The sequence below is a fragment of the Mangifera indica genome, chromosome 19 (genome assembly GCF_011075055.1).
Source record: "Mangifera indica cultivar Alphonso chromosome 19, CATAS_Mindica_2.1, whole genome shotgun sequence".
NCBI lineage: Eukaryota > Viridiplantae > Streptophyta > Magnoliopsida > Sapindales > Anacardiaceae > Mangifera > Mangifera indica.
In genome coordinates, this window is record NC_058155.1 from 10,024,215 (window position 1) to 10,293,725 (window position 269,511).

The following is a 269,511-nucleotide window of genomic DNA, read 5'->3' on the forward strand; positions in this document are numbered from 1 at the left end:
ATTTAACTTATATTTAAAAACTGATTTAATTTGATTCATTTGAAATTAATTTAGTTCGAATTTGAATTAAATTCGAATTAAGATATTTAATTTATTTTAAAATTAAACTGAATTTAAATTAAAAAAATTTAGTAAACTAAATAGATGATTCAATTTAGTTCAAACTTAATTTATGAGTCGATTCAAATTATATTAAGTAATTGTTAAACGACGTCATTCTTTTAATAAATCATAAATTTGACCCTTAAATTTAATTTATAAATTTGAATTATAGATTTAAACTACAAATCTAAATTAAATTTAAATCAAATTATTTTTATTTAAACTACTCTTAATATTAATGTGATGAACTCAAATTAAATTTAAACCAACTCTAAATTAAAAAAATTTAAATTCCATCCGAATTGAATTCATATCTACCCTTGCCCCTTCTTTCACCCAAAGCTTGTCGGCCAGATAACAACGCCGACATTGTTCACCATTGTCATCAGCATTACCACCATAACTAACTTTGACCATGTCTCACCACCACTATTGTTGCCATCATTATCATTACCGCCATCACAGGCTTCACCACAAATTTCTCCACCTCCCCACTGACGATGTGAATATAGTGAGAGTGAAAGTTGGACTCTGCGTGCGTGCATATATATATAAAATTTAAGTTCTTGTTTTATCTCTGACCATATTTTCAATTAACACTCCTAAATTTTAGATAAAAAATTGTTATTTATGTTATCAAACAGTGAAAACAAAAGCATACGTAATTCATTTTCTCTTTTTTTTATAATTCAACTCAAGACTGAAGAAACTTTTATAATTTTTTACTTGCATAAGTTCAATTTTTTGACAAAATTAGTTCCGTGGCTTATACGAAAACTATGGAAAAAATGTTCATGTAAATGTTCTTTCCTTTTAGGTATAATAAAGTCAATGTTATGCGTATAACAGGAACAAATGTTCGAATTCATGTTTTTTATCTAAAAAATTTAATATTTTATTAGTTTTTCTAATTTTTTATTGTAATTAAAAATTATTTACCCACATAAGAATAAATCTTCTGTATATTTCATTTGTATATAAAAAAATATTCAATCCGGTTGTAAATGTTTAGAGAAAATATAAATTACAAATAAAAGCAAGGCCAAAGGACTATTTCCCACCCAAGTTTTGATATGTTCTTAAAGTTATACTCATGAGTCAATTGTAGTTAAAATTTTCTGTTAGACATAAGGATAAAATCATTATTTTACTAATAATATTAAAAAAATATAAAATTTATTATATTTTCTCCTATAAATTTTAAAAACTAACAATTCTATATTTATCTAAAGTTTTTTAACTTTGAAAAATCGTATTTTTTCTCCTAAACCTAAAGTTTTTTTTTTCTCTTCTCCAACTATTATCTCTGACATCGACAACCTTTCCTCCTTAAATATCTTCATATTTCATTAAAAAATTTGGAGAGGGGAGATCATCGACACCAGTAGGGCTGGATTCGAGCCGAGCCAGCTTGAGTTCGGGTTCGGCTCGGCTCGGTTCAAGCCCGAAACGAGCCGGGCTCTGCTCGGCTCGAGCTCGAGCTGGCTCGGCTTGGCAGGGCATATTTTTTTAAAATTTTTTTATACAAAACGATGTCGTTTTGATCCATATATATACACAAAACGATGTCGTTTTGATATGAAAAACGAGCCGAGCCAAAAACGAGCCGAACTTGAGCCGAGCCGAGTTCAGCTCGAGCCGAACTCGAGCCGCCCCTAAATAAAGCGAGCCGAGCTCGGCTCGGCTCGAATCCAGCCCTAGACACCAGAGATGGTGGTTAGAGGGATGAAGAAAAAAACCTTATATTTGAGGGGAGAATTGTGACTTTTTAAAGTTAAAAAACTTTAAATAAGAGTGAAGTTATTAGTTTATATAACTTAGGGAGAAAAAATAATAAATTTTATATAATTTTTAATATTATTAGTAAAATAATGATTTTATTTCTATCTCTGATAAAAAATTTTAATAGCAGTTCGCTCATGGGTGAGACTTTGAGTTTTTCAAATTCTATAAGTGTAATTTTGAGAATACATAAAAAATTAGGTGGGAATAAGTCCTTTGGCCTAAAAGCAATATTATACGTATACACTTGTATATCTTATCATATGATTTGATGTTACTTTATTCTTAATTCAAATCTAATAATACGATAACATATCTAAATTTGTAACCATTAATATACTTAAAATGGGTAGCACAGTTTTATTGCAAATAAAATCTTGGAAACAGCAAGCGACCTGTCTTACCAAATCAATGGTCGACTCTTCTCGTTTTACATTTCATTTACATGAAACAATCATGTACTTTCCTTGACGAATTAGTGAGCTAATAAAGTAATTTCTTTGCTCCTGCATTTTTTTATTTGACCTATTCAGCATTGACTTAGAAAAAAGAAAAAAAGAAAAAATGAGTCGAGGCATGTTAGATCTTAATGTTTTCTTCTTAGAATTTTCAAAATCATTTTTAATATTACGAATACAATCGAGAAGATGCAGTTCAACTTTTAGCTCAGAATTTCATTATCTTTCATCTGGAGACCGATTCTAATTAACCAACCAAATATTGAATATATTGGTAATAAATATTTATCTTATCTCTTATTTGGAAAGCTGAAAATTTTTATTAAAATAAAAATTAATAAGGTATTTGGATATAGATATAATGGCTATTAGTTACATTTATTGATGATACAGAATCATTATTTTAATAAATAAATTAATAAATAAATGAAACAATGAGAATAAGCATGGTTACAGAACCTTGAAAATTAAAGTTGTAAATATGCAAAGCAGCCACTGAGGCAGTAGGAATCGAATTTATCCGCAGAGGGTAGACGTTGCTGAGGAATCTGTCTCTGAGTCCATCATGCTGCAATTGTAAATAAAAGAAAATTATGCATTAATTTGCATTATGATGAATAGAGAACAAATGGCTGTGATGGTTTTGCAGAATTAATGTTGTCACCTTTTGTTGACGATGACCACCGAACGAAGTTCACAATTGCCAAAGCTAAAAAGCACTTTTGATTGGTCAAAATTACCGTTGAAATGACGTTACAACTTTAAAAGATGCGCATATGGTCTATTTTCTTGTTATTTAATTAGGTATTAAAAATTGGGTACGAGTAAGACAATGCTCACCGTTTGGTTGATAATAAAGTTTCATTTGATGGAGGAGGATCGTCGTTTTCCAAAGCATAAAGTAAGAACTGCGAGATTACACCATGGCTCACAATTACAATCTCTTTTTCTGGTCGTGTCCACAGCCTGCAATTTGTTTTTTAATTTGTTCCAATGCCAGAAGATAAGTAAATGTTAGAGGCAACTAGACACATCAATTGGCCGAGCTAAATAGAGGCTCGGCCCGAAGCACGAAAAAAGGCCTAAGCACGATAAAACCCGGCCTGACACTGTAGAGTGCTGGGCCGGGCCTTAATATTAGGCCATGGGCTGCCCGGCCCGGCCCAATACTGTATATATATATATATATATATATATATATATATATATATATATATATATATATATATATTTTTTTTCCTGGGCAGCATAAGCAAAGGCTTCTGCTGCCCTGCGGCAGAAGCAAACGGCAACAGAGGCTGCCTTGCGGCAGAAGCAGATTTATGCTTCTGCCAGGCAAAAGCTGCATAATTTAAAAAAAAAAAACTTTTTTTAAATAAATCTATTCTATTTCTTTTTATTTTCACTTTTATTTATAAATCTTTTAATCACTCAATTTTAATTATTTTATTATATTTTTAATTTCATTAACTCTCTTTTGAAAAATATATAAATTCGTAAATAATAATTATTTATTTTTGAAGAATTCAAAGATTTAAATATAAAAGATGAGTAGATAAATATTATATAATAGATATATTTTATTTATGTTTTATAATTTATACCGTATGTAAATTAATTTATTTGTACTATGTTATTAATTTATAATATTTTTCATCATATAACTACGGTATTCCTCCGTCACAAGTGAGAGGTTATAAATAAAATATTCGGGATACTGTTATCGGTTTTAATAATTGAAAAAAATTTATGTTAAAAAATGTCAATTAAATTTTTTTAAAAAAAATTGATTAAATGGGCCGGGCCGGCCCGATTAAAGCCCAACCAGGCCCGACCCTATTAAAGCCTGGCTTAGCCCGATTAAGACCCGTTATTATATGGGCCGGCCCAGCCCGAAGGCCCGTTACTGTTTGGACATTAGACCCGACACGGCCCATTAGCCCGATGGGCCGAGCCAGAGCCGGCCCGACCCGGCCCATTGACATCTCTAGAGGCAACATTCGAAATTATATTACAAGGATAAAAGGATTATATTTACCATTCCACAAATTCCACCATCCGATAAAAAATCTCCTTATAAGACTCTCTAGTATCAGGGTTCCACAATCCATCTTCGTCACTTTCCATCTGCACAATAATGAATACAAATTAAGGATATAAGTATATTTAAGAACTGTTTTAATGCCTCCTCCTATAGACTTACCAATGAAAAATCCATAGAGGGAAAAATAGATTGATATTCGCTAACGCTTCTCCTCTTATCAGATGGACGAAGGCCCTAAAGTAAATTAGGAATGCATCAGAAGAAAAATCCTGTATGAATTTGTCTAAAATAAAAATCATACCACAAAATAATGTTTAAATTAAATCCGTCTCAAAAGTGGCAATCCATTTGGTATATTCTACATATCAGAGTAAAAGTCTTCTTGCTAAACTTCTCAACAACATCAATAATATTTCTTATGAGAATTAGCAAGTTAGGCTTGTGTATGTGTTTTGGAAAGCAAATAAAATTGTTGATTGAATGTCTAAATTTGCTTTAGATTCGTCTAATGAGTTGACATTCTATCAGAATTCACCAATGGGATTACAAGTGATTCTTTTAGCAAAAAGCATTGAAGCTTTTGACTTAGATTAATGTGTATTTTTTCTGTGTCTTTTTTGTTTTTGAACCTGATCTTGTATCCCAAAAAAAAAAAAAATCATACCACATAATAATGTTAACAAACGCACCATACGGTCTCGACACTTCTCAAATGCTAAGAATGCAGGGCAACTGCAGCAATTGAGAGCTGGCTTTGCATTCAGAAGATTGTTTGCCACCATAACTGGAGGTTTACATTTATCTAACCCATATACATTCATGTGGTCTTCACAACCAAAAACTCCAACTGCTGTTTGCATTGCCCTAAAACACACATGCATGGCAGTTGTTAATCAATCCATGGCTTGGTAAGTTAGAAAATTTACTAACGTGGGTATCAATTATGATTTTGTTTAATAAAACCAGCAATTGAATAATTTATAAATGGGTCAAATGATTAATAAAGATAAACATATTATACTTAAATATTAATTATGATGTGGATAGACAATATTATTGGATCTGATATAATAATTTATTATATATTGATTAAGTTTTATCTCCGAAACCAGTACTTTATAGTTTTATCCATTGAAAACTATCTCTCAGTGAGGTTTCAAGAAAGAAAAATTATTTGCTCTTATGCAAGTAATTTTAAGAGCTTTATAGTGAATTCTGAATACATATCATTTCAAATATTAATATAATCTTAAAGTTTTTAATTTAGTATTTTATAATTTATGCGTGAATCTTGTAGAATTAGAATTGCATGATTTATTCAATTCATATAAATTAAATCTTACGTGATAGTCAACATTCATACAACAAATCAAGATGACCATACCTTAACTGAGGAGAAATGATAACTAAATCGATCTTTTTTAACAGTCCACTTGCTATAATACGCTTGTGCAGTTTAGCCACCTATTATGAACTCATCCAAGCAATCTTAGTGAAATAATTATAACTATACGAGGATAAAAGAGATCATGTATGGCGATTGATTATGAGATTACCTGCTCCCTACCAAGATCAGAGAGCTCAGCATCAAATAGTTTAGGAGACAATAATGCCTCCAGACTCTTCTCTGCTTCTACATTGTGCATCGCTTGTCCATGCCTCACCTGGCATGTATATTTCTTCAGCAATGAATTGCAATTAAGGGAAGTGATTAAAACAAACAAGGACATAGAAGTATATCTAGTACAAACCAGATGAAGAATTTTGCAGTAGTGTTGGGAGAACAGAAACTGAGCTGTAGCTGTAACCATTTCTGCAAATCCATGGAACAAAAATTATAATTACTTAAAGTTTTTAGCTGGACCATATGACAATCTGAAGAAAAGGGTTCCTCTGTCTTGCAGTAAAAACAAAAACAATCTTTACAAAAATCTTCTATAAGATCGGAAACTATAATTTTAAGAAAAGATATAACTCAAACTAACTCTTAAGTATAGGGCGTCAAAAGGAGCAGAAACAGGTGGTGGCAATTAGCAGGAAACAAGAAGACAACTGAATTTTCAAAAATTGGCTTACAACACAATTATGAAGGGTTGAAGAAATCCTGTGCATATATATAGTAACTCGTTCCAGCCTTCAATCTGACGATGGGTTTACTTTGATTCCTACTGGCACTATTTAATGTTGTCATTTTGATTATTTTATGCATCTAACGTTTCATAAGGACCGAAATCCTGAGAACATGGCTTTGAAACCGCGTGTAATTTTCCTTCATGCAAGAAATTTTTATTCTACGTGGTTAAATCACAACGTCTCCAGTTTGAATGGAAATGAAAGAAATTTCCTTTTGATTAAAACTACTTGTATGACACTCCTTATGAGTTTTGACTTCCAATTGAACTTGAACAAAATAGAGAGAATTGTCAACGAATTATATGATTATCAATTCAATGCAATTACACACGTAGATCATCAATCAATCTAATTGTATTCTATAGTTTTCTTCTTAATTAATATATTCGTGCGAATTCAAAATTTAATGGAATTAACTAAGAAAATGTTGTGTAATTACAAACAAATTTCAAGCAAGTTGGATGCTGTTACCAATTTCTGTTTGCATTGCTGGAATATGATCATTTGTACTGATTGGTCTCTTTCTGTTTAATTAAACTCAGGAGTTAAAACATGCAGTCTTTCATTTCATCGAAGAGTCTTTTTTCCTTGGTTGGTAGGCACATTTATTGGAGACTACTTGCAATCATCAGAGACACTTGGGGTTTGTTCTTGTGACTTCAGGATTCAAGCTTATGCAGCTCTAAGGACATAGCAATAATAAGCTGAATTTTAGTGCTTTCCATTTCTTGTGTGCATAATTAGTTGATATGGATCTGTTACTTTTTTGGGTGATCTATTAGGTTCTTAAAGATCATTTTGTTGAGTTGATGTCCATGGATCCTGTCTCCGATTGCTCAAAGATCTTGGAAGCTGAAGTGGAAGCCCCCGCAGTTATAATCTCTAAATCCTTTCCTATCACTCAGGATCCAACTCTCCCTCAGAGAATAAAGGAATTGACACGAAGGAAAAAAGCAAACAACCCGTAAAGAAAGCTAATTATAATCTCTCAATTTTGGTAGGTTTATTGCTTACTATTAAGAGACTACAGCTCATTAAGCAAATTCTTGGTCAATAATTAGGATGGTTCAAGTTTTTGCAGTTCAAAAAATTAGTTACATTGATTTTATTTTTTTAAGTTGAGAGCATACACTGTACAGTAAAATTCTATCATTCTTAACAGTGGCTAAGAGCCTCACATGATCTGCGGTGAAAACTGAATATGGTACTACTGTTGTTGATAAGGGTGTTTAAAATCGGTAATTGAATTGGTTTAAAGGTAGGGTTGGATTCAAGTCGAGTCGAGCTCGGTTCATATATAGCTGGCTCGAGTTCGGCTAAGGCCGACTCATTTTGGGCTCGAATTTGATTTGGTTCATTTTTCGTTATCAAAACGACATCGTTTTAATATATATTGGATAAAACGATATCGTTTTGTATCAAAAATTTTAATTTGAAAATCTAACGAGTAGTTTGAGCTCAACCGAGCTCAGCTAAGGCCGGCTTGTGTCGGATTCGAACTGACTCGATTCGAATCTAACCCTATTTAAAGGATTTGTAGACTGAACCAAATTTTTGGTTTAAAAAGAATTTTAAACTGAAACCAAATCAATTTTACACAAAAATCGATTAATAATCTAATTGAATTTTTGATTACCCCATTTTTGAATACTAAAGCTAACCAAAATGTAGATTAACATTCGGTATCGATTGAAACCACCGTAAAAGAGCTGAAACTTGATTTAGTTGAAGAAGACAAGAATCAAAAGATTGAGATCGTTGTCAGCATTAGTTGAAGAAAATGAGAATTGAAACAGTAAAATTCTTGTCGGCATTGTCGGAAGATGCAGTATTATTAGCCGGAAGAGTCAAAACATGCAAAAGGTTTTTCCTCTTACGGTGCAAGATAGTCAAAAAAGTTCGAATATGCAAGAGAATGAGAAAAAAAAAAAAAAAAAAAGCGATACAACAATGCATGGGAAGGGATTTAAGAGAACACAGAAAGTCATCCGTTAATGCCACACTTAAAAAAAGGCGCAGGCTTTCTCTCTTGTTAGTAGGCTTTTCTTTTAATGTAATTTGACTTTCGTGTTTAAAATATTAATTGTTTAATGAAAATGAATTAACAAAATTGTGTGGCTAGCACAAGGGAGGGAATATAAAAAGCTATACTTTTATTATCACACCCAACAAAACAGGCTTTTACCCATATGAAAAATGGTTTCCCTTTTTTGTTATAATATATTAAACATTTAATATAAAATCATTATTTATTATTTATTTAATTTAAAAATCAATCTGGTCTAAGTAATCAGTTCATTTTTCCACTTAAAATATACTACGTTTTCAAATTTTTACTTTTTAACTTTGAAAATTTTATTTATCTATTCATAGACGATTAAAATTAACGAAACTCTAATCTCTTATAATTTTATCTTTTTTTTCTCTTTTAAATCTTAAAACTAATTATTTTTCGTCTATCCAGGTTTTGAAAAATAATATTTTCCCTCTCTAAGGTTTAGTTTTCAATTTCCAACGACAATTCCAACAATCTTTCCTTCATGATGCTTCCTCTTATTTTCACTATGTCTCTCTCAACATCTCTCCTCCTCTAACTGATTATTCAAACCATAAACACGAAGAGCTTCTTCAGGAAGATGAAGCTCTTCATCTTTCTCAATGAAGACGAGGGATCTTGTCTTCTCAGATAAAGATGAGATCTCCCGTCTTCTTTTGAAAAGACGAAACTCTTTATCTTTCTAGCTTAAATAGTCGGTTGGAGGAGGAAGAGATGTCAAGAGAGATACTGTCGAAAGAAGAGGAAGTATTGAAAGGGAGAGGTTGTCGGTGATAGTGTTAAAAATTGAAAACTAAACTCCAAGGGAAAAAAATGTTGTTTTTTAAAGTTGGTCTAAAGAGAAAATTGTTAGGTTTTAAAGTTTATGAGAGACAAACAGATAAAATTTTAATTTATTTTTAATATTATAGGTAAATGAAAATTTTACTTTTAAAACTAATTGATTTAATTATTCATAGATGGGTAAATGAGGTTTTCAAAATTAAAGGATGAGAATTTGGTAAAGCAGCATACTTTGATTGGGAATAAGTCCTTTGGCATTTAATAAACAAAAAATTGAATTGAAATTTCAGTTTTCACAAAATTTCAATATGATAATCACACCAGTTTTTTGTTTGCCACAACAATTATGATCTACGGTTTTCTGTGAACGCCCGTAAGCAATTACTCGGACACTTCCTTCCTTTGGGTGTTATTTTTTGTAACGTTGTTGAGTGGATAAACTACGCTTCCATCGGCAATGTCGATGGCCACCGTCCGAATTTCACAATTGCCAAACCTAAGCACAAGGATCACCAACAATTAGAGGGAAAAATTAGCAGAGTGTAATCAGGGGCTGGTTGGCCTGTGATTGAAGAAGTAAACCGATATAATTCTCACCGCGAACATAAATTTTCCATTGATGGATTCTTTTCGTTTACAAGGTTTTTTAGAGTTTGCTGCAAGAATATACCATGGCTAACTATAGCAATTTCCTTCTCCTGCCTAGTCCATAACCTAATAAAATGAAACCACTCTCAAAATTAATCAATTAATTCTCAACTGATCCCATTCTATATTTATAGCTTATAAGTTATATATATTAACATCACCATTGCAAAAACTTCATTCCCCTTGCTGCAACTTCCTCATAGGACTCTCTAACGTCAGCTTTCCACAAAATGTCATCTTCACTTTCTATCTGAAAATGAGGGGAGAAATAAAGAAATTAGACTTCAGTTGCATTACTAGTTGGAATTTTAAGTTGACGCTATGTCAATTTAATACAGAGACAGTTAATACTTGCCAATTGAAAATCAATTGTCGGGAAAAGAGTCTGATACTCGCTGATGCTTCTTCTCCTATTACATGGTTGAAGGCCCTGCAGAGACAGACTTGCTTGAGAATATTGTCATCATATCAACTGAAACTTGTGATTTGGTGGTCTAATTGTTTACTTTTTTTTTTACTCCAAAATTACTTAATTAAATACTATCACTTATTTGGATAATTTATTAGTATATATAGTATTACCCAATTGAAACATACCCAACGTTCTCGACAATGTTCAACAGCTATAATTGGAGGACCATCCAACTTGGCACACTTCCCACCATTCTCTTCAGCTGTGGTATGCCCATCAAACCCATTTGCTTGGCTTTCATCACCAAAAACTCCAACAGCTGTTTGCAAAGTTCTATAATCAAATTATAACACATTATTTAGATATTCAATTAAATACTTAAAATTAAATATATATAATTTCATTCATAAATTGAATAAAAAATACCATAGCTACCTTAACATCGGGGATGTGATGACTAAATCGATTATTTTACTTAATCCTTTCTCTTCAACATATTTGCGCAATTTGTCCACCTGATAGAAAATCGAAGTCATTTACTACTCAAAAAGTTCCCCAGCGATATATAATAGTATTTCTCCTTTACACGCATCATTGTAAGTTGACTTCAACTCCTAAGTATCCTACAGGAGTTGGAGTTTGTTAAAAGGAAAGCTCGAACATTTTTGTCATAGTAAAACTTTTACCTGCTGCAATCCAAGATCAGAGAGTTGTGCATCAAAAAGCTCTTGAGATAACAAAGCTTCAGGGCCCTTCCCTAAGTCTGTGTTGTGGACCCCTTGTGCATGTCTAACCTGTAAGTAGAATTAATTTAAGAGGCTTTCCGGTCTCTAACTTTTCAATGTTTAAATTGGATTAGACTCAAAATGTATATCTGATAAGAAAATGGGACAAACCAGATGAAGAATTTTACACCCGTGGGCTGTTGCGGCATCCATATCTGCCAATGACACGTGAGAAACAATGCATCGGATGGAATTAGGAGACTTAGACTAAACTTGCATTACAAAGGTTTCCGATAAAGGCAAATTGCTATTTTCTCCTGTTAAGACGGAACACTTTTCTTTGCACAGTCGATTAAACAAGTCTAATTTAGGTAGCGTAAAGGTTCAGCTCAACCGAATCAATTGGCGTGGCCCAATACAAACAAAAAGGGACAAAAATCTTAAAAACCATGGTTCCATAGCCATGGAATTCTCCAAAAGCTTCATCAATTAACTTTCAGATTAGCGTTATCTTCGCTCGGATCATCTCAAGACTTGTTAATAAGCATGAACGTGATAAATAAACGAAATCGAGGGAAGTTTATGCCTTACAGAAGCCAGTGAAACCAGCTTACCATTTTAGAATGACCCAGTAAAAGAAATTAATCAGTTGCAGTATGGAAAATTGATGAAAAATATTAATTGATTTGAGGGGATTAAGGGTAACATACCAGAGAGAGGAGAAATGGTAACCCGAAGCAAAGCAGGTAAGACCTTCATGTCAAGAAATTCATAAGAAAAAGCAATGCATGGGCGGGAGATAAGACATAAGAGCAGTTTCTATTGACCAACGCGCAGATTATTTAATTACAGAAAGATTTTTCAATTACATTCATGCTCCATGCTTTTTAGGAAATGGTTTACAGTGAAACTGCCACGAAAGTGTCTCTCTCCTATGATATTACATTCAAGCCACACCTCCACGGCTCCACCTTATCCACAAATTAAGTGATTCAGCAGGCCCAAAGGACAAACAATTGATGATACATCAAAACCGACCGTACGATCAGTTTGCTATATTTTTAATCAATTATCTGAAATTTAGCTTTTGTACTTTTATAATTACATTTTTTTTATAATAAATATTTCGTTTGATTTGATATTGTAGACAGTATTTTTGTATTTGTCATGAAGCATGTTTTGTCATATTAATTTTGAATATTACAAGCGTGGATTGTGAGGTTCTAGATCTCTATTAGAATAATGTGAATTGACATTGCTGAATATGAACGGGTCAAAGTTTTAATTCATTTAGTACGCTCAGATCCAAAAAGGAAAGTAATACGTAGTCAATATCTACTTTTAAACCGGAAGGATCCTTCTTAATCCTGACAAAAAAAAAAAAGGACAAAAAAAAAAGATAAATGTTAAAGACACAATAATAATTTAAATGATAAAAAAAAATTTTAAATAATAATTTAAATGATAAAAAAAAGATTTATGTATAAATATAAATATATATATATATTTATATATATTTTGATAATATTTTGAAATTAAAATTTTAATTTATCTGATTTAATATTTATAAAGGTAATTATTAAGTCTAAATTTGACTTATTCAATGTAATTAATTTGATTTCAAAAAAATAATTTGATTCAAATGAGATTTTTTATTTAAAAAAAACCGCACCGGGTATATAATCATTTGAAAATATATCGATATGGAGATTTGAGAGCCAATTAAAAATTTCTGCCCCAGGCTTGGATTTAAAACACTTTCCTATTTTAAATTCTAATAAGTTAAAAGAAAATACACAATAAAAAAGTACAATAGTTAATTTGCTAAAACCTAGTTACCCAAGACATTCAACAAAATCAAATAAAATCACAATAAAAAGAATAAAACCCACCACGAAAAATGTATCTCTTTCTTTTCTCATACACTATCACCAAGACAACTATTTTATACATCTCTCCTTCCTTAATCCGCAAGGTGCAGCCCAAACTGTTCATAACCATGTCATCAGCGTTACCATCATAACTAACATCACCATAGACTACTTTAACCACCACAGATTATCCATATCTTACTACCATTATGTTGTCGTCATCATCATTACCATCATGATCACCTTCACCACAAAATTCTCCCCCACCTCCTTCGTCCAGCCGATTAAAAGGGGAAAAAAAAGGTTTTAATCAATTATAAATTAAAAAAAGAAAAACATTCTTATTCAACCACCACCACTTTGATTGCAAAGATTGTCTTGACATCATAAGTGTTGTAATCTCTATATCCACCACCAACGAGGATAATAACAAAACATGATAGTGAATACTCTTGCTCTAGGAATTGTGGTTGACTAGCATTCGTTTGTGGTCAATGTTTTGGTTTTTGTTAATATTTGAATGTTTTAATCTGGTTCAATATATAGTTGCATCTACAAATAAAATTCTTCAATTCAGTTATTGATGATTAGGATGCACATTATTATGTGTAATATACTGCACATAACGTGAAAGATGGAGCAAACACAATGACAACAAAGACAAGAACAATCTAAGTGTGGTGTGGTATGGTTGAGGTAGGGTGGGGTGAATGGAGCTCATTGAATCTCGCCAAACCGCAATCATTCTAGTGTCGTGGGTGAATGCGACACTACCAAGGTGATGATAACACAGTGAGGGAGGATTGTGTAAGTCCAACAACCCCCAAACGATGAGCAAACAATTTTAGGGGACAACCTTACCATTGTTGAGAAGATGAATAAATTATCAAAAAACGGAAATCACTTGGTAGAAATTGAAAAAAGAAAAATAGACCAAAGATTTTTATCTCTTTTTTCTTTAGTATTTTTCCATCCCCTCACGGGTACTCAATACAATCTAAAAGTTAAAAAGAAAAATAATTTCTTAAGAAAATGTAATTTTTTATAAAAGGCTAAATGAAGTATGAAGTTATTTTATGATGTCATAGTAGGTGAGGATAGATCCTTAAAATATATGTTTTTTTTTTAAAAAAAAAAAAAGGATAAAATTCTGTAGGATTATTGAGTAATATTGACAGATTAAATGAATTAAAATAAAAAGAACAAGAGAAAATGAGTCAAGCGAAAAGACAAAAGTCAACATAATTTATAGTGTAAATATGAAAAGAGAGACTGAGAGAGGTTTAATATATATGAGTAATTTAGTAATTTAAGTTTTTGTGTTGCCTCAATCATAATTTTTTGCTGCATAGATTAAACTTTTGGACAAAATTAGTTCCAAGATTTGTACCAAGTCTGGACAAAATGTTCACGTAAATGTATGTCTTTTAAATATAGTATGGATATTATTAAGTAAAGCCAAATGACTTATTCCTATCCAAAGTATCTTTTTTTCACAAATTCTCACTTTTTTACTTAAAAAATCTTATTTATCCACTTATAAACAATTAACTTTATTAGTTATTAAAGATAAGATCGTAATTTCATATGTAATATTAAAAATAAATTTAAATTTTATTTCTTTTTTCCCTCCTAAACCTTAAAAACTAACAATTTCTCTTTATAGATCGAGTTTTAAAAAATGACATTTCCCCTCTAAGGTTTAGCTTTCAAACTCCTATATTATTGTCGGCAGTCTCTCCTTCCTAAAGCTTCCTCTTCCTCTGATGATCTCTCTCCTCTTACCCAAAACTTTGATTGGCGTTGACGAAGCTCTTCGTCTCTTTGGCTTTATTCGATGCCAATTGGATGTCCAAGTGAGAGGAGAGAAATCACCTAAGGAAAAGAAAGTTTCAGGAGGGAGAGGCCGCCGACAATGGTGTCGGAGATAGAGTCAAAGTTTGAAAACTAAACCTTAGGGGTGAAATGTCATTTTTTAAAACTTAGCTTATGAGAGAAATAGTTAGTTTTTAGGGTTTAGGGGGGAAAAAGAAATAAAATTTTAAGGAGTTAGGGTTCTGTTAACTTTAACTGCTCATGATTGGATAAATGAGATTTTCAAAGTTAAATGGTAAAAACTTGAAAAAGGAGAATACTTTGAATAGAAAATAGTCCTTTGGCCTTAAAGTATACGAAAAAGGATAAACATTCAATCTAGCTATGAATGTTCATGGACAATATAAATTAAAAGTAAAATCTTGGAAAAAGAAAGCGACCTGACTTACCAAATCAATGGTCGTCTCACCTCGTTTTACATACATTTACATGAAACACTCATGAACTTTCCTTGTTCTAACAAAGCAATTTCTTTGCTCCCGCATTTTTTTCTTGACCTATTCAGCATTGACTTAGAAGGAAAAAAAAAGAGAGGCGGGGCACGTTAGATTTTAATGTTTTCTTCTCAGAGTTTTCAAAAATCATTTTTAATATCATGTATACGATCCAGAAGGTGCTGTTTAACTTCTGGCTCAAAATTTAATTTTCTTTCTTCTGGAGATAATGAACCAAATATTGAATATATTGATACCTCTTATTTGGAAAGTTTGAAAATTTTAATTAGAATAGAAATTAACAAGTTGTTTGGATATATATATATATATATATATATATATATATATATATATATATATATATATATATATATATATATACACACACACACAAAATAAAACAATATGTATGTATTTTAGATATATAAATATATACACACGTATATATATCATCATATGATCAATAAAACTATATATATCCATTTTGAATATATAAATATATACACATTTATATGTATTATCACATGATTAGATGATTTTAAATTAAAAATAAAATAATACTTAATCATGTAATGATATATACATAAGTGTATACATATTTGTATACTAAAAATAGATACAGATAGTATTGCTCATATATATAATATCCATTAGCTACATTTGTTGATGAATAATAGAAAAATGAGGAAGGTAGTCCAATATAAAATTATAATAATGTATACTAGAGCTAATATTTATCAATATACTCTGTTAACCTGATAGGACAAGAACAAAAATTAGGTTAAAGTTAAATTTTTTTAATAAAATTTAATTTTGATTAACTTAATATGACTCAAAACTAAATCGGATTGTGTAAAAGTTGATATAAAAGTAACTTGAATATTTAAAAAAATGCTACTTTAGTTGAAATTGTTTCGGACAAATTAAAAAAAAAAAAGTTAAGAACAAATTTCATATAGTTGCAATTACTTCAATTATTCCTGGTTTTATTTAAATTTTTTATTTATTATTCGGTAGAAAGAATGAGATTTAAATACTAAGATTATTAAAGGGTTTTAATAGTCTTGATATATTATTTTTTAGATTATTTGTAAATAAAATAAATTATTATATTGTATGTTTTATTAATAATATATAAGAGTCATTTGATATAAAAATTAAAACGCTAATAACAATTAAAAAATTAAAAACAATAGGCAATTTGTTTCAGGTAAACCTGAATATATTTCATATTGGATTAAATTTAAAAAATTTTCATACAATTTAAGTTCGGATCGAGTTAGAGTTGAAGGTCTCTTACCCGAAATCCAAATTGATACAACATGAGCACAAACTGTAAAGTCTAATAAATACTAGATGAATACTAGCTGTTATTAAGAGTGTTTGTTCGTAAAGAATCCTTATTTTACAAAATAAATAAATAAATGAAAAAATGAGAATAAGCATGGTTACAGAATCTTGAATATTAAAGTTGTAAACATGCAAAGCAACCGCTAAAGCAGTGGGCATCGAATTTATCCGCAGAGGGTAGGCGGCGCAGAGGAATCTGTCTCTGAGTCCATCATGCTGCAATTGTTATTAAAAAAAAAAAAAATTAAGCATTGATTTGCAATATGATAAATAGAGAACAAATAGCTGTGATGGTTTTGCGGAAATAATGTTGTCACCTGTTGCTGACGATGACCACCGAACGAAGCTCACAATTGCCAAAGCTAAAAAACACCTTCTGATTAGTCAAAAATACCATTGAAATGAAGTTACAACTTTAAAAGCTAGGCCTGTGGAATATTATCTTATCTGGGTACGAGCAAGATATACTCACCGTTTGGTCGATAACAAAGTTTCGTTTGATTGAGGAGGAGCGTCGTTTTCCAAAGCATAAAGTAAGAACTGCAAGATTACACCATGGCTCACAATTACAATCTCTTTTTCTGGTCGCGTCCACAGCCTGCAATTTGTTTTTTTATTTATTCCAATGCCACAAGATAACTAAATATTAGAGGAACCATTCGAAATCATATTACGAGGATAAAAGAATTTTCACTTATACTGGAAGAAAATGCAGTATTTACCATTCCACAAATTCCACCATCCTGTAAAAAATCTCCTTATAAGACTCTCTGATATCAGGGTTCCACAATTCATCCTCGTCACTTTCCATCTGCGCAATAATCAATACAAATTCAGGATATAAGTATATTTAAAAACTCTTTTAACGCCACTTTCAATCGACTTACCAATGAAAAGTCCATCGAGGGAAAAATAGATTGATATTCGCTAACGCTTCTCCTCTTATCAGATGGACGAAGGCCCTTAAATTAGGAAATGCATCAGAGGAAAAATCATATTTAAGTCTGTCTAAAATAAAAATCACAGTGGAAAATAATGTTAACAAACGCACCATACGGTCTCGACACTTCTCAAATGCTAAGAGTGCAGGGCAACTGCAGCAATTGAGAGCTGGCTTTGCATTGAGATCGTTTGCCACCGTAACTGGAGGTTTACATTTATCTAACCCATATACATTCATGTGGTCTTCACAACCAAAAACTCCAACTGCTGTTTGCATTGCCCTGAAGCACACATGCGTGGCAGTTGTTAATCAATCCATGGCATGGCATGTTACAAATTTTCCTTGATTTTAGTTTAACAAACCTGGATAATTGGATAGCCTAATAACAATAGTATGAGTTTAAGGTTTATTAGACTTTTAACGGAGATCTAATAGTACACTGACTAAGTCTTTTCTATAAAACTAATACATTATAGTTTTATTAATTGAAAATTGTCATTTGGATAGGTTTAAGAGCAAAAAACTAAATACTCTGATATAGGTAACTTCAAAAACTCTATAGTGAATTTTGAATGCATGACATTTTAGAAATTACTATAATCTTAAAATTTTTAATTCAATATTTTATAATTTATACGTAAATATTGTGAAATTAGAATTGAATAATTTTATTCCATTCATTTATATTAAATCTTACATTGTAGTGAACATTCATACAACAAATCAAGATGATCATACCTTAACTGAGGAGAAATGACAACCAAATCGATCTTTTTTAATAGTCCGCTTGTTAGAACACGCTTACGTAGTTTAGCCACCTATGATGAACCCATCCAAGCGATTTAAGAGAACTAATTAACTATAATAGGATAAAAGAAATAATGCATGGCGATTAATTATGAGATTACCTGCTCCCTACCCAGATCAGAGAGCTCAGCATCAAATAGTTTAGGAGACAATAATGCCTCAAGACTCTTCTCTGCTTCTACATTGTGCATCGCTTGTCCATGCCTCACCTGGTATGTTTATTTGTACATTGTTTAAATAAATGTCTTAAGCAAAGTGTCTTTGAACAAGACAATGAATTGCAATTAAGGAAAGTGATTAAAACAAACAAGGTATAGTAATATATATAGTACAAACCAGGTGAAGAATTTTGCAGTAGTGCTGGGAGAACAGAAACTGAGCTGTAGCTGTAACCATTTCTGCAAATCCATGGAACAAAAATTATAATTACTTGAAGTTTTTAGCTGGACCATATGACAATCCGAAGAAAAGGGTTCCTCCGTCTTGCAGCAAAACAACAATGGAAACAATCTTGCAGTAAAATCAAATACTAAAGTGTTTCAATCCAGGATTTTAGAAACATTCTTCACAAAAATCTTCTATAAGATCGGAAACTATAATTTAAAGAAAAGATATAACTAAAACTGACTCTTACGTATATGGTGTCAAAAACAGAAGAAACCGGTGGTGACAATTAGCAGGAAACAAGAAGACAACTGAAATTTCTAAAAATGGCTTACGACAATATTATGAAGGGCTGAAGAAATCATGCATGTACATATATAGTAACTCGTTTCAGCCTTCAATCTGACGATGGGTTTACTTTGACTCTTACTGGTACTATTTAATGTTGTTCTTTTGATTATTTTACTCTTCTAACGTTTCCTAAGGATCGAAATTCTGAGAACTTTGCTTTGAAACCGCGTGTAATTTTCCTTCATGCAAGAAATTTTTATTCTATGTGGCTAAATTACATACATAATATTATAATCAATAAGATTATGGATGCGCATTTTAAGTATACTTATAGGTATATATCAAATAATTTTAAATTAAAAATAAAATAATATTTATTTATATATTTAAAATAGATATATATATTATTTATTTATTGTAATTAATTTCTTGATTATGGTCACATGTCTCCGGTTTGAATGGAAATAAAGAAATTTCCTTTGGATTAAAACTGCTTGTAGGACACTCCTAATGAGTTTTTGACTTTGAATTGAACTTCGAACAAAATAGTGAGAATCTGTCAACGAATTATATGATTTTTAACTCAACGCAATTACCTACGTAGATCATCAATCAATTTAATTGTATTCTACAGTTTTCCTCTTAACATATATTTACTCAAAATTTAGTGGAATTAACTAAGAAAATGTTGTCTAAATAAAAGAAAATTACAGGCAAGTTGGATCTTGTTTGCGTTGCTGGAATATGATCATTTGTACTGATTGGACTCTTTTTGTTTAATTAAACTCAGGAATTAAAACATGCAGTCTTTCATTTCCTCGAAGCGTCTTTGTTCCCTGGTTGGCAGGCACATTTATTGGAGACTACTTGCAATCATCAGAGACACTTGGGGTTTTGTCTTGTGACTTCGGGATACAAGCTTACGCAGTTCTGAGGACATCACAATGATAAGCCGAGTTCTAGTGCTGTCCAGTTCTTGTGTGCATAATTAGTTGATATGGATTTGCTACTTTTTTGGGTGATCTATTAGGTTCTTAAAGATCATTTTGTTGAGTTGATGTCCATGGAACCTGTCTCCGTTTGCTCAAAGATCTCAGAAGCTGAAGTGTAAGCCCCCACAGTTACAATCTCTAAATCCTTTTCTATCACTCAGGATCCAACTCTCCCTCAAAGAATAAAGGAATTGACACGAAGGAAAAAAGCAAACAACCTGTAAAGAAAGCTAATTATAATCTTTCAATTTTGGTAGGTTTATTGCTTACTATTAAGAGACTATAGCTCATTAAACAAATTCTTGGTCATTAATTAGGATGGTTAAAGTTTTTTTAGTCCAAAAAATTAGTTGCATTGATTTTGTAGTCCGAAATTGAACTGATTCCATATAAAAACCAACTAATAACCAAACTGAATTTTCCATTACCTCATTTTTTTTAATACTGAAACTAAACAGAATATAGATCAACATTCCATATCGACTGAAACTATCACAAAAGAACTAGAACTTGATTTAGTTGAAGAGAACAAGAATCGAAACATTGAAATCATCGTCGGCATTAGTTGAAGAAATTGAGAATCGAAACAGTGAACTCTTTGTTGGCATTGTCGGAAGATGCAACATAATTAGCCAGAAGAGTCAAAACATACAAGAGGTTTTTTCTCTTACCGTGCAAGATAGTCAAAAAAGTTTAGAATATGCAAGAGAATGAGGGAAAAAGAAAAACGATACAACAATGCAAGGGAAGGGATTTAAGAGAACACTGAGGGTGTGTTTGGTTGGGAGAATTTACTATTACCTTGGTAATATATCTTTTATTCCCTTGTTTGGTTTGTCAGTAATAAAATATTACAGTAATATTTTATTACCAATGCTGACGTGACAGGTAATATAGGTGGTAATCTGATTACCACATTCGCCTTAGGTATTTAAAGATTACTAGGGTAATCTTGAGTTTATTATAGAAAAATTATTATTTATTAATTTTTTGAGATAAAATAAATTTATTTTTAATTATATAACAAATTAATATAAAAAATATTTAAAAATAATTATTTCAAGGGCATTTAAGTAAAATAATTTACTAGTAATCTTTTATTACCTTTAACCAAACACAATAATTATTTATACCTATCAAATTTTATCAAACATAGTAATCATTTATACTGTAATCTTATAAGTAATCTATCTTCAAGGTAATCTTTCTATTTAGATCAAACTTACCCAAATCAAACGCACCCTGAAAGTCATCCGTTAATGCCGCACTAAAAAAAAAAAAAGCAGGCTTTCTCTCTTGTTAGTAGGCTTATCTTTGAATGTAATTTGACTTTTGTGTTTAAAATATTAATTGTTTAATGAAAACGAATTAACAAAATTGTGTGGCTAGCACAAGGGAGGGAATATAAAAAGCAACAAAACAGGCATTTACTCATATCAACAATGATTTCACTTTTTTTTTAATGCTATATTAAACATTTAATATAAAATCATTATTTATTATTTATTTAATTTGAAAATCAATCTGGTATAAGTAATCGGTTCTTATCCCCACCCGCCTAAAAGTATACTACTTTTTCAAATTCTTATTTTTTATCTTTAAGAAACTCATTTATAGTCAAAGGACTTTTCCCACCCAAAGAACCGTCTTATTTCAAGTTTCTATTTCGTAACTTTGAAAATCTCAAACACTCACCCATAGATGATTAAAATTAATAATTTTAAGAACAAAATTATTATTTTATCTATAATATTAAAAATAAACTAAAGTTTAATTTCTTTCCCCCTAAACTTTAAAAAGTAAAAGTTTTTCTCTAACTCAAGTTTTAAAAAATAACATTTATCCCCTATAGTTTAGTTTCTAGTTCTCCAACATTATCGCCAATGACAAATATCTCCAAATGTCTTCTATTCCTCCGACGGCCAAACTTCTCTCATTTGAAAGCTTTGATGATATCGATTGATGTCAAAAAAAACTCCCAACTTCATCAGAAAGACAAAGCTGTTCATTTTTTCAGACAAAAGACGAGACTCTCATCTTCATTGGGGAGACGATATTTCATTTTTTTCAATGAAACATCATCTCTTATTAGGTTTAAGATTGTCTATCAAGGGGAGATGGTGAGGGAGTAACTGTCGAGGGAAGAGAAAGAAATGTCATCGGAGAAGCATTAGAGTTTGAAAACTAAACCCTATCAGGGAAATGTCATTTTATAAAACTTGGCCTATGGAGGAAATTGTTAATTTTTTAAGGTTTATGGAGGGAAAGAAATAAAATTTTAAGGGATTAGAGTTTCGTTAACTTTAACCACTCATTAGTGGGTAAATGGAATTTTTAAAGTTAAAAGGTGAGAACTTGAGGTAAGAGGATACTTTGGGTGGGAAATAGTCCTTTGGCCCTCATTTATCTATTCATGGAAAGTTAAAGTTAATAAAACTCTAACCCCTTATAATTTTATCTCATTTTTTTCTTTTAAACTCTAAAAACTAACAATTTGCCCTAAGCTAAGTTTTGAAAAACAACATTCCCCCCCCCCCCCCCCTAAGGTTTAGTTTTCAATTCATAGTGACAATTCTGATAGCCTCTCCCTCTCGACGCTTCCACTTCTATCCATGGTGTCTCTCTCAGCACATCTCCCTCCTTTTACTAACTATTCAAACTAGAAAGACAAAGAACTTCATTGGTGAAGATGAAGCTCTTTGTCTTCCCCACGAAAACATGAGATTTTATCTTCCCAGATGAAGACAAGATCCCTTGTTTGCATTTGGGAAGATGAAACTTTTTGTCTTCCCAACTTAAATAGTTGGTTGGAGGAGGGAGAGATGTTGAGAGAGACACCACCAGAGGAAAAGAAAGCATTGAGAGGGAGAGGTTGCTGACGATGGTATCGAGAATTGAAAATTAAACCCTCGAGGGAAAAATGTTGTTTTTTAAAGCTTGACATAAGGGGGAAATTGTTAGTTTTAGAGTTTAAGGGGGGGGGGGAGAGATAAAATTTAGTTTATTTTTAATATTATCGATAAAATAATGATTTTGCCTTAAAACTAACCATTGTCTATAAATGAGTAAATAGGTTATTCAAAGTTAAAGGGTAAAAATTAGGTAAAACATCATACTTTATGTGAGAATAAGTCCTTTGACATTTAATAAACAAAAAATTGAACTAAAATTTCAATTCTCACAATATTCCAATTATGATAATCAAACAGGTTTTTTGTTTACTACAACAGTTATGATGAAAATAGAACGACCTAAGAGAAGAGGTGAATTAAACAATTTATGACAATCTTTGTCAAACTAAATAATTAAACCAATTTATTTAATTTAATGAATGTTGACTATTTTAATGCATTTATGAGAATGACAAAAGATATTTTGAATAATCAATACAATCAAAATAACATAATACAAAATATAAGTTTGAGAAATGAGAAAATCAAACACACAATATATAGTGGTTCGACATAACCCAGCCTATGTCCACTCCCCCAAGTTATCTCTCTTGGAGTATTTCAATAATCCTTGGTTGACAAAATCCCAACCAAACTTTTCTTCACAATAAAAATAACTTCCAAAGTGCTATTACTCTTTACAAGTACTATAACTCAATTTCTCTCACTAAAAATTTTCTAGCCTCTTTAAGAGTGAACCTCACTCTTTTATAGTGTAAATTTTTGTATAAATTCAAAATATATTATCTCTCAAAGAGTGTATATGAAAATTTAAGTTTAGTACAACACATTGAAAATGAAATTGAAAAGTGTATAAGAAAGAGTTTTGAATAGAGAAGAAAATTTGTAAGTAAATAACTCAAAATTGATTTGCTCTCAAATATATGAAAGTTTTTAGTGGCAAAAATCTATCCCAAGTAGATTTATTGGTTATATAAGAGAAAATAAAAAAAGTTACTGTTGTATACAAAAACTAGTCATTTTAATTTTTCAAAAAAAAAACGTAAAATTTGGTCGACCAGATATAATTGAGTCAACCAAATGTGACGTGACACTTTCATAGTGTCTACGTGTCATTAGCTGTTAAAAAATTCATATCACAATTTGGTTGACCAGAAGAAATTCAATCAACCAAATTTTATAACATTTTACCCCTGAATTTTTAAAAATTTTATTTGCCTCTAAACCTTTGAAAAGTGATAATTTAACCCATTTTTACAAATTCTTTCAAAACCAACTTTGAGATACGAAAATGTATTTCACAGAACTTCACCATTTTATATGAGTTAATAAACTTTGATAAAAATTTGACTTAACCCAATAAGTTTGAAAAATAACATTTTAACCCAATATGTGAAAGATATGAGAAAAAGTATTTAAGTGAACTTTCACATACAAATAAATATTCTAATCAAAACAAATGCTTCAAGATTACAAATATATCTACTTAAACTTGAGTTTTTCTTCAAATTTTCACGAATTCTTCATTTGAGTCTTGTCTTTCATTTTATCTTAATACTCCTTCAAGTGTATTAGGTAAATTTTTACAATCTACACTTACACTCAAATAAAGTCATTAGTCAATATATTTAGAGATATATTAGTTTGTTATCATCAAAATAAAAGTATAATGACTCCTTGAGTCAACATATGATCTACACTTTTCTACTACCCCTATGAGCAATTACTTGGACGCTTCCTTCCTTTGGGTGTTATCTTTTGTAACGTCGTCGGGAGGATAAACCATGCTTCCATCGGCAATGTCGATGGCCACCGTCCGAATTTCACAATTGTCAAACCTAAGCATAAGGATTACCAACAATTAGAAGGAAATATTAGCAAGTATAATCAAGGTCTGGTTGGCCTATGATTGAAAAAGTAAACCAACATAATTCTCACCGTGAACATAGATTTTCCATTGATGGATTCTTTTCGTTTACAAGGTTTTTTAGAGTTTGCTGCAAGAATATACCATGGCTAACTATAGCAATTTCCTTCTCCTGCCTAGTCCATAACCTAATAAAATGAAACCACTCTCAAAATTAATCAATTAATTCTCAACCGATCCCATTCTATATTTATAGCCTATAAGTTATCTATGTCAACATCACCATTGCAAAAACTTCATTCCCCTTGCTGCAACTTCTTCATTGGACTCTCTAATGTCAGATTTCCACAAAATGTCATCTTCACTTTCTATCTGAAAATAAGGGGAGAAATAGAGAAATTAGACTTCGGTTGCATTTGAAGCTCAAGCACTAGTTGGAATTTTAAGTTGACGACATGTCAATTTAATACAGAGACAATTAACACTTGCCAATTGAAAATCAATTGTCGGGAAAAGAGTCTGATACTCGCTGATGCTTCTTCTCCTATTACATGGTTCAAGCCCCTGCAGAGACAGACTTGCTTGAGAATATTGTCATCATATCAACTGAAACTTGTGATCAGGTGATTTAATTATTTATTTTTTTTTTTACTCTTAAATCACTCAATCAGATATTACTATTTATTTAGACAATTTATTTGTACAAATAGTCTTACTTATTTGAAACATACCCAACGTTCTCGACAATGTTCAACCACTATAATTGGAGGACCATCCAACTTGGCACACTTGCCACCATTCTCTGCTGCTGTGGTATGCCCATCAAATCCATTTGCTTGGCTTTCACCACCAAAAACTCCAATAGCTGTCTGCAAAGTTCTATAATCAAATCATGACACATTATTTAGCTATCCAGTTAAATATTTAAAATTGAGTATACGTAATTTTATCCATAAATTCAATAGAAAATACCATAACTACCTTAACATCGGAGAAGTGATTACTAAATCTATTATCTTACTTAATCCTTTCTCTTGAACATATTTGCGCACTTTTTCCACCTGATACAAAATCAAAGTCATTTACTAAACAAGTTTCCCAGCGATATATAATAGTACTTCTCCTTTACACGCGTCATTATAAGTTGACTTCAACTCCTATGTATCTCACAGGAGTTGGAGTTTGTTAAGAGGAGAGCTCAAACATTTTTTTCATAGTAAAACTTTTACCTGCTGCAATCCAAGATCAGAGAGTTGTGCATCAAAAAGTTCTTGAGATAACAATGCTTCAGGGCCCTTCCCTACGTCTGTGTTGTGGACGCCTTGTGCATGTCTAACCTGTAAGTAGAATTAATTTAAGAGGCTTTCCGATCCAACTTTTCAATATTTAAATTGGATTAGACTCAAAACGTATATCTGATAAGAAAATGGGACAAACCAGATGAAGAATTTTACGCCCGTGGGCTGTTGCGGCATCCATATCTGCCAATGACACGTGAGAAAAATGCATCGGATGGAATAAGGAGACTAGACTAAACTTGCATTACAAAGGTTTCCGATAAAGGCAAATTGCTATTTTTTCCTGTAAGTAGAATCAATTGGCATGGCCCAATACAAACAAAAAGGGACAAAAATCTTAAAAACCATGGTTTCATATCCATGGAATTCTCCAAAAGCTTCATCAATTAACTTTCAGATTAGCGTTACTTTCGCTCGGATCATCTCAAGACGTGTTAATAAGCATGAACATGATAAATAAACGAAATCGAAGGATGTTTCTGCCTTACAGAAGCCACTGAGACCAGCTTAGCATTTTAGAATGACCCAGTAAAAGAAATTAATCAATTGCAGTATGGAAAATTGATGAAAAATATTAATTGATTTGAGGGGATTAAAGGGAACATACCAGAGAGAGGAGAAATGGTAACCCGAAGCAAAGCAGGTAAGACATTCATGTCGAGAAATTCATAAGAATAAGCAATGCATGGGCGGGAGATAAGACAATGAGCAGTTTTTATTGACAAAACGCGCAGATTATTTAATTACAGAAAGATTTTTCAATTAGACATTAGTTGAGTCATCCATGCTCCATGCTCTTTAGGAAACTGCCACGAAAGTGTCTACTCTCCTATGATATTACATTCAAGCCACACCTACACGGCTCCACCTAATCCACAAATTAAGTGATTCGCATGCGCAAAGGACAAACAATTGATGATACAATCAAAACCGACCGTACGATCAGTTGATTATATTTTTAATCAATTATCTGAAATTTTACTTTTGTTCTTTTATAATTACAGTTTCTTTATGATAAATATTTCGTTAGTTTTGATATTGAAGACAGTATTTTTATATTTGTCATGAAGCATATTTTGTCGTATTAATTTTGAATATTACAAGCTTGGATTGTGAGGTTCTAGATCTCTATTAGAATAATGTGAATTGACATTGCAGACTATGAACTGGTCAAAGTTTTAATTCATTTAGCACTCTCAGATTGAAAAAGAAAGAAATACGTAGTCAATATCTACTTTTGAAAAGGAAGGATTCTTCCTGATCGTGACCCAAAAAAAAAGAAAAGGATAAACGCTAAGGGTTCAGGGGTAGTTTTTAAATAGTAAAAAATAAGCTTTTTTATAGAAGACTAAATGAAGTATGAAAATATTTTATGATGTCATAGTGGGTGAGAATATTTCCTTAAAATATAAAAAGAAAATGATAAAATCTTGTGGGATTGAGTAATATTAACAGATTAAATGAATTAAAAATTAAAAAAAAAAAATGAATCAAGCGAAAAGAAAAAAGCCAACATAATTTATAGTGTAAATACGATAAGCAAGACTGAGGAAAGTTTAATATATATATATGAGTAATTTAGTAATTTAAATGTTTGTGTTGCCACAATCATATTTTTTTAATGTATAGATTAAAATTTTTGACAAAATTAGTTCTGTGATTTGTACGAAGACTATGGACAAAATGTTCATGTAAATGTATGTCTTTTAAATATGGTAGGCATATTATTAGAGTAATATGAAAAAAATGAACATTCAATCTAGCTATGATTTTTTATGCAAAATAGAAATTACAAATAAAATCTTGGAAAAAGAAAGCGACCAAATCAATGGTCGTCTCTCCTCCTTTTGCATACATATGGATGAAACAATCACGTACTTTCCTTGATGAATTCCTGAGCTAACAAAGTAATTTCTTTGCTTCTGCATTTTTTTCTTGACCTATTCAGCATATTTTTTTCTCCTCCTTTTTCTTGACTTAGAAGAGAAAAAAAAGAGTCAAGGCATGTTAGTCCAATATTAAATTCTATTAATATCTACTAGAGCTAATATTTTTTTGATATAATCCGTTAACCCGATAGGACAAACAGAAAATTATATTGAAGTTGAATTTTTTTTATACAAAATTTAATTCAGATCAATTTGATACGTCTCAAAACTAAATTGGATTGTGTAAGGGTTGTCACGAAAGTAACTCAAATTAACTAATTGAATATTTAAAAAAAAATACTACTTTAACAGAATTTGTTATAGACAAATTAAAAAATTGTTAAAGGACAAATAACATATAGTTGTAATTATTTCAATTATTCTTGATTTTTATTTAAAATTTTTATTGTGTTGCTCGGTAGAGAGAATAAAATTTAAATACTAAGATCATTAAAGAGTTTTAATGGTCTTGATATATTATTTTTTAGATCATTTGTAGATAAGATAAATTATTACATTGTATGTTTTATTAATAGTATATAAGAGTTATTTGATATAGAAATTAAAATGATAGTAATACTTAGGAGATCAAAAACAATAGAAATTTTGTATTAGGTTAACTGGAACATATTTTAAATTTGATTAAATTTAAAATATTTTGATACAATTCAAGTTTGAATGGAGTTAGAATTGAAAGTTTCTAACCCAAAATCCAAATTGATATAACATGAACACAAACAGTAAGGTCTAATATATACAGGATGAATACCAGCATGTCATTAAGAGTATTTGTTGGTAAAGAATCCTTATTTTACAAAATAAATAAATAAATGAAACAATGAGAATAAGCATGGTTACAGAATCTTGAATATTAAAGTTGTAAATATGCAAAGCAACCACTAAAGCAGTGGGCATCGAATTTATCCGCAAAGGGTAGGCGGTGCAGAGGAATCTGTCTCTGAGTCCATCATGCTGCAATTGTTTTAAAAAAAAAAAAAATTAAGCATTAATTTGCATTACGATGAATAGAGAACAAATAGCTGTGATGGTTTTGCAGAAATAATGTTGTCACCTTTTGTTGACGACGACCACCGATCGAAGCTCACAATTGCCAAAGCTAAAAAAAAACACCCTCTGATTAGTGATAAATACCATTGAAATGAAGTTACAACTTTAAAAGCTAGGCATATGGAATATTATCTTATCTGGGTACGAGCAAGACAATACTCACCGTTTGGTCGATAATAGAGTTTCGTTTGATTGAGGAGGAGCTTCGTTTTCCAAAGCATAAAGTAAGAACTGCAAGATTACACCATGGCTCACTATTACAATCTCTTTTTCTGGTCGCGTCCACAGCCTGCAATTTGTTTTTTTATTTATTCCAATGCCACAAGATAAGTAAATATTAGAGGAACCATTCGAAATTATACTGGAAGAAAATGCAGTATTTACCATTCCACGAATTCCACCATTCTATAAAAAATCTCTTTATAAGACTCTCTGATATCAGGGTTCCACAATTCATCTTCGTCACTTTCCATCTGCACAATAACCAATACAAATTAAGGATATAAGTATATTTAAAAACTCTTTTAACGCATGCTTCAATCGACTTACCAATGAAAAGTCCATCGAGGGAAAAATATATTGATATTCGCTAACGCTTCTCCTCTTATCAGATGGACGAAGGCCCTTAAATTAGGAAATGCATCAGGAGAAAAACCATATTTAAATCTGTCTAAAATAAAAATCACAGTGGAAAATAATGTTAACAAACGCACCATACGGTCTCGACACTTCTCAAAAGCTAAGAATGCAGGGCAACTGCAGCAATTGAGACCTGGCTTTGCATTGAGATCGTTTGCCACCGTAACTGGAGGTTTACATTTATCTAACCCATATACATTCATGTGGTCTTCACAGCCAAAAACTCCAACTGCTGTTTGCATTGCCCTGAAACACACATGCATGGCAGTTGTTAGTCAATCCATGGCATGGCATGTTACAAATTTTTCTTCATTTTGGTTTTAAAAAACCGTATAATTAGATGTTGTAATAATAGTTTACAGATAAACTTAAATTATTAATAAAAATAAATTTAATATACTTAAAAGTTATGTTCTAATAAATAACAATAGCACAAGTTTAGGGTTTATTAAACTTTTAATAGGGGTCCAATAGCATATTCTCTAAAATTAATATATTATAGTTTTACAAATTTAAAGTTGTCGTTTGGATAGATTTAAAAGTAAAAGACTAATTACTTGATATAGGTAACTTCAAAAGTTTTATAGTAAATTTTGAATATATGACGTTTTAGATATTACTATAATCTTAAGGTTTTTAATTCAATATTTTATAATTTATACATGAATATTGTGAAATTAGAATTAAATAATTTCATTCTATTAATATATATTAAATCTTACATTGTAGTATTAGTCAACATTCATACAATAAATCAAAATGATCATACCTTAACTGAGGAGAAACGACAATTAAATCGATCTTTTTTAGTAGTTCGTTTGCTAGAACACGCTTACGTAATTTAGCCACCTATGATGAACCCATCCAAGCGATTTTAGAGAAATAATTAACTAAAATAGGATAAAAGAAATAATGCATGGCGATTAATTATGAGATTACCTGCTCCCTACCCAGATCAGAGAGCTCAGCATCAAATAGTTTAGGAGACAATAATGCCTCAAGACTCTTCTCTGCTTCTACGTTGTGCATCGCTTGTCCATGCCTCACCTGGTATGTTTATTTGTACATTGTTTAAATAAATATCTTAAGCAAAGTGTCTTTGAGCAAGACAATGAATTGCAATTAAGGAAAGTGATTAAAACAAACAAGGGCATAGTAATATATATAGTACAAACCAGGTGAAGAATTTTGCAGGAGTGCTGGGAGAACAGAAACTGAGTGGTAGCTGTAACCATTTCTGCAAATCCATGGAACAAAAATTATAATTACTTAAAGTTTTTAGGTGGACCATATGACAATCTGAAGAAAAGGGTTCCTCTATCTTGCAGCGAAACAAAAATGGAAACAATCTTGCAGTAAAATCAAATACTTAAGTGTTTCAATCCAGGATTTTAGAAACATTCTTCACAAATATCTTCTATAAGATCGGAAACTATAATTTAAAGAAAAGATATAACTGAAACTAACTCTTTAAGTATATGGCGTCAAAAGGAGAAGAAACCGGTGGTGGCAATTAGCACGAAACAAGAAAACAACTGAAATTTCAAAAAATGGCTTACGACACAATTATGAAGGGCTGAAGAAATCATGCATATATATATATATATAGTAACTCGTTTCAGCCTTCAATCTGACGATGGGTTTACTTTGATTCTTACTGGTACTATTTAATGTTGTTCTTTTGATTATTTTACGCTTCTAACGTTTCCTAAGGATCGAAATTCTGAGAACCTTGCTTTGAAACCGCGTGTAATTTTCCTTCATGCAAGAAATGCTTCCTCTGCGTGGCTAAATCACAAGCATAATATTGTAATTAATTCCTTGATCATGCTTACGACGTCTCCAGTTTGAATGGAAATGAAAGAAATTTCCTTTGGATTAGAACTTCTTGTAGGACACTCCTGACGAGTTTTGACTTTGAATTGAACTTCAAACAAAATGGTGAGAATTTGTCAACGAATTATATGATTATTAATTCCATGCAATTACCCATGCAGATCATCAATCAATCAAATTGTATTCTATAGTTTTCTTCTTAATTAATAAGAATTCAAAATTTAATGGAATTAACTAAGAAAATGTTGTCTAATTACAACCAAATTACAGGCTTACATTTCCAATCCAATAATATATTAACAAACAAAGGCAAAATCCAAGCAGAAACGGGTCACAATTACATAGGTATTCCAACTATAATATAATTAGTTTTTTTCAATAACATAGGCTTAATTAGGTCGAGGAATTGAATGCAACATATTTTGTAAGGTGATTGGGAGGTGGGCTGCGTTTACTCGGTTTAGAAAATGGGTATGGGGCCATTACTCGGTAGCAAAATCTTATGGTAATTTCATTATCATGAATACGAGTTGGAGGTGGCAAAATGGGAAAGTCACCTGCATTACTGCTGGGTAACTCATCTAAATATGGATATAAGTTTTGAATTTTCGGATCTGTTCCCCTTTTAGACTGATACTTGCGGGTAATAAATTTTCTCGGGCTGGTTGAATATGCCCGTGGGTCACCCCTTTTTTCCTATTCATTTTTTTCCATTTCAACATTAAACTTATGACGCACTCAACACAAATTTACATATTTTTCCTTCTTTTGATATAAAATAAACTCAAATCTATCATAAAATCAAAAAATTTGTTGTGTTAAAAACAAATTTAAAACATATGAGTATTAAATATTTTATTATAAATATCCATTTAATGTTTAATGCTAAAATTCTTTAAATTTATAAAAAAACATTTTTATAATTTGAGGTAAATTTTTATTTATGTATTTGAAGAGAAAAATATTCAAAATTAAAAAATACATTAAATAATAAAAATAGTAAGAAATTAATATTAACGGTTACCCACGGGTCAGCCTGTATTTGTCAGACTGGATACAGATTTACAAATCATTACTCATATAACTCAATCCGTCTTTTACCGATAACTGTTTTACTCATATTTGTATCAATCTACCTTGCCCCCGGCTCGCCTGTTTGTCAGGTCTAATACGAGTGCATCATCCTTTGTCTTTGTGCGCTTAGAAACGGTAGTCTGAATTTTTCAATGAGTAGCCTTTACTTTGTTCTGACTATGGCACTTACATAAAAATAGGAGATTAAGCAATAGGGATGATAATTCAGCTGTGAAATTGATCATTGGCTTGCCTCTTTTGAAATGCAGAGGGATTTTTTTTGATAAAAACAGAAATAAAAATAAGGATGAGTAAAATCTCTATAATTGAAAACACCCAATTTGTCCCCTCTTGACCCATCCCCTCCCTTACATTATACAATTAGTTAGGTGTTCAACCCCACCCAACTCATATTGAGGACAAAGGCAGGGACGAAAAGGAGACGGGAAGAAATTTTCCTTGCAAGGTAAGTCTTCACATGTCATTCCTAGGATAGGGACTAGACATGAACAAGAAAAAATTTCTCCTATTAGAACGATGATTAAAATACTCGACTTCTATTTAATCCGTTATCATCTCTAAATTGCATGAAAATACATAAAATAAAATGTTTTTCCTTTTAAAATGTTATCTTCAAATCATTTGAAATGAGACTTGCATATTTTACTCAATATTATCGTTTTCCGAAAAAAAAAAACCTTTTGACACAGATCGGTAACCATACAATTTACATCCAAAGGATAAGCAGTTATCTCCATTTCCTTTGTCAAGGGTTCAGATTTATCCATTTCTTTTATGAATTATAACTCTGAATTAGTACAGTTCCAGCACTTGGCAACCTGGCACCATTAGTTCACTGCACCCCGGATTTACTTGTCCGACAAAGTTAGACCAGGTTTCCTGGTCATTAGAAAAAAAAAAAGACAAAAAAGAACCTGGCACCATTAGTTGCTAATACAGAAATTTGCTATTTCTAATCCATGCAAGTTGACATGAATCATCATTGAATTGAGAGTGGCAGGTTTGAAGTAAAACATTCTTAAGTAGCTGATGAATCAGTTTCGTTCATCGTAAAATGAATTGGCGCCCTACTAAGGCTTTAAATTCTTGACCTAAACCAATAAAGAATCTTTATCAAGAAAATTTTGGTACCAAATTTATTTTGCATAAGGTAAAACTCTGGGCGAATCACTTATGCAGTTATTTTATACCATATCTGATTCCTGCTTGATCACGGAAGCCCAGTGCACAATTAGTTAGGTGTTACTTTATCCGGATGCTTCTCATTGGCAACATCACTAGGAAGATCGAGACTGCTGGGAATCTTTCCGGGGAAGTTTGTTGTTGCGGAGTCTGAGCCCAACATACTGCAGTACACAAAGAGAAATAATTAATCAATTTAAGAAGAGACACTAGTTGTGGCTAAGCTAGAAAACAGAGTTCTCCCTGAGTTCTATTCTAATTAAGCTCACCTTCTATCAACAATAACCATTGAGCGAAGCTCACAATTAGCAAAGCTGCAGTGACAGATTGCAAAGCATATCAGTACGTTATCCATGCTGAATCGAACGAATACTTATTTACTACCCACTGTCAAAAACTTAAGGGAGAAACTTTATCTCAGAGGAGTAGTATAGATTGATAGAGATTGGAACTTTTAGTTAATTCAAAATTATCACTTTTCTGTGTCCAGGACTGAAGGTTTACAAGGAATTAAAAAACTAGGAATGAGGCACTAGACAGTGTTCAATCCAGGACAGGTAAAGAATAAGATTAAAGAAAACGATCTTCTGCTTCTGGTCCTAAGAAATGATCCAGCAATGCAAAGAATATGCAAAATGGCATAAAGAGTAGAAAGTAGCTAATTTTGAACAGTGAACAAAAATCTCTACAACCTCTACGTATCTATAATTTGACTTCAACAAGGATATGGTAAGCATGTTAAAGCTATACACCAACAATTGAAGTTGAAAAGTATGAGGTAACACTTACTGTTTACAAATTTCATTCTTTATAGATGGATGACAATCATTTCCAAATGCACTAAGGGTATGATACAAAAATCCACTGTGAGAAACAACTGCGATCTCCTTCTCTTTTCGTGTCCACAGCCTGGATCAAAATTTATTAACGAAAACAAGTAAATAGTTGGGATTAAACTGACTCCACTTTTGCCACAGAACTACATGTCCGTATGCATCTTATTCATAGGTGAAACAAATACTAGGGGAAGATCCAAGAAACATTTCAAGTCTGGATCAATTTAAAAGGGAGCCTTTATAAATCTAATGGTAGAATGAAGTCATCTAGACTCCCTTTTTCATATTGAAATTAATGGCAGAGAAATATGACAAGTTTCTCCACCATTCTTACAGTTCGATTCAACATGATAACAAAGCAAAGCATAAATGCACACATCAAAAAGTGCCATGTATGAGACCTACCAAAAAAAACAGAGCCATGTATGAAATCTAAAACTCAATGGAGATCCTCATTTACATGGAACAACAACATAACCACTACCGGAAAACATCTAAAAATCTTTGGTCTTTGTAAAAGCATAGACAAGAGTGTGAAAAGTTAAACCCTATGATGAATCTCACTAAACAGATGGAATCCTACTGACTGCAATCACACTATTCCATAGTCACCATATAAAATTTGAATAGGGAAAATGAGAAGTCACCAGTTTATAAACTCCATTCCCCTCTTTGCAACATGTTCATTTGTCTCTCTAGTGTCAGCCGTCCACAAAATGTCTTCATCATTTTCTATCTGAAATAGATGAAAGAAGGGAAAAGGTAAGAAATAACTGTTAATCTCACTAAGTGACATGGATTCCAAATTTATGACCAACAGTTCAAAAGTATGGCATTAATAACACCTAATCCACAACACAAAAACCGATCACAATAAATTACTTGCCAGTGAAAAATCAAAAGTAGGAAAAAGAGGTCGATACTCGCTGATGCTTCTTCGCTTATCACATGGATGAACTCCCTGAAGAGAAAGAAATAACATGAAAAGAAACACACAAATTTAGAAACAAATCTTTTTTAATTTATAAAAAAATTCTATCAACAAAAATTAGAAACCCTAATATCCAAATTCATTCTTAACAGCAAATATTTCTCCTTCCATAAAATTTTGAAATACAGGCCCAGGTAAATTTAGATTTGAAATCAAAACAGCTTTTGAAACTAGATAGTTCTGAAAAATAGAAACAAGGAAATCAATGGTGCTCCATGATTAACTCTGCTGCAGAAATATTTGCACAATCTTAAAAACCACCAAGTGATCACATCAAGTAGAGTGTGGATCTAGGTGTCAGCCTTGTCTGCTTTCTAAACCACAGGACCAAGGCCATGCCCTGAATCATTTAGGCACAAAAGTTGTACTGAAACCTTGACAAAATTTTGGATGATTTAGAAATTTAGTCTAGTCTTCATCAATGGAACAAAATGTTGTTAGGCCTACTAATCTAGATTTGGGAGTGTTCATGAATTCAGAATATAATAAAAAAGCTAATACAACTTAGATTGACTGAGCGCCAAATCATTTATACAGTAATATTATAACTGCTAGCCCAAAACTATATTTATTGTCAGAATGCATAGTGGCACATTTACATGAAATTAGTTTTTTAATAGTAAATTAGTTTACAGTTAAAGATCTTCTACCAAATAAAGAGCTGGTTTATTACTTTCCGTCTCTTTGTTTTCATTTCTTTTTCAGGTAAACAGACTATGAACATGTTAGAGAAGGAAGTTGTATTCTGTCTGACTAGCCTTCACTATGTATATTACATACCAAATGTTCCCGACAAAGCTCAACTGCAATAAATGATCGGCAATTTAGACTTGAGATTGCAGAACGGTTACTGTTCCCTGCTTTTTCCACCATCAATGGAGGTGCATCTATCCCATCTACATACCCTTCACCACCAAAGACTCCTACTGCTGTTTGCATAGTCCTGCAGTTCAAATAATGGGAGTCATGAGCGAAAATGCAAGAATGCTTAAACAATGATGAACAGTATGCAAGCAGCAATCTAGTTCTTTCACAAATAATACCTTAATAGAGGGGAAGTGATGACCAACTCGATTCTTTTAGAAAGTCCAGTTTCATGAACATGCTTGTGCAACTTTTCCACCTGGAAAAATACCGAGGTATCATTCTAAATCATTGTTCTTCACTAAAGGCATTGTATAATATACATCACAACATAACGGAATAAATTCTAAAGGCAACTTTCTGATAAATATTCCAAAAAAGGTCGCAACAACAAAAAAATGCCATCTGAATAGTACCAAAATTCAGAAACATTTCAAGCTAAAGATTCTCTTTCTTGCTCAAGCGAAACAAATGCAGAATTATCATGGTCCTAACAGAAAATCATTATGAAATAAATTCTAGTTTTTATTACATTAAAAACACATGAAAAGATCATGGGAACTAAATTGATAATGAAACAAAATTTAAGCGGTGATTACCTGCTGCCAGCCGAGTGGGGTAAGGTGTGCATCAAAATAATCATAAGACAGGTAAGCATGAGGGTCCTTTTCCCCTGCCACATTGTGAACACCCTGAGCATGCCTCACCTACTTGCAGAATTTTACAATACCATAAGTCTTCTCAAATTGTAAATCTCTACAATATTCAAAGGGAAAAAAAATAAAATCTTGACACAAACCAGGTGAATAGTTTTACATCGGTGAGATGGGTACAGACTCGTGCCAGTGGTGGAACCCATATCGTCTGCGTTCAAATGTAATTGGATTTCAAGATTACAAACTAACAGAACTAAAATAATAGCATCAAGTGTGTGGAAAACTGGCCAAAGAACTCAGATAAATGCAAATATGACAATCAACACTTCAAGATCTGGCCTAAGCAAAATCATCACATTTGATAATTCTAAGATAAGATAAAGAGATTGGATAAGAAAGACTACACCTTGAAGAGATGAGAAACAAACAACAGGAACCCTGTTACGAACAAGAGAGGAAGGGGCAATTTTAAAACAAGAGAAGCTGTGTTTTTGATGCAGTGAAGAGGGAGAAGGGGTGAAAACTTGAAGGGCTGAAAAAGTAGAAGCAGGGATAAAAGAGCAACTAAAATAATTAGGGAAAGAATATAGTAACATCGTCATGGCTTAAATCCTGATGATGTCCGCGGAGTGTGGAAGTTTCTTATAACTCGGGTCCCTGGGAAATCGTGAAGAAGAGTTTTTCTTGGTTGGCTTCATTGGCATCTTGGCTGCTGGGAATATATACCAAACTCGAAGCCATAATTTATGCGTACTTCCTACTCAAGCCCTTTTGACTGGACAATCACCACCCACTTGGCATCTTCATTTTCGTCTCTAATTTTTGCTCTTTTTTATGATTTAACTTCCAACTTTTAAGCACTCAAACAGGAAGACCGAAAGATCGAGGGAGGTAAAATTTGACTTGTGTACATGAGATGGCAACTCTTATTAGTATTATACAGAAGATTATGAGATGATTGGCCTCTCTCTCAAATAAAAACTAGAAAGCTTTCTTTCTCATGCTTTTTTATATTATTGTCAGTAAATTATAATAATCTGGAATTGATTAAGCTGGCAGGTTCAATGTATTGTAAAGCAACTCAAGGTTAGGTTTATTCCGAAAAAGGGAATTGATGTTCATTATGTTTAAGAATAATATCATAGTAAAATAAGATAAATTCTTTGATAATGCCGTTTCTTGCTCAGCCTAAGGTTAAAATAGAGAGATTATTAAAAACATTAATGGTAAGCCAAAAGACTTATTTATACCAAAGATTTACTTCTATTTGTCGGTTGTTAAAGTTAATAAAATCCATTAGTATTAAAGATTTAATTATCATTTAATAAATAATATTAAAAAATACTAACAATTAATATTTTCTTGTACCATTCAAGTTCAAAAATTGTCTTTTTTTTCCCAAGTCCCAATTTTTTTTTAGTTTACAAAATTGACTTTTCTCTAAGTTTTTAGGGTTTCATACTTTTCCACTTGAACTCTTGTAGGTACCCCCCTTAAATTGTTGAAACTTTACCTTTCACCCTTGATGCTTGCAATTCTCTTGTCAATCACTTTTCAGTGTCCTTCTTCCCGTCTCTAGCTCCCTTTTTAGGTCAAGACTAAGTCTCGTCAGCCAAGTCTTTCTCTTAAGCAGCTTCCCTTCCCTCTAATGCGGTTGTGACACCTCTTACTCCTTGTCGTATTTCTTCTACTCTAGTCGTCCCTTCACGCAAGCTTTCCTTTGTTTCACCATGATTTCTTCACTAATCCAAACTCGACTTCTAACCACTCTAGTCAAGACACATTCATCTAACTTCAAGAGCGAGAGAGAGCACCAACGAAAAAATAATATAGGTTGTCAGTTGAGGACGAAGATGATCATTGAAGAAGAAAGAAAATAAAAACCTTAAGAGAAAAATATAATTTTTTAAAACTTAAATTGGCTGTAAAATGTGAGTTTTTAAAATTAAGGGGGAAAAATAAAATAAAATATTATTTTTTTAATATTATTGATTAAATGATAATTATATCCTTAATATTAACAAGTTTTATTAATTTTTAATAATTAACGAAGGATATTTGAATTTTTAAAATTTCGCAAGTGAAAGTTTGGCTATGGAATAAGTCTTTTAGCCATAATTGTATCATGAATGATTAATTAAATCAAAACTGAGATAAAATTTTCCTTTTAGTATTTTAATTGGCGGACTGAAGGTATGAATATTAAGACTCAAGGCCAAAACGAAACCCAAACCCAAGATGAAGCCCAAACTGGATGAAGGATGCCAAGTACTCAGCCTAGAAAGCGTTGGGCTGGGCCACCAAAAGAGTATTGCTAAATAGCTCATGTATATTAACGTCAGATAAGGGAATAGTTAAAAGGAAAATAGGGCCTCGGTGTCTCGTCTTCCTGATTAAGACATTGTTCTTGTCAAGAAATGGGCAACCGTGATTAGAGATTTTTTTTCAATTATCGAAAAAATTCAGTTGTTTTGTCTTTACTGATGCATAAGATGGTCAATTAATATAACCAGGAAGTAGTTGTAAAGGGTTGTATCTACATATCTGTGTGCGCGCCCACTGTTTTTGCTGGTCTCTTGTCTGGTTTATATGGAGATATTCAATGGTGAAGTCACAGTCACAGAGAAAGCATTTTTATTAGTTGATAAATCATCCATCTGTCCTGCAACTTCCCTCTAACTCAGGGCGATGAACAGCCAGCACTAAATTGTACATGAGAATGCAGTTAATGCTTAAATTTCTGCATAGTCTTTCAATTACTTACCAGTAAACATGTACAATGAATGCAGCAAACTTTATCAACCGTCCTTTATTCCCCCTTCCCCACCTTTCACTCTCCATGAAAGCGAAATGATAATGAAACACAAATCACAGTTTTGGGTTAGCAGCTAATGCCGACAAAATGCTTTCAAGCACAGGCGAATCTTTTTTATTATCATTTTTTTACGTAATTCTGACACCATGCATAAATCCTCAAGCTAACTTTATTGCTAAAAAAATGTTTTATGTTTTTAAGTTCTAGATGGTGTCTAGTTCATGCCTAATAATTAATGGATTTGATTCGCCGATGTGTTTATACTGCTAGAAATATTCAGTCTGTATTAGAAAGACTCTATAAATTTTTATTGTCCTCAATAAAGTTGGGTTTGAGCCGAGCCCTTGAGTGAAACTAAATTTGAACTCGAACTCGAATTCGCAAAGTTCATCTCAAAAGTGTTTAAACTCGGTTTGAGTTTAAACCTCAATTCGATACTAAAATACTATTGTTTTTATGTATGTTAGTTGAACGATGTGGTTTTAGTCAATTTGGATCGAATTTTTTTAGGCTCACAATCTTGAGGAGTCGAATACTCTAAAACTCGAATTTGAGTTCTACCAAAAAATGTTTAACTCTCAAATTCAAACTCGCTTGAGTTAAACTTGTTTGAGTTTAGCTTAAACTCAAATTCAAAAATATTTAATTCTCAAGTTCGAGCTCACTTGAGTTGAACTTATTTTAGACTCATTCGATCTCAAACAAATTTGATTCGAATCCAACTCTAATTCTCTATAGGTAAACAAAATTCTCCGGCCTAAAATTTCCTGTCAACCGCAACTTGATACTTTCCAACTAATTAGGAGAATCGAGAATGCCTTTCATGAACTTCCACAAGTTAATTTGGGTCGGCAGAATAAACAATTAACCGTGCATGGATAAATCTATGCTTCCATAATAAAATATAAATCACAATCAAATCAATGATCCAACTTGCAATCATATAAATGATTTTTTAGGTTTGTTTCTGTATAAAGGTCACTACCCTTACTTGACTGGCATTCAGTGACACCAACGTACCGATTGAAAAAGTAAGAGGTGAATAAAATTCATATAACAAGAAACCAAATTCCTGAATTGATTTTTTCAACCTTCTATTAAATATAAATAGGTAGATAGCTTTTTTCAAACTCGTAGCAGCCAGTTGTTCTTGTAAAAAAGCAACCGGGTAATCTTGAAGAAACTATATATTATATATGGTCAAGATTGTTATTAATGAAACAAAATAATTCTCTTGTTGTATAAACGTAGAAGAATCAAGAAACAAATTATAATTTTTTAAACATCATGAGCTTTCAATCTTCCAAAGGACAAACGTTGGATTTGATTGTTGCGTGACTACCAAACACTAAGTCGCTCAATTTTGTACAAATTTTCATTAGAAGATCCTTTTGGTTATATTATAATTTGAATTCATAAATATGGTTGTTGAAACTTGTGGGTCTTCATTTATATTTGAGGAAACCATGACTGGCCTTGAAAGAATCTTAGTTTATGGAACAATATGATTATCTAAATACCAATTGAGTTTCTAAAAAGGTTCTTCAAAGACCATCAGTGCCTTGACTTTGGAAGTAATTAAAGATGATAACGAGAAAGATAAGAGTCGAATATCTTAATTCATGTCCTTATCTCTGTTTTCACAAAAAAAAAAAAAATTCCTATTCTTGATACAAGGATGACGAAGAATCTTTATTTTCTCTCATTTTCTTCTCTTCATCCCTACAAGAAAATTCTCTATACATTTCCCTTAATTCCATCCTCACTAATGATGAAATATTTATTACGTGTTAAGTCATATTTGTAATTATTTAAAATTAATAATTTAATTTAAAAATGTTTAGAAAATATATAAAAGAGATGATGAGTTAAAAATATATTTATGTTCTGACTACATGAATTTTAATTATTTTTGTCTTTATCTCTATCTTTATCAAAAAATCTTCTCCCTTCTCAAAGAGAGGTGGGCTTAAGACAATTTTGTAGAGTAAATTGTCATCTCTATTTGAAAGATGATTTGATTTGTTTTGGCATGAAATAACATGGAGCTGATGAAATAATAATCCAATGCCCGACCAAAGATTCGTGTTCAATAAATTAATTATGCATGGTTTGGCTTTAATATAAAGTAGTGCTTCTTTATCACGAGTTGAGCAAAGAAAAATATATAAGCCAGACTATGGCAGTTGATTATCAAGCGAGAGACATGTAAAATACACACACACACACACACACATATAGATATTGTATCACATTTGGAGCCTAGAATGCCGTTTTAATCTTCTACGTCACCATGCCCCCACTCTTATTGGCTAGATTCAACTGATTTCATATGTTGCGATTTTTCAGCATTAGCGTGCCGAATCCGCCCCCACAAATGGAGATTTCTCAGCAAAATACAAAAACTTACTAACCCAGTAACCACCCTAGATGACAAGGAAGTACTCCAATTAATTTGTGTGAATTGACAACTGATAATGGGAGCACTTGCATGCATCTAAATTTGTCATCAAGCACTATATATGATAGAGTAGAAACCCAATTCTTGTCGACGACAAATTCAACATTTTACTGCATTTTATTCAACCTGATGAATTTTGCCAGACAGGACACCCCTGAAAAAGAATGCACCGATTTGGTGAACCATTTTTATGGTTTTAAGTAGTTTAATATTCAAATCCAAGTGTTAGATTTGTAACCTGTTAACTTTACAAGCTCCACCTTAATTGCAAGATACAAAAACCAGTAAGTTAAGAATTCAATTAAAAATATCGTTTAAGATAAATATGAATTCATACCCTCTATTGCCCTCCTTTGCCATTCAAGAATATTGAGATAGATTTTCACACATCTTCCGAGATAGACTTTCACACATCTTTTGACCAGTGGTTGTGATGTGTAGGGTTGCCCTAGTTGTCCTCCGAGAAGAAAAGACTCGTGAAGGGCATGACTTTTTAAGCCTCTAATAATGCTTACGTTTTTTTTTTTCCTGGAACTAAAGAAGTATACAAAATGCCAATACCGAAATATAATTACCGGCCTTTACGAGAGAAGAAAGTATTACCCCTCTTTTTCTTTCTTTCTTAGAAATAATGCTAATCCAAACCCAAAACATCCACACACACGAGGAAGCCATTTCTAAAAGATGGAAAAAAGACGATCTAATGATCCAACAACAAAGGCAGCTGTTTGAATAATGTAACACTGCACCTATTGGCCCCTCTATTCTGGTTCTTGATGGCACAAACAAACAAAATAATAGAAGACAAAATTAGAGAAAGAGTGGTTTTGAGGAAGACGTTCAAACCCTAAAAAGATACTGTGGGCTGTCAACCTGTATATGAAAGATAAACTGTGAAAGTAGGGTTTGCAAAAACCGCTTTGTGTCGGGGTGGTAGGGAGAAACGGCCCACGGTTTTCTCACACCACCATTTCCCTACTTTGCCTTTGCTTCCCGTGGTGGTCGTGTCATTATCATACACAATATTTATATATTGTCAATTGTCTCTTCTAAATGCAAACTATATTAATCGCATTTCACTTACTATTCATCCATCTGTCTTCTTTGTTTTTTCCTAGTTAGATACGTACAGCAACAGTACGTTTTTATTTGTATTTTGAATATATAAATAATTATATATATATTATTGTATAATTAAATAATTTTAAATTAAAAATAATATACTAATTAATTACATAATTATATAAATATATTTTAAATAAATAAATATAATATTATTTTTTGTACCTTCATAAATTTGTCTGTGTATACGTGGGTACTAAATATATTATTAATTATGCCTATCATGCAATGAGATGATGCAAACAATCATTGAACAGTCATTTGAATATAAGATTGCAATGATGTTATGCAAATGGGTCATCTATATCCTAGCTTAGTTGTGAAATTTCAGCGTTTCAACTAAGATGATAAGCAATATAATAAATTAATAATTAATAATAGAGTTTAGGGTTTAGAAGTTAAGATCGTAGATTAAATAGGTGTGTGAACAAATGATAATTAATAAATATATAGAAGAAAGCATTGATAACGAAACGAAGAGTATAAAGTATTACAACTATTGCATTTGTTACTTCTCGTAAAAATTTATCTTCACTAAAACTATGAGTAGTAAATTTTGGATTAAAAGGTTTGTCTACAGATAATGTGTCCGTTTAGCACAATTTATAATTATTGGATAATGATTATAGGAATAATTAATTATGTAATACTCGTTTTATGTATGTTTGACATCACTTTTGATTATTAGATTACGAAGAATTATAATCCAATTACGATTTTTTGATAGATCAATATAAAAGAGTGATGTTATATATACAGAGTTTTGGTACATAAATTTAAATACAAAGATATTGTATCATCTTATGATTAGATATTACTTTATATTTAATTCAAAATCATCAAATTAAATGATGACACATCGTCTATGTATTTAAATTATATATTAAAAATGTATAAATATAATTTTATTAAATCTAAAAAATTGGTTATTTGTGCTAAAATATATAATATGTCTAATACTTTTGCTTTTGGATTAGAAATCTAAAAGGTTCATTAAATTTAAGTAATAATCTAATAATTCAAAAAAAGACTAATAATAATAACTTTTGGATTGTGATTTAAATAATTTAAAAATATAATTATAATCTTCTTTCACTTAGACTATCAATCTGAACACATCATAATTAATTATGAAATCAATAAAGACATAATGAAAAATTAGAGGTTAGGGCTATTTTTGTTAATAGAATATAAGTTTAGTCTTTTAATAAGAAAATTCAAAAGTTTAATTCCTTTTATAAAAATAAATAAATGAAGTTTGATCAATAAAAAATTATCTATGCCAGTTCTAAATTTGCCCTTACTATTATTTTTAAATTGAAATAAAAACTCACATTATTTATTTAATGACATTAGAGATTAAACTCGTTTTTATGCGAAAAAAATAATATTTGGTCCTTCAATTAAAAATTTTCAAAGTATGAAAATATGTGATAGTTCAGTACTGTCAAGTGTTGTTATCTCATACAAATAAATTATATTTTCATTCTAACTACTTTATGATTTTCTTTTTTCTTTTATATTTTCACATTTTTAATGTTATTCTCCTTTATCGTTTTTTGGTTACTAGAAAACAATCAAGAGTTAATGAATTTGGTGGATGTATTTGGGGTTTGTACAAACGGTGGCATCTTGAAGTTAGTGAAAACAACAAAATCCAATCAAAACATATCTCGTCAACAATATATTTGAGTGAGAAGCGAAAAATCTAAGTGATTTTTGATAGATGCAAATCGAGTTGAGGATAACCAAGGGCAATGATGTTGAAAAGTTGTGCATAGGATTGAAAACGTGACAATAACACGAGACCTAACCCCACAGTTGTGAAAAATTGAAAGGTTGGTTGATGACGATATAAGAGTGGTTACAACAGAAGAAATGGAATCCCATTAGTACATTTTTGTAATTTTAAGCGTTTATAATTGTTAACCTTATGGTTGATAAAAAGAATTGTAATTTTTTGTGAAACATATTGTTATTACAGAGTTTTATATTCATTTTTACTAATTTTATAAATAATTTAATATAAAATGAAAATAAAATTTATAAATTTAAAGAATAAAATTTACCTTTTTATCAATTTTAACATATCTAAACTTTAAAAATAAAGTGAATACTAAAAATATTAATTAAGCTTAGTAGCCTTAGTTTACTTAAATAGTACATTATTGTGGTAAGAACCCAAAGTTGTTTTTTTGAACTTTACTCGCTGTTTTGATAATAATAATAATAATAATAATAATATATTAACTTTGACACGTGAAAAGCTCTGGGAAAGCCACGTAAACTGATGAGACTCCGTACTCTCCCACCTCATCCAATCAAAACACACTTCGGTTCTTATGTTGCTACAGAACATTACTATTTATTATTTCCAATAAAATTATTAGCATGTGGATAAATATATGTTTAATATATATTATTAAATAATTATATAAGTTTTGAATTAAATATAAATTAATATTTAATTATTATAGTTAGTAAATTTAAAAAAATATAAAATATATATAAATATAATATGATAAATAATATAAAATACATTTATAAAAAAATAGTCATAAAATTTGAATACAGTAAAAATATAAAACGTATAGAATATATATATACGAGTTTAATATGATACGTTATTAATAGTATGATTCTAAAAATATGGCAATATCAAACATAATTTTAACACTTTTTTATAGATCTTTCGGTAAACAATTCAAATATAAAGTATCTAACTGATTATTAAAGCAAATATAATATAATATATAATCAAAATTCAATCATCATAAAAAATTAACAAAGAGATTAGAAATTTAGGTGACAAAAAATCTAGTTTTTTCTGTTTTATATAGTTATGTCATTACGGGAATTAATTAAAAATATTAGAGACATTTTCATATTTTAAAAAATTTATAAAAAAAGAAAATGGTAAAAATATGCATTTAATACAAAAAATATGTAAAATACATGTTTAAAACATGAATTAAAAGAGAATATGAATAATTCATGTTTTTATTAATTAAATAAATTATATAATGATATATTATATTTATATTTATTTATATATTCAAAAATATATATTTATATTATTACTCGATTGGTGTATTTTTAAGGCTTCCCTCCAACTGTAAACTGAAATTAAAATGTGAATGGAGAATTATTTTTTACCAATTACCTTTTTGACATATATCTAATTTATCTTGAGGGTGATATAGTTTCATGACGTATAATTAACAATAAAATTATGTGTCTCTACTTTGAGTATATAAATGTGTACAGATTTATATGTATCATCATGTGATTAGATGATTTTGAATTAAGGATAAAACAATAATCAATCATATGATGACACATATGAGTGTATATATTTGTGTACCTAAAATAGATATACATAATATTATTCTATAATTAATTATTATTAAAGTGAAAAAATAATTTTTAACAATTATTGTTCGTTCATATACTTAATTATTTTTGTACATAAAAATTTGGCCCCCAACTTGGTTGCTAGGGGACGTTGGTAATCATAATATATAATTAACAAGAATGTGAAATTTCCGAAACCTTTATGATTGAAGTTTTCACTAAATGATTTAGTTTCTAGAAATTTCTAAACTTTTATGTTTGAAAATTGCACCAAATCATTGTTCCCGAAACCTTTCCTTCCTTGTTTGTGCTTTATTCTCAACTTAATTGCTGCAGTTGGGTTAAATTCAGAATCCTGAGCACCCCAAGTGTTTAATTTTTTTAATAAAATATTAAATTCTTGATTTATTTTATTCAATAATTATAAATGTAATTATAAAATTTATAATTTTATTTTTACATAAATTATCCGTTTATTTTATTTTATTTATACTTGAAACACCATTTATTTATTTATTTATTTATTTTTGTTATTCTTGGGGCAAGACAATAATACTTTTTACGTCTACTACTCTCTCTGAGATAAATTTGACAGAGCAGGTCTGGTCTATCTTCCAATTAATACAACATGAGAGTCATAAATTGTGAACTGAAGAGTCAAACTGTACTCCGATTTTGATGGGGTTCAATGTCGCCTGCCACCGCCAGCAAATTGCAGTTTTTTTTTATTAAGTCTACAATCAACCAAGTTGGAGAAAGATTCAAACCGTGACCAAAAAACAAAATATGTTATTTTAAAATTAAAATTTTGATTTACTTATTTTATTAGTTGTGAGATTTGATTTTTTAAATTTAAAATTTTATTTGTTTAATGTGATCAATTTAAGTTAAAAAAAAACAGTTAGGTTAGGCCAAATGTTTCAGGATAATTCTTAATAGACTATAAAAACCCTAGCTAATTGCCATATTAATTAATAATGAGAATGGAGAATGGTATTTGCATGCTCATCATCATGTTTGCCCAAAGAAGAAGCACAAATGCTAAATTAGGATGATAAGATAGCAAGATAGTACTGTCCTTATAATAAAATCTAAATATATAAATTAAGTTTTATAGTTGATAGAATTAAAGGAAAACAACACCGGAATTGGACAGATGGAAAGTTCAGTAAAGAAGAAAAGTTGAGTAAAGAACAAAAGAGGCCCACCAACTCGTTTGAAATCGTCGAGTAAGCCAAATTCTTGAGGCAGAGAGATATGGCATGGGACCCAACTCAGCAAAATTTTCAGTGAGAGAGAGAAAGAGATGTGTGAAATGGTTGAATGGGAAATAATATAATTGCAGAAAGCTTGAGCGTACAAAGAACCTGACAGGGTTTATGAGGTCAAAAATTTCAGTATGAACAACAACTAAATATTTAGTTTGTTTGATTGCAGAGATTTCGGTGAAAAAGACACAAAATCACACCCCACGGATAAGTTTAAAGAAAAAAGCAGATTCCATTTCCATCTTATTAGGCACAAAGTGCTCTATATATATATATATATACACACACACAACTGTAATTAATTAATCAACAACCTTTCATTGCTTTACCTATATATTCTTCAGCTTGGTGCAACTTCATCTTCTCAAGGCATTTAGTGAGGGAAGTTATGGAGATTAGTGAACAAGATTTCTTCTTAGAGGAATTATCAGCTCTGAGAAGAGAGAACTTGGGAGGCCATCCATACAGATATGGATGGAAGCTTCTCTGGTAATTGGAGTTGTGGTTGCAATGATCAAAACCCAGCCACCGTTCTTCCAAATTCTTATTATCATCAAGCTTCCTCTACGCCACTGGAACAAGACTTCAACTTCAACTTCAACTTCAACTGCAACTTCAATGGAGTGTATTGTCCGTTCGGTGATGAATTGTCGGCAACACAGCTTACCGATTCATCAATGAACACTCTTGATACACCGCCATTTCCGATTCAAGAAGACTTCCCATTGTCCACAATGGACGATGAACTTGTGGGAAATTTTCAAAATCTCGAGATGCAGTCTTCTTCTTGCAAAGTTGAGCGTATTCATCATGAGTCTCCTGAAATCCCAGTTTTCAACGTGGGAACTTGTCTGGAAGGAAAGAATAGAAGTAAGAAGATGGACGGCCGCCAGCCTTCAAAAAATCTAATGGCCGAGAGAAGGCGGAGGAAGCGCTTAAATGACCGCCTTTCAATGCTGAGATCGATAGTTCCCAAAATAAGCAAGGTACCTAAATCAACTCCATTCCTGGTTGGATTAAATAAAGTATAATTTTTCATTTATGTATTCTTTTTGGTCTTTTGATAGATGGACAGGACATCTATACTTGGAGATACCATAGACTACATGAAAGAGCTCCTTGAGAAAATCAATAACTTGCAACAAGAGATTGGAGAAGATTCAAATCAAATGGAGACGGTGGGCATTTGTAAGGATTTGAAGCCCAGTGAAAGTATAGTGAGAAATACACCAAAGGTATTTTGACCCTGCAACACTCTTAAATAAGAACTTCAATTGAGATAGATTTTAAATTTGGATACCCTGCATGTTGGGGCTGCAGTTTGGCGTGGAAAGAAGAAATATGGATACCCGAATTGAGATTTGCTGTGGGGGGAAGCCAGGATTGTTGTTATCAACTGTAACAACATTGGAAGCTCTAGGCCTTGAGATTGAACAGTGTGTTATCAGCTGCTTTAATGACTTTTCAGTCCAAGCTTCCTGCTCAGAGGTACTGGTTCAAATCTTAACTTGTTCCAAATCAATTCGAATTAGAGCAATGTGTAATTTATATCATTGTTTTGATGAGATAGGAAACGGAGCAGAGAGGGGTAATAAGCCCTGAAGACATAAAGCAGGCATTATTTAGGAATGCCGGTTACGGAGGAAGATGTCTGTAGGAAATAAGGAAGAAGAAAAGAGCAACTTTCATGGTGAAATTTTAGAGATGGGTTGTCTAATCTCTGTAATTTCATTGAGGCTTTTTTCATACTTTAATTGATTTTCAACATATCAGTTTAACTATAGTTCAATAAGAACTTCCCATTAATTTGGTTTCAAGGGAATGTTTTTCAGATTATTAATGGAAGCTTTTGCCACTGAAGTTTACCAAAACACAGTCTGATTATTTCCTAATTCAATCAAAACAGAGTTGAGATGGACTGGAACAAAGACATTAGAAAAAAAAAAAAAAAAAACCCCAATAATTATGGTACTTTAGAAACAGAAATAGCTAGTTCTTTCATTTCACATTCACGGGCTTGAATATACAAATTTCATATCAAAATCTGGATTTGACATCTCGAAAGAGATGGAGCCAAGGCTGCATGTATTATCAATAAGGTTAAGTAACATCAACAACATTGTAACAGGTAGAAATTTTTTGTTTGCTGCCTGTTCACCATAAGCTAGATATCAAATTATGTTCATTGCATCCCTTTTCTATAATTTTTTTGTTTATATTTTGTTTCTCATTATCTTCCCAATTCGAAACATTGGCAATAGAGATGTCTCAGGCTGGCTTAATAAAAACACAGGAATACGATATATGATTTAACTAGCATAGACGTAGAACTTGTGGATGTAAGATAGCACCCAAACTTATGAACAAAACAAAAACAATGAATTGATAGGAAACATAAGTAAAAATATAATGTAATTACTGGCTTTTGTTCTAATTGTTAATTTAGTCTGTCTTGTCTTTCATTGCTTTTGATCGCTTATTTACGCCCTTTTTTTGGGGGAGGTCTTTTTGGTTTTGAGATGGCTCTGAACTCACTTTGCCATTGCCAATCCTAAAGAATCTTTTGATATTGCCCAAGAAGGGGCAAACCTTTTTGGAAAGCAACAAACTTTGAATCAATGTTTTAAAAAGCTGGCAATGTAATATTAAATTTACATGTACTAAATAAAATCACTCTACAGCAAGGTTTTCACAAATTATAAAATACTGAATTAAATATAATCCTTATAAAAATATTTGATCGAGTCTATCTTTTGGAACCGTAAACTTCTGAAATTAACCTAGGTTGCAATAATCAGTATTCTTTTTCTTATATCTTTGTTAAATGATGACTTTAATAGATAAAACTGTCGCAACATTATTGAACATTTCAATTAAATGTCCAAAAACTCTAATCGTAAACTCACTCTGAATCATTCACCCATATCATAATCCATGAACTCTATTGGACAATCTTAAATGATCATATCAAACTCATTTATAAACTTTCATTAGACTATCCAATTATTCAATTTTATTACATCAAACTATAATTAATGTTATCTTATATTAGAAAATTTTTTAATATTCTCGTATTTAGGCAACTTTCATTATTTCTATTTTTCTTTAAGAAAAGAAATATTATTTTTGACTCTCTAATATTCAATATTTTAATTTTAAAATGAGCCTAGAAAAAAAGTTTAAAAATAGTAATTCAATTATCAGACCAATTAATATAATTACTAATCACAACTAATAAGACACTCTTGATTCTTCAATTGACAGAAAATTATCTGCGATTATAATTACTAATAACCAAATCATAATAGATAAATTATTTAGATGTGTGATAGAAATAACACCCAATTGGTGATCATAAAAATCATGTTATTGTCTATCATACCTCTTTATGAGTTCTATTTAACATTTATGTTTCTAAAATAAAAACTACAAATGCTTATTTGTTTTTGTCGAAGCCCGTATGTTATAACCGTGTGTGTGTCTGTAATTCAATAAGTGAATCATGATAAATCATCCACTGATTTAAATAAATTTTTAAAAAAAAGTTAATAAGTTGGATTATAAAACTCTTTGTAACCTTAAATATAAAAAATCTTAAATACCCTCGTATTTTCAACATAACATTAAAGGTTATATGTTTTAGTCTTTTGGTTAGAGACTCGTCCTTGTTGACAAAATTTGAGAGCTCAAACCTCACGATTTTATACACAATATTTAATTATATAGCCGTAAATACCTCGAATTTTTCCCACAGTGTGTAGATTTCAACGGCATGCGAAAAGTCAGAATAGTGTCAAGAGAAAAACTTCGACCAACTAGTCTTTTATACTATCCACCCTTAATTATGATCTGAAGAAGATATAGACATTCTTTAATATATTTTTACAAACACTCTTTCATTATAAATAATTTTAAAAAAAAATGTTTAGATTGCATTTAGTTTAGATAATATTTTATTACCAAAATTAAAAGATTATTGAAGATAGATTACCTAAAAGATTATTGAATTAGTTGGTATAAATAATTATTATGTTTAATTAGAGGTAATAAAAAATATTAATATATTATTTTACTTAAAATATCTTAAAATATAATTATTTTAAAATATTTTTTATATTATTTGTTATATTAATTAAAAATAAAGTTATTTTTGTCCTAAAAATTAATAAATAAGAACATAATTATAATAAAATTAATATTACTTTAATAATCTTTTAATACTTAAAATAGATATGATAATCAAATTGTCTCGTATATTACTTATTACATCACCATTAGTAATAGAATATTACCAAAACTTTTTATTATCTCACAATCAAATAAATTAATATCAATAATAAAAAATAAATTATCAAAATGACCCATTTATCCAATGAAGCAAACGCCCGTGGAGTTTTCCTTCTCTCAATTTATTACCTATTATACAATATGTAATTCCAGTGACCTATCTTCCCAAGGAAGAGAGCAACAAATGTAAGGAGCTAAGAAATTTAATTTGTTCACAAGTTGCTTGGCCCACTGAAACTTTAGTTGAAAGGGAATATGGATTTCATTCCACCAACCTTTAGCCCAATTGATTAATGTAACAACAATTATAATACAAAAAAAAACTTTGGTGTGTCTATTACCGTGTGATGATAATATCAAATGATAAATCAGAAAAAATTTTAAAAAATAAGATGCGTAATTATAAAAGTAGTTCGATTCAATGAAAAGAATGCTTAAATTTACGGTGTAATTATTAGTTGATATAAATCTTGTAAATAATATAATACAATCTATTGGCTCTTTGCTAGTTTCACAGTTTTCATGATCTCTTTTACCTATATAATACTTCATATTTATAGGATTATTACAAGAAATTGCGGGTAAATTAATACAATCTAAGGTTTGTGATTTTAATAAAGATCGAACAGTATATTATTATTTCAATTGAACTAATCAGAAATATCTATAATATTCAAAGTATCTCGATTAAGAAGGTATTATTGATGTAAAATAAAAGAATATTTGTATAAAATCCTGGATAGATTCATCATTCTTGAACTGAAAATTTTATTCGTGTTCATTGTTGTAACCCTAATAGGAAATAACCAAAGTATTATTATCTAGTCACCTTCTATAAATCCTGCGGGCTAAAAATAAAATACCATCTAACAGAAGCTAGAGGACATTCCATATGGCAATGCATAATTCATTGCTTCTGTTAGGTATGAAATCATAATGCTTTCCACTAGTTTTGAAAGTGGAATTACAAGAAGCCGATTTGATTTTTATTTTTTTTTTCAAATGAGAGTCGAAATGACAAGGACCTCATATGATATTTGCGATTATTTCTTCTTTAACTAAAAATTTGATATTATATGAATTCCGAAGATTAATAAAATTGGTGAAATATTAAATTTTTTTAAGTGAAAGTTTGAGTTTAATATTTTATCATATTTATAAACTTTAATTTATCTAATAAATATAATGATGATGAGTCTAATCACTGTACCAATTTATCCGATAAAATAAATATTGACTGAAAAAACTCTTGATGTTACCTGCATATATCTATCTCATAATGCATTTATTAGCTGTATAAGATAAGTCCAATACAGACCGCACCATCTCTAACGTTGAAAAGCAGACCAGACCTAACGTATCATCTTCAAACACCCATTTCATTACATCACCCATATATGGCAGAAAGAAATATTTATAAGAAAACTAGAGATAATTAAGTTTATGGTGGCGATGGAGGATTGAATTCCCCAACACCCCACATAAATTTAGTAGTGAAAATTGAGCTGAAAGATCTTATCATTGCATTACAGTTTTCCAAAGTTCAAATAATTGCATCTCTACTTTTGAAGCGCAATTTATATACGCAATTGTTTGTTGAAGCCACTCACACCGCAGGTTTCCAAAGTAGTAATTTTATTATTGGTTTAAAAGGCATGCAAATGCACAAGGAGGGACCCGTTGGCCCCTTTCGTACCACACTAGAAATGTACGTTCAAAGACATGCGCCCAGCCCACCACTCACCAACAACGCCACCACCTTCATCTGCGTAGCTAATTTGTAACAAAGATATATATATATATATATATATATATATATATATCTTGCAGTCCATGTAATTAATAATCATTTGCATTGCCTGCAGTGAATGAGAGGAGAGAAAGGAGAACGAATGATGGAGAATGAAAAGGCATTATCATCAGCTCGGCCACTGATTGGTTTCCCTCTTGGGTTAGCTCTTCTTTTGTTCATGTTACTTAGTATGAGTGGGATTTTCACTTGTTGCCTTCACTGGGACAAACTTAGATCCCTGGTTAGAGCATTCAGAGTCAGAGATGACAACGCCGGTGATACCAGTTTGGACCATTTACCATCGCAGAAATCTTCACCTCTTGTGGTATATTTTATTTGTCTCTCTCTCTATAGTGACCTAATTTCCAAGGTTTTGTTTTAACAAGTTTTACTTTCTGGATGATCAGATATCAAAGCAAAAACAAGCCCAAAGTCTGCTAGTTTCGATGCCAGGAGATGAGATTCCCAAGTTCGTGGCTCTGGCATGTCCATGTAAGCCGCCTACCGAGAAGAAGCTTTCGGCGACGGGGCTCAATAAGAATCCTACTGAGTTTGCCTACAGTGTAAATATATAATATTATTTGATGATCAAGGGTACAAAGATTAACGTCCCATAAAATCACCTGTAAATTCTGAATGTTTGCTTAAAACAATATGTTGAACCCAAGTACAATCTCATATCCTACAGCTAGAAAAAATTATATAGCAACAATAAAAGTTGGTCGGATTTGCTAGTTTTGCCTTTAGCCTAAATAATTTGTACTTTTAAGCCCTCATGAGAGGCATAGCCACCTCAACCAAATTGAGTTTGAACTCACTTCAAAAGTATTTAAATTCGATTTATTTGAGAATAGTTGTGTGCAAATTCAAACCCAAACCGAATTTTAGGTTCGCCTCAATACTGTAACCGAGCAAACATAACTAAAACAACATCTTTTTTATATTTGTTAGTTAAAATAATATCATTTTAATTGATTTTATATTAAAAATTTTCAAGTTTATAAGTTTAACGAGCTAAACATCCTTTAAAAACATTTAACTCTCAAGTTCAAACTAAAACTTGTTTTGAATTAGTTTAAGTTGAGATCAAATGTGAATTTAAACAAACTTGTTTTAAATTCAATCCTACTATCAAACAGTATCCATTGGGCCAAAATAGATAAGGCCAATCCACCTTCCAGTCAACTCATGTCAAATTATGAAGGAAAACCAAGTGAGGCCTAGCAATGTATGCCCCCAACAAACATAAAATTGGAAGAGAGGAATATATGCATGAAATTGTAGGATCAAGAATCATAAGACTGTCAAAAGTTGCAAAACTTACTAAAGGAAAATACATTAAAAAAATATCTATCCTTTTCTCTAACTGGTAGAGTGTAGCTTTCACCCTTGATTATTCGCCCGTGTGCATGTTTGAACTGGCTCGTGACAAAGACAATGGCTCAAAATTCACAACCTTATCGCTTAGCTCATGTTGTAGACAAACTTAGTTTTCAAAACGTGATGTGCTTAGAATTATTGTGAAAACTACCCTTGATGGCTCGGTCAAACCTGTGCTAGCCAGCTTTCTGTTCCAATGAAAAGGCCAACAACACTTGAACCCAACACCCTGTATCTGCCCCACTATTATACATACTTGAATATATCCATAACTAGGCCGTCGTTATCATTGAACAAAACACGGCATACAGCTCGAAACGGGACCGCTTTGCCAGGCAATATCCCACGATATCTGTTCAGAAATTTTAAATTATAATTATTACCAAACAACTTTGATTTTTGCTCGTATGATAATTCACCCCATGTCCGTGATTTTAGCAGTCACATGAAAACAACCATCATTTTAACGATCTTTCTGCCTGAAAACGAAGTGGGTTTTCCCCGTATTCATCCTATCTTCTTTATGTCGTGTTAATTCATACAGATTGACAATGGAGAAAGGCAGAAAGAGAACCTCAATCTCTGTTTTCATTCTTGTAAATCTCCATCCCCGTTATGAGATTAAAAATAATTCTTTGTTCCCTTTTTACGAAAAAAAAAATCTCTTTTCCATTCTCTCTCCGTCTCCGTTAGAAAAAATTTCTCTCCATACTCATAAGGAAAAAAATATTTTTATACCTTCTAAATATAATATAAATATATTAAATAATAAAATTAAGTAAAATTAGAACCAACCAATTATTTCAAATGTCACAAATATAATATATTAATCATTTTAATATACATAACAAAAACCTAAATAAATTTGAAAAATATGAATAATCTAAAACTATAAAATTATGTTAGTATTTTAAGTAAATATATTAATATAAAACAATGGGGATGGTGACGAGGCAAGGAGGGGACACATGTATCTTCGTTCTCGATTGCGGGGATTTTTTAAATCTCCGTCTCCGTCCCTTTCTAGTTTCTATCGGAGAATCATCTCCCCGTTAAGGTCGAAGAGGGTCAGGGTACCTAAAGTCAAGCTGAAATTATCATTTCTATTAATTCAGTTATTGGGTTAATACTTTCAATTTTAATTTAATTTAAAATATAATTGTATTAAAAATTTTCAACCCTCGTTTAATTTGAATTATATTTAGACTGTCTTATTTTTTCACTTATGTAAGTGTTTTTAACATTTTAATTTGTTTACCAAATTACCCTAACTTACGACTAATAATATACACAATATAACATTTTGTTATTTACAACTGATCTAATAATTTTATATACTAAAATCTTTAAACATGCTAATACCCTTAGTGACTAAATCTCATTTCACTACTAAAAAATAAAATAAACTTTTAATTAAAAATCAGAATAATCGAAGTTATTACAATCATATGAAAATATAAACTATATAAATTATGTAAAGATTTCAATTGTTATTGATACTTATCTTTTAACATTTATATAATATGTTTCAAACAAATTTTATTATAATAAACATTTCTCTAAATTACAAGACAATTTAGATTTCTCAGAGTTATTATCGTTTGAACTTTAACTTAATCTGATTTAATTTCAAATTTTATCGTATTAACTTGAATGAAATTTTGTATCAAAAACTCAATTCTAATTGTATCTTTTTGTGTTATATCGAATTAATGATTCGAATTGAAAATTACCAATTTTAATGTTAACCTTTAGTAAGAGGCATTGCTCCGGGCCTCGACTGGGGTCCGTTGGAGCGAAAGTGACCCAAGTTTAATAAAATGATGACACTAGATGACGTTTGAAAATATGAGAGAGAAGCATGATGATGAAACGGGAATATATGCATGATGTTGAATGACTACATCATCATGTATGCAATGCATGGAGGCAAAGCGTGCCATGGTGGTGGCAGTTAATGATGGGTTAAAAAATCACATAAATATCTCAATAAAATCCTCACCCACACATGGGATCAACGCGCGTGCATGAAACTTTCTCACAACCATGATTACTCCACTACAACAAAAATGGGACCCAACATCCTCTATTTTCGTAAAACTAGACTAAATTTGATACCAATTACGAATCTATAAATGGAATAATTCGTTTAAAAAATGAAAAAAAAATTGGGAAGTGGAATGCAAGAAGTAGTGGGTCGCGTGAGAAAAGGCTATAGTGAAGGAAGTTATCTGTCGTGGTCTGTAGCCGGCACACCAAAATTAAAAGCCGCTTTCTTGTCTCCCAACACATCATATCTCTTCACTCTGTTTTTCTTTGTCTCCCTTCAACCCCACCTCACAGTTAATGCTCTCTTCTCTTCGTAACTTACACTCAATCGCCTTCCCCCCTCTCTCTTTTTCGGTTACTGTTAGGAAGGAAAATTACGTGGGGTGAAATTACTAATATACCCTTATACAATGCAACGTACATCTTCATTGGAAGGTGTTGTTAGGGAATTAAAATGAGGATGGAACCTTACTGTTAAAATAGAAGAGTAATGAGTGGAGTAGTTGAATCTGTTATAATTGGTTAAACAAGGCCTTGTTTTTTTATAATTATTATGATTCTCTGTTTCTTGGCAAGTGACTTTCAATGCAAGGATAAAATGGTTATTTAATGTGAGAATGGAAATGGAAATGAGATTCATGGCATAAAAAGTTTAGGGCATCTCGCCAATCTTATCACTCAAGTGCATGATTTGGACACGTTCTAGTTTTGATTGATGGGTTAAAAGACGAATTTGCCACTGCAGGCCCGTGGTGGATAGACATGAGAGGATGTTTGGCAAGCCACACATTATTCAGATCGTACGTAAATGATAGCAACATGCACATTCCTTTCTCTTTTTTAATTTAAAATCAAAATTTTTCATTAAATTAGATAAATCATTCAAATTTTTTTATAAATAGTTTATAATAATGTATTATTATGATATTAAATCATTTAAAATTAAATCAAATGTAAAAAATATATATAAATAAAATATTGTTCTTCAATCAATTGGTTACTGTTTCATCAACCTTAATAAGATCAAACGGCCTGCGTTAACAAATCAAAAGCCATTGATGAGTGTTTTTGTTCGGCGGATTATTAAACAAACAGAAAAGGAAAAAGAGTGTTTTTATAAGAAAAAGACACATTTTTTAAAGTGACAATGCATCGAACGGCAAATAAGCTTTTGTTACTTTGTGCCAATGGAGGGTCCTTAGCTTCTACAATCTCTCTCTCTCTCTCTCCTCTCTCTTTCTCTTCTCTGCTGAATCGATCCACTTCTTCTTCTCCTTCTTCCACTACTGATCCCGTAAAGGTTTAGCCTGGCAAGTGTTTAGCTTCTCGCTTCTAAGATTTCTTGCTCTGTGAGTGTTTTGCTTGCTCTTTACTTATTTTTGGCTTTTTTTTAAGTCTATTTTTGGTGGTTCTCTTGTTGCTTATCTCTTGTTTTTCACTTCATGCTTTCTGTTTTGCTTTGTTGATAGAGAAAGCAAAGAGAAATAGAATGTGTTGATGTTATTGATTTATTCGGGGTTATTGGTTTCCGTACAGTGAAAAAGTTCAGTTCAGTTCATTCAGCTGGAGTGAACTAAACGGTATGGCTGCATGAGTAAAGTTTTTTTTTTTTTTCCTTCATTGTCCTATAAATATAATTTTACCTTTACTACGATTGGAAGTTTTTATTTTTTATCAGGAACACACCTATACATAGTCCTTTTTTTTGTGTGTATATGAGTTTGTTGCTGTACTCTTTTCCTGCATTTATTTAATTTTAGAAATTCTGGTTGTAGTTGTTTTAGATGAACCCTGTTGATTCTTTATTAATTATTTGAAGTTCATTTCCAGATTTCAATGAGTATTAGTGCAAAGATTTAAGTAGGCTGAATTTTAAGCACTAAGCACTTGTGCTGCTTAACTTAGTCTTTAGGCCATCTTTAAGCTACTGTTTGACTTGCGAAGCTTCACAGCGTATATTTGTATTGATATTTTGTGATTATTTGTATTTTTCTTTCATACAATTACAACAAACTGAATCGCTAGTGATTAAATATTATCTTTTTTCCCACTTGTACAAAATATTTTTCGTTTGATTTTGTTGTTGTTGTTGTTGTTGTTGATGTTGTTAAAACAAAGCAGAAATAGTAAAGGTTTTAACTTAGGTTATACTTGAGCTACTGTTTGAGTCCATGGATCTATTAACTTTGTGCCGCAGTATCAATTTTGACCTTGTTGCTTTTAGCATATTTTTTTTCAGAACAATACACAGCATGATTTGTGATCTAAGGGATGCTTTAGTATATTTTTATGTATGTTGAATTGTTTGCTTAGCAAGGATAGCCAGCCGTTAAAGAAATGCATTTCTCTTAGATTCAAGTCTTTTCCATCAAAAAAGAGAAAAGGAGTGTGTTCTCTTTATTCCTGTGTCATTCAATTTAAGATTCTGGTTTTTATGTTTTTGGATATAACTTTGTTACTTATCCAACTGTGTAGGGTGATTTTTGGTGGTTTTTTTGTTTCCTGAAGAACGTTGTTACTCTTAGATTACACAAGCTACAGAAAATTTCAGTGTTTCTGTTTTCAAACTTTGATGACTCCACCGCTACTTGGTGTTGGGGAGGAAGGTGGTCCTGGAAATGTCACTTTACTACCTTCTTCAGCCTCCATGGAGAGCATATGCCAGAATGGCTCTGAATTAAAGGAGCGTAACTACATGGGATTATCAGATTGTTCTTCAGTGGACAGCTCAGTGGTCTCCAATGTCTCTGATGAGAGCAAAACAAGCCTTAATCTTAGGGCTACTGAGCTGAGGCTCGGACTTCCTGGGTCTCAGTCGCCTCAGAGAGATCCAGAACTTTGTCTGTTGAGTACCACACAGCTTGATGAGAAGCCTCTGTTCCCTTTGTATCCTACAAATGATAATCTCTATCCAGCACAGAAGAATGTTGTTTCCGGCAACAAGAGAGGATTCTCTGATGCTATGGATGGGTTCTCAAAGGTAATAAAATTGCATTCCTGGAGGGGATTGAAAGTTTTTCCTCAGGATACCTGACTTGGGAATGATTCATTCTGTGGTGCAGGGAAAATATCTTTCTAATTCTGAGCTCTTGTCACCCAGGCCTGCTCCAAACTTAGGACTGAAACCAGGTTCTATGCTAGATAATGTTGGGGCTCAACCAGCCAAAGCAAAAGAGTTAGCAACCCAGAAAGCAGTGCAGGAAAGACTTCATGTTGCCGGTGAAACTAGAACTAACCATAATGGCTCTACAAACAACAATAACAGTGCACCTGCTCCCAAGTGAGTGCAAACCAGGATTTGGTGATTAGTGAAGGCTTAGTTTTGGTATAATAATTATCTTTAACCTCTTTCTTTGGCAGGGCACAGGTTGTGGGTTGGCCACCAATTAGATCATTTAGGAAGAACTCTTTGGCTACCACTTCAAAGAACACTGACGAAGTAGATGGAAAAGGAGGGCCTGGTGTTTTGTTTGTTAAGGTCAGCATGTATGGAGCTCCTTATTTGAGAAAAGTAGACTTGAAAAATTACTCAAAATATCAGGAATTATCTTCTGCCCTTGAGAAGATGTTCAGCTGTTTTACCATTGGTGAGTTTTTTGAGACATTCTATCTTAATTGGAATTTTGATAGCTAGAAAAATGTAATGTTAATGCTTAGCTGATATTTCTGTAAAGATGCACATTCTAGTTATCCAGTTACTGCTGTTTTTGTGTGATGTTAGGTCAATATGGATCTCATGGAGCTCCCGGTAGGGAAATGCTGAGTGAGAGCAGGCTGAAGGATCTGCTGCACGGTTCAGAATATGTTCTGACATATGAGGACAAAGATGGGGATTGGATGCTTGTGGGTGATGTCCCATGGGAGTAAGATCTAATTCCTTGAATGTTTTGCTTTTTGCTAATTTCTTCTGGGCAGCTGATTTAATAGTTCAACTTGCTATTGACATTGATTGTCTGAGATCTTTAGTTTTTGAGCAAAGTTGATATTGTAGTATGGGAGAGTTTTAAGTTTGATAGTACATGTGACGTGAAAGTAGTGGCATATAGTATCATATAGGAATTAAAATGCAATTATGTCCACCATACAATTGTAACCAGAATTAATTGGTTATGTTGGTTGTCTGTAAATTGGAAAACTTGGTTTAAGAACTGGCAAACCAAGGCTTGCAGAGATGAAAGTAGATCATTATTTAATTTTGTTTAACCCTCGAATAAGATGTGTTGAAGAAAGTTGTATTCATGGCATATAAGAAACTCTTTGGCACTGTCATGACTTGTATTCAGTGATGTTATGTAATTTAATTTCTCATATTTAATGTGGACCATCAACTTGCATCAGGAAGGAAACACATATTTTAACCACAGCTCCTATTAAAGGAACAAAAGCTGAGTTGGCCTATATGCCATTTTGGTTTTTCATAAGTAGGAATACCTTTTTCCTCTGTTGAATCTTCTATATCGATGCATGTATTCAATTTGTTACATTTATTTAACACAAAATCAGTCAGATCAGTGGAGACACAACAACCTTATCACCAAGAAGCTATTGCTTCTGCACTTAACAATAAAACAACTTTGACTTAGGTGGAAAGACTAGTTAACATTCTTTTGATCGGTCATTCTAACTTGTGCTTCTTTGTCTGTGGCTATGCATAATTGTATTCAAACTTATGGTGTTGAACTTATTATTATACATACATTGTCAGAATGCTCTTTGACCTTGCACTGTAGTCTAATTCAATCTGTGGACTTATTTCAGGATGTTTATTGATACATGCAAGAGACTGAGGATCATGAAGAGCTCTGATGCCATTGGCCTAGGTATGTATATATTACATGGTTATTATCCACTTAAACCAAACATGGCACCTTGTATGATATGGGAGTATAGAAGCACCAAAAGTGAAATCTCTTTTGGAAATGTCCTCAACATGCATGACAAGGAAGATTATTAACTTTTCGATCATGCCCATTGCCGAGGATCTCCACTCTAAGGAAGACTAAATAAGATATCCCAACTTTTTAATTGGATGTCAATTATATTACTTAAGTTTTTCTGAATAGTTTAATAACATGTAGATCATCACTTACCCAAAAAAAAAAAAAAAAAACATGTAGATCATCCTGGGTGACACTGCACTACTCCAAAAAATAGACCTTACAAGTGAATGGAATTTCAATCAATTATAATTGCTCCCTTCATCCATCCCAGAAGTAACACATTTACTTGGTTGCTAAACTCATTCCCTCTGAGGATGTCAACTTGTTGATGTGGTTGAACTTGGTGTATCAATCCATGTTATTGCTTATGACCTTGTGTCTCTTGTATGTCAAGTTAGTGCAATTGTTGTTTATAGTTTTTGTGTAGTGAGAATGTAATGCATAAAGTCTAGTTTTTTAATCAGATTCATATGTTTCATATTATAACAATGATTGTACCTAGGCAGATCATTTTACTTGCCAAGTGAAATTCTAATCTGTCTCCTTTGCTTAAGAGTATTTTTCCAGCATTTTATGGCAGGAATCTAAAAGAGTTGATATTAAAAAGTATTCTTGAAATGTTCAGTTTGATATGGTATTCTTGAATTGTGAGATAATGCTGTGTCTCCATTATCAACCATACTGGTGTCAGTTATCATCTTACTGTGAGACCTATGGTTCAACTTCCCTTATGAGTTCCACATATCAACATACTTTAATTGATTTCCATGCACATTCATTGTTAATTTTATATATGCACTATCATACTCTCTTGAGATTCAATTGGTTGAGCCCATTTTGCTTCAAAATTATTGTTTGTAGCTCCAAGGGCCATGGAGAAATGCAGAAACAGAAATTAGCTGCTGCAGACATGATTGTCACTATCCATCCAGCAGTCCTTGTGATAAATAATTCCAGGAGAAGGTATCAAAGCACATGCATGAACCATGAACCAAATTCTTCTTGTATGTCGAAGAATGGAAGGGTGTTGGACCGGGTAGGGGATCATGAACATCTTCCTTGATCATGTTACTATGTTTACATTCTCATTGTGAGGTATTTACATTCTCTAATCTATGTTTCTAATCTATTATAATTATGTAACTCCTAGACCTTTTATTTGGGAGTACCTCTAAGATTGGGACAAGTTCCTGTTATAATACAGGCACCTTAGTTTGTAAAATGCATTGGCTGTTGAACCCATTATGTCTGTGTGTATGCTAAAAGACAGTGTGCAAGTTATTTGTAACTCATCTATGTTAACTTTCTGTATGTGGCCGTGCTTGATGCTTTTTTTTATTATAACTTGGGTGATCTGCTATAATCATGTGGTGAGCTTGAAGAGTAAGGGACTTAGATATTTAGATATTGCCAGCCATTAATGATATGGCTGTCGGATGGTAATCATGTGATGCCACAGATTTTAGGCCGCAATTTGCTCTGAATAATTTATGTGGTTGATTGGGGTTGTGGCTGCATCATGTCATGCATCGGCTTAGGAAAAATTGTGAGCCATAGCCTTTTTGGAGTGGGTAAATAACCCTTTGGCTTGAGTTCAATTTAAATTACAAATAGTTCCGTTTAAGTTTGTTGAGTCAAATATAAGGGTGATTTGAGTTTGATTTGAATAAAAATAATTCGGTTTGAGTGTAGTTTAAGTTTCTGGTTCAAATATGTGCTTTGGATTTTATGATTTGTTGACAAAAAAATATATTTTATCTGATAATGGATAAAATGGTATTATTATAATAATTGTTTAATATAATTTAAATGAAATTATGAGTCAAATTTGAATTAAATGAGTCACTCACTCAACTCATGAGTCGAATTAAGTTGAACAATTTTTAAGTTTAAATACAGTTTAATTTTAAAAGTAAGTTAAATCTTTTGATATGTACTTGATTTTAACTTAAATTTAATGAATTTAAGTGGGGTCAAACTGGGTTGATCTCACTCTCAAATTCAAGTTAGCTGGGTTTAGGTCTACTGGTAGTGGAGCCGTTTTTTCCTGTGTAAACATGGATGAGTAGGTTATGAGCCATTTGTGAAGAAGACGCTAATAGGTTTATCTTCTAATACACGAATGAAGCACGTGGAAGATGAGGCCGAATCTTATAATTGCAGAGCAATAATGCAAGCTTCAACCACTGTCAGAATAAGGGAAAATGATCTCTTACAGTTTTGGAAGGATTGAAAATGATGGAAAATATTTGTCTGCGATATTTGCAATAAGCCAAATGAATTTTGTCTGCGTATGGACCCATGAGCTTCGTCTTGAAAAGGGACAGTTACTGAGATTTCATTGAAGCTGCGAAGATTCCTTGAATTTTCTCTCAAAGACTTAGACTCTTACATCAGCTCAATTATTTGTACATTCTGTTGGGTAGATTCAAATTCAATTAAATTAAATTCAAGTTTAAATATGATATCAAGCATCAAATTAAAATCAATTAAAATAATATTATTTAAATTTATTTAAATTAAATTTTTTTAGATTAATAAATTAAACATAGTTCAAATTCATATTTCAATTTGACAATTCATAATTCTTAGGCCTGAGTTTACTTACATTGAATTAATTTTTTGATATATTCTAGAAAAAGTTGAAGTGGAATTAAAACAAGGGGGAGAAGAGAGATTTTGTCCAACATCAATGCATGTATGCGGTCATGTCACTGCCAATGAAATGAATTCAAAGATTTGGGTCCCTCCTTCCACTTTTATTATCAATCAAGTATATATAAATAATAATATATTATTATATAATTAAATATTATTTTTATTTTTAATTATTTAATTATATAATAATATATTTCTTTATATATATATATATATAATGCTACTAGGAGTCTTTCAAGGTAAAGCTTAAGCTGGTAGTCATACCCAATAATGCCGATATCAACATGTCATGATTGTGTTTGTTTTATATTTATGTTGATTATGTCATGATGACATGCAGATTCTCTTTACGATAATCACTTGCATTTTGAATCAAGTTCATAAAAGCAGGTGATTTCTGGAGTTCTCTAGGATTATGTTATTTTGGTTTTTGATTTATCAAATTTACGAATATAAAAAATTTAAAATGAATTAATTAAAATAATATTATTTTAATTAATATATATTAAAATAATATTAATTTAATTTATTTATATATCTAATTTTATTCATGGAATATTCTGAGCAATCAATGTGGCATAGTGTGTCTTTATCCAATGGTTGAAATTGAATTGAGACAATTTCTGCAAGAATATCAACAAGGATTAAAACCCATGACCTGCCTGCCTCCAGTCAATGCCCATTCCTTTGAACGAATGAAGGTGAAAGGAGAAGAATGCATCCTTATCCTCCAGCTACATGCAGCAAATTCAAATAACCTGCAAGAAATGTCAAAGTTAAAAGGCTTCCTCGTTTGGTGTTGGGGAACAAGTCAACAAGAAGAATACAAAGAATTTTTCATCTCTCAGCAGACCCTTTTAATGGCTCATAAATGGTGTTTTGAAAGGACTGATAATGGAAAAATTCGGTCCTAAACCATTCTTGCATGACCATCTATATAAAATATATATATCATCATTTTTTATTATTAATTTAAAATTATTTAATATTATAAAATATATATATAATTATATATTATTTATATACTCAAAATTAATACACTCTAGTTGTTATATATTAATCAAAATTTAATAATTTAAAATGAAGATAAGAAGGAAGCCATGTGCAGACGCTCTAGTTGTTACGTTTTAATCAAAATTTCTTCTTCTTCTTTGAGAAGAAAGTTGGGAGTTGTTATTAATCATGTTAGGTGTTATAATTATACCTTGACTTGGTAAGAGATTGTTAGCCCTTGAATAATTAATCACGTTTTAATAATTGGGAGTGGGAAAGTTGAGATTCGTTTTGGATAATTTTTTATTATAAAAAAAATAAACAATTATTATAAAGATTGATTAATTATTTATAATATAAATATATATAAATTTGATAAAAATAAATACAAATAGTTATTATATAAAAAAATTAATAATTATAAATAGAACGATAATAAAATCAAATTAATTTATCGTATCACTATTGGTAATAAGAGATTATCTGAATTTTTTATTACGTTGAATCAAATTAATTTCCCTATAAATAAGCTTGACGGAGTACATGAATTTAACTAACATTTCATCATCTTGAAGTAAAACATCTCTTTGAAATGCAAAGTAATCAGTCAATGAAAACATTCCACATGATTTGTTTTTCCAGTAAAGGGAAGGGAGCTTGAGCTGGGGAAAATGAAAGTGTTGAACGTGATAAACAAAAGGATGTCTTGATGGTGCCAACAGCAAATGAAACGGTTGGAAGATTGAAGACGCAACAGAAAAAGCAAGAATTGAAGTGACAGATTCATATAAAAATGCATTAAATAAGTGAAAAACTGGAGATGTGAAGAGAGTTAGATTCTGTTGCAGTGCATGCAAAAAAAAAAAAGAAAAGAAGGCATGGTTCTTTTAGGTGAAAAGCACTTTTGACTGGTGCAACAATTTCTCTCTTTCCTTCTAGAGGCTAATCTCTATTGGTTAATTAAGATAATTATTCCGAGAAACTTTTTCTATAATCTCTGCGTCGAACTTTAATTAGGCCAAATCTGTCTCCATGTCAACAAACCACGCACTAATGAAGAAGATAGTCACAGAAACAGATGGATTTTATCAGCAAAGCACAATTAATTAATGTAGTGAAAGTTGGTCACAAAAATGTAGGTGTTTTTCTACTCAAGAAAAGGAACTCTCTACCCTCAATCACAGAGTCTTGCATTTCAGTGTCCATTCTTAGCAGAGAATGCCGGTTGGGTCCACTTCATGATGACAATTCGCCCATAAAATTAAGCTTCCGGTCTACTCCTTAAATGAAAGGGGATTCCTTAATAAAAATGGGATAGAGACAAGGATGACTAAAGTCCTCACAATTGAAGACGGAGATAAATATATTTTTTACACATATCTGTCCTCTCTCCAATCATCGCTTCTTTTACATATTTCTTAAACTCTTACATATTGAATTACTTTTAAAAGTTTTAAAATATAACAAATATATTTTGTCTAATACACAATAAATATTTCATTATTTTTGTAACGAGAACAGAGAAGAGAAAGTGTAAGAAAATTTTTTGACAAAGATGACGAGGGGAAGGATAAAGAAATTTTGCTTATAGAAGGGTACAGAGATTATTTACCATCTCTATATCAGGAAGGGGATGGGGACAAGGAAATGTTTTGCCTACAAAGGCGGAAATAAGAATTAAGGTATTTAACCCCTACTTGTCCCGTTGCCATCTCTACCATCTACGTGCAAGAATCTTAATAGAGATTGGGTTTGTTAGATCAATTGTCTTATCTATATATGCAATAACAAACAAACATATATTTTATCATAAGGTAATTAAGCACCCAATTAAGTCAAGAATACTTGTATAAAACAGTTCATGAAATGGGCAACGCACTTGTTCAGCTGAGTTCAGGTCACCCAACGCCAATGGACCTAAAGAATTATTTTTTGAAAAACGGGAGAGCTAGTAGGGCTTCTGGGTATGGATTTGTACAGGAAAAATATAAAGAAATAGGCCATGCTGGTCATGCCAGTATTAATTTATAACTATATATATTTTATGGCTGTTAGAGATTCTAGTAGTTATAGACTCAATGGCATGTGCCCCATTAATTGCAAAATCTCATCATCTCAAACGCCACAAGCAGCCGCAGGCAAAGCCTTGTTTAATGTCACTTTATTATATTAACTCTTCTTCCCATTTAACTTTTATACGATATTCCCTCTTTATTATATTTGCTTCACCTACCATTCATTGCCTTATTATTTATTTACTAGCCAACTGTTGCTATCTCATTTCCAATACATTGTAGTTGTTTATTGAAATGATGTGAATTGAATAGTCACAAAACAGTTTTTTTTTTTTTTCAAAACTAGGAATCTCACCTGAGACAAACCCTTGATTTAATGGTCAAATCGTTATATTGAATTGGAATCAATCACATTAAATAAAATAAACCCTAGACTTAGTGATCGACTTCACAATTACTGAATCAGATAAGTCAAAAGTTTAATCTTGATATATCATAAAAAGATATTTGAATTCATATTCTTTTATACAAAAAACTTCATTCTTTATCACCCAAACTGCTCCTTAAAAATTCTAAAACAGATACTGTTGAGAACACTTGATACATACTTTTACATGAAACCATTTGAAATAGGCAGATTTGGGATTTTAGTTTCTTCATCCCAAATAAATGCTTTAGTTAATTTAAAACTGATACGAAGATGGGACCGAGTCCACATGACAAGGCCATGCCGTCGCCGGCGCATTGCTTACATAGAAACTGCAGAAAGAAGATGTCATCTCTCTCTAATCCTATTTTAAGAAATAAACCAAATCTAAGTGATCTCATTTTTCTAATGCCTTCTGATTAGGGAATCCTTTGCCTGTTAAAAAGAGAGACTAAGCAATTTCCCATCCAGTCATTTAATATATCCCTTTAAATTTTAAAGCTGCCTCAGCACCCCCTTTTTTTCTATTTCATTCTCACATTTTCCTGGTGTTAATGGCCTAATCAACCCCTATCACCATTATTATCGTGACCTCTTACCTCAACAAGTCAATCCACATTATCAACCTTTCAAGCCACAATCCCTCTTATACCCACCTTCTCTCAATTTTATGTTACATGTCTAATATAAAAGGCGGAGTTATCATCCTCTTTATCTTGATTAGCCACCCTCTTTCTTGCAACCATTATCTCTCGACTTTTTGTTATATGTCAAGTCAATTTTTACCACAATTATAACTATTACTTTTCTCTTGATAAGTCACTTTATACTCTCAATTCATTACGCCCCCTCTTTTTCTCTCTCACCCACCATCTCGCACTTTTTTGTCAAACATAACTTTGACTAACCTACACCTTCACTATTCATAATAGTGACATCCACTTCCTTGGCCATCCATTGTTGTCGGTTCCCTAACTTGCTTACAATTTCAATTTTTTCGTTGTCATCTTCATTAAAGTCAACAAATTTTGTGGTGGAATTTATTCTTATGATCGGATTTATTTCGACAGTTTATGGTTGGGATTTGTTTTGATAATTGAAAAGGAGTGTGGGGTTGTGGATTGTTGAGATAATTGTGGTGAAGACAATGGTTAGATTCTAATAAAAAAATAGTAACTAAAGTTTCTACATTTTGAGTGAGAAAATAAATTTCTACATTAAGTGGCCGAAAATGTGTTTTAAGTTTACACCTTGGTTAGGAAAATATTAATCCTCGTTAAAATAATTAAACGTATTAGTACAAAGTTGAATTAATATTAGTTATAAAATTGAAACTATCTTAAACAAGATTTGATCATGGTTGCATACACATGACACATGGGTGATGGCATCACAGAATAAATGGTGAGAGGTCTTGGGGTTAATTAAAATAAAAAAGTGGTCAAATTCCAAGCATTAACAAAGGCAACTTGGAAATAAGCAAAATAATGGGATCTCTTCCATATGGGATGTCCAGTTTTGTCATGTGATTTATGGGCATTTTCCTTTATAATAATTTATAATTTTTAAGCTTCATATTCATCCTAATGTCAAGAAGGTTGTATGGGTTTTTTATTATTATAATAAAAAATTTAAATTTATTTTAGATTCATTTAATGAGTTAAAATTTTATCAGAATTTATTAACGAAATTATAAAAAATTCTTTCGACAAAAAAAATTAAAACTTTGGGTTTAAATTAACATCTATATTTCTTGCTTTTTTTTTTTGGATTTTTCACCCCCATCTTGTATTAAAAATTTTTTTTTATTAGTTGATGAAGAATAAATTGGTATTAATTGATTAAAAAAATTGAAAATATTAATTGAAAACTTAGATAATGATATGCATCTGTCACTTCAAAACCTTAAATTTTAATTTTTATTCAGACAAAAAATCAAATTAAAACTTTGAAATATCTTGTTGTATTAATTATTAATATTTTGGATTGAACATTTCTCTGGTCTCTACAATATTTATTCGGTATGGTCCATTAATAATGAGATTTCGGGTATCATGAACATTGGTCAGAGATGGGTCGTTTACCTTACCAAACGGTAGGACCCGAATTAGAATCCGTCACTAGAATTGTCATTGGGCTCCACTAATTATTTCACTTAATAAGAATTTTTTTTTTTTTCTAAATTAATATATAAAAATGGTTGGTCATCTGAAGTCTGAATCACTGTCGTGTTTTTTGCCACGTGGATGATGACATGGTATCCCACATGGCCCGATGGGCTCCACACCCAGAAAGCTAATACGCCGTAATTAAGACGTAACTAGATGGGTTTTATAAATTATAATTTGTTTTAGGATCCAATTTAATTTGTTAGGAAAGAAAGCACTTCAAAAAGAGAGTCAACAATTTAAGCATGGCAAGATTAAGCAAAATTGGTAAAAAAATTCATAATCTGGATCATAAAATAAATAATAAATCTATATTAATATAATTTTAAGTATCTAATTAAATATTTAAATGATGAGTTACCTAAACATTAAAAAGTTTTAGATACTAATTTTTGAGTAACTTATAAGACTAAATTTGAATCGGGTTTATTCAAGTTTAGACTCAATTCGAACAAATTTTGATTTGAGAGTTAAATATTTTTGAGTTCAAATTTTAAGAATATTCGATTTGATAAACTCATAAATTTGTAAAATTTTATCATAGATTAACTAAAATAACATCGTTTCAATTAATACACATCAAAATAAAACCGTTTTAGTTATTTTTTCCTCAATTAAAGTATCAACAAAATCAATATTCTGTTTCTTGGGTTAGCAAAACTAAATGTTACAATTATTCTATTTAAGAGGTCAATAAAATTAATAAAATATTATTTTTTTTTTTAAATTTAGATTCGAATCTCTACCACACTAATAAAATCTTTTAATTAATTATTTATCTTATGAAAAAAAAAACAATTATTCTATTTCTATACTCATAATCTCGTCAGGTAGGTCTTAATTTGTAAAAGAAAACCTACCCACCTTTCAAATTTTAGTTGAAAATCCATTACTCCATGAATTTTGTTTGAGTGTTGTCCCCGGAAACATAAGCATAGGACCTTATTGGTTAAACATTCACAGAGCCTAACTTTGTAGCCCTGCCGAAAAAACGAGTTTTTTTTACCTTAAGAGTTTTCCACACGTAAGTTTAAACTAAATCATAAAAAAAGATACAACTTTAGACTATTAAGTTATGCCTAACCTAACTCTAATTAAAAAATGATTAGGTTAAGACTGAGTCATACTTTATCATAGGGAGGAGTTGACAATCGATGAAACCCAGTTCAACAGTTGAGTTTCCCTATGACTGATAAACGTCAGCAGATAGCTAGGCAAACGGCGTTGGAGCTTAAAAAATGGCCCCACGTCTCTGTCGGAATTATTGACTGTTGATGACATGCATGTGAATATTCATATTCACATTCACATTCACAATTTCCACAGAGCAAAGCCTACACTTCCCTGTCAACTCACTCTGTAGCTCTCTTTTTTCGGGAAGGTACCAAATTTATTACTTTGGGAGTATAAACCCATTTGAGTATGATAATCTGTTTGAAATAATTATTATTAAAAATAAGAAATAATTTTAGGTTAAAAACACTATAGATGCCCATAGAAAGAAATGAAATAAAGGGGGAGGCAAGGTGAGATGGTGGGCATATGAAAACAAACAGAGGGAAGCGTGGCAGGTGAAGATATATTATATGTAGTGAAATTGATGAAATGGGAAGTCCATGGTGTAAAAGGAGGAGTCAGAGAAGACCGGGATAATAAGATGGAAACCACAAATGGTAGGACAAAAATACACAAGAAGCGAAAGGAGCCCCTATGTAATGCCTGGAAAATGTTCTCTGGTCTCTGGTCTCTGGTCTCCGAACGACTGATACTCTTGGATGGAAACAAGGCAAGACGTGGGTGTCTGAGCCCATTCTTTGCCATTTGTGATTCTGTGTCTTAAATTGCAATTAAAGTTTTCACTTTCTACAGTGATACGGTAATTAATACCCAAGATATGCAAAGCTGTAACCTGACATCAAGGTTTTTTAATAATTTCGATAATATGTATTTTTTTTCTACGTACAACTTTATAGCCTGCATCCTAGGTTCCTTCCTACCCGTTGATTTTACTGGTGCATGGAAACTTGAGATGTACTAACTACCTTTGTATAATATTAATCCTCTAGAGACCCGCACCAACACAACCCCCTGGTCCCACATTAGATACCATTTTTGAAAAGATACCAGTCATAATCGATGGCTATTATAAAGCTGAAACACGGGAAGCTTTGTAGTTGCGTTGTATAGGATAATTTCTGTTTAGTATCTTACAAATATGAATATGACTGATGCATGAATAACAGAGAAGTCCAACAAAGCAGTCTCAGAATCCAGTTGCAACGTATAGCGTGAAGAACACGTTCCATGTGCCGTTTAATGACACCTAGTTTTGGCGCGTGAAGAGAGATTTCACATCACAAAGAACATGGAGCATATATGGGATGGCGATCATTGCAATGGATGAGTTCATTGGTCGGTGGCCACAACGTGCTCGTGTTGTATGGCACAGAGATCCCCGGCCGTTGACCGGTAATGTAAAAAATCATACACGTGCCGGTAACTCGGTTGAAAATTTGAAATTACTTTTTCAACAAATATAAATATAAGGGAGGCCTTCACCCTCTATAAAATCACACCAGCAGAGGGAGTAGGTCAAAAAGGCTTCTGGTTTTTAATTTGAAAAAAAAAAAGAGATGAGAGCAATAGAAGAGAAGGGCATGACCCTGCAGTTTTCCTTCTATCTTAATAATCACATCACTTTGTCTCTTTGCTTTCTTTCATCTGATCCCATGCTAGTATAGCTCAAGTCGATCTCACCATTTTGTCTTCCGTAGAGTCTTAGATTGATCAAAAACAAAACTTCTGTCGTTCATATCATCTCTACCAAAAGATAGAATAAATTAGGTCTAGGTGGTATTTAGATATATACATTGAGAAAAGAAAGTAAAGAGGGTTTTTTGTTATTATCTTCTGGTTTTTGAAGATGGGCACTGGTTGGAGAAGAGCTTTCTGCACGACGATCCCTCGAGACTCAGAAGTCACCACTGTTTCAGATAAGCAACAACAAGTTCCTAGTACTAGTCCAAGCCCCAGAAGTTGTACAAAGCTAGGGTTTTTTACGGGTAGTAGCAACCCTTCTACTCCTCGTTTGCAGTCTCAGCCAGTCTCAAGCCCCAGCTTGCGTTGCCGGACTACAACTCTTGAAGCGCCTTCGACAAATGAGAGCCCCAGACTCCAATGCAAAACCACGCCTAAATCAACCAAGAGTCCCAAAACATCACAGGTTTCTAATCCATCCTCTCCTCGATCGCCTCTCAAGTTATCTCTCTTCAAGAACAGCTTCAAGTTCAGAGTGAGTAAATTTAACAACAAAAGGATTGACAATTTATTTAGTTGTGCTATTTAGTGGTTCGTAGATCGTCTAGTGAGTAATAATAACGAAGTTTGACTTTCTCTGTTTTTTGTTTACAGAGTAGCTGCGGAATCTGTTTGAACGGCGTGAAGACAGGGCAGGGCACAGCCATCTACACAGCAGAATGCTCACACGCTTTTCACTTCCCTTGCATAGCCTCCCACGTGCGAAAGCACGGCAGCCTCGTCTGCCCTGTCTGCAACACCACCTGGAAAGACGTTCCTTTACTCTCCGTCCACAAAAATCTCGGCGCTGCAGAAAATCCCCACCATAACCACACCGACTCACACGATAACGTCATCAAAACTAAGATAGAAGAAAAGAAGATGATTGAATCGTCTCCTGGACTTGTTAAAACCTTCAAACAAGAACCAAAACCAGATTCAAGATCCTACGAAGACGACGAGCCGTTGCTATCTCCCACAGCTGGTGGCGGTCGCTTCATTCCGATTCCGGAGGCAGATGAGGATGTCCAAGAGGAGGAAGACGATGTTGAAGAATTTCAAGGCTTTTTCGTTAATTCGAACTCTTCTTCGTCGCTCAAATCGGACCAATTTCACATTTACGGCAGAGATTCGAGACACGTTCAGATTAGACTGTTACCAGAATCTGCTGTTATCTCTGTTGGTAGAAATTATGAGACGTATGCAGTGGCATTAAGAGTGAAAGCACCACTTCCGTCACCAGTCATTAAAAGCAACAACACGGCGTCCCATCGTGCGCCTATCGATTTGGTGACTGTTCTTGATGTTAGTGGTAGCATGAGTGGAGCCAAGCTGCAAATGTTAAAACGCGCCATGCGTTTGGTTATTTCTTCTCTCGGCTCGGCTGATCGGCTTTCTATTGTTGCTTTTTCTGCAAGTCCTAAGAGGTTGTTGCCTCTGAGAAGAATGACGGCTCAGGGTCAGCGCGCTGCGCGGCGCATTGTTGACCGCCTCGTGTGTGGTCAAGGGAACAGCGTTGGTGATGCTTTAAGGAAAGCTACTAAGGTGCTTGAAGATAGGAGAGAAAGAAATCCAGTTGCAAGTGTCATGTTACTATCCGACGGTCAGGATGAGAGAGTCCAAGTTAATGGTGCAAATCAACGGCGAGGAAGCCACGCGTCCTCCACACGCTTCGCTCATATTGAGATCCCAGTTCATTCGTTTGGATTTGGTCAAAGCGGCGGCTACAGCCAGGAGCCAGCCGCGGATGCTTTTGCTAAATGCGTTGGCGGGTTATTAAGCGTTGTTGTACAAGATTTAAGAATACAGCTCAATTTCGCCTCTGGCTCAGCGCCAGCTGAGATTGCAGCTGTATATTCATTCAATGGAAAGCCCACTATCCTCAGCTCAGGCTCAGTACGACTCGGCGATTTATACGCTGAAGAAGAAAGGGAGTTACTGGTGGAGTTGAGAGTCCCTACACCGGCGGCTGGATCCCGCCACGTGATGTCGGTGAAATGTCTTTACAAAGACCCCGCCACTCAGGAAGTCGTATACGGCGCCGATCAAGCCCTTTTGGTACCCTGCCCGCACGCTGCTCGATCATCCGCACCGAAAATCGAACGGCTAAGAAATCTATTTATCAGTACACGAGCCATAGCCGAGTCACGAAGATTAATCGAGCACGACGATTTTACCAGCGCACATCATTTGCTGGCGTCCGCTCGAGCTCTTTTAATTCACTCCAGCGCAGAATCGGCTGACGATTTTGTGAAAGGCTTGGAAGCGGAATTAGCAGAATTGCATTGGAGGAGACAGTATATGTTAGAGCAGCATCAGCATCAGCAACAGCAACAGCAAATGATGATGCAACGGCGGAGAGGAAGCGAGAGGGAAGTGATGGTCGTGACAGACGAGAAAGGAGAGCCACTGACACCGACTTCGGCTTGGAGAGCCGCTGAGAAGCTGGCTAAGGTGGCTATGATGAAGAAGTCGATGAATCGAGTCAGCGATTTGCACGGCTTCGAGAACGCCAGATTCTAATAATCAAATCATAATTTGATGAAATTTATAATATTGGACATGTCGCAGAAATACAACAGTAGGGACAAGTTGGTAAGGAGGGCAACAGTAGGCCCACACTTGCTTGATTGGGTAGTTGTATTAAGCTTGTGTTCTGTCTTGTGGTTTTGAAATTTCTGAACTCCATTTCTTAAAATTGTAGTCAAATTAAAAGAGCTGTAAATGCTAGTGTAATGGAGCTTTTTCTTTCAATTAGATCTATGGTTTCATGTTAAATGGGCCAGTAAAAAATAGGACAAAATGATTGGGGTTACTATGATTCAATAATTGGACATTTCATATTGCCTTTGATGTTAATATTATGTCCAAAGTAAGGATTACAACGGGACGGGTAAAAATTGAATATTTTAATCTTTGTAAAGGAAACTTTTTCTTCTTTTTGCCTTGTTCCTAATATATAAATGATAGAGAATTCTCATCTTTTTTTTATTGAAAAAATTTCTCTCCTCTTTTCCTCCTTATTTTCGTGGGAAAAATTTCTCACACTTTTTTGTTTCCATTTTTTATTATAATAATTATGAAAAATATTTATTAAATGTTAAAATATATTTATAATAATTTAAAAATTTTAAGAATAGTTTAATATATAAGAGTTTAAAGAATATATAAAGGACGGAACAAACTAAAAATGGTAAAAAAATGATGGGTTGACGATATATTTATTTTTTTTTCATTCTATCTTCAATTATGGGAGATTTTAGTCATCTTATTCTCACTCCTATCTTTGCCAGGGGATTTTCTTCTCAATCAAGCTGAAAGGGGCCAAAGACCCCGTTTTTCTTACTGAAAACTTATTTTATACAAGTGTCATTTATTTATTTTCTTATGATATGGAAGGTGGAATCAATCACCATCTGGTGTGATAGTGATGGGTTATTTGTATTGGCCCTGTAAGGGATACGAGGCATTATTTGAGCAAATTCTATGTTAAGGGTAAAACACATAGGGCTCTCCACTGCCCTTGCATAGAATTAGATTGTATAATTAAAGCCAGTTGATTGTCTGGTGCATGTCCATCTATGTCCCTCGGTGTGGTCCATAAAGAGCAGTGATCAGTCAGAGTCGATTGAAGGGCCAATGCATAAAAAATGTGAGGACTTAGTGGACCACCCAAGGCCAATTCCCATCAAGAAATGACAACACAAGCACACAACGTGATTTTCTCATGTGGGGAGTCGCATATTCCTCGTTTGCATCACTTAAACAACACGTTTGCTCAAGTTATTGCATAGTGTATGATATGATCATCTTAATAAGCTTTATGATTTTGTCAAAACTTACATGCAGAGAACATAGGCGGGTTTCCCCGATTATTAAAAAAAAAAATAACAAATAATATATTATTATATGGTTGAATAATTTTGAATTTAAAATATAATAATTATTCAAATAGATAATGACTCATTATCTATATATTTATTTTATCTACTCAAAATATGTACATATAACATTACTCTTTTAAATTAAAGATAAAATAATATTTAATCATATAATATAATATTATTTATGTATCTATTTATATATTTACCTAAAAAAAATATCTTTGTTCTCGGTTTGAGGTAATTATAGCAGTCCTACGAGGTTCATGTAGTTTAGATTCCTACAATATGGGGGGATCCCATGCTACAAAGCTTAGACTCTTAGTAGCAACGATGAATTAGTTTAATTGTTTGACCATTAAAAGAGGGCTCTTTGTCAAGTCCAGCCCAAAGAGCAAGAACGAGATTGTTTGGCATCTAACTTATAAAGGCTTCTCTCCTCAGCGTAAGAGAACATGGTAAGAAAATTTTTTTGGAGGCTTTCAAAATATCTCGTCTTTGGCAAATTTAATTACACTTGGGGTAATTTTAAGGCAATTCTAGTCGTCCATCTAAATATATATATAGATTTGGACAGCTGGATCTACTTGTAAACTTTAGTTGATATTATTTATAATTTTATATGTGATGCTCTTATAAGTTGAAAGCAATACAATCGGGTCTTCTCTCACAACCTATGTTATTCTTGTGATCTTGAGTTTTATTTTTATTTATTTATTTATTTTTTTATAGGTTCATTCAAATTTTGTTTTTGATCTTGTGTTTATGCATTAGAGATTCAACCTACTACTCATTTTATTATTAATATTTTGGATACAATTTAATAGTGTAACAACATTGAATATAAAATTTGTCATCTCAGAACCTTCGTATAATTTTGAATTTATACGAAAAGAGGTAGAGTTGAATATGTAATTAGATAATTGAATACAATTAACTCTAGTATAATGAATCTAGAAAGTTGATCTAATTTTATTTTTATAAAAAGTGGATGATTGTATGTTCACAAAATGATAGGTTATGATTGCTTTCCAAATAATAGCAAAAGATAAAGATGGAATGTGATCTCTTGATTGTAGGGGTAGATTTGACACATTAAGGAGATCATGAGAGTAGTCAAATTTGTTAAGTGCCACTCTTTCTACTATTTTCAAATAAAGAGTCTTTTATCAATACCTCGGATACTTGTGTGTAAGTGACATATCTTGTCATTGATCACATGGTTTGCCATTGATTAAGTAGTTGGTTGTCATGTTATGGTTAATTACCTTTTAGTGTTGCTTTCATGAGTTTGATTAAGGAAGAGTCTACTTACTTGCATAACATTGCTCACCATTTTCTAAAATGTGAGTTTGGCTTCAAAAAATCTTAAACCTTTTATAGGATGGATGTCACATAGGTGTTCGTGATATTTGCTTGCAATATGCCATGATAATGTTTTCACTTTGTATTTAATGCATTATATGCACATGTTGTATGTCTACCGTGACAATTCAAATTGCTATGATTTCTTATTTGACATGATTTATATACCTCGTTGGATCGATAACATGTCACTAACCTAATTTGAATGGTCAAAATCGCTTCTTGCTCAACCCACAATTTTCTATAAAAAGGCTTTTAAATTCATGTTATGATTTATTCTTTAATAAAATTATGCGTACATATTTTTAATATATAATTTTAATACGTTAATAATACATCATTATATAATTTAGTGATTTTAAATAAAAGATAAAATAACATCTAATTAAATAATGATATATCATCTATTTATACATAATATTGCTCATACCAATTGGGTTTATTGATAAATTTGAGCCTAAAACATACAAAAGGTGTACCTAACATGGGGGGTTCCTAATGGAAATGAATCCTACATAGATTTAATTTCAGGAATAGACCAAACAATCCCAAGAAAGAAAATTATAACAAAAGATCATCTCTACATAGAATCAGTGTCTTAATTACACGGATTCATAGCAACCTTACACAGACAATAAATTCTAGAGAAGAAACCGGTACAAGGATCAGGCTCACTTCTATCATAAAAAGTTGAATTATCACTAATCAACACAATGTTGTGGACACATGAAAGCCTACTCGAATCAGGGTTAGGCAACAGTGTCATACACCAATAAACGAATTAAAAAGATCCCAGACAGGATCTACACCGTTATGCTATTCAATTGAAAATTACAGCGATGTCAAGACTCAGAGCAAGTTGAAAATGTTTCCCTCTTATTCAACTTTGAAGAAGTGAATGGTGTTGTGAACAACCTTGTAGTCAAGGTTACTTTTGGTTTTGCTCTATCTTGGCTCGAATCTTCTGCTCTAACAGAGATGTATCTGTTTCAAGGCCGAACATTCTGTTAAGAGCATGCATATTCTCAAGGGTTTCGTCAAGAGTCCGGCTGTCACTCCCATCGCATCTTAGATGCTGCATTGGACCATGAAGAAGCTTATTCACAATACCACGGCTGAGATCATCTACTGCCCTCCTTGATTTCTTTGAGATATCATCACCCATCTTCGATAGGCATTTCTCTAGCTCTGCCATTCTGATTCTTTCTGCATAAGCCCTCAACTTCTTGATGGTAGGAACAGTCTCCAATGAATCCCTCCAAGCTTCAAACTGTTTTGATTCCTCGCCAATGATGGCTTGAGCTTCCATAGCTTTGCGGAGCCGGTCCTCTTTATTAGCAGCAACAACTTCCTTAAGGTCATCAACATTATAGACTCTTGCACTTTCAACATCTTCAACACATGAGCCAACATTACGTGGTACAGAGATATCAATAAAGAGCCTCAACCCCCCCACTGCAGGATCAACGGGCGGAAAGTCCTTAACATTCTCTTTGAAGAACAATGGAGTTTCTGATGCTGTGCTGGTGAAGACCACATCAGCTTCGGCAGCACAGGTTAGCATTTCAGTAAGAGGTTTGTAAATTATCTCAACACCTTTCATCTCCTCACGGATAGCAGCAACTTTCTCCTCAGATCTGTTTACAACCACCATCTTATTGCATCCTTTTGCTACCAAGTGCTTTATCACAAGCTTCCCCATCTTGCCAGCTCCAATAACCAGCATGCGGGCAGTGGCACGTGAAGATTCAGGAAGCTTCATTAAAGCCAGTTCAACCGCAGCTGAGCTGACTGAAACAGCCCCGGCAGCAATGTTTGTCTCTGCTCTAACCCGCTTTCCAACAGTGATTGCATGCTTGAACAGTCCACTGATGTTCCTGCCAAATCCGACAACTCCTTGCCCAACTTTGACAACTTGTTTAACTTGAGCAAGGATTTGTCCTTCTCCTAGCACAAGAGAGTCAAGACCAGCTGACACTTCAAAAAGATGCTGGGTAGCATCTTTGTTACACAGCAAAAACCGGTGCTGGCATAGCTCAGAGACAGGGATCCCACTTGTCTGTCAATGGATTCAATATTAGAAAGACAGCTTTAGCAATTTCAAAATTCTCTTAATAAAATTAATCCAAGAAACCAATTTTTATATGGTAGATGAAGATAACCTAAAAGAACAGCTGAAAAGTAATACAGAAAGATGTCACCAACTTTAGAAGCATAAATCAAGGTCCTTTACGCCAGATTATTATCATATTAATCTACAACTTGCAAAAACATAGATTTTTCTAATGGAAGAAAAACAAACATGGAATCATAAAGGAGAAGAAAATTCACCTTTGACATCCATTCAGTCACCTCTTTAACCCCACGATGCTGAGAAAGAGCTACAACATATATCTCCATCCGGTTGCAGGTACTAAGAACAGCAGCCTCTTCTATATGATTTAAGTTACACAACTCCCCAATGGCCCGTGGCCATTCTGCTTCTGGAATGGCAAGTTTTTCTCGCATCTCAACAGGTGCAGTGTGAACACTAAGCCCAATAACCACAATGCTGCTCCTTTCCTTTGTATATCCTAAGGGAGATCGAACATAAAATTTGAAGTAAATCAGTACCTGGGTACCTTGCCAAAACGATAATAAAACTTTCTGAAATTCATGGTGATCAGTGTTAATCAGAATATCCCTTAACTGTAGATAAAGATGATAGATTTATCAGGATTTTAGTAAGTGACAACCAAACAAACCTTACAGAAAACTGTTATACAACAGAATCATACGTGAGAAATAGATATATTTTTCTCATAATTCGAAGAATTGAATCTAAGAAGTGTAAATAATAACCGATAACAAAAGACAATCAGAACCAACTAGTTCAAATTACAATGCAAAATAGCACAATTTCATTGTAATTTCAGACTGTTAACAACTGTGATCAAACAGCAACTTTATACCCAATTCTAACTAACAAAAACACAGCAATGAGAAGTCAAAATTCATGTGGAAACGAACATTAATTGAGCCCTTGAACGCTCAGGTTGAATTGAAAAAGAGAAAAGGGAAAAAAATTAAGAACACACACCCTTATCTTAAGGATAATTATATAGAAGTCATTGACTCCTCTCTTACAACAAAAGGATCAAAATAATTAAGCGAAAAAAATGCTTAGTACCACTGTTAATTCAAACTCTTCTACAATCAAAACACAGAACCCATCAATTTAAAACATTGCATTCAACAAAACAACACAATTAAAGATGAAATTACTTATTCAATTCTAGAAAAAAAAGTTCAAATACAACACACAGGCAAAAAAAAAAAAAAAAGATGCAGTATTTACGGTCAAGCGCGGAGGTTTTAAGCTGCTCGAGAGCGGAGACAGTGGAGGCATCAGATGGAGAAGCAACTTCGCATCTAACTCCCCTTTGAAATCTTTTCTCATTGCGATTGGATTTACAGAGGACGCGTATTTGTTGACCCCTCAAAAAAGAACAAGACGAAGAAGAAGAGCCGGGATTGAACAACAAAGTTTCCACCTTAGAACCGGCGAAAGCGGTCGCGAAGCCAGTAGAAAAGGCCATGATTTTTACGCTCAAACAAAACCCTGACCCAAAAATAAAAATGCTCCAAGGACTTGGCTTTGTTGAACGGGTCTTGAATCGCAGAAGAAGATAGATTTGCGTTCGCTGGGGTTTGGTAAATTGATTAACAAAAAATAAAGTCAGAGAGGGGGATTGGTCGGTACATAAAAATTGACTTTGCCAAGGCAAAAGAAGTGGGAATTGAATTGTGATATCTGTGAATTGGTTTCTGAATTTTGATTGGCTGGTGGAATACACGTTTTATCCACACTCTCTTCCATGTCATCTTGGTTGGCTCCCACATAATGTGGACTAAGTCTAACCAATTCGTTGAATTGATAATCGATGTTGAATTAAATATTTAAATAATTTATTATTATACCAATCAATATTATTTTATTATTAAATTAACATTAATTAATAATATATTTTTATGTATATGGTTGATATTTAAAATTTGGTATGTATATTTTTATTGAAAATAAAAAACGCATCTAACGATTATGTGTCTTTTTTATTTTTAAATTTTTATTATAAATATTTAATTTTAAATATCTAGTTAAATATTCAGATAATTTATTATTTTATAAATAATTATTATTTTATCTTTAAAATATTTAATTAAATATTCAAAATTAATTACATATATTTTTATTGAAAACCAAAAGTGTCTAACCATCAATATGCCCTGTAGATTCCTGAATTTGTCCGCATACAATTCTACAATGAGATTTCTTAATATTGGTGGTTAGAAAATGAGTGTGTCGCAGTGTGATCCATCAGATTACCAGTGTGAAAAAGATCCCAACGGGGTCATTTCCCGGGCCCGCCCTGGTTCAAAGATGCAGATCAAGAGATAAGGGGGACGTGACAACATGTGATGGAGATTGGGTTCTAAGATTGCAGGCTCTCAATTCGCCACAACTTTAATGCTAACTGGCGGACAAAGGATATCGAGCTAAGCTTGGATTGGATTATCTTCTTTTACGTTTTCTGTTATAGATATACTCCATAATTAACTCCATACCCACATTTCTTTATTTAATATGTACATATACCAACTTCTGGTTTGAAGTTAATTTGTAAACATTCTATCATTCTCCCCCATGAAAAGCAAACACGAGTTGCAGACTTTGTGTATTAGATTTGGAGTTATGTATAATACCAATTTCCAGCATAGCAAATTAAGAATCTTTCAGTTAATTAATTGGGTTTATAATATACACATCTGCATTTTGGTTTGGCCATACAGACATCCCAGATGAACGTAGCAGTTGTCAATGGAGAAAGATTTAGCTTGAAAGTAGTTTTTCTTCCTTTTCATTTTAGTACACGAAATAGGTGCACTACTTATGGCCCGGCCATGCATCCCCTTAGATATGTCTAACGGTATTTTATAATTTTTGATACAGTTTAAGGTAAGTGTCATTTTCCAACCATATTGTGACATATATTGTAAGATATTAACAATTATACCTGCACACTCATAAGAATTTGTGTTGGTGTTAATCAAATCAAGCATATAATAGATGCAAGAGAGCTGCAGAATCATCCACAAGTTTTGACCATCTCAGTTTGTTCTGGTTAACACCGGCTAGTCAGGAGGAAGGACTTTGATTATATATCTAAGCTATAAATTTGTTTTTTCATATTAGTCACGTAAACGTTCACTTTGTCAGATGGAAACATTTCAATCTAGTTCTCCTCTTTGGCAGCCATGGATTGGGTAATCTTATTACGTTAGCTTACACCAGAAAGATCATTGATGCAATACATTCTGGGACACTTTTTAAGGTGAATTCTACCAAGACTGAAATGTTTGGACTTGAGATTCCAACTGAGATTCACGAAGTACCTTCAGAAATCTTGGATCCATGGATCACTGTAAGTTGCCTTCCTTTCAACATCTTTCACAACCGTTCACAAAACTAAACTTTTCAAAAATATTGAATAGAATTGATCAACCTATTTTGTGAATTGACAGCGGTCACACAAGAATGCATAAAAGGACACCCTCTTGAAGCTAGCAGGTCTTTTTAAGAATAATTTTGTTGGCTTCATGGATCACAAGATTGGGGAAGATAACAATGAGTGAGGAGATCCTAGCTACTGGTTCTATATATTAAACAGAGGACAGTTGGAAGACATTGGATGATCGAAAAAGACTTGCACAGTATGGTCGTATCATAATACATACATACATATACATATCTACACTTGAATTCAATTCACACATACTTACTCTGCTTTTCTTAGCTCAGTACGTAATCTTGCAGAGCTGCTGATCAACATGCATTTTATAGGTTTTGAATTTTATCTTTGATTGGATTGGCTAGACTATTTGCACAACATTCAACACAGGGAGTGCACCGTGTAAATTTCATTCTTGTGGTTAGAGAGGTCTCCGATTGTGTGAGGCCCAGATATTATTTCATCGACAATGTAAATAATCCTATATAATAGTGAAGCTACATTTTCTTATTTATGATAGCAAAGTTCCAACTATAAAAACTATCCTAAACTCATTCCACCAAGAATTCCCCCTCACATCAGCTATCAATCTCAAATTACAAAATACAAAATGGAAGTTAACACGATCAAATTTGAATGCAACACATATAGTTCATCTGACCAACAAACACAAACTCCTTCAAAATATTTACTTTATTCTAAATGTCACTATGATCAATCTTCAAACATGGTTGGCCCCTTATCACTGACCACTGAAAATTAATAATCTGAATCAAGAACACTGTTAACCAAAAATTATACATGTATAGATTTGGCATAATAGAGAAATGTAGACAAAGTTATTGCCTTAACCTGATCTATCAATACAGCTGATGCCACAGACACCAAAACAGATTGAAAAACACAGAACCATATTTATTCAATCCTTCAGATCACATCATGATTTTGCAGCCAAATTTTGAATACACCTATTGAAAGCCAAACCACAATATCCTAAAATTAAATAGGGCGGTCTGAAATTCAGTATGTAAATGCATTTTAAACTGAAAACTGTAAAGAGTTTCGAGAGTACATAGATAATAACATTAACTGTAGTTAACATTTTCCGGACAACTGTATATCAATGCATCCGTTATGCATACTTTCTCGATACTTATTTCATTGAACAAAGCAGAAACTCTAAAACTTGAGCATTACTTCTACAACCTTAGTACTACATTAGATAACTAAGACTCACTAGATGAGCTCACATCATCTTTATGTTTAATCATGCCGGAATCAACAAGAATGGGAACCTCAGCTGCGAGCCATGGAGCAAGACCCAAACAAAGTGCATGCGCTATACCAAACCTAGGACTGCCGCAACACAACAAGTCAATTGCATGTTAATAACAAATTTTGTCACTCAATTACTGCAAAATATAATGCATTATACGTATTATGAGTGTCTATCAAATAAATAATAATATCACCAAGTTGATAATTTCAATTTAAGTTTCATTGATTAAATTGTGGGGCGCCTACAAATCACCAAAACCATATAATTCAATTCATCATCTCATTCAACGATCCAAAATACAGAAACAAATAATCGAAAGTGTTAAAAAAAATTACCAATTTTTGGCCCAAAGCGGCTTGAAATGTATGGTCAAGCAAATCTTTCCTCCTCTATACATCTACAAAATAACCAAAAACCCAAAGTTAACAATAAAAAGATAAAAAGCACATGTGAAAAGCGTTTAAAAAAAGATATCACCTTCTGCGTCTTTCCATCGAGTTGCGGCAGCTCGATCTCGGGCGCCGTGGATGGGTAAGTAACCGGAATGTCGAATTGGAGATCGAATTCGTACTTCAAGAGGTTATGGACGTACCAGCACTTTCCGGTCCAACGAGTCCCTTCAGGATTGGCGGCAGAGATGCGGAACCAGTCGTTATCGTTGGACTTGTTCATCTGTGTGTATGCAATCAAAGCCTTATACTCCTCTTTAAGCCTCTGCGTCCACGCCGTGCCGTCTCTAGGACCAGCTTTCGTCGTTAATAGCGGTATATGGGTCAACGTTGATTTCGTGTTGGGGTCCCATCCCTCCATCTCGCTAACTCAAACCCTAAGCCTAAAACTCGATTTTGCGAGTTGTGAATTTTGATGAACTGATTCGATTTATCACCGAGCTCGTCTGGTTATTTTGGTTTGGCCAGGAAAAGTAAGTTGTTGAGGATATAACTGTAATTTCATTATTTTTAAATTAGAAGAATATCCTAATTATAAATTTTATATAAGAAGACTAATACGTAGTCAGTCTTCCAGGCCTAATTACAAAAAAATACAACGATTAATACAATTATTTATATGTATAAATACAAAAAATTAAGTATACCAATGATTTTAACCAATCTCATGATACTTTTTACAGCCTTTCCAACGATTCTTTTTATAATTTCTGATGCATCTTCTAGCACTACTTATGACAAATATCAAATCGATTTTGTATAACGTATTACACCGTACTTAATTAGACTTATTCAAATAATAAAAGTAATTTATTATACCCCTCAAATATATGAAAAATTATAAAATTACTCTTTTTTGGAAAAAATAAGTTAGAATTATGTTATAAAACTATGACAACATCTCATAATATCTCACTATAGATATTTGTTTTATTTTGTTTTAGAAAAGAATGAATTAATTTGAATTCTTTAATAAATAAAAAATAGTAAAATTTTAGGGATTTAAATAAGGGAATTTGAAATTTTAGTTATTTAATAAATTTTCAATAGAAACATAAGCATCTCAATAACCTTCATGTTGAAGTGAATGTAAACTGCGAGGCCCATTATAGCCATGTTGTTATATTTCAGGCATCCAAAATGATGCACCAAATATGTGAACCAGTGCCATGAAAATCTGTAAATTTTCTCATAATTATGTGTTGTTTGTATATATATTCTTCAAAATTTTCCCTCAATTATTAAAAAAAGAAAAAGGGGAGGAAGATGTGAGCCGTTCATGGTTTCGCTCACTCTGTCTAAACTCAGAACCACATCGACCTAAATTTCGTCTCTATAAATAAAACTGGACGCGCCCCTTTCCCCTTCTACAGCCATCTTATTTATTTAAAATCTCTCGTCACTGCTTTTTTTGGTTTATCCTCCCAGGAATCCATGTTCCATTCGAAAAAACCCTCACACTCCTCAAAACCCTAACCCGCCTAAATCATACCAAATCGCCGTTTATCTCTCTTAATTGAACATGGCCGTGCCTTCTAGAGACCAAGCACTCTCGCTTCTCGCCGCGGCGAACAACCATGGTGATTTGGCCGTTAAGCTTTCTTCGTTAAAGCAGGTCAGAGGTATTTTGTCGTCTGCTGACCCGTCTTTTGCGGCTGAGCTCTTCCCTTACTTGGTCGAGCTTCATTCTTCTCCTGAAACTCTTGTTCGAAAGTCTCTTATCGAGTGAGTTCACAAAACCTTTCTTCGTATTATTATTACCGTTTCTGACCTTATATTTGTTTGGAAGTCTGGCTATATTGTTCCTTCCAAGTTGTAATTGTTTAGTTAGTGAGGCATTTGAGAATATCTTTGTGAGATTTATTCTTCCGTTTTGCTAGGGGTTTGTCTCTTCAGCCATGTTTTTTGAATCAGTGAAAAATTTACGAGAGTTATTTGCTGATGACATTTAAGACTTAATTGTTTGCATTACTTTCAGTTGTACAGTTTGCTTCTCACCCATGTAATGGAATTACTTTCTGTATTCTGGCTGATTATACTCTGTAATTCATATGTGCGCCAGGATATGCATGGGGATATTCATGTCTCTCTTGGCACTGTCTTATTTGCCTTTTATATGTGTCAGGTGTTTATGCCTTTGTCTAACAACTCAATGCCCTTTGCTTTACTTTATTTATGGTTTTCAGGACAATTGAGGATGTTGGGTTGAAAGCAATGGAGCATTCTTATATTCTTATGCCTGTTATATTAGCGTTTTTGAAGGATAGTGACCCTAGTGTTGCAAAACAATCTATTGTTACTGGCACGAATTTCTTTTGTCACTTTCTAGAGGATATAGCATTACAGGTTTCTCTCTTTCGCAACACTTTTTATCATCTTCAATTTCTTTTGTGTTGTAGAAAAAAAATAGTTTATAATATTTTTGAATAATGCATCTTGTAGCTATTAAAGTTTTCCGTTCTTTAAGATTTGTGGTGATTGAAGTTTGTGGAATTTGGGGTGTATTTCCAAACAACTTGATTTAGAAAGTATTTTGTTGATTGTCATGGACTGTTTTTGGTTTCGTTCAGTAGTTTTATGAGTAAAATGTTATTTAATATTACGTGCATGTCTCATCTATGATCATTTTTTCTATGGATCTGTGTGTGTGTGTGTGCGCACATGGAAAAGAACACTTTTATGGAGTTTCCAGTGCTTTTTTGATATATTACAATATATGTGTTACCAAGGGGAGGATGGATCAAACACCAGTGGATGGGAAGGGAAAGCAGACAGTGTTGCTTTATTTGAAAAATTCTCACAAATTATGGTTGAATATCTCTACCTCAAAGTCATGTTCTGATTTATTCTCATAGCAAGTGTATAATTTTAATGCTTATTTTGAAAAATAGTTTCATTGGCCTCGTAAAGTAGAGCGGTGGCTTGAAGAACTTTGGACGTGGATGGTTAGGTTTAAGGATGCTATCTTTTCAATTGCATTGGAGGTATGAACAATCTTTTTTGGTTTGCTGTTAAAGACCTACCCATTCCCTTATTAAAGCTGTGACAATGCATACTCTCAAACTGACGCTTCATTGTGCATTGCTTCTGAAGTTTAGTGCATCGAATGCTTGTGTTTGTTTGGGAGGAAAAACTTTTTGAGTTTCTGTCTTCCTTCTAGTTTTATTGCATTTTCTTGCTAGCTTACCTGAAATCTGGATCACAAATAAGTATCAGGCTTTTGTGCTCTATTTAAAGTATTCACATTGTTTAATAACAATGTTTTTCATGCTAAATACGCTTTAGCTTCCATTTGAGGTAACCGTCTTTAGGAAGTTTTCTAAATATATGTCATCTTTTCTGTTTGTTATCAATCAAAGACACTGTTTGAGGGTTTAGCAATTGCATTACCATTGCTTTTGTTTCTTTTTGTTTTTAACCGTTTCCTAAATTACTGCTTGTTAATTCTGATATGCATGTAATCATATTGATAATTTATGTAGTTTGAGATTTCTTTCATACTGTTTATCTTACACATTGGCCTAACTTTATTCTCTTTTTAACTATATAATTTAGCCTGGATTCGTTGGGACAAAGTTGCTGGCACTGAAGTTTTTGGAAATATATGTTCTGCTTTTTACCTCTGATGCAAATGATTCTGAAAAGTTTACCACTGAAGGTACTGCTTTCTGAGTTTTGAGGGCTTAAAGTAATTATATATATACTTAAGATGTTGGAAAGCTCCTGTGGCCTTTTTTGGATCTTTTTGAAAACCAATTTTTCTTGAAATTTTAATCTCTAGATTTTTTTTGGCTTTTAGCTGCAACAGGTGGTAAACAGGCTTTCAATATATCGCGGCTGGAGGGTGGACACCCGTTTTTAGATCCTGTTGCACTTATGTCAGAAGCAAATAGGATGCTAGCCACTCTATTGGATTTATTGCAATCAGCTAGTAATCTCCCTGGTCCAGTGACAATAGCTGTTGTCAATTGGTGAGTTTATACTTACCAGTCACCAAATTATGCTCATCTATGATTTCTTGTGCTTGGCAATTTTTTTGTACCTTCGCCTAATTCTCTTGGCAAAATCCTCACCCAGTAACTCCATTTTGTACCTTCCTTTAGTTCTTTATATTTCAATCCGCACTGAATCTATGGTCAATCATATATGTCATTAATAGAAATGAATTGTAGCTTTGGGCTTTTCCTCTTTTCTTTCATTTGTACCCATATTGCTGTGGCTCAGTATTTTATCTTCTAACGGGCTAAACTTTTTAGTTGAAAAACAATATTCTGTTTTAGCTGCTCTCTTCTCTCTCTCTCTGGTTTTGCTGTCCAATTTTTAAGCTTTACTTGTACTTCAAATTCTTACTTTACTTCATCATAGGATTAACTCAGTGAGATTTTAGCCTCTGTTTAGTTGGAGTCCACTTTTTTTCCTGGAGTTATCATGCCGTTGGCTGAATCTGAAACCATGGCTCTTGCAGGGTAAAATAGGGCTGCATGATTAGTGTTATTGACCTTGTATAGGGGAATATTGTATTATGAAATATAAATTTTTTTTGGTAGTGGTCATATTAGTGTGGTTGTTTCTTTTTATCTACTTGGCTGAAATTTATAAATTTACTCTCACTTTGCTGTCATTCTTTCTCAGATATATTTTGTTCTTGCTTTTATTTTCTTTTTCATTTTTTTATCTTTGTGAATTTCTCAGTTATAGGGATATCCTAGGGGCATATCTTGAATACCATATGTGTAATTAGTTTGTGGCAGTTTCTGCTATATTTAATACATTTTACTATAAGAGAAAAGTTCTGTGCAGAATATTTTTAGATGTCAGAATAGTTATTCTCTTAAAAAAGTTGATATTGAATAAGGCATCAACCAAGTTTGTGGTAGTTTAAAGTGCTGATTTTGATCTTTGACTTTATTTTTGATGCAAGAAGTTGATACCTTTCCCTTGACAGAGGAAGATACTGCCAGTCATCCGCAATAGTTTGCTTGCTTTAGTCGATAGATACTGTTGGATTTCTTTCTGTTTGATGACGTTACCATTTATTTTAATGTTCTCTTTACTTTAAATGCTTTCTTGAGAGCTGTATATTGACTCCTATATGTATAATTATGTATCCAGATATGTGTGCCTACATGTGGGTCTATTACATGTTTAAAGTATTGACTCGTTATTTTATGGTTCATTTTAGTTAGTTATTTGCATGGACCAGTGCATATAATAGTTTAATGAGGTCACTCTGGGTGGCTCCTATACTGCATATGCATTAGTATATCTGCTATATTACCAATTATGATAATATCTTTGAAGAATTCATCTGAGATAATTGTATATAAAGTCCTTTTTCCTTCTTAGTAATATGGTTAAGATATCACTTTCAGCAGTTTCGCTTGATTGTCTTTCATTTTCTGTATATTTTTGGGGTCTTGGATGGTTCTCGGTTGGATTTGAGATTCATCCTCATATGAAGGTAATTGATCAATAGCAATTCTAGTGTTCTACATTGAAGCATGAATATTTTATTGAAATTAGTGTCATGCAGTTGTGATCCTTTTTTCACTAATCATCGTATACTTTATTCCAATTACTGGTGGACTTCAAGTCTTGTTATGCATAAAGGGAGTAAACTGCATTTTCCCCACAGTTTTAATATCTTTTAAAATTTTGGAGGGAGACTTGGAACAGGTTGTAGGACAAGTTCAACTGCCTTTTTTGTGATATCAAAGCAGCATGCTGATCAGCTCTCTTTGAGGAGTTAAATGGCATTGGAAACTGCTGCATTGGTGCTTCAGATTTTGGGACTTACAGGGCTAGACAATGTTCACTTTTTTGGGTACTAAGGAGCGGCATTGTCCATTGTATGCATGGTTAAGCGATGAATAAATTGTTCAACTCATCTACTGAGAGAAACTTCGCAGTCCAGCAATGCAGTTTATTTTTTGTAAACTGTTAGACCATTTACTATACTTTTGTTTGAGTTTCTGCTGTGTGTGTACAGCTACTGATGTGTGACTATTTAAAATGTATTAATCATTTTATAACAGTTGATGCACACTAAATACCTTTAATAATTAAAAGTTCTTTTTGACTTGGGATGCTCCTGATATTTTTGCTCTTCAGTTATTGTGGTTCTCGATTTTCCATCACATGTTTTTGTGACACTGCATTTCTTTTATCGGACTGTATCTGTTTATACTTTGACTTCACTATAAACAGTAAGCCAGCTTATATTATTGAGATACTTACAACCTGATAGATTAAATAGATGATGTCTTTGTTCTGTTACTTCTCACTTGGTAGGTGGTCAGTTGGACCCTTATGTAATAATATTGTGTAACACAGGTGTCTATTCAGCCCAGAATAAGAAACAAAACACCATCTCTAGCCAGCAGTAAGTTGATGAGGAAGCCATTAACCATATATAATGAGGCACAATGATATGTGCAGAATGTATGGAATTAAAATAACATTTTAAATTACTTGCTTGATCAAACCATTGAAAGTCACCACAATGAGTATATTTTCCTTAAGGGCATTTCAGACTAATTTAAACTGGATTGTAGAAGTTGTCAGTTGTTCAATACCCTTATCAGTCATGAATTGTAACAGTCCGTTACTCTGCTGTAAGTGTAGGACTACTACTTAAGGGACAATGAATGAATTAGTTCTTATGTATATATATATATATATTTTAGTATGGCTAATTTTCCATCAATCTCAACTAACTTTATCCAATAGTTGATCTAGAAATATTATTATTATTATTATTATTATTATTATCTTCTTATCTGTTGCAGTCCTGCTCTTTTCTAGCAATGTGCAGCTAAGACAAGCTTCTTGTCAGTGAAAGCTGTGGTTTGTTCTGTTGTAATGTAGCTGAAGCTACTGATGCATGTTTTGTATCATATATTAAAGCAACAAGTGACTTGGGAACTTTAAATGCTGCAAAGTCTGATGCACAAAATTTGCATTTGAATGACATTTAAAATTGACTTATTTACTCAAAAGTTTTTGTTCAGATGCATGTGTTACTATCTTATTTGATTTGAAACTGTTGACCTATTGTTTCTATAGATGGTGATGTCAATATTCTTGTTGTAGTATTTTGAGCTTCTGGTTTTTCAGATTTATTTTATTTTTTTGGTTGTGCATATTAAGGTGGTTAGCATATGCTAATGAAAAATATGCGGAATGTGTCTGTGTTACTTTACCAAATCACCCTATTGTTGTGATAATCTAGACTCTACATTGTCTATGTTGTGATTAAGTATCTACTTGAGGAGATTGGATATATGGTTGGAAATGTTGATGCCATGTAGAAATGTTGATAGAAATGGTTGAGGAGAGGGAGAATAAATTTAATTGTAACTTTGTAGAGTTAACTTTATTTTAATGTAGATTTACTATAATTTGTAAAGCCAGTGCTTTAGTTTTTAATGGTGTTTGTAAGAACTATCATTAAGAGTATGGTCAAGTTGTCAGGAAAACATTTTCAGCATAGATAAGTTTTAATTGTGGGTCACGTAAAAGAAGCAATATCATGTTCAGGTTGCCATTTATATTACTCACACCGGTCTTTTTTGTATTTCCCTTTTACTGTGAAAGAAAGTGCAGGTTCGTAAGAAAATTATGGTCCTTATATTTAGATGCGTTGTCCCTAGAAATTCTTACTTATTTTGTTAGGATTAAGGTTAATTAAAGCATGGTGGTGGGTCATGCTGATAAAGAGTTTAGTGATTTTATGGTTGTGAACATTTGCTGTAGGTGGCTAGTCTTTTCATTACTTAGATTAGCGTATTTATAAAATACGGCGAACTATTTCAAGATATTTTATATCTCTATAGGTTTCCTTTGCAGAGGTGGGTTTAAAGAAGAAGCACGTTTTAGACATGGTGGCATGGATTATTATCTGTCTGCACCTATGTATTATGTCTTATTTGTTTATCTGAGTAGATCATGTAGAACTTTTATGCATTGAGCAGTTTCTTGACTCATCAGAATTTGTATTGTATGTGGATATTCTTGTTGATGAACAGAAAATATATTTAAAAGGACTTTGAATATCTGCATAGCTCATACAATGTACTTAAATTTGAATTTGAAAATTTTGTATTGTTGTGGAATGACTAAAAATGATCATTTAGACGTGGTAGACATGACATTTATTATGAGGATGAGACGTTGTGCAAGTTGGTGTATAAACCTCAGAGGTGGTGGGGTGTAAAACAACCGGTTAGATGAGGTGTTTGTAGTGGTAATGAATGGGTTTGGAGTTACAACATGCTGGAAATTTGTGTTGCATTATTATTTGTTGTATTGTATGCATTCTGTGATATATGTGTGGTTGTTCTCTATATTGTTGTAGCTCACTAGGGGTGCACTTTGGGCCTTTTAACTGTGTTCTGTGTATTTCTGTCATAAGTGTTCATTTTGATTGCATACTTCTTCTGTCTAGAATGGGTAATTAACTCCAAGTTGTTTGTTCTCATACCTTGCATTTTACTTTTTGTATATTATTTGATGAAGTTATTTTCTCCTTGTGTGGGACAGTGAGAGTTTGTTGCTTTGCTGTTCTTGCTTTTGACCTTTGTATTTTTGGTTGAGAAATTTATCTTTCCAGGGAAAAAAAAATGATGCTTTAAGTTTTCTGTGAAGATTTGTGATGTCAGTCATAAACAGATATCATTAAGGTGTCCACATACTTGTCTGTTCTGGTAACACAACTCTTTTTTCAGGTTGGAAGTAGATTATAGACTCTATGAACTTAGATACTATTGTTGGCTGGTTGGTTTAGTTCATGTGCAAGTGCTGGTTCATCTTAGGAGTTGTATTATATCTTAAATACTATGGTTGGGGCCTTTATCTATTAGGTTAAATTTTTATGTTTATTGGTTGCTTGAATATATTTAATGTCTGAAACTTTTGTTTCTCACCTCATAAAATCCCATCATTTGCAAGGTGCTTGGTGACTTAATATTTGGTGAATACATGTGGACTTAAATTTCAAGCTTGAATATCAAATTATGTTTTCCCTTTTTTGTGTCTTAATCTTGTGCTGTCATTTTGCTCACGACTTTGGTTGTTTTACGTGATGTTTTAATCTTGTGCTGAAATTCCAGCATTTGCAAGATGCTTGGTGACTTAATATTTGGTGAATACATGTGGACTTATTTAAACCCTATAGCTTAAATTTCAAGCTTGAATATCTAACTATGTTTTCCCCTTATTTATGTCTTAATCTTGTGCTGTCATTTTACTCATGACTTTGGTTGTTTTATGTGAACTTTTAAATTCTTTGTTCTTCCTATCATAACTACCAATTTTTTGTTTAATATCATCTAACAATGTATTTAATTTTTTGTAGTCTTGCAGCTATAGCAAGGAAGAGGCCGCTCCAGTATGATGCTATTCTTTCTGCACTGTTTGATTTTAATCCGAACCTTGAGACACTGAAGGGATGTCATGGTGCCAGTATTCATTACTCCTTAAGGACTGCCTTTTTGGGGTTTCTTAGGTGTACTCACCCAGTCATCATGGAGGTAAAGTTGTCATTGTGGTGAACCCTTTGTTTAACAAATGTTTTGTTATTTATGCTTCTTTTATTTTTTTTTTGTAGTTGGAAGTTATATTTTTTCAAAAAATTTGTGAAAGAACAATTTTTGGGAAATCATGATTCTTTTAGCTGTAATTTTACTATATTACAAAAAATAAGAGTTCTGTTCAACGAGATATAGAATTTTCACCTGTTAGGTTATATTGGCTTTGAACGAAAATTTGGATTTTTCTCTGTGGGCAGTGGATTTCCATTACCAAACTTGCTGAAATTATGAATTTCAAGTCTGTATGGTAACAGGAGAACATTAATGTTGCATCTCACCCATAATCGGCTTTAGCTTTTATGCTTGCAATTTCTCTTGATTGAAAGAATTCCCCGAAGGTCAAATGGTAATGAAAGGTTACATGACTAGGGCTCCATATGGAGAATTTATGACTAAACAAACATAGAAAGGAAACTCAACCCATCAGTCCATTCATATTTGAACACTAACTAAAAAATCTCTTTAGGTGTTCGCCCAGTCTTGATTGACAGCCTTTGTTTTGTTTCCAGTCCAGAGACAGATTGCTTAGAGTTCTAAGAGCAATGAATGCTGGGGAAGCTGCGGATCAAGTTGTTAGACAAGTTGATAAAATGATAAAAAATTCTGAGCGTGGTTCACGTGAAACTCGGTTGGGCAGGGTAATTAACTTGTTATGTTTATGTATATGTTGATCATAAGTTTCTCTAATATTAGAATCTAGTCACCTATTTTTTAGCAAATTTGCATTTCCTCAATTTAATGTTTTCTTTGATTATCAGGATGATCAATCATCATCCCAGCTGCCTGTTTCAGGGGATCTGTCAAGAAAAAGGCCTATGCCTTCAGATAGTGAAGAGATTAATAATGGTCCTGAGGCACCTTCTAAGTATAGCCGTTATGGTCCTAACACCCAATCTGCTTTCTCAATTCAAATAAATGGTCCTGGACAGGATTCAGTTCCTGTTAATGGTGTGTCCTCTAATCTTCCTCTTTTGGATAGTGATTTGACTCCTGTGGAACAAATGATTGCGATGATTGGTGCCTTGCTTGCTGAAGGAGAGAGGGGTGCTGAATCTCTTGAGATACTTATTTCAAATGTTCATCCTGATCTGTTGGCTGATATTGTTATAACTAATATGAGGCACCTACCTAAGACCCCCCCACCTTTGACAAGGCTTGGGAACTCACCAGTAGCTCAGCAGATAAGCTCTTTAAGTAGTTCTGCCCAGGTTGCAGCACTTTCCACACAAATAAATGCCATGCCATCTCCAGTTCTCACTACACAATTACAAGTACCTCTTTCTTCAGCTTCATCTTTGTCTGATACAACCGCCATCAACATTCCTGCCGCAGATTCTAAACGTGATCCGAGAAGGGTTACTACTTTTCTGTTTTACTTATTTTAACTTATACAGTTCACAGTTTATTAGAGATTTGGGATTAAATTCCTTCATATTTAAAATATGTTCCTGGTGGCTTATTCAGGATCCCCGGCGCTTGGATCCCCGGCGTGTCGCAACACTTGCTGGAGTTCCGTCCATACCTGTTGCAGATGATGCTGGTCCTGTGCAATCTGAATTTGATGGTTCTGCTTCTGTAAGTAGGCCTCCTTCACTAGCTGTTATGGCAACTGCTGAAAATCCTTTGACACCTGCAATGACTAGCGCCAAAAGTGATGATAAGAATCTAGAAAGCCCATCAGTTTCTAGAATTGATCTACCTAATCCAAAGGAGGATAGACTTGTTGGATCTGAAGAAATTGTCCATAGTTCAGAGACTTTCGCTTTGTCAGATCATGCCAGTTCTCTTCATGCAGTTGACGAAGATTCTACTGCAGTGGAGGTGTCTGATGTTGAAATGCATGGGACTGGTACTTCAGGTTTGCAAGAACCTGATCAGAGTTCTCCAGCTGTTTCTAATGCATCTGCATCTGAGGAGACCTGTCAAGATTTACCTCCGCCGCCATTATATTTTGAGCTGACTGAAGAACAGCAAAGCAGTGTAAGAAAATTAGCTATTGAACAGATAATTGAATCTTACAAACGTCTTATGGAGACGGGGTGTAGTGAGACATGCAAGGGGTTGCTTGCTCAATTGATCACCCAGGTGAGAAATATGATCAGTCACCTCTTTCTGGATGTTGAGTTATAATCTTCTTGGAGCGTTTTCCTTGCTTTGCTGACAAAATTAAATCGTGAGGCTGTTCTTCCAAAATTATTTATATAATGTTTGAGCGGCATATACCATTGTTTATTGCTTTCTTCCTGCAACTGCTTATGAAATAAGCATTTTACAAAATAATATTATATATAATTTTTTTCTTTTCAGATTGATGCAGATGATGAGATAGTTGTGATGCTGCAAAAACATGTAGTAGTAAATTACCAACAGCAAAAGGTATTTTCTTTCTGAGTTGTGACAATCTTTAACCCTATATAAAATCAGCATGCAATCTAATGGTTCAAACTTGATTCGCTGAAATCCAAAAAGTTTGAAAACTGCACAGGGTGTTTAGCTTGCTTCCTATATTTGAGTCCTTTTAGTAGCTGCTACAATTCTGTCATGGTGCTCTGAATGAAATATTGAAATGTCATAGCTTTCCTTTCTCTTTATTTGAATCCATTGTGTTTGTTGCATGGTTTTTAAGAAGACCATTGCTCTTCTAAACTCTTTTTTTTCTGTTAGATTACTATCTCTATGGCCTTTGTTAGCTATTTCTCAAATATAATATGAGCTGATGGAGTTGATGAAGGTGGAGTGGATATCCTGAACATATACACTGGGCTGGACTTTGTTGATTTGTTTTTTCATTGGCTTGTTTGTGATATTCTAATATTTCAGTTCTCAAATGGTTCTTTGTTTTTTTTTCTTTATTCTATGTCAGGGGCATGAGCTTGTACAGCATGTTCTTTACCATCTGTATTCTCTTATGATCTTGGGTTCAAGTGAAAGTTCTTCGAATGCTGCTGTTGTGTATGAGAAATTCCTCTTGGCAGTGGTAGGCACAGATTCAGCCAACTCATCCTTATTTATTTATTTTTTTGCTTGGGAATTAGAATTATTGACTAATTCAATGTACTGATATAGGCCAAATCTTTGCTTGATGCTTTCCCGGCTTCGGACAAGTCTTTTAGTAGGCTTCTTGGTGAAGTTCCATTTCTACCTGACTCTGGCTTAGATTTGTTGGATAATCTCTGTTCTTCCGATGTTTTTGATCTCCATGGAAAAGAGGTCCGTGATGGTGAGCGTGTCACACAGGGCCTGGGGGCCGTTTGGAGTTTGATTTTGGGGCGCCCAACTAACCGGCTTGCCTGTTTAGATATAGCTTTGAAGGTAACTTGGGCATATCATGGATTGAAATTTTTTGTTTGCATGTTTCTGAATTTTAACGCTTGTGATAGTCATGCTTAACTGTGTGGGACAATAACGTCACATGGATATTGGTGAAGCAGTAGGTGTGTGTGTGTGTGTAAATCAAACCATTTATTTGTTGAGGGCTTGAATGTTATTGTTTGGCCTTATCAGTTTAAACTTTTGGTTAGGTGGTTACTTGATACAGTTGAGCATTAATAGCATAGATGTACTTTCGCTTATGTGTTGTTCACTTATGGCAGTGTGCTGTTCATTCACAAGATGAAATTCGAGCAAAAGCTATTAGGCTGGTATGCAAACCTACTGCTCATTAACATCTTGGACCATGGAAAAAGAAGAATCTAATCACCATGGACTTTATATCAGTTCTGCAGGCGTCAAGGATACTAATCATCTTTCAATTTTCTAATTTTCATGTTGACAGGTGTCAAACAAACTTTTTCAGGTAAGCTATATAACTGAAAATATTGAGCAATATGCTACAGATATGATGCTGTCTGCTCTAGATCAGTATCCTTCTGATGTACAGCATTTAAAGCCTGGGTCCATTGATCAAAGAGCTGAGAGGGAGGTACGCAATATGTTTCTATTTGTGTCATTGTTTCCCTTTCATGTGCTATTTTATACTTTCCAGAATCTAAGCTGTTCTCAATAGCTTGCCAACTATTCAAGTTCTTGTTGGCTAAGTTCATATCTGTGTCAACAACGTTCTCTGCCTTGGCATTTAGTTCATATGTGTCTGGCTGAGACTGTCGCTGTGGGCTGTGCAGTTAAGTCTACATGTTAATTAGCCATAGTGCCCACTTTCAAGGTCTGAAATGCATCTTGCTCCAGTAGATTACAGTCTTTTATGATTTAGAAACAACTGTGGCTATGTTACAAATAACACCTTTATCACACCAGCATGAGATATACAAATGCATCTACAGTTTATCCAACATTTGTCATGTCAAAAAGTAAACCTTTCAGGTCAATTGAAAGAGCATGAGGAAGAGAAAACAACTTTTGCCTTCTTACATCTTTTCCCATTTTCAGGAATTGTTTCACTTCATTTTGCATGCTGAATAATAATTTCAGGTTGGAAGTCAGGAGACATCCATTAGTGGCTCCCAAGTTTCAGATTCTAGGACCTCTGAAATGGATTCTGTGGGGGGTGCTCAACCTATTGCTCATAGTGTTTCAACTGTATCAGTTCCTGAAGCTCAACGTCTCAGTTCGTTATTTTTTGCTTTATGTACAAAGGTTAGTCTATGATTTTTCAAGTTCCAATAAAACTAATGATTTTGAAATTTCCTTTATGGTTTAGTTTCTGGAATAACTGATGCAGCTATTTTTTTCTTTCAGAAACCTAGTCTTCTTCGACTTATTTTTGATAATTATGTACGAGCTCCAAAAGCAGTAAAGCAGGTATGTTTTATTCTTGTTATGTATATCTCAATCATTATAATTGTTGATAGATGAGGTGCTAGATTTTCAACAGATGCCTTAAGTGTTACTCTGGATGGTGGATTGATGCAGTGTCTGGTTATCACATGAATTTCAATATGGGTACACACAGAAAGGGATTAGTTTTCCCTAATTTGGATTGCCTTGTAGCCATAGCAGCAGTTACATTATGATGTCTAACATGAGTTTTCCTAGGTTAAATGAGGGGTCTCTGGTTATTATTGATGGCTGTTTAATATGCTGCAACCCTTACAGTGCTTTTGTGAAATTATATAGGATTTCAGCATGAGTATTTTTCAACAGTTGGCATGGCCAAACTACTCTGATTTCCACCCACATATCACTTTTTTCCAGTTAATAATATCTGCTTTAACTGGGTTGATGTATCTCTTTGTTAATTCTTACCCCTTTGGGATTACACAGGCTTTTCATCGCCATATTCCAATTCTTGTAAGGGCCTTGGGTTCAACTTGTTCAGAATTATTGCATATAATATCTGATCCACCACAAGGAAGCGAAAATCTCTTGACTCTAGTTAGTCTCTTATTCTTGTTTTTCTGACTGTTCTTTTTTATCCTCGAACTCTTCTTTTGATGCTGATAGTAGTCTTCTCTTTTTTGGCTAGGTGCTGCAGATATTGACCCAAGAAACAACTCCTTCTTCCAGTCTAATTGCCACTGTTAAACATTTATATGAAACTAAGTTAAAGGTTCTTCACATGATCAGAGCATATGTGTCTTTACTTTGACCTATAATTTAACTTTTGTCATAACAGGCCTTATTGTTTTGCAGGATGCCACAATTCTTATTCCTATGCTTTCTTCACTTTCCAAAAATGAGGTTTGCTTCCGAAGTTTCTCTTTCCTATCAACTGTCATGACACTATGTCTTTCATGCCCCATGAAAAATTCTGCTCATATGGGTTCGGATCAAGGGCCCAATTTTATATGCAAATTATGCAACAAGTTGTGACCATTATACACTTTGAGTGGATGAGATTATATACAAATTTCATGGCTACCAAGTAATTTGTTAACTGATGCAATAAATTTAAAGATGTAAATTATAACTGTGTATTGTTTGGTCTGCATGGGTTATCTAGTAACAATTGAATGTTCTACTGTTAAGGTCCTGGATTAGCAAGATAGTGGACTGAAGTACCTTATTTAACTTCTAATTTGAAAATCCTGATGGGTGAAAGCAGATTGAAATTTTGTGAAATATGTAAAATGATTGGAGATACTTAACCCAAGAAGGATCATGAGCAATAAAGGTTTCTTAAGAGATTATGATATCCAGAATTTTTTATTTTGACCTTAGAAACCAAGATCTCAATGAATATATGCAGTAATGTTACTAAAACATAACAAAATGAAAAGGTCTTCGCTGCCTTGATAGTTTTTCTGTATTTTGGATGCTATCGTGTCTGACTATACTTGTATTTGATAAAAATTCAGCAGATGAAGAACCAAGAAAATGAAATTAGAATTAGAGAATTCAAGCCTCATCAGTCCAACATTGATTTGTAAAGTTCCACTGGTTATATTATGATTTCAATGTCAAGCCTGGCATTTGAAAAGCAGAGTTTAATGTATATTGATACATGACAATATGACTTGTTATTCAGATTGTTTAGTTATCTTCTGTGAAAATAACCCCTTAAACTCACTATCTTCCTGTTAATTGCACAAAATAGCATCACTGATTTTTTTTTTTTTTTAATAACTTACCAGTGTCAAATTTGATGATACTACTGCAGTTCTAATACTTTTATGTTACAGGTGCTACCTATTTTCCCACGCCTTGTTGACCTTCCATTAGAAAAGTTCCAGATGGCGCTTGCTCACATACTACAGGTGTGCATGAATTCTTTTGATGTGACTTCATAATTTGCTGTTTGGGTTCTCTTGGAATTGTTAAGACATTCGGAAACCCTCTTTTTTTTGGCTACTTATTATAAGTTGTTTTCATATTGCTTTGTTATGTAATCCTTATAAAAAAGTAAAGCCACTCTCGTTGATTTTCTTATAGGAGGCAAGTATTGATTGATTTAAGTCAGATTCAAATTGAGCTTAAAGTTTTTAGATATAAAGTAGTGTCTTGACTTCATCAGAAGCATGGATGCTTAGTTATCTTATGTTTATACGTTCTGAACAAGCTGCTTGCTCTGATCTGTCATGCCATAGTGGCTGTGAAAATTTAGTTATATTGCTAAAGCTAGAGTTCCAAAGCTAATTTTACGCACTTTGTATTTCTCTTTTGCTTTCTAAATTCTAACAGTGAACTTGCTTTAGTTCATTTTTGGTGGTCTTGTAGTTTTATCTTTGCGCAGAATAATTTATTTAAATGCTATAAAAAATTGATGTGAATGTTATAATCTTTTGACATATCATTTTGCCTTCCCCGTTGACTTGGAATCATAAAGATTATTACGAGGTCATAATTGTTATTGGCATGTTTTATATTGCTATATAGTACAAATGCTATTCCGCCTGTTTCTATTCTCTTGGTATCGACAATTGCTGAGAATTCATAATTGTTTATGACAGGGTTCAGCTCATACTGGCCCAGCTTTAACTCCAGTAGAAGTGTTGGTTGCAATACATGAAATTGTTCCTGAGAGAGATGGTCTTGCACTGAAAAAGGCATGTCTTTTGTCATTCTGAACTTAAATAGTCTCGGAATTTTTCGCTTTGGTTGACCATGATTGTGTATTATAAACTGCACATTCAGATCAAACTTATTATTCCCATCGCCCTCTTGGTCCACTAACTGTTTTATCTCGTTTATATGATGTGCTGAGGCCCAGAAAACTTGTCCTAATTTGTATATAAAGTAAATAATCAAACTGGAATGCTGTTTCACTAGGTTGGGCCTGGTAGAGTAATTAGTAGAATTCTGGGGTTGCCCAAATTAGAACCAACCTGTTTCAGCTATGGTTGGTCAGCCCAAGCTAAGGCTGGATTGGTGTTACTTTAGATTGTTTGAGTTTTGATTGAATAATGTCATTATGTTTGCTATGTTTAATTAAAACACTGAAGTGTGTACTTTTGGATCTTGCAATAGTACACTCAATAATTTACTTTATTTAGTTAATTGGATTTGATACACGCGTCCTTCGTCATTCATTTGTGTCTAGAAATATTTACTCATTCATCTGTATGAGGCCCAGTTGTGTTTGGATCAGAAGGGGCCTGCTTGTCTAAGCATCGAATTTATTCTAGCATACTAGCTATATATTCTTTGGTTGACTGGGTTTGGTTATAACCTATATGAGCCTTCCAAATTTGCAATGATGATCTATGTTTTCTGCTATTGATATCCAAAACTTTGGACTGTGGAATTTAATTATTACTTGAGCTTAGCTAGAAATTCTTTGGACTGTAAAGTTTAATAAGCCTTCAAGATTGTTGATGATACATTGTCTGTTGAGTTGCATAATGCAAGGTTTTTTTTTTTTTTTCCCCACATTAGATGGTCGTTATGCCATGCCTAGACGATAGTTATGGACTTATTAGCTGTTGTGCTCATAATTTTTATGTGTCGACTGTGAATTTGATTCCTACTAAGAATCCATTTTATGTTTTCAGATAACAGATGCTTGCTCAGCCTGTTTTGAGCAGCGCACAGTTTTCACTCAGCAGGTTTTGGCAAAGGCCTTGAACCACATGGTATGTATTATCATCCACAATCTGTGAACACTTGCATCTAACGATATGTATGAAGTTATTTATTTATTTTTTTTGTTTCTATTTCAGGTTGATCAAACTCCTTTGCCACTACTCTTCATGAGAACAGTAATTCAGGCAATTGACGCTTTTCCTACTCTGGTAAACTCAAATTTCTCTTTCTGCTGCTTCTTGTCTCTTGTTAAAAATTATAAAGATGTTGGACCTTTTAAATTGTTAACATATTATTGACAGTTTATAATACTCTCCTCTGATCTGCCATAGGGTAATGGTGAATTCTTCTGTTTACAATGCTGAAAAAAGATAATCAAATCCTTGATAACTTCTCCAGTGGAAGAAGTGATTGTCTTGTTATTATAGCATTACACAGATGATGACGGAATTATGCATAAAATAAAATACACTACAAAAGTTATGGTCCTCTGAAAAAATATAATAGATCTGCATTGAAAATCAAATATCAGTTTATATGTTTCATTCTCATATCAGGAGACAGTGTTCCCTACCTATCAGTTGACAGAATACCCTTTTAGGTCTGCTAAAGTCTGACTCAAGTATTTTGTTATTTGTTGAAAGAATAAAGAAATTGAGTTATTTATATCTTAGCTTTACAGTGATATTCTGGTAAGTTGATTCTTTTCTTTCTTTTTGCTGGGTGTTGTTTGGGCCTTCACATAATCAGTAGCCCAAAAGCATAGCCCATGATGAGGGGTTACTTTTGCATTGGGCTCATCAGTCATTTCCAGTTAAAATCTTACAAGCAAATTTATGTCATTTTGTGAGTGGTATTATTTATTAGTATGAATTGTATTATAAAATGATATGGAGGATGATAAAAAAATTATCTATTTTGATGCTTGCTGTATTCAGGTTGATTTTGTTATGGAAATTCTATCCAAACTTGTGAGTAAACAGGTATGCTTGTTTGTCTCTTCTGTAATTTTAAAATGAGTTATGCTGGGTCTAATTAGGTTTGGAGCTGATAGTTTGTTTTCCTTTTTATATACAGGTCTGGAGAATGCCAAAGTTGTGGGTTGGGTTCTTGAAATGCATGTCTCAAACACGACCACATTCTTTTCCCGTATTGCTACAGGTAGTATATTGTCTTTAAGTGTAGAAAATTGCCTATATTTTCTTGATGCATTGAGTTTATAGCCTTCTCTCAATTCGTTTATTTCAGTTACCACCTCCACAACTTGAGAGTGCTCTGAATAAATACGCCAACCTCAGAGGTCCCCTAGCCGCATATGCTGGCCGACCAAGTGTGAAAACTTCAATACCAAGGTACAGGTTTCCTGGATTTGATAAATTTGAAAAATCTTCCAACCCTGCTTTTTGCTATATTCTAGAATATTTTACGTTCAATATATCAGACTTTGTGGATTTAATAAGCTTCCTTTTATAAATGTTGCATTATGTATTGATTCAATGATTGCAACATTGAACTACTGATTCTTTAGATATGCCGGTTGGATGAAGAGGATGATAAGATTTTTCCTTTGTATGTGTAACAAGAATAACTTAAACTGTCGTATCTGTAACATCCCGCACCAACATTTTGGCTTCTTGTAAATTCTCAGTCGCAGAGCTGTAACTGATTTGATGTTCTGGTTAACCTCTTGTATTTACATTTTGGCAGATCAACACTTGCAGTTCTTGGTCTTGTAAATGAACCGCATTTGCAGCAGGCAAATGTGCCATCTTTGCAGTCCTCGGATACAGGTTCTTCTGTACATGGAACAACTTTAACGTAACAAATTCAACCTTTCCTTGAAGTGACCTCTGTGCCTCAAGGTAATTACGGACGATCATTCCTTCTGCTCGAGTTAGCATCTCATATAGCCACTGAAGCCGATCACTTCAATGTTTGTTTTACGGCATCTGTGAAAACCCATGTCGGCATGAGGAAAATGCTCATCTGAATGTAACATAGCTGTAAATTTATTTGTTCGTTTCTGTCAAAATTTTTATTCTTTGAATTTTGAGATTCACTTTGCATACCTGGGGGGGCATATTCAACTAAATTTGTTGAGATGGTGGCCTGCTGAAAATTCATGGCAGAAGCAACCAAAGGGCCCCTATATTTTGATTAAGGGGCTTATCTTATTTGAAGGGGATAGATTTGTTGTCTTTGGTAAGGTGATAAAGGAAAGCACAGATTTGTAATGACCCCTCCAGCTGCAGGGGTGATAGTATGGTTAAAAGGATGATCTTTCAGGTACTCATACTCGGTGTGAGCTTTGAGTTTCATAATCCTGCCTTTCTGCTAACTTGTTCCTCGATTATGGGGAAATATTTTTTTTTTTTCTCTTGCTTATATTTTAGATCAAATTGCGATGACAAGAATATAAAAAATGGTATGCATGTAGAATCCAAGTAATGAAATACCAAAAATAATGGAGCATATACCACTTAATTAATAAAACATAGCTGAAATGGTTCACTACTTTTATTTTATTTATAGCTGGGATGGTGAATGATGTATAAAGATGGTTCAACGGTATGTGTATGTGTATATATATGTTTGGGTAACCAGGAAATCTTGTTCAGAATATTTAGATGAATAAATTTCGGATATAATGATTAGATTTGTAATCACTATATATTAGATTTTAATGTTATAAATTCTTTTGTGATGTGTATAAATAATGTACATAAAGTTATATGTAAATAATAATTTATTTTATCTTTAATTTAAAATTATTAAATTATATGATATATATATATATTATTTATGCAACTAGTTTTATTATATGTATGGAAACTAATAATATAAATGAGAAATGTTATGTGTAAAAATAAATTATATAAATTTTGAGATAATAATTTAGGATTGGTTTATTAAATTGTTCCTCAACATACGTACGTATGAATGTTTCAAATCAGTGAATCCATCTCAGGGTGGTGCAAATGGAATTGTCATTTTCCGCTTACACGTTTTGCGTCCGCGTATTAATTTGTAATGTTGGGGTGGTTAAGGATGTGACAGCAGCTACGACCAGGTACAATTAATATAATCTATAAATGAGTCCACGCCAACCACCACCATTCATTTGCAATATCATTAATGGCATCATACCAAACAAGTTGCGAAAGCATCCCAAATAATATATATACAATAATAACAAAGAGAATATCAAATGCACAAGAGAATGACAGAGCCAGACTGTCTGAGAATTTTAATTGCATGGCATGTTGGTAGTATCCAGCTTGGATTCACAACATAGCCCAGAGAGAGAACATGTTCCTTTTTCCTGAGATGAGGTGTTTAGTGCTCTGAGATAGCAATTAAAACGCCCCCCCAATATAAAACAACACCACTTCTCTACAACAAATACAGAATCTCACTTGTGAAAGGATATCACGCCAGCAAAACTGCATATGTAAAATCATATATTTCTGTTTCTTTGCCACTGCTAGTCAGCCGAGTGGCAGTGCCCTGTTGGTGGCACACGAAGCAACAATTGCTCAGGGAGACTGACTGGCCAGGGAAACAAAATAGTGACTGTCACAGAAAAAGCCCGAGTTAGAAACAATTAATTAGAAATTTCTTTAGGAAAAAGTCTTCTTTGCCTATTTGAGATATGAACCTTTTCTTGCTCATCAGAAAATAAAAGTGTTCTTTTCTTTTCGGAAATAATTTTCCGGAAGTTAATTTTCCAACTGACAATGTTGAGACATGCAAATGTTAAAATTTTGATTGCTGCAAAAGGACAACACAGAAAATCATACCCATTTGAGGCTGCAAGTGGATTGCAGGATTGCAGTCACATCACTTAACGGGGAGAACAATATCAAGGTTTTTCTGAAGTAGCCAGCCTCTAGGATAAGCAAGATTGCGAGTGTTCAAATGAAGATGCCAGTTCAGTATTTTTGAACAACCAGGTGGTGTACCTTCCATTTGGGTTCATCTTCCACCAGTTGCTCTATAAATGTGGTCTCCTGTATAAAGCATAATGTTGGTGCACAAAATTCAACTATTGCTTGTAATAATTTAAGCACACTTAGAATTTTACAGTATTAAAAAGAGAAAAATAAATTAGAATGAAAAAAAATTATACTTGGAAACCCTCCTTCACTGTGTCTAACTGTCGAATTGGATTTCGAAAGGGGCGCTTCCATCTATTAGAATCCCACAAGATAGTGCTGTTAAAAGCAAACCCTGACATATCAACATGAAACCGACGGAGTCTTTTACTCTTCTCATTTGTGTGCCACCCAATAACTTGGCTTCCATTGCATACAGGACCTTCCAAAATTGCCTTGTTTTTGCTTTGTGCAAGCATGGCAACAGGCCACGTGCCAAATCGGCTGCACCAAATTCGAACATCACAAGGAATTAGCAGAATTACCATGTAATTTGCAGTTACAGATTTTCTGGTCATAATGGGTGACCTAAGATATATAAGAATCTAATTTGTAGAAATCAGGCAACAAATCCATTTCAATCCTCGAAGGGTTTTATTAAAAAGGAAAAAAAAAAGGAGAGACAGCAGGTTTACCAAATTTACATAGTAATGAACATGCAAATGCCTTATAAGAAGGCTTGCCATGTGCCCAAGATACTCTACTCACTAGTTTATAATGATCAACAGATGCCATAATTCATTGCTTGAACAACCCAAATCAAGCAAATCATGTTACAAAGTCATATGAACATTTAAAGTTCACATGACTACATGAAGACCAGCAAAGAATGACTTGAATGGAAAAAGCAAAACCAAAAGTCAGACCAGTATTTTGGTAATATCAAGATCAAAAAGCAATATCTCAACATGAATAAACTGATAAACAATAATACACAAACAAACAAACAAACAGAATGACTCTCACTAAAGAAGATATGCAAAATTAACCCACAAACAAGAGATACAAAGCAGAGGTAATTTATTGCAGAGGCAGTTTCAAATATCCAATACTACATATCAGACGTATAATTTCATAAATATTTTAGTAAAGACACTCAGCAATTCAAGAAATTGTTCACTTTGCCGATCAGTATGTATACCATTTACATCCACCCGTTGAATTAAGCAATGAAAACACAATGCTGTAATAGTTGAAATGTAAGCTAACATATATTACTATCAGCAAAGCACACATTTTAGTGGAAGTACACCGGAAGAAAGTGAACAAAAGATACCTGATTTCTCTCAGGCTCTCAAATAAGTCAGTGGTGTAGACATTATCATCGTCTGCAAAGTACACAATCCCATCAAGTCTATGCCTTTCGATATGCTCTAAACCCACATTTCTCTGATGAACCCCTCTATCTTTCACGTTGGTCGAATTCTTTTGACACACCAAGTGCCTATACATAACCCCAGTTTTTCTCAGCATCTCCGCAGTCTCAAACGACGCCACATTTTCCTCGACCACTATCCACAGCACCGGCGGCTGTACAAGCTTCAAGACCTGCGCTAATCTATTTAAAAAATACGCCTGCATTGCCCGGTTGTACGTTGGCGTTATCACAATTAATTGCTTTCTCGGCACGAAATCGTATCTGTCTCTGTAATTGTCAATTGTTTCGGATTCATTTCTCTTCTCTTCTACGAAATTAACTGTATCCAGGACGACGTTGTCACGCCCGCTAATCCGCTCGGTGTTGTGAGTGTCAAATTGCACGTTGACATGTGGCGGCTTGATCTCAAAAAAGACACCGTGGTCTTCGATCTCCGTCACGTGACCAAATGGCGTCAAACGCGTCATGCCTAACAGAATACCGAGCAGGAAGAATAGAAGACAGTGGTAGAGAGATTTTCGCCATGATTTACGGGATGAAAGGAATCGACGGAGATACAGTGTGAATGAGTAAATTGACGGTAACGGCGATGATGAATATTTAGCATTATGAATGAGCCTGTGAGAAGATGGAAATGTAGCGTTGGAACCGTTTGGGTAGGAACGGCCATGAAAGGCGGAGAAAGAGTTCGGCGGATGGAGGCCATCTGACTTACGAAGTCAAATGGAGTGAAATGAGTTGGAATATAAATGAACAAATATAATCTCCATGAATTGGATTTGTAGGCTCTGAAATTGTTATATTAGGAGACAGAGAGTGAGATCTGAGAGCAGTTTGGAGAAAGACAGAGGAGAGAGGAGAGGAGTAATGAGTTGTAGAAGAAAGAAAAGTGCAGGTTTTGCTTCAATTCAAGCAGTGATGGAGTAAATTAATAACCATATAAGGGCAGTCATGGCGTAAATTAATTTCCTTATAAAACCCTACCCAATGACAATTCCACTGAAACTTGATTAGAAGTTGAAGATGATGACGATGAGATATATATTAATTGGATAAAGCCCAGAATTGGCATCGGGCTTGGTCCATTTAACTCCTTACAAAGAAAGAAACCCAGTGCAAACTAAATTGAGAAAGATGATAAGCTCTGCAATTCAGGTATGCCTTCCAATGGAAAATTAGAACTAACAAACAAGAGTAAAAATTTTGCGGAAATTCACAATTCTACTCTAATATATGTAATGGGTGTAGCGTCATCTGAGAGCAGTTTGGAGAAAGACAAAGAGGGAGAGAGGAAAGGAGCAATGAGTTTTGGAGGAAAGGAAACTGCAGGCTTGTGCTTTAATTCAAGCAGTCATGAAGTAAATTAATAACCATACTAGGGCAGTCACGTAGTAAATTAATTTCCCTATAAAACCCTACCCGATAATAATCCTTCAGCACAAACAAGATGACGACGGCTAATTAAATGAGCGATGACAACTCCACTGGCTTGATCAAAGTTGAAGATGATGAGAAAAATATTGATTGGGCAAAGCCCATAATTGGCGTCGGGCTTGGTCCATTTAACTCCTTATAAAGAAAGAAACCCAGTGCAAGCTAAATGAAGAAAGATGATAAGCTCAGCAACTCAGGTATGGCTTCCAATGGAAGATTAGAACAAACAAACAAGAGTAAAACTTTTGTGCAAATTCACAACTCTACCATACAATATGAACTATCCCATTTGTGTTAGATTTATTAGCAATTAAACTCAGATTATTGAGTGCTAATCTATGGTCCTGGTGAGAAATTTCTGATCATGCACGGCTGTAATCCTAGTAACTTTTGCTTCTTCTGCAAACAAAACAAAGACAAAACGTCAATCAGTGTTTTTGCCTAGTTGGTGGAAAGTGATAGATATTTAAGACACCTAATTCATTTACGGATGTAATGGATACAAGAATGTATCATTGTTCTGTCTTTTGTTCAACAGGAGGGTGAAACAGTGAGTAACCAAGTTAAAAAAAGAGTGTTTTTTAGTTTTACTCATTAGTGAGTGGCGACCATGGTCTATTCTCTCTGTCTTTTCTGCCCAAGTCACGCGAACTTGTAATTATATATATAGAGATATTTCATGAGAAATATAATGTAATTGTTAGTGGGATGTGCCAAACAAAACATACCTGTGGTATTTTATAACAGTAATGTATAAAAGTTTTTATAGTGGTTTAATTGTTTAAGCAAAACATACGTGTTGGTGTTTTATTATTACTTTTTTTGTATTGTGTTTTTAGAGAACAATTACAAAATGTTCTTGTTTTCGTTGGTTAAGTGAATTTGAAATGTATTCCATATGGGTTCTAGAGATAATTCAAAGAATGCTTATTGGAAGGAAATGATTTCTTGCCCTTGTTTACCTCTTGGGTTTTATAGCTAGGGGCATGTGATGCTTGGAGGTTTAGCTAAGTCTACATGTTCATCCGATTAAAGTGATACATGTATAATCATGATTAGTACATGTTGAAGATGATTGGGTGTAGCGTCATTGTTTTATATTTAATATGATGTATATCATTTAATCGACGCATTCACTTTACATCTGCATCGGTAGAACAATATAACCACTTGACATTAAATACGACATCATAATAATTATGCCCAAGTGTATATTACAACAACTTGAATACCATATCCGATGTAAGATGTGGGATCATGATCGAATGACTCAAATCTTTTATTACTTAAAGGAGATTTGTCTTGTGAGTCAATATACACCTAAGTGACATGAGATTTCTATACGATTTTGACATAAATTATCTGCACGCTTGATGTGTCAAGTTGCTAGAATGCTAGGGGTACCATTAGATATCCATCATATAACAAATAGGTGCTGCTTGAGGTATAATTTTTGATAACATTAATTATAATTTTGATTTAACAAAATTTAGTAATTGACTAGTTCAATAATAATTTATAAATAAGTTTAAATAATCAATAAAAATACTTTTAGCTATAATCTGAATAGATAATATTAGTGTTAACATTAAGATTTATTGGATTGAGTCCAATAACCTGTCATATATTGATTAGGTCTGTGTTTAAAAAATAAAACAACTTTACTTAAAAGTTGTCATAAAGTTTTTATTCTATAAGCTTTTAGGGGAGTAAGAGGTATCATTTCAATATAAGAAATTTTCAAGAAATTAGCAAATTCATAATGATGGTGTGTTAGGTATTCTTATAACCCTAAACTAGTTTTATTCAATGTTTTATAGTATATGCAATAATCTCATCGAATGAATTGATTTTGCTTAGTTCATGTAAATCAAATCTTACATGTGGTATCTCAAGACATTAGGTTATAAAATATGAAATTTAGAGACTACAATTAGGGATTGAAAATTTCAAATTAGAGTTCTTTTGAAATTAGGGTTTGATTCATTTTAATTTAGGATTATTAATTGAACTATTAAAATCTGAAATCAGAATCTGATAATCCCTAATGGAGGGTTTTCAAGAACGAATTTCATCGGAGTTACTTTTGTAGCCGGGGCAGTGCCCAAATTGCTAGATGATGTACCATGTCATGTGAAGAAAATCTCCCCAGGATTAAGGTCATGCACTGTGGGGGCCCGAGTCTGTGCTTTTTGGCCATGCTGACCCATTTTGTTAATTATGCATTTAGCTTTTTGGATGGGCGTGTGGTTTGTCTTATATATGGCCTTAGGCTGATTTCTCACAATTCCTGAAGCTAGGTACCCCTATGTTATAAAAACATTAGAAGAATCTCTTAGACCTACTTTGTATATTCGCATTATACCCATTCCTACTCTTGGTAGCATCCAAACCCTGGTGGTTATGATAGCACATGTACACCAAGATATAATTAGAGTTAAAAGTTTAATCTGTTTGTTAGATGAATCTCTTAATACCTCATGTGTTTTAGGACCACTAATGCAATGTCTCTCCGTTGGTTGTCTCATGTGAGGGCCAAATATGAGTCTTCATTTGCATATTCATATATTGCCCGGCTTATAGATATGTATGTATGTATGTATGTATGTATGTATGTCTAAGGATATGTTTATGTGTTAAAAAGATTGGGGATGAATTTTCTTGACCTATAAGATACAAACTTGGACTGCTTCATCGACCAATATTGAATGGTCTTAATCTTAATATATACTTCCGTATTAATTTCTAGTTCCTATGAATAATTCTGTTGCTTAAACGAAACAAAAGGGTTTGATAATATTCACAAGAGAAATTAATGTTTGTGTGTTAAATTCAGGTTGGAGTTTTATGAATTGGGTTTATCAGACTGGGCATGCTTATTGCTTCCGTATTAAACATATATAGCTGCCAAGATCAAAGGGAAGGCGAAGACCAAAATCTTGTCATTTTGGGAAATCTGAGTGGCGTATTCTCAAATAATTATCTCAAGTTGACCAAATGATTCCCATATAATGAAAGAATGTACATATGAATATGAGGTTGATGTAGAGTATAAGTTTCTTATAATAACAAAGAAAACAAAGCTTATTGGACTCTTTTTCCATTTTGCTTCTCATCATTGATCTCAGTAGTTGGTTGTTCAAATTAAGAATGTAAAGATGAAGTTGAATAATAAGATGGTCAGACACTAAATAAAATAACAAACGAAATGTCAAACCACTAAGTTATGGGGTGGCATCTTTTTGTTTGCTTTTCTCTCACTTCAAAGGAATTAAGCACTTGGCAATCAAACATGATTAAACTTGGTTTCTTTCTGCTTTCATCGGAGCCTTATCACCCACGTGTTTTTCAATCAAGAAATTGCCTGTATTAATTAGTTTATCTATCTTTTCCTATAAACAAAACATGTTTATCTCTGATCCATCAGCTTTTCTCCCTTATAATGGTAGTAGGTTAAAGAAGTGGCTTATCTTCTATCATGGAGGGTGCTTGTGACACTGATAGCTAGCTTTATAAATTGACTTGTTTTTTGTTGTTTATTGTAAAACCAAATGAATAAAAAAAAGAAAAAACTGGCTTTGTATAGAGCTATTTCAAACACAAAGTGGTCAAAATACAAATTCTTTCAGTTGATTGGATAGAGTACGAAATGGAGGTCGGCTTAAACTCATTAGAGAGGAATTTCAAATACAAGAAGAATAGTTTGAAAACTCATAGCTTCCACCTAACAAATGATAATATTTGTTCCCTTATAAGTGGTACCCATTACCCCACAAAGTGACACTCAGGAAATTAGTCCCTATAAAACAGTAGAAGTAAAATAAATGAAAATGGTCCTGCAATAGCATGATTAGCTAGCATTTGTTCATTTCATGCAACGGCTACTCTACATCTTGGGAATGGGGACCCTTGTTGAAAGTGCATGCATTACGGCAAAGACTCTAGCCCTTGTGTGACTATAACCTTGTCATACCATTGCCATCTTTGAATTCTACGCAGAGTCATCCATTCTTCAATCTCTGTTTCCTTTCTTCTCCCTCTTCTTCTATTTTACTTGAAGACATGTATCTTTCTTCAACCATCAACAATATAATGCATCGCAATCACAACCCACTTTAATTAATAATCACACTATTATATATATATATATATAGGAAAAGGATCATCATGCATTAAACCATGGAATGGAAGACAATTCAAGTGAGGTGGCAATGACTTGGAGCATATACTTTTATGCGGTGATATATATAATTTTAAAAAAAAATAAATGGAATCAAATATTTGGGGAATGACACGAAACTTAGAATAGAGGAGGAAGGAGAAGAAGAATCGATAAAGTACATGTTTCAGCTTTTGGTTAATAGGGTTTCATTATAAATGCATGTACGTGATGACTTTCTTCCATAAATGGATTAATATTGGATTTTGGGAAGAAGACGAGAGAGTTATTCTTCTTCAATGTTCAACACTAGCATGTTAAGGGCAAAACAAGGACGGGTCACAATCACATATTTATTTTTTTATCAAAAAGATTTTACCTTAATTTACTCGTTCATTCGAAGCAAACCAATAATTTAATTTAAAAATATTATAACATAAAGTTTAAACTTTCCGCTTTCATATTTGAAATTTTCTTTATTACTCTTACTTCCTCTTAAAATCAACTCCAGGCCAGATATCTTAGACTTAACCCTTGCGTGTGAAAGAAGATAAGGGCTGCTCCTTTCTCTGACTGTGTGCCCTCAATGCAGGTTCTTGATGTGACATTTTTAGGGAAAAAGCACAGATGCTGTTGCCAGTTTTAGGTTTGTATTTGGACAAGACCTTTTTTTTTTTTAAATTTTTAATTACTCATAATTCAACTATTTGCTTTCTTTTTGGGGATTTTTTTATGGTTAGGGCGGTCGCTGTTTGATTATTGGTTTTGTTTTCTTTTCAATTTTTTTACGAAAATGTTTTCCATGTGGCGCACGAAACGATGCTATTGGTGGGCGACTAAGGAAAGTGGGCTTTGATGTGCGAGACACTTTTCGCTTTGTTAATGTCACACGTGGCTTATAATTATTCGATTCAAAGTTAACAATGATGTATTTGAAAATGACGGCTTTAAATATATAAATGATAAATTATTATATAATTAATTATTATTTTATTTTAAATTTTAAATTATTTAATTATATAATAATAATAATATATTATTTATATATTTAAATTATATAAAATATATATATATATATATATATTTATTTATAGTTTTTTTTAAATTCATAATAAAAAGTATTCTAAACTCAAAAGATTCCTCACCCCAAAATATTATTATTTTCTTTGTATTAATTTGTATAATATTTAAAAAAAAAAACATAGCGTTCGAATATGTGTTTTATAATTAATTATGCACTTCCATTTATGTACATGTTCGACAACCCTCATTCTAATTAATTGAGAATCCAATTTCGGGAGAATTTTATTTATATATATATATATATATATTATATTGAAACGTACTAATAATAATAAACAAATGACACCAATGTACAATTTGATCGAAATAAAAGTGATGGTACTTGTATTTTTAACTTTTTTTTTCATTACAATAAAATTTTTTATTAATATTATATATACAATTTTATATATAAATAATAATATATTATTATATAATTGAATAATTAAAAAATTAAAAATAAAATAATACGTAATTATTTAGTGACATATCGTTGTTTACATATAAAGTTACATATAAAAATTATACATATAATTTTATTGTAATTTAATTAATGTATGTGAGTTGTAAGCAGCCAAACTAGGATATATGCCTCCCCATTTAGAATTGAGTATTGAGAACATAAAATATTTCTCCATAAAATGTGTCTCATAGCTAGGGTTTCTGGTATAGCATCGAACGTTTCAAGAACAAGTAGTAAATGATGATGTAACAGAATTATGTGTATCTAATTTTGAATATTTAAATAATATATTCTTATATAATTGAATATATTCAATCATATGATAATATATTATTTAAATATATAATTGAGTGTACGTAATATTACTTACGAGGATAAGGAGGGCACATAGTGGTAGACTTTGCAATAGTGTGTTTTGTTATGAAGTGATCGGCAGGAGCAACGACAGACTCAATATAATCCAGTTTGTATTATATCAGTCTCCAATTTGTACCAACACTGACAATACACAACAATGCCATATCGATATATCCCTTGTATGCACGCTTAAATTTTATATATATATATATATATATATATATATATATATATATATATATATATATATATATATATATATATATATATAAACTTGGGCAAGGGCGAAGGCAAAGCATAGCTTCTTTTAATATTTTATGATTCAAAGGGCACCCTATTTTCATCAATTACCCCATCCATCTTTGCCAACCACATTCACTCCCTTCTTTTTTCACTTTTAAGTATAATAATAAGCTAACTAGGGTTTTTGTGTGTGTGCGGGTGTGTATGTGTGTGTGTGACCATCCATCTTTGCCAACCACATTCACACCCCTCTTTTTTCACTATTAAGTATAATAATAAGCTAACTAGGGTTTTTTTTTTTTTTTTTGTGTAAGAATTGTTTTTTAATGAGGCACCCCATTCGAATTAGATTATTTCTTCGAAACTGAGCTAATCACACTAAACAAATAAAACTTTATATGTAATAACCAAAACCACTGGTTTAGATCAGTAAAGGATAAATTGATATACCACCTAATATTTTGATATTCATTTATTACATTCAACCAAACACAATAATTATTTATACTAATAAAAATTTATCAAATATAATAATAATTTATATCTAATAATCTTTTAAATAATTTATTTTCTTAGTAATTTTTTATTTTTACCCAAACTAGACATTTCCTGATTTATTTCTTTCTATTTTCTTTTATGTTCTATTATGTAAGTGGGATTATAAAATGAGAGGAAATGGAGGCCAAAGGAGGGAGTGGGGAGCTGGTAAAGTAATTTTGTCATGTGAGAAGTAGACATAAGCAATAATACATGGATTTTGTTTCTTCAGTTTGAAGCAGGGGCCCCCATCCAACCCAACCCTCTCTTTGGTTTTAAGAGTTAAATCTATTTACATTTGGAGTGAATTCATAAATCACATGGGGAAAGTTAATCTGCCAGTTTCCATTTTAGGCAGTGAAACCTCGTAGCCATAAATGGAATAAGCCAACATCTTTTTTATACAAGCCTCTAGCCAACCGACAGCTTAACCCTTTCTTTCTTCTCTCTCTCTTCAGTATCTATTGGTATTAATTAATTGAGCTAATTTTAGAAGTATATTAATTTGTTCTGTTCTACAAGCTGCTGCTCATTAATGCAACATAGATGATAATATTTAAAAAAAAAAAAAAAAACGACTCAATAATACAAGTGAAAATGAGAGAGGAAAACCCTCTTTCTGCTAATGAATAATTTCCACATCAGCTCCTCAAGAAGAGGCAAAAATGGGGAGAAGTTTACTGTGATCAATGCACAGTAGTAGTGTGTTTAGCAGATAGAAGTGGGTCTGTTTCTAGTGGCGCTGACTTCTCAAGCTTATCATTAATGCACAATATTTCTTCAAGATTATCTTTGTTGATGACAAGAGAATCTTCTGGCTTTGATGATGAAACTGGCAAAAATAATGTAGTACTAGTTGTTGTTGTTGTTGTCTTAGATTGTGTAAGCTCTCTTGCTCTTTCAACTTGAACCATCCAGTCTGTTCTGCATAGAACATATAGCATGAGCAACGCACATGAAGCTTGAGCTGCAAGCAAGCCTAGCCAGAGCCCGGCAAACCCCATTTTGGCTACAAATCCCATGAACATAGCCACTGGCATACCCACTAAGTAAAATGAACCTAAATTGATGTTTGCTCCGATTGTTGGGCGGGCACTTCCTCTTAATACACCACAGCCAGTTGTCTGGGGGCAATTTCCGAGCTCACAAAGCCCCACAATTGGTAATGCTATTGCAGTCAGCTCAAGAATTGCAGCATCGTTGCTGAAAAACCTTCCCCATTGGTGCCTCATTAATGTTGTAAACAGCATGGCCATGAGGCCTAATGCTACTGCGCAAATGAGAGAAACAATCATGGAAATGCGGGCTTTTGCAGGCCGGTTAGCACCCAGTTCATTTCCAACTCTTGTTGAAACTCCCAGGCTTAGAGATGAAGGGAAGACATAAACAAGAGATGTTGTTTGAATAAGGATTCCCATGGAAGCAATGGTAGCTTTTGGGTTAGCAAGAAGCCCACAAAGCATAATCATAAACTCGTACCACCACCATTCAAGACAAACTGATATACAAGTTGGCACAGCCAGGGAAAGCAAAGAAGACCACCCCCTTAAGCAATCCATGCTTGGAGAAACCCATGAATCTTTATGAACACCAGAGAAATATACAAATGAAGATAACAAGAGGAAGAGATTGAGATTAGTCCAAACCATAGCTATGGCCACCCCTGCAATGCCCATCTTGAAATGAACAACAAGAAGGAAATTGAGTGGAACATGGAGGAGTACAGAGATGGCAGAACAGTAAGTTAATGGCAACGTAATGCTTTGAGTTCGAAGATAAATGCGAAGGGGGTGAAGCAATGAAAGGAAAAAGAGGTCAGGAATTGAGAAAATAATGAAAGTATGAGCCACAGAAGATATTTCTTTGTCTTGGCCACACCACAGAAGGATTCTCTTCATGTTAAGCCACATGAAGGATATTGGAATAGAAGTGGAGAAAAGGAGAAGGATAGTTCTTTGCAGAGTTAAGCCAAGAAGCTTCCACTGTTTGGCGCCGTAAGCTTGTCCACAAATGGGTTCCATTCCCATAGCCAAGCCAGAGATTACAGAGTAGCCAGTGATATTGGCAAACCCGATGGAAAGAGAGCCACCAGCGAGCTCAAGCTCACCGAGATACCCAAGAAAAAGCATGGAGATCATGGCTCTCGAATACATAAGAAGACCAGTGACAGTTGTTGGACCAGAGACTTTCCCAATGGCTTTGATTTCTTCCAAGGCCTGAAGAATGCAACAAAGAGTGAGGGAGAATAGAAAAAAGGAGAAAAAATGAATCTTCTGTATATATAGGTTTTTACCTCAGAAGGAGTTGGCCATCTATGTAGTTCATGTTCTTCTTGATGATGAGTAGTAGTGTGACAGTCCATGTTTTTGTTAGGATTCAGAAAATGGGTTTTATTGGGAGAAAAGGCAGGATGGCGAAGAAGGCTCTGAATTACACATAAGGATAAAGACAAGAAGTCTAAATAAGGTATAATCAAAGCCTGAGGAGGTGAAGGTTTTTGAGTTTATATTGATGGATTTTACTTTCTGATGCTATAAAGTATGCAAGGCGATTTGTGTATATATAGGTGAAAAACCGGGGCCCATCTGTTTGGGTTGTGAGGCACGTGTCAAATGTATAAAAGAGATGAACTTCAGAAAAGTGCTTTGGAAGTTGCGGGTAGGGGCCTCCGTCTTGTCTTTGTAGACCCTCTCCTCCGCCGTGAAGGGTGGTCTCTTTGTATTAATAATATGAAAAAAAGAGAACAAAGTTTCAGCCTTGCCTTGTGAGAAGATAGGAAGCAGATAGCTTTTTATATCTTTTTTTTTTTTGTATATATCAGATACAACCATTAGGTGGTATAATCATTTTTCACCGTCTCATCCTGTTTTCTCCATAAATTTATCTGGTTTTAACTATAATGGGGGAGGTTTGTGGCATTTAGTCGATGGTGGGTTTAGTTGAAGTTAAAAGCACTAATTTTTTTAATTTAGTGGATAATATTCTTTAATTTGTACAATAAGAGAGATAAATTTGAAAAAAAAAAAAAAAAAAATGTTGCCCTAGTGGATTATATAGTTGAGAAAAGACAAAGGCATATATATTTGGTACGTTTCAAAGGAATGCCATGAATAAAATCTCTGCAAGTTCAAAGGCAAGCAGGCAGCCAAGCATTTTCCATTCTTCCACAACCCATGTGCTTAAACCCATTCCAACACGACCTTTTGCTTTCTTTCTACAAACTTCAACATAAAAACATCGCCCGATTTCTTTCCCAACTTGAGAGGTGACAACTTTAAGCCCCATTTATATGCACTCTACCATAAATATTTGTGGGGGAGTTTCTTCATCTAATTAAGAAATGGAACAGAGATAGATGGCTAAGATTTGTACTGGAGTTACAGCTTTGTTTTTGTTTGCACTTTCAATGTGGGGTTCTCCCGATCATATCACAATAATGCTCAACCTTCAACTTCTCATGCAGCTCCTGTTACTGTTCAGTAGCTAAGAGCTTGAGATATCTGCCCATACGATCAAAATAAAGAATTGTTTACAATAAAATTATAATTCCCATTTTAAGTAACAAATAAGTATATATTTAATATTTAGTATTGTATAATTAAGTGATTTACAATTAAAATAAAATAACATTCAATCATATAATAATATACGTAAATATTTACCTATTTGTGTATTCAAAATAAATAGATATAACATTATTCAATTATTTAAAAGGGATGATAGATAACCCTATTGGATAATTTGAGTGATAAAATATATAAAATCCCTAAATGAAAAGCTTAAGTTTGAGATTTGATGATATTATATCAAAATCAGATATTTAACTTACCTTAATTGTAAAATTAATAATTAAATTTAAAATTTTATCTTTTTTAGTATAGTTATTTAAACCTAAAGAATCAGTCTAACTCAAAATGGTTCCACATTTTATTGAAAAAAAGGGGATGGGTATGGGGAGGTGGGTGTTGGGTTATGAATGGGACCACTGTGTTAATGGAGAAGATAGTGGATGGCCGTATGGAGAAGCGGCAGATGGGAGAAAGGAAACACCAAGAGACAATTACGTGCTACAATTGCAGCCATTTAATTTGTACCCTTTTTTCACAACACAGATCAGACTGTCCCTCTGTAGGAAAGACTGCCCTTAGCTCTATCTGCGACCCTTTGTAAAAACAAAGTTAATTTAACCTTTTTCCTTTTTTCCTTAAATAAGGTATTTATTTCTCTGAAATCCATACCACCATGTCAGATTCCATGTGTCTCCAGCTCAATGAGTTGCTGTTGATGAGAGGTACGTGTCATGCAATAAAACCAATGGACAAAAATTAGTTTAAAGATGAGAAATTAATTATTCAGATGATAAATTTAAAGACATTTCGAATTTAGCATCCTTATTCGGAAGTGGGGCTCAGAAAAGATAGATCAACACCAGATTGCAGTAACAGGTATAGGCATGTTCCAGGATTACTTGGTGATGCCATTCGCTAGGTTGTACAGCTAATCAAGAAACCATTTTACACCAAGTTGTTATTGTAGTGGAGGTCACACAGAATTTTTTTAGGCACCATAATAAACTAAACAGCAATGTCAAATGCAAGTTTCGATGGAGTAGGAAAGGGATATACAACAGTGACAAGATCCTTCAACACATGACATTAATAAAGATTATACTTACTCTAGAAACTCGAACATATTCATAGATTCCTTCTTTTACAACCTTTATTTTCCTTTCCTGAAAAGGGCCGTTGATGCTTGGTTTTTAGAAGAAATTATCCCCAGAAATTCCCACATCACCCAACTTGAATTACGCAAGTCTATAGTTAAGCACCTAAGGGATAGCTTGAGCCACAATGAAGTGGGGTTCCAAGCATGAAAAGGTTTAAATCCCCTTCGACGATATTTTAATATTAACTTATTGACTTACCTAATATAAAGGTTATGAAATGTTAAAATTCTTTAAAATTAAAATTTTCTAACATAGGGCTTATGACAATCCAAGATTTTACCTACTTGGTTGATCAGTTTAATCCTAAAAAAAATATCTGACTCAAGTAAATTTTCTTTTGTTATAAAAAAAAAAAAGCATAGCCCATTATTTTCCAGATCAATTATCAAATTAAAGAACTGTGCTAGTGTGGCCATGGAAATTCTGTTCCCTATATGAATTTAAAACCAAGTTGCTGATGCATTTTGTACTAAAAAGACAGGGCGTTTAAATGCTTCCCAGACTTTGGAAGAATGCGTTGCACGGGAGCATTTAAAGCAAACCAGGCTTTCATAGATACTGATAAGTGCAATAAACATAAGAATTTATTCCAAGGTTCAGATGCAAGCAAGAAAGAGGAGAGAAGGAAGATAGAACAATTAGAATGGACGTCTTCCATGAAACTAAATGGAACTTTAAAAAAAATCAGGGCATAAAAAGACATGTCTCCATCAAGGTTTCAATCAGCACAACTCACATACTAACTGTTGGCCACCAAGCACAATTCACCACATTCATACTACATATTCAAGCACAGAGATGAAATTTCAATGCATCATGATAGGACCACCAGTGGGCAATCAACTCTGCCTTTAAATAATATTTAATTTTTTCACCAAGAATAAATCTCTGTCAGCTTATCTTGATTGGTAAGTACTCTTGCCAGTAATACTGGGATCTATAAATGATGCTTCACTTACTTTCCCTTGACTATTAACTGTAAAGCAATATTTCCATGATGTACTAGTAAAGCAATGCTCAACTGATTTTATTTATACCTTGTCTCACTATAACTTGGTGACTAAATATCTACCTTTCAGTTGTCATATTGTGTATGCTACGATGTTGTTTTAAGTGTGGTGGACAATTGCCTTAACAACGGAGGCCTTGGGTACCAAAAAGATAAATGAAAGAGAAAACTTGAAAGAAAACCTCTGAAGTACATGATTTCTAAAAAAAATAATAATTATAAGCAAAAAACTTTATCAATCAATATAAGTCACAATTGCTATTTACAAATCCTTGCTAACTGCTAACAATAAGGATGTGTAATGATAAAGGATCATACAAAAATATTAATACAACACAATACCTCAAATGATGGCCTTGGGTTTTTGTGCACTAGATCGAGGAATAGCTAAGATTGCTATAAGTCCACCAGCAAATGCTGAAATTGCACCAACAGCAAAGGCTGGTGAGTTTCCTCCACCAAATAGCTGATCCCAAGGTCCACTTCCCACAGACACCACTACCTGTTGTCAAACACCAATATGTGATGGTCTCAATACTGAAAACATACATTTGTTTGAATAACATGCTATGAAATATTTTAACACATGGTGTTGAGATCAGAAATGCATCAAAGCATTGTAAGCCTAAAAATCCAAATTACATTGCCTTGTTATGAATTATTTCTTAATTTGATATCCATCACAACAATTGATTTAGCCTAACAAACTAGACATTTGAAGCAGAAACACATTGCAACTTTCTGAAGATTCAGCAGAAAAGAATTGCCATCCTTCTGCAGAGCTTTATAATTTGATATAATAATTGATGTGAAGAGTTTCAAGAGCAATAAAGTGAATAAGTTTCATTATTGCAAAGAACAGATCTGGTTCAAAAGTACCATATTGCCGAGCACCAACGGGGGGACTCTTTCAGGAAAATGGAAATGAATATTAATGAGAGATATTTTGCAGAATTTTCACAGAAACCATAATTAAGTTCCTAACCTCTCAAAATATTCAAGTGTTTGATGAACTAAGCCTCCATATATTCAATTTTGTGCTTTGAGAATTAATAGATAGCTAGAATTCTAACTGTAAATCCAGCAACTCCCACACTAGTAATAGTTCTTTTTATTGATTAATAGTAAAAACAATACAATCAACCAATAGGATTCTCAAGGCAGAATTTAGACAATTTGCAGAAAAAATGAAAGAAAACAAGCTATCTTTGAGGCACTAGAACCTCCATTGTAATCCTCACCTCCCATTCTCCTCCTTTTCCCTTGTCTTCTTATTCTCCCCTGTTAGTCTTATTTTTCCACAATTATTGCTTCTTTATCCTTTTTTTTCAGTTGTTTCTTGGAATAGCTTTGCTAAACCAGTTGAATCTTCCCTCATTGCTTTGTTCTCTACTTGGATTTTTCCTTTGTTTAAGTTGCTATTATGAGTAATCCTTGTCCTATAAACCTTAATGACAGGTGGTGTAACATTAACCCCCCTCCCCATCATGAGTTTCCTTATCATCAAGGGAAAAAGAAAAGGAAACTAATCAACCATTACTGTGGCTTCTTCTCGGGTGTTTGCACAATTAGGAACAAGTAATTTTAAGTGATAAAACTATGTGTACCTACTTTGAATACATAAATAAATATACAATTAATGTATATCATCATTTGATTAGATAATTTTAAATTAAAAATAAGATAACACCCAATCACGTGATAACACATTTAAATATGTACCTATTTATATATTCAAAAAGATTCACATAGCGTTGCTCAATTTTAAAATACCTTTTGAAGTAAGACACATATCCTAGACTCATTCAAGGATCAACTCTGACTCCATGTCTTTAATCAAGCAAGTAGGCAGAGGCTGGCTAATAACGTTAGAACCAACCACTTTCTCCAATTGAGAAATATGGAAACAGGGTGGATACGTTGATTCTAGAGGTTAGGAGAGGTAATATGCAACTGTACTAATACAATCACAAATAGTAAAAGGCCCATAAAAACATACATTTTTTTTTTCTCATTGGGTTTGTTGACTAACAAACGAAACCTACATGATTGTAATTTTAGAAAGACTCTATCCTCTATCTAGAATTCTAATTCCTTATGTCTCTAATTTGCATACTTTCACATCCTATCTTGAGCCTTTACAAGATTATATTTAAGTATAGATATCTCTTGCTTAGCTCACTTCATATTTATGTTTCAAAAGAAATAGCTATGTCGCACTAGTGTGGTCAATAAAGGAAACAAACTATGGAACCCTCAAAGCATTAGGAATGGAGGAAGACCCCCAACATAAACAATTGTAAAAGAAAAATGTTTTACAAGTTCATAGACATCACAATGATAATAATCAATAACTAACCTTTAAACAATAAAGAAAATATTATTTTGACAATACTAAATGAAGGATAACTAAAACGATGAGATGAAGTGAAATTTTGTCTTTATTGGATTTAGATGACTCAATCTGAAATGATAAGGGTGAAGCAATCATTGAATTAACCTACCCACTAGTTTCTTCAATGTAGTAAAACCCATCCCTCACTCTAACATGTACAATCATCCTTCCCATGCCCTTTTCTTGAAGCTCACAATGAGACTGATGAAAAATAACACTGTAATTAAAATCCTTGATGAATTTTTTGATTGACACAAGATTAGTAAAAAGTCTAGGTGTATGAACTATTATTTTTAGAGTATAATAATTATTTACATGAACTTCTCCTTGACCAACAATGGTGGTTACTAAACCATCAACAATGGTTATTTTCCTATGACTTAGGCATAGTGTATATAAAACAAATTTGTGGGAATGATAGATCATCTGGTCTGTGGCTCCTTAGTCAACTATCCATGCATTTAGGCTATATCCAAAACATTATATGCATGAGAAGAGGAAGATATACTTGCAAAGGCCTGAGTACAACTTCCTGTTCATGTTGGCTTCTCCAATGACTCCAACAAACTTCTTAATTTTCTAATATTTTCTCCGTTTTTCAATTTCTTTTCTATTGAACTCAACTGTTCTTGAATGTGTTTGAGGACCTTTTTCAATCGTTTGTTAAGTATTTGTCATGTATGTTTGTCCCTATCCCTTTGACTGTCCATTCCTAAAAGGTTTAACATTAAAATTTCCAACACTAGTTTATTATGTGACGAACCTTTTACGATAATTGCACCATAAGAAGTCCTTTTTTGTCTAGCTTCAATGGATCAAATTTCTTCTTGGATTCATTTAAACATTAATCTGAACCAAAAATTTTTGCATTTGATACCTTAGATACTAAGGCTTATCTTTCCACAATAGATACTCAAGCATTACTCCCCTGCTTCCTTTTTTAACACAAAACAATGACAATGACTTCATTTAAAAAGGGAAAATCCTCGTTTTTCAAGAATTTATACTTGAACTACATCAAATTCATAACCAAGACATTTCCTCCAACAAATGTAGTTATCCTCATTTTCGAGAATTTGTACTCTTGTTTAACCTGCACGCTACTTGGATGTTTTGTAACTCACTGCTCTGAACCAGGGCATCTCCTCCAATGAACATAGCTATCACCACCGATTCAAATATCCTACTTGTTAAGTCTACGTTTATTATGATTTTACAATCTTAAGGGTGATATTAGGAAGGGTGTAAATTGACTATTAAGAGGAAAAAAAGTCCACTCCAATGAAAACATAATGCAAATTAAATGGTAAATTTAATCTTATTATTCTTTAGGAATAATCTTGGCTTATTTACAATTGATAATATAACATAGAACTAATTGGAGAAAGTAGGAACTAATTTGACTGACATTCATGTTGAAAAATAGGAAATAAAACAAAAGAAAACAAATTGAATAATAAAAATAGAACTAAATCCCTAACAATATAGTAACAATGTATGGTTTCCTAAATTAGAAAAAAAATTGTATATTTCAACACAAGACTTAATAATTGACCCATTATGACTCTGTTAACAAATGTCATTGCATGCAAGTTTACTACAAACCTGCCTCTAGGATGCCAAAGGACAGTATGACTTCTTTCAAACCTCACTCGGTATTGATACATGATAATATTAGTTTGGGTAACTAACAGTGTGAGTGAGAGTTTTATACACTTCCAAAAGAGCTTTCATGCAGTCAAAACAGCTTTTACATCATTTTTGTATCATTTGGAAGGAATAACATTAAGTACTTTTAGAAAAGCACTTAATAGAATGTTCATATGAATATTTACTAAGAAGAATATCTAAAATGCTTCTGTTAAAAGTACCAGTAAGTTCTTTTACTAAAAGCACAGTCACTTAAAAGATTTTCTTAGAATACTCCCAGACACACCCTAGATCAATTACCTTTTATAATTAACCAATTTTATGCTGAATTGAGCCGCTATTAAGCAGCAATATACAGAAGAGTTCTATCTCTAAAATTCAAAATTTATGCCCCTAGCAACACATACATTATTCTCACAAGTTACTGAAACAGTGTGCAATTATTGCTATCAAAATTATTAGCTTATGCCAATTTAGCTTAGAATTGCACAAATAAAAACAATGAGTAATTAATCAATACCAGTAGAAAAGGAAAGTTAGAACAATGTAATACCTGTGGGATCACAACTGCCAGATTCAGAACGCCTAATGACAAACCTGCAAGCAGCAACCATCATCAAAAGCAGTCCAAAGGCCACAGCTCTAAATTAAAATCTATAAATATAACAGAATAAATGCCACCTTGGCCAAGTCCCAAAGCTTCAATACGTGTAGAAATCAAGGCATATGGAACGCTGTAAGTGATCTGCAAGGAAATGTTTTAATAACATTCTCAAAATGAGATTTTGCACAAAGTAACAAAAGAATTGTTTGGATCCAAATGTCAGTACCAACTAAACCTCTCCCCTTTCCCACAAAATGCTTGGATTAAAAAAATAGCATAATAAACTACTCTGCCTCTTCTACAGAAGAGATCAAGTCCCACCTATTTTGGGTCTGTTCCAGCAGATGATCTCTTCGGCCAAAGGCAATAAATTTTATTCCAGCCCATTCAATCTACAGGCCCTTCTCTAGAAGACTTGGAATTTTTTCTACACTCCTTAGAAAGGATATATTTGAGTGATATACTAAAAGATAGATCATATTTTAGGTTAATTAGTTAAGATGATCACCAAGTTACTAAGTTTCAATTTCAATAGTTTCTAATATAAATAACCAATACACAATTAGTAGGAGCAACTTAGTAGCTTACTGCCAATGGAACACCCAGAATTGTAAAGAAAACCAGTGCTGCAATCACAATGCTATCTGGTGGAAGATCATAGCCTATATAATCCATATTTTTGGCCACAAAGGAGATTATGAGCATCGCAAGAAAACAAAGGGCCATGAGGATGTCTGAAAGCCCCCATACAAAAGCAGCCCCCCATTTCCTGCAGAGCTTCTCCATGAGAACTGAAGTTATTCCAAGAACAACTGAATTTAACATCAGACCAAGCGCGCCCATTCTAACTCCAGCATTATAATTCTGCCCTTCATTTGGCTTGCCACCATAAATCTCTCGACCCATCCAATCAGTATCGAAGAGTAGAAATGGAAACCATCCAATCCATGTCAGAGCTGTGACAAACAATATTACCCATATGGTTCCTGAGAAATATCTGAAAGTTCCAAACAATTCCCAAAGAAAAGCTTCTTCTGCTTGGCCTGAGTGTTCAGGCCCTTCTTCTGCAAGGGAAGTGGATCTGTTACGTGAACCTAGAGGCACTTCCTTTGCTGCAGAAATACTTATAAATGTAGTAATTGCAATAAAAACAATGTCAAGAAAGAAAGCAGACTTGAGGTTGGCACAGTCAGCATTGCAAGCAGAGGTAACAGTAAAAGGCAGAATCTTGAACCAACCACTGAATGATCCAGTGGCATACCCAAAAATATTGCCAATAGCCATGAAAAGTGAGAAGTAAGCATTTGCTACTCGTGTCCTCCGATGATCATTCCCTAACATGACAAAAATTTAGCAGAAACAAAATGTCAATTTGCTGTTTGATTCAATTTATCTTTTGTAAATAGTTTATTTGTGTATAAAATGTGCATGCTCAGCCATAAATGATTTCATATAGTAATTTATTTAAGAGCATTTACAGGAAAATCATGTTCCATTCTAAATGCATTCCTCATCCTTGCTCAGTTTCTGAATTGAGAAATAAAGATAGGAATTTGTCTTGACTAATTATTTTGTCCCTGTTTGTCTAAGCATCCGTCATCACATGATGGATGACTATGTAGACATATGAAAATTATAACCTCTGCCAGAAAATTGAAACAAACAATAAATATAGTCTCAAAATCATAGACCTTTAAGATGTTTAGAATAACGTTCATCACTTAAATCAATATCCTCCACTCTTATTATGTGTAGAAGTCGTCTCCTTGTAACAAGAAACATTTTTTCCACTTCAAAATGGTCTATAATTGCAGTCAATTTTTTCAACCAAAAGTACTATATGAAATCTTTGGTTTTTTCCTCTTTCTCTATACCATAGGTACAACATTTGAATCAATAAAAAACTTTTTCTTCTGTATCTATATGAATTGATATTATTCCATGCTTCAGACAAAATTTATTAATGACTCTTTACCCTAGTTAGTAAATATAGGAACAAAAAATAAAACAATATCAAAATTGTACAAATATAATTCAACAAATAATAGAAGTATATTTGCAATAATATGACAATAAAATTTAAATACAAGAAAAATAAATAACACATATATACAAATTAAATACGACATATTGTTAATAATACGTTTCCAAATATATAATAATATCACTCCTAATTATAACACTTTAAATGCAAAACATTTAATTGACCATAAAACATAATATAACACAATACACAACCGAGATTCAAATCTTTAAAAACCCTAAGCGCCAAATAAAAATAATCTTAATGAAATTATATAAAATCTTTAAAATTTTTATCCTGTTCTATATCATCTGACTTGACTTAAAAGAATTTCAAATCCTAGTGATTATGCAATAAAACAAAATTAATCAAATCTATTTTTTATTTCAGGAATGGATCAAGATTGGATCTAATGTCAAATGGTATAATTATCATACGAATATCAATCAAGCTTAAAATCTTCTTTGCAATAAAGGCCATAATTTATTATTGTAAAACTGTTCTAAAAAAAACTAATAAAATAATAAGTTTCTTATCTTGATCTGTCATTTATGTGAATTTTCATTTTCCATTTAAACGATTAATTGATAGTGAGAAATAAAAAGGATTTTTTATTTAAAAATTTAAAAAAAAAAAAACACAACTTTTCACTAGGTTGGGTTATATATCCATTAAGTAAACAATATCGTTTTATGTTTTATAAAATAATGTCGTTTTGTATTTTATAAAACAACATCATTTTATTTTAAAAGAATAATAAAAAATAGGTCAAAAGACTTATTCCCACTCAAGGTATAGTGAAATCTCAAAGCCCTATCCTCTAACTTTTAAAGACTCAAACACTCACTAATGAATTAAAATTTGTTAAAATTTTCAGTTAAAGTTAAGGGTAAAATCATCATTTAAAAATAATATTTAAAAAAATAAAAATTTATATCATTTTACCCTCTTAATTTGGAAAACTAATATCTTCCCCCAAAATTAAGTTTTGAAAAGTAACATTTTTCCCCTACCAGCGAATTTCCGATGAACAACGGTCAATCTCTCTCCCTCTTGGTGACGTCTCTCTCTTTGGCACTTTCCCTTCGACCGATGATGTCTGAATTTGACAAAATCCAGACGAAGCCGATTTGTTTAGACAACGAAAGGTCAGATGAAGTGTTTCAACTCTTCGTATGGATTTCGTTGAATCCAGACATCGTCGATCAGAGGAAAAGTGTTAGAGAGAAAGAGGTCACCAAGAGAGAGAGAAATCGGTCATCGTTCACTAGAACTTCGCGAGCAAAATTTGAAACCCTAGGTTGGGGGAAAAATGTCACTTTTTAAAACTTAATTTTGAAAAAAAATTATTAATTTTCCAAATCAAGGGTATAAAATGATATGAACTTTTATTTTTTAAAATATTATTATAAATAACGATTTTATCCTTAATTCTAATTGAAAATTTTAACAGATTTTAACTTATAGATGGATATTTGGATTTTTAAAAATTAAAGGATGAGATTCTAGGATTTCACCGTATCTTGAGTGGGAATAAACTTTTTGGCCTTAAAAAATATGATTTCTTAATATGCATTTAATAGGAGAAATGTATAAATGTTTTATATGTCTTTGATGTAAAAAATAAGACGAAAGTATTTAAAATGACAATACGACAGATGCAAATAATAGGCGTACTTACAAAATAGGCTAGTGGACATTCTGAGGGCAAGAATAAAATATCACTAATCTCTAAGGACAGAATAGTCATTATGATCAATCAGATAAAGTTCCGAAAAACAGTACCTGGGAATTATAATTCTTTGGAATGGTGAAAAGCAGCAACAATCATATGTACTAAAATATCGTAATTTCATGATCACTCCTGACCTTACTCTAAAACAATATTCCGACGAAAGCGAGATATCAATTTTTTATATATATTTTAAAAACCAATAATAAAAAAACAAAATGAACTTTAATTCAATTATTGGATTAATTAAATCAGTTGTAATTAAATTTATTAAATAATAAATGAATTCATACCAGTGAGATCAGCCAGAAGAGCTCTACAAGGACCTTGAGTCATATTGTTAGCGACATCAAGAATCCAAAACCCGAACACAAACACGGCGATCGCTCTCGGTTTTTGATCGCCCCTATCGCCAAGCAACCACCCGATGTCGGCGGAATATCCGATTAGCAATACAGCTATAGCAATCGAAGCGGAACCGGCGACGATAAACGGTCTCCGACGACCAAATCGGCTAGTGCAGCGGTCGCTAAAGTGACCAATCAAAGGCTGGACAAAAAGGCCGGAAAGCGGCCCGCAAAGCCAGATGATACTGGCCCAGGCGTGAGGAATTCCAAGCTCTTGCACATAAGGAGTTAAAAGAGACAGCTGGAGAGCCCAACCGAATTGTATACCGCACGCCACGGAAGCTACTTTAAGAAGCTGTCGTAGACGGACCTTTGCTCTGGCCGGCGTCCGGGCAGCGGACCGCGACGTTGACGGTCGTTCTTTGCCACGGTACCGCTCAGCTTCAGAAATTGGCATCCGGTTTTAGTTTGGCAAAATTGGATTGTCTCTGAATTCGAAAATGGCGTGCCGAAGAAAGATGACGTTAGCTGTGAGAGGGCCGATGGAGGGGAGCGAAGGGAACTTAGTGAGTTAATAGGCTTATCATTTAAACTAATAACGGATATGCCTTAAGCAGGCTTACAGCGAGGATTTAGGAGACTGACTTCTATGGAAAATTTATTCTAAAACAGAGGGCAATTATTTATTTAGGAGGGTGATTGAATGACGAAAAGGGACCTCTTAATTATAGAAGAAAGATGGTTATTTTGGGTATTTCAAAAAATAAGACTATAAAGACTATTTTTCACCCAAATTTTGTTGAAACGATGCATATTAAGAAATGGAGTTCTCATCAATTAATAAATTATATTAAATAAAAAGTAATAATTAATAAGTACATTTTATATATTTTATTTTATTTTTTATTTATTATTTTCAAAAGTTTCTAAACTATAATTGTAAAAAATAATGAGGATAATAAAATTTTTTTTAAAATTTCAATATGTAACAGTTATTTTAAAAAACAAAAATACAATATTTTAAAATTGATTAAAATTTTGATTTTTTTAAAGATTTAAATAATAAAAAATTGAATTGGTAAGAACATATTAGTATTTGATATTTATAGTAAGTGTTAATGATAATTTTGTAATTTTAAGAAAATTTTTAAATGATAGATGGAAATTTAGTTTTTTGAAACTTAAATATGTGAATTTGTAATTTTATCAAATCTTGGGTGGGAAATTGTTATTTGGCCTCAGAAAATATTTAGCGTAGAAAACGTGTAAGCGGTTAACGTTACTGTGTGGTATCCCATGATGTCTGGGCGTGGGTCGGGGAGGCGTGATGATTGACAACGGGTGTCTCCGTCTTTCAAAATTTTAGCATTTGCTTTGAATTTCCGTTAAAAATTCCAGGTTGTTAAAGGTGAAAGTGCCGCGTCGGTTTGTCTTTTTTTGAATAATTGTAAAGTTTGGACGGTCATCACCTAACGTGTGCCATCAGTTCCCTATCAAGAAAGGAATGTCTTTTTTATTACGAACTTAGCTGTTAAATAATTATTGCTTGTTCATGTGATATATCAACATACTGATACAAAACTTCTTTTATTTCTAAGTGCACCCCTGGACTCCTATAAACTCACTTGTCCACTTTCCTCAACGTTGGCCATAACTAGGAAATAGTTGAACCCATTACAAAGAGGCCACAATGACACTTTCCACCGTTATATCTACCGTCCATTTATATTTGTAAACTAGAGGTGGTAGTGACCGGCTTGGATCATGTGGAGCCAATCCTAGTGCAGTCCACCATGCGTGCAAGCTGGGTTGAGGCCAAGGCCTACTAAATGTCGGATTGACTTAACAAAAACTCAAGGTCTAGGGCATGGTTCAAGGACCCAAAGTCATGTTTCTATGGGTTTTTAATAGGTTGATCTATATGTTTTTACAAACTAGTCTATTAAATTATAATATTTTAATATTTTTAACTTTTAATTTATTTTTAATATTTTTAATGGATATATCCTTAGCTTTATCTCATAGTTTGGGTCATTACATGAATTAGCTAGACACAAATAACAAGTTTTATCAAATTATATAGGATTAAGTTAGATCATGAATTATCTCAACCCCTTTGACACTATTATTTGTATCGGAGTTTTATAGAATGAAAATGACACTTTTTAGACATTTATAATTAATTTTCTTATCAAACTGTTTCAATTCTAACATATTCATATAGTTGATGTATTAATAGCTTATTAGAAAAAAAAAAAAAAAAGTGAGAACTATCAAAATCATTACATTAATTTAAATCCATTTTTAACAAATTTAAGCCATTCCAATGCAAATTTTAAAAGTGTAAAAATAAATTCAACAAATTCCATTAAACCGAACAACTATTATATGTTATATGAATTAGTTTAAATTATTGTTCAAGATTCTAATGAAATTGACTCCTTGTATAAAAAATTTTACATCTTAAAATTGTTGACTCATTAAAGTGGAGATAAACTAGTCAGTTCAAATTATTTCGTAAGAAAAAGTTTACCCAAAAAAGGTAAACTTTTTATTTGTCCAACTAACAATCGAGATATAAAAATTTTAAATGATTTATTTATATATAAATATTCCTAATAGCACATAAATATATTTAAATTAAAATGCAGAACATAAAAACAAACATTACATGAAGTGTCTGATTGAATTATCATAATTTTCTATTTTTAGTCAACATAATTTACTGTTTTACCCTTCATACTTATCACCCTTAAAAATCATCAACCCCATATACTTGTGCATAACACATTGTGAAATTTTTACAAAACCTTATGTGTCACACATATTGGGTTTTATTTAAAAGGTTTCGGGTGAGGCTAATTTTATATTTTAATTTGGGTTTTGGTTATATACATAAATAACCCCTAAAGTGCTTAATAATTTTCTATATATCCGTCAAATGGGTCATTTTAATTATTTTTTTTATCTTATCAAAAAGAAAAAAAAAACAAAAAATCTCGTTCACATAATATAAATTGAATCACTAAATTTGATTTAATGTGGATCATATTTCGCCTATAAGATATTTTGTGACAAATAATGGTCGACAAGTTTGGGCTAAAAAGAAAGGCCTTTTATCTTTTTTGGGCCCATTTTTTTTTAGATGATCATGATGCGCCTGCTGGGCGCCAGGCGACCACACGAGCTGGACGCGAACACCAGAAAATCTTGACAGCAATGAGCAACACCAGAACCTGACTGATCAAATTCTGTCTCATTATCAACAATATCATGAAGAGAAGTCCTTAGCAGCAAGAGAAGATGTATTTCTCTTCACTCCTTCTCCATGGTTCACTTCTTGTGAAAGAATTTTTCTTTGGCTTGGCGGGTTTAAACCATCGATATTTTTAATAACTTAGTAAAAGATTTAACTTAAATAGCACAGAAATGAAAATACAAAAACGTGAAAATAAAAATATTCATACATATTTTTTAAAAAATATAGAAAACATAAATGTAAAAAAAAATATAAATATAAAAATTATAAAAATTATATTATAAAATAGTACAATAAAATTTCTTTAAAAATATCATACTTTTGTTTTATTTAAGAAATATGGATCCACATAAACTTGTGATGACCCATCTTTTACCAATTTTTCAACTCTAGTGTAAACACAACTGTTTTCTCTACTGACTCATAAGACTCACTCACAACTCTCATATCTCAATTCATATATAATTTTTTATATAAATTTTAATTAGTCGACCTAGCATTATGGATTAACAATATATGTGATAAAACACGAGCACGGTTTCCTTTTACACTGCCTCTCGTTTTAGTTGACAAGTTTCAAGATGTTCTTCTGCACTCTTACAATTGTTAGCTCTTCTAGTAATTTCATCATTTGCCATTGAGTATATGAGAAACTCTCAATTAGAAGAATTTTTCAAGAAGTCATTAATGTTGGAAATTAACCTCCATCAGGGTGGTAAAGAACCTTCTTCAATTGTCAAATTCACATATTTTGTTCGAAGAAATGTGTTTGAAAATTTTTCAATATTTTTTTAAACATCCTAAAACGTTTCGTACCAATTTCAGGGTGTTTCAATTTACCTTGGAATTTTGTACATTTAGTGGATGGGGAGGTTTCAAAAGCAGAGACGGCACTGAGAGAACTGCATACAGGGCTGGACCTGCGTTTAAGTTGTTGGTCAGAGGAGACAAGTTACAAGGTCCAACATTTAATTGTTGTTGGGAAATTTTATGATTCTTAATGGTGATAGAGGGTGTCAGCCATCAGCTGAGGCTTATCTCATAGTGGTACGTGTGATATCATGATTCTACATCAAGATCATGTAGTTAATTATCTCAGTCTAGCTCTGTATTTTGGTTCATAATGCTAGGTGCCTAAAATTGTAATGCCTCTTTTGGAAAAATTTTCCCTTTTTCTTCCAATGCTATAGAGAGATTTGTTTGACTTCGCTTGTTCTTAATAAGATTTTTGGACAACAAAAGCTGTGGTCTTTTAATTTTGCATTCAGTTATGGGATGGATTAGAGATGACAATTTTGCCCTGAATTTAAGGTTCTTAACCTTAATAAAAGGAGGATACTCCGATAAAAACATAAAATGGGACAAGGATAAAAAAATTCTCATAATCGGAGATAGGGATACATGTATTCTCACTCCACTGTTGTCTCTGTTTCTTTATATTAATATATTTACTTAAAATACTAACATATTTTTATAGTTTTAAATTATTTATATTTTTTAAATTTATTTAAGTTTTTTTCTGTATATATTAAAGTAATTAATATATAATATTTATAACATTTGAAATAATGAGTTAGTTTTAATTTTTTAATTTAATATATTTATATTGTGTTTAAAAGGTATATAGAGAAATTTTTTTTTTTTATACGAGAAAAAAAAATTTTCAACGAGATGGAGATGGAGGAAAAATCATTCTCATAATGGGATGAGAATTGGTATCTTTTGAAGAAATAAAGACGGGAATTGAGATCCCGTTCCTATTCCCCCCTGTAGGATGGATCATGATTACTGTTGTGTCGAGCTGTTAATTTGCCCCAATACAGCCCCTCCAAGAACGGCAGCTTTGCTCCGTTGCCCTCGTTTTGGGCTGATGGGCCTAAGCCGAAATTTCTATCCCTTTCTACGCTTTGGGCTGACGGCCGCGATGAGTCCTCTTGGTTCTGGACGCCACAGCCGCTCAATTGGCATTACCTATCCGGAAACCGTGGGCATTTTCTAACCAATAGTAGAAGTCGTCGGGGTGATTAAAGACAATACACTTTTTTTAATAATCATAATAAACTGATGGTGACATAAAATTTTTAATTTATGGTTAATATCAATTAAAAAAATTGAAGCATCTCATCTCATACATTGTTTAGTTTGTAGATTCGTTTGTCTTTGACTAATTTAATATTTAATTTGAAAAAAAAAAAATATTATATATAAAATATTTTATTCTTCGAGTTTCATTTAAAAAAAAATCGATACAATAATTTTGCCGAAACCAAAGGGCATATTATATTTATCTTGCTACACTACTCAAACTATTTTTGGGACAATTTTTTTTTTTTAACTAAGGAATTTCGTTCGAATTGGACAAGTAAACTTTGAGACACAATAACTAGACCTTAAGGGAGCGTTTGATTAGAGGAGATTAAATATTACTCTGATAATTTATATTTTATCACTTACATTATTTTGTTTGGTTTATAAGTAATAAAATATTTTAGTAATCTTTTATTACCAATGGTGATATGACAGGTAATATGAGGGGTAATCCAATTATCACATTCACCCTAGGTATTAGAAGATTATCAAGATAATTTTAATTTTATTATAACTATATTCTTATGTATTAATTTTTTTAAGACAAAAATAATTTCATTTTCAATTAATGTAACAAATAATATAAAAAATATTTTAGAATAATTAAAGTTAAGGGTATTTAAGTAAAATAATATATTAGTATTTTTTATTATCCATAACCAAACACAATAATTACTTATACATATTTAGTTTTATCAAATTTTATTAAATATAATGATAATATATACCCAGTATTCCTCAAATTAATTTATCTTTAAAGTAATCATCAAATTTTGATAATAAAATGTTTTTTAAACCAAACGTTTTATCAAAAATTAACAAAATTAGTAAAAACCTAAAACTTTCAGAGAAAATACTTAAATTTGAATTATTTTCATATTTATAAAATTTTAACTTATTCAATACAGTAATTTCCTATCTCCAAAGTTGTAAGTTAATAGAGTGAATAAGTTAATTAATGGAAAATTTTCCAATCCTGTAAGATACAATCTAGATTATGAATTATCGATAACTGGGTAATACGACATATAATATAGTTTGTCAAGATTATATTATAAATGCAGACTTAATTGTCCACACAAGCATTTAAATATAAAGTTTCATATTATTAATGTATTATTGCGGTACTGGACTGGTCAATCAATCTTTTGAATTGATGAAACATGTGGAAATTTGAGTAAAGATTGTCGAAATTCTCATTAATATATTATTGTACTGTCTAATTTATTGTGTTTTGTCCTCATAAAGAAACCCGTGGCTAGCAAAGGCGCAAAAGGTTGACTTTCTTTGCCAAATTGAATCGTTTGAAGCCCCGATTTTCAACCGAAGTGACATAGCAACAGTATTGATATTATCCTATTGGCCAAAAGACTTGTCCCCCCGAAATTATAGTGAAACCTCAAATTAATATATTTTAATTTTTAAAAATTTAAATATTTACCAATCATTTAAAATTTATTAAATATTTTTATTAAAATTTAAAATAAAATTATAATTTTACCAATAATATTAAAAAAATTATAATTTTTATCTAATTTCTTTTTTCAAACTTTAACAACTAATAACTTTACTCATGTCTAAACATTTTAAATTTTAAAAAATGATTATTTTTCTCTTTCCACCTAGGTTTTTCTCTTTTTTCCTTTTCGACCACTACACCATTATTGGTGTCATCATTTTCCCATTCTCACCGTCGAAATCATTTAGACAACCGTTATGAGGGGGCTCTCTGACAAAGAGATGTCATCCATTTGATCAACGAAGAGAAAGAGACGATTCGTCTCTATCTCTCTGTTGATAGAGATAAAGAGACAAAGACGATTGTCTTCGTCTCTTCTGAGATGACAATGAGGGTTGGAAGAAGATGATGTCAATGACAATGTGGTGGCTAGAGAGGGGAGAAGAGAAAAACTTAAGTGGGTGAGGGGAATAGTTATTTTTTAAAATTTGCAATATTTTGGTAGAGATGAAGTTATTCGTTTTTAAAACTTTAGAAAGAAAATAAGATAAAATTATAATTTTTTTAATATTACTGGTAAAATAATGATTTTGTCTTTAATTCTATCAGAAAAGTTTAACAAATTTTAGATGATAGATAAATATTTAAGTTTTTAAAAGGGAAAATGACTATTTCCCACCAAACTTTTAAGCCATTCTCAAATCTATACCCACGAGAGATGAAAAACTCTATTCCCACCAATGACCAAACTGTCGTCCAAATTTTCAATTAGGGACAGGGGTAAAATTATTATTTTAACTATAAACTTTAAAACTTTAAAATTTTACCATTCCCCCCTCCAGGTTTTAAAAACTTACACCTCAACCCATCCTCAAAGTTTGAAAAGTTTAGATTTCACCCCTAGGGTTTGCTTCCTTCTCCGACCACCATCGATGGATGACGCATTCCACCGATCTCTCATCTTTGACTACAAAGGACGACCCTTCGTCGCCCAGATCTAGAAGACGAAACGTCGTCCTTTGTTGTCTGGGTGAAGCGACGACGAGAGACCACTTCGTCACACGGTGGTGCGACGAAGAGATCTCAGTCTCTTCATCGCACCACCGTCGTCACACTAGGAGAAGGAGGAGGCTAGAGACGACGTCGGAAGATGAAGTTGAAAAATGGGGAAACTATTATTTTTGAAAGTTATGAAGGGCGGTTGCGTTTTGAAAAATATGAAAACCCTAGGTTTGAGGGTGAAAATGTTACTTTTCAAAGTTTAAAAACTTTAGATAAAGGTAAAATGTTAGTTTCTAAAACCTAAGGGAGGTGAAAAGTAATAAACTTTATAACTTTTTAATATAAACAGTAAAATAACTATTTTACCTCTCCCTTTAACCGAAAAAATTAACAGAAGTTTGTCTATAGGTGGAAATAGGGGTTTTTCATCTCTTATGGATATAGGTTTGAGAATGACCTAAAAGTTGGGTGAAAAATAATCTTTTTCCCTTTTTTAAAATTAGAGGGTATGAATTTGAGATTTCACTATACCTTTAGTGGTAACAAGTCATTTGGCCTATCCTATTCTACTAACTTTAGTGATAGTAGAAGACTGAAGAGGCTGTTGAAGAGTGCTAAGCAATTCAAAGGTTAAAAGGGATGAAGCTTTAAAATATATCTTTTTTTAACACGAAATTCTATCTTAGTCGAACCATCTAAATAGATAAAACTTCAGGTCAATTTTTGAAGCCAATCACATTAAATAGGTATAATCATATGATTAGTTTTCAATCCTATCGAATAAGTAAAATCTAAATATAATAACAAATTTTATAATTATTACATCAAATAAATCAAAAATTTAATCTTAAAATATCATTAAACTTATACCCTCTTCTACATAAGTTTCCTTTTTTACCATTCCACCTACTTTGATTAGTGATTACATGATAGTTTAGTATTATTTATGCAGGGCTATGAATCATAGCTCTATCGATGGTATTTGAATATGAAAAGCCATAGACTGAAAGTTGAGAGTTGGGATGGTCAAATTTGTCTGACCAATACTGTTTACAGATTGGGTAATGACACATAGTGCACTGAAATTATTGGCATATTTCTTTACATTTTCTGATTGAAGGCGGAGCCGATAAGGCAAACACCATGAAAAACATTTTATTTCTGATAATTCCTTTTTCCCCTTTAATAAGTTTGGTCGGTGGGGTATTGCGATGGCTTCGTTGGGCGAGCGTGATAAATTTGCCACCGTCTAGGTGGATTTATATCCATTCATGTTTGTCTTTGAAACGGCATAGTTTTAATTATAATTTGTTGAATCTTTGGAGTGCTAGTCTCCGTTGCTTTGTGCTCTTTTTACCGTGACCTTAGTTTATTATACATGAATAATATTATATATATATATATATATATATATATATATATATATATATATATATATATATATATATATATATATATATATATTTGTATACATTCAGCCATGTGTTAATGCTTAATTGAATAATTTTAAAGTGAGAAAAAATATAAACATTCATATTACCAAATCATAATTTGTGACCTTAGATTTTACCTAAAATATTATATAATTTTATTTCATTATATATTGTTACTTTTCTATAATGTGTTTATTAGTTTTCTAAAATATATTTCATCTTAATAAAACATTAAATTTTTTTATATTATCAAATTAAATAATTAAATTAATTTCTTCAAATTATTATTTCTAATATAAATTTTTTAAATTAAAAATAAAAATATTTTTGTTGTTAAAATTCCGCAAATAAAGGTAAAATTATAATAGGATTAATATTATTTTGATAATTTTTTAATTCACAATTAAATGGGGTAATCATATTATCACAAGCCTTTTAATATTAAAATAATAGTATATGTATCCAATTTAAGTATACAAATGAGTATATATTTATATATTATCATGTGATTGAATATTAATCACTTGATAATACATATCAAATACATACTTATTTGTATATTAAACCAACCGCCATCATTCATCGATGCTTCTAGAGATGAAGTTAGTCATCATCCTTTCACTGTCCAACTATTGTCTAGTAGTTGTTTGTTGAGTCGCCATAAATAAAACCTAGAAATGGAGGTGAAACAAATTTTAAAAAGTTTGTGGAGGTGACTGTAATAAAAAAAAATTGAAAAGTATAAAATTTTAGAGTTGGAAGAAAAGTAAATTTTTTAAAACTTAATTTTGAAAAAAATTATTAATTTTTTAAATTAAAAAAAATATTAATTTTTAAAATTTAATAATAAAATAATTATTTTATTCTTGCCTTTAATAAAAATTAAATCTGTAAAAAATAAATATTTGTATTTTTAAAATACTATAAACGTGTATTTTTGAATATATTCGAACTTGGGTGGGAAATAGTCTTTTGGCCTATCATGGAAGACTTGGTCATCTGGGAAGGACGGCCATACTGCAAAATGATTATCAAAAGCTGACTGCCTCATAATTACTTAACAGAAAACAAATTTATACGTGAATATATTCCTCCTACTGACTACTGAAAAATTTATAGATGATTACAAAGAATTCATGATTATCCACTAATCTTATCTAGCGATGGCAATGGAAAGGGGTAAGGAGGGGATTTTAATCCCCATCCCCGTAAGAGGTATTAATTCTCGTCTCAGTTACGGAAATGAAAATGATTCTTCGTCTCCTCTTCGTAAAAAAAAATCTTTTTTCCATCCGCTCTTCATCCCCGCGGGAAAAAATTCCCTCCTCGTACTTGTAAAAAAAAATTATTTTTTTTTACCTTCTAAACATAATATAAATATATTAAATAAAATTAAAATTAACCCACTATTTTAAATATCACAAATATAATATATTAACTACTTTAATATATACAACAAAAACCTAAATAAATTTGAAAAACATAAATAATTTAAAACTATAAAAAATATATTAGTATTTTAAATAAATATATTAATATAAAGGGATGGAGATGGGGGTGGGGCGGGCGGGGCGGGGAGGGGACACATATATCCCCATCTCTGGCCCGTCTCTGATTGCGGCGATTTTTTTCATCCTCATTCCCGTCCTCTTTCCTATTTTTATCAGAGAATCTCCTCTCTGTTAGGATAAGAGAAGGTCGAGACCTCTAAAATCGAGTACAAATTGTCATCTCTAATCTTATTCAATCAATCATCTAAGTTTCATCTTATGGTAAATAATAGGATAATGAATTTCAGTTACGGGATCCTCGTAATTTACAAAACTCTCATCACTAAATTCCTCATAAATCTATTTTAATAAAACCCTATTATTATTATTATTATTATTATTATTAAATTTAGAATTGCCCATCACATGACTCAAAATGACAATGGCCAAAGGGCTTTCAAGTGTCGGATTGTACATGCGTGGCTATGGAATCTTAATTTCTTAAATTTCAAGCAAGAATTGATTAATTTTGCTGTCGACACAAAATTGTTTTTTTGTTATCGCCTCATTGATCTAATGCTCCATTCGGTAGAGGGTAACTTTGCCCTTTTATTTTATATTGTTTCTCAATTTGTCTCCTGCATTTCAATGGCTTATTCTTTATGGCTGCTTCTTACTTAGTTAGTAGTGACCCACCAGCACCACCGTCAGCCACATGGTCGGTGGGGCATACATTGCATATAGCTTGTGATTAGTACAAAAATTAGATCGCACTAATTCTGTAAAACGACAATTATCGCTGGATGAAAGAAACTGGCGTCGTTTAGAGAGAGAATAAGGGAAGGTAGAATAATATTACTTGAAGATCAGATTAATAAGATCTTATATTATAATAATTTCCAAAACCCAGAAGGAAAATTATCAGTGCAATGTCTCGTGTTACTCATGTTAATAATTGGCTTCGTACTACAGTGCCTACAAATTCCATATGGACTCTCTGTGCTGTTTTATCTGTAACTATTAGGCTATTAATGACGAGATTAAGACGCAATCCATTTTAGTTAAAAATGGTTGCTCTTCTTCTCTGAATAATTGACCACTTATTCTCATCTTTTCTTCTTACTGTCACCAATGTCACCCGCTAGTTGTTCTCTCTGTGTTTTTCTTTTCCTTTCCATCTTCTCCTGTATCAAATCCGATGAGCTTCAGATATTACTGACGCTCAAAGCTGCCATTGGAGGATTAGACACTGATGTATTTTATTCCTGGAGCTTAAATAATCATGTTTGCAATTTTACAGGGGTCACTTGCAACTCACATAATTCAGTCAAAGAAATTGAGCTTTCTCACCAACAATTGACAGGAACTCTTCCTTTTGATTCAATATGCCAACTGCAGTCCTTGGACAAGCTCTCATTTGGGTTCAATTCTTTGTATGGCACAATCTCGAAAGAATTGAACAACTGTATAAATTTACAGTACCTGGATCTTGCCAACAATGGCTTCTCGGGTTCATTTCCAAGCGTATCGTCTCTCAGTGAATTACGCTATTTTTATCTGAATAATAGCGGATGTTCTGGCGATTTTCCATGGGCATCACTTGAAAACATGACAAATCTGGTTGTATTGAGCCTTGGCGATCATAATTTCACTCCTGCTCCGTTTCCAAATCAAGTTTTGGAGCTCACCAAGCTGAATTGGCTCTATTTATCAAACTGCAGCCTTCAGGGTCAAATTCCAGCCGAAATTGGGATTTTAGGGGAGCTCATAGACTTGGAGCTCTCTGAAAACAATTTAACTGGCGAGATACCACCAGAAATTGGGAAGCTCAGCAAATTGTGGCAGCTCGAGCTTTACCAGAACAGATTGACAGGACAACTCCCCGTTGGATTGAGAAACTTAACTAATCTTCAATTTTTTGATGCGTCAACCAACTTTCTTGAAGGCAATTTATCAGAAGTGGGCTTCCTGACAAATCTGGTGTCTCTTCAGCTGTTTGAGAACCAGTTTTCTGGTGAAGTACCAGCTGAGTTGGGCCAGTTTAAAAAACTGGTGAATCTTTCTTTGTTCAGCAACCAGTTGACTGGACCGTTGCCTAAAGAACTTGGCTCTTGGGCTGAGTTTGATTTCATTGACGTTTCAGAGAATTTATTGACAGGTCCGATTCCACCAGATATGTGCAAGAAAGGCACCATGAAGGCGCTTCTTATGTTACAAAACAAATTCACAGGTGAAATTCCTGCGAGCTATGAGAATTGCTTGACTTTACAGCGATTCAGGGTTAGTAATAACTCACTAACTGGAACTATGCCAGCGGAAATATGGGGATTGCCTCATTTGAATATTATAGACATTGAGTTGAATCAAATTGAAGGACCCATCACCAGAGATATTGGAAAAGCAAAAGCCCTTGCACAGCTATTTGTCGCAAACAATCGGCTATCTGGTGAATTACCCGAGGAAGTTTCGGAAGCTTCATCTTTTGTTGCTATTGATCTCAGTAACAATCAGTTTTCGGGCAAATTTCCGGGGTCAATTGGGGACCTGAAACACTTAAGCACTCTTAAGTTGAAGAACAACATGTTCTCTGGTTCAATTCCGGAGTCATTAGGTTCTTGCAAATCTCTAAGCGACCTAAACATGGCTCGCAACTTATTTTCTGGGCAAATTCCATCAGTTCTAGGGTCTTTACCGACTCTTAACACCCTGAATATATCAGAAAATCAACTTTCTGGTCAAATTCCAGCGAGTTTATCGTCTTTGAGACTTGTTATTCTTGATCTGTCTAACAATAGACTAACTGGTCGCATACCAGAATCTCTTTCCATTGAAGCATACAATGGCAGCTTCGCTGGGAATTCCGGTCTCTGCAGTGAGACCATTAGCTCCTTCAAGCGATGCTCCCAGAAGTCAAAGATATCGAAGGATGTCCTCACACTCATAATTTGCTTTGCTTTAGGTACATCGATCTTGCTTGTCTCGTATGCTTGTTTCTTCTTCTTTAAGAAGAGAGAAAAAGATCAAGACCCTTCATTGAAGGAAGAATCCTGGAACATAAAGCCTTTCCGAGAATTAATCTTCTCTGAAGATGAGATTATTGATTCCATAAAGCAAGAGAATCTTATAGGAAAAGGAGGGTCTGGAAATGTATACAAAGTTATGTTATCCAGTGGTAGAGAACTTGCTGTGAAACACATCTGGAATACTGATGCCAAAGGCCACAAAAGATCCCGGAGCACTACTCCGATACTTCGTAAATGTGGAGGAAACTCTCAGGAATTTGATGCTGAGGTACAGACATTGAGCTCGATAAGGCACGTAAATGTGGTGAAGCTGTATTGCAGTGTTACCAGTGAGGACTCAAGCTTGTTAGTTTATGAGTATTTGCCTAATGGGAGCCTGTGGGATCGGCTGCACACTTCCAGAAAAATGGAGCTTGATTGGGAGACAAGGTACGAAATTGCAGTTGGCGCGGCAAAGGGCTTGGAGTATCTGCATCATGGGTTCATTAGGCCAGTCATTCACCGGGATGTCAAATCGAGTAACATTTTGTTGGATGAATTCTTGAAGCCAAGAATTGCAGATTTTGGGCTTGCTAAGATTGTTCAAGCAAATTGCACTAAGGACTCTTCTCATATAATTGCTGGAACCCATGGTTATATTGCTCCTGGTAAGCAAATTTCTCTTGTTTACTTATTTTTACTTTCTTTGGTTGCTCATTAAAATATAGCAATGTTACTTTTGCAGAATACGGTTACACAAGCAAGGTCAATGAGAAGAGTGATGTGTATAGTTTTGGTGTGGTGTTAATGGAGCTGGTGACCGGAAAGAGGCCGATAGAGCCTGAGTATGGAGAGAACAGAGACGTAGTGAATTGGGTATGCAGCAACTTCAGCAGTAAAAAAAGTGTGATAAGCCTTGTGGATTCAAGAATCCCTGAAGTCTTCAAGGAAGATGCTGCAGAGATACTGCGAATCGCAGTTCTCTGCACAGCAAGGCAACCGATTCAAAGACCGACTATGAGAAGTGTGGTTCAGATGCTGGAGGAAGCTGAGCCTTGCACATTTGTGGGAATGGTCATCGACAAAGATGGTACAACTGAGAAAATAGAAGCCAAGGAAAATGAGAAAAACAATTCCAATGCTTGAGTCATCTCAGATTAGGCTGATGGGTTAGAAATTTTCGGACCATTGGCTTGTTGTAACATGTGGTAGTTTTGTAACAAATTAGATCTTGAGAACTTGTAAAACATTAGCTGTGACTTGGAGTTTGTAATCGGTGATTCTGTAGTCTGTGGTCCTTTATGTTTTAATTTCTAAGATGAAGCAAATGATAAACCCATCTTAATCGGTTTAATTAATTTCCCATTATAGGTGAGGAGTTTGGTTTAAAATAAGTTTAACTCGATTAGAAATTCTTATTTTATATACATAAAATTTTGTACATGGCTTCATATCATATCATCATGCCACATTGTCAAATAAGTCATTATATCATGTGTCACATTTTCCTACCCCACCATATCATGTGTCATAAATGACTCATTTTTTCAATATTTTTATATGTTTTTCACATTGTTACCTCCTTTCCACGGTTATTCATTTTTTTTTGTCTTTTTCATTTAATCTTTCTTTACTTTAGATGTTCTTTTGACTTAATTTTTTTGTCTTATTTTTACATTTCTTCTAAGTTAAAAATCTTCAACCTATCATTATATACTCCAAATCGGAAACTATAGTTTAAGTGAATGGCCTTGATTAGAAAAGGGTTTATGTAAATGATAGGTGTCATGTGCTTCATGCTCGCCAAATCAATGTAGTTATACCAACAAATTTTAGAATCGCTTATATATAGATAGGGATGTGTATGGGCCAGTTTGGTATGGTTTATAATATTTTTTAACTTAAATTAAAAAAATAGTTAAAAAAAATTCAAACCAAACCAAATTAAAAATATACGGTTTGATACTATTTGATTTATGGTTTAAACTGAATAAAAATCATTCACTTTTAATATTTTGTATTCAATAAAAAATAAATGAATTATAGATATCTACGACATGAAACATAACTTAATGTTACGCATATTATTAAGAATTATAGTCATTCTTATTGTTATAATGGTGAACATGATCTAAGATAAACTAATAGAAAATATTACTGCTTCAACTTTGTTGGTTAAAATAGTCTCACTAGCTCTAAAATCACAATCACAACTTTCAAAATTATCTTTAGTATGCGAATAATAAGAATTCAACTCAATTAACTTTTCATCAATTTTGAATTGAATTAGTTTGTGAACCCAATTATCACTTATATATCATACTAACATTAATCAAAGAGAGTAATATATATATACACGTTTCTCACTTTTATATAACTAGGATTATAACAACTACATATATTTAATTTCACATTACATACACCTACAAGGGATATTATATATTAGAAACTTATAGCTACAATGCCAAAAAGTTCAGATGATTGAGTTTTAAATGCAAAAACCCAGCTACTACAAAATCATGAATATTATGATTCAATTAAACAAATATTGAAAACACAAAAGATAACTTCAAAATTTTTGTGTAAGAACCGAATCATGTTCCTTATTATTATCTAATAGAGCATACAATTTATTAAGAGATTTTCTCCCAAATCACATAGAATGACAAACTTTTCCTCAACAGAATCTCTATTAAATTATAAGCATTTATTTTTAAAGACCCAAATATACTATATCCTAAATCATTGATGTTTTTGAAATAAACTAATAACTTATTAGCAATGACGCAACGAGTTGAGTGATGGTGAGTTGATAGATAGCGAGTTGACTGATGCTTCAAATGATGATTGAGATTAGGAAGACAGTGATAGAGCTATGGTTTCCGGTGAGAAAGAATGACGGTGATGACAAAGATTCAAGGTAGATGCTCCAGTGGCAAAGGAGAAACTAAGGCAGGGGGAAAGTTTGGCGAGATGAGTTAGTAACTTAGGGTTTTAATAATTTTTATGAAATAAAATTATGTATATATACATAGTTTACAGTTTGATTTGGTTTGAAAACGGTTTAAACAACAACCCAAATCAAATAGTTTTATAATCTAAACCAGATAAAACCAAATCGTAATTTTTGAATAATTCAATTTAATTTTATAATTTGAATCAAATTATGTATATTATATATAGATGTGATGGTTGATTTTTTGGTGGGGGGGGGGGGGGGGGGGGGGGTCACTTTTCCCGGGAGAATTTAACGGACCACTTTAAAGCAAGGCAAGCTGAGGCCATGGGCCTGGGTTAGCTCATGTCCTGATCAATGGCTTGAGTGTTGACCCCCATGAAGCACGTTGTTGACCACACTAAAACACTAGTCCACGGTCCACCGATCGGAATTGACTCTAGACAAGAATTAAATATGGCTGATAGCAACATGACCAAAAAACTGTGAGTCGGCTCGTAATAGAAACAGCCCATTGGGCTTACAGTTTACTCCCGGTCTAATATGCCCAGGAAATAGGATTCCCTAAATTGGATAACCTGAAACCCGGCCCGAACAAATACAAACGTGAAAATCTTAAATGGGCTTTTATTTTCAAGCCTGAAACCGAATGGATCCGAAGTATATACGGCAATTAAAAAATTTAAATATTTATTTATAAACTAATTTTTATTAAAATTTTTAATTACTAGTAATGATAATTTTGTCATTTTATCACTAAACCTAAAAAATTTATATCATTTTCTTATTTATTTTATAAAATTAATAATTTTTTTCTATAATTAAGTTTAAAATTTTCATTTTTTTTCTTATTTTTAGATTTTATCTTTGATGGATTAGAGAATCTGACCACCAATCTTTTCTGATGAAGGACAACCTTTCCTCATTCAGATTAGAAAAACGCAACTAAAGATAATGTTTTGTTATTTAGACGATACAACGAAACATTGTCTTTCATCACATCTTTCAGATCTGAACAACGAATGCCATTCCTTGTGATGGTGGGTGATCATCCTTCATGATTGGACTTAAAAGACAAGTGGAAAGCGTCAACTGTCGATCAGAATGGTGGTGACCAGAGAAGGGAAACAAACCCTATGGGTGAAATGTTAACTTTTCAAACTTTAAGAATAAGGAAGAAGTATTAGTTTTTAAAACATGAGAGAAATTATATTAACTTTTATAGTTTTAGTATTTAGTAATAAAATAACGATTTTATCCTTGTCTATAACTAAAAATTTTAACAGAAGTTAACCTATAAGTGGGTGTTTGAGTTTTTAAACTATCACGAATGTATTTTTTAAATTGGGTTAAAACTTAGATGGAAAATAGTCAGTTGGCCAAAATTATATGTTAAAACTTAATGATTTGTTTATTATATACCATACTTAATTCATAAATGTAAACATATATACTTAATTAAAAACTTCAATAATAAATTAAAATATTGAAATTAAAATTACGTCTTATAATTAGAAATAATATAAATAGCATTAGAATTTTTCTGCAGTGAGTAATTAATTAAATAAATTAAATTTTTTTTATAAATAACTTAATAAATGTAACATAATAATATTAAGACCATTAATGGAGAAATTGTTTGAGTTAACATAATTATTTCGTAATTAAGGAATAAGTGTTGCTAAATTTTAAAAATTCTTACTTCAACTTTAAAAGGCCAATGCAATCACACTAATTTAAATTATGAACATAATGTTTATGATTGCGCATTGTGTATGGACAAAATGTGAAACTATTATTTCTTATACCTAACAAGCAAAATTCAAGGAAACCTCAAGGGAAAAATTTATTAAACATAAAACATAATTATAATTTGGCCAAAAGACAAATACGCACCCAAGGGTTGTTGTAACCACAAACTAGTACCCACTAAATATTGAAAACCCAAACTCTTACTTGTAAGTTGTTAAAATTAACAAAATCAATTAGTTTCAGAGGTAAAATAGTTATTTAACTAGTAATATATTAAAAATAATAAAATATTTTATCCATTTTCTTCTAGGTTTAGAAAACTAGCAATTTTCCCCTAAAATTAAATTATAAAATATTACATTTTTTCTCCTAGGGTTTTTTTTTTCTGCCTCCCTTTTCTAGCATTGTCTTTGGTCGGCTTCTCTCTCCCTCCAATTCTTTTTCCCTTCCTGACGCCCTCTTTGGAGGAAGACGTCATCTTCGTTACTTCGTTTGAAGACGACACCAGAAAAGGAAAAGAAAAAAGAAAGAAATCTTAGAGAGAAAAATATAATACTTTAAAGTTTAATTATGAGAAAAATTGTTAGTTTTCTAAACCTAGAGGGAAAATGGATAATATTTTATTATTTTTAATATATTATTGGTTAAATAACAACTTTATCCCTGAAACTAACTGGTTTTGTTAATTTTAACAGTCTACAGGTGAAAGTTTGAATTTTTAATACTTAACAGATACTAGTTTAGAAATACAACAAACTTTGGGTGGGAATAAGTCCTTTGGCCTTATAATTTTATTATCATAGAAAATCTGTAATGGCTCCCAATCCCCATAGCTACCATTGCAGAACAAAATATTATTTAATATGGTAATAATGTGTAAAACTATGATTATGAATTGAGTGGAGAAACAAATGACAATTAATATTGAGAAGAGTGGAGTCCATCCATCTCCATCCTATGAAATGAACTTGTGATGCAGAAGAATCAAGGATAAAATTGACTGTCCAGGCTACAAAGAAAGCACATCCTTATTCCCTTTACCTTTTTAAAAGGAGAATTGCACAAAGCTGTAGGCAGTGAACAGCTATGTACATTAGATAATGCGGTCGGACGCGGCCTGCTGTAGCATGAAATCAGCCCAATCAAACTTGAGTGGCCATCAACTTAGCAGAAAAATTACCCCATGAAGAAATGGCTGTCAATTCACAGCAAAAGTAATAGACTTTGCTATTGTCCTATCTTGAAATGTCGGTGGAAATTAGCTAATAAGAGATGGCCATTTCAGACTGGGGAAATTCCAATCCGCCAAATGTTTTTTTTCACAAGAGAAGTGGAAATGGGCATCTTTGCTTTGCACTCCATCATTAAGCACCACTCCACTTCTCGTCTATCCTACAGAGATTTCCATTGAATGATTCATGGGCTCAGATGACCTATTGGGCTTACTTTTCAGGTCCATATGGGGTTCCCCCAATCACCAGACAGCTGCTTATATGTGGGTCCATAATTGTTTGGTTTAAGAGGAATCAATCCTATGATTAAAGGCACTGATCTTTTCAGGCATGCTAAAGTCCTAACAAAGAGATATTAATAAGACTAATGGTTTCTGCACACACGATATACAAAGAAATGAAACACAGCTGACTGACTGACTTTTACTGACTCATTTTAATACTCTGTTCCAAGACCTTTTAACATTGAAATGATTTGAGATACAAGCTTGTAGATGGTGGGGAAGTTTGTGTTAGTGATTTTAATACATGGAAAGAAAGAGCCCATCATTCTTTCTTCCTCACTCATAATTTTATTAAGAAAATGAAATTTTTTTATGTTTCTAAGATTATGAGATATGTAACAGTTCAAATCAGTAGGAGGCATAAATCTAAGAATAAATCTGAAATCTGAAAATATCTACTGGGTAGATTTTCTTCTGTAGAAGTTTTATTTATATTCTATCGAATTCTTCTTCTTCTTGGAGGAGAGTTTGATTTTCCAATTGAGACAGACGGAGAGAGAATAAACTTTTTGCATATAATTTTCAGTTCCTCTTGAATTATTTCCTTTTTACCTTTTATCATTCCAGCAAGTTTAGTGGAGGCTTTACAAGAGAGAAATTATTGTAGTTTTAGCAAGGCCTGTCCTAGACAGACAAATGCATCAAAAAAAAGCATTACTGTACTCTTCTGAACCTTTTTCTTTGAGATATATATATATATATATATATATATATATATATATATATATATATAAAAATAAAACAAATGATTCCGAATATGGTCCCTGCCCATATAATGAAAATTCCCCAACAGGATTATATACTTAGATATTAAAAGTCTCAAACTTATCCACCTGGACCTGTAAAGGAATTCTCTAATCTTCTCATCCATTCACCTGAGCAAGAAAACTAAATAGGAACAGAAAACAGACTAAATATATATAAAATCCCGCATGTGGTTCATATGTTGATGGTGGAATATCAACAAAGTCAACTGGCAATTTTGCTTGACACATGTTTCTATTTTGTAGCCAAGCATCATTCCTTTAGATGTTAAGCATACAATGATAGGTTGGTCGGGATCAACATCAAAATTTCCACTAAAAACCATGGCATAAAATTTAGAGAAATGTAATCGATCAGGATTCCAAAATGTCCATTTACAGTTGAGCTATGAAATCCAAATAGGATCCAACTCTTTTTTTACCTGCCAAACAGGTTTACATGAATTCACATGCTTCAGACTTTGACCTGTCGTTCTAAGAAGAAAAAACTTAGATGCTTGGCCAATTTGGTCTTGGTTGATATGTAACAATTATAAGTGTTGCATAGGAACAACATATATCATATTATGCATGGCTGCTGATCAAGATGAAAAGCTAAAACTTTGAAATGTGGCCATCCAAGAGAAAGTAGAAGGATCACATCAAGGGGTTCTGATATATTTCTTCAAATATATATATGGTCACTACAAAATAAAAAGTAAGTGCACCAGTTATGATATTCTCTGCATATATGAAATATGAATATGAGTTAGTGGGGTATAAACTTAAAGCCTCTTTATGTGATGATGTGCTCAACCCTTTCTATCTCATTCTCTACACTACTACAGGAACCTGCTTTTTCATCATCGAGGTCTTATTACTGCTGCACCAAATGATCCCCTCAATCATGCCATTTATAAACTTCTTCTCTTCCTCACTGCCTTCCTTGCAACAACAACCTTAACTACCTCTCTATTGCTGTTTTCTTTTCTCTAAAAATGGCTCTCTGCTCATTTTTCTTTCTTTTTCTGGTACTTGCCATTCTGCCTCATCCTTCTCAAGGTATTACTGGTAACCAGTCTCAGTTCTTTGCTCTTATGAAGACCTCTTTAACAGGAAACAAGTTATCTGGATGGGATATTGATGGAGGGAAACCTTACTGCAATTTCTCAGGAATTAGCTGCAACAACCAAGGTTATGTGGACAAGATTAACATCTCCGGTTGGTCACTTTCTGGGCAGTTTCCATCTGGAGTATGCTCTTACTTGCCACGGTTACGTATTCTTCGTCTTGACTGCAACCATCTCTATGGAAACTTTTTTGACAGCTTTGTCAATTGCTCTTTCCTGGAAGAACTCAATATGAGTTTTGTATTCCTCAGAGGAACACTTCCTGATTTATCACCAATGAAATCTCTGCGGATAATAGACCTTACATACAATCTCTTCACTGGCGACTTCCCCATGTCAGTGACTAATCTCTCCAATCTTGTGGTGCTCAACTTTAATGAAAATCCAGGTTTCAATCCATGGCAACTTCCGGAGAATATTTCTCTATTGACGAAGCTCAGATTCATGAACTTGGGCACCTGCGACTTGCATGGTCGAATCCCGCCATCAATAGGAAACATGACTTCTCTAACTGATCTTGAATTAACTGGGAATTTTCTCACGGGTCAGATTCCTCCAGAGATTGGATTGCTGAAGAACTTGCAGCAGCTTGAGTTATATTACAATCAGCACCTTTCTGGCAATATACCTGAGGAACTAGGAAACCTGACGGAGCTCACAGATTTGGACATGTCTGTCAATCACTTGACGGGTAAGATTCCAGAATCCATTGGTAGGCTGCCCAAGCTAGGAGCCTTGCAGCTTTACAACAACAGCCTCACGGGAGAAATTCCAAGTTCACTTGGAAATTCAACAACCTTAACTATCTTATCACTCTACGACAATTTTCTCACTGGAGAAGTTCCTCGCAATCTGGGGCAATTTTCAAGCATGATTGTTCTTGATGTATCTGAGAATCGCCTAGCAGGTCCACTTCCAACTCAGGTCTGCAATGGAGGTAAACTGAACTACTTTCTTGTCCTGTCAAACTTGTTTTCTGGAGAGTTACCTGCTAGTTTAGAAAAATGCACATCTCTTTTAAGATTTCGAGTCAGCAACAACAGTTTGGAGGGCCCAATCCCTCAAGGTATATTTGGTCTTCCCCATGCTTCAATCATTGATTTGAGTTCCAACAGTTTCAGTGGTCCAATTGCAAAGACAATTGAAAATGCCAGAAACTTATCCGAATTGTTTCTGTCAAACAACAAGATTTCAGGTGTCTTGCCTCCTGAAATTTCTGGAGCTATCAATTTGGTGAAAATTGATCTCAGTAATAATTTACTGTCTGGCCCCATTCCTTCAGAAATTGGAAACTTAAAGAAGCTAAATTTGCTGATTTTGCAAAGCAACCAGCTGAATTCTCACATTCCGAAGTCACTTTCTTCACTAAAATCTCTCAATGTCCTTGATCTCTCCAACAACCTCCTCAGCGGAGATGTCCCTGATAGTCTCTGCGAATTGTTGCCCAACTCTATCAACTTTTCAAACAATCAGCTTTCTGGTCCAGTTCCTCTCTGTTTGATTAAAGGGGGTTTGGTTGAAAGCTTCTCGAGCAACCCAGGTCTCTGTGTTACAGTCAATGTTAAATCATCCGACCAAGATTTTCCTTTATGTTCTAAAACTTACAACCAACGGAGGCTGAATTCCGTGTGGGCAATAGTGATTTCAGCTGTTATTATTTCCATTGGACTGATCCTGTTTGTGAAACGCCGGCTTAGTAAACAAAGAGCTCTGATGGAACATGATGATACTTTGTCTTTATCAATCTTTTCATATGATGTAAAGAGTTTCCATCGAATTAATTTCGATCAACGCGAAATACTTGAAGCCATGATTGAAAAGAACGAAGTGGGGCAAGGAGGATCTGGGACAGTGTATAAAATTGAGTTGAATAATGGGGAGACGGTTGCAGTGAAGAAATTGTGGAAGCAGAGAACAAAAGATTCTGCTTCAGAAGATCAATCACTCATCGACAAGGAGTTGAAAACTGAGGTGGAGACTCTAGGAAATATAAGGCACAAAAACATAGTGAAGTTATACTGCTACTTCTCCAGTTTGGACTGCAATTTGTTGGTTTATGAGTACATGCCAAATGGAAACCTTTGGGATGCTCTCCACAAAGGATGGATCACACTGGATTGGCCTACTCGCCATAAAATTGCATTTGGTGTTGCTCAGGGTTTGGCTTACCTTCACCATGGTTTGTTGCAACCGATTATTCACAGAGATATCAAGTCAACCAACATCTTATTAGATGTCAATTATCAGCCTAAAGTTGCAGACTTTGGGATAGCCAAAGTTTTGCGAGCTAGAGGAGGCAAAGATTCAACCACTACAGTTATTGCAGGGACCTACGGTTATTTGGCACCTGGTAAATTTCTGATATAACTCAATTATCATTTATTTTCCGAATTATTGCATGTATATATAATTGGTTTATTATGTTTCATTTGAACAGAATACGCATATTCATCTAAAGCAACAACCAAGTGCGATGTGTACAGTTTCGGGGTAGTGTTAATGGAGCTAATAACAGGAAGGAAACCAGTAGAGGCAGATTTTGGAGAGTATAAAAACATCATCTACTGGGTTTCAACAAAAGTTGACAGCATGGAAAGTGTAATGGAGGTATTAGACAAGCGATTATCAGGCTCATTCAGAGACGAAATGATTCAGGTCCTCAAGATCGCCATTCACTGTACAAACAAGGCGCCTGCAGTTCGCCCAACAATGAATGAGGTTGTTAAGTTGCTCGCTGGGGCTGACCCTTGTAAATTCAACACCTGCAAGTCTTCAGATAAGACCAAAGAATCCTTCAATGTCACCAAAATAAAGAACCCATCAGAATTATGATTGTGTTTTAGGTGAAGTAATATAGAACAGTATAGTCTATAGAATTATTGAGAGGCTTTATCATAAAGAGCAACTTAGTTACTCTATTATTGTCTTTTTAGTAGTTTACTAATTAATTAGCTTGTAGATTCTATCTCTTACCCTTTTTCTTTCTTCTTTTTTCCCTTGTAAGCATTTGAGAAATGTAATCACTATAACTGCTTCATGGCAACGCATAGCATCTATATCAGTTAGACACCCACAAGAGCAATCATTTTCTAGCTTTTAAGAGCTTTGTTTTTTCCTCTTTCCATTTGCCCTTTATTTCAAAATCAGGTTGATCCAGAAGAAAAGAGACTCCTAAAGAAAAAAAAGCACATATACTGATAGAAAGAGGCTTCATTTTTTTTTTTTTTTTCATTCAAGTGGGTTTCTGATTCTGAGTTCTGACTTAAATAATTAAGTCATGATTCCCAATTTTCTATTTGAAGGCCCCACTGGAAAAAGATTAAATGGCCTAATTGATTGATGAGCATCTTTGTCTCTACATTACTGAAGGTGCAGAGGAGAAAGCAGAAGCCTTTTCTCTTTTTCCTGTTTCTTCTTTTTTTTACTAAGAGAGTTTGATTAATCTGTGGAATGAAAAATCTGAAAATAGAAAGAGTCCAAGCCTGTGTCACCGTTGATAGTGAGCAATGAACTCCACTTACAAGTTGAAGTCCTCTTTCTTTCTTTATTAAAAGAGGATTCTGAGTGAGACACAGGATTCTTCCATTTCTCTAAAATGAATCTCCTTCTCTTTCTCCATATTTTATCATACATCTTATATGTTATACGGCATTACAAACTAACAATTCATTCATTTTCAATACTCCTAACACAATACCCACATGAGAAACAAGGATTCTTCCATAAAATCTCAATCCTAATGCTCCTGTAAACAGCATCCATTTCAAAGAATAACAACATTTGCACATGTTGGCATCCGTGTATGCACAATAGCACTTGTATGTCTTGTGATATTGCGACTTTGTGAGTGGTTGGGGGGTCCCCATCTCCATTGAAGAATAAGATTCACGAAGGAAATATATATTTTCTTTTGGCATGGTGGAGAGCCCATAAGCAAAAGTAAGAAGCACTGATAAATGGAATACCTGTAGAGCTGAAAGACATGGCATCGAAGTTAATTTCCCCTGGCATTGATAAGCAAGCTCCTTTCCAGGACAGATTTGTCCTTCTGTACACAAAGAACCCTTAATCATGATTTTCACTGAATTACAAAGAACTTGCAATCAATGTTTTCGACACTTGAATTAAAAAATTTAACCTGTTTACAACTATGGATTGTCAATTGGAGAACCCCTGCAATGAATTTAAAGTAAACTATGAAGTTATTGGACAAACTCTGGAAATGGCAAACAAAGAAACTCAAGTTAATGATTATAATAATTACCGATTAGAACCAAAACAACACCACGAATTTGTGCTATTCAATATTGCTAAATCCAACTAGAAATTCAAGTCCCGATTTCTGCATTTATTGCTAAAACTGTAATTTCCTCCCAGTCCCAACAGACATGGAAATGTGTTGGGTTAGGACCTTAGTCCCCCTTTTCGTGGGGAAAACCTTTTCTGTTCCTCACCTGGCTTCCATAAACTTTTAACAGTTATATAATATGTAACAATAAAACTATGTGTATCCACTTTGGATACAAAAATATATACACATTTATATGTGTTATCATATGATTGGATGATTTTGAATTAAAAATAAAACAATAACCAATCATATAATAACACATATGAGTATGTATATATTTGTGTATCTAAAATAGATACACATAGTATTGCTCAATATGTAAATGTTTAGAAAATGTGCAGGGGAATTGATGAATTGGAGAGGGAATACATCGAGAAAAAGATGGATTGGAGTTTATCTCCATCTCTAATTGTTGAGATTTTAATTATCTTTATTTTTATTTTTATTAGAGAATTTTCTCTCTTTTTAGAGAGAGATGGGCAATAACTCAATTTTGCGAATTGAATTATTATCGTTAAATCTCAGTCAAGATTGGGAAGGGAATGCCCCGGACTCTGACCTGGATGAAGCCCACAAGAATGTTGTCGGCCCAATTTAGAAATTTATGGGCCAAAAACTGATCTGCCAACGGATAATAGTAATCTGCAAATCTGAATGGATATGGATGGATAAATGGTCCGCCATCTAGAGATTTTCGAGACATAAATACATCTTGATTTCTCAGTCAGCTTTAATAATAATGATAAAATCACGTGGTGCATCGCGGGATTTGCATTTAGAACGTTGGGATCAAAGGCCCAGTGTCCTTTTCATCGGTTTTTTAATTTGAAATGGTATTTCTACAGTTGATGATGAATACCTTTTACGTTCCTATCGAAGCCCTGAACAAGCTGTTAATGAGCAATTAATCTTTCGTAAGCTCCATTAATTGCCCAAAATTTTCTTTTCAAATGGAGGGGAGGGGAAATGAAACTCTTCATTATTTTTATATCTCAAAAATAAAATAAAAATAAAAAATTATTTTTTTAATAAAAATAGAGATAAAAATTAAGATATTCAAAAATTGATGTCAAAGGAGCATTGAATGAGCGAGGATTTAAGGCACAACTGAGATGGCGGCTATTTTGTCACAAACATTTAACACTTAAATTTACTCGACTCATCTACCCAGCAACAATTCTTCGTCCTTATTTGTTAAAAATATTGCCTTTGCCTGCCGACACAAGTCACTTATTATTCCTCAGTCTCAGCCTGTATTATTTAGGCTTAGCATCTTATTAACAGAAAATTAGTACGAACCCACCACCCGGGACTATTATTCCTCTCATATTTGAGGAAAATAAATCAGGAGGAATTTCCATTTATTTATTTATTTATTTGCTGATGCCCTTAACCACAAAGGTAAAAGTGACACACATACGACGTCACTTTGAAGTTAAAAAAATCACAGCTGTACTCTGACTCGTAAATTGTGATGGACGTGCCTGCCCTCTTCTTTAAACTTATTTATTATTTTCACATAAATTAAAGGTAAAAATAATACAGTACATTACAGTTGTGTGGTAGCAAAGCAATGCAGTGGGTGAAATGAAAAGGATAAAGGCCACATAAGAGAGAGACAAAACGGTGAGTATTATTGCCAGAAAGAAAAAGTTGAAAATGACTTTTCAGTTTTCACCGGTTTCCTCTTAACCAAATGCCTCTCCCTATCCAACACCCTACCCCAATTAAATTTGCTATTTTTGGTCCTTTTATGGCTTGCCATTAACTGCTACTTCCATCTAACTAGACAGCTCCCTTGCCTTCTCCTTTTCAGCTATCATTGTTAACTGTAGTTCTCTGCAATTGAAAATGCTAATGGCTTTCCCTTTCGAAGCTGAAGACGACATGTCTTTGTTCTTCTATGACCAAACTGCCCTTGGTGAATATGAGGCGTTCGCTGTATCTGCCTTTGTAAATCGAAGGCCATTTTGGTGCATTCACATATGAGTCTTGAAAAAGAGAGAACAACAACAATGTAGCTCTCCTTTCTCTCTCCCTCTGTGTAGAATCCTCTCTTGTGTGGAAAAAGGCAGACAGGATGGAGCCAGGCAAATTATAAATATGAATATAGTTTCTTTTCCGGAAAAAAAAAATATTCACATTATTTTATTTTAAGTTTCGGTTTTAATTTTAAAGAGGACGAGGAGCATACGATTCGTCATCATTCATGGGTGGTGGTCATGGTACATCGAATGATCGAAATGCTGAGAAGGAGATGGTTTGTGAAGCATTTTGATGATTTTGAGATGGATGTATGTATGTATGTATGTATGTATGTATGCGAAAGCGAACATGTTCCTTTACTCTTTTATGTTTGATGCTCAATGCTCATACCTCATGATGATGGTGATGATGTATGTTTTTCCATTTTTCAATACATTCAGTTGATTTATATATATCAGCATATATGTTATTTATGGTTTTTTTTTTTTCACTGATATATTTATGTTGAGCTTCCAGTTAAAAAGAAAATGGTGAATAATGTTGGAACTCCCATTTATTGATGTCCTTAACTTTAAAAATGTTCACACCTGACGATAGAACTGTTTCATTTTGCCATAACATATTTAAATGGTTTCATTCTTCCACTGGAATGGAAACTAATGATTATTTGCTGTTGGGCTTTTCTTTTGATTTCATGAAAGTAGAAAGACTGATCATTTAAGGAAATGGAGTTGGGAGTTTTACTGTTGTTTGATTGGTGTTGATGTGTTTGCATATTCGTTTGAATTTGTATAGGTGTTGATATTGTTTTATACTGTAATGATCAAAGGAGCAATTTTTTCAAAATGATTTGATGCTACTGTCACTGATTAAAGAGAGATGAGTCTTCATGATGTATTATGGATAGACAATCTCAAATGATGGGCTATAATTCCTAATTGCCTTTATGTTAGGATTATTTCAATCTTGCTCAGGGATTTGTTGGAGATAATGCTGAATATCTTTGATATAGTATGTGCTTAACCAACAGTTGACCTCTCTGTTTATCCTTGTGAAATTGATTTGTTTAAGTACCATGTACTTAAACCTAATTATGATATACTTTTACCATTTTTAATGGCTTTGAAGGTGCATAGAGTACTTAGGTTCTATTGTTAACTCGTTTTGGCAGAATTGTTTTATGTTCACAGGTGATGTCTTGCCATATCCTGCTTCATGCAACTTTGTAGCTTAGAAGTATCTTGTTATGATATTTTATGGTTTCTTTTGTAATGTTGGCTTTTCTTATGTATGTCTCCACTTTGTACCCTTTCTCCTTTTGAAACCTTCAGTTCACTGGGTCAGGTTTTGTATAGTCCCTTTTTCTCTCAATCTTAAGGATAAACTGTTCATCAATTATAAAGAGGGATACTGTTTTAAATCTCAATTCTGTGAAGTGACTCTAGATCATAAAGTGTTAAAGTGGTTCCTACAGACAAATTTCAAGCTGATGGGATTTCAAGATTATGGATCATGTTTTCTCTGTTGCTTTTTTCCTTATTGTTTGCCCATTCGTTAGATTGTCACATTGCTTAGCTGTGTATTATTTAATTAAAGAACTTATTTCAGAGGTTACAATTTATAGCCAAACCTTGGTTATATGAGTGCAACAGTTGGTTGATATTTGATATATACTTTTTTTATTAGTGACTGGAGCTGATTATACTTTCATTTACATGATTCGGTTTCCTGTTTCCTCCATTTTGATTTTGTCTTACATGTCTATGGTTTTACATATGGTCTATAAAGAGTGTCAACTCCAGGTATTTTCATGGCTAGCACATGTTTATGGATAATAAACAGAGTCATATGTCATCTATATTATATTCAGATTTTCTGATGTAGCTTCTGTTATATATTGAATCTTGATTGCATTTCTATGTTTAACTGAAATATTAAAAAGAAACTATATCATATGGTTGACATGGACGTCCTGTTTGTTGGACTACATAATTTATACTTTCCCAGCCAATGTTTTGCATCAGACAGCAGCAAGACTTCAAGATAATGGGACGGCTTGTGTTTGTGCTTTTATAGTGATATAGTGATCGGCCTGCAAGAACTGGTAAGATGCTTAGAAAATTATCGACGCCGAGGCTATGACCATAGCCACTGTATGACAACAGGGCCCTTTTTATAATTTTGGTTTTAATTCTTGGTAGAAAAACTTCTAGTAATAATAAAAACAAGCCATGATAAAAAAGAAGTTTCTTTATATAAGGGTGTTAAACTCTCTCTAACGATATTTCAAAGTTAAACTTTTGATTTATACAACTTGACTCGATTCAATGGTTGTGGTATAGTAAAAAAGCAAACTAGGGTAAGAAGCCAAGATTAAGATTGATAAGTTATCATTTATCAGATAAGCAAGGATCACAATTGACTTTGAGGATAATAAAACTAATAGAATATTAAAATTTTTAGAAAAAATATTTAAGTTTGAATTTACGTCATTCTTATGAAATTTTTAATTTAGCTAGTGTAATATTTGTAAGTGCAGCTACTATATTTATCGAGAGCAAAGGCGTATGAATTTCTCAAATAATTTGGAACATGTGAAGCATGTCAATTCTCCAGAAGTGGATAAATTACAGATCTCTGATCTGCAGTTTATGATGGCATTTTTGGCGGTTGTCATTGATGTCTTCTTCCGTATCTTACATTAATTACTGTACGAATTTGTTTTATTCATTCAGATACAATCCTAATTTTAACTCCCTTGAGGGGCCTGAACACACCAATTCACTACACAGGTAAATACGTTTATTGTCCCCACTCCCTACGGAGACTTGGTGAGCTAGTTAAATCCAAATAAAAATTGAATTTACCTAGAGTTATTAGACTACTAGCCAGGCCTCTTCAACGAAGAATGAGCATGACTTACTACTAGACTTTACCTAGAGTTATCACTGGAATTTATTTCAAATTTTAACTCCACCCAAAATCCAAATAAAAAATTAAATTTGAGTGGCCATATTAACTGCTGGCCACTTTCCAGGAAGCTTGCTGGCCCTCCCCTGCCCATGCAAGGATAAATGGAAAGAAAAGTCTGAGCTGGTCCCTTGTTTATAGTTTTAATAACAATGCAGGTAACAATTAATGGAATTATTGAAATGACAGAGGATAAAAAGACCCTGTGGCGACCATTTTAACTATTTTCTATGATTAAATGCAATTCATTTATAATAATAATGATATAAAGTAAATATAGGTAACTGAAGAACTAGCTTGAATGGTAAAGGATTTGAAATCTTTAAATGATGTGGTTTAGGTTTAAAATTTGTTAATGATATATTAAGATTAAATTTTTGACGAATTTGGTTTAATAATTATAGTTTGGGCTTTTATACCTTCATCTTGAAGACTTCTTAAACCTTCTTTATTTCTCACACTAAAAAATTATTTTCATTCGTATCATCCTATTGGATAAAAGTTACAATTGAAACCATTAGTTATGACCATGACTAATGTATCCATATGCCTTGGAGTCAAATGATACTTAAACTTGTCCATTGGCAAATTTAGTGGGCTAGACCAATCTACTAACATGTCAAGACTTGCAACATGACCTATAATTCACTGGGTTGCACCTTCTCTAACCCTTAGTGGGTCACCTATAAAATTATATATATTATATATATATTTTTTTCAATTTTTACTAATTTTAAAATTTTTTTATTATTTATTAATAGATTCGCATGTCTTGCCAAAAAGCTCCCCCACAATCCAAAATTTTTTGAGGGCTTTGCCTCAAAGCTCTAGCACGGTCCAAGAAGCCTTACCCTAAGGCCCTCGACATAGCCTGCTTGCAACTTTGCGGGCCATCCGTACCGCTTTCATGTCTAGAAACCATTGCCAAAAGTTGCCAAATCCGACATATAACGCCGGTCGTGGAGTAAAGTTCAAAAAGTATGAAACCCAATGGCTTATCAACAGAGTATTCTTATAGCGACACTAAAAAAAAATTAATAAATAAATGCTAGTTAATGAACTAAAAAGCCTATTAGAGATTTTATATACTTCTAAAATATAATCCTGTTATTACAGTACTGTTTCCATTCATACAAATATTTCGACTTTTGTGTACCGTATCAGTGCAACTTGAGACTTCTTGAAGCCATCTGGATTTTGTTCATCATCTTTTAAATGCGGCCCAGTTTCTCTACAAGACGATTCTCTATTTCCATTCTTTTCTTCAGCATCACCCCATACTTAGAAACAAGGCTTTTGTCTCCAGCAGTCACAGAAAGCTTGCAATTGAGAGATGTCTTCCCCAGCTTGTCCTTATACATGCTGGAGATGGGCACAAAGCTTCCTTTTTTGCTGCACAGGTAACCATGAGCAGCCCTCAAAGCAGCTCCCAGGGAAGCCGAATCTGTCAAACAAGAACAAAGGTTGATCCATCTGGAGGAAAAAAATTGTATAAAACAAATAGTAAAGTTTCACAGGAAATCTTTTTTCTAACTGAGGAACTTCATCTACTATAATTTGAAATAAAAGAAAAAGCTTTTTTTTTTTGGGTCAAATGAATAACTACAAGTTCAGGTAAAAATTCTAGTTGTGGTTTCTGGATTCAGTTTCAAACAAGTTCGTTGATTATCACAAAACATATAAGATGGAAGAAACACATACCAGTTCTCTGTACTGTGTAAACATCACAGCCAAAAATTGATGCTATACAGTTCAGAATGCTTCTATTTGCTGATGCTCCACCAGTGGCTATAATTCTTTTTGGAGGAGATGGCATCCCAAATCTTTCTGCATGAGCTCGCATTGAGAGGAATTGGCCCTCAATCAATGCCCTGACCTGTACACGGATTTGTTTGATTTTCTGAGTAAAGAAAGGTTGGAGAACCTAGCTGGCCCTTGAAGACAGAATATTGAAAATTACTAACCTCAGAAGGAGCCTCAAATTCCTTAACTTCAACTTCTTTGAAGCCATTCAGATTTTCTTCAGTGAAATTTTCAAGAATATAGCGATGAAAACCAACTGATTTTACAAATTTGAGTCAGTTTATTACTTGATGCATTTTATATGATATCAATAAAAAATTACATAGACAAAGGAGTGAACACAACTATTGATTATCAATAAAAACTACTGAATTACAAAATAAGCACCCAGAAGCCTCCATTCAATGGGTGTTGCTATACAGGCATTTTAGGAGTCATATAATTACTTGGGTCCAAATCTAATGCACCAGGAATACAGTATAAGAGACAGAGAGAAAAGACTAAATTCAGCGATCAATTTAACATCTTTTGAACGATTTTAGATGACAAATGTCACCAATGAATAAGCAACTATAATGAAGAAAAGAATATAAAAAGCTGACCTGGTAGAGGAGGAAGAATTTCATGCTCTGTGTAGTAGAAACCCATCTTGCCACCTACCATGGGAACCAGATTGAATAAATAGAGAATAGATGCAGCAATTATGCAGGAAAAGTAATTGGAAAAATGCATTTACGAACCATTTAGAGGCGGTGTTTGATCCAGATATTTATCAAAAACTTCCCATGATTTCTCCGCACAGCGGTTACGCACATCTTAGATTAAAATTTTGATCAGACTGGGGACTACAGTATGGAATGCATTAGAAATAAAGATTGGTCTTACCTTCACGAGTCAGAGAAGCATTTTTATATACCAACATTACCATATAGCCTTTTGTGTCCACAGGATTAGGAAAAACATGACCCTCTAATCTAGGCTGGGGATCATCAGTTATCCCAAAGACCTGCAAAAACCAGGATCAGATTTGAAGTAGAATACAGTGGTCAGAGTCAAAACTAAAATAAAGGCTCAATAGTAGGGCCACACCATATCTCATATAACAGGTGTCAATTAATGGCTGATGGTCTAGAAAAAGGAAAAATCAAATGAAAAGGCATTTGAAAGGCTAGATAAATTCTTACGGTGTCACTAGTGCCAAGACTAATTGCCAGATCTCCAGGAGTGCTTAGGGTCAAACCTGCAAGTTCAATGAACTTCTAGTTGACAAAAGATTTAAGACAAAAGTATATAAACATGCGCCAAAGAGGACTGAGTAGACAAAAAAAAGATTTTAAACAAATTTCACTTCAAAATTTTGTAGAGTGTAACTGTGAAATACATAAAATGTGAGAAAGGTTGAAAATACTCTTTTAGAAAAGATAAATGAAAAGCTCAAAGTATAAGGCATGCAGGGTTTATAAATCTCTTTGTACCCATTGCTTCACGCCTATTATATCTAGCCTTAGTAACAATGAACTAATCCAAACCAACACTTAAAATATATGAAATAAATTGCCCATAAGTCTATATTCTTTGTCTTCTACCATCACCAAGGCAAAGGCTATAGCAGATGCTCTTTACCTCATTATACTTTCCTAAGATTCTAAGTTTTCAAAGTTTAAGTGAAATGGACATGGGATGTCCAGGTAAAAACATCTGTTTGGTTTTAATTATCTGTCTCTTGATTTTAATTATCTGTAGGCATATGTAAACCTATCATGTTTGTGTAGATCTTTAGAAGTGTGGTAAAGTGAAGCAAAGGGTTTTAATATTTAGTTTCTTACTCCATCTTAATTTTTTTTAAAAGACCAGTATTGGACTTCCCATTTTGTGCTCTACAACTATTTCATTTATACAACTATCATGTTTGTGTCATTTATGACAATATCATGTATCTGCAACAGCAACTGCAACAAAAAATCCACTTATTGGAACTTCAGAAACCATTAGAACACATGGTATGGAAATTGATGATCAACTGAGTCATTAAATGACATACAAAATTTCAAAAGGAGTGTACTAAATAAAATAGGAGTGTGTTAAATAAAATAGCAGAACTTAGTAATGAGAATCCTAACCTGCTAAACTGTTAGGATTGTCTCCTGACCACTGAATGACCAAGCAATTCTTATTGAAATGATACCTGTAAGAAGTTAATGTAGTCAGAAAAATTAAAGTACTTGAAAAGAAAAGTATCACAAATGTATGAGGATTAAATCAATTGCTTATAAACTGAAATTTTATTGGATCGCTAGTATCATGGCACACAGTAATTTTTCTATTATTAGTTTACCCCCTTTTTGGGCAGAAAAAGTATTCATTGCCATATCACCCACAAAGTTGCACAGCACAGAGAGGACAAATGGGCTTGTTCTTGCCAACTTAATAGCAAAGCATATCCTTAGTAGATGCTGTTACATTGCACTTTTGTATCACATTGGAGAACTTCAAGACAGCTTTTATGATTAGGAGTTCATTGGGTTTATTTGAGTCTTAACATACTTCATGTTCACTTAAGTTGACAACAACACTTTCAAAAACATTCATTTCCCTGTTTCAGTAATCACTCATCCATGTTCATATTCTCAAGCCAATAACCAGAAAAGAAGATGATGAAAAAAACTTAGCCAATAAATTGGAAATCTCAAAAGATTATCAAAACATTAGTGAACTAACAAACAGTAAACTACTAACCTCTCCACAAAGTAAGGAGCAATATGACCTGCAACAGCATGGGCTGGAGCTAACTTTCCAAGTTTTTTCTCCAAATCCGGAGCTGTAGCCTGTAAACAATAAAATTCAACAAACTTGAGCTAAAATGGAGCGAGAAACCTACCAGAGAACTATGAAACATTATTTCACCATATACACAATAACATTATCACATTTGTTGGAAAAAGTATCAGGACTTAAAAAATAGTCGCAGCAAACCTCTAAAGCTATTTTAGACCATGCTCTTTGCTTGACATCCATCAAGTTCATCCCTGCACCATCAGTTTCGTCAATACAAGCATAATCCCCAATCAGAAGTGATGCCATAAATGAGCTAACAAGGGAAATCTTCTCAGTATTCTCATAAACTTCCTTCTGTGTTTCAAATATCTTCTTAATCTGTGGTCCAGTAAATCGTTCATGAGCACGTGACCCTGTAATTTTAGACAACTCCAATGCACCACCAACAGCTTTCTCTATCTCCCTACATTGAACAGTGGTGCTGCTATCCATCCATATAGGAGATTCATTAATCGAAAAGGCACTGCCTAACTGATCAACCAATGGCTTCCTTGGATCCAGAGAGGATAGAACCTCAGCACTACCATTCTTCCAATAAACACTACCATGCTGCTGTCCACTACCAGAAATAGCAGCAATTTTCGAGAAATCTAATTTTGATTTGGAGAATTTTTGAAGAATGATATCCAAAGCTTCCACCCACATCAAGGTGGGTGAAACAATTCTTCCATTAACTGAGGGATCTCTATAAACTCCATCTTTGGTCTTGTAGTGGGGCAAATCAGAGTCAAAATGAACTAGCTCTGAAGTGAAAATGTTAAGATTGGAGTCCAACACAGTTGCCTTCAATGACCTTTAGAAAAAAATAAAACAACTTCAATCCATCAAAATTACATACATAATTGATTCTATACATGATTTACAGGGGAAATTAATAATCAAAATAAAACTGAATCGAAGAAACATCAAAACACTGACAAATAACATGTTTAGTCAATCACAAGATAGATTATTTGACAAGTTTCATTTAATTCAGATAACAAATAAACGTATTACAAAGAAAAACAAATAATTGAATAAGTATCCAATAGGAGAAAGACCAATGTTAAGGCAAAGATAATAAAGAATGGTGCTTTAAAAGGGTAATCATTCCATGACATTACAGGAAAATTAGAAATGCTAATGTTATGAACAAAATTTGGTAAAATCAGAAGAAAAAGATCTTAAATAGAGCTAACATTGCACAACACAGAAAGACTTACTGAGTAGAGCTGTCAAATCCAAGGAAAAAAGAATCCTGTGGAAGAGAGAAATCCTCCATTGTTGAGTTAACAGAAGAGACTCGTACTGGCTTTGGGAGTGCTCTAGCTTTGTCCTATTTATACTGCTGGACAACTGACAATTGTTTAAGACCGAAGAGTCAATTAATTTTCACCCAAGGTTTTGGAAAATTACATTGTCACCCTTAATTTCAAAAACTACTAATTACCACCCAAAATTCATCTAGCTATACGGGTGGATTTAAACTACACTGAATATAAACACTCCTTAACTTAATTTTAACTTAAATAAAAAATGACTTATCTTAAGTTCGGCTAAAGTTAATGGCTCAAATTTACAATCGATTAATAAAATAATATCGTCTTTTCTAATAACAAATAAAATAATATTTTTTATTTGATATGATCTAAATTGAATTATAAGTCTCAAATCAAATAAAACCTTTCTCAAATCATACGCCAAATTAAGTTAAAGTTTCTCTCATCCAAGTTTGATTGGATTTAAAAAATAAACCAAATCAGGCCTGACTAATTTTCAAAACCAAAATAATTCGGTTAAGATCAAACCCTAACTAGTTCCATTATCATAGTAAAATTTTAACATAATATCATACAAATAAATTACTGTATTACATCTAATTATTGAACTTTTATAATATTATAATATTATCTCTTAAAAATGGTCGCCAAATTCGTGGTGGGATTCGTGGAGGAAAAGTTAGATTTTATAATTAAGGAGGGTGAAGAAAATTTGTCATTTCTTAAGGATTTACATAGAACTTTCCTTGTTTAAATTTGATAGGAATAATAAAAAAATGAATGAGATCTTGGATAAGGCCAAAGTTTTTAAGGATTTGACCGGCTAATTATCACGGATAATGTTACAGGATATGTTACTAAAATGTCAAAAATAGATAAAAATTTAAGTACATATCACGATAAGTCATTTTATCATTATCACTAATCTTATTTGATCTTTTGTTTAAAATAACAAAATCACTACCACTGATTTTATTTTTTCTTTTAATTCAAAATATGAATGTGACCCTCAATCAATTTATACTTTCCTGATTTTTCTTTTCTTTCCGGTGGTATCATTCTTAATACATAGAGTAACACAGGGATAATAACAGAAAAAATGTGGAATAGAATACCTTATTCTATATCCCTATCTTTGTAGAAGATTTCAATCACTGTCTTTGCTCTACCCTATTATGAGTATGACAATAATTTTTCGTCCTCTCTTTACAGAAAAAAATCTCTTCTTTTATCAATTATCTGTTAAAAAATTTCTTTTTTATATTCTTTAAATATACTATAAATATATTAAATTAGAAAATTAACTAAAATTAAAATTAATCTATTTCAAATATAATAAATAATATATGTTAACCACTTTAATATGTATAATTTCAAATATAAATAATTTAAAACTATATTTTAAATAAAAATATTAATATAAATGAGATGGAGATAGAGATAAGACATATATCTTCGTATTTGATAACGAAAATATTTTTCATTCTCATTTTCAACCCTTTCCCTATTTTTATGAGAAAATCAATTTTTTGTTATGGTTGAGAAGGATTAGAGACCCAAAATTTATAACAAAATTATCAACTTTTTTAATTTAATAATAATTTAAAAAAAAAACTTAGTGAAAGTTTTCTTTTTATCCGCTTGAGCGCAAGAAAGAAATAGAACGAGAAATTCCAAAATGAAACACGGGAAAAAATTAAAGATTAAGACTGTTTATTATAAACAATAATAAAATTAAAAAGAATGTGATTATCATATAAATGAATGGTTTTAAATTATAAATAAAATAATAAATAATCATATAATAGTTTATCTGTATACACCATCGTCTACACACATAACATTGTTCAATAAACAATTAGCTAAGAAAAATATTACGCAACAAAACCAAATTTGTAACTCAGACTGCACACACCTCTTATCACTTTAAATGGCCAGGTTACCAGGAAAACGGCAGAACCAAATAAACTAAATGGTTAATTTTCTTTGAACCTCCCCGCTGCCAAGGTATACTAAAGCACAAATTACGCTAAATGAATATAAAATTAACAGATTAATATTGGCCACTGTTTTCATTCTCCATATGTACCAATCCTCTCAGAGTGCCTGGTAATTGTGGTGAGAATACCCAGTTGATGACCAACAAAACACAGGTTTCACTGAAATACTTCAGGAAAGGACCACATTATGAATTTTGCATAGATGTCACACTCTAAAAACTCAATATGAGCTGTCCGTCCTATGATTGTGTTCAAGTTCTTGCCGTAGGCTGTGGTATCAAAATTGACATCGCAACGCATGAACACCCGCTGCTCAGAGGAAGGGGCGCGTATCTGGTCCAAGCAATTATTCAGCATCTCCAGAAATACTTTGCCCTTTTTTGAGTAGTCCCAAGAAGCTGCCGGGCACAGTTCAATTCTGGCTGAATGATATGGAACGTAACCATCCTGAGTGACACAAAATCATAATGAGCACCAAAGGTACTGGGAGTCTAGGACAACATGAATCAACAGCTTAGAAAAACTGTCATATTTTCCACACATTTCCCACGGTTCAGTGATGAAAATCATTCACAAAAAGTTCTTAAGATAAACTTTAAAAAATTTTCAACAATGTCAATCTGTTAGGAATTATCAGTTGTTTAACAAAAACCTAAACCTGCTCATTTAGGTGTGAAACAGCTTCTCAGAAGAAGGGCAAGAATAGTTTGCGATACAATGTACTTCAATCACTTTTCATCCCCAGGAATACATTATGGTCATCCTCCCTAGCAGACAGCCAATTCTTATGGTAAATATAACCATGGGACACACAACTTAGCCAATTGTTTCATTCCCATGTTCAAGAAACTATAATCATGGAACTGTTTTGTAACAGGAGATACACAGATACAATTCTAATGTCGATACAAATTAACCTGCGAATAGTCTATCAAACCCATGCCCCTTGTAAAGCACTATGATTGTTAACAAACAAACACCAGATATAATAAGGTCAAAAGCAGATAGTACATGTGCAATCACAATGAATCTCAGAAGATTCATAGCAATTTTAAAGAACGAACTTTTTCATATAAGGCAAATGGCATAAATGCAACTATGATGAATCTTTGAAATGATTTGTAACAAGTTTAAAAAGTAAATATTGTGCAAACAAAGTTAATACCTGGGGTGAAGATAGCAGAATTATATGCCTGAAATATTCCAATGTCTTCTGCTGAAAGAATTAAATTAACTGTTTTAGACTCAGTAAAAGAAATAAAACACATCCACTTTGCGTGGTTTTCTTATTTATATGAGCATCCTTATTTCAGAAGGCAACCAAATATATTTAGCATGCATATTTTTTGTTATCTGTCTGCCATAGTTCCAATCAAGATGGGGTTAGTTTTTTAACTGACCCCTTTGGCACCTTTTACATTATTGGGCATGTGAACCACTTTCCCTTATGAAAGACAACCATACTGAATCAATCAGAATCAAGCCAACTTCTCTCACAACTGTCTTTGACTCTCTTTTTTTGATCAACTTCCAATTGAGAATTTCACTCATTACATCACACTCCAAACTACTTCAAGGACAGATATGGGTGTAATATTTCAGATATTGGAAAAGACATATCTGTTCATGGTTTAAACCCATTTTGCAAGTAAAAATTGCAAGACATTATTCCGAATGAGTTTTATCTGTTCCATGATTGAGATCATAAGGGATATAGGTCAGTGAGTTTTGTTTGATAATAGGGATATTTATTTATTTTTTTGTTTACAAGGGGGTCAAAACCAAAATCTCACTTTTGGTAGTTGTATATGGTGGGGAAATGGTTATTTCCAGCAATTTCCACAATAAATTGCCTCAATAGACTTAATATGTTTTCAAGAAAATGTGGATAAAAAAGAGGTAAGTCATTCTTATGCAAGGTCTATTGTATTTTAAGTACCTTAGAGAGTTTGTAGAAAAATGTATTTTGTAGATCAGGAGTATCAGTGAAAGTGAGCTGATGAATGCACTGCGTATTCTTCAACTTCTTCAAAAGCCACAGCCCAGAGTTGAATAAGGAGTTCGAACTGTACAGATACCCCAAATGTGGACCAGATATAGAAACGTATGTATGCAGGTACCTTAGGTATGGTTCCATAACACCCTCTGCAGAAAGTAAAGCACATATCTGGCAACAAATTAAAAACTTGAAGAGGAAAGATCGAGAGGCATATAAAGCTATGATCATATACCTGCTAATGCTGTTCTAAGAATGATATTTCCAAGTGAATGCCCAACAAAACTAAGCTTGATATCTCTTAAACCATCAGATCTTGACACTTTATCCATTTTTTTCTTAATAAAAGCAATCACTTCTTTAGCCAGTCTTAGTCCCATCTCTCTTAAATCTCCAGATGTTCTCTCTTGATTCACTTCTGACATAAGAAACTCAATCTTTGGATCTATCAAAAGCCATTGATTCCGAATAAGCCGCAAATCCAGATGATGTCCCTATTATGTTCAGAAACTGACGTGCAATGTTAATCTATTGGTATATGCTCCAAGCTAAATGTAGTATACACATGTATGATAAGAGAAATCAAATATTTATCTAGAAGTTAATGACAATGACTCTCTACAGGCAAGAATGTAGCTGAATTTCAAGGTTTACACCGCTTAACCAATATTTTGATTGATGGTCGTTAATACTGTCAAGAAAAAAAACATCCTAAGGAGAATTCTTAAATTACGCAAGAACAACAAATCAAAGACTAGCAGCTCCAATATATGGATCAACAAAATAGTCTATCATCAGCAACATTTAAATTTGATAAATTAGACCTTCAAACTCCCTCGAAATGCAATAAAATAACAAGGAAGTTTTCATTATTATTATTGCACCTCTTTCTTTTTCAGAGAAGTGTTCATCAACTTGAATGGGGAAGGGATCTTCAGCTAATCATTTTTTTGAATTTGTAATTCTTTAATTTGAGGCAAATGCACTGTTCTGGGGTTCAGATTCTTTGGGTAATGACCGGTGAAGATTTTGCCTCCTTCAAATGGGACCTTTTTTATTTTTATCCTCTGATTCACCTTTTGTATCTCTTTTCTCTTTCAAAATAGTCTTTAATGATTTGTAATTGGAAAAAAAAAAAAAAAAGGAAACTCTTTATAACAGTCACAGGAAGTAAAAATTATGGGCACACTTAGAAAGAGAAATAAGTTACAAAAGAGTAAGGGCTTGCCTGAAACCCATGCACAAAGACAACAATCTTCAAGTCACGACCATGCTGTGGTGAGCTAGAACCAGGTAGCTGTTTTCCAGATTTGGAGCCTGGCCCTGCGTGTGAGCCACACCCGCTTATTGGGTACACATTTCTGAAGTATGAATCTTCACTAAAAGTACGGCGTGGAGCATTAATGACACACTCCACCATTACAATAGGAATATGTGAAGGGTCTCCAAATATATACATATCTTGAATAAACCGACTGTTGATCTGCATGGCAATCAAACTCTCCGGTAAATCCAGATACATGCAAAATAACAGCCAAAAAATCAGCACCTACAAGAGCATTCACGAACCTTCATTTGTGCAATACTTCGACGGTGAAGTTCTGCACGCATTGCTGCAAGCTGAGTAGGCTGGATAGAACAAAAGAAAATTCCAGATTCAGCCATAGATGCTTGATGCAAGTCACTAAACAAGTAGGTAATGAGAAATGAAGAGTATTAGTATTTACATCATCGTTCAACTTCAACAAACTTGAAACTTTTCTATGCACACCATTGTAGGGAGGCTCATCAAACCCACTATTTAGATAATGATGAGGCATCTCAACCTTGGAGTACACCATCCATATGGACCATTCAGCTCTCCGATCCTTGGCCCATGCATCACGTAAATATTTCAGTATCAATCTACTGTTAGCCCTGGAATGGAGTGCCATATTAGCATATATATACAAGCTAAAATAATCTAACAACTACACCAGTATCCTGACTCATCCATTATTAACTTATCATTACTGAAAGATAACAAGATCAACTACATTCACTTGGAAGGAGGTCAAAGCAGGTTGTTTAAAGCTTAAATAGAATTCAGTGTCTTCACCAGAAGATAAAGAGCATCTTAACTGACACGTTCAATGCACCTTCATATTAAAAGGAAGAAAATTTTGCAAACATTAAAAAACCACTTTAGCAGTTATTGGTATATTGACCACCTCAATCAGCAATTGCTGTACAAACCATACAGATACTGCATAAGACACATTGTCGAACCATCACAACATGAGTGATTTTAACCGATATATCCAAAAGGACAAGGTATTTCTGCATTTATTTGGGTCTCCGAGAGGTGAGACGTGTTTCAGTATATTTGCTATATGATAGGAGCATTAGCATGTCTATTAAAAACTCAATATCCCTAAGGCTACGTCAAGAGATTTCCGGTGAATTTACTATTTATTCCTTTCAAATTGTAACCTAACTGGACTCATAATTATAATTGGTAATCCATAATTGAATTGGTAATTATCAAATCCTAATCCTATTTCCTACTCTTGCAAATATGTTATCAATATCCTAAATCACAATAAAATAATTATTAATTTCCTAAATGACCCCTATGATGGGACCTAATAATCTTAAAAATCAAAAACACTCTAAACTTTTTCAAATTTCAAAAACCCCCTGAAATTATCATATCACTTCCATGTATTTTGAAAATTCAATTATGACCCCCATAGTTTGTAAACTGATCTTTACACCCCTAATTTGTTATGTCATATTCAATTCTTTGAGGGTGTAATTATCATTTTTGAAACTAACAAGTAACATAAAAAGTTACAAAAATTTTAAAAGCACCCCAAACTTTTTTCAAAATTCCAAAAACCCATTGCAATTATCATATTCACCTCATACATTTTGAAAATTCTATTATGATATCAATAGTTTGTAATATAAAATTTACATCCCTAATTTGTTGTATTTTGTTTATTTTTTTGGGTGTAATTATTATATTTTAAACTATCAAAGATACATTAAAATTTTAATAATTTTAAAAACATATTTCAAAAAATCCTGAAAATTTTATAATTTACCCCTAAATATACGATTATGTCTCAATGACACTTTTATCTGTTCTTTTATTAGTAAAATTACTACTATCACTTGCCATCAAAGAGGTGAGAGTGAAAGAGAAGAAAAATAAGTAGATTCTTATATGATTAAGATATTTAAAGAGTTTATTTTTAATTTTTGTTAATTTGAGGTTATATAATAATTTTGAAAACTAAAATAAAGGGAATAAAATGAAAATTTTATTTTTCACCTTTTTTTTATTAATAGAGTTTGATTTTGGATGAAAAAATATTATTTATGTCAACTAGGGATAAAAAAGTCGGTCAAACCTGGGGTAGAAAAATGTAATTTACTCAATAATAAATTAGGGTGTCCTAATAAAATTGGGATCACATATGTCTGAATAAAATGACGAAGTAGAAAAGATGCAAACCTGTGGAAATTTAGAAATATATTCCATAAATAGAACACTTGCTTGCCCAAAAAATCAAAAATTTTCAACAGGTTTTCCTCTGATAAGGTGCTGAGCAACTGATCCCTCTGAAAATTCTGAGAACCCTTTGCACTCTGTTAATGAAAAAAGTAACCTTAATAAAAATCAACCACAAAGTATAAAAAATTGCAATGAAGAATCAAGATATACAGCACAAGTAAAGCAATGACCTCAGAATGATTCCGTGGCATGCCTTGTTCTGGAACTTCACCGTTGGCAGTACCCAGATTCACTTGCAAGAGAGGATGAGACAACTTTATAGCATCTATTCCAGACATAAACTCAGTCATATCAATAGCTTGATTAATTGCTTCACTAAGTTTTTGTAGATCTTCAAGCAAAGTACTGCGGGAATCTAATAATGCTTTAACAAGGATGACAGGTTTTGTATCTGCAGAGGCCACTTGATCCAAAGCCTAATCAAGTTCAAAAGCAAGCCATCAGTAAATTAGACAATAATTTGTCAAGGAAATGGTAGAAAAATAGTTAAAAGCTACAAGCATCTCAATATGTGTGAATCATGGGGTTCAAGTCTAAGAAAGTCGAAGCAAACAGAGAACCAGAACTATGAAAATATTATAAATTCATACTTGTCAATAGAAGACGGTGGTTAAAAAAGATCAAATAGCAAGAGTCCCATAAAAAATTCTAATTGGTGTTTGAACTCTGCAAAATGATTATAACAAGATAAGGTGATAAAACAACTATACTGCTGCCTTGAAGAGGATCCGAGACACAGTCAACATTTTCTTTATGCAAAAAAGGTGAATACCAGTAAAGATAGAATATAAAGAAAAGCCTGGGCTAGGTCAATTCATAGCATGCACATACACACAGAGAGACCCAGGAGACCATGCATGAACTGGGGCTCTACATACATATAAATGTAATAATATAGCATTATCCAGGAACAAATGTACAGAAAGCCTGATTAAAGGCAAAGAACACAACCCACATACAGCAGTAGAACGGAAAGAGCAAGAGAAGACACAAAAATTAACTTGACAATTTCAAATAGAGGTTATTGCAAACAAAAAGTCAATTGGGAAAAAACATACTTGATCAGATGCATTAACAATCCTGCCAGCAACATCTGCATCCTTGAAAGTATCACTGAGATAATTTAGTTAACCAATATGGCACAAGAATTAGTTTACAAACAAGCTACAAATATAAATTTAAAGAAAAGGAAGAACGGTTACCATGTGGGGGTCTAACCATGAGGAAGATAGCTTTTTTAGAAACTAGAATCTGTAACAAACCTGGATACCTTCAATGCAGGGCTGTGAGAACCAGCTTTGCGTAGACTCACATGAATGCTTACATCAACAAGCACTGCATGAAATGCGTCAAAGTGGACAGGGCAATATGAGTGCAATCCCAAAAGTGCTTTAGGAGGTATCCGAAATTCATGGACTGCAGCAGGACAAGCATCCAGAGAAGCCTGCAACTCGTACCTGCACATAGCATTACACTTGGTGTTAATTTTATAATCTCAATCAGAAAATATCAGATATCAAAGGGTGTAAGAGAGAACTAAATTCCACTTTTACCCCTACTAAATGGGCAAAATTACCAACATAAAGATTCTGTCAACTCACCGAATCTCCGAGATTGAAGCATACATAAGCTCAAACTTCAAAATAATAGCAGATGTAAATGGACCCTATCAACAAAATGCCATATCAATAGCAAGATATGACATCAATAGCAATGCTTTCCTCCCCCATTTCAGGAAGATTTCCCTATAGTTTTAAAACCAAAAAAACCAAAAAAAAAAAGGTTCCTATCTCAGTGAGGAGCAAGGGGGAGATTTACCTCATATTTACTAGGAGATAGACTGAATGAAATCAGGATAGATAGAATAATATCCTGCCTTGCATACTTGATCCGGAATGGCTGTGTAGAAAAACTGTTGTCTCTATCATTGATCCTCCATCCTCCAAAAATTTCACCATAACCTAGATTGGGAGCTGCGGCTCAACCAATGTCACCATTTTAAAAATTTAGTTCTTAACTGAACATAAAAAATAACAAGTTCCAGAAGCACAATGAAAGATCAAAAACTTAATGATTTGAATGAAGGAAACAATAGTTCAATGACTGAATAACATGTAGAAGTAGAGTATTTGTCTGTTCTTTATCATTATTTTTCTTTTCTGGTGCTCTTCTGTACACCTTCTATCTGATAGCAATATGCCCAATTTTGGCATCGTAAATGTAAATTCATTTGTCTTCTAAAGGTAGCTTGTCTCACCCCGGGTAAGATTCATCAAATTTTTGAGCAGAATAGATACTAAGTAATCAGTTTTAAAGAACAGACAACAATCCATAAGCCGCATTCACACTTTATATAAACAACAAGCTAATGTTTGAGTCTATTTTAGGAACTGCAATAATTCCAAAATAGATGCCTTGATGTCTCATTTAGGAAGCACATAATTGCACCCCATGATGTGTTTCTGTATTTCTGAAACGTTTCCGTTTATTAAACGCTCTAAATCTAGTATAAATGTTTTGGGGACGTTTCAAAAATATAAAAAAATCGAAGAAATGCGTTTCTTTTCCTAATTTTTTTAATTCTTTAAAATTCGATTTCATGTTTCATTCTTTTTCACAATATTGAACCCTAACTCTAAAATCGTCTCCTTTTCTATCTAAAACTTCTTTCTTCTTTGACGTGTTAAAACTCATTTTTGGCTTCTCTAACTATTGGCAAATGCTCAAAAAATCGGCTTTGTCAAACCAGTTACCAGTCAACAGTCGACAAATTTTTTTCATCATCGACAGTGCATCGACGATGGAAAATCATCTCCTCTCCAACGTCTCAAACTCTCAGTGACCTTGTTATTTCATACTTTTCAGTCCAAGTATCATTCGTAACTTGTAACTTGTAATTCGTATGACCTTGCTTTGTTTCATTTTGAGGTTTCAAAAGATTATCACAATTCTAAATTAGTTTCACTCACTTCTAGTTGTGAGTTATAATTTTGATAAGTTGATGTTATTTTGAATCAGCTTTGGATTAATCTGCATACTATCTCTTTCTTTACCATAATTGTTGGTTGATGGAACAAATTGGATAAGTGTTCAATGAATGTTAATTTGATATACATTGTTCATTCATTGGATGGACACTATCTTTAGTTTCATTCACTTTTGGTCGCTATATTTTTTTTACAAAATTTGGTATCTATGAAAGAAACCCTATATTTTTCATATTTATAAATTTCTCTATGTTTCTATATCTTATATTTTTGAGAAAATATGTTTCAACATTTTTGTTTCCGTGTTTCCAATTTTGTGCTATATAGAGTCTCCTAATATGTGGCTATCTGAGACCACCGACGGTCGTCTTCATCTCGGATGAAGACGACGTCTTCGTCTCGGATGAAGACGACGTCTTCGTCCAAAACAAAGACACTTCAACGAAGATAATTTCATCTTCGTCAGAGGAAATAGCCTACACCGGTGACTGGGAAGTGATCAACAGGGAAAGTTGAGCCCGGAGGGAAAGCCAACGCTACTGGAGATGGTCATCTCCGACGACTCTGACCATGATTTGCAAACCTTGGGAGGGAAATTTTGATTTTTCAAACTTTGGATGGGGGTTGAATTGTGAGTTTTCAAGTTGAGAGAGGAAAATGTAACAAAACTTTTGATTTTTAAAATTTTTTATTAAATGACTATTTTGACCCTAACCATAACTATGATTTTTAACGGATAGATGAGATTTTGGGTTTTTCAAACTTCATTGGTGTAACTTTGGGATAGCACTTAAACTTAGGGGTGAAATAGTCTTTTGGCCTATTAAAAACCCTGTTATACTAGAAGATTGAGGTACACTAAAAGTTTATGTCATGTAAGATGCACTTACATGTTATGTAAAACTGAGATTCTATATTGGCATGATAAAATCTCAGAACTTATATGTATCATATTAAAACTATTGTAAGTGTAAGTAGAGGTGATTAAAACCAATATGACTTTAGAGAAATCACCTTCATATTGAACAACTCTTACTGGTGTGCCGAAAGAGGAATCGTCTTCGTTCTCCCATTTCATGCTAATCTTAATTTGATACCATCTAATTAAAACACAATGACAAATCACATATTTAAAAAAATGAAAAGAAAAGAAAAAATAACCACAATTATTGAAAAAATATAATTTGCATACCCCTGATGGAAAAGGTCAAGGTTGTGAAACCTATGAAGATAAACGGCAACCTCTTGAACAGTTGTGAGCACGTCCTCAGATTCAACCTTCTTGGGAGCTAGGTTCTTCAGCAACAACTTCTTTTGAACCATCATGTTCTAAAACCCCCCAAACATGCATCCTCGTTTTTCAATCTAATATGATAAATATTAGTCCCCTTTAATGAACTCCACAAATCCTTTATAGCACACTCTAAAACTGGATTTTCAATCACATAACAAGCCACACAATAGTTCTCCCCCAACCTCCTTGTTGCTTTTTGCACCACAAACTATAAGAATTCTCACTATCAATAACTACTGGTGTAAATGAGCGAATCTTCAGACAAGAAATTAACTGCAGCTGCAGATAGGGAAGTATGATATCAAAGATCAGTTCCACTCAACATTAAATATTATATTATGAAGGAACCTAACAACTTTAAATAACTACAACCTAACAAGAAGAATGAGAATTATAGAACACCTATGATCACGCAAACTTATTCTAAAGACAGTCAACATTTAAAACAGAAAAAAGGTAAAAATAAAAGAAAATAAAATCACCAAAATTATTCATCTATGGAGCCACATTTGGCTCCCTGAAATGGGCGCAAATCTAATAGAACAAAAACAAGAAAGAATCATAATTGTAATTACATAAGAAATTGGTTCAGATGAAGAAAAACCTTCAATAAAAGGATCAACACACAATGCAATTGATAGAGAATGTAAAGGGTAAAGAAGAAGAACAGGACAAACCGCGGTTCAGATCTACAATGAATAATGACGTCGTGATTTGCGCGAGTTTGATTTAAGTTTGTTTCTTTCAAAATTGAAGATAGCTATTCATCAATTTTACGGTGATTTCCCATTTTTGTTTCTCCATCAATAAGATGATGTGGAGATTTGTTGATAACGAAGTTTTGCGCCAAAAATACATGTCCAAGGCAAAAAGCTTTGCAACGGCCTCAGGTTCCCGCCGATTTAGTCCCATTGAAAGAAGATCATGGGCTTGGCTACCTCCAGCCCAATATTTAAGTTCTTCGACTCTTCTAAATGTGGGTTTTCTTAGAGAAACTTGTAATGTTTTTAACAAAAGTGCTTTCTGTCCTATTGATGGGCTAGGTTTGTCAGACCTATGTTTGGGCCCAATATTTCCTTATTCATTATTTAAAATGTCTGATTATTTCATAATTGACTTTTTGTAAAGTACCACCTAAAAGAAATTAAAATTTTACGTTTTTATGTCTTACATTTCGTTGGACCTACCATGCTTTGACAAGAGACATCAAGCAAAATGAATACAAATTTACAAATTTGACATAAAACTTTTGGTCATGTCATAAAAATGCAAAACATGTATAAAAAGTGTCTGGAACACCTGTTCCACCAAAAAAAAAAAAAAACACTCGTCCTATTTTCAAGTTGCTCGTTCAAATGAGAAATGACTTCATTCCCTGATTCATTCACAATTTTGCCGAAAATTGAGCAAATATGAAGATTGAAGATGGAGTACATGTTCCATAAGATTTCAAGACAAGAGCAACTTGTTCCATCGATTTGTTCGAAACAGTCAAAGTCTTATTAGGAAAATAAAAAACTTCTACTCAACACTTGATCCTCAGACCCTGCAGAACAAATTCAAAAATCTTGTCAAAGTCAATGACTTTATTTTCATAACCAACGGTTTGTTTGCATTAGACCTTGATAATTATTTATAAAATCAAGCCTTAGGAGCATATTGAAGTGTTGGAGTTCAAAAGTAAAGGCCAGCAAAGGAAAATGAGTAATGTTAAATATACAAATATATCTTATTACCTTGTTTATATAAACTAATATAATAATATGTGACTGAATGATTTTGAAGTGAAAAAAATAAATAATTGTATCATCTAATCACACGTTGTTATGTCAGTTTATACGAATAAGTTAATAAGAAAGATGTATACATATAATTTTTTTCAAAGAAAATATTAAAAGCTAAAACAATCCTTAAATTATTTAGATAAAATCTCGTATAAACTAGTGTAAATGACAAATTTTTGGGTCAACTAGTGTACAAGAATAGAATGCAATGCAACTAGAATGTAATTAGTAAGAAACTAGTGTATCAATGGATACAATGGTAATGGAACTTCAAAGGGTTGCATTGAAAAAATAGAAGTAGAAACCTTGAAATTGAAGCTCTAATCCAATATAAGGGAAAATCCTTAAGCATTCTCTTTCCCTTAATTTTTTTTAATTTTCGGCATTTATATTGTTTAATTGTTATTTAGATTCTCTTATTAATTTTGATCTAGTGTAAGTTTCATGCTATCTATATGAATACTATTAATAAATCACAACAAAATATTGCATGGTGATCATATTTTCATCCCCTTCATGTTCAATCAAGCCATAGGTCTAAACATGAGAGTTAAGCCGCTGGGCAACAAGAGATTATCTTCATGGACCAGACCGATCGGACCACTATAAAAGAAAAGCAAGTGGCTTTAGGTGATTTTACATTGTCATTATAGTTGAATTCTTTGGTGGAAAAATGATGCAAGTTCATTTAACCAATTGTTTGTGATTTCATAAAGTGCCTCATCTCTAAGCTAGTGAGCCCCTGCACGTAAAAACTGATCGTTCAATCAGGCTGATTGACACACGACAGGAAATGTAGGGCCATTTTTCACATGTATTATTGCTCGTAAATAACCATGTGTCAGTCGCCTCTGGAAAATAGTTTAAAATTTTAATATGTTTTTTTGGTGGGGGGTAAAATAACATCCAAACATGTTATCACTTGTTTTCTTGCATTTTGGTTGAATGTTTTGAAGCTCAATTCGAAGCCCTGCAAGAAAGACAATTGGCTTCTTCGTTTAGTCACAGACGTCAAATAACACACAGGGTTTCCATGCATATCCAAATTAAACACTTTCGAACCTTGGTTAATTATGTCGATTAGATGGGCAATCAGGATTGACATAAAGTAGACGGGAGATGAAAACAATAATACAGAAATGAAATGAGACAGCTCGGGCAGAACGTGGTCCCTTGATAAGAAATTGCGTCGAGCCACGAGAAATGAATAATTAAAACGAAGAAATTGTCAATTATAATGAAAAAAAAAAAAAAGACTCGCGGCAATAGTTAATCGTTTTGTTGAGAAGAGGACCCGTCTGGTTTGCGCCTCGAGGTAAACTCGTGACCTCAAATTCAACTGTTAGCAGTCCCAGCATTCAAGGGGACCCATTTTTGTCGTTGCCTTCATTCAGCCATGCATATTTTAATAATGCGTATAATATATATTGATTTCATTTTCAGGAAAATACGATTCCGTAGTGGGGCCTCTTCGACCGGCTTGAACATGGCTTCTGCTTGTGCTGATTTATTGTGTTTTGTCATCTTCTTGCCAACCATTCATGATTCCACGTTTTCCCTGTATTCGTCTGTGTATTGTTGTCAATACTGGAGTTCGGCTCAATTTTTGCAGTCAGCGTTGTCGTACTCAGATGTCTGCTAGTAATTGCTGTATATATATCTCGACCTGTCATGATGTTTTTTTGGTGATTACGTGACCACACACTTCAAAAAATGCCATATAACTTAAGAAAAGAATTAGTTAAATATGCGTGCGAAAGATTTGGAAATGGCGAGGCTAAGACTAGTGATGAAGTGTCCAAAGGATACCTTCAAATTTCAATGGTAAATGATGAGGAGATTTAAGTTTGAGAGTCGGTTATATCAAAAGTTCGAGGCTGGTGGGCCGGATAGAGATTTGGATAAACACATTTAATATTGTGCTTAAGAGCTAACACAAACCGATTAAAAGGTAAAATCATTCTTTTGATACGTTTAAAATAAAATGATCATAAATTATAATATAAATAAATACAAAATTGATCACCGAGAAAATAATACTGAAAATACCGTGTGAGTAAATAAAAAATTTTAGCCCCCTGAGATAGAACTATTGAATTAACTGTTGTGGTTGTGCGGACAGTTGTCACTCAGGCATACATGTCTGAGATCTATAAAAATCAGCAGCGAAATACTTGATCCTTTAGTGGACTTCCAGTCCAACATGACTGCAAGATGGCTCACAATTTCAAGAAAAAATCATGGCATGTCTTACAATAATGGTCAATTGGGGGTCTTAACATGTGCCTAGACTATAAGAAAAACATTTGAATTCTCATGGCCCTACATCACAATTTACGGTGATCAATAACGACGTATCTATCAAAATAAAGATCAAGTTCAGACGTTTTGCCAGGTTGAGAAACGTATCCGATTCATTATCCCATTGTTGACTCCAGAAACTCATTAATATAAAGCATACGTAACTCCATGTTAACCAGAAGAAGATGACTTCATATATCTTAATGGTGCCCGAGGATGCGGTCAAGAATCAGAAAATTATTTTCCCAGGACGAATTCAATGATCAATTAATAACGCTTCAATCAATATGAAGTTATCAGCTAAAACCAGTCAACGACAAGAAGCTGTCATTGTCCTGCAGATGGATTATGCAGAATAATCGATGAGTTTGGTGAGCCGCACCATCACCCATCTGCAGAACAAGATGCTGAATTTAGACATTACGTGTGGTTTATGTATTGCGTAGCAGAACTAGGGTTACAAAGAATTTATCCTCATTTAAGAAATTGAGTTTACAAATTCATTCTTTCGATGTGTGACATATTATTTTGTATATATATTGTAAGAGGACTTTGAAAGTCTGACGTTATCCGAATTGTCCCTATAATTAAGATGGTTCTTTTCAAGATTCAAGAGTTTGAATGGATTGCAAAAGTAACTAATTAAATTATCTGGCCGTGTATACAAAACATCCCTGTTGATTGTTGAAGGCATAGGGATGGGCGTTAAACATACAGTTGCCTTGGGCGAGGACCCTCCCTGATATATTGTAATGGTTGTTGAATGCGTTTTCGGTCTGGATTTATATTAATTTTAGGGTTAATAATTACAAAAAGTTAAAACAGTTTGATGAACGACTTTATTAGCCTGCAAACTAATCAGGTTTAATTTAGACTAAATCACATCAGGACTATATAATTTGGTTGGAATAGCACCTGGAGGGTGCGTTCCCAATCACCTCTTAGTGTCATTTCGTTTGGAATCGTACAATTTCAATGTGATTCCAATTGTTCTAGCATCAAAGTGATGCAATTTTAGGTAATCCCTTAGCTTTTTTTTTTTTTTTTTTATAATAAGAGACCTTGTTTATATTTGTTGGATTGCTAAATTCAAGATACAATGACTGGACCCATAATCACTACATTAGATAAGTCAAGATTTCACCAACGTGATAAAAACTCAAACTCAAACTTTCACTTTAAAAATTATAATGTTTCACCAATTTTACTAACTCTTAAGATCTTAACCCTCATTTTTTCTTATCAAGAAATCACTCGCATGCACCATAAAAACCACTTCTGATAAGTCAAACAAAAAACAAAATAAGAGTTAGCTCCATCATGGAAGATGACACAACAAAAAGGGGAGAAATTAATGTTGTGTTTTTGTTTAAATAAATCTTCTCAACACCATCACCATTATCTATCATCACTGAGTACACAACTTCCCTCAATTAGTTGTGTTGGGGGTGGTGAAACAAATTTCATTTGTAAAAAACCTATTGGTATTTCATTGACAAATTAAATGTGTTTTGAGGGGGTGGTTTGTGGTTCGAGGTAACGAGTGTGTTGATAGAGAGTGGGGTTGACAATATTTGTTGGTAACGATAGTTGTAATGTATGCATGATGGGTAATCCATTATCTCATAGATTTAGCTTTCATCGTATGCGCACGCGCATATGTGCATGTGTCTATATATATATATATATATATTATTAACCGATTTTTTGACCTCCATCCAAGGTTTTTTTTTTATGATCAGGGAGCCTTGCCCGACTTCATCAAATAGGTAACCTTGTGATATAGTAACCGGACTTATAACTAGTATACAGGTTAATTCAGAGTTTTGCTTTGTTGTAATATCTCATTATTTGGATTAAGCTAATTAGTTCAAATTTTTCACATAAAAGGAGATCATTCTAGTCAAATCCTAAACGAAGTTAATTTAAAATTTTACTTTGTTATAATACCTCATTATTCAAACTCAAGTTAATCGGTCTAAGTTTTTCATCCATATTGAAGAACACATCTAACCATATTAAGTAAACCATTATCTCATAGATTTAGCTTTCATCGTATGCGCACGCGCATATGTGCATGTGTCTATATATATATATATATATATTATTAACCGATTTTTTGACCTCCATCCAAGGTTTTTTTTTTATGATCAGGGAGCCTTGCCCGACTTCATCAAATAGGTAACCTTGTGATATAGTAACCGGACTTATAACTAGTATACAGGTTAATTCAGAGTTTTGCTTTGTTGTAATATCTCATTATTTGGATTAAGCTAATTAGTTCAAATTTTTCACATAAAAGGAGATCATTCTAGTCAAATCCTAAACGAAGTTAATTTAAAATTTTACTTTGTTATAATACCTCATTATTCAAACTCAAGTTAATCGGTCTAAGTTTTTCATCCATATTGAAGAACACATCTAACCATATTAAGTAAACCATTATCTCATAGATTTAGCTTTCATCGTATGCGCACGCGCATATGTGCATGTGTCTATATATATATATATATATATTATTAACCGATTTTTTGACCTCCATCCAAGGTTTTTTTTTTATGATCAGGGAGCCTTGCCCGACTTCATCAAATAGGTAACCTTGTGATATAGTAACCGGACTTATAACTAGTATACAGGTTAATTCAGAGTTTTGCTTTGTTGTAATATCTCATTATTTGGATTAAGCTAATTAGTTCAAATTTTTCACATAAAAGGAGATCATTCTAGTCAAATCCTAAACGAAGTTAATTTAAAATTTTACTTTGTTATAATACCTCATTATTCAAACTCAAGTTAATCGGTCTAAGTTTTTCATCCATATTGAAGAACACATCTAACCATATTAAGTAAACCACTAACTAATACATAAACATAACATCTAAAAACTTTGAATTTAGATTGGAAAGAAATGAACACTATGACCATGTATGGTTTTCTTTTCATTTTCAGGAGGATATTTTAGTGGCATGTACCAGGTATTGACTCATAAACCTGCAGAAAATTAGCCATTGCTGGTCTGACGTACCTATTTAGTTTGAAGTATAAGTTTGGTTTATTGTTTGCAGAGAGAATCTTTCTACAAAGAGGGAATTATATATGTAATCAAGAATCTTTCCTCTGAATTAGGTAAATTATTTAAGCTTTGAGGACAATCTTTTGCAGGACTGGAATAATTTAGTCACGTGGATGATATTCTCAGTCTGATAGTCATGCATGTTTCAGCATATTTACGCAGGGGAAAAAAGTAGAGCTGCCAACTGGGGATGCTTCTTATTTGTACATGTTCTGCAAAGTCTAGAGGAGTTCATCAAATGGGTACTGCTTTCCAGAATGAGAAAAAATTTAAAAAAAAAAAAAAAAACCATCCAGCTCTCTGTTCAGATGCACCAGAAGGAAAAGAAAAAATTAATCTTTCATAGTACCTCTCAGAAGTGATGAAAATTTTTTTATTTTCGTGTTATTTTAAAAGTCCGAAGGCAAAAAGAAACCAAATTTATCATAATTGCGAGGAATAGAGTAGCAAAATGGCAGTGAAAAGCCTCGGAGAGGCTGTTTGAGGGGCAAAGGGGAGAATTCTTAAAGAAAAAAATAAAAAAGAGAGTTCAAATTTTCTCTTGTCACATTTCAATACTTTATGAGATTAACCATTAGACCTAGAATTTCACCCTCGAAGAGATAATCTGGCTATTGTACAAAAAAAAAAAAAAGAGAGAGAGAGAGAAAAAGAGAATCCATATTTCTCCCCCCATCAACCGATGGCTATTGTACAAGCTAAATAAATGGATGAACAGACTGAAATAGTGTGGGGACCAAAGTGAAATGAGTAAAAAGACTTAACACAGCCACCACAGAAGGTGCGGCTGACCACTGTTTCTATCAAAGTCCAATCAAAGCCCCACTTCTTACCCATACAAAGAACTTTTTTTTTAATTTTATTTTAAGCCAAATACTTCTTCCACTCAAACTTTGATGAAATGACAATTTCCCATTCTTGGTTTGAAAAAGTTCTTTTTCACCCATATAAATAGAAATGGTTCTTTGGAAGGTCAAAAAGATTATTTTTTCTAAAATTATACCTCCATTTGTTATCTTTCACTCGAAAATTTTTCATCACAACCTAAATGAAACTCTTGAAAGTTTCTCATATTCTATCTTTTAAAGCAAGTAATAAGGTATAATTTTCTTTTACCTTTCTTGATATATTCTTATAATCAGTGAACAATTAACACCTTTAATTAACGAATGATTAAAACTCAGAAGATAGAGAAAAAGAAGAAGAGAGAATTGTGCAATAATTAATAATAAAATACCCTAAAAAAACAAACAAGATATTAAAGTTCAAAGGTTGGATCAAACGCAAAACTTAAGAAAGAAGAGCAAACATTACAATGAGAGGAGAAGCAGAAATGAAAATAAAAAATAAAAAAGTTTTAGAGAAAAGCGAATTTGTAGAAAGAAATAAACTCAAACTGTAGAGAAAAGAGAAAGGAAAAAAGCAAACATTTTAGAAAAGTATTGATGATATATTTGCGAGAATGTAGTGATGGCAACGACGACAACGTGGACGGAAAGAAGGGAGAAGAAGAAATAAAAAAAGGTAAAAAAATTATAATGCTAAAAAAAGAAAATAATTAGAATTTATATTTTAAATTATTTTAATGTATTTTATAATTTTAATAAAAATAAAGATATATTGATAATTAATATTTTATACTAAAAATTAACCATAGTTTTGTTATTTTATTAGATTACCTTTGGATGGGTGAAAAAATGAATTTTTTCAAATTTAAAAGATAAAGACCTTCTTTTGATCAAAGTTTAGGTGGGAATAGTGATTTGGCCAATATTTTAAAGTATCAATTGATTTGACAATTAATAAAATCATATGCACAAATTTAAATATAAATAATAAAATCATTTACTCATCAATAATATATAATTATTTATATTTAAATTTATATATTATTTATTTAAGTGATCCTAATTTTAATATTTTCCTTTAACCCCTCAGCCACAATACCTATCATTAGAGTTAGATTTGAATCGAGTTTATTTGAATTCGAACTCAAGTTTAATTTGAATAAGTTTGAAATGAGTCAATCTTATATGAGCTCGGTCGAGCTCGAGTTTAAGCTATACACCTTAAAAATTTTGATACAAAACGATGTTGTTTAGGGTAAAATATATTAAAACGATGTAGTTTTAATAACAAAAAACGAGTCGAATAAAATTCGAACCGAGTTTAATTTTAGCTTTCACGAGTTCAATGAGCTTGAACTCGAACTAAAGCTCAATTATATGTAAACCGAATCGAACTTCAATTCAGCTCGGCTCGAATCTAGTGCTACCTACAACACTGCCATTGACTTTGTTATTCGTCACTACTCATTTATCAAATCTTATTATCTCGACTCTTTGCCTTCTTCAATATATATAATTGAACTTCTTTTATTTTCACTTTACTATACACATCTTGCTTAACCATTTCAGAGACATCGCCAGAAATATGCAGAACTCTATGTTTATCGAACAACAAGACCCTGAACCATATAATCACAGCGGTGATGTTCGCAAGAACTTTGTTGATGACGACGGTCGAGAAAAAAGAACAGGTAAACATACATATATTTCATTTGTTTTGGTTTCAGTGGATTAAAATCTTATGTTTTGTACATTGAAGGCACTTGGATCACTGCTAGTGCTCATATCATAACTGCTGTGATTGGTTCTGGAGTGCTGTCTTTGGCTTGGTCCATAGCAAAACTCGGCTGGGTGGCTGGACCGGCCGTTCTCATAGCTTTCTCATTCATCACGTATTTTACGTCCACTTTGCTCGCCGATTGCTACCGGTCTCCTGATCCTGTCACCGGAAAAAGAAACTACACTTACATGGATGTTGTGAGAGCCAACTTAGGTCGCTAGCTTAGTCTTCTTCAAACTCTCAAACTTCGTATATATTCCCTCAAAATTTTAACTTTTTATTTTTAATTTTCTAGGAGGTAGGAAAGTTCAGCTCTGTGGGCTGGCCCAGTATGGAAATCTCGTTGGAGTTACAATTGGCTATACCATTACTGCGTCTATCAGTATGGTGTAAGTAGTTAATTACAAGACTGAGTGAAAGTTTCTTTTACTTTGAAGCCAACCATTGACACATAGTAACTTGCTTTTGTTTCCATGCCTCGTTATCAGGGCCATCAAAAGGTCAAATTGTTTCCACAAACATGGGCACCACGTGAAGTGTTACACATCAAACAATCCCTTCATGATTATATTCGCCTGCATTCAGATTGTTCTTAGCCAAATTCCAAACTTCCACAAGCTGTCATGGCTCTCAATTATCGCCGCCGTTATGTCTTTTGCTTATTCCTCCATAGGTCTCGGCCTCTCCATAGCCAAAGCCGCTGGTAAATATAAGAATTCATGAATACCCTAATTTTCCTAAGTGAATGTTTTTTATTTTTATTTAACTAACTCTAATGAGAGGATTCATACCCTAATATGAAAGGTGGGTCGCACGCAAGAACAACTCTAACGGGAACCATAATTGGGGTAGATGTGACAGCATCAGAAAAGGTTTGGAGAGCATTCCAAGCAATTGGAGATATCGCCTTCGCTTATGCCTACTCTACGGTGCTTGTCGAAATTCAGGTAAATCTTTTCGTTATTTTATACTAGAAAACTTTATTTGAATCATATTATTATAAATTATTAATTTTGTTATTTTGAATTGCGTGCCCGAATAAATGCTAACAAGGCCTGATGCTAAAATCGTTCAAATTTTGTCTTCGATGCTGTCTGTCAGGTTCCACCTAACATCAAATCTTGATTTTGAAGATTTCATAACTTTAGTGTCGAATTTTGCTTTGTTGAAATGTCTAAAGCGTATCTGCCGCTTACCAAGATCCATTGCCTTAAACTTTTGAAATGTCCCTGTCGTTCGGTGGCCATCTAGTTTATTTGTGTTTAAGTGACGCCCAAGTGTCATGAAGAGCTTTAGATAAGGATGAACTTAAAGGATGGATAGGCGGACTGTGGGAAGAAGCAACGGTGGAAAAGAAAAGCTTGTTTGTCAGAGTTTACTTCCTGTACTGATTGGGAGTAATCATTGTAACCTACAAAGAAGATTTTGGTCCACTGATTGTGGTGGCCTTTTCTTTAAGAACTGAAAGCCCACTGACCCACCATTCTTTCATGCGTGATCTGTAATCATGCAACCGTTTATTAGAGGATTGTTGACTGCCATCCCAATCTAATGGACTACTAAATGTAAACCTTGTGGGCCTTCTAACTTTCTTATTCATATTAGGGAAACTAGATGGAGTCCATGGACGTAGCAGAATCAGATTGTTTCTTTATTTCATCATATTTTATTAGAATTTTTTGATTGCCAAAAAAACCTTAGTACAAAATATAGTTTTTGTGTATATATATACCCAATTATAAGATAATACACATTAAATGTATTTTAATTTATATATTTAAAATAAATATGTTTAATACATACCCACTAAGTTCACATAAATACACATTTAATGTATATATTTTATTACAATAAAATTATATATATTTATTTTGAGTATAAAAATAAGTATATATTTGATATATATTATTAAGTGATTAATGATTTTAAAATAAAAATAAAATAATATTTAATCATATAATAAAATTATATATATTTATGTATTTAAAATAGATATGTATAATATAATACAGTCATTGCTATTGCTTACTGCAAAGATTGCTGTACAAATGTATTGTTAACACCGACATGGCTTACAGGACACGTTGAAGTCAAGCCCACCAGAGAACAAATCCATGAAGATTGCGAGCGCTATTGGTGTCTCAACCACGACCTTGTTCTATTTTCTCTGTGGCTGCATTGGCTACTTAGCTTTTGGAAATAACGCACCTGGAAATTTCCTCACTGGTTTTGGATTCTATGAGCCTTTCTGGTTGATCGATTTAGCAAATTTGTTCATTGCTATACATCTAATTGGTGCTTACCAGGTAAATTCCTGAAAAAATTGCAGCAGAAATTTAAGTACATATCATTTTTCCTTCTTTCATGATCTTACCATCTTCAGGTCTTCTGCCAACCCCTATTCGGGTTCGTGGAGAAATGGAGCAGCAAACGCTGGCCAGAAAGCAAGTTTATAAACAGTGAGCATGGTGTCAACATTCCATTGTTGGGTGTACATTATGTGAACATGTTCAGGCTGGTGTGGAGAACAGTGTACGTTATTGTGACAGCGGTGATAGCCATGATATTCCCCTTCTTCAATGACTTCGTTGGCCTCATTGGAGCAGCTTCATTTTGGCCATTGACGGTTTATTTCCCCATAGAGATGCACATTGCCAGGTCCAAAATGCAGAAATTTTCCTCCACCTGGGTATGGCTGAAAATACTAAGCTGGGTCTGCTTAATAGTGTCACTTGTTGCCCTTGCTGGCTCTGTTCAAGGTCTTATTCAAAGTCTCAAGACATACAAGCCCTTCCAAGCTCAGCAATGATCATTTAGAGTGACCTTGTGAGCCTAATGTAATATTTATATTATACAAATAATCCTCATGCTCAGAGGACTGCGAACACAATTTTCTGCCAATCTCCATTCTTCAGGATCTTCAGTTGAGATCTTTAAGTTTTTGCTTCTTCCACATGTACAAAAATGAAGAATAATGATAAATTATTCATGGTACTGTTACTGATTATTGAGAAGTATGATAGAAATAAATGCAAAAGCTTATATGAAAATACTCCTGTGCAGAGGTCCAGCAAAATCTGGCAAATTGATTGAGCCACCACCTTAAATAAATCCCTGCAAACAAGTACAGGAAACACTCAAGTAACTTCATAGCCAAAGTTAAAGTTTGCATCTTTCCTTCTTTAGTATCAATACTATTCTTATAAATCCCTTTTTACTTTTATGTCAAAGATTTATGCACCTCAAAGTTTAAGCAAAATACAAGAGCAAGATGTACCATAATAGTTCAGAACCAGGGCACCCCACAGTTTCCTTTCTGGCATATGATGAATTGCATTACCGTCTTCCCGTTATTTTTTCCAATTCTTTAACTGTTACATTGCTCTTGGTTGTTTTCGTCTCTTTGTGACTTAATTACTAGAAGTTCTTGCTGGATTTGACTATTTGGGTGGTTGATTGTGAGACAACACTCATTTTCTTCTTGCATTGTGGAGGTGGATATCCTGGTGTGCGCGCGTGTGAGAAATTTAAATTTAGAGGGAGGGTGGAGAATTATTTGAACTCGTGTATATGGTAGCAGCGGTAGATTCGTCAAAAAGCAATCGGTACGTAATAAATTGGTATTAAAGTATTGCAATTATAATGATGTAGAGATTTGATATCTTACAAGATGAGAGTGAAAGATGAGGAAGGCCGATGACTAACAAACCTTTGGCGGATATGGAGGCTGCCGTCTTCAACTTTCTTCTAATATCAATAATATTTGTGCTAAGTTTCTATCGACTACCAATAATATCAAACTTGTAAATGTTGAAAAAATCAATACAAACACAGTTCATTTTCATTCATTTCAGCTGTCTGATCCTTACAACAACAACGTGTTCAATCCATTCAAATGATTGTTCTGTCAACATATGCATTCACAGTCTGTTCCTGTTTGAATTTATTGTTCTTGTTTGCTGGGTTGCTAACATAAAAGTATCATGTAAACTGACATTTCCACAATCAATAAGAAGGCAACATCCACATACATTTCAAGAAAATGATACTCCATGCCGATAAAACAAGGGAAATTTCCAACCGTGACCACCTAAAATACAAAACATACCTGAAATAACTTCTTCACTTTTGGAGGCACACTTAGGAATTTGATCCTTATCCAATATGCGAATATAAGCCCCAGTTAACTTTCTCATTTCAGTTATGATAGCACCACCCTTACCAAGAAGGCAGCCAATTTGATTAGAGGATACAAGAAGCCTTGTCATAACTAGCTCCCTGCTATCAGAAATTGCCCCAATTATCCTGGTCTGCACACGAAGAACTGCATCTTGTGGACGTGAAATCCTATCATCTGGGTGCTGAAATTATTTACAGGTTGTCACAATGGACAAAATTTGGCCAAAAGTAAGAACATTGATGACAGTGTAAAGAGTCGAAACTTACCATCGGCCAGATACAACATAATGCATCATTCATCTCTATTTAGACATGTCAAAAGGGCATGTTTAATTTTGGCATGGTGTGTGGGGCACAGCCCGCAAAAGTGTGAGGCTGTGTTGGGCCTTGGGGTATGGCTTACAAGTTGGCCTGATGTGACCGATGAAAGATAAAAAACATCTATATACCATAATCAGTTAGCTTATAAAAATAAATGAACTCGTTAAAGTCTATAGAGGTATGGTCTAAAAAGGCTTGTGTCCCAACCTTACCATTTCTTAGGCCAATACAACTGATAAAAGTCATTAATTGGCATTCATAAACATGATGGATTGCACCAGATTCGATTGAGCATGACCATTGTGACAACATGTTGTCACGATGCAGTTCTTCGTGTGGACGTGAAATCCTATCATCTGGGTGCTGGGCGGGGCGCACTGTGACAACATGGATTGGGTGGAGAGAAAATTGGGAAAAGGACCCCTGCTGCAGAAGACGGAACACCTGGGCAGCTTCAGAGCAGGGCTATGTCCCATGAAATTGCTGGATAACACAACTGGGCTGACGATGCAGGGAATGCAGAAACTGCTGCAGAAAAGGGGCAATATCGGGCAGGCCTCATCTGCTGCTCAGAGAATGCAAAAGGGGCAATATATTCACTTTCTTACAATTCACAAATGTTCTCGATCGCCTTACTCACGGTCTATCATGGTCATTTAATTTGAGTAATATTTTATTATTAAAATAAATAAATTATTAAAAAAATTATTGAATATAAATAATTATTACGTTTGATAAAATTTGATAAAAATATATTATATAAATAATTAACTTGTTTAATTAACTGTAATAAAAAAATATTAATAAATTATTTTACTTAAATGTTTTTTAATATAATTATTTTTAAATATTTTTTATATTATTTATTATATTAATTAAAAATAAATTTATTTTGTCTTAAAAAATTAATAAATTATAATAAAATCAAAATTATCTTAATAATCTTTTAATACTTAAGGTAAAAATGACAATCAGATTACCATTTATATTACCTACCACGTCAACATTAGTAATAGAAGATTATTATAATTTTTTTTATTATTACTGATAACCCAAACATAATAATATAAATAATAAAAAATAAATTATTAAAATAATTTTTAAAAAACTCCAGCAAAACGCCCTGTAATTTTAAGCATCAATATACTGCTAGTTTTTTTTTTTTAACCAAAGTTATTTGGCCAAACCTCGAGTAAAAAATAGAAATTTACTCTATGTTCAAATAGTAATCTAATATTCAACTCAAGCAGTTCATGTTGATTTTAACACAATAATTTCCAAATTGTGCAATGACTTGAGATATGAACCGAAGAATCAAGCAAGTGGTTCGGGTTTTGAGTCTACTTAATAGAGAAGAAAATGGTGCCCCAACCCAACCTAAAATTTCTCCATCGCCATAACTTTTCTGGAATTCTTTATTCCCAAAAACCAATAAAGTTATTCATTAAAACGGGGAGAAAGTTCAACGCACAAATTCAAAATCAACTTTCATCTTTACTTCTTTGGGTTGAAGAAACAGAATCCGAATATGACGTGGCATTCAGTTACAAATGAGCTAACTTTGCCCTTAAGTAATTCTAGCCGTTACTATATGGGCAAGAACTTCTTTGACTTTAGCGATATCTCTGTACCTACACACAATTACGAAAAACTCCTTCAAGATCACCAATGACTGTCTTAACTGAACCGACCAAAAGGGTCTTTCTAGTAACCGCAAATCTGCCGCCAAAATGCCTATAAAGACAAACACACACTTAATATTCATCGAGCCCATCCAAGAGTAGAAAAGCAATGGCTCTTCCAATTAAGAACCTGGTGGAATACACCAGAGTTAGGATTCCATCACCGAAGCCCTCACCGTCACCATCACAGTCACAGTCGTCTTCGTCGTCGTCGTCGTCGTCATCATCATCATCATCTTCGCCACCCAACCCTGCAACAAAAGGTTGCGTCCGGACACCAAATTTATGTTCTAGGCATTTAATGAAACAAAACGATGATAACTTTAAGCGTAGCGCTTCGCCACTTCGTCTGATGAATTATCAAAATGGCTCCTGGATTGATCTCTCAAACGAAGTGATTGATTCTGTCAAATCCAGTTTCTTAGAGCACAAGCCAATGGTTATTGTTACAATTGAAGGGTCACAGTATGTGTTTGACTTTCTGAGAATGCTACAGATTGATTTAGAGACTGGAAAACTACGTTCGATTGCGTGGATTGATGTGAACGGTAAATGTTTTTTCCCTACATGTTTTCTCAGTGAAGAAGATGAAGATTGTGTAGAGAAGCCAGAAAGTGATACAACTAAAATCGAGATCGAGATCAATATTAAGGATGGCTTAGGGAAGAGACAACGAGAGGCGGTTAACAAAGAAGACGAAGTCAGTTCCGAGGACTTGTTAAAACGACCACGTTTAACCACACAACGAGCAGAGTCATTTAGATGGCTAAATACAAAGTTGTTGAAAGAAACTGACAGAGCATATACATTCGTAAGAGACTCTTTTCTTGCGGGAATGAAAAAAATCGGTGCTACGGTGACTGTCACCTCCATTCATCAGTGTACACGTGAAGGTCATTTGCAGAAAGCGCGCTTGGAGGTTTTCCAAAAACAGATTGAGATGACAAAAGCAGCTCGTGGCGCGTCAAATACTGTGTATGCATGGCACGGCACGTCACCAAGAGGCGTTGAGAGCATTCTAGCCCACGGTTTCGGTGCGCCTAGCAAGTTTTCGACTTATGGGATCGGCGTTTATCTGTCACCCCTCGGATTGCCTGGTTTAAGGTATTTTATATTCTATATTCACTTATTTGCTCATTCTTATCTGGTGTTTTATTGTCGAATTTTGTTTATTTAGTGCCCAACTTGCTGAGGCGGACCAGAATGGTGAGAAGCACGTGATACTAAGTCGTGTTATATTGGGACATGTGGAAAAAGTTGAGGCGGGGGCTCAACAATGTTACCCATCAAGCGTAGATTTCGATTCTGGTTCTGATGATCCAAAAAATCCAAAGTGGTATGTAGTATGGACAAGCAACATGAACAGGCACGTTATTCCCGAGTGTGTTGTGAGCTACAGGTCGACAGGCCACTCGCAAGGTAAATTTAATTCTGTTTTACATGAATTTATTTGACATCTAGAATTTTAGTGTGATTTGTTTTTGGGAATTAAATTAAGCGGTTTGTTTTTGTTGATATAGGCCAACTGAAAGGAGCCAATTGCGCAAAGTATCGATTGGAGAAGTTAATTTCAAAGATGAAGAGTTCACTTTCACCTGCCAAACTGCAGGAATTTATGAATTTGTACCGTATTTACAAGGCAAGTGATCAGAGTGGCTTGTTCTGTCAGATTCTTTGAGAGTTATTTTTACTGTTTATATTTATTTGCTTGTATGGTTTAGAATTTGCAAAAGAAGAATGTGAGATTGAGAAGTTTCCCTTGTTGTCTTTATGCCTAATTACAGGCAGGGAGGCTGGCAAAAGATAGCTTCTTTAAACAGATGCGATTGGTAGCTGGGGATCAGATTCTGCTATCTGCAATTCGAGAGATCCATGCTTCAGAATGAGGTTACTAAGCATATTGTTTCATTTGGAAGCATTTAGTTTTGAATTTCTGGTTATTCTATCCAATTGATAGAATCACATGTAATGATGGTTACAACAAGGCATAGAAAGATTACAAAAAATTGTAGATGTTGAAGAAATACAAAAGATCTTGTAGTTTTTAACCCCAACCCAACCAGTCATGTAATAGCCATGCATGCCTGCCATAATGGATATGGTATAGTAATAAATGTCACTTCACTAGTGAACATCAACTTTCTTGATCTTCCCTATGTTATGGGCTATAGGTATTTGATGATGTCCTAAGATTATGATGACCATTAACTTAAATGTGCTTTGAATATATTTTTGGCCATTTATCATATGTACTTTGCAAGTGGATGGACGGGTATCAACACTTTAACTTAGTGAATTTGATGCTTGTTTATCATAGTTTTAGTTGTTTTTTGAGCATTGAATTTCCTTTTTAAGTATGGGAATTGAGAATTCCCATTTTACATACGGAAGACTGAAAAATTTCAAGTTGAGAGAAGCACTTATACAATTGAAGCCTTTTTACTGTGGTTCAATAGTTGTTACCAGAATTGACAACTGAAAGGTACTCCCACTATTAAACAATATTGGTTTCAGATATCTAGCCAATGTTTGGATGTTTATGCGGGTAGATAATACTGGTTTCTGCATAATTCACAGAACTATTAGCGTCATTTATTTGGATTTTTTTTTTTTTGGTAATTAAATGAGTATATCAACAAAAAGGGGCACTTAAATAAGGATCCGAAAATAAACTAAGCTCGACCAAACTTGAGGAGGCCAGCAAAAACACCTATAGACAAGCCAAAAACAAGTAAAACAAGCCTAGTAGCTAGAGAGCAGCCCAGACCACCAAACAGCAAACAATCCAGAAAAAGCAGCCAAACAAACCCAGCAAATAGCTGGAGCAGAAGAACCAAACAAGTTACCCCCAAGGGAAGAGACCACCCACGGCAACCAGAAACACAAGAAAAAACAGGAGCAACAGAAGGCAAAACAAGACCCAGAGCCAAGCAAAAAGGCCGTTGACAAGCAGTAGAGAACAAACAGCAGCAGACCAAAAGCACAGGTTCAGTGATTTTTTAGCCCTGGCCAATTGCAAGTAGACAATAATACTATGATAATATACAGTGCTAACTAATGTTGCTTTTGCTGAAGCAAGGTGTTGACAAGTGTGCTCTTTTAGTTTGTATATTGGTGTAGCATTGATGTTGTTGAAAATTGATTAAGACATTTTATGATGCGTTAATATAATGTGTTGCATTTGCTAAACGACTGATCAAACATATCTGTCTTAACAATGTCTGCTTTCTTCTCATATATTATTTTTCATTTGTTATGCCAACAACTTTTGTTTTGCATCAGCAATGTCTCTCTTTTGATTTAGAACCCCTACCTCAGTTGAAAATGAACAGAGATTCTGAGCACAACCCACAACTCAACCATGTGAGATGTCCAATTCATTCCTCATTTTTCAATGGAAAAGGTCAAGGTTCTGCGACAACCACATCACCTCAAGTGGGCTTAGCCCCATACCAACCACATTTCTCATCTTTCTTGCTTGGTATTGAGCTTAGCCCTCTCATCTCATCACCTCAAGTGGAGTGGAAGTGACATGTTCAACCAGATCCTATATGTTGATTATGGCATTTTTGTGGGAACCACTTAGGAAATGTAAAGGAAACTAAAACTGGAGAGGAACTTCACTAGTCTACTGAGCTCTGAGACTCACTGATAGAAATTTGGATTCATTCTAAGATGTATTAATTTACATTGGCTGCTAATAACCTTTGGTTGAGGAACTTTATGATTGGTCTCGTTGGAGTGTCCACCGGCAAGCAATTGCGAGATTATCATGGGGTCATCGCAGAACCCCGACCTTTTCCATTGAAAATAAACAGAGATTCTGAGCACAACTTAACCATGTGAACTGTCCTTTTCATTTCTCATTTCCATTGGAAGACACTGCATTACGGGTTTGCATATGCACAATTGATTTAGAGTTATATATACAGCTCGAAACACTCTATTTATATCTAACTTATTTTGTTATACCAAGAAGGGCAAAAGATTTATTCTCACTCAAATATTAGTGTTTTTTCAAAATTCTATTTATTAATTTTGAAAAACCTAAACATTCATCTATTTGTTAATTTTTAGGGTTAGTATCAGAGGTAAAATTATTATTTAACAAAAATATTTAAAAAAATAAAAATTTGATCACATTTTTCTCTTTTAAAGTTAAAAATTAACAATACCCCCTCCCCACATCTAAGGTTTGAAAAATCATCATTTCTCTCTTAGGGTTTTAGTGGCAACTCTTTAACGATGAGTTTTTCTCCGACCGTTGACGTTTTTTCTGCCTCTTGATCACTTCCAATTGTCTTTATATTGTTTTTATCTTAAAAAAAGACGATTTTGTTATACTAGAAATTGATTAACTTAAACCCTTGTTTCAGCACCACTAAAGAAAATGGGGACCAAATTTTCGCTGGGCCTATTGGAGTGAAATTGTAAATTTACAGGTTCAATTTCAACATCTTCCAGGGGACCAGATTTTCATATAGAAATGTACATACACTGCAACACATTTTATGTCACGTTAAGAAGAAAATTGTTCGATGAAAGTCATTTTTATGGGACCCTTGCATGGACGGTCCAAATTAAAAGATGTTCAATTGATCGTTTGAATGGATTCCAGGCGGCAGTGTCTCCCACTTACTTGGATGGACCTAAAAACTTTGCACCAAAATTTCCAAAAGGGACAGGCATAAAACAAAAAATGGTACTGAAATTTGGGCGACGGAGAGCAGAAAAAACTGCACAATGCACAATGCCAGTAATCATTCCACCATCCACTGAATTCAACTTTTGACTATGAGTGCATTTCTCTGAATCATTTACATTTAAAGGGATAAATATATTTAAATATAATTAAAAGCCTATAACCTAAGAGCAGTGATGTGCACTAAGACCAGGTCAAATTACCCCCCCAGAAGTTGGAACTTTCCAGCCCATTATTGCTCGTCCTGCATGCCACCGATCGGTGTGAAAAGGGGTCCTCTTTTAGAATAAAACATCCTGTAATTACTGTGATTGCATCATTCAGTTAATTGAAAAAGGAAAACATCAGCCTCATAAAAGACAATCGGCTGTTTCTTGTGATCCAAATTTGTATCGGGTAATGGTTGAAGAGAATCATGATATAAGAGTGTTATGCCACATATAAATGCAAGCATGGTATAATGTTGGATATTTGAGATGTACATAAAGAAGACTTAACAATCTAAAGTGTTTTTAGATACAAATAATAATATATTTATTCAAACGGATTCAGTTATACAATAAACTTAATAATCTATGATAGTTACACTTGAATAAAGGTGTTAGAGACTAAAAGATAAGAATTTCACATCTAAAAAAAAAATAAGGAAAGTAAATTATATATAAGTGTGACGAATTGAATCTTAATACTAACTAATTGATTTTATCTAATACAGATTTTAATTTTTACATTTATAAACTCAATATATTTTGAGTTAAATGGGAATCATTATTCATAGCCCACGTGCCATTTGTAATATCAAAATTCAATCCCATTAAGATACGAAGTTTGTGAACCTACAAAATGCGGGTAAGATCCGCAACTTAATTGATAGGGAAGATAAGGTTTGTATATATATCATGGGAACCGAGTGTAGACAAAATTTAATTGTAACACATCATCATATACCACAACTAATTTCTATGTTCAATATCCAAATGCTTATCATGTTACCACTAGGGTTAGATTCGAACTGAGTCAAGTTCGAGTTCATGAAAGTTAAGCTCTAACTTGATTTGAATTCAATTTCGCTCATTTCGAAATCATGTTTTTAATTATTTTGTTATTAAAACGACATCATTTTAATACATATTAGTCAAAACGACGTCGTTTTGTATCAACATTTTTAATTAAAAAATTTAGCTCGAGCTCAATCGAGTTTATATAGTGCTGACTCATTTTAAATTCATTTGAACCGAGCTCAAACTTAAACTCAAACAGACTCGACTCAAATCCAACCCTAGTTACCACTTGGTTGCGTCTGCATAATCCTCATCTTTTCTTTTAAATAAGGCCAAAAGATTATCCTAAACCAAGGTTTAATCTATTACGAAAAGGATATTAACTAATTTTTTAAAATTTAAAAACTCATCAATTATTTAATTTCTGATAAAATTTATTATTAATTATAAGATTTAAAATATTATTTAATTAATAATATTAAAAAAACTAAAAAAAATTATTATAATTTTAAAAATTGATAATTTTATTTTTATTTCATATTTCTCAATTTAAAAAAGTGATTCTTAACTTAAACTTTTCAAGTTTCTTATTTCCAATGACCCCTTGGATTTTTTGAAACTCTTATTCTACCCCTAATGATCTGCACATTCTCTTTAGGTGATCAAACTTGTCCACCTCTAACCACCTTTCTCTGCCCCAGCTTTTTCTCTGGCGCTTGAGTTGATGTCAAACTGAAATCACACGTCTACCAAGCATATTTCCGACAATAGACTAAATCTTTGGGTGGAAATAAATCTTCAGGCCTTAAAATAAAAATAAAAATTGATCTTCCATACCACATGCGTGTTGTATAACGAATTTATTAATTAATATGTATTGATTTGAACCCACACAGCGACGTCATCCCCTCTGGATTTACTTGGAGGGTTGACCTTATTGCTTATTTTTAACGGTATAACCCAATTTAAAAAATATATAAAATGTTACATCAATTTAATTGCTTAAAAAAATATGACCAAACCAGTATTTTCCACCTAAGGTTTATTACAATCTCAAAAATATATTTGTAATAGTTTAAAAACTTAAACACTAGTGTATAAGCTAACTATTGTTAAATTTTTTTATTAAAGAATTGTTATTTTAGTATTAATATTAAAAAATATAAAATTTATTATATTTTTCTATATGGATTTTAAAAACTAATAATTTCACCCTTATCTAAAATTTCTAACTTTAAAAAGTAATATTGTCTCTCTAAAATTGAGAATTTATTTTATTCCCCTTTTCTGGCCTCTGATGATTGATGCTATCATTTTAAGTTGTGGACAAAACTTTAACCACCATCTTGAGTCGAGTCGACAGTAGGGCTGGATACGAGCCGAGCCGAGCCCGAACAGGGCCCAGCTCGTTTTCGGCTCGTTTTCAGTGAGCCCAAGCTCGGGCTCGGGCTCGGGCTCGTGCGAGCTCGCTAAACATATGTTCGTGATCGGTTCGTTTCATAATTTTAGTGTTCGCTTTCGTGTGTTCGGACTCGGGTTCGCTTTAGGTTCGTATTTCCAAGGAAAAACGGCGTCGTTTCTTCTTTGAAATAAACGTTTTTTTATTTGAGTGCTCGGCTCGCTTAACCAATGTTCGTGTTCGGGCTCGTATTCGTTTTTGCTTAAAATTTAGGCTCGTGTTTGGGCTCGGGCTCGTTCAAGGCAAGCTCGGGTTCGGGCTCGTTCGAGCAAAACTCGTTTCGAGCCCGAACAAGCTCGCTTCGAATCCACCCCTAGTTGACGGTGTGATGGAATCCAACTTTCATCTGCAATAAAAAGGCATGGTGCGACAAAGCATTGGTTCAGAATACTTTGTTTGGACAACGCAACAAAGACGATGACGTCTTTGTCGTTTGGATGAATTGTCTAGATTCATTCAATTCAGATAATTCCAGACAATAGGAGACTCTTGAGAGGGATAATGACAACTTTGGCTTTGGATTTAAAAGAGAGTCATCGGTGGCCAAAGATGCTATTTAAAGAGCTGTTGAAAATAAACCCTAAATTTTGAGAGGATAAAATGTTACTTTTTAAAATTAAAAAATTTTAAAAAAATATATAATAATTTTTATTATTTTTTAATATTAATGATAAATAATAATTTTATTCTTATTTTTAATAAAAATATTTAATAATAATTAGATATAAATAGATATTTAAATTTTTAAACGCTGAAATACGTATTTTTTAGATCGGGTTAACACTTGGGTTGGAAATGGTTCTGTGGCCCAAAAAAATAAATAAAAAGGAAATACAGAATTACAGATTCCAGAAAGCGAAAACGACCACAACGCGTCATTCCAAGTTCATAAAATTAAATAAAAATAATATATACACACGCGCACACGCACACGCACATATTACGTGTCGCCCCAGTCCTTCATCTATCTATAAATATTCGTAACAGCTCCAAACCCACCCTGCCTCTCACAGCCAAACACTTATTGTGATCTCATATTTTGGTTGTCTATTTCGTTCTCTCTCTCAGGCTTACCCGCGTCTTCTTTCTCGTCTAGTTTGTCGGATCTTCTAAACCTAACGAAGACTGTTTCTACAGCAACGAAAGTAGCGAAATATTCGTATTCTATTTTGTGTCTGTGTTATTGGTTTTATAAAAACGATTTTTAAGTGAAAAGAAAAAAGAGAAAATGAGGATGAAGGAGGAATTGGCATGTATGAGTGACGAAGAGATGAGAGAAGAGGAAATAATAACTTTTCCTCCACAGCAAAAGAAATTAGTTGTGGTTGGATACGCTCTTACCTCCAAGAAGACGAAGAGCTTCTTGAAGCCAAAGCTTGAAGGCTTAGCTAGGTATTATTACAAAACATTTTATTAAATACTAAATTAATATATTTTTATCACTTAATTTTAGTTTAATTACTATTAATGTTGCTAAAATTCATTATTGCTAATCAACAAAATTTTTTATTTGTTTAAAGCGTGTGACTTTGGAATCACGGCCACATATTTGTTAGAAATGTTTTACACGTTTCTATTTTGATATTTACTTTTTGGTAACATGTCGTTGTCTGTTTGGTTGTCAAGAAAGTGAAGCGACTTTTATAGGAGTTACCGGAGGAATCTCACGACGAACTTTCTTATTCTGAGAAAGGTTCAAGATATTTACTTCTCTGTGCGTTGGGCAATATCTATTGTTTGTGTGTTCCATGTTTGTTTGGAATATAATCTTGACATTTCCAATTAAAGTCTTGCTGCCTGTTGTTTTCTGGATTAATTTTGTGTTTATTTATAATTTGATGTAGACCGCTTTGAACTCTTTCTACAATTTGCATGAGCTAAATGTCATATTTACCCTGTATAAGGGGGCTAATTAATGTATCTTTTTTGGTTGAAATGATGGACTGGTGCAGGAATAAGGGGATATTATTTGTTGCTATTGATCAAAATAGGCCCCTTTCAGATCAAGGCCCTTTTGATATCGTGTTGCATAAGGTTAGCCTGTCTTTATCTAAAACTTTCCTTGCAAGCTCATATTCTATTATTAATTTGTTATATCTTAAAGCTTGATTTATACCTTTTTTCTTACATATATATGTTTTCCTTTAAATAAACAGTTAAGGGGAAAGGAATGGCGCCAGATTCTTGAGGTTGGTTCATTTGAAATGCACATTTCTATTTCAGCTCAAATATATGTTGATGTTTGAAAGTTGAACTATTATCATGCCTTGCCCCCGCTTGACTTGAATATGGTTGTGTTACTTATGATCTTTATGAGATGGGGATCAAATAATCACTTGCCCTTGGTAAATAGATTTTTTTTGTCAGTTTCAAAACTTTTTTGTGACTGTAATTTGCGGAGTGCTTGTGTTTTCCTTGGTCATGAGTCTTGATTTACTGGTTGAGTTTGAGGTCTTAAGCTTCAAGCAAGTAAGGATGTAGACGTATCCACTTCACAGTCGTCTAGCTGATTGTTTTAGGTTTCCCTTGCATTTTGATTCTTCTGGAAAAGTTCAATTTTCCTGGGTATATTATTACACTCTTTTATCCAGACTGAATGAAAGATGGTTCTCCTAAACCTTAATAGTTTAAGATCTTATATACCCTGTTTCCAGTGTTTGTTACTCGGTACCCTATCATGTGCTAGGATTACATTTACAAAAACTACTCTCCTCAATCTATATATTCAATCTTAGGCTGGATACATTTTCTAGTCAGAGGTTCTCTGTTCTTTGTTGCAGAACCTTCATTTGTTTGTTCTAGGATAACATCATTGAACTTTCTAATCTTGCCTAGGATGATGATCTTCTGTTCTAACCTATTAATAATTCTTGCACAACACTTCTATTTTTTTTGGCTTAATTTAGATTTTGGAGTTCTATATATTATGACAGTAATGAAGTCCACTAAACAGTATGAAGCATAGAAATTTCTTGACATTGTGGACTTATAAATTTTTAACTTACTGTAAGTGATCAGTCCACTATGGAATGGTTCTTTAAAAAATGAGTTATATGTAGAAAACCATGCTAAGCATTCTTTCCCATTGATAAAATATTCAATGCCTACACCAGAATGAGGGTTTTCCTGAGTAAGTTATGTGATGTGGTTGGAAAAATTTATAGAACCCCTAATTATTCGAACCCTTTGGTTTGGACAAGAACAGTCACTTGTAGGTAACAACATACTCGAAAAATTTCGGGTTTGCATCATTTATTCATGAGAACTATGGTTTCAGTTATTTGATCATGTATTTCATGCCTTGAGTTTATTGTGTAATAATAGCTGCAAGCCACTGGTATGATTTATCATATCTAAGGTTTCCATGTGATGCTTTATATTTGTGTTTATTAGACATACTACTGATCCTTCCTTTTTAACCTTATTTTCCTGTCCTTGCAGGATTACAGGCATACTCATCCTGAGGTTACGGTTCTTGATCCTCCAGATGCTATTCAACATTTACACAATCGGCAATCCATGCTCCAGTGTGTTGCTGATATGAACTTGTCCAACTCCTATGGTAACTCATTAACTATATTTGTAGACATTATAGTTCAAAGGAAGACATTTAAATTTTTACCCTTTATGTAAGGTTATGAATGACCAGCCTGGTAAGCAAATTTGTTTCTCTCCTATGCTTATCAAAGTGATTATGATGATTTACGATGCAGGAAAAGTTGGCGTTCCTAGACAATTAGTGATTGAAAGAGATGCGTCATTGATCCCTGAGGTTGTTACCAAAGCAGGACTGACTCTACCCCTGGGTTTGTATTTGGGCTTTTCACCAACTTGGTTGTGAATACTGACCCTTGAGATGCCATTTAATTTGCTAATTTTATGTGTAAAACAAAATTTGCTTCAGAGTCGGAACTCAATTAGTTTTGTTATCTTTTTGCCTTTTCTTTCTTCGGGTTTGTGCTTTGTGCTTTGTGCTTTGGCTGAATGAAGTTTGTGTACTCCTATTGTTTCAGTTGCAAAACCATTGGTTGCTGATGGGAGTGCAAAGTCACATGAACTTTCACTTGCTTATGATCAGTATTCCCTTCAGAAACTTGATCCTCCACTTGTTCTACAAGAATTTGTTAATCATGGTATGCTAATTAAGTTCTCTTGTTATCCTCAGACATGCTCGTATTTTTCTTTACCACATGTCTTGCATCACTCAAGCTCTGCCTTCTCCGTCATGGTTGTAGGAGGTGTTCTTTTTAAGGTTTATATTGTTGGTGAAGCCATTAAAGTGGTGAGGCGATTTTCTTTACCTGATGTCTCCAAACAAGAGCTTTCCAGAACTGCTGGTGTATATCACTTTCCAAGGGTTTCTTGTGCTGCAGCTTCTGCAGATGATGCAGATTTGGATCCTAGTGTGGCTGGTGAGTGAAATATGTGCAGTCCATGACTATAAAATTGTAGTTCTATAGCTGAAATTAGTGGTGGCTGGGAGCTACTTGTGGCTTCAAAATGACTCTGATTAATGTTAAGGCCTTGAAAGTTGCACAAAAGATTTTGGCACACCTTTCTAACATATGTATTTAATCTGTCCAGAGCTGCCTCCACGACCTTTACTTGAGAGACTTGCAAAGGGACTTCGCCGTCTACTGGTAGCTATTTGAATTTCACTGTTTTCTTTTGCAGCAGCTTACAAGTTATTTCTGCATGGATTATTCTGATGCCTTCATCATTCTGTTAAATATAGGGTCTCCGCCTGTTCAATCTGGATATTATCCGAGATCATGGGACAAGAGATCATTTTTATGTCATTGACATTAACTATTTCCCTGGCAAGTGAAAACTTATGCCTTAATCTCAATTTCATTTTAGAGCTAATAACATTATTTTGTTTGTAATATATTTAATAATGCTAAACAGCAATTTGTTTTGTGTTGAAAAATGTTGCAGGGTATGGGAAAATGCCAGAGTATGAGCATATATTTACAGACTTCCTCTTGGGCCTGAAACAGAGTCAGTACAAGAAAAAATCTGGCTTGTGAATGCTTTGAAGGGTTGTTTGATACTTCAAAAAGTGGCTGGTGACCGATGAAGGCCTTTTTGATTTTGAAGAAGTGGAGCACCATCATGGTCCAAATTAAGTATTAGCAGGACGAGGTCCTTCGGTTGTTTTGGTTCCTTTTTACATGTTGCAGCTGGAGGAGTGCATTATGCAAAATGCAGAACATGATGTTCTGTAATTACAGACAGACTGGTAGGATGACTCTTGAATCCATCATACACACAGCTCCTTCCTTATAATCGAGCTTGGCTTGATTCTTGAGATCAATTATTTTAATTCTCTCTTTCCATAATTTGCTGCTGTTACAAGATGGTGATGTTTGTAGTTGGTGAATTCATCCTAAATTTAGTATGTTATGTAAAGGTGTTTCTTTTTATTGATAATATACATGTGAATTGTGAATAATAGTGTAAATTAGAGCACTGATTTGATGTCTGTTACTCCTTAGCTGAGGCTAGATTCATTGTCTCCCAGTGTTGAGCTGTGACCAGTTCGACATGAGATGTGTTTGAATTAAAGATAAAGTATAATTGGACAATTGAATGGTTTCTTTTTCCATTTCACTGGGAGCCATCCTACTACACTATTTCATAGCTTTTCACAGCATTAGAACTATCTGCACTCGATATATTTACAGTCAGAATTAGATCTGGCCACGGTTTATGAATTGATAGTTTCGGTTTAGAATTGTCGGTTTATGGTTTAAAAAAATAAGAACTTTGAATTGAAACCTTTGTAAGATGGTTTCTATCTGGTTTGAAACTAATAGTTTCACTTCATAATCCCAATTCAGAACCGGCCTTGAATTGTTAGTTCTAAGTTATGATCTCACCTTATTTTTTTAATTAATAATCATAATAATTAAAAATTTAAAAATTCGAAAAGGGTTTGAACTTAATTTTTCAATTAAAATTTTTACATATCCTTTTTTATTTAATTTTTCAATTTATAAAGATAAATTTTATAATTAATAATAAAATTGTATGATAGAAAGATAATAATAATTAAATTATAAAAATTAAAATTGAAATTGATAAAAATAAAGTGAGAATTTAATTAAATTTGAAATAATTTGATTGAAAAATTAAAAGAGTATTAAATATTGAAAGAATGAAAATTGAAAAAAAGAGAGTTGAAAGATGGAGTAATATTTACATGTATAATTTTATATACAAAAATTAAAAAAAAGAAGGGCCTCAGCGGCCATATTAATGCAGAAATGCAGGGGAATCCCCTCCAGGTTTAAAAATTTGCAGGACATTTGCGGGAGTCCCTGCAAATAAATTTTTTTAAAATTTAAAAAATAAAAAAAGCAATTCAAGAAACTTTGAACCTGCTGTTTAACCGTTGGTTTATGAAACGGTGGTTCAATGGTTTAAAAAACTCAAAATCGGAATCGAACCGTCAAAATCCAATTTTAATTCCGGTTCAAACCAATTTCGGTTCTAACAATTCCAATTCCGCTTTTCAATGGGTCGATTCACGGGGGCCAAACCAGCCCGTGGCTAAGACTAATCGGGGTAAGAAATAAGAACTGATATCTACCCCTACTTCTTTTTTTCTCATATACCAAAGCCAATTATACTCATTAAAACGGGCAATAATATTAATTCATCATTTCAAATTATTTTATAAAACATTTGCTCACTCATTTGTTTTAATTTGCTGGATGTCAACCCTTGGTTTCTCCTGCATTAGCATCCGGGGTAATAAGGAGTAATACAGTAGAATTAAAAAAAACTTGACCCAATTGCATTTTTCTTGCAGTCAAGAAAAGAGGAACAGATTATCATGACATAAACGAGAAGATGAGCCACAAAGTCTCAACATAAATGAATATAAAAGGAAACAATATAAAACAAGAAGCTACCCACTTGCAGGTGGCGCCTTGAAATCAGAAGAAGAAGGCACAGCAGCCTCAGCCTCAGCCCCAGCACCAGAATCAGAAGCATCATTATCAGAAACTAGAGTCCAATCAGGAGGAAGTGGGGGTAACGGAGCATAAACAGTGGGTTTGCGCCTGATATCCCATGGCTGAGTCTTTCGTGGCCTGGTCTTCATGTGATGAGACGTAGCCTTCTTCTTTGGCCTTGAAGAGTTCTCAATCACCAACCCAACATCACACTTTCCACCAATTGATACCGTCTTCGTAGAAAACTTGGGCGCCAGGCTAATTCCCGAAACAAATAAAGAAGAACAGCTCGACATGGCCGCTGCGGTTGAGACCTTTGCAACACAGGTTTTGAGGTAGTGGAGATATCGCGTTCCTGGGACCTTTCGATTTTGATTGAGACTGCAAACATTATCTTACCTTTTCTTCTCATATCCAAACTTCTATTGGGCCTCTGGCCATCCCAGTTAGGATAGCCCGTATTGGGCTACAAGTCTTTGTAATTTACAAGCAATTACAAACCCGATGGGGCTAAAAATTAAATCCAAACAAGTATTGGTCCAATTTCCTCTCTTTTTTTGGGATGTCTTATGAGCTCACAAATTAATACTTGGGCCAAACGACTATGTCCCACCCAAGGTTTGATGATTTCTCAAGTTTCAACCCTTTAACTATGGAAACACCAAATACCCACCCATGGCTGGTTAGATTTAACAAAACCCTAACGGTGGTAAATTTAATCTCATTTTTCCCCCTAAAAGTTTAAAAACTAACATTTTTTCCCTAAGCTAAGTTTGAAAATATCGCATTTCCCCCCCTAGGGTTTGAAAATATCGCATTTCCCCCCTAGGGTTTATCTCTCCGGCCCCATCACCGACCGTCTTCCCCTCTCGACGGTTTCTCTTCCACCGACGGCCGCCCTAAACTTTTGCACTACTCATCCGACGCAAAGATAAGTCGTCTGGGAAGAGAAATCGTCTTCCCAGACAACTTATCTAACGACGACGATCGCAGTTTTCTTCATCGTAGTTGGAAGATGAAGACGAAGATTAAGCCCGATCGCAATTGGAAGATGAAGACGACGATGACTGGGAAGACTAAGAACTTCGTCTTCCCCGATGAAGTTTTTCGTCTTTCACGGCTTCTCCGACTCCGATGGGGGGTCCAAATGGGAGGAAAGAGATCGCCAGAAGGAGATGATGCTTCGGGAGGGAGAGACCGTCGGCAATGGAGCCAGAGATGTCGCCGGAGATTTAAAAAAGAAACCCTATGGTGAAACTGCGATTTTTTAAAACTTAGGCTAGGGGAAAATTTTAGTTTTTAAAGTTTAGGAGGGCAAAATAGATTCTATTTAAGTTTATTTTTAATATTATAGAGAAAATGACGATTTTACCCTTACCACCGTTAGGGTTTTGTTAAATCTAACCGGTCATAGGTGGGTGTTTGGTGTTTCCATAGTTAAAGGATGAAAACTTGAGAAAACATCAAACTTTAAGTGGGAAATAGTCATTTCGCCTAATACTTAATATCAATGATCTGAAAATTAGATCAAACCAGCGGATTTAATTGATTAAATCGAAAATTAAATTTAAATTTTATTCAATTAATATAAAAACTAGTTTTGTTATTAATATAAAAACTAGTTTTGAATTTTTTTAAATTTTAATTATTTTTTAATAATTTGATTATTTTTTGATTAAATCAATCAAATTATAAATTAATAAAATAATTGATTTAACCACCCGTTTGATTTTAAAAACATTGCTTAATTTCAATGAAAAGAACCAGTAAGGATTGTTAGCCTAGAATCTTTTGGAATTCCATATATATACAAGTCATAGGTACAGCTAAATTTCCATGTTAGAGAAGACTACACCACTCCCTAATAAATTACGAGCAAATGACATTAGGATGACATCACTAGGTCGAACTCTCCCATCACACTCCACCAATCACATTCTTTCCAAGGTCATATGGAAAGATGCCGTAAAATTAAGTTAAAAAAAAAAAAAATTCTTTTTATAAAAAATTAGAGTCCGAATAATATATATTATCGGAGAAAAAATTTTAGTTTTCATTTGTGTATTTGAGGTAAAAAAAGCAAACATTGTTAAAACACAGATCTAACGGTCCAAGATCACCAAATCATATCATATCTGTCTTTCACTGGCCTCATCCAATAGTGGGACCCACTAAATAGTTGCAGTTCATGTTCACAACAAAGCCCAGACCACGTGAGGCGAGATCCACATGCGCCTGATTTGTAGGCGCTTTATAACAAATCAAGGGTAATACAGTTATTTTAAAAAATTGGAGCCCAATACCTCCTCCAGCAGGTCAAGATAAAGTGAAGTTCTACAGAGAGAAAAAAAGATATATAAAATTTAAAATTAACGGATTAAGTAAGCGAGGCCAGGGATTTCGTCTGCCTATATCCAGGCTGTAACCAGCTGTCTTCCATTTTCAAAGACTCCTGTTTTTGTTTTTGCCCACTGAGCCCTTTGCTTTCCCCTTCACACACACTCTCTCTCTCTCCGGTTCTCGTTTGGTTTTATTTAGGTTATCTGCAATTACAGCGAAGCTTTGGAAGATGAAAGCAGGGCCACTTGTGCTTAGTATCCATTGCTCATCCCCAAGCTTTCCATTCTTCCAATCACACAACCATCACTTTTCTCTCAGCTAGTTCTCTTTGTTTTTTCTTCACGTTGCAATGGATCCTTGCCCTTACGTGCGTCTCTCTGTAGGCCATCTTGGTCTACGAATCCCCGTCGCTGCGAAACCGGCTCGGTCTGTGGTGCACCCTTCCTCCTCTCCATGTTTCTGCAAGATTAAATTGAAAGGTTTTCCGGTTCAAACTGCGGTTGTTCCGTTTGTTCCATCGGGAAATTCTTTCCCCGACGCTCAATCTCAAACCATGGCAGCAAGTTTCCATCTCAGTAAAGCCGATCTGGACAAGCTCGCAGCAAAATCAATCTTCTCGGCTAAAATATTTTTGAAAGTTTCTATTTACACTGGGCGGAGAGGCACCACCTGCGGCGTAAACTCGGGGAAACTGTTGGGAAAGGTTTCTGTGCCGTTGAATCTGGCAGGAGCTGAATCAAAAGCATTTGTGTTCCACAATGGGTGGATTTCTGTTGGTAAAGAAGCTAAAGGCTCGTCATCGCAGTTTCACTTGAATGTGAAGGCGGAACCTGACCCCAGATTCGTGTTTCAGTTCGACGGTGAACCAGAGTGTAGCCCACAAGTGTTTCTGATTCAAGGCAATATTAAGCAACCCGTTTTTACTTGCAAGTTCAGTTTTAGAAACACGGGTGATCGTAATAATCAGAGATCCAGGTTAGTTTAATTTTTAATACATAATTAATTATATTTACTTGCCTTATTAATTAATGTATGATTAAGCAATAATTGTGCAATAATATTTGATTTTCTAAAGATAGAATCCTTCAAGCGTATTTTAACCCCAGTATTTACCTTTACTCTTTCTAAAGTAAATGTAAAGCAACAAATTATTTGTCGCATTTGTATTCCTTGTTAGGCTGAAGCTATAGGGTTTTGATAATCTTTTCAGATTATTACAATCTGAGGCAAGCAGTGGAAGAAGCTGGCTGAGCTCATTCGGCAGTGAAAGAGAACGACCTGGAAAGGAACGAAAGGGATGGTCAATCACAGTCCATGACTTATCCGGCTCGCCGGTAGCCGCTGCTTCAATGGTAACCCCTTTCGTGGCCTCACCTGGCTCAGACCGGGTTAGCCGTTCCAACCCTGGTTCCTGGCTTATTCTCCGGCCGGGCGACGGGACTTGGAAACCCTGGGGTCGTCTAGAAGCCTGGCGCGAGCGTGGCGCCTCAGACGGTTTAGGTTACCGTTTTGAGTTGATTCCCGACTCTGCTGCGGCCGGCATTGTTTTATCGGAGTCAACTCTCAGTTCAAATAAAGGCGGGAAATTTTGCATTGATTTGGGGGGTCACTCCACCAACGGTCGCGCCACGCCGGTCAACGCAGCTTCGCCGGCGTGTAGTCCACGGAGTAGCGGTGATTTTGGATACGGTTTATGGCCTTATTGCATGTACAGAGGGTTCGTAATGTCGGCGAGAGTGGAAGGGGAGGGAAAGTGTAGTAAACCTAGTGTGGAGGTGAGTGTACAGCACGTGAGCTGCACGGAGGACGCCGCTGCTTTCGTGGCTTTAGCCGCAGCCATTGATCTCAGCATGGATGCTTGCAGACTTTTCTCTCAACGGCTGAGAAAAGAGCTGTGCCAGCAGCAAGAATCACTGTGATAATTTACTTTTTTTTTTTTTTTACTGTCTACGTTGTCGTATTGCATTTGTTATTTGTGTGTGAGAGACTTACTATGCTAACAAACAACCAATATTTGTACAGTGAAGTAGGAGGAGGTATCAGGGAGGCACGCTTTGTTTTTACCCGTGTGGCTTGTATTTATTTTTCCTTTTTGAAAAAAAAAAAAAGTTTTATTATTATTTGTATTTTTCAAATATTATGGTGAGGTGTAAAGATCGATGAGGTGGAATTACGTTGGGGAGAATGGAGCAGTTGTTGTCAATTAATATTAAATTGAGAATCGTGGACGATAGCTATAACTTAATACTATATTAAATGATCATGGACTTATGCGACCCTTTTTTATTAAACAAGAAATTTTGCTTTTTATTTTTTTATTAGTTTAATTTAAATAAAAAATCATTTGAATTGAGTTATAATATTTTAAGTCAAAATCAAAGATTCTTAAGCCTAATTTAAATAAAAATGGGTCTATTTGAATTTGTTATCCGAATTTATAATTTAGATTTATTATTTAAATTTATTATTTATCAATAACATAAAATGATATTTTATTTACTAATAATTAAAATAATATTAGTTTTAATATTTAATTAATATAATTTAAAATAAATTATGTTATAAATTTAAATTAAATTAAATTATTCGTTCAATTTATGAATTGAATTAAATATAAATCAATTTTATAAATAAGTCAAATTTGTTAATTTGAATTTAGTTAGAATTTAATTTAAATAGATTTAAATCAAGTGGAATTAATTTTTGAGTCTAACTCAACTTGTTTGAGGTGTAACTTTAGTTAGAAATCCTCAAAAAGGGTTGTTTTATTGAATTTTGGAGATGTAAGCGAAGTTCAGTGATCTTTTTCAAATTTTTGGGTGTTACAAAAAAAACTCAAACGGCAGGGGAGGGAGGGAGGGGATAAGCCAAATAAATAAATAAATAAAATTGGTGCCACGTCTTTTATTGGGAAAGTCAAGGGTTTAGAATATGTGGTGGAGAAGGTAGATGGCGGAAGTGGGTCAGTGATTCAGTAGTCACATGGTGTGCACCAATGGGAGCTTGTGCTATTACAGTCCCTCACCTAGCAAGCAACCAAAGAGAGCCACTTAGCTTCTGTTTAAAAAATATTAAATGAATCTGAAGAGCTTTGTAGTGGAATCTAGACAATGAACATGAAGAGCTTTGTAAGGGAATCTAGACTTTTAAGTGGCAGGTGGGTGCTAATCCATTCTTATGTTTGGCAACTTGTAAGAATTTCAAGAGCTTTCCACTTAATTATCATGATTTTCTCATTTTAATTCATCTTATAATTATTGTTTCTCTTTTACAAACATGACAAAATTTTGAATCTTAACCTTTTTTTAAACAAATTTTAATACTTAAATAATTTTATTAACCCCTTGAAATCGTGGAGTTATAGATATTTTCTAAGCTCTAGGCTATCAAATTCTTGATGAAATACTCTAAGCTAAGTTGGATCCAACTCTCATTTTACAGATATTCTCATGAATTAATGGAGATTGAAATGACATCACATAGAAAACTATCATCTTCCCAATGGGCCCTCCCTCGTATGGAATTTTACTTGCAGAAAATCCAACTCCAACAAAGAAGAAATGAACTAAGAATTGGTAATATATCAACTCTGGGTCTTGTATCTGGTGCAAATAGGAATAGCAGTCACCTGCTTATGGCTGCCCAATAACTTAATTGGTGTTATCACCCAACCCAACAAATGGTACCCAAGAGGACAAAAATTTAGAAGAAAAACTGCAGGCTGAAGTTAGGATCAATAAAATATAATTGGAATGCTCAGAATGAAGCCGAAGTGGCAGGTGTTGAATCTCCATGCAGGCTGGCTTGCTGCTGTGCATTAAATTTAAATGCAAGTAGAGGATGGCTTTTAATCACATCACAGTTCCAATTGTCGACAAGATTTGGCGGGGTGTTGATCAAAATAACTATGGTAAATGGGTTCCTTTTTCACCAAAAATTTTGGCAGCTAAACATACAAGAAAAAACCAAATAATACAATCCATAGAGTCTTGTAGACATTGGGTAGAAGTGTTTTCAACAAAAGCTAATGATCATAAAGAATAATTATAGAAAATTTTAAAATTAACTGAAAAAAAAATAAATAACCTTATATTAATTGAATAAATAAATTTACGATATAATAATTGAACTCATAAATAAAATTTTAAATCTAAATCTTTTTTTTTTTTAATTTTAATATTTTATCATTTTCATGTGAAGATAAGAATTGAGTGAGAGAGAAAACACATGTATCAACTTGAAAGCCAAACTCAAGTGTTCAACAATTCAAAACGGTGCGGTTCACACTGTCGACCATGTTGGGCTAGAAAACAGTTTAAAACAGAGTGTTCTACGTACAGAAAATACAGTGAGTGAAGTAACAAAGAAAGAAAGGTCAAAGATGAAGGCATTGGGATGGTGGCTGATGCTGGTGGGTTTTCTTCGGTTGGCCTCCGTATGGTTCGGCTTCTTCGATATTTGGGCTCTCAGACTTGCTGTATTCTCCAACACTACCAGTATGTTTCGCGCTCTCTTTTTCCAATTCTTCAATTTCTTTTTCATTTTATTGGCAATGTTGTTTCTCTACAGTTAAATCACATGATATGACACTTCTCCTTCATTAGTCATTGCTGAATTTGGGGACAGGGCGAGCATGTGGGTCACTGCATCTGAACCCAGTCACTGATTTACGTCAAAATGTTCTTAGTTGAGATTCCAAAGTCTGGAGATTTTAAGACACTTTGGATTTAGCCAATGTGAAAGGCTTTATTTCTTGTAAGTGTTATTCAAATTTTGATAAAAGAGAGGCAAGTACTTTGAGAACGATAACCCATATAATGGGGCTAGACTTGGTAGCTTTCAATTTAGGTTTAACTGGAAATATAAAGAATGATTCTGAATACTAATAAATTTGAAAAAAACATGTTAATGTATCTTTGATCACAGCATGAAATATTTGAAAAACTTAGTCCAGCTTCAGTTCGTAGTTTGTTTCTGGAATTGTTATGTTAGATAATGTCTTAGACACGTGGTAGTCCAGCTTTAAAACGGCAATAACTTTCTGTTGAATTTATGATGATGTTAGTGGATTCAGATCTCAATTAAATGCTATGTGTGTAACTGGGGTTGGAACATTTTTCTTTTGATGTTGATTTAGATGATTAAACTGACAAGACCAAGAAGATATCTAGTGTTGATTAATGTTGAAGAGACAAATAGAATTAGTAATTTCAAGTTTGAAGTCCAAGATCAAGAAAAATCATTGGATAGTGATAAAGAGAATAATAACAAGGGGATGAATTTGCCATGAAGACTCTGGATTTGGAGTCTTATCTATGATTGTTGTCTTACTAAATAAAAGGATAAACTAGAAAGAAAGGAAAAGATTTTGTTGAGGACAATGTGGATTTGTTCCCAGGTGTTGAAACATTGATATTCAAAATGTATGCATGTGTAATTTGTGCATGAAGTGAAAGATTATGCTATGATAAAGGGAGACACTGTGGATTCTTAGTAGAAAACCATAGTTGAGGAAAAAAAAAGGGATTTGATTTATTCTAAATGTACAAGTGAAGACCTGGGGAATGATGGATCTTCGGAGCAATAATAAGGGGTTTAATTTGCCAAGCTGAGACTGAACTCGAGTCTAATGGCTAAAGATAGATATGGAATGTTAGGATTTCCATCTGAAAATCACTAAACAAAAAGAAATAAAGGTATTGCCAAGCACAATGTGGATTTGTTCAGCTTTGCTACATGTTTTGTTCAGTGCATATATGCACTTTGTGTTCTGTGTATTTAGCCATTGAACAGTTCTTAGATGTGTCTTCAGCATGATTTTTGCATTCATATTCTTCCCAAACACTAAATATTTTCAAAGTCTGCTCTCGCTTTTAGACTTTGCTATGTCCTAGGTTTGTTTGGCTAGTAATGCTATGTCCTAGCTTCACTTGAATTTTTAGTATAATCAGGTTGATTTACAGTGTTGACCTAAAAGATTCCCTCCCAGAAAAATCAGGAGGTACAATCCCTTCATTCAGGGTGAAAGCATAAAGTAAACATTTTAAAAATCCCAGATTACTTGTTGCCTGGAAGCAGATTGAACAAAACCTTCAGGACGAACAAAAAGTAAACATTTTCTTTTCCCATATTATGGATAACTATTTGTTCGTCCTATATTTTTTATAATTGTTAGTTGCAAACAAACTTTTCTTGTAGCCTTAAGGAGGACTGATTAAGTTCATCTAAGTTAAACAAGTAGAGAAGAGGGATGATCCTTCCAACAATATCACAACAATATCATTTTTGCATCTGACAAATCATTACTGTAAAGTGTCTAGTGGACTGTATTTTCTAAATACAGTGTAAACATTTTCCTTCAAATATAATCTGAAGCTTCATGGGCTTGCTCCATTGTTGAATGGATATCTAATTAATCTCATCATGAGAAAGACAAAATGGCACATGTTTGACAAAAGAAACCATGTGTTTCAGTATCGGTTTTCTACTTTTTATTTGTGGTGTTTTGTGCTAACAACTTGTTGATGATCTCTTTCTCTCTGTTAATGCTATGTAGTGACCGAAGTTCATGGAAGGACATTTGGGGTCTGGACGCTTTTGACATGCACTCTTTCTGTTCTTTGTGCATTTAACCTTGAGAACAAGCCACTATATTCAGCAACCTTTTTATCATTTGTGTATGCTCTTGGCCATTTTTTGACTGAATACTTAATATATCAGACAATGGCTATCGCAAATCTTACAACTGTTGGCATCTTCGCAGGTATGAGTTTTCTCAATTAACATAGACCATCATATTATGCTTGTTTTTCCTGTACACTTTGAACTTGATCAATATTGCCTGGTTTGTTTTCCTTTAATTATTGTCAGTGTTTCTCTAATATCATTCAGTTTGATATCCAGTCTTGGATACCATCATAAAAATGATCAATTAATACTGATTCTTCTACTTCAGTTTCTGCTGTTGGGCAAAAATTACAACTAAAACTTGTAAAGTTGTATATTTGATGTTGCAAGTTTTCATTAGTTCTTGATGCTATCATTTTAATTGATATGTTTATTTAATCAGGCACATCAATCATTTGGATGCTGTTGCAGTGGAATGCACATCAACCGATCCATCACAAGGATTCTTGATAATGGATAACCCAATGACTTCCTAGTTCAAACGCTGGAAATTTTCATGATTTATCCCGTTGGGACTTCTTTCTACAATTTAGTCATCAAGTCTTTCTATGTAAACTTCCACACAATTTCTGAAGTGTATTTTCATCAAAAACCTTTGTCTGCAGATTAGATTTTGCCTGTGTCTCACTTTTGATTAAATATAAACACAGTACAGCACAGCATATTGGTAAATGTGAACATAATTTACAAATTTTTTCTTTATTTCTAGTTTCATCTGCATGCCTGGCAAAAGTTATACACATTTCATGGGAGTAATTACTTGCCAGTTTTGATTATTTCTTCTGGACGTTGAGCAAAAACATTTGTACAATTGCCAATGAAATTATGAATCTTCTGAAAGATCTCTCCAATAAATCCTCCAACAAGTTCATTAGAAACTAGCTGCATCTTCACATTTATTTGCTTCAGTTTTGGTTCTCCAAGCAGAGTCTTCAACCCAGCTTGATCTTCTTCTCTACTTCTAGTTGCTTCTCTTTAGTTTTGGCATTTCTTTCACCTCCATGTTGGCCTTGTTTTCCAATAAACTTCCATCCTCAAAGTGACTCCCTGCTCCTTAATTCTCTTGCTCTTCGCTTTCGTCTTCCACTGTATCTGCTTCATCAATGAGATCCTCAGCATCTTCAGATTCTTCTTCTTCCAACTTCTCTTGATCACGTCCATCTATCTCATCGTCTCCACCTCCTCTTCCTTCTTCCTCACTTTTTTCCATTTTATTCTCCACTACCTCTTCGAACTCCATATTAAGCAGGCCTTCCTGATCTTCTTGCCTGTCTGCCTCCAAAGCTGTTTGCAGTGTTTGCGAGCGGACATCCTTTCGGCCCAATTTTAAGCTTCCATTCGCACTCTGCACTTCTGATACTGTTGCAGTGTCCATATATCCTTTCTTTTCATTGTAGAAGTGCTTGACTTGGTAAAGCAACCATATGCAAATGGCAAGCAACAAACATATATGAAGAACATTCTTCACCTTGAACCCTTTAGACCTTAGGTTTTTACTAGGAGATTGCCTCAACGAGGACATACTTTATAACCAATAATTTTCCTTCAATTATCTGCAGAAAGCAGCCAATCCAATCAGCATAAGTCAATTCACAAAGAAAAATGGAAATGCAAACAACGCACAATCAAGGCTATAAGAAATTTCAAGTAACTCTTCTTATTGCGTCTCTTAACACTCCGAAAAAAATTGTCCATACAAGCCTTCACATGGAAATTAAAATATAGACATATTTCAGCTTATAGAACCTTATATACACCATTTGAACAACTTAAAAAGTTATCAAATTTTAGTAACAAGATTACATTCTTACAAAATGTTAAAATCCCATATTAAGGGGTACTTCAAACTTAGGAAATAAAAACAGAAATCAAGACAACTAGCCCTAGGGTGATTACAGCTCTTAAAAGCTTTACTAATACAGGATTTTAAATAATAACCATAAAAGATGAATAAACATTGTGAGAAGCCCTGTTATCCTTATTTTTTTATATTACAAGATAGAGAAATAAAACTATGTGCACTTATAACGAGAATAAATTTCATAAAACATATACAGAACCCAATACCAATAAACAACATAAGAAGACCTGTTATTCTTATCTTCCTCCTCCAAGTCTACTAGGCAACAACAATATGCAATACCAGTAACTCCGGCAAATATTTACATGCAAGTTTCACTAGTGAAATCAACACTAAAGAAGTGCACAAGTTTGGAATTCAAAATCCTTTGTAGCTTTGTTATCCAAGCAACCTAAAGTTAACAAGAACTTTACCAAATAATCATGAAAAAACATCTGAAGTTCTCTACCTATGCAACCAAATAAGAAATAAAGGACAAATGAATACCATGTCATGATTTCAAGGAGAGGAATAAAATGGTAACACACCACTTTGTTCCTAAATATGGACATTTTGCAGGAAAGCTTATGAGTTTTCACACACCAACTTTTGTTGCAACATGAAGGTATTGGGGAAATTAGTCTTATGAATTCAACAATCTAGAAGTGTCCACATTCCACTTCCTGTAATTTAAACAAATGTCGAACAGGCCAACTAGTAAAGTTTTATCAGAATTGTGTGGGTTCAAAATTCTCTAGTTGAAAAGAGAACTAAATACCCAATTAAATAATTAGGCTCATAAATACTCGATTTGTCATAGATTTATAGTAGCAGAAATACAATGCAAGCTGCAATTCAGCAATTAACAAAGAAGGAAAGATAGCAGTAACCACTTAAACATTCAATCTGCCACCAACTGGGAAATTTATATAACATGACAACAAATCCACAAAACTCAATTCAGCAATCCCTGTTCGGAAACTTTACAGAAGCCAAAAATCTAACTAATGGTTAGCAACAGGGGTCATGAGACTGCTACAAATCTTATCTAAAACCCTTGAAAACAAGATAATATTGCAAGTAATAAACCCCCACCCCAAAAAGAAAAAAGAAAAAACAAGGTTACCTCAGGTGCAGCTAGAATACATGCAGATCCTAAAACAGTAATTAATCAAGAAAAAAGTTTGTGCTTGAGGGTTTTGTAATCTGGGTAACTGGAAAATATAAGTTTATACGTGGGAGAAGGTAATTAAATGCCCCAAAGAAGTGGCTCATAAGAACAAGTGAAGTGGTGAAAGTGAGCGGTTAAAGAGTGTGAAGCATGTGCCTTCTTGAAACAGAGAAAGAGAGAGACTGTGTGAGGCCGTGAGCAAGACAGTAGGATGTAGCTGTATCTGTTGGCATTTAATTCAACAACGCATCAACTTGGGGCTGCTAGTTGTCTGCCTTTCCCGTTTTGCGTTGGTACAATAATTATGCTTGAACAATTGAAAATTGTCTATATACGAATACGACTAAAAAAAAATCTTGTCCGGATTGTTCCAATGCAAAATGGGACCTAGTTCAGTAACAGTAGCTTTGTGGATTTGTACAAGTTTGTTTTTGTTGAACCAGAGAAAGGGTAAAGCAATGCCTCGCCCGTGTAAACCATAAATTCATATATACGTTGCCAGTGAATAACAGGAATATCTGTTTTGGGCCGAAAGGCTCGAAGTTGGAACCCAACTTTTCACTCTTGACGAGTGTTTGAATAGTGACTAGACATTTGGCACAGCCCGTGGGCCTCAACATATCCATGGGTTGGCCCAACTAATGAGGCCTATCAATAATGGGCTTGGCACGACCTTACCCTTAAATACGGTGGATTGTGTCAAAACTAACTTGACATGGCTCACGAACATGCATACCCGTAACATTGGAAAAATAGAAATTTACAAGAGATACCCGTGACTTTTGCTCTTACTTGGGTATCATAACAGTATCTTTCAAGTATAATAATAATGTTAGTCTCGAATAAACTATGTGATTCAAATAAATTTTTTTTTTTTTACTTGTATTAAAAAAAAAAAAACAGGATCCTGCAGGAAAATTACATCTTTAAATTATATTGCTTACAGGTGAAAAGCCATTTAGTTTCAGAATGTATGTTGGACTTGGAGCTAAGTGGATTATTTTGTTACACTTTTGTCAGTTTGTTTGTATTTATTGAGGCTTGGATGTACATGTACTAATCTTTACAACCAAACAAAGTTTGACCTCGCTTAAACGTCAGCACTCTTTTTCTAAAGGGAAAAGGACTATTGCCCACCCAAGTTTTACCGTTACCTCAAAAATATATTTATCCCTTATGAAAAAACCTAAATATTTATTTAAAGTTTAATTTGTTTAGATATACTCACATATTTTCTGTTATAGTTAAAGGATAAATTCGTTATTTTATCAATAATATTAAATAATTAAAATTTTATCTCATTTTTCCCCCTTTAATTTAAAAAACTAACATTTATCCATTGAATTAAGTTTTAAAAAATTCACTTTTCCTCCCTAAAATACGGCCACTTTCTCCGGCAACGACAGAGAAGTTTACATCCAAAGGTCAACCACCTCTGGATGACGATCTGGATGACAAGCGTTGTCCATTCTTTGGACGACGCTCGTCGTCTAGAGAATGGATGATGAGCGTCGTCCAGAGAATGGACGACGAGCGTTGTTCAAGATGGACGACGAGCGTCATCCAGTCCGGTGAAGGTCAATGAGCATTGTCCAGATCTAGACGGCGCTCATCACTCTTCCTCTAGTCATGTCGTCGATGGTGACCGGAGGGAAAGTGAAAAAAAAATTAAGGATTTGGGGGGGCGAAAGTCACTTTTCAAAGTTTAGGGATGGGGGTAAAAGTTAATTTTTAAAATCGGAGGGAGAAAATGTAATATAATTATATAACTGGAATGTAAACAGTAAAACGATGATTTTATCCCTCTATTTAATGAAAAACTTAACGATGGTTTAGAGATGGATAGATGTTTAAGTTTTTCATTAGATGTAGATATACTTTTGAAATAAAGCTAAAACTTGGGTGAAAACAGTACTTTTTCCTTTTCTAAACAATCAAAGGTTTTGCCATAAAAGAGAGACAGGTAATAAATGCAGCATCCAAGTGACCTAAGGTATTAATTACTGTGCAATCAATTCAATTAAAGGAAATGAAAATTCCATAATATTTTCTGGCAGAGGTTGTCTTACTTTCTGTTTGATTGCAAATTTTATTGTAAAATTTGACATGGGTAACAGAAAAAACTGACTGTAACGCAATGGGAAATAACCAGTTCGATACTAAAATTAAGAAAAAGCGAAAATATGAGATGTAATTTTGGTGTTTATCCCTTCGAGGTGGGCTGCCTGCCAAAATGAACAGGCTTTCTTTCCCTCTGTTGCACAAATCTTGTTAATAAGATTCGAAACCAGAACTGCCTGACATACTTGATCCCCATCCATTCCCCCGCCTTTAACCTTCCCTGAATACCCACCATCACAACTAACAATTACATGGTTTTTTTAAATTTTCGAAGAACCATTGGAACATTCTTTGAGATTGAATCAAGTAAAACCTTAGATTTAATGCTTGATCTTATCATTGTTACATAATATGATCTTGATACGTTACTTTCTGATTTTTTTTTTATAAGCTGCTTACTGAATTTTGAAGGATTTTTATTAGGCTGTTTTCCATCTTATATGATAGTTACTAGAAGAAACTGCCACTGGACTTGTCATTGCATTAATGAGTGATGTCAAAGGAAAGAAAAAGGTTAGCAAGTAGTAGAAAAGAAGAATTCTGCAGAATGCAAGACACTACAGGGAAAATCGAAGCTAACTCATACATAAGGAAAAATGACCTATACAATTAAAGTCAGAGATCCACACAGCTCCATTAAGGATTGAAAATCAAGTTGCCGCACTTGCACTTCCAGCTCATAGGCTTGTAGTTGGAGATATCACGACCGCTGTAGTATGAAACTGCAGAGAAATGGCCTCCGTGGGCTTGTAGTTGGGTTGTCACTGGGACCTGAATTGCCTCACAGTGCTTACAGGAGCTGCACCTTCTCTCACATTTTGGGGGGCTTGAGCCTATCATACTCCTAGTGATCAACAATTTATCCTCTTCCATTCGTTTCTGTGTACACAAGTGAAATTTTAGCAATAGAAAATTGATAATAACCAAGCTAGTTGTGAAGGAAAATCAAGAATTAATTATGTGCTTACACCTGCAAGGGTGAAGTCTCCGTTTCCTTGGGTATTGCTCTACCTGAACACATGAAAGAAATGAAAGTGAGCAAAATAAAACTGAATATTCAGATATTCTAAATTTTTTTTAAATCCTTGCCTTCAGCCATGAAGCTGACTTGGACCAAGCTTGAAACAAAGACGAAGAGCAAAGAGATGCCCAGTTGTCTGTTTCTGTGGCAACATACAGAATTTTGAAAGCAGGCCATTTTAACCCAGAGAAAGTGAGTGAGAAAAGCCTTTAGAGGGGATAACCGTAAAGTAGAGACTACAGAGTGAGAAGGAAGGTGAGAATTTGAATAGTTGGCAGTGTAGAAAAGAAGTGAATCTGAGTTGCTGAAAAGTGTCAAAGAGAGGTTCAGTGACTGAATGCCACCTGCTTAATGCAAAAAAGATGGCTTGCGCACATTGCAACCTTGTATATATCTCTGTATCTCTCTCTGTAAGAAAGGATGGAACGTGGATGGTAAAAAGATGAGTTAAATGAGGCTAAAAGAAGGGAGGGGGAGGACATCAACCGAAAAGGAAGTCACCTTGGCCTCGTTATATGAGCCAACAAAAAACCAAGGCTACAGGATTTGAAAAATAGTAGAAAAATATATCAAGTAACTGTTACGGCTGCAAAGCAAGAAAAGGAAGAATGGACAGCACAGCAATAACAGTTGGACTGAAAGGATTAAACAAAACAAAACAAAAACAGAAACAAAAGAGGTGGCAAAATGCTAGAGATGGAGAGGCTTCTGCAAGAGGGCCGTGTATGGAATTGGAACTTTCAATCTGTCTCCCACGTATGTGTTTTGGCTTTTTCTCTTTGCCTTTGGGAGAAGAGTGTACGTTTCGCTATCGATGATAGAGTGTAGACATACTTCCAATACCATGACAATGAAACCGCATAACAAGCACTAGATAACATGGGAACTGCAACAATGTATATCTGGTGCGAATTTACCAGCCACCGTATAAGATAATTCAAGGGTCTGATTTTGATACAATGCTTACAAATCTCAAACTCAAATCCTCTTAAGGCTATTTAAAGATTCTATACTTAACCATATATATTGCAAGAAATAGATTTTACTTATTCTATTTTGCGAAAAAAATAGTACATCACCTCATCTCCAAGAATCATCAAGTTGCTATCATGCACGCAAGTTTGTAATATTTGAGGGGAAATAAGACACTCAGGAAACATTTGATTTTGAGAATATTTTATTATCAAAGTTAAAAAATTATCTTGAAGATAGAGTATTTTAAAAATTATTAAATATAAATTATTACTATATATTTGATAAGATTTAATAAAAATAAATAAGTATAAATAATTATTGTGTTTAATTAGAAATAATAAAAAAATACTAGTGTATTATTTTACTTAAATACCCTTAGATATACTTATTCTAAAATATTTTTTATGTTACTTATTATATTAATTAAAAATACGAGTATTTTTACTCTAAAAAATTAATAAATAAATGATATATTATAATAAAATCAAAGTTATTTTGAAAATCTGTTAGTATCTAAGATAGATATGATAATTAGATTTTTTTTTATATTATTTGTCATATCACTATTAATAATATAAGATTACCGAAATCTTTTATTACTTATAAACCAAACAAAATAATGTAAATTAATAAAATAATATTTAATCTCCCTCAACCAAATACACCTTTAAAGAGTCCCGATAATGACCATACATGTACATATTTATCTTTGCAAAGTTCCACACCATGTTCCCATCCTTTTCTGAGATAGACTTTTCAGTGCCAAAAGAGATGGAATTCTTATTGCTTAGCCAAAATCCCCACATGCTTCTTTATTCTCACCTTAAATTAATTACAGTTGAATATAACACTAAAGAGAACTAGTAAGCTCAGTACAGAAACACAATGCTTGAATAATGGGAGCAATATACCTTAGATTTATAGGGTCATGGAAGGTTCAAGTCTGTTTAGGTTAATGCGGCTTTTCTTTTAACAATGGATGAAACAAACAACACCTTGCCAAACGTAAATTGAGGTCTCCACCTTCAGATCCAGGACTAAACATCTATCAGAATTTGAAACTCAATCGGGAATGCAGCTGTACCGGCTGAGAGATTACACTGGCATGGTGCTAATCTCATAATACTTGTCTCTATTTATTCTTGTTCTCCCACAATTCTTCCCTCGTGCAGTTAACGTACACCTTAAATAGATTAATCCGGAAAAGGCAATACAACTCAGTTACCAATGTCATTGATAAGCCGTTATATCCTCTCCTAAGCGTCTTCAATCTTGAATCATTACCTACCCCTTTCAACATTGAATTGCCCTCCTAGATATCTTCAACCAATAATTAGGGTTGAATTCAAACTAATATTATTTAAACTCCAAAACAATCTTTAACTCAAATGAGTTCAAAATAAGCTCAACTCAGCTTGAATTTGAGTTTGTTTGAGCCTAAAACAACGAGTTTTCATTAATTTACACTTATCCAAGAGATAATTTGGGCCTCTGGCTTTGATTGAGCTCATAGCAAGACTCATGTAAGCTGAATACAAATTAATATTCACCTACTCCTAATGTAATATAAGTATATAACCATTGTTGTCTATATTTTGATCTTATGGTTGTTAGCAATAATACTAAATAAGAATACACAAGGCGCTCTCTCCCTCATTGCTCTTGCTTTACTATGGTCCCTAGAAAAATTATCACTCGTCTTCACCCAAAATAGCATAACTATCAGTTCTTGTCTTAATTGCAGAGATCAACCATAATAGCTGCCTTGAACCCAGCTTCATATTAAGTCACAATAAAATTCCCTCAGATTTCAATAAGAGGCCAACAACAATCGACTTTACAAGGTAATTAGAACAACTTGGAACATTTCAAGTGATAAAATTGTCAATCATATGTTGGATCACATCAGCTCCATCAGAATTGATACAATAGGTTTTCACCTGAATATAGAGGATGAGATAAATAAATATTACAACGTGTCTCTTTAGAGGTAACTTCCAGAAATGAAATATTGCAAATGGAGCTTCAGTTGGCCACATAAAACTCAAGGCAGTAATTGATATTCCTAAGGGGGCATTTGGTTGGGCGATTTAAAAATTATTCTGGTAATCTATATTTTATTACTTACATTACTTTATTTGGTTTGTCAAGTAATAAAAATTTCTTAATAATCTTCTATTACCAATGGTAATGTAAAAGAAATAATTTAATTACTATCTCTACCTTAGGTATTAAAACATTATCAAAATAATCTTAGTTTTATTATAATTTTATTCTTATTTATTAATTTTTTAGAACAAAAATACTTTCATTTTCAAATATTATAACAAGTAATAGAATAATAATTTATACCCAATAATCAATGTTTGTAGTAATATTTTATTTTTTGTAATAAAATATTATCCAAACCAAATGCACCTCAAAACTAACTGTGTTTCCTAGATGAAATCTAAGAAATGCACAAAACTTGCCTGAATGGTTTGGTGTGCCAGACATCTTTGCTTGCTTCCACTGAAGTTAACATCAACCCGTTCCCAGCTCACAGCAGTCAAACCTCTGAGCATTCTCTCTACAATTGTTGCAAGTAATAAGCAGAGTGAAAATTATGTCTACAAAATTAGAATTGATCTGTCAACCAAGATCTTCAAGTCAAACTTAGAATTACTAGAATGCTGAGGGAAGAAAATCATACAATGGTTTTCTAATTGCAAATATATGAATTTAAAACTTGTATTATCTAATTCCTTCTTAAAATGACATATCTGGACCTTTCCCAGAGTTAAACTTCAATCAAACTCTTCAAAAAAATTTTCAGCAATGTTTAAATGGGATGTCTGAACTCCACATGATAAAGCTGAAGGCCTAGCCTTTAGTGCAACCTTCAGCCTATCCTTAAGTCCATGTAAACCCCTAAACATCTATCAATCTAGGCCTTGACCATATATGACCAACCAGAGCTAATTTCTTTAGAGAGTGATTTTTAGCCCCCATCTTCTATCTTAAATAGGGGTATAACTGTTTTTAAAAAATAATTAACAATAGTGTTATGCATGTTCATTATTTTGTTTAAGATCTGAAATCTTCTAATATCATATGTTTTAGTAAAGTTTTCAACTTTTAAAACACTTAAAAAACTAACATACATACCCGGTTTAATTCAAGCTCCAGTAATTTCTTGTTATATGAAAGAATTTTTTATTTTTAGTTAACTACAAATTCAAAGCTTTGAAATAATAAAATGGAGGAAATATTTTCATTACAATTATACCCTCACTTAAAGCAGAAGATGGAGAATAAAGATAAATTAGTGGGGGCTAAAAATCATTTCCAAATTTCTCTGTAGACAAGATTATCCAGTTGCAGCCCCAGAATAACCCAAAGAGAATTGATTTAACCCAGTTATCATATGTCAACTTCATAATCAAAATTGTTTAGAATGCTTTCTGTTCAAATTGTAAATCTTCTATTAACATAAGCTTGTTTCTCATGTTCAAGAATCTTCACAAGCAATATATGAAATGACTATATAACCATATGAAACTTTGTCCCTGCTTGTACCCATGGTTTGACAATATACAGAAAGCAGATATTAGCAACTGGACATATCCGATTGCAGGAAATAATAAAGCTAGTAATCTATGCATATCTTATTTAAAATTTCTCACCGAGTAAAATGTATTATTATCATATTTAGAACTAGATTCTCAGATATTCTAAGAGGGAACAAGAAACCAAGAAAAGTTGTCAACAATCAAATTAAAAGTAATGCTATGAGCACTTATAATGAATACCAATGATGATATGTCACTATATAATTTAGTGTTATTTTATCTTTAATTAAAAATCACTCAATTACATAGCGACACATCATCATTAGTAGCTAAATTAGTACTCATTATAAGTGCATATAGTTTTATCTATCAAATTACTATTTGGACTCAAGATGAAAAATTGAATATCAATAACACCTTAAAATTAATATTAAAAACAACTACCAAACCTTGAATGCCAGCAGTCTCACTTCCAGTTTTTATGCTCTCCAAATTGATTTCTTCTTTAGGACTTGCTGTTTTAGTTGTCTCCACATTTACAACATGTGGATACTTGTCACTTCTCCTAAGATGTTGCCACTGATAGAAGAATGAGTGATATCAACTAATGTTGAATTCCTAGCAATAATAATAATAAATATCTATTCTAGTATTAAAAATCCATGCTAGACTTCAAAATTACCTTTGGGAGCTCATTTGGATGCCGCAGCGATGATGTACTCCACCCAACAAGGTCTAAAATGAGAGTTAAGTTCTTACTTCCATCATATATTATATCAAGAATAGAGTGTGTGAGGAGTACCAGAAATGGTCAAATCCACTTGGATACCCTATTTCATCCATATAAAAGCAGGTTGATACTTTCATCAAGCTTCTTGCTCAAACGATTAAAAGTAAATAGAGAAAGCTACAGTTCAAGAGATGGAAGTATACACAAAAGGATACTATCAAAGCGTGCATTTGCATAGGCTACACGACGCCTGAAGGACTGCAAGGCAGATCTGTAGAGAAAAGACAAAGGTTCAGTAATAATTTTATATGGCTATGACTCAAAATTTTAAGTTTTCATGGTAAAGACCTAATAAGATTTCATCAACAACTCACACAAATTTAAGATCTTCACAGTCAGTGGCCATCTGAAGAAGAAGAGGAGGTTTTCCTTCATCGCTGTCGGTCAAAAACAGATGTTTCCCAGTTCTACCAAGAAACCAGGATGCATGGGCAGCTACTTTTTCCAGGGTGTAAAAACCACAAAATACTGGGACCTGAAGACTAAGCGCCACAACATAAGAAAACTGTGTAAAAGAGTGATGTCTAAAAAAATGTAGGGAATTTAAGCAGACACATTCTAAATTTTCCTTCTTGCACAGTTGACACTATTAGTAATAACAAGTGCCATGAAAGCAAAGTTAGGTTTGGTCGTATGTCTAAAAAATTAAAGGGAAAAAAGGATTTCAGATAATTCATTATTAAGTATGTTGTTTATTCACTTTGCCTGCCTATAACTTATCAGAAGTTCGAAAATAATATGCTCAAAAGAGAAACATAAGAAGTCCAGATTTCCCTTTTATTATGATACAGCATCAGCGAAACCTATTATGTAAGAGGAAGAGTTAATTATAAGTCTGAACATATCAAGCATAGATGTATACCTGCTTATGACCCCTTGAACCAAGGTGAGGTGTCGCTGAGGTTATAAAATTTATGGGCTCCAGCCCAGCAATTTTTCCTTTAAATTTATCTTTCTGGAATGTTTCTCTTTGTCCAGATTCATCATTCCTATTTTCTCCATTTCCTTGGGGAAGATCATTGGTGACATCTCTTCTATAAAGCCTTGCAATTGCATACCTTGACACAAGGCCACCCAGGGAGTGACCAATAAATGAGATCTTCTGGACACCTGGACGATGTTTAATGACTGAAATAACCTGAAAAAATGAATACCCTTCGCAAATTCAAACGGAGGCACTTTAAATCATATATGACTCATATATGTCCTGTGAAACTAATTTGAACCAGAAATAATAGTAAAACAAGGAAACATTATTCAAAATCAGGATTCTGGTCTCACAACAATGGAGAACAAGAACATTAATGGTTTAATCAGTAAGCCATAACAAACCTCTTCTGCTAATCGGTCTCCCATTACATCTACACCATCAAGTGTCGACATTGAAGAATTACGCTTACTGCCTGCATTGCAAGTAAATAAAATGCAATTAATTTTACAACATAAAGCAACACTGTCAAACATTGAAGTATGCGGGCAAGATTAGCGTGTAGATGCATCTTGTACATATACCAATTATATCTACAAAAACTCAAAATATGTGAGTGAGTACATGCAATGGTTCAAATGAAAGAGGGAGAGAGAGATAAGTATTATTAAACTCACAGTGAACAATTAGATCCTCAGGATACTTCATCAGAAGTTGTCTTGCAGCATATTTCCAATTTTGAGCACTAAGCTTATGTGAAAACATCAATAATTACTAGTAGTAAGCTAATCAACTTTTTAATTCAACCTTTATGCGCTTGAATTAATGAGCTTTAAACACTGTGACTAACTCACTTACCTCCCGACAATACCATTGACCATTACAACAAGGTGAGTAGGACTCGGCCGGTCTCCTTGAGCATCTTCGACCACCATCTCCATGTCGAAATTCCCCATCTCGTCTGTTTTGGTTTTCAAACAAGAAAATCTCGGGATACGCGAATATCTCTCAATCTTCTTCTTCTCCTTCGCATTTTCATGGTTCTTCTTGATCTCAGCAACTTGCTCCTTCTTCGATGCTTCCTCGAGTACGGAACCATAACCTCCTTCAACCTCCACAGAAGCCATCGCCTAAAGACTTCGACGTCGTTTCGCCTAGGGAGAACACGGAAGGTTCATGTATTACCCGAAGTTCCTTACAAAGCAGCTGTGTTATGTTAGTTACGTTTGATGTCTCTCAAGTGTGCTTGTTTTTAAACTACAGAGTTTCAGAGAATGGGGAGCCTAACCTGGCCTGCCACTGCAATGTGTTAATTGTGTAATTTAGGCTATGACCGAGAGTAATTGTGGAATGAGAGTCTAATTACTTTCTTTATTTTTTAATTATTTCATGTTAGACAAGATTGACACGTAATTTTTGAAATTATTATTACTAAAAATTTCCTGTGTGGGCGGCCGTAGCTTTAACGTCAACGGCTTAACCCGGACAACGAAGCTTCACGTTTTATACCGAAAGAGAGCGCATTTTTCACTTTTTATAGGCCATTAGCTTCACGCGCTGAAATAATTATTTTAATAATTTATTTTTTGTTTTTGTATTATTTTATTTAATTAATAAATAATAAAAAAATTTAATATTTTTTATTATTAATAATGATGTAATAAATAATATAAGATATAATTTAATTATTATGTTTATATTAAATATTAAAATATTATCAAGATAATTTTTATTTTATTATAATTATATTTTTATTTATTTATTTTTAAGATAAAAATAATTTTTTAATTAATATAAAAATATTTTAAAATAATTACATTTAAAAATATTTAAATAAAATAATATATTAATATTATTTTATTATTTTTAATTAAATACAATAATTATTTGTATTTATCTATTTTTATCAAATTTTATTAATTATAATAATAATAAATTATATTTAATATAAGTAAAATAATTTTTTTAATTTTGATAATAAAATATATTTCAAACTAAATTTTATTTAAAAATTCAGTTTATTACCGTCGTTAAATTAATAACAATCTAAATGTATTTTCGTTCTACTGCTAAATGGATTAATATTATTTATATCTTAATATAAAACTATAATATTTTTTTCTCCGTATACATAAAATTTCATTATTTAGACTTTTTATTTTTAATTTAAAAAATCAAAATTTTAATCAACACATTCTAGATAGATCATTATAATAGTGTTATCAGGTTAGAGTTGCACGTGGGTAGGTATGATTTAGTCAAATATCGTTTATCGATTTAATTTTTTGAATTCAAAGATGAGAAATTGTTTATTGAAGCAAACCTTACATAGAAAGTTGTCCTCTCTTCTGGAAATCCACATGCAAATCGAGAGAAGAAAATTGGGTGTGCGAACTGGAAAACAACGACTTGTTGAGGCTGCATATCTATTTAATTAAATAGGGGACACGGCTATTTAAACTCAATTTTTTATTCATTAACCATTTAAAATATAAATACTTATTTATTTTTTAAAATTTATTATTATTATTATTATTAAAGATAAAATTATCATTTAATAAAAATATTTTAAAAAATAAAAATTTAACACATTTCCTTATTAAGTTTAAAAATTTAACAAATACCCCCGACCAAAGTTTAAAGAATAAACATTCCTTTCTTAAGGATTTGTTAGCCATCGTTGCTGACGATTGGTGGCAACGATGACCTCATTCTCTCTCTCTCCCATTTTATTCTGGCCATCACCAACTTAGAAAAAAGACCGACAAAGACGATCCGTTGTCATTGTCTGAGAGACGATAATGACGTATCATTTTCCTCTCCAACAAAAAAGAATCGCTTCTTCATCTAAAGAATAATGATTCATCTTCATCGATCGATAATTGTTCGAAATAGAGCATGACTGAGAGAAATGTCAAGAGGGAGGGAGAATGTTATCATCGTCACTGTCTCCGATCGTTGATAGTGTATTGAAAAAACCCAGAAAGGAAATGTAAGTTTTTCAAACTTTAGGTAGAGCAAATTTTTAGTTTTTAAACTTATAAGATGAAAATGTGATAATATTTTAGTTTTTTTAAATATTATTATTAAATAATATTTAATAATAATAATGAAATTTAATAGACGGGTTAGTATTTAGATTTTCGATAATTAATAGATGAAAGTAGTTTTCACTAAACATTGGGTGGGAAATAGTCATTTGGCCAATTAAACATAATATAGTGGGATAGATTTTATATTTGGATTTGCCTTATTTTCGGTTAATATTAGAAATTGAGTAAAATGGGCTTTTCTTAAATAGTGTCTTTTGAAGCACGGTCAAATTCGAATTAAGTCAAACTCAAACTCACTTCAACTTTAGTTTGTCTCGCTTTAATCTAGCCAAAATCAAGCTCATCGAGTTTGTTTTAGAGGTATTCAAGTTTAGTTTGTTTGAAAAGAATCGAATTTAATTTTGAGTTTGTTTGAATTGAACTCATTTTAGAGATATTTGAGTTCAGTTTGTTTGAGAAAAGGTTAGCTTAAGTTCTAAGATAAAATATTATCACATTCGAATTTTAATATTTTAATATTAAATATTAAAATATTATCAATATAATTTTTATTTTATTATAATCATATCTTTATTTATTTATTTTTAAGATAAAAATATTTTAAAATAATTACATTTAAATATATTTAAATAAAATAATATATTAATATTATTTTATTACATCTAACTAAACACAATAATTATTTATATTTATCTATTTTTATCAAATTTTATTAATAATAATAATAATAATAATAATTTATATTTAATATCCTTAAAATAATTTTTTTAATTTTGATAATAAAATATTTTTAAGCTAAATTTTATTTTAAAATTCAGTTTTATTACCATCATTAAATTAATAACAATCCAAATGTATTTTCATTATACTGCTAAATGGATTAATATTATTTATATCTTAATATATAACTACAATATTTTTTCTCCATTAACGGAAAAATTCATTATTTAGACTTTTTATTTTAATTTAAAAAATTAAAATTTTAATCAACACATTCTAGATGGATCATTATAATAGTGTTATCAGGTTAGTGTTACACGTGGGTAGGTATGATTTAGTCAAATATCGATTTAATTTTTTGAATTCAAAGATGAGAAATTGTTTATTGAAACAAACCTTACATGGAAAGCTGTCCTCTCTTATGGAAATGCGCATGCGAATCGCGAGGAGAAAATTGGGTGTGCGAACTGGAAAACAGCGACTTGTTGAGGCTGCATATCTGTTTAATTAAATAGGGGACACGGCTATTTAAACTCAATTTTTTATTCATTAACCATTTAAAATATAAATACTTATTTATTTTTTAAAATTTATTATTATTATTATTATTAAAGATAAAATTATCATTTAATAAAAATATTTAAAAAAATAAAAATTTAACACATTTTCTTTTTAAGTTTAAAAATTTAACAAATACCCCAAACCAAAGTTTAAAGAATGAAATTATTTTTTAAAGATTTTTTAGCCATCGTTGCTGATGATTGGTGGCAATGATGACTTCATTCTCTCTCCCTCCCATTCTATTCCTACCATCACCAACTCAAAAAAAAGACCAACAAAGAAGACACGTTGTCATTGTTGAGAGACGATAATGACGCGTCATTTTCATCTTTGACAAAAAAATGAATCGTTTCTTCATCTAAAGAAAAATGATTCATCTTCATAGATCGATAATGGTTTGAAATAGAGCATGACTGAGAGAAATGTCAGGAGGGAGGAAGAATGTTATCATCATCACTGTCTCTTATCATCGGTAGCGTATTGAAAAAATTCACAGAGAAAATGTAAGTTTTTCAAACTTTAGTAGGGCAAAGTTTTAGTTTTTAAATTTGTGAGATGAAAATATGATAACATTTTAGTTTTTTTAAATATTATTATTAAATAATATTTAATAATAATATTAAAATTTAACAAACGAGTGAGTATTTAAATTTTTGATAATTAACAGATAAAAAGTTAGTTTGCACTAAATATTGGTGGGAAATAATCATTTGGCCAATTAAATATAATACACTGGGATAGATGTTATATTTGGATTTGCCTTTCTTTCGGTTAATATTAGAGATTGAGTAAGATGGGCTTTTCTTAAATAGTGCCTTATAAGTATGGTTAAATTTGAATTAACTCAAACTCAAACTCAAACTCATTTAAACTTTAGTTTATCTCGCTTTAGTCTAGTAAGATCAAGTTCATCGAACTCATTTTAGAGGTGTTCAAGTTTAGTTTGTTTGAAAAGAATCCAATTTATTTGAATTGAGATTATTTTAAAAATGTTTGAGTTCAGTTTCTTTGAGAAAATGTTAACTCAAGTTATAGTCTGAATTAAGGTTAGCTAATTTTTTTAAATATTATTATTAAATAATATTTAATAATAGTAGTGAAATTTAATGGATAGGGTGAGTATTTAAATTTTTAATAATTAACAAATAAAAAGTTAGTCTTGCACTAAACATTGGGTGGGAAATAGTTATTTGGGCAATTAAATATAATACACTGGGATAGACGTTATATTTGGATTTGCCTTACTTTCAGTTAATATTAGAGATCAAGTAAGATGGGCTTTTCTTAAATAGTGTCTTAGAAGTATGGTTAAATTTGAACTAACTCAAACTCAAACTTAAACTCATTTAAACTTTAGTTTGTCTCGCTTTAGTCTAGTAAGATCAAGTTCATCGAACTCATTTTAGAGGCGTTCAAGTTCAGTTTGTTTGAAAAAAAATCGAGTTTGTTTGAATTGAGATTATTTCAAAAATGTTTGAGTTCAATTTATTTGAGAAAATGTTAACTCAAGTTATAACCTGAATTAAATTTTGAGTTCGCTTTTATACTAAAACAACGTTGTTTTAATACGTATTAATTAAAATAATATTATTTTGATATATACTAATTAAAACGATATCATTTTAATTGATTCATATTAAAATTTCTAGACTTGCAAGCTTTACGAACTAAACATCCATAAAATTCAAACTCCAAAATATTAAATTATCAAACTCAAATTTAAATAAACTCGATTTAAATCTAACTATGCTCAAAAATGGGTTGAGGCCATGTAAATTTCAACACACCTAAGTCTATATAATTTTATTTACTTTTTTTTTTTCCATCATAATTAATAACAATTACTTTTCTATCTCTCCACTAGGGTTACAAACAAGTCAAATAGCTCGTTGTTTAACTTATTTTTAGATGGATTTGAGTTTGAGTCGCTTAAACTTGATTTTAGCGTTCAATTTAAGTCTATTTTTTGCCAGTTAGATAAATTCCTGAGTTTACAATTTAACTCAATAAAATATTAGTAAGTTTTTAAAAATTTTATATTTTATATTTAAACTTTTAAAATTTTATTTTTGTAATTTTAAATATAAAAGTTAATTAATAAATATATAATATAAAAAATTAAAAATTAATTTTTTATTAACTAAGAGTTTAAAATAAAATTTTTTAGTTATGTTCAAATTAATTATTTTTGTCTCGAATCCAAACTTAAGCCGAAGTGTTCTGTTTGTGTAAGGCAATAAAATTTGATCTTGTTGAGAATTCCAGGCCCAAATAAGGGAGATGGGATGGAAGAGATAATTGGGCTGAGCATAAGCCCAAATAAAATCCCAATAGAATAAAATCAATCTTGAAAACAAATTAGCAGAAACAAGACGGGCACCAATTATGTTGAACAAAAGAGTAAAGTTAGGGGTAATGGGTATAGTGGTAATTTTGGCCTAATAGGCCAATTTATTATCTAATTTGTTATCATATAATTATATAATTTTAAATTAAAGAATAAATAACACTCAATAACATGATGACACATCATCTATACATCTAATTAGGTCTCTTTTCATCGGATAAAGACGAATTCGTCTTCATCCATTTTTTCGACAATCGATGATGTCTTCCGAGTGGCCATACCTCTCAAAGATCATATATATTTATTTGGTTTGAATGAATTTGTTTCTTCCTTCTCAATACTATCAAATCGTGTAGGCCATTTCTGAAACCCTTTTACATTACACCACATAATTACAATCGTTCATCATAGTGGGGTCTAATGACTTTTCTAATATTCTAATCTTTGGAATTGACATCAAGTGGATGTATAAACATTTATAATATTGATGATAAATTGCATATTATAAGTATTCTTATTATTTTTATAACAACAATTATAGGCGGCCACAATTTTGTTCAACTCTAGATAATTCATATGTGAGGATCATTCTCTTGAAATGTGACATATGATTCTCACATTCCTACAACTTTAAAATTAAGAGGAAGGTCCATAACATTAGGAATTATCAGTTTAAACATGTCTTTGAGACATGAAGAATGAGATCATAATATTTCTTTAAGTACTCTTAATCTATATTATAATAGCAATATAAATAAATATATAAATTTATTTTATCTAATGATTTTAAAATAAAAAATAATTATTAAATTTGTATAATTTTTTAATTAAAAAATAAAAACAATCCTCTTACTATTATTATATCATATAAATATAAAAAATTTTATTTTAAAATATTATAAAAAATTATTTAAGCTTTGCTCCTACGCTTGAAATCTGTCTTTTTATTAATCAAAGCACTCAGACGGCGGGGCCTATCTTTTACATGATGATCATGAATTAACCGTTTTGGTTGCGATTAATAAGAGGGGAAGGGGGAAGAGAATAGGAAAGAAGGGAAAGGAAGAGAACAAATGCCCCCACAAGGCATGCATCACATCAAATTGAAAGACACCCACCATCTGCTCCTACTAACATCTAATTAAACAGCTGAAGGGATGGATGGATGGATAGGACCCAAAAACAGTCTCTTCCTGTCTCTAACAGTGCCTTCTCATGGACCCCAACTCACATGCCTTCACAGTGATCCATTTTAGCCTTGTCAATCAAGTTTACTTTTTGATGTGATGGAAACTGGGTCCCCAACTCGATGAATCATATCTACGTATTTATTTATTATTGTCAAGAAAATTTGTCGAAGTAGTTCTTGTATATCAGAGAGAACCGTCAGCATGGGAGAGAGAGTGGGGTCCCCTTGTAACTTGTAAGAGTTGTGATGTTCTGTGCATCGGGAAACAGCGCCCGCGCTGTTCTCGCGCGCCTCTCACCCAGACGACACTACATGCTGGGACCTGGGTCCTGGGTCCTTTACCCATCTGGTCATCCTTCACTTCACTTGCTACTGCTATATCTGCCTTCTCTATTTGCCTTCTCCTCCTTTAATTATTATTGGCCTCCTTTTGGTCCAACCCTGTTTCCACCTTGGTTATTTTTTTCATATCCAAATTCCTGTATAGTAGGGTAAATCACTTTTTCTATCTTCGTTATCCCCTCTGTTTTCATCAGGTCCACTTCCTTCAAGACAAGGCTTGTATTGTTCTTATCTTAACTTAAAATCAATAAAAATAACTTAAGGAATGAAATTATTATCAGTGATTATCTAGTAAGTAATCATTAATGATGTAATTAGTGCAGATTTTTCTTTTAATAATTGTACATAAATAGCATCAATAGTGAGATGATAAGTATTTGATGCGTATATCACGGATCAACGATTTAACGTTTTGACATATAGACAATTCATATAACAAGCATATAGATGACTCAAGTTGTCTAAATGAACGCATCTATACAGTGCAAATATATGCTCTCCAAAAGAATGTTTAAGCTAATGATCAATTATGACAATGTATTCACTAACAAACAAGACATTCAAATTATAAAGCAAATAATTGATATAATCATCACTTTACTGGTTAAGTTAATCGTACTGTATTTAATACAAAAGAGATGCATTGTTTCAATTAAATATTAAATATAAAATAATAAACCGATCGGATAATAAATATCACATTTAATAAAAAATGATGACTTTGCTCACAATCTCCTTCATTGTATAATACTCTTAATGGCACACATACTCTCTCGGTCGAATGGATATATAAGTTTAATAAGATCTCTAAGCACCATTTGCCCTTAGGTAACATCAACATTTTTTCCTTCCAAGTATATAAACCAAAGAAATTTCATAAGAAATAAACTTTTCTAGCCTTTTAGATCTATGAGTTTTCTCTTTAAGATTTATTACTTTCTTATAAGTATTATCTTAAACTCACACAAAATACATTCTTCAAATGCTTTATAGGAGACTCTTGATCATTCTTTGTAATTATTCTTTGTAAACACATTATAACAAAAAGGGTAAATAACACTATAGTTTAAATAAGCTTTGCTCGAGCAATCAAACTCCTAAAAAAATTTTCTTTGTTTTCCTATTTTATTGTTTATCCTAGTTATATGAAACTCTTTGTAACACTTCAACTACAAAGAGTTTTTGGTGTTAAAAGGAACGTTTTCGAAAGACTTTCCATCACTTTTTATAGTTGCTTCATGTAAACACATTATTGAAAAGAGAACAGTCCGATAAAAGAAACGGGATTTGAATAATGGTTTGCGATTGTTTTCATCAGTAGCCCACATAATGAGGATTGAGGTTTAAAGTGCCAAAAGAAACGAGATTCTCTCCTGTTTTCTTTTTGTAAAATAAACTTTCTTTGTGCATGGAGGAACTTAATTGTATTTTAAAAGTTTTATGCGATCCATGCAGTTATATTATTAATTAATACGTATACTTTAAAAAAAGGAACTTTGCAATATAAAAGTTAACGAAAAGAGCCAAAAAGGCAGATGTATGCGTCTGACCATGCCATCGTTATCAGCGAGCAATGCCAAATAGATCTAACCAAAAGACTTATTCCCATCCAGTATCTAGTTTATCATCAAACTTTTAATCATTAAATTTCAAAAATTCACATACTTATCCTTTAATTATTAAAATTAAAAAATTTGTTAATATTAAAGATATGATTATTATTTAATTAATAATTATAATAAATTATCTTTTTTAATCTTAATTTTAAAAACTAATATTTGTTCTTAATTGAATCTTAAAAACTTACTTTTTCCTCATAAAATTTAGTCTTTTTTCTTTATTCTCTAATAACCAAACTCCAACTAAAACTGTCTTCAACTCATTTCTTTCTCTATCACAGAATGTTTTCAATGGATGACAAAAACTAATATGGCGATCTCACTATATCTTTGGATTGTGCAAATAGGTATTATTATGACTCTCGATGTTTTGAGAGATGATTGGATGTGTACTATTAAAATCGTCGGGAGATCCATCTGCCATGTAAAGAAATTCTTGTTGTCTTCGGAAGAAAAGTAAGTAGGGATTCATCAACCTTTCCCCAGTGTCATGTTTTATGGAATTAAAACATGTTTTAAATACTGAAATAAACAAGTTATATGCTTAGTTTGAGAGTAGATTTTATAGTATGATAATCCGAGAAGGAAAATAGAGCTTGTAATATTGTGTGAATTTTATGGTTGATGATGAATTTATGAATTGTTGACACTGAAATCTGGTTATGTATGTGATATAGCATGCAAGTGAATGTTCTTGGATGATGAATGAGACCTAGAGCCTTAGACACTTACTTATATTCGGCTAGGGCATAGAATTAATTGTCAAAGAAGAGAAATTTAGAGTTAAAAACGATGATGACCCATCGTATATAAAAATTATACGGTTATTCACTTGTGATGAAAACGATAAATAATGATCATACATTGGATTCTTGTTACAACTATGCATGCAACTGAACTCAAAATGAAAAATACAAATCCTTTGCAATAAACATAGACAACAATTATAAAAAAACTCTAAAATAAAATAATTAAACATTTTATATTAACCTTTCAACTAATTTTAAGCAAAATTTGATTAGTGGAATAGTGAGTTTTTGTCAGAAACGCTGTGACTTTTTGGGGGTGCTTAATTTGAATATTGGTCAGCTGCAGTCAAAACGTCCTTTGTATCTTAAGAAAAATTTTTCTAACCCTATTTTAATGTTTATATTTATATGACTCCGGGATTACAGACTAATTTCTTATATTTTGCTTCAAAAAATGTCATTTCAATTAATTAATTTCCTATATTTTAATTTGTCCGCTTCAGCTGAAAGCATGATTAATTGTTCAAGAATTGTTGTCTCCGGAGGGGCCTTGATAGTAAGAATGGTTTGAGCTACTGATGCAGCAGTTTGCCAGCGAGCCGAAAATTTCTTGTTTATACAAAGAAGATTGGTTTCATGCAGCTTTACATAATTTAAGGGGAATGTGTTATTTTAAAAATAAGAATTACCAATAAGAGCTATATAAACTATAATTTCCGGCTAAATATTAATTTCATGAAGATTAAAATTGCCTTCCATCAATATTTACCAGTAAAATCTAGAATTATGAATTGGATTATGAACCAAATTCATCATTCTATGTGGTATTAGAGCAATTAATATCCTCCTATACCATTTAGTTTTGAAAACTGTTTTTTCTTTAGTCTCTACTCTTATCTCTTTCACGATTGAGTCTTTGCTCTTTCATCTCTCATGATTAAGTCTCTGTTTTTGTCTCTCTCACGATTGAGTTATTATTTTTGTCTCTCTTACGATTGGGGGTCTTACTCTTGTTTCTTTCATAATTGAGCCATTACTTTTGTCTCTCTCATGATTAAACCTCTAGTCTTGTTTCTCTCATGATTGAACTCTTACTCTCTTCTTTCTCTTATCCACTATCTTCTCTTTTGTATTGGTGACATTCTAACCTTTCTTTGTTCTCAAACTAAATCAGGTTTTCTATCAACTGTTGGTCTCTTTTTCCTTTTAATGGATAATTCAAAGCTTCTTTTAGTCATAGTCGATTTTGATGATATGGTTCTATTTTCTCATTATTCTCGCTGCCTTCAACGGTTTGTGATTCCTTTTTAGCAACATCTTTTCTCTATCTTGGGTCGCTAGAGACCAAACTAACATTTGTCTAGTCTTTCTTTTCGATAGACTTTCGCTCTCTCTCTCTCTCTTAATAGAATTGACTTCTCAACTTTTAACTCTAATTATGATTTTGTGAGTTTTCGTTATATTTGTAGGCGAGTGTTAAACATATTTCTATTTAATATAATTTTAATTTAGCTTAGATTTGATTTTAATTTATTATTTATTATCGCTCTATTTCTTCCTACTATAATTTTAATTTAAATTATATTATAATATTATATATTATATAATTTATCGTGAATAACATTAATAGGGTTAATTATCTAGTTCATAAATCCATGTAAAAGTCTTCTATCGTTAATGTTTCAATATATCCTGACACAAAGGGTGCGTTTGGTTAGCGTACATTAAAAATTATTCTGATAAATCTATCTTTTATTATTTATATTATTTTATTTAATATATAAATAATAAAATATTTCAGTAATATTATATTATCAATAATGATATAACAAATAATATAAAGAGTAATTTGGCATCCATCTTATATATTAAAAAATTATGGAGTTAATTTTCATTTTATTATAACTATATTCTTATTTATTAATTTTTTAAGATAAAAATAATCTCATTTTCAATTAATATAACAAAAAATATAAAAATATATTTTAAAATAATTATACTCAATAATATTTAAGTAAAATAATATGATAATATTTTTTTATTATCTTTAATTGAACATAATAATTATTTATATTTATCAAATTTTATCAAATATAATAATAATAATTTATATATAATAATTTTTAAAATAATTTATCTTTAAGGTAATTTTTTAATTTTAATAATAAAATATTTTATAAACCAATCGTTTTCCAAAATCTTATCCAAAAACTTGTTTAATATATTATTTTTGTTAACTTGTTCTTTCGTCGTTTATCTTAACATGACATAGGTTGATTAGTTTCTCTATTCCTGTTTCCATCAAATCAGTCTTAAAAGCTTCAATTAGAGCTGCACAATATAATCTTTAGTCAATACTTAGTGCTTGGCACTGTTATCCCACCTTTAAGTGATTAAGCCATCCATCATCTTTCCTTCATGGAAACGACATTTTGTTGACAAAGTTGCTAATGACCCAAAGCCTATTCATAACTAGATACAAAGAAAGGAGTATGTCACCTAATAAAGCATGTAAATGACAGATGTTTTACTTCCGCTTTCTAATTTTTAAATGCTAAGCAGCTGGAAGCAGGATTAGCAGCCTAATTATCCCATTAATCTCGCCAACCTATGTAGGTGGGCAATAAAATGATGCCACGTAATTATAATTGTGTAAATCACGAGCAAAACATTATCCTTTTGGATTTTGTTAATATGTGAAAGTCTTGTGTGTTAAACAAGATTAAAGAAATAATTAGGATGCTAATTATCTGAGATCTGTGTCAGATAATTGTGTTATGGTTGTTTATGAATTAACGTTTTGCCAAATAAATCAGCCAAATGCTTTAATTGTCCTATTTTAATATAAACTTTTTGGGGCTTTAAAGCTGTAATATTGTAATTGAAGAAAGCTGAAATATTGTAATTGAAGTAATCATGAATCTACACTTACTGAGTAAATTACATTTCTCACCCAAGTTTTGGCCTGTAAATCTTTTTCACCCATTTTCAGTATAAATAATACTTCCTTCCTTACAAATAAATTTGTTTGAAAAAATTGATGATATATATATAAAAAAAAAAGTATTTTTATTATTAAATAATTTTGAAAAAAAAAACTAAAAATTAACTCATTTTCAAATATGGTTCAAATGCTTTAAATATTATAATTTAATTTTTAAAAAAGTTTAAAACTCATAAAAACCTTTTGAAGACTCTAATACAACCATGCTCCTTCAAAAATGATCTTATTAGCCCCTCATATATTCTGAAAATTATTGTAACCCTAATAATTTGTAATATAGCTTATACACCCTCAATTTATTGTGGTTAGTTCAGTTATTTGGACGTCTAATTATCATTTTCAAAATTAGATAAGAATATATTGAAAATTTAAAATTTTAAAACACTCATAAACTTTTTTAGAATTTTTAAAACCCTTAAAATTATCATATTTATCCTATATATTTTGAAAATTATATCATGGAGCTAATAGTTTTTAATATGACATTCACATCTTATGTGTTATGTTATATTTAGTTTTTTGAGGATATAATTATTAGTTTTTAAAACTATCAAAAGGCATAACTTTTTTTTGAATTTTCTATATGTTACATCCTTAACATGTTCAAAAATTATAGTTTACCCCTTAAATATATAATTATATGTCATTGATATCTATATTTATACTTTTACTTATATAATTATTACTATTACTTATTATTATTCTCAATCTAAAATAGAAAAGAAAGGAGAAAGAAGGAGAAGATAAAATAAAAGAAAAATAAGTGGGGCCATATGTAATTTAGATATTTAAAAAATTTGTTTTAATATTTGTTAAATTAAGCTCCTACCATAATTTTGAAATATAAAATAGTATGAATAAAAAAATAAATTTGTTTTCAAAACTTTTTTTTTCTTAAAAAAGTTTGATTTAAAAAATATAATTTCCCCACATTTATTAAATGGCATGCACCTTCCGGGCTTGCACGGTCAGAAGATGCTAAGTACCACACATGGCTGAAGTTTATAAGATTATAATACATGATGCGAAAATATATTACAGCGAGCAAATGATTTAAATGAAGATAGGTATAATCAAATTGTCAACAGCTGATCGAAAGATGATTTGATAACTGATCATAGACCTTTTTTCCTGACAGTAGGAAAAAAAGTGGTTGGTATGTATATGTCCTAGCATTTATGATGGTACTTGGAACTCATGTTACACATAAAGAATGAATTCAAGGCTTTTAAAGGATTTTCCACACTTGTAAGTTGTAAGTGCATTGTCCGAGCTTTTTTAAAACTAGAGAAAGATAGTGGGTGCTGGGTATTGTTATTTATCATGATTTTCCTTAGGGGAATTATTATGTAGGGAAGGATGATAAGATTGTACTCAGCATTGTTAGGTTTTAGCTTTTCAGTTTCATCAACTTCACTATATGCAGTGGGGAAGACTTGTATTCATTTCATATCGATGTAAAATATCAAACATTATAACATTATTATTTTTGAAGTGTTACCACATTTACAATCCTTATATAACTCGCTTGTTTTTGGGTGACATGACAGAAACGGCCCATTCAAGTGATGATTGAAGATGATGATTTGACTGACAAAAGGTGAGCACCGAACCAATAATAGACAAATATACTGTAGAGCAGCTGGTACAAAGCCTTATGTTCGGATGAGAACTTGCCACCGAATCTCTAACTTATTAGGCAAGATTATTCGAAATAAGCAAGCTACATGACTACCATTAACATAGGAAGAAAATAAAAAGCTTTTAGATTGGTAGATACATGCTTCACGTTATCTTCCATCTTGATTAGTAATGGCTGTCAATGTAGTCATATTCCAATACCAAGAATTCCCTGTGAAACCAAAGCCCTATGTACAGAAATATTATATTCATGATTTGAAAGTGTATAGTAATATTGCAGTACAACCACTATATTGCATAGGGAAGGGGCGAAATGAACTGTGACTGAATGCATTGAATGAGCCACGAAGATGGGTACCTGACTGGCTACTTCATTAATGCTGACCTTTCTGGCTTTTTTTTTTTATTTCAGACTGTGAGAAGGAAATTTCGAGTCCCTTTTTTCAGAAAACATGAAAGCAAAAAATAATAATGATTTTATTAGTTTTGAATTAAAAGCAAGAGGACCCCTGTGTTTCGGCCCCCACAATTTGTAGTTGTAGCGCGCATCTTTCGGGGGTGTTAATCTTCTACTGCAAACTGCAACTCACTGTCACTCTTTTTTATATATCTTTTTGTGTCTCTTTAGCTCCATCTAAAATTACAATCGTATGATTATCTGAGAGTGAAATTTAATAAAATGGTGGGGGAGGGTGGTCGTCGCCGCCAGCTAATCCTGGTTGAGGAGCCAACGAGGCCGCAACAGATGTCCTAACTTGTCTTTCATCTCTCTTCTTGGTCTTGTAGTTTTCCATTGCGGGCACACGTGGTTTCTCCTGCAAATGGTCATCATAAACAGTATATTTGCTCAGTTCAATCAGGCCCCTTTACACTGTTTACCGTTGAATATTGTACTATACACATGCCGATCTTCTCTTCTGCTGCCACATTTCTTTGCACAGCAGAATTTTAAATGCATTGGTGGTTGGAACTTGGAAATGTTTTGATGATGTAACTTTTGTTTGTCATTTAATTTTTGTTTGCTTTCGAACTAACTCTCTTGCGTATACTATGTTAATACTATTCTCGGGTAGCGTGAGTTACAAAATAAGAAATTTTAAACACAAAAATAGAAGCTCAAATTGTTCCTATTGATTTATTTATTCATTCTAAGATTTTATTTATTTAATATAATTATTTTAATTAAAAAATAATTTCAAATACCATTTATATTAAGTGCATTTTAAATTTATGTATTAATGTGATGAGACACAACACCTATACATTTTCTTGCAGTTTCACCAGTAATATATTGGTTTATTAATTTATATTTTGAGTGACTTCTGGCTCACACAAATTCGAACTAGAAGTTTTTAAATTGAGTAATTTGGAAAAATTATGTGATAGATTTTAGGCCAAAGGATTATTTCTTACCCAAAGTTTGATGTAAAACAATTATTTATTCGTAAGATTTTAAAAATCTAAATATTTATTTAAGATTTAATCTATTTTTATACATTCAAGAATTTTTTTATCTAAGTTAAATGTAAAATTATTATTTTACATTAATATTAAAATAAATAAATTATATCTTATTTCTCATTTTTAGTTTAAAAAATTAATAATTTCTCCAAAGATTAAATTTTGAAAAATCACTTTTTCCTTTAAAGTTTGGAAAACAAATCTAACAAATGGGGTGGCCTCTCTCTCTAGCGTTTCTCTCCTGATGACTTTTTCTCTAACCAACAAAACCTTTGTCTGGAAAATGAAAGTGTTGTCTTCGTGGCGTAACAAAACCTCTAACAATAATACCTTATGTAGCTATTTAGATTTTTAAAATCTCGGATATAGTTATCTTTGCACTAAACCTTGGGTGAGAAATATTTCATTGGCCTAAATTTTATTGTATAAAGAGAATCACTCTCTTGTTTTCTACTATGTCCTTCTCAATTAAAAGGAAACATCATTTGATAGATTTTTTATAATAATTTCAAGGGATGAATTATTTGCATTACTCTATTTTTATGAAAATGAAAAAAAAAAACTTATAATAATTTTATTCATATTTTAATCGCAGTTGTGGAAAAAGTTTATTTTAAATGTATATATGATAGTAATTAAATATAGTGTAATGTCAGATTTTATATATATATATAAAATTAGTTTGATAAATTTATATAATGAAAAATTGCGAAAATTTAATTTAATTGAACAAATAACTATAATCAAATCAAAAGAATTTGGTAAGTTATCATTCGATTGATCTCAGCCTCATGTTAGACTTGTACAAATACTCCTAACTTAAATAAATAAAATAGTTCAATTCCACATTTCCAAGATAAATGCTGTTTTCCACTTTGCATTGATTCTTTGTAGCCAAGGACAAAGAAGTGTTTTCTTCCTCATTACGTGAGATGATCGGGAGTTCAAATTTTTGTCACAGTGAAAAATGTTTTCCCAAGTAGAGGGGATGAAATACTTTCTGAGTTTAGTTAAAGATATCTATTTTTTATTATTTATATTATTTTATTTAATTTATAATTAATAAAAAATTTTAATAATTTTTTATTATCAATAATAATTAATATATAATGTAAAAGATAATTTAATTACTATCTTAATTTTAATTATTTAAAAAATATTAAGTAATCTTTATTTTATTTCAATTTCATTTTTCATTTATTAATTTTTTAACAAAATATTTTATTTTTAATTAATATAATAAATAACATTAAAAATATTTTAAAATAATAATTATTTATATTTTTCTATTTTAAAATATTTTTCAGAACTGTCATCTTTATTTTTTATATAATTTTTTTTGAATAAATAAAAAAGTTTCACCAAGCTATGATCATGTGCATAATTTATAAGCTGATTAATTTAATGCAATGTGACCGACACAATGATAGTAGGTTTATGAGTTCGTTGTTAAGAGAAAAACAAAATGAATATTAAATCCCATATTGCAAACACAAAGCTAATACATTTGCCAAGAACTGTTGAAGTGAAAGCGTAAAACTTTCTGACAAATATGAACAATATATAAAAGCATTAAATGAGGTGAGTGGCCGAGTCTAATCTAAAACCAGGAAGTGGAGCAGAATGTCAAACGAGAAAACCGAAAGCAACTAAAATATGGTGAAAATTCAGACGTCCGTGAAACAAATGTAATAAAATATGAACGAGATAGAGAAAGCAAGCAAGAAAGAAAAATCTACAATCTAATAGTTCGCCTTATCTCTTGCCTTTATTAGTTTTCAAATATTTCTTTTTCTTTCAAAAAAATTTTTAAAAAAAAGTCTTTTCAACCACTCAAGACGCGCAGCCGTTGCCGGTTCCGGCTAGGTTACATCTTCTTCGCCAGTCCCCACAAACAAGTGAGAGCGCCTCTTACTCTATTGCTCTTAAAGTCTTCTTATTTGTTCTTAATATTATCATCATCATCTCTATAGCATGTCCAAGTCCTGGTGCAACTTCACTTCATGGCCCCTTGATGGGCAGCCCTGCATAATTTTTCTTTCCCAATTATCCAAAAATTATGACTTCTCAACTTACTAGGTTTGGTATGCTATGAAAAAACAGTTTTTGGCTGTAAGAGACAAGTTGTCTAGCAATAGTCTCTAGGGTTTCTATTTCTTTCTACCTTTTCCTCGCTTTAGGGTTTTCAGTTTCATTATTTGGTTTCCTTTTTTAGATTTTTACTAGCTTTTGTCATCTGGGTTTGTTGATAAATGGAGGATTATAATCAGCTAAACGAGAACTCAACTTCAAGAGGAAACTTCCTGTATACTTCTCAAGTTGTTGGACCCAATTCTTCAGCTTATGGTCGAGCAAACAGTGGTTCTAGCGAGAGTAATCAACAGACCCAGATGCCTATTAGCAGCAGCTTTCATCTTCAATCAGGTAATTGTTTTCAGTCTGAAGGACCCCCGATCGTCAAAAGTGAAGCTAGCACTTCACAACTTGGTCCAAAATTTCACTACCCTCTTATGAGAGGCCATCAATCACAAGAAGGAAGTGAGAGCTCCAATGAAGCTGAAGCTATTAAAGCCAAAATTATAGCCCATCCTCAGTATTCCAACCTTTTGGAAGCTTACATGGATTGCCAAAAGGTACTAACTAATTAACCTCATTCTCTTGCAACATACACAAAAGAGAGAAAAAGGAAAAAACGAAGAAAGTACTGTGATATATACAAGTAGGTGAGCGCTAGAAGGGCGTTCATTTTTTAGGAGTGACTCTTATTCTCACTCACCTTTTGCTTATGGTTAGGTCGGAGCTCCGCCTGAAGTGGTGGCTCGACTATCAGCTGCAAGACAGGAGTTCGAGTCAAAGCAGCGATCATCATCAGCTTCTCCAGAAATTTCCAAAGACCCGGAACTCGATCAGTTTATGGTTTTCATCCTTGACTTTTGTATATATTTGAGTCAAAAGTCATCTCTTTGTTATTCTCACTTTGGAGTTTATATTTCTCGACGGGATCAATACACAGGAAGCTTATTATGACATGCTGGTGAAATATCGGGAAGAGTTAACTAGGCCAATACAAGAAGCCATGGATTTCATCCGGAGAATCGAAAGTCAGCTTAATGTGCTCAGCAATGGCTCGGTGCGGATCTTCAACGCGGGTACTTTCTTCTAACACTACTGATGCGTATACATATACATAATATCACATTGATGAAGAAGAAAGATTTGGCTTTTCCCAAACATGGAAAGAAACGGAATAATCCAAATAAGTTTCGTCATTGCCGATATGGGCTTTGCCTGCCTTTGCTTGTAGTAGGCAAAATCGATTATTTTAGTCGGTTTCAGGTTCGGGAATGCTTAGGAAATTCTCCTAACTGTACCTGCATCTCCTCCATTCTTTGATTAACGCATTAATTCCCGCTCCAAAGAAAGAACTTTCGACTCAGATTACGCCGAAGGAGACAGCAGACCCTAGAATGAATCATCTTCAAGTTTATTAATTCCCTAAACCCTAACTAACATGTGTTAGTATTGGAATGTTTAATCTCTCATTTTATACAATCCAATTTCTATTTGAAATTAAGACCTTAAACCAAACTCACTTGTTTATACTGTACCAAGAGAAGAAATGATTAAATCACAAGCCAGCCTCACTGATGGCAGGCTTTCCAAAGTCTGATCCTGCTGACAAATCCACCTTATTAGGGTTTTCCTTCTCAAAATCCCGACTGCCTCTTCCTTCTGCAAAATTTGACGTGGAATATATGGATAACATCATTGTTGTCGTGAAGTTTTCGCTAGCTTTGAAGTGCCCAAATTTGTGCCCCCTTTTTTTTGTTTAATCTCAAATAAAGCAATAAAGTTTGAGAACATTGGATGCTGTTCAAATCAGTGCTACCTCATGTAGCCTGTACGGCTTTGTCAGAAAATTTTCATTTCTTTTTATTTATATCAGCTTTGGTCCATTCACCGATGGGGAACTTTATTTATAAGTCTTAATTATAGTGAGACATTAATCTGGCGAATTATGCTTATAATAAGCATTATTCCTGCCCGTATCTTTAATGGCTTGAGCTGGGTTAGTATTTTGCTCCCCAAGAAATGCTTCAAAGCAACTCGTTTTTGAGAACGAAACACATTTTTCATGAAGTGGCTAGTGGAGAGAGATACACACTCCATTTTGCAAGAGAAGTTTTGAAATTTAGATGTCAAAGTCTTGATGCATTCTACCGGAATATGGTGAGCCTTTTTTCTTGTTCGCCAAAGAAGACATGTAATCTTTTGTTGCTGCACGTAGATCCATCATGTAATGTGGTTAACTCCATTCTTGCTCATTATTTGTTTTAAATTTCCTTTTTTTATGTTTATTATTAAATACCTCTTGGGAATTTAGAGGAAGTTTTTAAGTTGCTAACTGGTTGTCGTGTTACCAAATCTAAACGACATCTTGAGCATTAACAGGCGTATTTGTGGTTCACTGTGGATCGAGTACTTCTGCCTAAATTTACCGTTAAGTGAGAATAAATAGGAATTTTATTCTAGTGTGAGTAACATGTTTGACATTGGCGTTGAAATTTGGTTGCTTTTTATTGTTGATTTATTATAAATATATATGCAAGCTTATATCTTGTCAATACACTATTAGATATAAACCACATACTAAATAAATATATAAGCCTTACCCATCTGCCTCCAAAGGGATAGTCTGGCTGATTTATTTCGTCTCTTGCAATGCTGTAAATGGTCTAGGATGAAAATCCCGTCACACCAATTTACTGTGTTTTTGCCTGGGTTGGGAAAAACATGTGAGAGGGCAATCTTCGTCTAAAATTTGTGCAGACTCGGTCCAGCATTAGATGTGCTATTTGAATGCATAAGTTGATTCCTCACTTTTAATATCCACCCATTTTTTCATGATTTGTCATGTCTTTGCTTTTAACTGTTGGAAGCTACATGTAAGAGCACAAAGGCTGTATTTTGGTATAATGTGCTTTTGTGTATTTCTTCTCCTGCACTGCATGCTCGATACTGATATAATAGTTGACTTCCAATTTGGCATGAAAGCATGGAATAGGGTATTTTAAGTGGCTTGAATGAGGTATTTTAAGTAGTTAAGTGCAAGGCATGCTGAAGATTGATATGGGATCAACATGCAGTGCCAACTGGAGTTTAATTAGGATAGAGTCATGTTGGCAAACTAGTTCAAACTATATAGATATGCATTCATATTTTTTCAGGATAGAAAAGATTTTTGAGTGCCAAGGAGAGGTTATGGAGGAAGATAACGATCTTCCTAAAATCGGGGAAACCACCCGATCCTTCAAATATAAGATATTATACTCCTTATAGTTGTCAGTTGTTGGTGTATATAAACACATTACTTTATAATTTTAAGATTGGAATGCATCAGATTTACTCTTTGCCTAGACATACTGTTTGTGCGTTCTCTTCTTTGTGTTTTTCTTCTAGTCTTGTCTTAGCTTTTTTTTTTCAGAAGTAATTTCTCATACTGTTAAAGTATATGAAAAATATAAAATACCATGAGGTAAAATATGTTGTTCTACATTATTAAAGGTATCTCTTATGTTTAAAACTCATTTTTAAGTATATTCTCTTTGTTACTCTGGCAGTTTGCTTTAGTTCTGTATATAAATTATGAACCTATCAGCATTAAGTAATCACTTGACCCAAAAATTTAAATCCATGGATAAAAACTTAAAGAGTAATATTAAGGTCTCTAATAAACTCATCCATGCCAACAAATAGGCTGAATTATACCTTGACTCGATACCAATTTGAACTTTAAACCATGTATCTAAAGCTTAAGTTAACAAGGTTGAACATTAGTATTAACCTTTTCAATGTTAGATTTTCTTTCTTAACATGCTTTGTCACTTATGTGCTCTCTGTGCAACTTCAAATTTGATGCAAGAGAAATATTTGTTTTTGTGGCAAGTCAAAGAGTATCTAGATACAAGCTCAGATTAACAATTTGTTGCTGGGCATTATTCTCCTTTTGAGGCTTGATAATTTTAGTTTTAATTGTGCACATGTTTGTGATCTTTCTTGCATTCAGCTTGGTGTGCTTCAAAAAATTGCTTGTGCATTTCATTATATCAAATTGATATTCATTTCTTTGTATTAAGTGATTTCTTGTTCAGAATATACAATATTCACATATATGAGATTTTCTTTTTGTTGAATGATTTAGTTAATCTGTTTTACTGTCATTAATGGTTGAAAACTTAGAATTATGATTGTTCTACATGGGAAGTGCTCCCTTTCTGACATTTTGGAATTACTTCCTCTCTTGGAGCTCCTTTTGCTGACCAGAGGGTTTCGTTTTGTACAGAAGGATACCCAAAATTTTAGTAATATTTGTTATCTCATGCATTTCAAGTTATGAAAGTGCTAAATACTTTCTGGTGTTTCATGAGATGCTGGTTTCATCATTGTGCTATGTATGGATAAACCTTTAATGATTTGGTAAAAGAAGAGGATGTGCTAATATATATACAAAAACCCTTTGAGATATATATGGTCAATTGATTATTGACTCTTAACATATGATGTGTTGTACGGACATTACATCAGTTGACTATCAGGTTTTGAATTTGCAAATTATATGAATAATTAGGTGGTAGGTATAACGCATTCTGAAATATTTTGTCAATTGTATAAGGAGGTTTTATAGAAGCATATTTTTTAATCAAACACGTGTCAAGATAATATGAAATTTAAAATTGCATACTTGTGCATTTTAGTTATACATGGATTCCAGTGACATTCTGAAATATTTTGTCAATCGTGAATGTGAGGAAGATATCTTATTGTTGGTTGTGCATATCACTGGTAAATTCTGTTCAATCTGAAATTTCATGGTAACTGTGAAGATGGAAGTAATTAGAAAATTCATATGAATTATGCATATAAGTTCCTGGTCAATTGCTTATGTTTCCATTTATGCACTTTCAATATGACAAATGGACAGATGAGAAGTATGAGGCTGCTGGTTCGTCTGAGGATGATCAAGACAATAGCGGGGGTGAAACAGAACTTCCTGAAATTGATCCGCGTGCTGAAGACCGAGAGCTGAAGAGCCACTTACTAAGGAAGTATAGTGGTTATTTGAGCAGCCTCAAGCAAGAGCTGTCCAAGAAAAAGAAGAAAGGGAAACTACCCAAAGAAGCCCGGCAGAAGTTACTGAGCTGGTGGGAGTTACACTATAAATGGCCTTATCCTTCGGTATGTGTATCTACTTTTAACTAAATTCCTACTGCTCTCAACTCATAGCTAATTATCACAAAAACGTGGTGTTGGCAATCCCACAGGAAACAGAGAAGGTGGCATTGGCTGAATCAACTGGTTTGGACCAAAAGCAGATAAACAACTGGTTCATAAATCAAAGAAAGCGTCACTGGAAACCTTCTGAAGATATGCAGTTCATGGTTATGGATGGGCTCCATCCACATAATGCTGCTGCTCTCTATATGGACGGCCACTACATGGGTGATGGTCCCTACCGTTTAGGACCATAAAATATTTGTGAGTTAGATACAACTCCTTTTGCTTCTACATGCATGATAGCTGTGCTATATATATATATATATAGTTTCATTCTACTTGTATTGTATTTTAATTGCGAGTTAGGTAATTTCCTGAAACACAATATGATATTTTTTATTCCACAAATTCCATCACTATGATTTGCTGTAGCTGGTCTGTATTTGGGATGTTTTCTTTTTCTTTCGTAGAAGTTCAGAAGTCGTGTGTTATCACTTAGCTGTGTCTATAAAGCGTGTAAGAAGATAGGTTTGAACAGCTGCTGCAACTAAGCTGTCAAGTGTATATAATGAGAAAAGGTCTGTAATGAGCCGCAGTGTCCAGTTTATCTACTGGGTATTGATTTTCATATTCTCCCCCATTTTCTGCAAATGGGTTGGATTTTCAGTATTGCTTTGATGTCTGTTCTTCAGCATCCAGATGCATGCGAGTGACCAAATCTTAATCCAGATGTTGATCTTGAACGATGTGTGTCATTGTTAAAGCAAAGAATCTTGTCAAAATTAGAGATGGCTTGCCCCTTTATCAGGATGGAGATACACGTAGTTGCCAAGACCATGCAATTCAAAGCTATAAATTTTGAAGAACGTAGGATTAAGTGGCACGCAGTACGGCCTCGACGCTGTTAAAGATACCTTCTCTTATGCAATTATTAAGGAAACAAAATTTTCCAATTAATACTTTTTATACACGAATTGATCTATCAGATTCTCTACAAAACTGAAATAAGGGACAATATTACGGAATTTCAAATATTGAATTTCCTTTTTATTATTTTATATAAACCCCTTCATGTATATCTTTATTGTGAAACATCGTTTTCATATTCTTTTGATACAATTTTAATTTAAAGTGGGCAACTAATGTCATATTAACATGAAAAGAAATAATTTTTTTATTAAATATAAGAGAAAAAATCTTTGTGTAATTGATTTGCTCTTTTTGATTGAACCTGTATGGGCTATGAGGTTTACCTTATATGTTTTAGGGTTATTTAATAAGTATTACTTTGTTTCAACGGTACATTTTCATCCAATGTCCTAATAACTCAATAAGATCTCAAACTCCTTTACATTTTATAGATTTCATCACATCTTCTATGGGGTTATATCATAAAACAAATTTACTATAATCCATTGTTTGTAAAAACACATTGTAAAATCATTTTCAATGCCAAAATTATAATCAGTCTCTTATAAAAAACCATGCAATCATAGTAAGAAATGGTTGATTTCTTCATTTTAATTAATCATCTTAATATCGTATGAACATCCTTATGTGAAATAGTAGGTACAACTATTTGCTCAACAATCTTTATAAATTTTTTATCAATAAGATCTATTGAATAGTTTGTAATCGCTTGTGAAACGTCAACAATTAATTGTTAAACATTCATTTGTAAGAATGATATGAAATCGCTTTTATATGTAAGGTAATTCCATCGCATTGCAATATGATAATTTGGTAGATATAGAGTATGGGATTTTTTTTTTTTAATTTTATATATGATCTAAATAAGTGATTTTTTAATTCAATAAAATTATATTTACTAACTTTAAATACATAAATAGGTATAAATTTATATATATATATATATATATATATATGTTATAATATAATTAGATGATTTTGAATTAAAGATAAAATAATATATAATTATATAATAATATATATAAATATATATCGTATTTTTGTATTTAAAATAAATACTTATAATATTACTCTTTTTAATTAATGATAAAAAGTGTACGTAAAAAATTTAATTAACAACATTGGAATATCAGAATAAGTTGTAAGTTGAAGCTAAAAATGGCGTCCCTTGATATTATGCAGCATAATAATAGCAATAGTAATTTCAATGATAAAAAAAATATTTTATATACAAGGGAGGATAAGATTAAATTTCTTCGGATAATATATTAAAATTAAATTATTAATTTATTTAATTTAATAATTATAAGGTCATCGCTTTATCCAAAGTTTATTCAATTTATGTTGATCCAATTGAATTGAGCAGCCCCATTAACTGACAGCTGATTGTCATTTTCTAATACCAAACTTTTATTGTTGTTGAGTCACGAGGGATGTGGTGACTAGCCAATTCCTTTTAGAAAATTTTCCCATCTTTACAGTAAAAGTTGGACCTAGATTTTGACCCGTTCTACCAAAAGTTGGGGTTCAGATTTAGCCTGAGGGCCTACTTTTTCTTTTTGACTGGCTTGGGGTATATTTATGGCTTATCTTTATGGCTGCTCTGTGGATCGGACGTTTGGATGCATCAGGTCCCTGTTCATTAAGGTAGGATTTGTTTAAACTAGTGAATTTGAAAGATTTAAAAAGATCGGGTCGTCAATAAATAGTAATAGGCCAAACGACTATTTCCCACCCAAGATTTGATGTTTTCCAAGTTTTTACCCTTTAATTATGGAAACATCAAACACCCACCCATAGTCAGTTAGATTTAACAAAACCTTAACGGTGATAAGGGTAAAATCGTCATTTTCTTTATAATATTAAAAATAAACTAAAATAAAATCTATTTTGCCCTCCTAAACTTTAAAAACTATAATTTCTCTCAGCCTAAGTTTTAAAAAATTGCAGTTTCACCCTAGGGTTTCGTTTTGAAATCTCTGGCGTCATCTCCGACTCCATTGCCGACGGCCTCTCCCTCCCGAAGCATCCTCTCCTTCCGGCGATCTCTTTCCTTTCATTTGGACTCCCGATCGGAGTCGGAGAAGTCGTGGAAGACGAAGAACTTCGTCGGGGAAGACGAATGCGTAGTGCGTAGTGCAAGAGTTCTTCGTATGCGTCGATCGATCGTCTTCTCCCAGACGAAGAAATTTTCTCCCAATCGTCGGATGCGCAGTGCAAGAGTTGAGGGGGGCCGGAGGTGGAAGAGAAACCGTCGGAAGGGGAAGACGACCGGTGATGGCACTGAAGAAAGTGAAAGGGTTTGGAAATAAACCCTAGGGGGGAAATGCGATTTTTTCAAACTTAGCTTAGGGAAAAAATGTTAGTTTTTAAACTTTTAGGGGGGAAAATGAGATTAAATTTATCACCGTTAGAGTTTTGTTAAATCTAACCGGCCATGGGTGGGTGTTTGATGTTTCCATAGTTAAAGGGTAGAAACTTGAGAAAACATCAAACCTTGGGTGGGAAATAGTCGTTTGGCCATAGTAATAACGTTACTATATATAAATTTAATTTATTAACTTATTAATTTTATCAAATATAATATTAATTTACAAGATTTATAAAATTGGCAGATCATTAATAATTAGTGGGGTATGATTTATAATTGTATATAACCGATAACTTCTACACATATATATAGAGACAGAGCAGGCCCTAAGTTTGTTTCCTTTATTGAAAAATATAACTCAAAATTTTTAAAATCAATCTCGCAGAAAAGCCCATGAAAAAATAAAAATAATATTAGTCTCCTAATTAAAATTTATAAGACAAAATGGAATTAAAAAATTCTCAACCTAATCTAAAAGTTGTTGATGTTGATCCAAAAATGATTGATTAGTTTCAAAATATATATGTAGATACATGTTATCAAGTATACATGTTACTTGTGAGAGTTAAAATTACTATATATTGGTAAATTATTTATACTAATATTATTTTTTCAAATTAATAGTTAGATTAGATTTCTAGATTTTAATTGGATGATTTTTAGATTAATGTTTCTTTAATTCATATATATAATGTTGGTATTAATTAATAAACACATGATCGAAAATTTGCATACCCAATTAAAATTATATACGTATTTGTTGATGAAACCAATTTATTGATGATCTGATATCTATTGAAACAATTTTCACAACACACTTTGTTATTTTTTTTAAGTACGATTAGTTTTTATGTTTTTTGTCTTCTATGAAAGTAAAGAACTAGAAGAGAAGAAGAGTTGTTGCGTATACTATGTTTTGCGCAGGCTATCTTGGGAGCGGTAGTTTTAGAAACTTTCAAATTAAAGTTCTGATTACTATTAACCTCTTTTAATTGTCATAAGCAATATTATAGATCAATGTAATATTAGGCATGGGTCAAGTCAACCCATCATGGGTGGACCAAACCCAATATATAATATGACACAAACATATATGTTCGAAAAAAGAGATTTGCTATGAGCAATTTTAATTGGCGTAGTCTTGAAGTAGCTATATTAGCTTCTGATAGAGGTAATTAATAGTGTATATTGTGTCACAAGCCTAGAGTTTCGATGTAGCAGAATTGTGTGCAACAACCCAATTTCATCATTCATTATTATTAAGTCCGCACGTATGTCATTCATAAGCTCGAGGTTTTTTGGTTTCATCATTCAATGACCTTATGAAGGAAGTCGCTTTAACTCCTAATTGGTTTGTATAAGAATGACCTAATCCCTTCTTTATTATCAATTATGAAGAACTCTTATCAAATTGGCTCCTATACTCCTTTTTCATGAATCCCCTTCCTTTTAAGAAGCCTTGTGAAGTGTTGTCAATGTAACATGAGGGAACACCCCTCATGTCTCAGTTCTCATACCACACTTAAATGTTTTGCAAAATCATGAAACCTCGTACACTATGTATACTTTGCTTTTGTCATGACATCGCAAAATAAGGTGGTGACATTATCCAATTCTCATTATAAGCATGCCCTCATGCACATGATTCTTGCAAACACCCACCAAACAACCATCTAAGTTTTCTACTCATGACACAAGTTGATGGCTTAAGGGACACTAGTTACTTTTAAGATGACTATTTATGCTTAGCTATGACACATGAGATATTTCCCTCTTATGTTGCATTGCTATTAGTACCCACATCTCATACTTAAACATGTGTCTCATGCATGCTTGTTTAACGTCACATGTTGCCTTCTTGTAATGGTACTTATTTCACTCTTGTGTGTAAACTTTTCACTTCTCAAAGTACTAAATGTGTATCTTAGCAACCTCAATGTATTTTTACAAATACAAGGGAGACATTTTGATGGAGGCATTATGGGAGCATCAAGCCATCCAAGAGATCCGTTACACATTCTGGTTGGGTCAATACGAGGAGCAAAGCTAAGAAGATACAGCAGGCCTTAGTAGGGCTTAAGGACTAAAACCAACTCACTCAAGGATAACTAGACGCTTGAAGGAGCTAACAGAGAAGTCAACCTGATCAGGCCCAAGCCTGGGGAGAAATCAAAATCCAAAATGTTAGGCAAACTTTGAACGATCATAACTTTTGATCTTGGAGGAGTTACAAGGCCTATAATCTATTAACGTGAAGCCCATTTTGAGCTCTATATCAACAACTAGCCTAGTCAGTTGTGCCCAATTTGTAGACTCAAATAAAGGCAGTTTCAGTGTGTATTATACAATTTTTATTTTTATCAAATTTAAGATTTTTTGGTTTTTATGAATTTTTGTCTTGTTTGTAACCAGGCTAGACTTTGTTGATCCCAATTGTCATATTACCATTTAATTAATGTTTTGGATAGTTAATTAGGTAATGGGCTTAGGAAGTCAGGAAGTTCATTGGGTCATTAGTAGTTTTAGGGTTAAGTTGACACTACACTATTTAAATTGAATTTTTTTTATTGTGAATGGAATTTTCCGCCAACTTTTGCATTCTATTGAATTACCAACTTTTGAACTTATCAAGATTCATCTTGTGACGTTTATCATTAATGATACTAAAGTTCGTTCGATTTCATATCGATTCGGGTCAAAGTTCATGTTGACAAAATTGATTCAATCTTGAGAAAATATGTTCTTGAAAGTTGCGTCTTGCATCATATTGTCAAGGTTTGCGTCACCTTTTTGGGCAAGATCATTTAGAAGGAAATACCACAATACAAAAACATTTTTACTTATTTTGATACAATTTGTCATGAGCCTAGAATTTCAAAGTGGCAGAATAACCTGAGCAACACACTAACATCACTATTGAGTGGGGTTAAGCTTACACATATGTCATTTATTGGCTCGAGGCTCACTAGTTTCAACTTTTCATCGACTCATGAAGGAAACAACTCTAACTCCTGATCAGTTTGTATAATAATGATCCATTTTTTATCATTAGCTATCCATAAGCCTTAACTTGACTCCTAAACTCCCTTTTCTAAGAGTCACGTCCTCCTAACAAGTTTTATAAAGCATTCTCAATGCAACAAAAGAAAATACATCTCACTTAAATGCTTTGTGAAACAACATAATTGTGTATGCTATCCACACTTCTTGCACTTGTCACAACATTGTGAATTTGCATTGAATGTGGAGTTTATGGTAATGTTGATAGTGAAAATTTGACCAATAAAAAGTACACCAAATTGTTATGTTATTAGTTAAAAAAAAAATTGTAGAATAATAAATAGTAAGAGATTAAACTCATTGTCCATCAGTACAACTTTGAATTTATAAGATAAAAAGAAAGAATGATAATATAATTCATCAAAATATATAACTAATTTCTAAGTATATTGAATCTTGATATTTAATCAACTTAAATAATCATGTTATATCTGGGTGAGATAGTAGATAATTATAGTGTCCCATGCTAACAGAGAATATAAATGAAATGTGATCTAATAATAGTGAGAGACTGAAGTGACATGTTCAAGAAATCACCTCCTAAAACTAACAGGAAACACTCTTCCCATTGTTTATGGATGAAAGAAATTTTTCACGCACTTCGAGTCAACCTTTGCATAGATGATGTCTAGTCAATGATCACACAAATAATTATTTCTTTATTACAACTCTTATACATTTTGCTAAAGAGAGTCTAATCCCACTACAGTTAACATAGTCATACTAACCAACTACTGAAAAGTTGTACGAAAAATGTGCATAATGTGATATTAAAACTAGATTAAATAGCTAAAATATAAAAAATTAATCAAATTTCTCTCGTTTTGAAAATTATATCTAATTTTTCTTTTGATATATGTCATGGGTTGTCTGTGAAAGTCATATTCATTTTCAAGAAAATATGAAGGGAAACAATTAATTTTAGCATTCATTGGGTACTGAATCATATGTAGGTAAGGGTAATTTATGTACACATGAAGAAAGACAGTCACAATACGAACAAGGAACGATCTATTCACAAACTTAATTCTTTTAAGAATAATTTACAAGGATTTGTACATGGGATCGATGAGATTCAGAGTCTCTACATATTAATTTAACTAATCCATTCCAAATATGGACAAAGGAGTCTTGAATAATAATATAACAATATGTTATTGGTTGGCGTCTTGGTTTGCTCAGCAAGAAGCAGCAGATGGGTTGCTAGTTAAGGAATCGTAGAAACGACGGTTTGATCCAAAACTTAAAGGGCTTGTGGAAGAGCCGTCACCGCCACTGCCACCGCCACCGCCAACTTTCTCACAGGAAGGGCACATGGTGAGGGTGGCTGCAGGCATTTGCATATAAATGGGTGCCACAACTTTAAAAGATTTAAGCTCTTGCAGCTCCTGTTGCAACCTCTTGTTCTCTTCTGTTAATGATTCACAACATTTCTTCAGAAACTCACAATCTACTTCTGTTTGTTTCAACTTGGTCCTGCATAGAAAAATTAAAAGAAAATTATAAATCATTCATAGGATCAACCACTCCAATGAAAATTTATAATCTTTCAAATGTTTAACTGATGTTTTGTAAAGCAATTAATTAAGCAAACCTGGCTCTCCTGTTCTGGAACCAAACTTCCACTTGCCGTGGCCTTAGATTCAACTTTTCTGCTAAAGCTTGCTTTTCCTTCTGATAAATTTAAAAAAAAAAAATCAAATATATATTATATTGGAGGATAATATAAACTATATATTAAAAACCTTAATATATTATGGAGATCAAAACAAAAAGATTATATCTATAGAGATTATCAAGATTTCATACAGGATTGAGATTGCTATGTTCTTTGAAGGTTTCTTCCAAAGTGGCAAACTGTGCTTTCGAGAGCCTGAGTTTCTTCCTGGGACTACCTTCTTCATCTTCATCGCTAACCCTTGAATTAGAAATTCTCTCTAAGTCCTCTTCCTCTGCAAATTCTCTCTCTTTCTTGACGCTGGAGTTGGAAATTGACGACAATGCACTTAGAGATGAGGTCTGTTGGTGCACATCTGTAGATTCCCATACTTTACCCGCACCATCATTCTTTGTAGCCGAATTCAATAAATCTTGTGATGGGCCTAACGAAAGAGATGGTAACAAATGATCATATTTCAAGAACAGTTTCTTCTTCTGCTGCTGATGGGTTTGTGGCAGCCTGTAAATACCTAGACCAAGGCCTGTGTTGCAAATATCTTCAAACCCCATCGCGTTAAGAGGAACCCAGATAGTGAAAATTGTATGGGTGCAAGCCAAAAAGCGAGAAATAAGAGGGGATAGAGGAGAGAGGAGAGAGGAAAGATGTCCTCTAGAATTGAGAACGGAAGGGGGGCGGCTATAGGGACTGATTATTGATCAAATGAAATTAATTAGTGAAAAATCTTGTTTATGGAGTTGATGAAAGTTACCATCTTTATTTGCCTTCATAAATTGACCATGAGAGAAAAAGAAAATCTTATCTTTCTATAAATAAGCAAAATACATTGTATAGAGTGGATAGAATACGTGGAATCACATGGAAAGGGGAACTACACCAGAGAATAAATCGACCCATTTACCTTTTCCTTTTCGTCTTTCCTCCTATTTTGCTATTACTTAAAAGCACTGTCGTGGGCTACTACTACTAATTTAAAAAAAAAAAAATCTCAACGATTTTAGAGCGCCATTTTGAGTGGCAATACTGAGGTGTATACTTCATACACTGTTCTGAATATGGGCAATAAAACTAAAAATTTTCGATACGATCGATTAATCTGATATGATATAATATAAAAAGTTAGATAAAAATTAAGTTTTTTAATAGAAAATTTAATTTGTACTAAAAAATTGACATTAACGAAAAAATAACAAGTGGATAAATATCTGATTATTATAAATACTATTATTATGATTTTAATGACTAATTATTTATAGTTGCATTAACATAAACTAACACTATATTTTTTTTATCCTATTAAGTTTTAGACTTAAACAATTGTTATTCAAACTTAAATTTGATAATTTAATAGATAATTTTTTTAGTCATGTCTTATCTACCTAAAACAAGGTTGGTTGGTTTAATGAGGTGGCCAACAACAAAGATATAAAATATTCTTGCAGATTGGTTCTGGACAGGAAGCTTGGGTGGGCTTGCATGACTTTCATGTGTGGCTTGATGCGTTTGAGCAAAGTGGAAGCCAACATTGTTGGCAGCTACTAAGTGCTGGCTGATGGTTTAAAAGTCCAAAATGCTGTAGTTACATGGACAAGACCATGAGAATATGTTCTTGGCAATCTTGTGTGCAAAAATTGTCTTTGTTAAATTCAAACGCATGCAAACTACTTATAACTGTCTTATCTAACTGTGCTTATAAATAAGGGCATGTGCCCTACGCACTTATGAGAGTGTAGGAGTGTCTTTTACATGTAAATTTCTTTTGTAATCATTTTGATACAAATTAATAAATGTTGGAAAGAATTTGCCCCTATATGCTTGTGTTAATCTCATTACTTGATGCCTCTATTGCCTTATGTATGCTTATTGCCTGATTGATATTTGTTGCACGAATGTTGCCATGCACACCGTTATTGCCCTCCATTGCCTCCTATTGAACTTCTTCTTCTTGACTTGCACACCTTGAGAAATTGTTGAACCAAGTTAGACAGAACTTGATTGCAGCATTGATGTCAATTTGAAGCATTGTCGACTTTGAAAGATTGGTCATGTAACATTGTCTATACTTCATTTGGTGAAAAAAAGAGGAATGGAATAGAAGTACCGCAAAAAAACTTTCAAAAAAGATATAATTGGTAGGTGTAGAATTCATTAGCTTGAATTTTGGTGTTTGCTTGCTTGAGAGAGGTGATGCCGAGATTTGAACTAATCACATAATCTTCATAAATAAAGACATCTAATGATGCCCTTTTGTCAAAATATACCAATGAATACATATCTCACCTATACCACTCTCTAAAGTTTAGATATTTTAAGCATCACTTTCTTATGAAAATAAGTGATGGTAAATGACAACTAATGTGTGGTACATTTGATCCACTGCCGAATCCATAAACTCATCAATGCATTCATTCTTTGGATGATCCCCAAGAATGTGACATTGAGGGTGAGGAATGGGAGCCAATTGGGCTCTTTTGTTGCATTGTATAACATATATGAACAAGATTGTGTGTTTGTTGAGTAATATTGGGGAAACCAATTTAAGGTTTAGGATTGGTATCTATTTCAGATTATGGTGTGTAAGCTTTGAAGATGAACTAGCTTCGAGAGAGAGATTTTAGATTGTTTTCTAAATCACTTAAACATAAGTTATATAATACTTTTACCTGTCATTTTTCGTGAACCATTATTAGAATTATGAGAATATGAAATGTGTTTGTATCTATTTTTGGGGTCAAATTGTTGATGCAATTTCTTGTTACTAATTGATGTACGCAATTTAAAGTTTTGCACAAGATAAACTACAATAACAAGGATTAGATATTGAAAAAACTCAAATAAATTTATTATATATGTATGAGGAGATGAATTGAGACAAGTAGAAAAAATAAATATGACGCTAAAGTTTTGAATAGTTTGACTTAATAATTGAAATACTTACGTCTATGGTGTTCTCATTGATTTAAATATAATATAAAAATGATACAAAATTGATATATGTTGTGTATAGTGCTCTATTTGTTTCTCTTTTCCTCCCCCTCCCTTTCTCTTATCTTCCTTCTTATAAACAAATTTTTAGAGGGAAAAATACATTTTAAACTTCTCTAATTTAGGACCTGGATCCATGATTGGAATTTATATAAGAAGTTATCCATGTAAAAGTTATGAAGATGTTGTGTCATAAAATTTGAATAGATCTCTCCCTTATTAATCATTAGGGACCCTTCTTTTTATAAATTGTATATTTGGTCACTAATCTTTTATCACGGGTTTAAGTTTTATATTTATTATAGACTTCAAGCTAAAGAGTTATTTAGTCATTGTCTATTGGTCGTATTGTTGTGTTTGATTATATTTTAAAAATTGACTTTAAAGTGTTTAGTTTGGCCACAAAACATGGTACTATATATTTAAATCATGATTAAACATTGATATCACTTCTATGTATATGATTAATTAGGCTATTACAGCACACATTAAGATAGAATTATCCAAGTCTTAATGGGCTAGTTTTAGTGAGCAGATAGACATTGACTTTGATACAATGGAGAATATATTATAATATAAACTGGCTAGAATACAAGGACCCGAAGATTAAGAATCTTAGTTAATTTTGTTCCCAATAAACTAATTATATATTTCAGGTGTGACCTAAATATTAACCCAAACGACAAAGCAAAGATAAAAAGATAGCTTAGAAACGAAGTATGGTGATTTAAGAGCACTAATGCGGGTTCTCTTTCTCTGATTTGTAGGAATCAATTTAGAAAAAGTCACACACATGAAACATGCCATTGCCATCGGCTGTTAGGGATTCTTTAAAATTTTAATAGAATAATATTATACGTATTTATTTTGAATAGATAGGTGAATATACATTTATATATTATATTAATCTTGATTTAAAATTACTCAATCACATGGTGATATATATCAAATATATACTTATTTATGTATTTAAAATAAATACATATAATTTTATTTATTCTAATACATCTTCTATGTTATGGGGACACATAAGAGACAGTATAGGAGACCACAAATGATTTGGCATGATGGAGCATTCGATTCTAAAGAGATTATGATTATGGGAGCAAATGATACAGGAGGGGGGGTGGTGTTGGAGATAAGGTTTCAGCAATGCGATTGCGGCCTTTAAGGCAAGCTGACCACTCATTGAGTAAGATTGTGCTCTTTGCTTGGATTTTCTGCTTCTCTTTGCTTTATGTACCAACCGTCCAAATCAAGGAAGCCATCACTTTTGTCTGCATTTGTTCAACAACTTGTTTATTATTGATTGTAATCTATGTTATCACTTGCCCGCTTTATTTTATTATTCTTTTCACCTTGTTATCATCTCGAATCTTTTATCTCTTGTGAGTTTTTTTAGTGTGTTTACACTGATAATATAGGAAGAATAGAAACAATATTGATAACAATAGTAAGAAGAAAGCGTGAATAATATGTCACATAAGTGACGTTGAGGGGTTATGGAAGTGGGACAAGAGTGTTGTAGAGATTAGTCAAGATAGCATAATCCTCTTTGATTTTCATGGCATATAAGCATCATCATGGCACCGACTTTTCCAAAAGCAAAGCTAAATCTACCCCACTCAGATTGTCCTCAATCTCAACTAACTGCTCACTGTCGTGGGACATGCTTGATGCTTCCTCTTACATTAAAAAAATGGTGAAAATAGAAAGAGAAAGAGAAAGCTCATGTCATGTCAGCTCCCACTGGCCTCACCCTTCA

General features: G+C 33.0%; 29 protein-coding genes, 1 long non-coding RNA gene and 2 pseudogenes across 51 annotated transcripts; 13 read left to right on the top strand and 19 right to left on the bottom strand.

Moving 5' to 3' along the window:
* Positions 1-2,858: 2,858 nt before the first annotated feature.
* On the bottom strand, positions 2,859-6,197 carry LOC123202911 (phosphoglycerate mutase-like protein 1). Its single transcript, XM_044619059.1, has 8 exons — positions 6,138-6,197; positions 5,943-6,050; positions 5,771-5,850; positions 5,076-5,250; positions 4,546-4,620; positions 4,381-4,469; positions 3,183-3,308; positions 2,859-2,910 (listed from the first exon to the last, which is right to left on the bottom strand). Exons 1-8 carry the CDS (start codon positions 6,195-6,197, stop codon positions 2,859-2,861), a joined length of 765 nt encoding a protein of 254 aa, XP_044474994.1.
* A 3,377-nt stretch (positions 6,198-9,574) lies between these two features.
* Positions 9,575-12,039, bottom strand: LOC123203351 (phosphoglycerate mutase-like protein 1). Its single transcript, XM_044619694.1, has 9 exons — positions 11,854-12,039; positions 11,315-11,358; positions 11,105-11,212; positions 10,854-10,933; positions 10,604-10,751; positions 10,362-10,436; positions 10,168-10,256; positions 9,956-10,072; positions 9,575-9,854 (listed from the first exon to the last, which is right to left on the bottom strand). Exons 1-9 carry the CDS (start codon positions 11,900-11,902, stop codon positions 9,740-9,742), a joined length of 825 nt encoding a protein of 274 aa, XP_044475629.1. The 5' UTR covers positions 11,903-12,039; the 3' UTR covers positions 9,575-9,739.
* A 4,798-nt stretch (positions 12,040-16,837) lies between these two features.
* On the bottom strand, positions 16,838-18,819 carry LOC123202912 (phosphoglycerate mutase-like protein 1). The gene is made up of 8 exons (XM_044619061.1): positions 18,760-18,819; positions 18,525-18,632; positions 18,355-18,434; positions 17,725-17,896; positions 17,561-17,635; positions 17,396-17,484; positions 17,146-17,271; positions 16,838-16,889 (listed from the first exon to the last, which is right to left on the bottom strand). The coding sequence occupies exons 1-8, from the start codon at positions 18,817-18,819 to the stop codon at positions 16,838-16,840; spliced, it is 762 nt and encodes a 253-aa protein (XP_044474996.1).
* Positions 18,820-24,629: 5,810 nt separating this feature from the next.
* LOC123203350 (phosphoglycerate mutase-like protein 1) lies at positions 24,630-26,925 on the bottom strand. Its single transcript, XM_044619693.1, has 9 exons — positions 26,775-26,925; positions 26,307-26,350; positions 26,099-26,206; positions 25,851-25,930; positions 25,601-25,748; positions 25,359-25,433; positions 25,153-25,241; positions 24,941-25,057; positions 24,630-24,840 (listed from the first exon to the last, which is right to left on the bottom strand). Exons 1-9 carry the CDS (start codon positions 26,821-26,823, stop codon positions 24,726-24,728), a joined length of 825 nt encoding a protein of 274 aa, XP_044475628.1. The 5' UTR covers positions 26,824-26,925; the 3' UTR covers positions 24,630-24,725.
* Positions 26,926-29,015: 2,090 nt separating this feature from the next.
* LOC123202913 (phosphoglycerate mutase-like protein) lies at positions 29,016-31,037 on the bottom strand. Its single transcript, XM_044619062.1, has 7 exons — positions 30,978-31,037; positions 30,742-30,849; positions 30,572-30,651; positions 29,877-30,048; positions 29,548-29,636; positions 29,327-29,452; positions 29,016-29,067 (listed from the first exon to the last, which is right to left on the bottom strand). The coding sequence occupies exons 1-7, from the start codon at positions 31,035-31,037 to the stop codon at positions 29,016-29,018; spliced, it is 687 nt and encodes a 228-aa protein (XP_044474997.1).
* A 2,269-nt stretch (positions 31,038-33,306) lies between these two features.
* LOC123203541 (phosphoglycerate mutase-like protein 1) lies at positions 33,307-38,226 on the bottom strand. 2 transcript variants are annotated; one of them, XM_044619939.1, is made up of 11 exons: positions 37,669-38,226; positions 37,406-37,470; positions 37,206-37,313; positions 36,786-36,865; positions 36,523-36,685; positions 35,638-35,712; positions 35,399-35,487; positions 34,705-34,824; positions 34,185-34,229; positions 33,924-34,079; positions 33,307-33,612 (listed from the first exon to the last, which is right to left on the bottom strand). In XM_044619939.1, the coding sequence occupies exons 1-10, from the start codon at positions 37,862-37,864 to the stop codon at positions 33,965-33,967; spliced, it is 1,056 nt and encodes a 351-aa protein (XP_044475874.1). In that variant the 5' UTR covers positions 37,865-38,226; the 3' UTR covers positions 33,307-33,612; positions 33,924-33,964. The 2 variants fall into 2 exon arrangements, with proteins under 2 accessions (XP_044475874.1, XP_044475873.1); XM_044619938.1 differs by lacking the exon at positions 33,307-33,612 and having other exon boundaries at positions 33,661-34,079.
* Positions 38,227-48,401: 10,175 nt separating this feature from the next.
* Positions 48,402-50,142, top strand: LOC123202973 (annotated as a pseudogene).
* A 4,238-nt stretch (positions 50,143-54,380) lies between these two features.
* Positions 54,381-55,186, top strand: LOC123203402 (uncharacterized protein At5g65660-like). Its single transcript, XM_044619767.1, has 2 exons — positions 54,381-54,686; positions 54,769-55,186. The coding sequence occupies exons 1-2, from the start codon at positions 54,438-54,440 to the stop codon at positions 54,934-54,936; spliced, it is 417 nt and encodes a 138-aa protein (XP_044475702.1). The 5' UTR covers positions 54,381-54,437; the 3' UTR covers positions 54,937-55,186.
* Positions 55,187-58,934: 3,748 nt separating this feature from the next.
* On the top strand, positions 58,935-64,018 carry LOC123203401 (auxin-responsive protein IAA8-like). Its single transcript, XM_044619766.1, has 8 exons — positions 58,935-59,139; positions 59,327-59,370; positions 60,266-60,770; positions 60,853-61,070; positions 61,151-61,377; positions 61,512-61,653; positions 62,549-62,610; positions 63,592-64,018. The coding sequence occupies exons 3-8, from the start codon at positions 60,363-60,365 to the stop codon at positions 63,627-63,629; spliced, it is 1,095 nt and encodes a 364-aa protein (XP_044475701.1). The 5' UTR covers positions 58,935-59,139; positions 59,327-59,370; positions 60,266-60,362; the 3' UTR covers positions 63,630-64,018.
* Positions 64,019-73,552: 9,534 nt separating this feature from the next.
* Positions 73,553-76,544, top strand: LOC123203497 (E3 ubiquitin-protein ligase WAV3-like). The gene is made up of 2 exons (XM_044619849.1): positions 73,553-74,283; positions 74,403-76,544. The coding sequence occupies exons 1-2, from the start codon at positions 73,915-73,917 to the stop codon at positions 76,308-76,310; spliced, it is 2,277 nt and encodes a 758-aa protein (XP_044475784.1). The 5' UTR covers positions 73,553-73,914; the 3' UTR covers positions 76,311-76,544.
* A 3,050-nt stretch (positions 76,545-79,594) lies between these two features.
* LOC123203342 (glutamyl-tRNA reductase 1, chloroplastic-like) lies at positions 79,595-82,800 on the bottom strand. The gene is made up of 3 exons (XM_044619683.1): positions 82,371-82,800; positions 81,365-81,606; positions 79,595-81,092 (listed from the first exon to the last, which is right to left on the bottom strand). Exons 1-3 carry the CDS (start codon positions 82,609-82,611, stop codon positions 79,962-79,964), a joined length of 1,614 nt encoding a protein of 537 aa, XP_044475618.1. The 5' UTR covers positions 82,612-82,800; the 3' UTR covers positions 79,595-79,961.
* A 2,457-nt stretch (positions 82,801-85,257) lies between these two features.
* Positions 85,258-86,762, bottom strand: LOC123202622 (ubiquitin-fold modifier-conjugating enzyme 1). Of its 3 annotated transcripts, XR_006499023.1 has the most exons (4): positions 86,339-86,762; positions 86,197-86,258; positions 85,435-85,550; positions 85,258-85,334 (listed from the first exon to the last, which is right to left on the bottom strand). XR_006499023.1 is itself a non-coding variant. In XM_044618587.1 (3 exons), the coding sequence occupies exons 1-3, from the start codon at positions 86,669-86,671 to the stop codon at positions 85,520-85,522; spliced, it is 426 nt and encodes a 141-aa protein (XP_044474522.1). In that variant the 5' UTR covers positions 86,672-86,762; the 3' UTR covers positions 85,258-85,519. The 3 variants fall into 3 exon arrangements, 2 of the variants coding, with proteins under 2 accessions (XP_044474522.1, XP_044474521.1); XM_044618587.1 differs by having other exon boundaries at positions 85,258-85,550; XM_044618586.1 differs by lacking the exons at positions 85,258-85,334; positions 85,435-85,550 and adding an exon at positions 85,597-85,938 and having other exon boundaries at positions 86,339-86,760.
* A 649-nt stretch (positions 86,763-87,411) lies between these two features.
* LOC123202658 (symplekin) lies at positions 87,412-106,681 on the top strand. 3 transcript variants are annotated; one of them, XM_044618653.1, is made up of 27 exons: positions 87,412-88,035; positions 88,497-88,656; positions 89,202-89,294; positions 89,866-89,968; positions 90,119-90,281; positions 95,666-95,840; positions 96,410-96,538; positions 96,659-97,255; positions 97,365-97,985; positions 98,208-98,276; positions 98,764-98,877; positions 98,967-99,212; positions 99,494-99,541; positions 99,676-99,822; positions 100,329-100,493; positions 100,596-100,658; positions 101,121-101,231; positions 101,323-101,406; positions 101,490-101,537; positions 102,479-102,553; positions 103,247-103,342; positions 104,288-104,368; positions 104,456-104,527; positions 105,257-105,301; positions 105,396-105,479; positions 105,567-105,670; positions 106,026-106,681. In XM_044618653.1, exons 1-27 carry the CDS (start codon positions 87,833-87,835, stop codon positions 106,138-106,140), a joined length of 4,011 nt encoding a protein of 1,336 aa, XP_044474588.1. In that variant the 5' UTR covers positions 87,412-87,832; the 3' UTR covers positions 106,141-106,681. The 3 variants fall into 3 exon arrangements, with proteins under 3 accessions (XP_044474588.1, XP_044474587.1, XP_044474589.1); XM_044618652.1 differs by having other exon boundaries at positions 87,414-88,035; positions 90,110-90,281; XM_044618654.1 differs by lacking the exons at positions 87,412-88,035; positions 88,497-88,656 and adding an exon at positions 89,040-89,119 and having other exon boundaries at positions 90,110-90,281.
* Positions 106,682-107,411: 730 nt separating this feature from the next.
* LOC123203551 lies at positions 107,412-111,697 on the bottom strand (annotated as a pseudogene).
* A 6,667-nt stretch (positions 111,698-118,364) lies between these two features.
* Positions 118,365-120,659, bottom strand: LOC123203548 (protein DETOXIFICATION 48-like). The gene is made up of 2 exons (XM_044619947.1): positions 120,180-120,659; positions 118,365-120,102 (listed from the first exon to the last, which is right to left on the bottom strand). Exons 1-2 carry the CDS (start codon positions 120,246-120,248, stop codon positions 118,573-118,575), a joined length of 1,599 nt encoding a protein of 532 aa, XP_044475882.1. The 5' UTR covers positions 120,249-120,659; the 3' UTR covers positions 118,365-118,572.
* Positions 120,660-120,912: 253 nt separating this feature from the next.
* LOC123203550 (sucrose transport protein SUC4-like) lies at positions 120,913-133,052 on the bottom strand. Of its 6 annotated transcripts, XM_044619949.1 has the most exons (7): positions 132,319-133,048; positions 128,859-129,604; positions 128,348-128,411; positions 128,220-128,263; positions 123,964-124,123; positions 122,125-122,164; positions 120,913-121,386 (listed from the first exon to the last, which is right to left on the bottom strand). In XM_044619949.1, the coding sequence occupies exons 1-5, from the start codon at positions 132,827-132,829 to the stop codon at positions 123,965-123,967; spliced, it is 1,524 nt and encodes a 507-aa protein (XP_044475884.1). In that variant the 5' UTR covers positions 132,830-133,048; the 3' UTR covers positions 120,913-121,386; positions 122,125-122,164; position 123,964. The 6 variants fall into 6 exon arrangements, with proteins under 6 accessions (XP_044475884.1, XP_044475885.1, XP_044475886.1 ...); XM_044619950.1 differs by lacking the exon at positions 122,125-122,164 and having other exon boundaries at positions 132,319-133,049; XM_044619951.1 differs by lacking the exon at positions 120,913-121,386 and having other exon boundaries at positions 122,090-123,821; positions 132,319-133,049.
* A 10,966-nt stretch (positions 133,053-144,018) lies between these two features.
* LOC123202588 (receptor-like protein kinase 7) lies at positions 144,019-147,459 on the top strand. Its single transcript, XM_044618533.1, has 2 exons — positions 144,019-146,773; positions 146,851-147,459. The coding sequence occupies exons 1-2, from the start codon at positions 144,235-144,237 to the stop codon at positions 147,249-147,251; spliced, it is 2,940 nt and encodes a 979-aa protein (XP_044474468.1). The 5' UTR covers positions 144,019-144,234; the 3' UTR covers positions 147,252-147,459.
* A 6,490-nt stretch (positions 147,460-153,949) lies between these two features.
* Positions 153,950-157,304, top strand: LOC123202827 (receptor protein-tyrosine kinase CEPR1-like). The gene is made up of 2 exons (XM_044618974.1): positions 153,950-156,552; positions 156,640-157,304. The coding sequence occupies exons 1-2, from the start codon at positions 154,071-154,073 to the stop codon at positions 157,032-157,034; spliced, it is 2,877 nt and encodes a 958-aa protein (XP_044474909.1). The 5' UTR covers positions 153,950-154,070; the 3' UTR covers positions 157,035-157,304.
* Positions 157,305-157,601: 297 nt separating this feature from the next.
* LOC123202569 lies at positions 157,602-158,668 on the bottom strand. Its single transcript, XR_006499017.1, has 2 exons — positions 158,341-158,668; positions 157,602-158,250 (listed from the first exon to the last, which is right to left on the bottom strand). It is a non-coding gene; the product is annotated as an uncharacterized LOC123202569 (long non-coding RNA).
* A 5,897-nt stretch (positions 158,669-164,565) lies between these two features.
* Positions 164,566-169,496, bottom strand: LOC123202626 (xylulose kinase 2-like). Its single transcript, XM_044618592.1, has 11 exons — positions 169,350-169,496; positions 168,286-168,940; positions 168,049-168,137; positions 167,433-167,497; positions 166,497-166,552; positions 166,198-166,318; positions 166,053-166,127; positions 165,915-165,968; positions 165,474-165,568; positions 165,211-165,385; positions 164,566-164,953 (listed from the first exon to the last, which is right to left on the bottom strand). The coding sequence occupies exons 1-11, from the start codon at positions 169,406-169,408 to the stop codon at positions 164,721-164,723; spliced, it is 1,677 nt and encodes a 558-aa protein (XP_044474527.1). The 5' UTR covers positions 169,409-169,496; the 3' UTR covers positions 164,566-164,720.
* Positions 169,497-171,181: 1,685 nt separating this feature from the next.
* On the bottom strand, positions 171,182-182,126 carry LOC123202666 (protein FAM135B-like). Of its 6 annotated transcripts, none has more exons than XM_044618669.1 (16): positions 181,923-182,124; positions 181,144-181,524; positions 180,966-181,051; positions 178,783-178,937; positions 178,566-178,630; positions 178,227-178,421; positions 178,023-178,077; positions 177,135-177,380; positions 176,905-177,038; positions 175,130-175,319; positions 174,972-175,031; positions 174,631-174,885; positions 173,638-173,896; positions 173,346-173,551; positions 172,572-172,619; positions 171,182-171,853 (listed from the first exon to the last, which is right to left on the bottom strand). In XM_044618669.1, exons 2-16 carry the CDS (start codon positions 181,275-181,277, stop codon positions 171,563-171,565), a joined length of 2,379 nt encoding a protein of 792 aa, XP_044474604.1. In that variant the 5' UTR covers positions 181,278-181,524; positions 181,923-182,124; the 3' UTR covers positions 171,182-171,562. The 6 variants fall into 6 exon arrangements, 4 of the variants coding, with proteins under 4 accessions (XP_044474604.1, XP_044474602.1, XP_044474603.1 ...); XM_044618667.1 differs by having other exon boundaries at positions 172,572-172,622; XM_044618668.1 differs by having other exon boundaries at positions 172,572-172,622; positions 181,850-182,124.
* An 8,634-nt stretch (positions 182,127-190,760) lies between these two features.
* LOC123203769 (amino acid permease 6-like) lies at positions 190,761-194,081 on the top strand. The gene is made up of 7 exons (XM_044620239.1): positions 190,761-190,942; positions 191,011-191,244; positions 191,327-191,420; positions 191,520-191,734; positions 191,836-191,978; positions 193,110-193,337; positions 193,415-194,081. The coding sequence occupies exons 1-7, from the start codon at positions 190,837-190,839 to the stop codon at positions 193,838-193,840; spliced, it is 1,446 nt and encodes a 481-aa protein (XP_044476174.1). The 5' UTR covers positions 190,761-190,836; the 3' UTR covers positions 193,841-194,081.
* A 3,207-nt stretch (positions 194,082-197,288) lies between these two features.
* LOC123202992 (probable inactive poly [ADP-ribose] polymerase SRO3) lies at positions 197,289-199,459 on the top strand. The gene is made up of 4 exons (XM_044619148.1): positions 197,289-198,317; positions 198,391-198,632; positions 198,734-198,852; positions 198,998-199,459. The coding sequence occupies exons 1-4, from the start codon at positions 197,323-197,325 to the stop codon at positions 199,097-199,099; spliced, it is 1,458 nt and encodes a 485-aa protein (XP_044475083.1). The 5' UTR covers positions 197,289-197,322; the 3' UTR covers positions 199,100-199,459.
* Positions 199,460-205,359: 5,900 nt separating this feature from the next.
* LOC123203013 (inositol-tetrakisphosphate 1-kinase 3-like) lies at positions 205,360-209,860 on the top strand. 2 transcript variants are annotated; one of them, XM_044619170.1, is made up of 10 exons: positions 205,360-205,767; positions 206,328-206,409; positions 206,532-206,564; positions 207,817-207,937; positions 208,089-208,181; positions 208,389-208,508; positions 208,611-208,787; positions 208,960-209,015; positions 209,111-209,195; positions 209,314-209,860. In XM_044619170.1, exons 1-10 carry the CDS (start codon positions 205,604-205,606, stop codon positions 209,403-209,405), a joined length of 1,023 nt encoding a protein of 340 aa, XP_044475105.1. In that variant the 5' UTR covers positions 205,360-205,603; the 3' UTR covers positions 209,406-209,860. The 2 variants fall into 2 exon arrangements, with proteins under 2 accessions (XP_044475105.1, XP_044475106.1); XM_044619171.1 differs by lacking the exon at positions 205,360-205,767 and adding an exon at positions 205,827-206,068.
* A 1,297-nt stretch (positions 209,861-211,157) lies between these two features.
* LOC123203014 (50S ribosomal protein 6, chloroplastic) lies at positions 211,158-211,735 on the bottom strand. The gene has a single exon (XM_044619172.1). It carries the CDS (start codon positions 211,631-211,633, stop codon positions 211,292-211,294), a length of 342 nt encoding a protein of 113 aa, XP_044475107.1. The 5' UTR covers positions 211,634-211,735; the 3' UTR covers positions 211,158-211,291.
* A 2,006-nt stretch (positions 211,736-213,741) lies between these two features.
* LOC123203015 lies at positions 213,742-215,797 on the top strand. Its single transcript, XM_044619173.1, has 2 exons — positions 213,742-214,652; positions 214,888-215,797. Exons 1-2 carry the CDS (start codon positions 214,027-214,029, stop codon positions 215,594-215,596), a joined length of 1,335 nt encoding a protein of 444 aa, XP_044475108.1. The 5' UTR covers positions 213,742-214,026; the 3' UTR covers positions 215,597-215,797.
* A 2,113-nt stretch (positions 215,798-217,910) lies between these two features.
* LOC123203758 (ergosterol biosynthetic protein 28-like) lies at positions 217,911-221,066 on the top strand. Of its 2 annotated transcripts, XR_006499361.1 has the most exons (4): positions 217,911-218,173; positions 220,234-220,440; positions 220,747-220,880; positions 220,932-221,066. XR_006499361.1 is itself a non-coding variant. In XM_044620228.1 (3 exons), the coding sequence occupies exons 1-3, from the start codon at positions 218,059-218,061 to the stop codon at positions 220,812-220,814; spliced, it is 390 nt and encodes a 129-aa protein (XP_044476163.1). In that variant the 5' UTR covers positions 217,911-218,058; the 3' UTR covers positions 220,815-221,066. The 2 variants fall into 2 exon arrangements, 1 of the variants encoding a protein (XP_044476163.1); XM_044620228.1 differs by having other exon boundaries at positions 220,747-221,066.
* LOC123203757 (glutamic acid-rich protein-like) lies at positions 221,045-223,698 on the bottom strand. Of its 2 annotated transcripts, none has more exons than XM_044620226.1 (2): positions 223,331-223,698; positions 221,045-221,917 (listed from the first exon to the last, which is right to left on the bottom strand). In XM_044620226.1, exon 2 carries the CDS (start codon positions 221,884-221,886, stop codon positions 221,419-221,421), a length of 468 nt encoding a protein of 155 aa, XP_044476161.1. In that variant the 5' UTR covers positions 221,887-221,917; positions 223,331-223,698; the 3' UTR covers positions 221,045-221,418. The 2 variants fall into 2 exon arrangements, with proteins under 2 accessions (XP_044476161.1, XP_044476162.1); XM_044620227.1 differs by lacking the exon at positions 223,331-223,698 and adding an exon at positions 222,712-223,285.
* A 2,249-nt stretch (positions 223,699-225,947) lies between these two features.
* On the bottom strand, positions 225,948-227,599 carry LOC123203084 (EPIDERMAL PATTERNING FACTOR-like protein 2). The gene is made up of 3 exons (XM_044619252.1): positions 226,586-227,599; positions 226,467-226,507; positions 225,948-226,375 (listed from the first exon to the last, which is right to left on the bottom strand). The coding sequence occupies exons 1-3, from the start codon at positions 226,692-226,694 to the stop codon at positions 226,133-226,135; spliced, it is 393 nt and encodes a 130-aa protein (XP_044475187.1). The 5' UTR covers positions 226,695-227,599; the 3' UTR covers positions 225,948-226,132.
* A 1,417-nt stretch (positions 227,600-229,016) lies between these two features.
* LOC123202585 (putative lipase ROG1) lies at positions 229,017-234,052 on the bottom strand. Its single transcript, XM_044618529.1, has 10 exons — positions 233,620-234,052; positions 233,439-233,506; positions 233,166-233,236; positions 232,696-232,971; positions 232,148-232,308; positions 231,989-232,044; positions 231,726-231,778; positions 231,493-231,622; positions 229,964-230,061; positions 229,017-229,432 (listed from the first exon to the last, which is right to left on the bottom strand). Exons 1-10 carry the CDS (start codon positions 233,886-233,888, stop codon positions 229,361-229,363), a joined length of 1,254 nt encoding a protein of 417 aa, XP_044474464.1. The 5' UTR covers positions 233,889-234,052; the 3' UTR covers positions 229,017-229,360.
* Positions 234,053-251,092: 17,040 nt separating this feature from the next.
* Positions 251,093-257,350, top strand: LOC123202648 (homeotic protein knotted-1-like). Of its 4 annotated transcripts, none has more exons than XM_044618631.1 (6): positions 251,093-251,345; positions 251,663-252,080; positions 252,241-252,363; positions 252,461-252,596; positions 256,430-256,683; positions 256,770-257,350. In XM_044618631.1, the coding sequence occupies exons 2-6, from the start codon at positions 251,700-251,702 to the stop codon at positions 256,974-256,976; spliced, it is 1,101 nt and encodes a 366-aa protein (XP_044474566.1). In that variant the 5' UTR covers positions 251,093-251,345; positions 251,663-251,699; the 3' UTR covers positions 256,977-257,350. The 4 variants fall into 4 exon arrangements, with proteins under 4 accessions (XP_044474566.1, XP_044474567.1, XP_044474569.1 ...); XM_044618632.1 differs by having other exon boundaries at positions 251,674-252,080; XM_044618634.1 differs by having other exon boundaries at positions 251,096-251,345; positions 251,706-252,080.
* Positions 257,351-264,077: 6,727 nt separating this feature from the next.
* Positions 264,078-265,499, bottom strand: LOC123203026 (homeobox-leucine zipper protein HAT22-like). The gene is made up of 3 exons (XM_044619183.1): positions 264,893-265,499; positions 264,678-264,757; positions 264,078-264,559 (listed from the first exon to the last, which is right to left on the bottom strand). The coding sequence occupies exons 1-3, from the start codon at positions 265,310-265,312 to the stop codon at positions 264,262-264,264; spliced, it is 798 nt and encodes a 265-aa protein (XP_044475118.1). The 5' UTR covers positions 265,313-265,499; the 3' UTR covers positions 264,078-264,261.
* Between the last annotated feature and the right edge of the window lie 4,012 nt (positions 265,500-269,511).

Excerpts from the sequence above, each read along its gene's own strand:
- LOC123203342 (XM_044619683.1), bottom strand. The coding sequence starts at position 82,611 with ATGGCCTTTTCTACTGGCTTCGCGACCGCTTTCGCCGGTTCTAAGGTG. Across the intron at positions 81,607-82,370 it reads TAAAACCTCCGCGCTTGACC|GATATACAAAGGAAAGGAGC; the intron begins GTAAATACTGCA and ends GATCTCCCTTAG. Across the intron at positions 81,093-81,364 it reads TGACTGAATGGATGTCAAAG|ACAAGTGGGATCCCTGTCTC; the intron begins GTGAATTTTCTT and ends ATCCATTGACAG.
- LOC123203351 (XM_044619694.1), bottom strand. The coding sequence starts at position 11,902 with ATGAAGGTCTTACCTGCTTTGCTTCGGGTTACCATTTCTCCTCTCTCT. Across the intron at positions 11,213-11,314 it reads GGTGTAAAATTCTTCATCTG|GTTAGACATGCACAAGGGGT; the intron begins GTTTGTCCCATT and ends TTCTACTTACAG. Across the intron at positions 10,073-10,167 it reads GGAATGAAGTTTTTGCAATG|GTTATGGACTAGGCAGGAGA; the intron begins GTGATGTTAATA and ends TCATTTTATTAG.
- LOC123202585 (XM_044618529.1), bottom strand. The coding sequence starts at position 233,888 with ATGGCTTCTGTGGAGGTTGAAGGAGGTTATGGTTCCGTACTCGAGGAA. Across the intron at positions 232,309-232,695 it reads GTTCAAGGGGTCATAAGCAG|GTCCCAGTATTTTGTGGTTT; the intron begins GTATACATCTAT and ends CTTAGTCTTCAG. Across the intron at positions 231,623-231,725 it reads ATCCAAATGAGCTCCCAAAG|TGGCAACATCTTAGGAGAAG; the intron begins GTAATTTTGAAG and ends TTCTTCTATCAG.
- LOC123202912 (XM_044619061.1), bottom strand. The coding sequence starts at position 18,819 with ATGGTTACAGCTACAGCTCAGTTTCTGTTCTCCCAGCACTACTGCAAA. Across the intron at positions 17,636-17,724 it reads AGAAGTGTCGAGACCGTATG|GGCCTTCGTCCATCTGATAA; the intron begins GTGCGTTTGTTA and ends TCCTAATTTAAG. Across the intron at positions 17,485-17,560 it reads CCTCGATGGACTTTTCATTG|ATGGAAAGTGACGAGGATGA; the intron begins GTAAGTCGATTG and ends ATTATTGCGCAG.
- LOC123202648 (XM_044618631.1), top strand. The coding sequence starts at position 251,700 with ATGGAGGATTATAATCAGCTAAACGAGAACTCAACTTCAAGAGGAAAC. Across the intron at positions 252,081-252,240 it reads CTTACATGGATTGCCAAAAG|GTCGGAGCTCCGCCTGAAGT; the intron begins GTACTAACTAAT and ends GCTTATGGTTAG. Across the intron at positions 252,364-252,460 it reads CGGAACTCGATCAGTTTATG|GAAGCTTATTATGACATGCT; the intron begins GTTTTCATCCTT and ends ATCAATACACAG.
- LOC123203550 (XM_044619950.1), bottom strand. The coding sequence starts at position 132,829 with ATGCCAATTTCTGAAGCTGAGCGGTACCGTGGCAAAGAACGACCGTCA. Across the intron at positions 129,605-132,318 it reads TCTTCTGGCTGATCTCACTG|GGAATGATCATCGGAGGACA; the intron begins GTATGAATTCAT and ends TTGTCATGTTAG. Across the intron at positions 128,264-128,347 it reads AGCTTTGGGACTTGGCCAAG|GTTTGTCATTAGGCGTTCTG; the intron begins GTGGCATTTATT and ends TGCTGCTTGCAG.
- LOC123203758 (XM_044620228.1), top strand. The coding sequence starts at position 218,059 with ATGAAGGCATTGGGATGGTGGCTGATGCTGGTGGGTTTTCTTCGGTTG. Across the intron at positions 218,174-220,233 it reads TGTATTCTCCAACACTACCA|TGACCGAAGTTCATGGAAGG; the intron begins GTATGTTTCGCG and ends AATGCTATGTAG. Across the intron at positions 220,441-220,746 it reads AACTGTTGGCATCTTCGCAG|GCACATCAATCATTTGGATG; the intron begins GTATGAGTTTTC and ends TTATTTAATCAG.
- LOC123203026 (XM_044619183.1), bottom strand. The coding sequence starts at position 265,312 with ATGGGGTTTGAAGATATTTGCAACACAGGCCTTGGTCTAGGTATTTAC. Across the intron at positions 264,758-264,892 it reads AACATAGCAATCTCAATCCT|AAGGAAAAGCAAGCTTTAGC; the intron begins GTATGAAATCTT and ends TAAATTTATCAG. Across the intron at positions 264,560-264,677 it reads TTCCAGAACAGGAGAGCCAG|GACCAAGTTGAAACAAACAG; the intron begins GTTTGCTTAATT and ends TTTTCTATGCAG.
- LOC123202658 (XM_044618652.1), top strand. The coding sequence starts at position 87,833 with ATGGCCGTGCCTTCTAGAGACCAAGCACTCTCGCTTCTCGCCGCGGCG. Across the intron at positions 100,659-101,120 it reads CTCCAAAAGCAGTAAAGCAG|GCTTTTCATCGCCATATTCC; the intron begins GTATGTTTTATT and ends GGGATTACACAG. Across the intron at positions 105,480-105,566 it reads CTTTTCCCGTATTGCTACAG|TTACCACCTCCACAACTTGA; the intron begins GTAGTATATTGT and ends CGTTTATTTCAG.
- LOC123203757 (XM_044620226.1), bottom strand. The coding sequence starts at position 221,886 with ATGTCCTCGTTGAGGCAATCTCCTAGTAAAAACCTAAGGTCTAAAGGG.
- LOC123202588 (XM_044618533.1), top strand. The coding sequence starts at position 144,235 with ATGTCACCCGCTAGTTGTTCTCTCTGTGTTTTTCTTTTCCTTTCCATC. Across the intron at positions 146,774-146,850 it reads CCATGGTTATATTGCTCCTG|AATACGGTTACACAAGCAAG; the intron begins GTAAGCAAATTT and ends TTACTTTTGCAG.
- LOC123203014 (XM_044619172.1), bottom strand. The coding sequence starts at position 211,633 with ATGTCGAGCTGTTCTTCTTTATTTGTTTCGGGAATTAGCCTGGCGCCC.
- LOC123203084 (XM_044619252.1), bottom strand. The coding sequence starts at position 226,694 with ATGGCCTGCTTTCAAAATTCTGTATGTTGCCACAGAAACAGACAACTG. Across the intron at positions 226,508-226,585 it reads AGTCAGCTTCATGGCTGAAG|GTAGAGCAATACCCAAGGAA; the intron begins GCAAGGATTTAA and ends TCATGTGTTCAG. Across the intron at positions 226,376-226,466 it reads CGGAGACTTCACCCTTGCAG|AAACGAATGGAAGAGGATAA; the intron begins GTGTAAGCACAT and ends TTGTGTACACAG.
- LOC123203015 (XM_044619173.1), top strand. The coding sequence starts at position 214,027 with ATGGATCCTTGCCCTTACGTGCGTCTCTCTGTAGGCCATCTTGGTCTA. Across the intron at positions 214,653-214,887 it reads CGTAATAATCAGAGATCCAG|ATTATTACAATCTGAGGCAA; the intron begins GTTAGTTTAATT and ends TAATCTTTTCAG.
- LOC123202911 (XM_044619059.1), bottom strand. The coding sequence starts at position 6,197 with ATGGTTACAGCTACAGCTCAGTTTCTGTTCTCCCAACACTACTGCAAA. Across the intron at positions 6,051-6,137 it reads ACTGCAAAATTCTTCATCTG|GTGAGGCATGGACAAGCGAT; the intron begins GTTTGTACTAGA and ends TATACATGCCAG. Across the intron at positions 5,851-5,942 it reads CTGATCTTGGTAGGGAGCAG|GTGGCTAAACTGCACAAGCG; the intron begins GTAATCTCATAA and ends AGTTCATAATAG.
- LOC123202992 (XM_044619148.1), top strand. The coding sequence starts at position 197,323 with ATGGCTCTTCCAATTAAGAACCTGGTGGAATACACCAGAGTTAGGATT. Across the intron at positions 198,318-198,390 it reads CTCGGATTGCCTGGTTTAAG|TGCCCAACTTGCTGAGGCGG; the intron begins GTATTTTATATT and ends TTGTTTATTTAG. Across the intron at positions 198,853-198,997 it reads ATTTGTACCGTATTTACAAG|GCAGGGAGGCTGGCAAAAGA; the intron begins GCAAGTGATCAG and ends GCCTAATTACAG.
- LOC123203541 (XM_044619939.1), bottom strand. The coding sequence starts at position 37,864 with ATGACGATGTTACTATATTCTTTCCCTAATTATTTTAGTTGCTCTTTT. Across the intron at positions 35,488-35,637 it reads CTACTTTTGATTTTTCACTG|ATAGAAAATGATGAAGACAT; the intron begins GCAAGTAATTTA and ends CATCTATTTCAG. Across the intron at positions 34,230-34,704 it reads AAGAATGAAATTTGTAAACA|CTTTGCTAATTGTGAGCTTC; the intron begins GTAAGTGTTACC and ends CTGTCACTGCAG.
- LOC123203401 (XM_044619766.1), top strand. The coding sequence starts at position 60,363 with ATGACTCCACCGCTACTTGGTGTTGGGGAGGAAGGTGGTCCTGGAAAT. Across the intron at positions 61,071-61,150 it reads AACAGTGCACCTGCTCCCAA|GGCACAGGTTGTGGGTTGGC; the intron begins GTGAGTGCAAAC and ends TTTCTTTGGCAG. Across the intron at positions 62,611-63,591 it reads CTCTGATGCCATTGGCCTAG|CTCCAAGGGCCATGGAGAAA; the intron begins GTATGTATATAT and ends TATTGTTTGTAG.
- LOC123202622 (XM_044618586.1), bottom strand. The coding sequence starts at position 86,671 with ATGGAGGGATGGGACCCCAACACGAAATCAACGTTGACCCATATACCG. Across the intron at positions 86,259-86,338 it reads TCGATGGAAAGACGCAGAAG|ATGTATAGAGGAGGAAAGAT; the intron begins GTGATATCTTTT and ends GTTATTTTGTAG. Across the intron at positions 85,939-86,196 it reads CCGCTTTGGGCCAAAAATTG|TCCTAGGTTTGGTATAGCGC; the intron begins GTAATTTTTTTT and ends GTGTTGCGGCAG.
- LOC123203548 (XM_044619947.1), bottom strand. The coding sequence starts at position 120,248 with ATGGACTGTCACACTACTACTCATCATCAAGAAGAACATGAACTACAT. Across the intron at positions 120,103-120,179 it reads GATGGCCAACTCCTTCTGAG|GCCTTGGAAGAAATCAAAGC; the intron begins GTAAAAACCTAT and ends TGCATTCTTCAG.
- LOC123203497 (XM_044619849.1), top strand. The coding sequence starts at position 73,915 with ATGGGCACTGGTTGGAGAAGAGCTTTCTGCACGACGATCCCTCGAGAC. Across the intron at positions 74,284-74,402 it reads AGAACAGCTTCAAGTTCAGA|AGTAGCTGCGGAATCTGTTT; the intron begins GTGAGTAAATTT and ends TTTTGTTTACAG.
- LOC123202827 (XM_044618974.1), top strand. The coding sequence starts at position 154,071 with ATGGCTCTCTGCTCATTTTTCTTTCTTTTTCTGGTACTTGCCATTCTG. Across the intron at positions 156,553-156,639 it reads CTACGGTTATTTGGCACCTG|AATACGCATATTCATCTAAA; the intron begins GTAAATTTCTGA and ends TCATTTGAACAG.
- LOC123202666 (XM_044618667.1), bottom strand. The coding sequence starts at position 181,277 with ATGATGGTTCAAAAGAAGTTGTTGCTGAAGAACCTAGCTCCCAAGAAG. Across the intron at positions 175,320-176,904 it reads ATATTTCTAAATTTCCACAG|GGCTAACAGTAGATTGATAC; the intron begins GTTTGCATCTTT and ends ACTCCATTCCAG. Across the intron at positions 172,623-173,345 it reads TTTTCTACAAACTCTCTAAG|CAGAAGACATTGGAATATTT; the intron begins GTACTTAAAATA and ends TAATTCTTTCAG.
- LOC123203402 (XM_044619767.1), top strand. The coding sequence starts at position 54,438 with ATGAGAGGAGAGAAAGGAGAACGAATGATGGAGAATGAAAAGGCATTA. Across the intron at positions 54,687-54,768 it reads AGAAATCTTCACCTCTTGTG|ATATCAAAGCAAAAACAAGC; the intron begins GTATATTTTATT and ends CTGGATGATCAG.
- LOC123202913 (XM_044619062.1), bottom strand. The coding sequence starts at position 31,037 with ATGGTTACAGCTACCACTCAGTTTCTGTTCTCCCAGCACTCCTGCAAA. Across the intron at positions 30,652-30,741 it reads CTGATCTGGGTAGGGAGCAG|GTGGCTAAATTACGTAAGCG; the intron begins GTAATCTCATAA and ends GGTTCATCATAG. Across the intron at positions 29,453-29,547 it reads ATGGTGGAATTCGTGGAATG|GCTGTGGACGCGACCAGAAA; the intron begins GTAAATACTGCA and ends AACAAATTGCAG.
- LOC123203769 (XM_044620239.1), top strand. The coding sequence starts at position 190,837 with ATGCAGAACTCTATGTTTATCGAACAACAAGACCCTGAACCATATAAT. Across the intron at positions 191,245-191,326 it reads TGTTGTGAGAGCCAACTTAG|GAGGTAGGAAAGTTCAGCTC; the intron begins GTCGCTAGCTTA and ends TTAATTTTCTAG. Across the intron at positions 191,421-191,519 it reads ACTGCGTCTATCAGTATGGT|GGCCATCAAAAGGTCAAATT; the intron begins GTAAGTAGTTAA and ends CCTCGTTATCAG.
- LOC123203013 (XM_044619170.1), top strand. The coding sequence starts at position 205,604 with ATGAGGATGAAGGAGGAATTGGCATGTATGAGTGACGAAGAGATGAGA. Across the intron at positions 205,768-206,327 it reads AAGCTTGAAGGCTTAGCTAG|GAATAAGGGGATATTATTTG; the intron begins GTATTATTACAA and ends GGACTGGTGCAG. Across the intron at positions 207,938-208,088 it reads GAACTTGTCCAACTCCTATG|GAAAAGTTGGCGTTCCTAGA; the intron begins GTAACTCATTAA and ends TTTACGATGCAG.
- LOC123202626 (XM_044618592.1), bottom strand. The coding sequence starts at position 169,408 with ATGGAGGATTTCTCTCTTCCACAGGATTCTTTTTTCCTTGGATTTGAC. Across the intron at positions 168,138-168,285 it reads GGTCTAAAATAGCTTTAGAG|GCTACAGCTCCGGATTTGGA; the intron begins GTTTGCTGCGAC and ends TATTGTTTACAG. Across the intron at positions 165,569-165,914 it reads AATTCTTCCTCCTCTACCAG|TTGGTTTTCATCGCTATATT; the intron begins GTCAGCTTTTTA and ends TTGTAAAATCAG.
- LOC123203350 (XM_044619693.1), bottom strand. The coding sequence starts at position 26,823 with ATGAATGTCTTACCTGCTTTGCTTCGGGTTACCATTTCTCCTCTCTCT. Across the intron at positions 25,749-25,850 it reads ATCACTTCTCCGATGTTAAG|AACTTTGCAGACAGCTATTG; the intron begins GTAGTTATGGTA and ends ATTTGATTATAG. Across the intron at positions 25,242-25,358 it reads CGACAATTGATTTTCAATTG|ATAGAAAGTGAAGATGACAT; the intron begins GCAAGTGTTAAT and ends CCTTATTTTCAG.